The following is a 282,132-nucleotide window of genomic DNA, read 5'->3' as shown; positions in this document are numbered from 1 at the left end:
TCTGTCAGTCAAGACTGTGGCTGAGCAAGGGCCAGAGCTGGTGGGAGAGGATTTGAAAATGACAGAAGCCAAATCTTCGGGCACTATAATTTACCGCAGTGGGATTCTGATTCCCCACAGAAATGGAGACAAGTAGAGAAATCCAAACACCCAACCCCATCCAACGCACACAGCATCCCAAGTGAGAAAGTTCACGGCTGGGGCAGGATGCAATACTTGTGACAAGTCCCTTCAAATTCAGGATTTCTTGTACATTCAACAAATATTTTTAGAGCACCAGTGTTGTGCCAGACACTCTGCTGGGCGCTGCACACATGGGCGGTGGGCAAGAGTGGCCCCTGCCCTCATGGAGCCTACATTTAAGTAAAAGGAAACAGGCAGTTCAGAGAATCAGATGGTTTAATTGTGCTGTGGTTACATAAGTGAATGATTTTGTACTTAGGAAATAATGCTTAAGTATATAAGGGTAAAGGGGCAAGATGTCTGCAACTTATTCTCAAGAAGCTCAGAAAAAAATAATCAATATATTATCTATACATGTATGATTATATTTAACACACACACACACACACACACACACACAGAAAATGATATGGCAAATGTGACAAAATGTTAATTGTTGAATCTGGGCCAAAAAGTATATGGGAGGGAGTTCTTTGTATCATTCTTATTTTTCTGAAAGCTTGAAATTATTTCAAAATTAGAAATTTAAAAAAGGATCACATTCTGAAATTGCAACTTGTCCTTTCTCTTAGCATTACAGATTTTTCCAAAAGAACTTTTTTGTGTGGAATATTGATGTGTGGAAGTGAAGGAGCTGGTCTGCTGAACCAGGAGTAGTTTGAGTTACTGAACTGTCATTTTTGCACCTTTGAATACTTTGCAGGCTGGCTTTGTATAAACGTATCCTCTGTTTTCCTATATGTTGTAAATATTTAGACCATAATTTCATTATAAATAAGTGAATAAACAAAAAAATTTTTAAAGGCTCACATAAATACATGACAAATTATAAACAGTGAAGAGTGCTTTTTTTTTTTAAGTATGTAGTAGTGTAAGGACCTAAAGACAGAGTGGTTTGTCTTAGATAGGGAGGTCAAGGAGGGCTTCCTGGAGGCGGCAGGTTTGAACTGAGGTCTAAGTGAAAGTTGACCAGAGGAGGAGAGTTGCCTTCCAGGCAGAGGACACAGCTCCGGCAGAAGGTCTTCGTGGGAAAGAGCAGAGCACACTGGAGGAACCAAAGGAAAGAAATCAAGGCAGCTGGAGCTGAGCGCTACACATCCTCTCCTTCCCAGCAGAATGGCAAGGAGCTGGGTCGGGGGCAGGGTTTCTGGAAAGGGCTGCTATTCGGGCCCAGGATGAGGTCTGTTTTGTTTCTCCCCTACCCTTTCCGGCTCACGTTCTCATGTATCTTCCTTTGGCTCCCCTCTGACCCCAGGTCTTAAGATTCTGCTTGAATGCAGCTCCCCAGGCCAAGGTCCAGAATCCCAGCAACATATGGCAATGTGAGCTGACAGCTTCTCACTGGCCCCTTCCCTTTAGCTCCATCTCAGCCCCAAATCCCTGGTTGCCATCCATCAACCCCTTTACCTGCCATAAAAAAACCCACTGGGCTGTCATTTAAACTTATTTCTACAATTTGCTTCCTGGGTCTCAGGCAACCAGCTCCATCTGTGGATGGCTCTGTGCAGTTTCTGTCTGGTCTCCATCCACCGCTGGTTTCCTGAGAGCTCATATGGAGCTGCCTTTTGGATTTCCTCCTTGCAGCCAAGTGCAGCCCCAGGTGATTCTGGAGCACGAACCTGTATGATAAAAGCGTGGTGTCTCCATGGCATCCTTCATCTAGGTTAGCCAAGCATTTTGCAGACGTGAGGTAACATGGAACCAAACCCTGGTAACACTTTCTAAACTCCAGGGGATGAGCGCCATTTATTAGTTGTTCATTGAATCACAGAATTAAGAACTTAAAAGGCAATTTTGAGATCCTGGGGTCTAACGCTCTCATGATGCACATCAGCTCAGAGAGGTGAAGTAACTTGGCCAAGGTTACAGAGCAAGTTTGTAGAGGAGCTGGGCCTATAAACCAGGTTTCCTGAAGCTCAGTGGAAAGGCAGAGTCCAGTTAATGCACCAGGTAATAAACAATATACATGACCTCCCAGGAAGCTAACGTTCTTACAGCAGCAGCAAGACAGTCCTTATCTAAGAAGTGAGCGGTCTGGAGAGGCTAGGTGGGAAACCGGCCCAATGAATCTGTCTTCTTACGTTTAACAGCTACTTGTTGTGTTATTTTTATCCATTTGGTTTAACTTTAGACCCGGTTCCTATTTCACATTTAAGACTACAGGCCCTTGGGTGAGGAAAAGGAAGTCAGGAAGAAGATTCTTTTCGTTTGTATTCTGCAAACCTTTCCAGACTTTTTTTTTTTTTTTCCTTTATAACATTTCCTTTCCAGGGCCCCCAAAGCTTCTCAGATCTCCTGCATATCCAATCCCCTGTTCAGCCCTCACTGTAATTATCTTGGGAAAATTTAAATTCCTTATCGTGGCTTTGTGACAATACTGGCTCAGGATAAGCACATTCTGAGGTCTTGTCAAATTGCCCTCAGTAGGTTCACTTAATAGGAATTACCGTTAGATTTTTCTTTAAGTGTGATAATGATATTGTGACGCTGTTAAAGAAAGAGCCCTTATCTTGTTGAGATACAGACTGAAATATTTATGGATTACGTGATATGAAGTCTGGGATTTGCTTCAAAATACTCTTGTGGGGAGAGGTCAAGAAAAACACGCTCCCTTAATACACTGTTCTCCACTGCCTTTCTCTCGCAAGTTGGTTTTTTGCTGCATCTGCCCCTCCCCCAATCTATGAATCTGTTTATCTCATATCTGGGGATGGGATTTGCCTCCTGGGGTCGCAGCAGAGAAGAGAATATATAGGTGCTGGAGCCAAAGAGGCTTAGATTCAAATCCCAGCCCCACCCTGATGAGCACAGGGACCAAGGACAAGGCATTTAAGTGTCTGTCTTAGTTCTAGTTTTTCCATCTGCAAAGTGGAGATAATACATTGACAACAAAGAGCCTACTTTTCTAATTTGTTCTTTTCCTCCACTTTTTCCAATTCTGCCTCCACCTGCCCTGAAAATGTGTCTTCTCTCCAGGAACCCCCCTTGGTGCTTAGCAGTTCCTCCCACCACCCCCACTGCCTCCTCTGTGCTGGCTCCCCGCACCCCCAGCCCAGATGGAGCTCCAGACTGGATCCAAGAGCCTGTTACCCACTTCCTCCTGGAGGCGCCTTGCGTCCGGAAAAACTCAACATTTGTAAATTGGAACTCATTGCTCTTCCTCCCAATCTGCCCCCCAAAGCATCCGATCAGCCCTCAAGGCCCCCAGCCCCTGCCCCTCCTCCCCCTCCCTCATCCCGTCTACCTCAGGCCCGTGGTCCCATCTTCCAGAGAGCCCTCTCAAATCTACCTCAGGTGCCCCACCCACCTCCTCGGTGGGCCTTGGCTCAGGCCCTCAGGCCCGCAGACCTGGCCAGCTCTAAAAGCTTCCTACCCGGGCTCCTTCCCCGGGGCCTCTCTGCTTTCAGTCCCCCATCCAGGCTGCTGGCAAGATGCTCCTTCCAAAACCACCACTCTTGGGCTCGAAGGCCTCCCATGGGCTCTCTCCGCTGAGAAGAGAAAAGGCCCAAATTCCTTAGCAAGGTATTTGACACCCTGCACAGCTTGGCCTCCACTTATGGTTCCAGAATCGTCCTCTGCATTCCCTGCAGAGGAAGCACTAGGCCTGGGTTTCTCAGACTGCCATCTCTCACCTCTGCACCATAATCATCTGGGGCCTTGGTGGAAAATGCAGAACCCTGGGCCCTACCCCAGACGACTGCATCGGGGGGTCTAGGCCCAAAGCACACAAAAGCTGAGCATCCCCACTCTAGCCACAGCAAGCTGCTTGCCTGGATCGTGCCTCCAGGCCTCTGTTCATGCTGTATCGATGCTTCCCGTCTCTCCAAGGCCTAGCCTAAATGTCATCTCTGCAAAGCCTCTCCTCCTCCCCAGCAGAGTGAATTCCCCACCCACTCTGCTCCTATAGCACCAGGCACACACCTCTGTTGTAGACCGTGTGTATCACACTGTATGTAATTATGTGTTTGCTGCCTGCCTGCCTTCCCAGCTAGAATGAAATCTCCACCAAAGCAAGTCCCCAGAATGCCTGGAGCCCCCGACACAGTGAATGGCACCCAGCAGGCACTTGATAAATATTAATTAATTTAAATTGTATCTTACTATTTCTTGGCTCCTGGATCTCAAACATAATGCTTAGCTCCCGGCGAGGTTTTACTACAATGATGTCTGATGGATGAATTATCAAAGGCAAGAATGAGAGCCTGAAATGAATGATGAAATATGTAAATAAACTAATGATGAATTTTCATCATTGATTAGTATTCTGGAAAGCCTGTGTGTGCCTGAGACCATCTCTAACCTAAAGGACGTGTGAATCGGGTCCGATGTGAGCCCAGGACTTTTGGTTCCAGGTTCACTGCTGAAATCACCAAAGTTCTGATATTAATCAGAAATGTCACTGTCACCATGATGAGTGCCATGTGAAAAGTACAGGGCCATCTCCCGTCACAACTTCCCTGGCATCAGCCATAGGAAATCCTCACTTATCACACTTATCATTCCACCTCACAGGGTCCACAGAGAGCCTACTGATACTGCTCAAAGGAAATCTGATATCTGTCACGAGGAGCTGGCAGAAATCAGCCTTCAGATGCTGAGTCTGGAAAATTCCCTGGAGGTCCAGTGGTTAGGACTCTGCACTTTCACTGCCGAGGACCCGGGTTCGATCCCTGGTCGGGGAACTAAGATTCCCACAAGCCACACAGCATGGTCCCAAAAAAATGCTGAGGCTGGGGTAGCCGGTAGCACTGCTGGAGCGAGGGCGGTAAGGCTTGTCTGGAGGGAGACGGGTGCCGCTTCTAGCCCTGGCTTCCCCATTTACTGTCTGTGTGAGGTTGGACAATTTACCCAATGGCTCCAAGCCCAATGGCTTCTTCCACCATAAAATGAGATCACTTTATGCTCCTAACCCTTAAGGTTATTGAAGATCATGTATGTTACATGACTAGCACATGGTAAGCATCAAGAGATGATACTCCTATGCTGCTGTGACCCAGGACAACTAGATTCCTGTAAACGATTGGGTGGCGCTGAGTGGGGCTGACCCAGAGGCTGGAATGACAGGACTTAGGAAGCCAAGTCTCCGCCATCCGTTAGGGATGGATTCCCAGGTTAGAGGAGAATTCCAGCTCCAAGGGTGATGCTGAGTGTGGATACAGATCTTCCTTCTGCTCTGTAGCCTGGATGTTCAGAGAAAAAATGATGCAGGATGAGGGAAGGCCAGGAGGATATGGCCAGATGGGGAGCTTTGGCCCCAGAGGGAAACCCCAGCAATTCTGCTTCCAGTCTGGAGTAAGGGCTCTTTGGCCAGGTTTGCTGCATCCACGGCTAATGGAGCTCCCTTAACTGCACTGTAACCACAGACGGGAAGTGAAGCCATAACCCCGCCCCTGGCACTGGGCACCGATTTCAGATGGGAAACTGGAAACTAGAGTGCCAGGCGGGCCTTGGGTTTTTCCTATAGACACTCGACTTTCTCTCTCTGTGTCTGCAAGTCCTGTTGTCACTGAGATGCAACAACTCAGACTCCAAGTGAGAAGGGGCCTCCCAAAAGATGTCTTCGTCCTCACCCGGCCACGTTCTTGCCTGATGAGCCAGGCCCTAGGGAGGCTCCAAGGGCTGCGTTTTCTCCTTTGGGCTTCCTCCTGGGGATCCTGGGGCAGGGTCTGGGCTTGGGGATCACACAGCCTCTCCTAACTGGAAACACAGGTGAGAACCCAGGGCAGGAACTGGGCAGAGAAAGATGGGGAGCCTGGGTGGCTGAGGAGAGGATGGCCTGGTGGATGTAATTGACCTGGACCCCTCGGTGCTCCTAGGCTTTCAAAACGGACAAAGCCCTGGCTTTGGGGCCTCTGGCTTTCTTCGCAAAGCCCGACACGGCCAATGACTAGGGAAGAGCGACATCTCCTGGTTGCCTGCGGCCATGGCCCTCCTCCCTGGTTGGAGAACCCCAGGGCGTTCCGAGACCATCTTAGGTGCCCGATGCCTTTAGAATCCTGGAACAAAAGGGAATTTGGCCTCTGATTCAGTCGTCTAGGGTGGAGCCTAAGATTCTGCATTTCTAACAAGCTGCTGATACCCCTGGTCTAGGGACGGCATTTTGATTAGAAAGTTTTATATATGTCAACTATATCTCAATAAAGCTGGAAGAAATTAAAAGCTTTGGGGGGTTCAGATACGAATCAGATCTGGTCCCAGACATCCCAAGGGTCTCAGAGAAGGAGTTGCTTTACCACATAAAAAATCTATGAATCACAAGGCAAGACCAGTAGGGAATGTTTCTTGCAGAGGCGGGATCCAAAGGGTGCTTTGAAGGGTGGTCACATAGATCTTCACCAAGGAGAGTTTGCCTGAAGGATCAGCTGGGAACAGCCTTCCTGTGCCTCATGCCTGGCACCTGCACTGTGTCTACCAACCCAGAAAACCAACCTGACTAACAGTCATAATAACTGACTTGGGGCAGGCCCCAAGATTCCAAGCAAGGTGACTGTTTAAAATACTCATGCGAGTAACATTTCTGAGCAACCCAGAGTCACTTAACTGATTTGCTAAGTATAATCGACTTTACCTCTTAAAAAGAACTCTTCTAATGACCTTCCCAAATGCAGACTTTTCCAGAAAGAGATGACCTTCTAACGGTGATTGGATCACCCTCCAATCACAGGCCCTTCTGCTTGGGTAGGACGTGAAGTAGGAGAAAGGACCCCACTGGCCCTCTTTCACAGAAGGGGAAACTGAGGCTCAGGGAAGTTGCGTCACGTTGCCTGAGGCCACCCAGCAAGGCCAACCACTAGCCCCTCACTCTGACACAGCATTCATGAGCACTCCTGTGCCATCTGCTGCCGCTGACTCCATAAAAACAGTCCCAGAAGGCGCGGAGTGGGGGGCAGGGGGCGTCAAGGAAATCTGGGAGTCTGGGGTCCAGGCCTTCCGTCCCTGCACGGTGGCCTCGGGCTGGGAACGCTGCCATCATCCAGGGAGGGCAATGAAAGCAGCTTTTACAAAGCAGGGTCTGAGGCCCTCGGACAGGCCCCCTTTGTCGACTTCCTCTGTCCTCCCCACCCCCAAGCCCCTCGCCTTCAGCATCACCCTCTTTGAATGGCTGGCTCCAGCACACTGCAAATTTGCAACACAAATGCACGGCTTGTCTCTCAGTGGAGCCTCACTGCCCCAGCCCTTTGGAGCCTTTTAAAGCCAGCCTTTCTCTGGGGCGCTTTCTTTCCACAGCTCAAGCCCCCAACCCTTACACACAGGCCCGATCTCGCTAATTAACGCTGGATGAAAACCCGTCCTGGGAAGAGAGCCGGGTGGTGAGCGAGCTGTTCCCACCCCTCTCGGAGGATGAGGACGGAACTGGTGGAGGGAGCTGGGCTCTCAGTCTCAAGGCTCGTCCTGGATTCCTCCCTTCAGCCTCTTCCTTGATGGGTTTAAGAATTTACAGCAAGTTAAGCTCATCACCCAGGATGGCTCCCAGCTCTCCCTGCCCGGCTTTCAGAGCTCAGCTCTGATCATAAGAACTACAGTAACAGCTGACACTGGCCAAGTGTACCAGACACTTTACAAGCATATTTCCGATCCTCACAACAACCTGGGGAGGCAGGTATTATGGTGCCCATTGTACAGATGTGGTAACTGAGGCTCAGAGCAATTAAACACTTAGTGTGTCCCTCTCTAGGTCTACCTGCCTGAGGAGATGGTGGCACAACTGGATAAACTTATGAAAACTCATTGAACCGTAGACTTCAAACAGATGACTTTTATGATGTGTGAATTGTACTTCAATAAAACCATTAAAGTTCTTTAAAAAAACAAAAAAGTAGGAAAATAAGAATTGGTGGACCATGAAACATTAGCTTGTTGTAGAGCACTGAATTTGCAAGTCAGAAATCTTTGAGTCCTGGCTCTACCACTGCCCAGCTGTGTGACTGTGGGAAAGTGGGCAGCTTCTTTGTGCCTGTTTCCTCATTTATAACAACAACAACGACAGCAGTGGTAAGAGCTAATTTATGAGACTTACTCTATTCCAGGCCTGTGCCTTATCCACTGTCACATTTAATCCTCACCCAACAGCCTCATGAGCTTCACTCCCACTTTACAGATTAGGAAACTGAGATCAAGCATGAAGTCTTTAGCTCAATCTCTGGCGCAGAGCTTCAGCTGGGGTTGAATTCTGAGTCCCATGGTTTCTTCAGCCAATTCTGTGTGTCCTATATCTGTCCCCTGGCCTTGTGTCCATTCTGGGCACCCAGCTCTCTGTGGTCCCCACTTTGTGCTGGCTGAGATCACCCCACACCTTCTGACTGTATGAGAGCCCATTGCCCTGGGGGCTCCCAACTCCTCCATCTACCACCTGCTGCTGTGACCTGTCAGCCTATTCTTAGTCCCTGGGGATCTGGTCTGACCTGACCACTTTGTGTCCAGGCCTTCAGGGCGACATGACACTCAGTCCCTGCTTCTCTGGGGAACAACCCATGTTTGTCAAGAACATGGCTCAGTGCAAGCTAAGAAACTGGATCACAAATGTCACTGCTAGGAGGTTCCTTCAGACATTACTGGATCTAAATGTGAACCGTAGAGTTGTCCAGGGGCAGGCAAAGACAGTCTCCAGTCTCCATTCTTCGACCAGAGCAGCCCCGTTTAAAAAAAATCTGTTTTATATACTGCACTTTCATAGAAGATTTCCGAAGAAAATCCATGTTTCAAACTCTTTTAAAAGTTTGAAAGCTACTGCCCTCTGCTGTTTTGCTGGGGGTGCAAGTGGGATTTGACGGTATAGAAGCTGAGGCTAGAAGGGTAGAAGGAGGGTAGAAGGAGGGTAGAAGTAGCTGGCTGAGGGTCACCGAGGTCGTGATGGACAGGCATAGGAGGGACAGCAGGTGTCTGGACTCTTACCTTAGGGCTATTTCCACTCCTCGACAACAGCCGTATGGGAAACCAGAGCTTCTGCCTCGCGCACTTTCATGCCGTTCTTGAAGAGTCTTTAGCTATAGGCTAGAGAAATCTGGAAACACCGCTGTCCCAAGATTTCCATCTCTTCCCTCTCACTTCACACACCTCTGAGGCAACTATCTACGTCTGGCTGCTCCGACACGCGACTATGCATGCCCCCCGGGCTAGCTGTCTACACCAGTCTGTGACCACAGTGGGTTAAGTCAAATAGAGGAAAATCCTGATAATTGGATAAGGGAAATCGCAAACAACTCTCCTCACTAAGGGGAGAAAAACACAAAACACTTAGTCTGTAAAGTTGACTGCCCTGAAGTGAAATAAAGTTGCACACGGACAAAACAAGGTTATATGAACTTTTAAAAAGGCTCATTTATCTCAGAGAGTAAATGAACCCTTGGTGTTTCACTGTGAGGAGTACTCCAATTATTAGAGGAGCAGTATTAGACTCTCTGTTCCTCTTGGAATAATATAACTTTCCGCTCTGTCTGTTCTATCAAAGATAAAGGGAAAGTTCATTACAAGCCTTAATTTGCAAGGGGCAAAACCTCTTTCCCCTATTAGGGTTCGTCAGTGTGATGCTAAAAATGATCCTTTGGTGGACTTGTGAGTAATTGATTCTCTGACGCTGACAACGCTGGGGAAAATGAAGGTATAAATGATGGGAGCGCCACGCAGCCGCTGGAGCAAACGCCGAGCGCGGGGGCCCGTGGAGCTGGAGCAACGTCTCAGAGCAGAGGGAGACCCACCACCTCGGAGGTGAGAGGGGGGCGGCCCCGGGGGCTGGGCTGGATGGGGGTGCGAAAGTTGAGAGCAACTCAGAGACACCACATCCAAGAGGCCACTGCCATCCTCTTTGCCCGTGGACTGGTGAGTACATTTTAGGCCCCTCGCTAGGGGCTCTGGAATATGCTTTTGACGGTGGGTGTCATTTTGAGGTTATCTCGAATGCGTGGACCTCAGTCCCTGGAGAGGTGGCAGCAGACACGTGCCAGGTGTCTGTCTGGGGCAGATGAGGTCTCAGTGCAGTGCTCCTTCGAGGGTGTGCAGGTGGGCTACTGGGGCAAGACATCACCTGGCTAGATTCTCCTGTCAAGCACGGGATTCTGCCATGGACCAGAAAGGAACCAAGTGGCTGTGCAAATCAATACCGCGCACCGATCGCTCAGAACCGATTCAGCATAATTGCCTGGAAATTGATAACGTTTTGCTTTCTTGCTCAATTGCAGCCGCGCTCCTTACTCTAGGTTTTAGACACAATTATCTACCCTTGGAGCACTCCATTACCCCCACGCTCGTCTCTCGACCCGGGCTTTAATTGTCCTGAAGTATTTGTATCTTTTACCATAAACCATCTCAAACCCTTTCTGGAAGGAGATGGGGTGTCACTCTTTTGAATGACCGTTCAAGATGCTTCCTCATGAAAAACTTAGATCTCCTTCGACTCGGAACCCTATCGGTGCAACAGTTTATAAACTGAATCAGGATGCCAATGCTTTGGGGTTCTTAAATTACACAGCAGAATATTTAAGAAAGGTAAAAGATTTTTTTCCAGGAGCTCAAACATGGCCTTGCTAGTTTGGCACTTGAGACCTGACCTCTGCTGTTAGCTGAAGGTTCATCTGCAGAGTTCCTTTAGCAATCCTGGCATGAAGTCTGGCAAGAAGTGTCAACTGATGTAAATCAAATGCCCATTTATCCTGAGTCCAGACGACCTCAAATATATCTCATCACAGAATTAGTTTGTAAGCACTGCGCAGAGCTAACTGATACTCATCATGATAGATGATAAACCCTAAAATGCCTTCGGAGCCATCAAGGGGGTGTCAGTGGTGCTCTCGGACTCATGCTCGATTTAATTCAGTGAATTCTAGCTCCTTAGGCTGGCCAGGTGGAAGATGCCTGCCAACAGCTATTTCGGTCCTAGTGACACAACCTCTATTCTCATCATACCAGAAACTGGATAATTCTTGTTGCTTTCCCTCTTTGTCTAATGGGATTTTGCCACTCCATGGATTAGGTTCTCATACCCCAGAGTTTACAGTGGTGGCTTGACCCATCCCTGGGGCAAGCGGTTTATGGCAAATCTTATGCCTCTTGGTTGACCAGATTATGCGGTTGCCCAGTCTCCTTCTGCATGACCACGGGTTACTGGATTACTATGACTTGCCCCCCAAAGTCTGCCACTATCGGGTTATTTTCAACTCCCTAAAACCATCGGATGTGCACAGGGACACGCCAACCAAGCAGGTGTTCCTGTTTGTCCCCCTTGTTTCTTCCCCAGAGACCCAGTAACAAAGAGCAAAAGCTTTCAGTCTTCTCAGAACCGTTTCCCATGTGCAGGTGATGAATTCTGAAGCACCCCATGAATAGGGAGTCTTGTGAATAAGGGCTTGTTTCTGAGAGGCCACCGTGCGGATCAGGAGGCCCGTTCTGAAGTGCCCAGTCCGAAACTAATTTGATGGAGGACCATGGAGAAAGGCCCTTCTCCTCTCTGGGCTCATTTCCTTGGCTGTAAAATTGGAGGTCGTGATACCTGCTCCCGAGGGCGAGTGTGAGGGTGGGCTGTGCGGGCCGGCTGGGCACAGGGGCTGGGAATCACTTGTGCCAGCCCCGGGAGAAGGGGCAGCGGGTGGGGAGGCTGACGTGGAGCTTAGGCCAAAAACAGGGGTTAGGGCTTCGCTCTGGAGGGGGTGAGGTGTCACGGGCTTCGGAGGGGTGAGTGAGGTGACTGGGGGCCTGGATGTGCTCAGGTCATTACAAGATCAGCAGGAAAGAACGTGAGAAATCCCAGGATGCAGCTGGGAGACAGAAGAACAGTGGTCATGTCAAGGAGACCCCTTTGCCTCCAAAGATCTCCTTACTTAGGAAACTCCAGCAGTGGACCAGGTCGGGAAAGGGGGGCCAGGTGTGATAGTGTGTGATGAGGACAGAAGACTGAAGATCCTTGGTCTGGGGGGTCAAGTTCTAAGTCAGATGCAAAACGCACCTAAAGGGCTTGTCGTGTTGATGAAGGCGCAGAAGGCCTGGGAGGCACGGCAGGTGGATGTCAAAGGGGCAGCCCGTGGGGCCGACACCGCGGTCTCATCTTTTCTCTAGCCCCAATCCTTAGCAGAATAGTAAACGCTTAACAAGTATTTGCAGGATAAGGGGACTTGGACTTGGTGCAACGAGAAAAACTTCCTAAAAGGAAGAGCTGCCTGGAAATAAGACAGACTGGCTTAGAGCTAGTGAGCTCCCTGTCACTCACCAGCAGCAAGTGTTTGCGCTGAAACTGGAGCATTGTCTTTGGACGGGGAGGATGAAGGGGTGCACGTCAAAGAGGGGCTGATGATTGAGGCCTGGCTGGCTGCTCCCTCCAGCTCTGGAGGTGCAGGGGTCTCGGGCAGCATTGAGCAGTCCCCAGGGTGCTTCCTGGAGTCTCAGGGCATCCCTGGGTTAGTCGAGACCCCAGTGTCTGGGAGAAGAGGGGTGATGCCCTGAGAGGGCAAGTGAGCCCGGGAAAGGAAGTGGATTCCCTCAGGGCTGGCCCTGCCTGCCGGAAACCCCTCCTCAGCAGGACCAGCTGGACATGGAGTGATGCGGGGAGATGGTGGAACATGAGGGGTCCTGCCCTCCCAGGGGCTGGCTGAGCCTCCGGAGGGGTCTGTATCCCCATGGAGTGCACATCCTGCTGAGAGGGGGTGCCCCTGGAAGATGAGAAGACCCAAATCTGAGATGGCTGAGTCACTCCGAGGCCAGCCATTTCCACACCGTGGTCTGACAGTAGGGGCACCGCCCCAGCCGAGGCAGCTCTCTCCCTGTAGACTGTTCTTCCCCTAATTGCTGAGCACGGTGTCAGCAGGCCCCAATGAAGAACAATTACGTGATCTATGAGATGATTCTGCCTCACGGGCTCCCCAAGCTCCCTGGCCTCTTCCAGGGCAAAATCTAAGCATCTGGAGCAAGATGTATAGCCTTCCTCCCTTTCCTCCGACTCCTCACAAAATCAGGACAGCCTGCTCCCTGAGCATTAGGTCGTCGGAGCAGAGGTGTGTGGAGAATTGCCCACGTGCCAAGCGCTCACTTCAGGTGCCTCATCTCACCTCATACTCACAAGGACCCTATGCAGTAGGTGTAGTTATTGACTCCATTTTATGGATAGAGAAACTGAGGTCCAGAAAGGAGAAGCCACTAGTCCTGGATGCACAGCTACTGATGGCAGAGCCCAGATGTGAACTCAGATTTGTCTGACTCAGAGCCTGAGCTGTTAGCCCTGTTCAATACCATCAGTGCCACACTGGGCTGGTGGGTGACTTAGGTGACTAGGGGAAGGTGCTTGCTCCTCCCCTGTTCCTTGCTGAGGCCTGAATCCCATGTATAAGGCCTTACAAGGAGGGGCAGTTTCACCATTATCATTCATTTTATGTTCAACCCTGTGAGGTCAGCAGAGTAGCCTTATCATGCCCATTTTACAGATGGAAAAAATGAGGTCAGAGCTTGTGACTATCAGAGGCAGAACTTGAACCCGGGTGTGTCTGGGTTCCTTTTCCTACCCAACAGCTTCCAAAAGACAAGGGCCAAACTTGCATGGAGCCAAGCCCAGGGCTGGGCCCACCCAGCAAAAGACATCCCAATGGCTATGGCTTCACCTGACCTTTTCTTCCTGTCACTCCCCAGGTGCCAGCACAGGGGTGAAGGATGCTGCTCTGGGTGTTCTTCCTCGTGACCCTCACCCTCAGCAGCGGCTCCCACGTCTCCCCACCCTCCCAGCCCCTCAGGTAAGCAGTCCTGACAACAGGGCCTGCTGTATTCCTGCCACCCCAAAGCCAGCCCTGCCAGGGTTGCTACTTAGGGGGTACAGAATCAAGCCACCAGCTGGTCCCCAGCTATCTCCTCGGGCAGCCTCCACTACTCATCTCTGGGAGGGAGGCAGACTCTGAGCCCCAGAGAGGTCACTCAGCCCAGGTTCCAGCTCTCTCTGGGGACAGGCCACAGAAGGACCTTATAGAGACCCCGTGAGCACAGCCCTCCTGGGCCTCCCACCCTGCCTTTTGACCTCTGACTCCTTCCACTAGGATGCCGAGGTACGCAGACGCCATCTTCACCAACAGCTACCGGAAGGTGCTGGCCCAGCTGTCTGCCCGCAAGCTTCTCCAGGACATCATGAGCAGGCAGCAGGGGTGAGCTGACGTTCTCGTGACTTCTTCCCATACCCCAAGTGCATCGCGGTTTGGAGGGACCAAGTTTGGTCTCTCCCCTTGCACAGCATCTGTCATTTCTGGACTCGCCATAGCAGAAGGGCTCCAATGTCAAACCTCAGCTTACGCTTAACTAATAAATGATCACTGAGCACCCACTATGTGCTTGTCCCTGTGATGGGCTCCAACAGTGACAACACCAGTGGTAGTCACCACTTGACTGTGGCTCTGCCAGAAACAAAGACTATACCCTGGGACATTTGCACACACCCAGCACAGTGCTGGGCAAAGAGTAAGCCCTTGGTAGTGTTAGCCATTATTCTTAGTTTCTTTTGATTTTTCTTTTAGTATTTATTTATTTATTTGGCTGTGCCGGGTCTCAGTTGCAGCACACGAGATCTTTAGCTGTGGCAAGAAAACCCTTAGTTGCGGTATGTGGGAATCTTTTAGTTGCAGCATGTGGGATCTTATAGTTGCAGCATGCGGGATCTAGTTCCCTGACCAGGGATCGAACTCAGGGCCCCCTGCATTAGGAGCGTGAAGTCTTAACCACTGGACCACCAGGGAAGTCCCTATTCTTAGCTTCTTATGTGCTCTTTCCAACAACTCTACAAAGCAGGTTCTCTTACCCCCATCGTACAGAAGCTACATTAATAGCTTCTAAAGGACACACACCAAAGAGTGGCAGAGTTAGCATTCAAACAGCCTGACTCTACAGCCTGAACACTTTTTAGTTTTTTGTTTGTTTTTTAAAATTTTATTAATTTATTTATTTTTGGCTGTGTTGGGTCTTCATTGCTGCGCATGGGCTTCCTCTAGTTGTGACGAGTGGGGGCTACTCTTCGTTGCGGTGCATGGGCTTCTCATTGCGGTGGCTTCTCTTGTTGCAGAGCATGGGCTCTAGGTGCGCGGGCTTCAGTAGTTGTGGCTCGCGGGCTCTGTAGCGCAGGCTCAGTAGCTGTGGCGCATGAGCTTAGTTGCTCCGCGGCATGTGGGATCTTCTCGGACCAGGACTCAAACCCATGTTCCCTGCATTGGCAGGTGGATTCTTAACCACTGTGCCACCAGGGAAGCCCCACTTTTTAGTTTTTATTTTGAAAAAATTCCAAACTTACAGAGAAGTTGCAGCAATAGTACAAAGGGCTTTCACATTCCCTTCCCTGTAGTTAACAGTTCCTAATATTTTTATTATATTTGCTTACTTTGTATCTAGACATACACATACAAACCCAAATAATAATACATATTATTATTATTTTGCTGAGCCATTTGAGAGTGGATTGCAGTCATCATGACCCTTTATCCTTAACTACTTCTGTGTGTCTCCTAGTATCTAATTAAAGGACACTCTCTTACATAATCACAGTATAATTATCACTTAGAGTCCATATTCAAATTTCACCAGTTGTCCCCAACTAGATGTTCCTCATCCAGGACCCAATCCAGCATCACAGGTGGCATCATAGTTGTCATGTCTCTTTAGTTTCTTTCAATCTGGACCAGTTCTTCAGTCTTTTGTGACATTGCCATTTTTGATTAGTAAAGGCCAGTTCTTTATAGAATGTCCCTCATATTGGACTTGCCTGGTGCTTTCTCATGATTACATTCATGTTATGCAAAAGAAGTGATGTTACGTCCTTCTCAGTGCATCCTATCAGGAGGCACGTGATGTCAATTTGTCCCATTGGTGATGGTAACTTTGATCACTTGGTTAGCATGATGTTTGCCAGGTTTCTCCTCTGTAAAGTTAACATTTTCTCCTTTGTAATTAATAAGTCGTCTGTAGGAAGATATGTGTTTCATAGTCTATTGTCTTCACTCCTATAGATACTGTCTTCTTAAATGTCACTGAGTCTAATTCAGTTGGGTGCAAGAGTCTATGCCAGATATTGGAATAGGCAGAGGGACGCACCCTGCTCTGTTAACTTTGCCCTGGCCTTTCGCAGGCCTCTCTGCGTCCTATTCAAGTAGCAACCTCAGTTTTTTCTCTTTTTCTAATCGAATAGAGAGAGAAACCAGGAGCAAGGAGCAAAGGTACGGCTTGGCCGTCAGGTGGACAGCATGTGGGCAGACCAAAAGCAGATGGCATTGGAGAACATCCTGGTGACCCTGCTGCAGGAGCACAGGTGGGAATACGTGTGTATGTGTGTGTGTGTGCGTGCATGTGCATGTGTGCATGTGTGTGTGTGTGTGTGTTTAGGGACCTCAGAGGTTTCTTTCCCAGAGCGTGGGCTGGAAAAGGAAAGAAACTCCTCATCTCCAAAGGTGTGGGGCTCTACCAAGCAAACTGGGAATGGGGTCCCTCCTTCCACACATCAAGAACCGGAAGAAGGGGAGAAAATGTGCGACAGAGACTGGTCTTGTCCATTGCTGCATCTCCAGTGTGTAGTCAGAGGCCAGGCTCGGTGTCTGTGTCCAGAAACGTTACTCAACAGTTCTGGGATAGGATCCAGGAATCTAAATCATCTTAACAAGGGTCCCAGGGGACTCTGATGCTGATGTAGTAGGAGGCGTGCCCTGGATCCCTTACCAAGTTCATAAAACTGTAAAGCCAAAGGAAGACCAGCCCCTCCCAACACCCTCGGGTGGACAAGTGTGAGCAGCGCTCGTGAGAGGGAGAGACGGGAGTGACAGTCAGTTCCCCTCTCCCTGACCCCCACAATCCCAGTAGGAGTCAGGGGAGATCAGGAATGAGTTTTCCCATTTTACAGAGGAGGAAAACTGAGGCAAAGAAGGGGCAGCATCTGGCCCCAAGTCAGGGACCAGGCAGGCCCAAGACCTGCCTTTCTTCCCTGGAGCGCTTCACATGAACTCCACTTCGCAGACAGTTTCCCCAAATGACACTACTGTTTGGGGAAACTGCTATATTTTAGAGCCTGACTTTGAACTGTGAGCACAAACGTGTCCCAGCACGACTCTGCCAGGCACTTCTGGACCAAACTATTAAGCAAATTCAGTTCCCAGCAGAGCTCTCCGTGTGCCCCCTCACCTTCTTCCCAGCCTAATTAAACACCAAAAGCTCAGAGATCTCACCAAGTACAGTCCTGGGGAGATGCAAGCAGCAGCAGGGTGACAGGAAGAGTGCAGGAGGGGCAGGAACCAGCCTGGGAGGCAGGATGGACACCTGAGGCCCAGGTCTGGTTCTGCTGCCAACTCTCCGCACAGAGCAAGTCAGCTTCCCAGTTCCCTCCTCTGTGAAGGGAGTGGGTTCGCTCCAATCACCGCCAAGGTCCCGAAGGCTAGAATTCTTTTAAAAAATGCCCCTAAGAATAATGCCTCCCCTGTGCCTCTCACGCTGGGATTAGGTCATCATTCACCTGCTTTATGACTCCCACCAGGCCCCAGTGGGGCAGAATGGCCCTAAGGAGGGCCGAGTCCTAAGAATGCAGGCTTTGTTCCTGCAGGTTAAAAGCCAGAGGCTTCACAGAGCTCGAAGTCATAGAGCAGCAGGAAGGGGCCTGGGGGCTGCTCCAGCCATTGTTCCCCCTCCAGCTCAGCTGCTGCAAATACCAGGACATCACAGTGGGCCTGAGAAAACATAACAGCAGAATGAGTTCTTACACCCTAAGAGTGCAGAGTAGAATGATTTGGCAGATGGCATCCTTTTGCACTAACCACACTTTGTGTCCACGTAACAGTCCTATAAGGAAACAAGTTCAGATTTATCCACCTTCCCATCCCTTAAAAATCATCCAAAGATGGCCAGCCTCTGGGCTGGGGGGACAGCAGTGGATGAGACAGCCATGGTCTCTGCTCACATGGAATTTATAACACACTGAGGCAGACAGAAATTAATTACTTGTACGGTGGATTATTTAATGTGTGATAAATGGTAAGAGATGTAAAGGGTGTGGTGAATGTGTATGCTGGAAAGAATAACCTAATCTAACCCTGTCTGGGGATTAGAAGCAGCTTCTACACAGGCAAGTGACTGCCCAGGATCTCACTGGGAGTAGGTTGGGAGAACTGGGGCTAAGACTGAGGTCCTTTTGGGACCCAGATAGTCAGTCTTAACACCGGAGTCTCCATCACCCTTATTCCGGCTGTCCTGTCCCGTCTTGCCTTTACTCCAGTGCCCCCAGACTGAGATTTATCTTCCTTTCTGCGACAGGAATTCCCAAGGATGAAGGTTCTGCATATGTTTCCTGCTCCCTGCAGCTGAGACACAACAGCATCCGATTAATCCTATTTCATTTCTGACCTACCTTTTCCTTTATAAATACAATAAAATTCCCCCATACTGGTCTGCATTTCCATTTTTCTTTTATCTTCAACCTAATTTTTCATGTTTTACATAGTTACATTTCCCAAAGTGGTATTACAAGATATTAAAAAAAAAAAAGCTAACACTTACCAAACACTCAGTGTCAGCCGGGCAGCTTCACGTGTAGAATCCCATGCGCTCCTCACACAGCCTAATGGGAGGTATTGGCATCCTTTGCATCTCACAGACGAGGAACTGAGGCACAGAAGGGTGAACTGAATTGCCATGGTCACTGCTGGCAAGGAGAGAGCTGGGATTCAAACCCAGGGGGTCCAGCCCAGAACCGGGCTCTTAGCCATATTTGTCTACTCTGGGCGAAAGTCATCCTTCATCCACTGGTGACTTTGTTCACCTATGAGCAATACCATTGATTCATTCAACAAATATTTCTAGAGCTCCCACTATGTGCCAAGTGCTGTTCTAGGCACTGGGAATACAGTTGTGAGCAAACAAAGTCCCTGACCTCATAGAGCTTATATTGTAGAACACAGGGAGGGGGAAGGGTAAGCTGGGACGAAGTGAGAGAGTAGCACTGACATATATACACTACCAAACGTAAAATAGACAGCTAGTGGGAAGCAGCCGCATAGCACAGGGAGATCAGCTTGGTGTTTTGTGACCACCCAGAGCGTTGGGATAGGGAGGGTGGGAAAGAGATGCAAGAGGGAGGGGATAGGGGGAATATATGTATATGTATAGCTGATTCACTCTGTTATAAAGCAGAAACTAACACAATATTGTAAAGCAATTATACTCCAATAAAGATGTTAAAAAAAAAAAGGGAAAGTATAATAAAAACAAGTAAATACAGTAAGTTCCCTGCATACGAAAGAATTCCGTTCTGAGAGCGCATTCGTAAGCCCAATTTGTTCGTTTATGTCCAACAAAGTTAGCCTATAGAGCTATAGAGTACTGTACTGTAATAGGTTTATAATACTTTTCACACAAATAATACGTAAAGAACAAACAAACACAAAAAAATAAAGAAAACATTTAAAATTTTACACTACAATACCTTGAAACGTACAGTAGTACAGTACCACAGCTGGTGCTTCTTAGCCGTACCCGCTACATCACCGCTGCTTTTATGATTGCTTCCGGACATCTTGCATTTGAAATAAAGATACTGAACTACTGTACGCTATACAGTACTGCACAGCAAAGTACACAAAAGCACAACCGGACTTCCCTGGTGGCGCAGTGGTTGAGAGTCCGCCTGCCGATGCAGGGGACATGGGTTCGTGCCCCGGTCCGGGAAGATCCCACATGCCGCGGAGCGGTTGGGCCCGTGAGCCATGGCCGCTGAGCCTGCGCGTCCGGAGCCTGTGCTCCGCAACAGGAGAGGCCACAACAATGAGAGGCCCGTGTACCGCAAAAGAAAAGAAAAAAAAAAAAAAAAGCAACCACTTATAGAGGATGCACACACGTGACAATGTACGCCAGACACTTGAACTAGCTTACGTGATTGGACATACAAACGCATGTTCACATATTTGAAAGCTCACGACTTGAAGGTTCGTATGTATAGAATATGTAAGATGGTGGCGATTGCAAAGGGAAAAAATTAATGGGATGGGAGTGTGGGAGGGGATTATTTTATCTCTAGTGAATATGCGGTGTGGTGGTTAGGGAAGGCCTCTCTGATGAGGGACATTTGAGTAAAGTCCCTCAAGAGTTGGCCTTGACAATATGTGGGTGAAGAACATTCCAAGCAGAGCGAAAACCCAACACAAAGGCCCTGAGGCAAGAGTGTGAAGGGAGGAGGAGCAGAAGGTCAGTGCGGCTAGAGCACAGCGAGGCTGTGGGTGAAGGAAAGGAGGCCAAGAGGGAGCGGGAAGCCAGCTCATCTGACCCTTGGAGGCCATGGTAAGGACTTAAAAATCTCACCCTTGGTGAGATGGGAGCCATCGCAGAGTTTAAGCAGAACGACGTGATCTGACTTGTATTTAATGGTAACTCTTTTTTTTTTTTTTTTTTTTTTTTTTTGCGGTACACTGGCCCCTCACTGTTGTGGCCTCTCCCGTTGCGGAGCACAGGCTCCGGACGCACAGGCTCAGCGGCCATGGCTCACGGGCCCAGCCGTTCCGCGGCATGTGGGATCTTCCCGGACCGGGGCACGAACCCGCGTCCCCTGCATCGGCAGGCGGACTCTCAACCACTGCGCCACCAGGGAAGCCCCTGACTTGTATTTAATGTCACTCTGAGAAAGGGTCAGATTCTGGATACATTCTTAGGGTAGAACTCATTTGCTGATGGATACGGTGTGGGAATTGGAGAGGAGTCAAGAATGACTCCAAAGTTTTTGGCCTGAGCAACTGGAAGGATGGAGTTGCCATTTACGAGCTTTGGCGGTGGGGGGCGCGGGTATTAGGAGTTTGGGTTTAGACATACTGAGTCTGAGACGCCCCTTAAAGGCTCCAGTGAGGATGTTGAGTAGGCACGTGGGTGTACAAGTCTGGAGCCAGGAGAGAGGTCTGGTCAGCCGGTTTGGTTTGGTAGCTGTCACCCTTTAGATGGTCATTAAAGTGAGGAGAGTGGGTTAGATCACTAAGGAAGAGGAACAGAAAGAGCAGATGTCCAAGGACTACCCAGGGGCACCCCACATTGAAAGCTTGGAGGAAAGATGAGGAACCAGCAAAGGAGACTGAGAAGGAACAGGCAGTGAGATGACAGGAAAACTACAAGAGAGAAATTCCGGAAGCCAACCGGAGAAAGCGTTTTGAGAAGGGAATGATCTACGGTACCAAATGCCGCTGATGGGTCAAGTCAGTTGAGAACTGAACATGAAAGTGACCATGGAAACCACTGATGACCTTGGCAAGAACAAATTGGGTCGATGGTGGAGGCAAAAGTCTGACTCGAGTGGGTTCAAGAGCAAATGGTAGGGGAATTCCCTGGCAGTCCAGTGGTTAAGACTTCGCCTTCCAATGCAGGGGGTGCAGGTTTGATCCCTGGTCGGAGAGCTAAGATCCCACATGTGCCTCATGGCCAAAAAGCCAAAACATAAAACAGAAGCAATATTGTAACAAATTCAATAAAGACTTTGAAAAAATGGTTCACATCCAAAAAATCTTAAAAAAAAAAAAGAGAGAGAAAATGGCGGGAGAGGAGTCAGAGCTGGTGAGTATAGACCTGGCTGCCCAATATGGTGGCCACTGAACACATATGGCTGCTGAACACTTGAAAGGTGGCTAATATCAACTGAGATGTGCTTTAAGTGGATTTCAAAGACAGTATGAAAAAAGAATACAAAATATCTCAGCAATGTTTTTTGTATTGATTACATGTTAAAATAATATTTTGAATAGATTGGGTTAAATAAAATATATTAAAATTGAATTTCACCTGTTTCTTACTTATTTGTTATGGTTACTAGAAAATTCTAAATCACCTATGGGGCTTGCATTACATTTCTATTGGACAGCACTGGTAGAGACAATTCTTCGAAGAAGTTTTGCTATAAAGGGAAGCAGAGAGCTGAAGCCACTGACCAGATGTACCTATGTCAGTGATTACCCAACTTTTTCTATTCATGAACAGTTTTACCTGGGCCAGATACCCACACACATCACCTACACCACCACACAGCACCCCACACATAGCCTCTTCTTAGACTCTGAACTTTCCGAGAGGGGATCAAAACATTCCATATTTTGACTTGGGTAATGGTTACACTAGCGCAGTTAGATGTAAAATTTCATTGAGCTATACACTTAAGATTTGGGCATCTTACTATAAGTAGATTAAATCTAAAAAAAGAAAAAAAGTGAAACGTCTGGATGATGGGATGTGTGTTTGGATTAAAAGTACGAGAAGATCTGTAGCATCTCAGAGTTGATGGGGACTCAGAGGTGAGCAGTCCCATCTCCGGCCTTTTCCGACCTGGCACACACAGTGCTGGACCCGCATCCCGTGGGCCCGTCTCCCACACCAGGGCTGTAAAGCCAGCTCGGGGCTTCACCCGGTTCAGACCACCTGCTCTCTCTGGGAGCCCCCAGTTTGCCCTCCAAGAAAGAATGTGAAGCGTGGGAAACGCTCTGCGGGGGGCCACCATGGCTCCGTGGAGGAGACAATACCAACAATGGGCAACAAAAGCCCCCTTCAGAAGAGAAGGCTGGCCTTTGAGGGCCGCGGTCCACTTCAACCAAGCTGAGCGGGCTGGCCGAGAACCTGCCAAGGAAGGAGAACAAAGGAGGAGGCTGCTGAATGGTGGTTTCGCCAGGCCAGCCCGAGCCCCCCCTTCCTTCCCCCAGACCCACCTGCTCATCTCTTTCCTCCGCCTGTCCCAACAAAAGCAAAGACTGAGGGCTCTCTCAACTTCCAATGAGTTTTTCAAATGAAATAACGAGCACTGGGCCCCGCTGCTACTTGTGGTTTTCGAGGTGAATGCCGTTATAAAGGAAAAGACCGTGATGGCAACAATTCCGATGCTTTATCTCCATTAAGTATGACACTAATGGCAGCTTACAGGACTTAAACCCTCCCCACAGAGGGACTGGGAGCTTCCCATTCCTTTGGGGGGTCCCACTTAAGATGGAGTGCTATTATTTTTTTTCCCCTAAAGAAATGCTCTAATCAATGGGGAACTTGTTGCTTATGATAATCCCTTATGTTTATATTAAAATTCACAAAGGGGTTTCCCATCCATTGCTTCATGTGCTCCCTACCACAGCCCTTGGGGGAGGGCAGAGCAGAGGTAAGAGGTCCTACAGCCCGGAGGGGGCAAAGCTCCTAACAGACTCCTGATTCCAGGACAGTGCTCCTGTATTGTTTCAAGCCTCCAGGCCCTCCAGGAAATGACAGCTGGGGAAGCAAGTGAATTCGACCAACAAAGAAATGTGAACCTGGTACAAACTGCTTACTGGGCTCCTGCCAACGACACACAGGAAATAACAATGGTAATATCTATACTAATCCAAGAAAACTCTGAGTCAATGTCAGTGCCAGGCACTGTAGTCTGTGTTTTGGATGTGACCTCATTTAATCCTTATAAAGCCCTCAGAGGTATTATCCCATTTTTACCGATAAGAAACTAAGGCTCAGGGGGTTGAAGAAAGGTCAGTTGGACTCTGACCTGCTGTGCTAAGTACTCTTTATAGAGAAAGCAAGGCCCAGGCACTACTGTGGTGTCAAATGAAAACCAGAGCTGCACAGCAGTTAAAGAGGTAAAAACAGATTTTATTCAGGACTTCTGCAACAGGGGGAAAGAGACCTCATATAGAAGTGGGCTCAATTCTGAATACAGCATGGTCTAGTGGGAACTGACAGCCAAGGAGCAGGGTGGGGAACAGTGGATGGAAACTTACCAAGAAGATACATCAGGGGTAAGGGGATTCTAGTTAAGCTGACCTAACAGGATTCTGGCTGAAGACAGGCCAGGAAGATCAGACATCACCTGGGAGATGGTGGAGGGTGAGGAATCTGACCACATATCAGGGTGATCAGACATGGAGGTGGGAGGGTCTGGTTAAACTGCTTAGCAGGGTTCTTGCTAAAACTAGATTTTAAAAGAAAGAGTACAGATGGGCGTAGGAGAAATTTCAGGATCCTGACTAAAGTTTGGTCAAGCAAAGCATCTTTGCTAGTAGCAAATAATTTGAGCAACAAATCCAGTAGATTTCATTAGGCCTGTTCTCAACTGCAGCCTCCCCAGACCTACCACGAGGCTACAAGCAGGCGGATTCTCTCCTGCAGCCTTCAAGAGGCTTCTCCCAGTGGGAAGGGCCAGAAAGACAGCATACGAGCTGTTTCTGCCTCTGCTGTATCTCAGCATAAAATTCAAGTTCCCTTAATTTGCTGTCAGTCTGAAAATAAAATCTATCCCCTTTACCATGGCCCTTAAAATCCATATTTGTTATGGCTTCCAAGGATACTCTCTTCCTTGCTAGCTCCGCCCTAGTTACTCTGGCCTGCTTTCAGTTCAGATACGCCAAGCACTTGCCTCAAGAACCTTTGCGTATGTTGCTGCTCTGCCTAGAATGTTCTTCCCCAGCTCTGCAAAGACTGCCTCTTTCCTTTCGATTGTCAACTTAGCCTTCCCAACCCCTCTGGATAAATATTCCTTTTCAGATTTGTGATTACTCTGCTCCCTTTCCCTTGTCCCCTCTGGGATATAAGTGAACCAAGGGCAGGGAACAATCTGTCTTGCTCACTGCCACAGCTGGACCAAGGACAGAGCCTGGCATGTAGCAAATGTCTGCTGTGCTTTATTCTCCAGCTCCTCTACGTCTGCAGGCCAGCCCTGAACCGGCCATGGCGCCCCGAGCCCTGCCAGCCCCTTCTCTAGGAAGCTGTTTCCTGATCTCCTGCCCTCCAGCCACTGCACTTCTATGCTCAGGCCCTACTGTCCCTTCTCTACACCTCTGTCCAGCAGGCCTCAACCAGTCTGTTTTCCAGAACTATACAGGTCTGGTTACAGGTGCGACAGTACCAGGTGGGTGGGTCTCCTGTTCTCCTCCGTTCCCCACTACTCTGAGCTGCTGAGGTCCCAGCACCCATAAGCAGGGACACTAGGAGCCACCCAACAGCAGTTGGAGACCAACATCACCTTTTCCCATCAGGGCGGGATAAGAAGCTAAAATTTAAAAGCAAGGCTTTCAGTCATACGTCTACAGGAGCCAGGCAGGTACCAATCGCGAGAAGTTGGTGGGAGGACCGATGCCAGAGTAGGCAGAACCCGTGGGGGCAGGACTGTGGCAGACTGGAGAGTGCAGGCCCAAACCAAAGGCAGCAGATGCTATTCAGCTTCAGCTGATTGTTGTCATACAGGAATCAGGCCCAATGTTGCCGGCTCTGATTTTCTTTTTCCAGAGAATCCCAAACCCCCAATTGGATTTTTTTTAAATAAATTTATTTATTTTACTTATTTTTATAAATTTATTTATCTTTGGCTGCACTGGGTCTTCGTGGCTGCACACAGGCTTTCTCTAGTTGCGACGAGCGGGGGCTAATCTTTGCTGCAGTGCGTGGGCTACTCATTGCGGTGGCTTCTCTTGTTGAGGAGCATGGGCTCTAGGTGTGCGGGCTTCAGTGGTTGTGGCCTGCGGGCTCAGTAGTTGTGGCTCGCGGGCTTAGCTGCTCCGTGGCATGTGGGATCCTCCCGGACCAGGGCTCAAACCCGTGTCCCCTGCACTGGCAGGCGGATTCTTAACCACTGTGCCACCAGGGAAGTCCCCAAATTGGATTTTTATATGAATTTTCTCAATTTGTAAATGTTAGCAACTAACTCAATTAAAAAAAACCAAAGAACACTATGGATCAAATAAAACATGGGCCACCGGTTTGCAACCTCTGGGAAAGGTGAGGTCTCCTTCCTATCTTAGAGGCACCCCTGTTATTGCCCGTATCAACCGCTCCCCTGCGGAGTCCCATTCAGAACCAGCCAAAGTTCCAGAATCTCCTTTCCTCTTTCCCCAGTTAAAATCCCCATTTTGAAGGGGCAAGTCCAGCTACGCTGGAAAGCAATCTGATTAAAATAATTTCTACCCCCCAAACTCAATAAATACTCCTAGGATGACCTGCATTTCAAAAGTTATCTACTATTATGTTTCAATTAATAGAAGTAGAGGCAATGAGCCAAAGTACATAACTATGGGCCAATTAGGACAGATGCCAAGCACTGAGCCAAGCACTTCAGATTCATGAAACTCTTTCAGCCATATGAGGAGGCACAGTATTATCTTCTACGGAAGAAAAAAAAGGAGGCTTAGAGACATTAAGCCACTTGCCCAAAGTCCTTCAGCGTGTAAGTGGTAACAGTAGGCTTGCCCAACACTGAAGTCTGCACACATAAACACACTGCTCAATATTACTTCTCTAAGTGATATCGTATAACCTCCACGTAATGGTCATCCCGGGCACAACTTCCAAAGGGGCATTCTTGAGATGCATGTGTCCCTCTAAGAACCTAAGATAGCTCATGGGCTCAGCCTTCTTTTAAGATAATCCCTTCCCTTCCCCACTGCACACCAAGACCAAACTTTCAAGGCAAAAGCAGGGGGGTCTTCAGATATCGACAGGACATAGTTGGTACCCAGTGCTGGAGAGGAAGAAAGGATGCTGGCTTTTCCAGGTAATCCTCAGCTCTGCTAAGAAAGAGGTGACAGGGGGCATGAGTCCGATCCCTGGTCGGGGAACTAAGCTCCCACATGCTATGCTATGCGGCAAAAAAAAAAAAAAAAAAGAAAGAAAGAAAGAGGTGAGAAGGACCAACGTAAAACGTCCTGGAGAAACACCCCGGCCACTGTGTCAAGCATACTTCCCAACGAAGGCCTCATGTTATGTGCCCTGGGAATCCAATCAGCCCCAAAGTACCGGAAGAAACTCTCAGGTCTTCATTCCTATTATTCTCTTTATTCCGTAACAGATTAATTACAGATTTCAACTTTTCAATGCAACATGTGGGTAAGTTAGAATATTCACAGCATCTTGCTAGGGCACCATGCCACAGAAACAGAGTATCTGGGCTCACAGGTACCTGCTCTGTGTTGGGGAAATAGAAAAACAAGCAAAACGATTTTGACTTTTTTCTTTTTAAATAAAGGGTTTTTTTCATTCCTCTTCTCAAACTATGAATTATTCTTGACTCCTTCTCTTGATATTCACTTAAGCTTTCAGAATCTCCTTCTTTTTCCTGGAACTAATGTGCTGTTCTGAAAGAAAATGGAGACAAACACAAAATTATTGAATATTTCAATTCAGGGTTGCAGCTCCTAACTGGTGACAACAGAGAGACCAAGGTACTAGGAGATCCCATTTATAAGGGAACAATCATTCATCTATTTTTTTCATTCATCTATTAATTCTATTTATTTATGCCCCATCTCATTTCACAAAAGAATATAAGACAGATAGCTCGAACTGAAGCTGACAACATCTTAAATAAACAATGAAACACACCTGATGATACCTAAGTAAGTGTGGTATGTGAAAACACAAGATGAGGTAATTCCAGGCACACCTCTCACAGTACAAGGCCAAAAAGACACTGTACATTTCAACTAGATGAATAGAAGAACGCTCGTCTTCAATTTCCCGGACTCCAGGTCTGCCAAACAACACATGCCCTCACGTAGCTTGGAAGATGACATTCTGACCTTTCGGTACAGAAATCTGCACCATATTCCTATCGTGTGGTCATGTTCTTGTCAGTGATCAGACTCGATGTCTAAACTTAAGAAAGAATGATTCTCAGAAACTGGACTCGGCTCACAGAAAAAGTTTGAGGGGATAAACACTAACTCTCTTTATTCCTTCTTTCTCCACAGCTGCCCCCCCTAGACTCCAGGAAGTGACGGGGAAACACAAGAAGGGAAGTGACTGTCTGGACAGACACTGTGCAGCCAGAGGATGACAGCACCAAGTAAGTGATTCAGATGGTTCTGGTGAGCAGAAGCAAGGTGCTCACACACAGGCCGTCCTCAGCAGGCAGCTGTCCCCAGTGGTGAGGGCTGATGTGATGACAAGGCGGTCTTGCAGAATGGCAGGCTCCAAACCAATTAATCAACAGTTCCAAGGGGCACGCATGCACAGGCATGGAACTCATCCTGAGGGCCAAAGTGAGTGCCCCTAATTCTCTGCCAGCGTTCAGAGGTTCCCAGGTGTGTGTTCCAGGAATTCCCTGGCGGTCCAGTAGTTAGGACTCCGAGCTTCCACTGCAGGGGGCACAGGTTCGATCCCTGGTCAGGGAACTAAGATCCCACAAGCCACGTGGGGCGGCCAAAAAAGAAAAAAAAAGTATGTGTGTTTCGAAACGTTCATGCAGAGAGGACAGCGTTAATTATGAAATAAGAACAGCAGAAAGGGTGGTGACCCACAAGCCTCCATCTTAGCTAAGAAATTAGCCCTCTGTTACGCCTGATCAAATCAATACCTGTTCTCAGATCAAAAACACTTGGCTACTAGGGACTTTCCTCTAAAAGACAAGGTCCCAACCTCAGGAAGTCCCAAATGTCCAAATGATCAAGTGACTTTCCTCTTTCTCAAGCAGTATGGTTTGGGGGTAGCGGGGGGGCAGACTATCTAAAAATCAAGAAAAACAAAACGAATCCAGTTAGTTTTAAAGAATTAAAGAGCTCAATACTTAGCAGAAAGGACTAGTTCTGAAAACAAATCTCAGCGAGAGCAACTGTAATTCAGGACAAAACCAAATGGATAAAGGCTAAGGAATGGCGGGTGGGGAGAAGGGACAGACCACAAAGAGACATAGGAGCTCACTGGAGTGTGGAAATAAGTTTGTACCTTGGCTGAGGTAGTGTCTACTACATCTTTCAAGATTCACAGAATTGTACACTAACAAGGGTGAATTTTACTGTATATGAATTAATCCTGAAAAAACAAAACCAAAACAAATGTAGTCGCTTTCTGAGCAAGTCGTCTCTGAGCAAGCCTGTGTTGAGAACTAGATGTTCCAGCTTATGTTCACACATCAGTGAAAAAGGCTCTACATTCTATGCTTTTGTTGATTTCTCCTATTTTCAGAGGAGTGAAAATTAGACGGCTTTGTTGCTTTGGCAGGGAAAGCCATTTCCATGGCAAAGGACGAGCGGGAACATGACTTGAAAACTCAAATACCTCCCTCCTCTTTGTTGGTCTAGTACAGGGGTCAACAAACTGTGCCCCACGGGCCAGATGCAGCCCACCACCTGCTTCTGTAAACAAAGTTTCATTGGAACATGGCCATGCGGGTTTGTTTACGTGGTCTATGGCTGCTCTCACATTATAGTGGCAGAGTTGAGTAGTTGTAACAGAGACCGTATGGCCTGCAAAGCCTAAGTACTATCTGGCTCTTTCTAGAAAACTTCTGCCAATCCTTGGTCTAAAGGAGCTGATCAGTGAAGCATCAGACACTCTCTTCTCCTTCCCTCCCTTCACCTTCCTCCACTCCCATCCTCATCCTAGGACTGACACAATGGAGAACGGGTGATATTTCACTTGACATTTTAGTCACACAGGGAGCTGCCCTGAACCATATATCCTGAGCTCTAGGAACCTGGGTTTTGATGATGCTGGCTTTGATATGTGGCCATCAGTCTTCAAAATTTAGCGTCTCACCAAACCACACTGTTTGGCCCAATCAGAGGTTAATATTACAAAAAGGCCTAGAACAGTGACAAGGTGTGCCAGGATTTGCCATGGGACCATCATTTAATGAATTTAGATGTCCTGAATGGGGGAGGGGTGTCCCCTTTCAAGAAGTCCAAGGTTGAATCTGTCTATCCTCAACTCTGTTCTCCTCTGAACACAGAGAGGGGCTGTGTCTATAAAGTACCCCGTGGGACACACGGGAGGATGGAGCCTTACAGTCGAAGCCAGGTCAGAGCTGCTCTGCTGCAGTTACCATCAGCTGGGCTAACTCAGGGGGCTTTGGCTTTTGCCCTGGTCCAGTTACAGCTTGGTCCAGGAAGTGGGGAAATGGCCTCAGAATTCAGCTTCGGCTTAGGGAGGGATGGGGAGGAACAAGTGTGCTGAAAATCAGATAAATAACTGACATGCATGAGGTGGGCAAGATGGAAAGGGGCCCTGCTCCTGGGATGAGTCGCCCTTCATCTTTACCGTAGTGTCCTATATTTTGCCAATCTACTGCTCTGCTCTGCAGCGATCCTGCCAAAGGAAAGAGGGTTTGAGAGTCAAGAAAGGACAGTAAGAAGAGAAATAAGCTGAGGAAAGAAATGGCAAACACCCGACCAGAGCTTCTGTTAGAGTCATCGTTTTCCCCAGGGGCAGAGCTTGCTCTAGGACTCAGGAAGACAGCAACAGAGTGGGCTGTGACTTTCTATATAGAATGGAGGGTGGGATGAGAACCATGGTCTTCCTCCCCAGAAAGTGTACACAATGTTAGCCTTCCAGACTAGGAACTCCCGCTGAGCAGGACCTATATCAAACGGTTTCCACTCCCGTCTCTCCTTAATCTTGTTCATCTTGTGTGGGCAACTTCCAGAAAAGAGTGAACTCAGCAGAGGACAGCCTTTTGGCTCCCTGGGGCCTGGACGGGCTGCTCTGAGGGAACAGGGCTCTGCTCAGAGAAAACAGCTGAGTCCTGGCTCTTTCTCAGATGCAGTGCAGAGCCACCAAGTTCAGGCTGCTGGAGGGGCAGAGAAGTGAGCCAGTGGCCACTGCTGGTGCTAAGGGAAGCTCTAGCGGAATCTGGACGGCCACAGGCGGGGCAGGGAGCATGCTGGGGCCGGTATCCACGGTGAGGCACTCAGAGAGCTCTATGGAGTCTCAGGCAGGGAGGAGACGTGGGACTCTCCCGCCCATAACAGTCTCTGAGCAAGTCTCTCTCTGATCTGACCAACTTAACTGGCAGCCGCACGGGGGGGGCTAACACTATTGTGTTACATTCTTCCACCAAAAGTCCTGGAGAGGAGAAAGTAGGGCACGTCTGAAATTGTGAACTTCCAAAGGTGAAAGCAATTCTGACCTTTTCTTATTGACCTTTATGTGGCTGAAATCACCCAAGTTCTAATAAAGTTAAATCAATGAGAAATACCTACGTGACATTTAAATTTGCTTCTAAGCCAGGTTCTAAAGTCAAGCTGCCAGCAAGCTGCCATTGCGGGGGGACCTGACCATTTGTGTGAACCTAAGTTTGTCTGGTTCTTGGGGACGTGATGCGGGCCACTGAGCAGTGCTCCCTGCTGGGGGCCTCTGTAAAGCCCGACGTGGTTTCTGGGGGGAAGATCATGGACCTCATACTTAGGAGGAAGAGCTCCGGGAGGCTGTGGTGGTTACAGAAGAGTCCTCCTTGGGGGTGCGGGAGGAGGGCAGAAAAGGGTTTTCTGCGGCAGCAGAGGAGAAAACTGTTATACAGCCAGCACACTAACAACAACCTTCTGCCACCTGTCCTAACCCATTTTAATCTTCATAAAGCAATTATTTTCTTCTCTTGTGTCAATGTGCCGGGGCATAAACTGTTGTGGTTTTAACGTATTTAAAACTTATCACCAAGGCTCTTTTCTGATTTGAAAGGCTTCTGTATCAGGCTGGATTAAGGTGTCACACTGGCCCCTAAGGACATGAATCATTTTGCCACATACCGCTGTTCAAAGAGCTGGGTGGACAGAGCTGACAACAGTATTTCTAATCCCACTCTGGGTCCCTGGCCCGCCCCCAACCTTACCTCTTGATTGCCTGCTGGGCCAGCATGCGATTGCCAGCCAGAAACGTCACACTGCCCAAGATGGCCAGGTACTTCAGGGTCTGGAACATGTTGAGTTGCGTCCAGTAGACATACATGAGCCCCAGCATAGCTACGAGAACAGGCGTCATGATAGCCAATTAAGTCAAACAGTGACATTGCCCTGGGCAGAGGACAGTCAGAAGCCAGTAACTGCAGATCCTAAGAGGTCTGTATTTATAGACAGCATGTTTTATTCCCTTTATCTGATGCCAGAAAATAAACAGCTCAATATACTTGCTTCTCAGCCCTGGTTACCAAGAAATCCACAGGTAAAAACCAGATCTCAGCAACTTGGTTCCATATTCCAGCTTGCATCTTTGTTCTTTAACGCAGGTTTTGTTGTTGTTTGTTTTTTAAGTTATGTCATGTTATATTTGGGATTCAGTTGATTTTTTAAATTCTGGATGAAAGCCCATAGGATTAAAGAAATGAATCATTTTTCTTTTCATTAAAAAAATTTTTAGGGCTAATTTGCCACTGTGACTAGGAAGGAAGCAAGGAGGACAGAGGAGGAAGGTTTAGTCAATAGGGCTCAGGTCTGGGCACTGAGGACCCTGGGTTCTGGCTCAGGCTCTGCCCTTCACAGCCACTTAATTTCTCTGAGTCTAAATTCTCTCACCCATCAAACAAGGAGCATAATTCCTACCCTGGTCACCCCCATCAGGGTTGTGATGAGAATCAAATGAGGGAATGTACACAAAAAGCACTCTGGCAAAAAAAGTCATGGCTCTAAACAAATTTATATTCAGGTTTTGTTCTCAGCCTGACCTGGGAGGGCCATCACTCAAATTCAGTTAACTGGGCTGGAGAGAAAGGTCTTCCTGTCAATTCTGCCCAAAAGGATGACAGATGAACTACAGCAGGGGTTCTTAGCCCTTTCTGAGGTCATGGACCACTGTCAGACTTTTGATCAAAGTTACAGGCTCTCTCTTTCCCCAGGAAAACAGAGATACAAATTTGCCTAGAGTTTCAAGGGATTCGTCTGTGGACCCCTACAGAATCAGCACACTATGGACACAAAGAGGGTGACTCCTGAAAGAGTCAAAGAAATCAGAAAACAATATTAATGTCTCAGTGAAATGCAAGGGTCACCAATTCAATAGTATCGAAAGTTTCTGAAACGCCTAACTGATTTGTGAATTTACTGTCTTGTAACAGTTAGGTCTTAAGTTTTCAAGAGAACAATGCAGGACAGCATGTCTGACTGTGGAAGGGACTGTTTTCTACTACAGTCCAGACACAGCCGCTAGCAAATGTGAAGATCAATACGTTGGGGGAAGATAACCGTTGGAAACTGCATTAATGCTGTTCACTCAGGAAGATGGCTCAATGTAAAGATACAATAAGTGAGTAATCTCTGGAAATGAACAGAGCTATTAAATGAAGGTAAAACGGCCTGCCAACGGCAGCCTAGTACAATGAAACCCAATATAATGACAGCTGTTCTAAGTTGATGGGCCAAACAGGTTTATCATCATATTAACTGTCGTAAAAGGCCACGAGGAAGAGGGAAATGTTATGCTATTAAGTCATTATAGTTAATAGGCTGTGGGTCTACTTAACAGGGCTTTTGCGTGGGCAGGCAAAATGTCAAAGGAGGTTAAATGGAATTAGCAGCCTGGGGCGCTTACCAGCATGTCCCAGGTGAAAGATAATCGTGCTAGGAGCAAAAGTGAAGTTGGAGACATTGGCACCAATCCGGATCCACTGAACGATGGGGAGAAATAAATTAAAAAGACATTAGAACTTGAAAGGGAGGCAACACATGCCATGCCAATGCTAATCCAATAAACAGCCCTAAGGGCTTAAAAGTTCATGCGTACCTGAAGAACAGGGAATTTTTCCAAGTGACGACCACCCTATTATAAGTCCTCAGAAAAAACTGTTCTCTTTTTTCTTTAGAAAGGCATTCCAACACCTGCTCTCAAATGCGCTTGGGTAACTCAAACCTGAACATCATTTTTAATGACAGCAAACTTTTCTATTTTAAAACAGGTGAAACCATGAGGCGGAAAGGTCAGAACCTGTATTTGTGATGAAGTAACTGGCACCCCTGCTAATTTCTCTAAGTATTGGTGAGATAAACCCACCAGCAGTTGGGAGGATGCACACGCTCTTGCTGTGGGTTCCATGCTTTTTGAAATTCTGATCACTCAAAAGAACAGGTGCCCATATCCTAGGTCTGGTTTCTGAAAGCTTGTGGCATGCCTTCCAGATTTAGATTGACCAATAATTCTTTTATTAAAATCAATGAATGAATTATGAACACAAGCAACTTTCCAAAAATAAGATCCAATGAGTTTTCCATACAGTTCTCAAAATTCTCTGAACTTTGAGGATTTACATCTATGTTTATAATTTTTTAAAAAGAGACAAGGGAGGGCTTCCCTGGTGGCGCAGTGGTTGAGAGTTCGCCTGCCGATGCAGGGGACGCGGGTTCGTGCCCCGGTCCGGGAGGATCCCACGTGCCGCGGAGCGGCTGGGCCCGTGAGCCATGGCCACTGAGCCTGTGCGTCCGGAGCCTGTGCTCCGCAATGGGAGAGGCCACAACAGTGAGAGGCCCACGTACCGCAAAAAAAAAAAAAAAAAAAAAAATTCAAACTGTACATTAAAGTATAAGAGGTAAAAATGTCCTTCTTCTATACTCCCTAAAAGGCCCCCTCCTTAGAGGCGACCAACACTAATAGATGATGCCTTTTTAAGGTTTTTAAACAAAGAGCACTGTACTAAACATACTATCCTACCCCTTGCCTTCTTCACTCAATAGAACATTTGGCAACCTCGTCATATCAGTTGACAAGTACATAAATCTATCCATTCTTTTTTTTTTTTTTTGCGGTACGCGGGCCTCTCACTGTCGTGGCCTCTCCCGTTGTGGAGCACAGGCTCCGGATGCGCAGGCCCAGTGGCCATGGCTCACGGGCCCAGCTGCTCCGCGGCATGTGGGATCTTCCCGGACCGGGGCACAAACCCGTGTCCCCTGCATCGGCAGGCGGACTCTCAACCACTGCGCCACCAGGGAAGCCCTATCCATTCTTTTAATGAGCTGCATATTATTCCATTGTATGGATGTACATAATTTATTTAACACTTGCTTTTATGAGGACTTTAGGTTGTTTATGGTTTTATGCTCCAAACAGTGCTGAAATGCACAGCCTCTGTACTCACTTTCTCTATAGCTATTAGCATCCGGTCTTGCTTTTTTCACACTTGACCTCATCTGAACGTTCCTACAGAGCATCCCCGTCTATACACTTTTACCATTTTTAACGGCTACTGGGTACTTTCTCACGCCCCTTGATAATGGATCAGTTTTTCTGGCTGCTCCCCCATAATGGGGAATTTTAGTTATTCTAAAATTTTTTGACCATCGGTTTGGGTCACAGCTGCTGGACCCCTCTGGAGCTGTGCTGAGGCCAGAGCACAAAGCCTCCTTTGGAACAGCTACATCTGCTGAGTCTGGCGCCAGACACACGCTGCCCATGCTAATTACAGCTACTCACCAGAGCAAAGAGCAGGAGCAAGGGCGAGAGGATCAGGGCGGTGAATGTATTGGACACCACCGTGGGGGGCCTCTTCTCCGGCTCGCGGAACAGGTGCTGCCAAAAGAAGACAGGCCAGGAATATTTTAAAACGTGCTCTTCCCAGCGGGGGCTGCCATGTATATGTACTAGGAACCAAACGCCAATGACAGTCAAGAAGAGGAAATGCCTCCCAGAGGGTGAAACTTCCTGGCCGTGAGTGGCCACTTAGCCTTTCGCCTCTTCTCAACAGGGGCTTCTGCTTCCAGAGGCCTGCTTCCAAAGACACTACACCAGTTCACTACTCCTGACCAACCCTCTTTTTCCCTCCAAGACATATTGCCATTTAGAGGTTGGAGAATGCAACCTATCAAGCAGCATTTGCCTAGTATCGAAGATGGTGCCCGGGTATCTGGATGGCTGGGGTGACACACCCAAGGCAGGACTCTGGATTTCATAATGCTTCTGGGTTCCTAGGATAGCACTATCATATTTTGCTAACCAACTTAAATTAGCTAACTGGCGTATAATAATTTAAAATTTTCTTGCTTGCCAGTGTCCAGCCAACCCAGCTCCATAACAAGGCAGCTCCTCCACCTGAGACTCCTGTTCCCAACTTTTTAACCTCAGCTCCTCTTTGCTGCCACTGTCACGAAGGGACTTCTAACATTGCCTGTGGCAGTCACTGCTGCCTACTCCAACCCTATAAATCAGTCAGCACCCTCTGTCATCATGCTTGTACCTTCCACTATTTAACTGCATTTGACATTCTTAAACGATGCTATAGCAACATCAGGAGGATTTTAAAAAAGAAATCCTACTACTCTAGCTTTTGGGCCCTTGTCCTTTTTCTAACAGTGAAATAAGAGTAAGTGGTCTGCTTGGAACACTTCAACATTAATTCAAATGGGGATTTCCCTGTTACTGCAGTATGATCATTTCTCACAATTGCAAACAGTCCACCAAGTGGCTCTACCTCAGTTTCTTTAACCAGTGCTCAAACTGTTTAATAATTATTGTTTATTTTGTGAACTGCTTCAGAAACTTTTCAAAGCTTTTCTTTTCTTATCTGTGAACTATTTTGATCCTCACAACAGTCCTATGGGCTGGGCTGGGCAGGGACTGCTAATATTTGTATGCAAAGAAAGTGAGTTCCAGGAGAGAGGAAGGGCTAGCCTAGGGGAGAAAAGCCCTGTTCTCCAGTTGAGTTGTCCACCTGTGGGCCCCTGGTCTATGCAGGAGCAGAGAGGAACAAAGCCAAATCCATGTGTGCTGTAGTATCAAGCAGTGATCTGAGGGCTAAACCTCCTGCATGTTTAGGAAAAACAGATTCAGGTTCTGATTTTGTCTCCAACTATCTGTTTTCTGGGAGCTGGTCAGTGGGCAGCTTGAGCCTGTTTTTTAAGCACTAGGATGGGGCTGATATTTGCCCTGACTGATCCACAAGATGGCAAAGACCAAACTATAAAACATCATATAAACAGGTTAAAGGAGGGGCCAGAGCCAGTGCCCAGGGTCTGCTGCCCTCTCTCACTGTGTCCACTTCACATTTCTCGTCAATGTTTAGTGAAGAACTCTTTTGGGATCTACCTGAATTTCCTGTTTGGGGGTGAAAAGGTTCTTGGACAGGACAGTCGACGGAGCATCTTCTTCAGGGAACCTGATGACCACATCAGCCTAAAAAAATAAATGCAGCCATTAAAGGCACAGGGGCAGAGAAGGAGGCGAAACTCATCAGCAGGACAGTATCTCCTAACTCACATCCAGGACCATAACTGAAAAAAGCTCCAAGCAGTCCAATCACTTCTGATCCATTAGCCGACAAACTGAGGCAGTAAAAATTTCAAGAACAAAATAAGTATTTGTTGAAAATCCTTTTTAGACCAAGAGTTCCAATTTTCTACTGGTCTGGTGAGCCCCACAGAGCTGCCTAATACAAAAATCCCAGCTGGTACTCAGGCTGTTACAGTTGCAATCAGAAACTGCTCCATGTCCCTAGGAAGTGTAATTTAGTCTCAGACGCCCCCCCCCCCCAAAAAAAAGAAATGAAAATGTGCTCTCATACAAAAAGCAGCCCAAAGTCCAAGAGAAGAAAAGGAGCTTTGAATACAACATAAGAAAATGCAGCTGCCCCTTTGTCTTGCAAAGGGAGCCAACCACTCAAGGCCTGCAGTTTGGCCTCTGCTACCTTTCCAACCTCACCGCCTACTGCTCTGGACCAGATTCAGGTGCTCCAGCAAAATGGACCCAACTCATATCTCACTGAAAGCACCTCAAGCTTTTCTGGAGGCTGTTCCCCCAGCAATCAATCTATAGTCCCCCAGATACTATTCTGATAAACCCCTGCAATTCTTCCCTAGTTCAAATGCCATGTCTTTCAAGCTTTCTCTTAACACACCAGTCAAAAGTGAGTTATGTAAGTGAAACACACTATGTAAACTATTAATACACCTTGTAGTTGTTGGTTATTAGTTAATTAGCATTTTGCATATCCCACAATTCACTGTCCCACACCATCCTGAATTGGAATTGGATTTCAAATCTTAGGCCCCTCCCTGGCCCACACTGTGAGGCCAAGCCATATCTCAAAGCCTTTACCTCATATCTATGTACCCCCCCCATAGTGCTTTGCTGTATTATGAAAACCTTCTTCTACTACAACTTTTATAGAAATTTGCTAGAACCCATGAGGGCAAATCTATGCATCAATCATTCCCTCAATCACTATTTATTAAACCCCTGAGACGTGCCAGGCCATGTGCATGCCCCTAAGACTACTAATGGGGACAGCACACAGCCCCTCACCTCACAATGCGTGCGCCCTGGGTGGCAGGGCGAGGCCAGGGTAGGGAGCCCATGCCCTGGAGAGGAGCTGTCTGTGTCTGACTGCAGCACAGCCACTCTTGCCTGGGTCAAGATACATGGAGGCACATACCACATTCCACAGGATTGGGTTCTTCAAAGTAGCATCTCCAATGATCAAGTAGAGAGTGTAGGTGCCGGACGCAGAGTCAAATTCGAGCTTTCTCTCAGAGGTATCCAGTTCAAACTTGTACACGTTCTTACTGTCCGGCTCCGCAACAAATACCACCTCCTGGCCAGTCTTCTGGTTATGGAGTCGGACAAATGTCTGGATAGAACAATAACGCAACCCTTCATCTGATAATTTCAAAACTCCCTCCGGGCCCAACATCAAATCAACAAGGCAGCAGGCTGTCAGTTCTTTCATCACAGTGGGAGCTCTGGGATCTGCCAGGCCTGCCCGAGAAAGCAGGAGGAGTGGCCGTCCCACCCTGCTTACTAGCTCAGAGATCAGAGATCACTTTTTGCTAGTATAAGAAATTTAACTTAGGGGTCCAGCCAATTCTCAACGACTTGTAGGCCGAATGCCCAGTTTGTGGATGATTTAAGCCCTTTGCTGTTGCTGTAATTTCTTCTTTCTGCCAGCCTTTTGGCCACTTTGCTGCCCAATTAACTTCTTCACCAGAGGGTGAAAAGAAGGGAAATGAGGTGGAACTTTAAGAAGCTCATTTTCAATTTCCTAGTGCCTCCAGCTAAAGATTTAGGAGAGAAGGCTTGGGGATTGATAGCAAGGCAGAGTTCTAATCGAGCAAAGCAGCCCAGTGTCAGAGAGAGCCTAGCTTGAAGACAAACAGATTTGGTTACACTACTAATTGGCTGAGCAGGTTACTTAACCTCCTTGAGCCTTGATTTCTGCATCTTTAAGATAGAAAGATTAACTTCTACATGTGGTATATCTATGTCAAGAGTCACAATAATGTAGGCAAAGCATTTAGCGTAGGACCCACTATATACTAGCTAGTCAACAAACATTTATCAATGATGGTATGAGTCTAATCACCTTATCCCCCCAATGGCCTAAGAAACTAAGGTTTCTGCAAATTAGAACTGCAGCAAAACTTAATATCCACTCAGCTTTTCTTTCAAGTGTTTCAAAATAAAGAATTCAACAAAGCAGGTAGATCGGTTCCATTTCACAGATCATGAGGCACGGAGTTTAAATGAGTTGCCATGGTCACAGAGCTAGTGCTGGATCCACAGAAAAAACACAAATCTCATTTGTTACTTTACACCTGGGCAACGAAGAACCACCATCAAAGTATTTAGGGAAAGAGGCCCAGAGCTGTGAAGCCTCCTGACTCCAGCAGTCTTGGCCAAGAATGGGATTTAGAAGCCTGGATGCCTGATATTCCTCCTGTCACAGCCAAGCACAGGCAGCAGCCAGGCTCATCTACAAAATGTCATCTCTACCTAGGAGGTCTGTAAGCCAGGGTTTCCAAAACAGAATCTTGGATGAGATGAGGAGTATTCAGTTAAAGTTATACTTCCTCACTAACTCTTCCTGCCCTAACCCTAATCCCACCAATTTTGTCTTGTAATTACTTCTCTTCATATTCTGTCTTCCCTTGTGCTGTTTCACTGGCAGATGTCATTCTGAGAAGGAGGTGGGAAGTGCTAAGGGGCTGAAAAGTTAGTCGTGGCTAAGTGGCCTGACCGAGCTCTCTGGAGCTTGGGTGTAGAGGGAGGAGAAGCAGAGAAGGGCCGGGACGGCGGTGCTGGCGGCAGCCACTCTGGGCCTGGGCACAAGCACAGTAGCTGCAGCTACAAGAAACAGAAAGCAAAAAGGTTTCCAAGTTGAGTCCACTCCCCTCCATGGTCTGTTTTGAAGCTGCCCCTCAGCATGGACACAAGTCCGCTAGCTCTTGCTGAAGTACTGCTACAAAGCACCTAAACCAAGGCCACTAGGTCCCACGTTCTTTCCTATCTTTCCACATTCAAAGTACTTCTCTGAACTTCCCTTTACAATACAACCGTGGATGGGGCAGGGCTCAGAGCAGTTATTCTCAATCAAGTGGGATGACAGAGGCAGGAAAGGAGGTGTCTGAGAGGACAAGGGCCATATCAGACTCTCTGGGGAAAAGATACAGTTTGAAAATCTTTTAAATAATAATTATCATTATGTTATATATGGAAAACAGAAATGAAGCCTATTGGTTTCATAACACGAGGGAGGCACGAGTTAAAAAGTGCTAGTTTTCAGATTCCTACAAAATCTGCTTTGGCCAGAACAAAAGCATACTTTGGGCTCACTTCCTAGGTTTTCCTTTTTTCAAAATTATTTTAATATATGTTTTTTAGTCAGAAAGAAAAAAGCCTCAATTAAGTGCTAATCTTCCTTAAATATATCTTTTCTATGCCAGCTAATCTCTTTAAAAGAAGAGTGCATTCCAGGTTCAGGGTTACAACCAGTATAAGAGGGGCAGAGTGTCATGTGGGAGAACCCGATGGATTGTCAGGGTTCAGAGTGAAGATCTGAAAGCAGGAATTCGGAATTTTCTCGACTCAGTGTTATATACCACGGCAACAACTATCGTGTACATCAATGTTTCAGGCCAAGAGAACCGTCTGCGCTCTTTCCTGACCTGGTGAGGGGTGAGTTCAGCACCAGTGTTCACATCTACCAGCTGGAAGAATAAAGCAAAGTTCTGGTGGCTGTCTGCGATGAATGTGCCCTTGGCTTTGGCTGGGTAGGTCACCCTGAAAGAGACATTTATAAGGTAAGTTTTCAGAGAGGAGGATCTGCAGATCTCTGAGACAAGAGAGAAGAATACAAACTTCACTTCACTGCCTAATCCTCCCTCTCCCACTTGTAACACTTTTCTGTTGTGGACAGAGTGGAGAATTGTCTGTGGCCTAAGGGCAAATTGGATTGATAAAGCCAGAACTGAGAAAAGCACAGAATAAACTTTCATCAGGGTCTGGGGAAAATGCTATGCGCAGATGCTCCAGGCTTTCACTTCAAGGACCTAAGGATATCAACTCAACCAAGTCAGGCACCAATGGGGCTCACATGTCCCCATGCAAGCTCACAGGCGGACTGGAGGGCTCTGGCAAAACCACAAGGAGAAAAAAAAAATCACAGGATCGACGTTAGCAGCATATGTGAGCAGGGTCGGGAGACTAGGAGGTAGGAGACGCAAAGGACAGAAGGGTATGTACAGTTTTTTCTTTTTTTTAATGCTGCATTTTTTTTCCTGGACGCCGTTTCAATTTATTTTTCTGCCTGAAATTGAGCTTTAAAAAGTCATTCTCTCAAAAGGCAGGCTTGATGAGAAAACTCTTCTTCTATCAGCTATCTCCTGGGACTTTAGATTAAAATGGCCAGGGGATACAAAACAAGCCAAGTGATTACAGAGCTCACAAGGGCCACATTTCATGTTTAGGCTTTATATTTACTTATGAGTAATGCCAACTCTTTATCTATGTAGAGTATTAAACTTTGCAAAGCACTCTTACAGACATTATTTCAGTGGATTCTCAACAGTGCTCTCATTTCCAATGTCACTATAAAAATATCCAAGCCAGAGGCAGAAAGCCTAGCCCTTCCACGTGACTTAAAAGGAATGAATGAATGCTTAGCTTCTAGTCTCTGGCTAATATCCCATCTTCAAAACAGCCTCGAAGGTTCCCCTACTTTCTTTGGCATCTATAGCCACCCCAGTTGAGTAAATTTGGGGTCTGAACTACACCCAGATGTCTAGATGCCCCCTCCCCCCCGCACCCAATGAGGATCTGGGAGAGAGCTGAGAAATGGCTTCATACAATGTTCTGGCCCAACTCTGATCAATTACTAATGGTTACCTAGAAGTCTGTGTTAAAAAACATTCTGAAATACTTCCCTGGAAGTCCAGGGGTTAAGACTCTGTGCTCCCAATGCAAGGGGCACGGGTTCGATCCCTGGTCGGGGAACTAAGATCCCACATGCCACATGGCGCGGCCAAAAAAAAAAAAAAAAAAGATTCTGAGTTCAGCAGGAACAAATGCTGTGACTGATCAGTGATGCCCTCCATGGACTTGAGAAAGGGACTCACAGCCCTAGCGCTGGGTATCTGCCATCTCACTTCTAAGGACCTGTGAGACGTACAACTGATTTCAGGCTCACTGTGGGCCAAAGAGAGTTGACATGAGGCCCCTAAAAGCAAGTTCAAGACTGTGAAGATAAAGAGATGACATCAGAAAATAAGTTAATACACTGCTTCCTCCATTAAGAAAGTCTTGTTTTAGGGAATTCCCCGGTGATCCAGTGGTTAAGACTCTGCACTTTCATTATCAAAGGTAAGGGTTAGATCCCTGGTTGGGGACCTAAGATCCCACAAGCCATGCAATGCGGCCAAAAAAAAAAAAAAAAAAACCCCAAAGAAAGTCTTGTTTTAAAAAGAATCGACATCTGAACTAAATAATGTGCTTGGTAACACAGCTGACTGACGCAGACTTACATTCTGAGGTAAGCTCCTTACCTCGCTGTGGACTGTTAATAAACAGTTGCTCAGGGACTGATCACTGATATAGACAATCCCCAAATTTGTCTGGATGCCAAGCAGCACCCTGATGCAGTGCCAGAGGAATGACAGCCTCTTTCATCTGGAGTACAAGCTGGGTCACTGCTGACACAGAAATGACATCTGAAGGGGCTCAGTGCCTAGGCATGCTCCTCCCAGCTCAAGCCTGGAATCTCCCTGTACCCAGGAGGCATCCCACCTACCGCGTGGTTTTGGGTGCAATGCTCTGATCCTTATCCACAGTGGAGAGATCAACATTTGTGATGCCAACTTCAGTGGAAATCTTGACTCTGAGCTAGGGTGAAACACAGAAGAAAATCGCCAAGTCAGCTGGTGAGTATACCAGGAATTAATATACATATCCAAATTTTTCTCTTACTTGTGAGTAAAGGCATGAAAATAATCCTAGGACAGGACTCTTCAATGATTTTAATAAAACTGACCCATCCCAGTAGTATTTCTACCTCTTCCATCTTGAGGCCTAAAAGTAACTCCTTGATTCTTATCCCTTCTTCCTTTCTTTGGCATTGAATGAATGGTATATATTAAAAAAGAAACAAAAAGAAAAAAAGTAGGTATCTTCATGTGTACTTTAAAATAAATAAGGGAGAAACTCCTTAAGTAGTAACCTTCAAATAATTTAAATCAACAAGTACTCAATTCTAATGACAGCTAATGTTTATTGAGTGTTTACTATGTGAAAGACACTGGCCTTCTAAACATTATCTCATTTAATCCTCACCACAACTCTAAGGTAGTGCTATTTCAGATGAGGAAATTAAAGATTAGAGCAATGAAGCCATTCACTCAAGTTCAGATAGCTAGTAAGGCAGAGCCAGGGTTCAGGCTCAGGCATCCTGACTTAGAGTCCACGTTCTTAGGCACCTTCCTGTCCAACTTCCCAGCCAACACTTAAGTTTGTGCCAAGCAGACTACAGGTCTGCCCAGGAAGATTTAAGAAGCTATGGCAGTCATCTCTGCCATCCACCAAGTACTTCTGCTTCTCCTTCTGAGCATGTGGCAGAAATGTACTTCCCTGCCCTCCTGGAGTCGGGTATGGCCATGTGACTGGCTCTGCCCAGAAGCGTGTCACTTCCAAGTGGAAGCTTAAGAGTCGGTTTGTGATTCTCTTCTCCTCTGACATGGACATAGACGACCTACAAAGGAGCTTGCTACTTCAGCCTGGGTCCTGGAGTAAGGGCAACGTGAAGCAGAGTCTCCAGCTGACACATTAAAGATACCTTGCATGGGCAAAAAAGAAACTTGTTTTAAGCCCCTGAGATTTGGAGTTTGTTACAAGCACAAACCAGTCCATCTTAACTCTTAGGTTGCTTTAATTCTATACGTTCCCTATAAACATTTTCACAAAGAGGGGCCAGCCAATGCTAGTAAACAAGAAAATTTTAAAAATTAGATTAAAATAAACATAAAATTCCAAAAGAGACAGAAAACATGCTAAAAGTCTACCTCAAGGGAAATTTTTTATTTAAATTTTTTATTTAAAATCTAAGTTTGAATGTGCAAATTATGCAATCCCAAGGCACTTTTAATGTGTAAACATATCTGTGAGACTTCCAAATATTTGATAAGCTTGAATGTAATGCTTAAAGAGATCCTTGCCACATACACTGGTTTACAGTCTAAGGATCGAGGCATAGAGAGAGAAGGCTGAGCAAATAATTGAAGGAGGGCTTCAGCATTTTTCTGAAGTGCACTATCAAGGTGTGAGAACCTCAAACCAAGGGCAAAGAAGAAAAATTTAAAAGAGATAAAGATAGCGATCAAGTAATTCCTTTTAACAGCCTCCATAATAACTATTTTGTGACAACAACCTCAATTATCAGGTTGAATAGGGGTGTTCTGTTTTGCTTAAAAAAAAAAAACAAAAACCCTAAATGTAAAAGACTACCAAAGGCTATAAGCATATTATTACCTCCTACTTTTGAATACACAGCTGCCTATTGGCAGAATTATGTTTAACATCGCCTGTCACTGAGTCCAGGCAACTGGGTGAATTATGGCAGGGGAGTGGGGGGGTGAGGGGTGGGGGGAGGCCATCAAGTTGAATAGACCCCAAGGGGAAAGCTGGAAACCTCTACTTTGTAACAAAAGCAAAGAACACAACTCTTCATAGAAGGATTACTTTTGTGTAAATAAGAAAGGATATGCATACATTCAATGATATGGGCATCCTTCTTTTTCAAAGTATATACAGTTAACTGTTACTAATGGATTCCTCTAAGGCAGCGGGTCCCCAACCATTTGGCACCAGGGACCAGTTTCATGGAAGACAATTTTTCCACGGATGGGGGTGGGGGTGGGGGTGGGGGAGTGGGCGGGTGGATGGCGTGGCTCAGGCAGTAATGCGAACTATGGGGAGCGGCAGATGAAGCCTGGTTTGCTTGCTGGTCAGCCGCTCACCTCCTGCTGTGCGGCCTGGCTCCTAACAGGCCGCGGAGTGGTACTGGCGGCTGGGGACCCCTGCTCAAAGGAGAGGGACTGGACTGAAGGGATGAGAGAAGGCTCTAATGTTTCATTATATACCTTTTTGCAGTTTGAATTTTTTTAACTACATGCATATTTTACTCCTATTTTTTTTTAAATAGGGATTGGGACTTCCCAGGTGGCACAGTGGTTAAGAATCTGCCTGCCAGTGCAGGGGACACAGGTTCAAGCCCTGGTCCGGGAAGATCCCACATGCCACGGAGCAACTAAGCCAGTGTGCCACAACTACTGAGCCTGTACTCTAGAGCCCGTGAGTCAAAACTACTGAAGCCTGAGCGCCTAGAGCCCATGCTCCACAAGAGAAGCCACTGCAATGAGAAGCCCACACACTGCAACAAAGAGTAGCCCCTGCTTGCCGCAACTAGAGAAAGCCCGCGCACAGCAGTGAAGACCCAACACAGCCAAAAAATAATAATAAATAAATAAATAAAAATAAAATAGGGATTATCTGAGCATTGGCATTGTGTGACAAATACTTTCTTCTTTATAAATGATTCTGTATTAAAAAGTACCACTCAGGGACTTCCCTTGTGGTCCAGCGGTTGAGACTCTAGGCTTCCAATGCTGGGGACACAGGTTCGATCCCCGGTGAGGGAACTAAGATCCCACATGCCATGCAGTACGGCCAAAAAAAAAAGTACCACCCAATAAATATGATTTAAAAGACAATCACTCTCCCTTTCAACAGATGAATAAACACAAACATGTTTAAAGACTTGTGTAAGGCTCCTCAGTGTATCCTAATTATAGTGATAAGGAAGCCATCAACTTGTGGGTTTTTACTTAGAATCCTGACTATAAACTTACAATAATAACACGGTCACTAAAGGCTGCTAATCAAGATTCAACTGTGTTTGTTCTGAAGACATTGTAAGCATTCACAGTACAGACACATGGAATAATGAAAGGGCAAACTGCAGTGAACTCAAGTCATTTTGGGTTTGCTCTCAGCCCTAATTTTAAAAGGCCTCCTAAGTTACAGCTTTCTGTGTTGCACAGAAACACCGTAGGGCTGTTCTTAAATAAGGAACCATTTAAAACAAGTCCTTCCACTCCTAAAATCTTATTACAAATGGGTCTCTGGAAACACTGAAAAGAAAAGCATTTTTATGCTACTCTCTTAAAGCAAATTGAGGTTTTTTCAAAACCCTGTTGTAAAGAGTTCAGAGTAGGATCCCTGTTGGTTAGCTGCTTCTTCCTTCAAACTAACACTGCAGGATTAGTTTTTATAATAAGAAAGGGACTTGTTTAGCCACTTTAAATGCAGCTAAACCTGCTTTACAGTGCATCAACTAGTCCTTCTTTTGCCTGTACTGCACACCACATACACCCCAAAAAATGTTTTAACGCCAGGAAATGCAGTCTTTCTGCTGAGAGTAATAACCTCCCTGTTTAGCTCATTACTGTCAAAAATGATGGTGCATTAGGGGCAATTAATGCTAACGACAGCTTCTAAAACCCATGCTTCCCCTGACAGCAAGTCCAATGTCAATGAGTGCTATTACAGGCCCTCCACACCAAACCACCATTAATGCACTCTGACCAATGTCAAGCATCTCCCAGGAGAGTAAACAGGACCTGCTGACCCGCTCTGAGGCTCTAAGCTTGACTATTACTGAAATTACAAAGTAAAGTTGCATATGTGACAGAGGTCAGAGCATGCACGTGCACACAGGCAGGCACACACACACAAACACATGCGCACACACACATAAAGCTTAACATAATGAAGAGAGATCTTTAACGCTTACTCCATCACTGGGAAGGAAAAGGACAGCAATGGCCTCTATGGGAGCTTACTATCATTGCATGAGTAACAGCTATTAGCCATTTCTGTTACTTTGTACTTATTTAATTTTTCCAACGACCATAGAAACGCTTGTGCAAACACCAGATTTGATGTAACAAAAAGCCAAGCTGTAACAATAATCAAGACAACATAGTACTGGTATAAGGATAAAAATATAGATTAATGGAATATAACTGCAACCATTTATGGTCACACTGATTTTTTTTTGTAGCACGAAAATAGTTTATTGGGGGAGCCCCGGAAAGGGAAAGGGATCGGGGGGGAAAGGGCTGGAATGTGGGGACTCTGCCCTATTCTCTTCAGGAAATAGAGCAAATGGGGAGCTGTCAGACAGTACCTGGGGTGCCAAAACAAGTCAACAGGGAAAGAACAGTCTTTTTGACAAATGGTGCTGGGATAACTGCACATCCACATGTAAAAGGAGGAAGATGAACCCCTACCTCACACCACATACAAAAATTAACTTAAAATTGATCAGAAACCTAAATGTAAGAGCTAAAATTACAAAATTCTTATAAGAAAACTTAAGAGTAAATCTTCATGCTCTCAGATTAGGCAACGGTTTATTAGATACGGCACTTAAATCACAATTAATGAAAGAAAAATAAAGATATTGGACTTCATCAAAATTAAAACCTTTTGTGCTTCAGAAGACAACATCAAGAAAGGGAAAAGACAAGCTACAGACTGTCAGAAAATATCTGTGAATCATATATCTGATAAAGAACTTGTATTAAGAATATATACAAAAAAAAAGAATATATACAGAACTCTTATAACTCAAGAACATAAAAAGACAAACAATGTAATAAGAAAAGGAAAGAAGAAGTATATAGATTAGGAAGGAAGAAATAAAGAGACAAAATAAAATATTTTTAATGGGGAAAAGACCTAAATAGATATTTCTCCAAAAAAGACATATAAATGACCAAATAGCACATAAAAAGATGCTCAATATCATTAGCCATCAGAGAAATGCAAATCAAATCACAATGAGATTCCATTTCACACCCATCTAGGATGGCCAAAATGAAACAGACAGATAATAAATAACAAGAGTTGGTAAGGATATAGAGAAATTGGAACCCTCACACATTGCTGGTGGGGATGTAAAATGGTGCAGCTTCTTTGAGAAAGAGTTTGCCAGTTCCTCAAAAAGTTAAACATAGAGTTATCATATGACTCAGCAATTCCACTCCTAGGCATAAACCTGAAAGAACTGAAAACAGGTGTTCAAACAAAAACCTGTACATGAATGTAAATAGCAGCATTATTTATAATACCCAAAACATGGAAATATCCCAAATGTCCATCAAGTGATGAATGAATAAACAAAATGAGGTATATCCACACAATGGAATACTAAATTATTTAGCCATAAAAAGGAATAAAGTACTGATACATGCTACAGCATGAATGAACCTTAAAAATATTATGCTAAGTTAAAAACACAAAAGGCTACATATTTTATTATTCCAGTTACATGAAATGTCCCAAATAGGCAAACCATAGAGACAAAAAGTAGGTTAGTAGTTGCCAGGACTGGGAGGAGGATATATTCCTATAGCATAAGGAGTGCCTACAAATAGACACAGGGTTGCTTTTTGGCGGTGGTAAAAATGCTCTGGAATTAGATGGTGGTAGTGGTTGCACAACTCTCATCTAAATATACTAAATATGTTGAATTATATACTTTTACTGGGTAATTTTATGGTATGTGAATTACATATATCCTCAGTAAAGCTGTTATTTGAAAGAAAAAAGGAAGCTACTTTGTGTAGGGTAAAAGGCTCACCCCTAGAAGATGAATTACCATAGTTCTAAGGGCCTTGGAATGTGGGGAAACATCTTTAATGTTTAGACCACTCCATCCTTTTCTTCTTTTAAGTGGTCTGAGATGGAAGCTAAGCACTGAAAAAATAAGATTTGGTCTCTGCCCATAGGGAGCACCCAGCCCAGTGAAAGAGCAACACTTATAAGCAAACAATAGTAATACAATGCAGCAAGAACAATTATGGACAGGGTGTAAAATACTACAGCAACAAAAATAAACCAAGTAGACAAGCCCTAAATATACGGGGAAAAAAACTTTAAAACTGTTAGAAGACAATATTAGAGACTATCTTTTTTATCTTGGAGCAGCGTAGAATTTTTTAAAGACACAAAAAGTAAAATCTAGGGAAAAAAAGACTTTTAAATTAGGCTTCATTGAAATGAACTTCAGTGCATCGAAAGATGCCATAAAGCAACACTGAGGGACAATGTCTGATGCTTATAACTAGGGATTTACTAATATATATAGCTCCAGAATATATGTAGCTCCTAAAAATCAATAATTAAAAGACTAACAAACCAAAAGAAAAAGACAACAGATACACGACAATTCACAGAAGAAGAAACCTAAATGGTCCATAGACACAAGAAAAGATGCTCTATCTCACTAGAAACCAAAGAAAAACATTGAAACAACAAGATAACCATTTCCTATCCATCAGATTATCCAAACTCATAATAGCAAATACTGGTACAAATATGAAGAAAAGAGCAATTTGGCAAAACCTAATAAAGCTGGAAGATGAACATACCCTACGATCCCACAACTTCATTCTAGATAAACAAAATGTGCATAAGCAAACGTACTAGGATATTCACAGCAGCATTGTCTGTAACAGTGAAAGTCTAAATGTCCAACAGAAAATGAATTAATAAATCTGATGCATTCATAAAAGGAAGACAATTTTATGAAAATTTTTCATATTTATCCATACAGCTCTAGTTCTACGTGCGTAAATATGGCTAGTTGTCTTTAATATTGAGTGAAAACAAGCAAATTGCGAGAGGATACATATAGTATAATGAAGCATATAAATTTTGGTAAGATGGAAATCAATGCAATAAATTGCTTAAAAATACATATGTAGCAGAAATATAAAAACTGGCATTGGAACATACACCTCAAATCTGGGGAAAGAGGAAGAAAAAGTGAGGAATACACAGAGAGCTTAAATTCAATCTACAGGGCTTTATTTCTTACCAAAATAAAACAAAGGAGAAAAACATAGCAAAATGTTAGGGCTTGAGGGAGATGAGTGGCCAGTAGGTATATGACAATCATTATATTATTCTTTGTTCTTTTCTGTATCTTTTAAATAGTCCAAAATAAAAAATAAAATAAATAAAATCCTATGGGAGCACAGATGAAGGAGCAATATTTGAACTAGACCTTACAGAATGAGTAGTTCAGCAAGGGAGGGGAAGAACATTCTCCATGGAAGAAACAAGAGAAGTCCAAAGGCTTTACGTGTACTGGGCACATAAAATGTGTATGAGGATGAGTATGTGGTCAAGAGCAGCTAGAGCTGAGGGGATGGGGATGCAGCCACAATGAAGGATGCGCATGTGCTCTGTGGAGGACCTTCTAAAGCCACAATGAGGAGTCTAGACCTTATTCACAGGCAATAGAGAACCAAAGAAATGTTTAACTAGGGGAACACTGTGATTTTATAATTCTAGTGGTGTTTACGGTGCTTATTAAATGGAAGGGGCAGAGACTGAAGACAGTGAAACTGGCTGGAAACTACATATCTACCTACTTGGGATCTACCCAAGTAGGAAAACTGGGGCTGAAGAACAAAGGAATCATGCAACTTAAAGGAATCATTCCACTTAAAGGTGGAATCGACATGGCGACTGACCAGAAGTGGAAAGAAAGGAAGGGTTAAGAATGGCTGTGATGTATGGGTATGGCACTTATATTGGATATGTTGTTATCAAGATTGTATAGGTAGAAGGAAGGAGGTTTCAGGCCAAAAAAAAAAAAAAAAAAGTTTGCCTTTCAATGTGCTCAGTTGCAAATAAGGCCCCTTAATGCAGGAAACTAAAATTGAAAGAATCTGGATTTTCAAGGTTCAAGGTACACACTACAATCATTTCTATCCAAATCTTGTGTTAGTGAATGGAGTAGGATCAGATGTCTCCTGCCCAAAAAGGTCAGACATGAGGTAGAGAAAAGGCAGAGAGACTAGAGTTCCAGAAAATATCCTTTCTGCCAAACTTTTAATATAAATGTTTAATCTAACTATGTTAAGTAATGCCCCACTTTTGAAAAGGTCAAATTTTCTAGCTGCCTTGTCCTTTCAGTAAAAGAAAGTGACATAGGGGCCAACCTGAGGAGCTCTCCAAAGGCCAAATTTGGGATAATATGAGCAAAAAAAATAAAAGATGACAGTAATGGATTATAACCTACAGAGTAAAATAAGTATCCATGAATCCAAAGTATTATACGTAACTGAATAACTAAATGCAGGGGAAGGGGGACAGCTTTTTCTTACAGTAGAATTCCAATTAATAATGTAGAAAGAATGAAAGAGAAAATCACCTCTTGGCAAACACCACATTAATAACTCTTACAGGCAAGATCATCAGGATATTTGCAGAGTCTCAAAATATCACTCCACCGGACACTTAATTATAAAGCAGAAAAACAGCAACTTTACAATGGAGAAACCTAGCAGACACCACCTTAACCAAGTGATCAAGGTTACCATCACCAGCAATGAGACATATCAACAGCATATACTGCCTCATAGGATACACTGAGAAGGAGCATCACTTTTGGTGTATTCTCGCCAAAAATGCATGACCTGAATTTAATTATGAGGAAACATCAGACAAACCCAAAGTGAGGGACATTCTACAAAGTAACTGGCCAGTACTCTTCAAAAGTGTCAAGGTCACAAAAGACAAACTATCCTAAATTGGAGGAGAGTAAAAGGGCATGACAACTAAAGGAATATGTGATCCCAGGTTGAATCTGGGACCAGAAAAGGGACATCAGTAAGATACCTAGTGGAATTTGAATGAAGACTATATAGATTAATAGTATTGTATCATTATTAATTTCCTTGTATTGACAATAATATTACAGTTACATAAGATGTTAACATTTGGGGAAGCTGGGTAAAGGGTATACAGGAATTCTTCATATTATTTTTACAACTTAAGATTGAAATTGTTTCAAAATGAAAACGTTTCATTAAAAAAGAAAAGTGAGTGGAAAATGACATTTGAATAGTGAAGAAAATAGCTGTCACAAACAGCATATATTTAACTATTCGGGAAAGGCACTGTACTACTTCAAGTTCCCCTGACCCAACAGAATGCATGACAATGTGGTCAAGCAGGTGCAACAAAGACACAGTGGCAGAAACATTAAGAAATGACAGCAGTAAGGACAAAGTAATATTATAAATAGGCCAGGAGCTGGAGCTGCACACAGCTCTGCAGCCTCTAAGCTAGCTCAATATTCACTAGGGCACAGTGACTAAACCAGTATTGTGCAGGGGATCCACCCAAGCACAGACAAGCTGGAGGTTTTGGACAAGTTACTCTACCCCTCTGGGTCTCGTCTGTGAAATGAAGAGGACTCCACGCATCTGCTAGGATTGTTGTAAGAATAAAATAAGCAAAAGCACATAGAACTGTACTGTTCATGTCACAGGCTTTCAATGAAGGGTTCATACTTATGATCCTAAGCCAGAATAAGAAGAGGTTAAACCATATCCCACAGTTTAAAAAGTAGGAAAATACGTAATTCATCTTAAATAAACTTCTACCCAAAAAGGTTAAAATGAAAGCTACAGTGCCTGAAGGGGCAAACTTCAATTAGCTAGGAAAACCACTAATGTGAAATACCACATTCCCACAAAGCATCAGGTAAGTGAGGCATAGCTTTCCATCCTTAAAGCCACGTGGATTGGGGCTTCCCTGGTGGCGCAGTGGTTGAGAATCTGCCTGCCAATGCAGGGGACACGGGTTCGAGCCCTGGTCCGGGAAGATCCCACATGCCGTGGAGCAACTAAGCCCATGCGCCACAACTACTGAGCCTGTGCTCTAGATCCCGTGAGTCAAAACTACTGAGCCCACGTGCTGCAACTACTGAAGGCCACGCGCCTAGAGCCCGTGCTCTGCAACGAGAGAAGCCACTGCAATGAGAAGCCCGCACACTGCAACGAAGAGTAGCCCTCGCTCACCGCAACTAGAAAAAGCCCACGCGCAGCAGCGAAGACCCAACACAGCCAAAAATAAATAAATAAATTTTAAAAAACCACGTGGATCTTCAACAAAACTAGAGTCAGCTAAACATCTGAAACATAGTTCATTATGAAGGATTACCAATTTTCTTTTGTACTTTACCCAGACAGGCTCACTATGGTGCTACAGGTCACTTGATGCTTTTGATCCCCTAATTAGCATCAAGCACTTTTCTAAATCTATCATGGGGAATAAAACAAAAAAAAAATTTTTAATTAAAAATAAATAAATAAATCTATCAAGGCCAACCACAGAAAACATCTCAAGAATATTTATACCTCAGTGGAATTATGGGTGATTTTAATTTTTTCTACTTCCTAAATTTTATGTAAGATAGTAATGCTAAATTATAATGGAAAATGAACAATTTACAAATAAAAGAAAACTTGCTATGATCAAGTTCTTGGCTAAGTCTGTCAAACAGCACAGTTCAAACCTATCCCTCTCAACATATTCACGTTAACTTGGTCATAAGTGAAGTCAATATACCAGATGGTTAATGCTATGTGCCTGTTTGGTCATTTCCTTGTGTATATTAACATGGAGATGGGGACAACAAGAAAAGCACTTACCTCTACAGTATTTGCAATATAACGGTTGTCACCTTCAACTTTGACAGAGAAGTCATAATAGCCACTGGAAAATTTGACATTCACAAAGTTTAGCTCAAAAACATCCCTGTTAAGAATGACAGTGGGGTTAGCAAGAACTCACATAGGAAAGTCACAAATATAACAAACGGCCTACAAAGTGAGGCATTCCTTGAGATGGTCCAGGGCTGCACCACTTCTTCACTTTTCAACTTCCCACCCGCCTGGGCCACCTCCTGCTCAGTTACAGATTATAATGAGGGGCAAACTTCAAAACGATCTAAAATGACCTCCTTTTTCAAGTCTCGAAAGTCTTCTTTTCATTTTCCCCCCTCTCAGCTCCTAAAAATCCCACCTCCTTCGGGTAAGTCTTCCACAACTAAATGCAAAACAGCTAAGTCTACAGTAGGATACCAATTACGTTAAAAAAAAACAAAAAAAGGTAGAAATGTTCAAAGAGGTTGGTGTAGGGTAGTATAATTGTAGGTAACTTTCTGCATTATTTCTACTTTCCTGTGCTTTGTGAATTTCCTAAAAAGGATACATCTTATTTTTAATTTAATTTTAAAATATTAATTTTTATTTTAAAGGGGAAAAAAAGGTAGAGAATTCTTAACTCTAACTACATGGCAAAACCCTCAATGTCATTTACCATTCTACTGATCATTCGTAAAAATGATTTTGCTTTTCAGCCGCATAGCACAGGGATATCAGCTCAGTGCTTTGTGACTGCCTGGAGGGGTGGGATAGGGAGGGTGGGAGGGAGGGAGACGCAAGAGGGAAGAGATATGGGAACAAATGTATATGTATAACTGATTCACTTTGTTATAAAGCAGAAACTAACACACCATTGTAAACCAATTATACCCCAATAAAGGTGTTAAAAAAAATGATTTTGCTTTTTAATTTCACATATTGCCTATGTATCTTTACAACTGTGTAAGAAATGCATTTTCTCTCTAAAACTCAGTTCCCAATCTCATTAACTTACTAATTTAATACTTAACGAAGTTTCATATAAAAACTGACCCTGGGCTTCCCTGGTGGCGCAGTGGTTGGGGGTCCGCCTGCCGATGCAGGGGACGCAGGTTTGTGCCCCGGTCTGGGAGGATCCCACGTGCCGCGGAGCGGCTGGGCCCGTGGGCCATGGCTCCTAAGCCTGCGCGTCCGGAGACTGTGCTCCGCAACGGGAGAGGCCGCAGCAGTGACAGGCCCACGTATCGCAAAAAAAAAAAAAAATTGACCCTTAATTTTTTAAAAAATTTACATAACAATAACACAGCCACTGAAGATAAGACTATAGAAGAATAGTAATCCTATGGGGGAAATGTTCATGACATATTATTATAAATAAAGCATAATCCTAAATTTAGGTAAATTTGGTTTTATGATCTTGGTAATAACCACATAAATCTGGGTTATACTGGCTGCAGGCTAACTTTCCAAAACAAGTATATTGGCACCCTACAGAGATGTGCTCAGTTCTTACCCCACAGGGGTGAACGATGTCTTCTGGAGGACTGTGGCTCTGGAGGCAACGGATTTAGCGTGTTCTAGTTTAACAGTGGCCTGAGTCAGAGGCTGGGACAGAACATTGGTGACCTGCAACTGGAAATAAATTTTAAAATTGTCTGTAGCAACAAAAGCTGAGGGAGTACAGATTTTGCTTCTAGGGTGGGTGCTTCATCCACAGGGAGCAAGCTCTGCCAGGAAAGAACCATCTTGTTTTAGAAAACCATCACTGGCCTTTGGTCTACTATCTATGGGAAATCAAATACAGGAAAACACAATTAGTTTGGGAATGGGACAGATTACAGAATGTTAGAGGTGGGGAAGATCTTAAAGATGATCTTACCCAATGATCTCATTTTTCAGATGAGGAAACCAGAGCCCAGGGAAACGTAAGGACTGGCTCCAGATCACACAGTTAATGATCCCCTGATCTACCCACTCTACTTCACTACTACAGTATCTTTAAAAAACAAAATTATTAGCAAGAAAAATAGGAAGGTATGGGCAATGGGAAAACTGAAGTAATACGGATAACACAGTAATAACACTCATTTGTTTAAAGTCGACTATTTGCCAGATACCAGGCTAGGCTCTTATATATATCCTCCCACCGATCGTCTGAGACATAGCAGAATCTATCTTTATTTTACAGATGAAGAAACTGAGGCCACAAAGAGGTTACAAGACTGCCAAAGGCCACATGGCTAAGGACTCAAACCCCAGCCTACCTAGCTTCAAAAGCCAGTATTTTTTTCTACTTTGCTCTCTTAGCTCCCCCTAACTCATGGTGAACTATGCTAATCAGGTTAGTTCTCACCCCAGTCTTTGCTGAGGGGATGTGACTTGTAGGTAGGGAGAGAAGAGGCAACTTTGGAATACGGGGCACTTCTTCAGGAGAGTATCTGTAGGGTCCTCTGAAGCAGAAGAACTTACGGAACTGTCCCATGTGGAACCCGTGTGTTTAGACATAAATAAAATGCTAACTTTTTATAAAGATTTTAGCTTATTCCTGGTTTCCAAACAATAGCAACAAATGCCTCATTATGACGAATGGAAAACTCTAAACATTTTGTGTGCATTTTGCTCTATTCAGAGAGTTAACACACCAAAACAGTCCGTGCTTATTGCTGAGTGAGAGGGATGGCTATGTTCTGAAGAGGCAGAAAGATACACTGTCGGCTCCAAGGAAGAAGAGACCTGATATTGATTTTAACAACTATAAGTACCAGAATTACCTGGGAATTTAAAACGCTGTCTTAAAATAATATATTTACAAAGTCTGGGTACTGGAAAATACATTTTAGAAGTAAGACTTCTCTATACATCTGTACTTACAAATCCAGAAATGCAATTTTCTAGCACTTAGTTTAGTTTAGTGAAAGCTATACTATTTAAAATACTCTGACGGTAATTCCCTGGCCGTCCAGAGGTAAGGACTCCACACTTTTGCTTGAAGGATTCTGTGACTAGTTCACCCAGTGGCCATCCCCATTTGCTCTTCATTTAAGGGGTCTGTCCTCACGGGGGTTACAATCAGCTGTGTACCAGTCTTTGGATTTCTGGAAGGCTTACACTGGAAACAGCAATCAGAGCAGCGCATGTGGGGCATGGAAGTCATACCCGTAGGACAGCCTGTTCCTGAGTGTAGGAAGGAGAGCCCTCAGGCACAACCACAACAGGTACATGGAAGCGATTCTGGGAGAGTGCAGCGGCAGCAGAGGCCACACTGAAGGCTTCTGAGAGTGACTCAAAGTTCTTCTTGCTGAAGATGGCATTCATTAGCTGGATGACCTGATCCTGAAAGAAAAGGGAAATGCAGCAGTCAGACAGGTGGCCAGCCACCCCTCCCTCCCCCCCGGCTCAAGTCATTCCTTATCTTTTTCTAGGCGTTCACTTGGAAGGTCTTTTAGCCAGTAACCCAAATTGGTAGGGGTGGGGGAAGCACATATTCTGCATTTAAGCGTAAAACTTGAATTTGGTTGTTTTTTTCCATCTTCTAGTACAAACTGAAATTAATGCATTTATCTGTCAACCATTTATGGATGCTTACTATACAAATGCAAGGTACTTCTAGATAACTACTGAGATATGAAACTATATTATAAAACACCTATAGCAGTACCCATTTGTTCCATACCTATATGTGCCAGGCACTGTGACAGGTGCTTTACAAGCATTAACTCAAATCTTGACAAAAATCCTGAAAAGACTGATGTCAATCCTTTCCAAATAAGGAAACTGAGGCTAAAGGAAGTTAAGTTACTCCTACAAGTTACGATGGAAAGAAAAAAAGCAGGACCCAAATTCACATGTAGGTCTGTTTGTCTCCAAAGTCCTTCCACAATAAAATATGTCCTTTCTTGATTTCCCTCACCCTCCCACCCAAGCTCCCTTCCTTGCCAACCCACCTCTAAGCAGTATGCTGGGGCTAAGTTGGTGTTTACAAGACCAAACTTCACAGCCAAAGTGTACATTAGAAAGAAACTAAAATAACTCTCCATTAAGAACTAATGGGCTGCTTAGAGGGGAAAACGGAAAGCAATTTTTTAAAAAAGTAGAACCTAAAAGGCATTATTAAAATTCTAGAGGTTGTTTGCTTAAGAGGAAACATTTTCCACTTCAATCAGTTTCGTTTTTTAAAATCTACCGTCTAACAAAAGAGTTCCCTGTTCCCGAAAGTGTTATTCACAGTCGACATGAAATAATTTTCTTTAATTGTACCAATTACATTTTCCATCAGTAAGCTGTTGACATGTTAAAATGGGGGAGTGTTCACCAGAATCGTTATGTCAAAAGCAGTGACAGCAAAATTATCCCAGCCAAATACCTGGTTAGTAGCAGCTTGGGAATAAAGCAAGAAAAAGTTTAAGTTGTTTTATGTAGAATATCGCCAATTCATGTACTGTACTGTGTATAGGAGAATCCCGAAATGATTTGTACTATAAGACCCACATTCTTGCACTTTCACCCGTAACAGAAATTTAAATAGAGTGTGGTATCTCTAGGTCTCCTAAACTTAGGATGAAGGAAAAGACAACATAAAAAGGCCAATACATGAATAAATTATTAGATCATATCCTCCAGAGAAAATACAAAATTAATTCAAATTACTCAAGACAGGTAATTATTTACTGTTTACTTGAAACTCAGCACAGAACTCACAATGCATTCATAATTCACAAAAGAAGTGCAAGTTCTGACTTGGAACCCAAATCTTTCCTCCTAAAATTAAAACAGCAGCAGCTTGTATTTTAAGTCCTTTAGATCAAGGGTTGGTAACCTTACAAACAAGTGGTACAAAGAGGGTCCTACTCACAAGACTTCCCACACACATTCCAACTAAAGGTTCTTTCAGGTTAACAAGCTCCTCTTGAAAGAAAGAAAAGAATTAACTCTTGGTGGATGTCTGGTAGACACACATGCCTCTCAGTGAACTATGTCAATCAGCACAGATTAGCTCAGACTTAGGCACTGCTGAGGGTCAGTGGGGAGAGAGCAGAACAGGCAATTCTGAAGTACAGGGCACTTCTCAAGAGAAAGAGGATTTGCACAGGCCACCAGCATGGAAAGCATTCATGAGACAAGCAGTAAGGAGCATCAGGAAGGAATGGGAGGTGGATCGAGAGTAATACACTTGGCCTTCTTGCCTCTACCTCATGATGTGTCCGTACGCCATTTAAAGCAAGTATAACAATTTCTTTACACGTCTATCCCACTGACAACCAGTTTCTCAGGAACAGGCTTTACATTTTTCTGTTTCTCATTCTCAATGCCTAACCCAAGACACCCCAAAGCTAACTGAATTGTCCTCTCTGAAAAAAGCTTCCCTTAGCAGATAAAGCCAACAACGCCTTTGGTTTTCACGCCCAAGAACTGTTATATAGACAGGCACCTCCTTAATGGATGGCTCGGTGCCCACGTGGTCCATGAGCTTGTAGGTGGCAGCCAAAAACAATGCCGTTGTTTCCAGTCCCTCTTCAAACTGAAGATACACACCTCCCAGTTCATCCAGGCGAGCAACAAGGTCCTGGCACAACAAAACAGAGGCAGAATGGAAGTCAAGTGATAACAGAGATGAGACGTACAAACCACTGTTACCCCAGTGCAGACGGTTTTGAGAAATCTCACTCTAAGTCTGCAGACCACTTCAGTCACTTAGTGCTTTCTCAAAACAGGTGCTTAGGCAGAGAGTAACGTATATCATATAGGCATCTGAAGAGAACAGTATCTTCTGCAGCTCTCGGAGTGCTCCTTCCCTGACCCCTTCAACTCAAGCCCAAGCCCAGGAGTCATGGCACTGAAGGCACCAACTGCTCTGGGCAGAAGGCCAGTGGGCCCAGCCACAGTTCACCCTGGAAGCATCATGACACAGATGGATTCGATGGCCATCCATTTGGAAACAACCTCCAGAGCAGAGCATTTCTCTTTCTTATTCAATGCTCTAAAGGATGAAGAGAGACATACTGCTCTCCTGGGCAACGTGACGAGGCAGCTAATGTGCCTGTGGGGCATCCAGCGATGACACTGTCAGAGTGCCCGTCATCCCCGGCTCTGCGGTCCATGGAAGCAGTCTCTGAGCAGCAGGAGGTCGTGGGCAGTGGAAAGGGTAGTGGAATAACAAAAACCACAGTGACCACTTGCTGAGCACCAATTCTGTACTAGGCACTTTAGAACTTCGCTTGTTCCTAACCACCACCACGTAAGGAAAGTGAGGCTCAGACATTAATAATTTGCCTGAGATTACAAAGTAATAAGAAGTAAAAAAAAATTTGAAGTTCAGGTTTGTTAGGCTCTAAAATCTGTAGACTATGAGACTGTACCTACAAAACACTGAAGTAGTTTGTTGCCTAACTGATGGTGTAACTATACGAGCCTAACAAATATTCCCTAGGAAATATTGCTCTGATACAAAGAACAAAAGTGTGCCACGGATATGAAAAGAAAGGTAACTGGCCGCAACAAATCATTCATGTCTATCTGCAAGACTCTTCTAAAGGGTTTCAAAGACAGAAGCTGGGAAATTCACTTGCCAAAATAAATTTGTACCTCAATCTCCTCCACGATGCTTCTCAGGTCAGCCTGCTGGGACAGGTAGGATGCCGTCTGTAGAGCCTGGACTGTTCTGAAAGGTAGAGAATAGAACCCCAATGAATGGCAAGTCTCCATTTCCCCTTCCTGTATTGGTATACCTACACATATATCCCGCTCTTGTTCTTTAGAACTATAAGACAGCCTCGGTCCCAAAGGAGCTTGTTTACAGTCTAGGGAAAGATGTAACAAAGATCATTACATTACAGGGAATTCCCGGTGGTCCAGTGGTTAGGACTCTGCACTCTCATTGCCAGGGCCCCAGGTTCGATCCCTGGTCGGGCAGCTAACATTTTATAAGCCACGTGATGCAGCGTCCACCCCACTCCCCACCAAAAAAAAGACCATTACATTACAAAGTTCACTACAGCTAGAGAGAAGGCAATCTGGGCAGCAGGATCCACATAAGTACTGAGGGCAGAGAGAAGAGAGGGTGCACCAGGTCACCCCCCTCTGAAAATCTGTTTGGTTCCTAATGGCATCACATATAGAACACCAGACTAAGACTTAATCAGATTTAGAAGAGATATACTTAGAGGGAGAAGAGGAGCCAATTCATCGAATGAAGGTATATTTGGCATCCCCATGTTGTAAGAGGAACTGTGCTGGGCAGAGGTTGGCTGCCTCTTTTCTACTTTTCCTACTCCAAAACCAAAGAAGTACTGTGGAATCTACATACGTAGGTTGTTGGGTAGAATTTGGAGCAACTTTTCTGAAACCAGATTAATGCAATATAAACAGGAAGCATTCGGTAAACACTCAGCTAACGCTTGTGCTGTCACCATCCTGCTCGGAGACCTGGAAGCCACCCGTCCTTTAGGCATTAAATAAGATGAAAGAAATAGAAGATCTGGTTCTCAAACCAGCGTCTATTCTTTTTTTCTTTTCCTACTATTTACTCCTGATTATAAAAGTACCTATTTGTCAAAACTTCAAATACATTACTAAAGGAGAAAGTTAAAATTCCTGTAATGCCTACCCCTAAAAGATAACTGTCCTGCAATTTATTCAGATTGTATAGATCTTTCCGTGAGGACATATAAATATATTTCATCCTTATTAACAACGACATAGCATTGCATTGCTTAGATGAACTGTAACTGTTCAATGCTGTAACTGTGAACCCTTATTCATGGCTGTATGTGTATATACACCTTTTAATTTATTGAAGTGAATTCACACAAAGTTAGCCATTTGAAAGTGAACAATTCAGTGGCGTTTAGTATATTTCACAACGCTGTGCCATCACCACCTCTATCTAGTCCTAAAGCATTTCCATCAGTCCAAAACAAAACCCCATACCCATTAAACAGCTTCATTCCATTTCCCATCCCCTGCCCTGTCCCCTCCCCGCCAGCCCCTGGCAACCTGTGTTCTCTCTATGGATTTACCTATTCTGGATATTTCATATCAATGGAATCATACAAATGTGACCCTTTGTGTCTAGCTTCTTTCACTTAGCGTAACATTTTCAAGGCTCGCCATTCTGTAACATGTATCAGTACCTCATTCTTTTTTATGGTTTATTCATATATTTTTATCCACTTATGAGTGTATTTCTGTAAGATAAACTTTTTAAGGCGGAATGTAGTAAGTATGTCCACATAAGATTTTTTATTACGTTCTATTCTCTTAATGTGGATAACTTGAAAAATACAAATGGTGCTTCTCGGGGTGGAAAAGAGAAAGCTGAGGACCCCTGGTGGTTAAGCCAACTGCTGGTCCACCCCAGAAAGGTTCCCAAATTCCCAAGGGATGACCGGGCCTTTGTGTAAAACCACCATTTATCAAGTCGGTGTGTTGGGGAATGTAGAGCGAGAATCTGTCCGCTTTCATCCCAATCGTAACAATTTAGATTCCCTCCATGGAAAACGAATTCCATTAAGATGGTAAGCTGGAAAACAGAGGAGTCACAATTCACAGAGAGGGAAGCCCCAGAGTGTTCAATGACCCCTCTGGGATGCTTGTTGTTAGAACAGACTTGAGAAAATGAAACCTGAATTTCCAAACAAGATAAAAATCCCACATCTGCCCGTGATAAATGCTGAGCCCAGAAAAGGCTGCTAGGAGAGCCTAGAAAGAACTTTTCAATTAAGATATCATTTTTCTCTTCTTTGGAACGAATAAGCGTCATTCTGGTAACAACCTCAGAAGTTTTTAGAATGAAATTAATCCACTTAGCTTTTGAAAAGTTTTGTCATTGGCTTTAATTACTTATACTCCAGCAGTTTCTCTCCCTCTGGAGCACTATATTCAAACGCTAAGAAAGCAGATCCTGTCTTGCTAATAAACAGCAGATGATTCAAAGAAATTGGGTTATGAGAGACCACAATAGCATCTTTTCAAATTGTTCATTCAAAGCTACTAATGTTTTTTACCATTCTAGACAAGTTTATGAACATTCGTTTCCTAGAATAAGTCCAGTTAAATGTAGAAGGCCCATTTAGAAGAGTCCTAATCTATATCAGATTTGCTAAAATAGGGTAAATTAGTAGTAATATTATATAAGGCATGCTGCCAGTTTGATCTTCACAATAACCCTATGAGACAGATATCATTCTCCCTGTTTTACATATGGAAACACTGAGGTTTAGGGAGGTTAAACACCCTGCTCATGGCCACAGAGGTATTAAGTAGAAGAGTCTGGACACAGTTCTCTCTCACCCCAAGCGTGTGGTCTTTCTACCTGAAGCTTTTTGCAAGAGGATAGAATAGAAACACAAAAGTATAGTTTCAGCCTTCATTAACTCTTTCTTGGGCATCTGCCATGTGCCAGGCTCTCTGAGCACTATAAGTAAAGAAGCTTAAAATCTAATACAGAAAAAACAATACAACCAAGGAAGTAACCAGCTCCCTAAGAAAGGGACCTAAGAAGGAAATGCTCTAGAGGGCACAAACTCCATCTGTCCCATGCCCATTAAGACCAGGCACTGCACTAGGCTCATCACATGTATTATCTTACTTAATCTTGACATTTGTTCTATGATGTAAGGATTGTTGGTAATATTTTACAGATGAGGCTCAGAGAGGTTACTAACTTGCCCAAAGTCACACAGCAAGGAAGAAACAAAGCTGGTGTTCAAACCCAAGTCTAACTCACTCCAAAATGGATGTACTTTCTTTGTACTTCTTTCTGTTCTGGGGTTTAGAGGAGGGAGATTTTCCTTTTTGCTCAGAGGGAAAGGGAAAGATTTTTCTGTAGAAGGTGGCATCAGAGTAAGGCACTGACCGTTATCTCATGACAGGAGATATGGTGGTGATTGCAGAGGCATTCCACAAGGGATTATGGGACGAGATCAAAGTAATGTAATCTGAAACAGGAGGACCACAGGGCCAAGCATTGGGCAATGGGTGCGGAAAATGTCATTCCTGAGAAACGTACCAGCCCCAAAGTCACTGATTACTGACCATGTGAATATGAATAGGGCGTGAGAGTGACAGGGAGAACGTCAACTGACTGTGAGCCCTGCCCTTAACAAAGCTTCAAGTTTAGAAACATTTTGGTTCTCAGCAAAAAAAAAAAAAAAAAAAAAAAAAACCCTGGGAAACAACTGGACTATTCTGCAGTAGGGAACTGGTGTCACTAACATCTTGTTGAACAATGAATAGGAGTCCAGGTGCTCCAATCTGTCTCAGGGTTGCAATTAAATGGGGGACACACAGAAAACGAAAAATACATATACTGTGTTAAATGAGGAGTTTCAGTGTCAAAGGGGAAAAAAAAAAAACTACGTATACTATTACTTTTAACTTTAGTAAACATCCTTGAGTCAGCTGCAACATTTAAACGTATAGTTCCTTTCTCTAAGGTGCTTCTCCTTCGCCTGAGCCTTTTGCAGAGGAGCAGGGTCTGATCCCTAGAATACTCCCCCCTCTGAGGCCCTACTTCCCCCACCTCTCCAAGGGAACCCGTGAGCCCTCCTCCAGGGTGGAGCCTCCAATGCCAATATCTCACCATGGCCTGGCCAAGCTGCAGTAAGAGATGCACATGGCTCTCTGGCCCCACTCTCCCTCGGTCACCCCTACCCTTGCTTCAGCCCCTAACCTCAAAGGCAGTCGTGTCTCTGTGGCAGTGTGTTTATGCTCGGACTCAGTATCTGCTTCTGCTGGAGCAGCTTGAGGGAGACCGTGTCTTGGCGAGCTGCACAAGGACACGGACCTTACCTGCCTTAGCACAATATGACATCTGCAGTGCCAGCAGAGCACCTGGCACATAGCAGGTGCCCAGACAATAATTGTGGAACCAGTGGATGAAGCCTCTCAGGATAGTAGCCTGAGAAGCGCTCAAGATGGTGACTTACGCGAGCACGGTCTCCTCCTTGCTGAGGCGAGAGGTAAGGGCACCGAGCACTTCTTGGGAAGCCAGAGGAAGGCCAAAGCCACTTAGGGCTGCAACTGCGTGGTAGATCTGGGCCACAGAGGAGTCTTCACTGACAGCTGCCAGAAGCAGATCTTTGGTCTCATTTGAAATAGAGATCTAAGAAAGGATGGGTAGACACAGAGTTTAGAACAGATGCTGCCAGCCTGTGGAAGGCACGCCAAAGATGGCAGGCAGAGCAACTGCCGAGGTCACACCACCCGCCTGGGCTGTGATCACCCCTCTTCGACATCTCAGATGCGAGAATTAAATATCTGTAAAACCTCAGCATAACACTTTTAAAAAGATTCTGGCAAGTCACTTGTCTACTGATATGGCTCTTCTCCTGTGTTCAAAAAAATGGATTTCTAGAAATCTGGCGTGGGGGCATTCTTCTTTTGCTTTAAACATTTTTAAATGTTAAAGGGAGACTGAAAGAAAAAAAATCAGACTTCCCAGAAGAGAGGCAACTATAGGAAAAAGTTATTTAAAATTCACGAAAAGTGAAAACTTGGGAAAAATAAAAAGTCTATTTCTTTAAGAAAAAAAAAATCACAAGAATGGAATTCCCACCCACACTTAATGGGGTCTCACTGCTAAAAAAAAAATATTCTGACATGACTTTCCCTTTTTAAAAATACACTTTACAGTTTAAAGTAAATGTAAATGTAAGAAGCTGGACTCACCTCACACCCTGAGAGGGCCTGGCTGGACTGGGCAGCATAGAAAAGGGAATCCACGTTGCTTGGATCAAGGTTTGATTTAATGAAGGTGCATGCTTGCTAAACGGGGGGAAAGTCAATGGTAAGTGGTGAAATACACAGTGATTAGGAAAACTATGTGTTTTTATAATTCTCAGCAATCCATGATGGCTTAAAGTATGAGAGCTACACAAGATTTCATTTTTCAAGCAGATATTTTCCACAGAGCACTGTATTATCCCAAAATGCTAACTTCATAGAAAGAGCACACCTGAAGGCACGCTCGTCCTTCTGAACCTAGAAAGGAACCACTTCCACTGATCACCTGCTCTGGCCATAACCTGTGTGGGGTGTTTATGATGCTCTTCCTTTTAATGAACATAAGGACCCTGTGGCAGATACTATCATCCCCATTTAACAGAATAAGAAACTGATGCTTGGAGTTGGTAAGTAATGTAATGAAGGTGACAAAGATAATAAATGGCAGTGTCTCCACTTCGATGTCTCCAAAGCTAAGTCAGGTTCAACACATCTAACATAAGCTAGAAACCTTCTATTTCTTCATCTGGACGTTCTGGCTCATGTACGGGCATCACCATGCACCTACTACCTAAATCAGAAACCTAGGACTCATTCTCGACTTTTCCCTCACCCGCCAAGCCTATCGAGTCTCTCAAACCCGATCTCCACTCTCTGGCTTCCCTTCTTGCCTTATGTCACGCCCCTGCCATTTCTCATGGAGACTGTTACACTCATCTCCTAACTGGTCTCAAGTCATGCAATCCATTCTGCATACTGCTTCAAGAGTGATCTTTACGAGGTGCAAAAGTGTAATAGGGAAGAACCTTTTGTATCCTATTACAAGTTAATCACTAAAGGGATGCTGACTATAAGCTTAAATTATACATGATGACGCAACTCTGGGAATGACCTCCCAGGTTATGAGCATTAAGCTAAAATATCTTTGTTTAGCTCACAGGAAACATCCCGACCAGGCCCACCTGTGAATGACTGCAGGGAGGAAGAAATTAACACAACCCCTCTGGAGGCTGATGGGAACCGGGAAGTATTTGACTTTATTCCCACCCCTTTTACTATAAAAGGAGCCTGAATTCTAACTCAGGCAAGATGGATCTTTGGGGCATGAGCCCATCTTCTCGGTCTGCTGGCTTTCTGAACAAAGTCTTTATTCCTTGCCCCAATACCTCATCTCTCGATTATTGGCCTGTCATGCGGCCAGCAGCACAAGCTTTGTCTTGGTGACAAGTGTATCCACCTTACTCTGCTATTAAAACCCTTGGGTGGTTCCTTATCCTTCTCAGAACAAGACTCAAAGTTTCTGATCTGGCATAAAATGCCCTCATGACTGGGACTTTCCTGGTGGCACAGTGGTTGAGAATCCGCTGGCCAATGCAGGGGACACAGGTTCGAGCCCTGGTTCAGGAAGATCCCACGTGACACAGAGCAACTAAGCCCAGGCACCACAACTACTGAGCCTGCACACCACAACTGCTGAAGTCCGCGTGCCTAGAGCCCATGCTCTGCAACAAGAGAAGCCACTGCAATGAGAAGCCCGTGCACCACAATGAAGAGCAGCCCCTGCTCGCCGCAACTAGAGAAAAGCCCGCATGCAGCAGCGAAGACCCAACACAGCCAAAAATAAATAAATAAATAAATAAATATATTTTTTAAAATGCCCTCATGACTGACCCTCACTCTCTGTGCCAGCTTCCTCACCACAGCCCCACCTCCAACTCCAAAATCTTACCCTCCACCCCACTGCAGCTTCCCAGACATAACATGCTCTCACCATTTATGTTCCTGACCCTGCTACCCCCCACCCCGTGCCAGGAGCACCTTTCCCTTGTCCTTCTTGCCTGCCAAACCAGGTCCCATCTTCACCTCTGCTCAGATGTCACCTTTTCCAGAGAACCTTCCCTGACATTCATCCAGGACAGGCCAGGTGCCTTCCCTCCCGAGCACTCCCCCAAAGCACTTACCACACTGTACTAACTACCTCCCCCCCCAGGGACTAATTACTTGAGAGCAGAGACTTTGAAAAATTCCCACCACAGTGCCTGGCACAGAGTAGGCACATAAGAAAACCCATGCTATTCCTACTATATTAAGAAATAACATTTAATAGCTAGTTATAGCACTAAATATTTTGGTTGAGGTAATATAAAATTCAGCTATTCAAAATTAAATGGTAATAAAAACAGTTAAAAGTGGATGCTTCCCAGGAGTAGGACAAGGTGGGCCACAGGATGGATGGTTGCTTTTCACTAATAGCTGTTCTGTATTATCTGGTATTTTACTGTATGCATGCGCTACTTCAACCAAAAAACTTTTGTTTTAAATTTTATGAATAATACTTAAATAAGAGTCTCAAACAAATGAGTTTCAACCAGAAGTCTGAAAGAATCCAAAAAGAAAAAGAAAAGAAACAAAATACTTCATACTGCACAAATTAGGGATCTGAAGAAAACAACCTACTCCAGGAATCCTTTCAGCAGAATGTGGGCAAGCTTAAGATGTGTGCTTTGTCGCCATCTGGTGCTTTAGCAATGGAACAACACCCAAGGCCCCAAACAATGATTATGGTCATTGTTACCAATTTTTGAGCACTTAAAATGTGTCAAGCACTGTTGACAAGTGCTGTATATGCATTTCTCATTTAATAGGGGGATCTATGCATTACGTCCTCCTATTACCTTAAGTTTACAGACAAGAAAACTGGGCCATTAGAGAGGAAACTGACTTGCCCAAGGTCACTCAGCTCTTAATGGAGGAGCTGGAATTCAGACCCAGGCAGCCTGGCTCCAGAGTCTGAGCTATACAACCTGTCTCTCTCTCTCAAGGGACTATTAAAAACGACCTGTTCCTGAATAAAACCAGCATCATGCCTACTCGTTTGCACAGACAGATCTAGGTAAACAGTACCAAGGGTCTGTGGCTTCAAAGCTCAAAATGTTGACAGCTTAGTTTTAATAGTGGCAAAAATGAGGGACCTCACAAAACATACTCTGGACCCTCAGGAAGCCCACCCAGATCTGAGGCTTCAGCTGGTCGCTTGCAGGGATCTGTAACTCCCACTCCTGCTGCCCTAGTTCCACACTCACCCTCACAAGTGAAGGCTGAAAATGGCCTCCTAAATGTCCATCCCCTATCTGTTCCCCTCCAACTTTCTGTGCCCAGCTACCTAAATATCCTCCTGAGTGAAGGACATGAGTGCTTTTCTCAGTCCATTCTTCCCTACAACTCCCCAGCCTGAATCAGCAACCAAGAAGACAGTAAATCTCTCTCTCTCATCTGCCCTTTCCTCTCCAGCAGCAGCCCCCAACTCCCGTCTCCTCTCAGTCTAGGCTTTGTAATCTTGCCAGGCTCTGTGCAGGCTACTGCGGCACACGCTGGCGACAGCCTCCATCCACACCAGGTCTTGGTAGCTGGGCCGGCTTTTTCCACATGCTCTCTGACCACCCCTCTGCTCCAGCCAACTCACGGCCCCCACAACACAACAAGCACTTCTAAGCCTCTAGGCTTAGTACGGGCTGTTCTCTCCATCAGGAAGCCCATCCATCTCGTCAGTTCAGCTTCTCCCTCTCCACTGGTAACTCCTAATGTATCAACAAAACTTAAGACTGATTTGAAAGTAAAACTTACCTTGATCCTTCTCTCCCCTCCAGCTGCTACCTTCTCTCTCTTCCCACCAATGACCTCCAAATTATGGAAGCCAAAGGACATTTTCCAATGCTCATGCCCTTAACCCTATATAGAACCTTCCTTGTTCTAAAACATTCCCTTCCCTTCGCTTCCGGGATTCCCTGCCCTCCCCTGGCTCTCTTCCTCCTTCTCAGCTGCTCCTCAAGTTTCATCCTCTTCTGCCTGACCATTTAACACTGGAGTTTTTCAACTCCTAGGCCCACTTCTCATCCATCCCCTCTCTTCCTAGGCGATCTCAATCATGCCCACGGCTTCATCCAGAACCGCTATGCAGATATTTCTCAGATTTGTACCCCCAGCCCAGACTTCTCTCAAAGGCCACTTACATGATTCAAAGGCATTTTAAGCTCAACATCTTTAAGACCGAATTTATGATCTTTCCTGCACAAACCTAATTCTCTTCCTGTATTCCTATCCTAAGGAATCCCAACCATCCATTCATGTGGCAAAAGTCAGAAGTCCAGGTGTTATCTTTTGTACCCCACCAGCATTCAATCTTGTGCCATATTCCCCTGCGAAAGTCTGTCCTCCACAAGGCAGGACAGAAACCTTTCCAAAATGAAAACTAGATCCTGATACTTGCTGCTTAAAATCAACTTCTCTTTAGAGAAAAAGCAAAATCTTCCCTCTGACTACCAAGGCACGGAGGCTTAGCCCCGGCCTTCCTCTCTAGCTCTCTCGCATTCTCTGTTCTTACACAGCCTCCTTGCAGTCTCTCAAATGTAATCTGCTCCCTAACTGCACAGGTCCTTTGCACGTGCTACTTCCTCTGGCTAAAGTCTCTTCCCTCCCCATCTCCTGGTTAAATCCTACTTTCCTTTTAGAATTCAGACCCATCATACCTTCCTTCATTTAATAAACAGCTATTGAGTACTACCACCTGCCAGGTGCTCTCTAGATACTGGAAATACACAACAAATAAAATCAACAAAGTTCCTGCCCTCAAGGAGTTGTAATTTAGGGGTATACAGAGTGAGATTTAAGTTCAGAGATTTCTTTAGAAGTGCCTTCCCTGACCAGGTCAAAGTCCCCTATTTCACACCTATAACACCATACATCTCACCTTCATAAAACTTACCATTGTTATAAATATTCATGTATATATTTATTACACGACTAATGCTTGTCTCCACTATTAGAGTATACATTCCAAAAGGCAGACGTTCTCTTTGTTGTTCAATACTGAATCCCCGGTGCCCAGCATCATGCTCAGCACACAGCAGAAACTCACTAGACATCTGATGAATGACTAAAGGGATCGTGTAGCAGCCAGCGCAGATGGTAACTCCCCCTGTACAAGGTTGGAACTAAGAGTAAGTGTTCTCAGAAGACCGGGTGAGTGAGCAGCTCCCTCTTCTGGACTCCCCTGGCACTTTCCACGCACTACATGTTACATGTGTCTCTGTACTCACACTTGCTCTCTCTCTTATGGTTCCTGTCTCTCACTAGTTAATGAGCTCCTCTGCACTTAGCATAATACCTTGCACATAGCAGATGCTCCATAAAATGATTACTGCCTGAAGGAGTGCCTGCTTCTCTGCTATTCCCAGTAACTGGCTGAGTGCCTGGCCCTCAAAAAGCACTCAGCACTTGTTGAATGGATACAGATATACTTACCTTACACTCACCATGTGCCAGATACTGAGCTAAGCACTTTACACTTATTATCACATTTAATTCTCACAACAACTCTATAAGGTAGATATTCTTATCCCCTTTCACAGATCAGGAAAGTGCCTGATTGACTGACAACCTGTGAACACTGTCTAATGTGTCCTGATTTCAGTCATTAGAATCTAATCTACCATCACAATTTTTGCATAGTATGTCTCCCATTTACTTAATATTTTCATTAAAACGAATACAAAATAACCCTCAATGTTCCTAAGTCTTATAAAAAGCTAAGCAATAATATCTATAGGGACTTCCCTGGTGGCACAGTGGTTAAGGATCCACCTGTGGGGATTCTTTTTTGTTTGTTTGTTTGTTCTTTTTTGCAGTACGCTGTGGCCTCTCCCGGCCTCAGGCTCCGGACGCGTAGGCTCAGTGGCCATGGCCCACAGGCACAGCCGCTTCGCGGCATGTGGGATCCTCCCAGACCGGGGCACGAACCCGCGTCCCCTGCATCGGCAGGAGGACTCTCAACCACTGCGCCACCAGGGAAGCCCAGCGTGTGGGGATTCTTAACCCCACAAGGTAACATAGGTTTGATCCCTGGTCTGGGAAGATCCCACATGCCACGGAGCAACTAAGCCCGTGCACCACACCTACTGAGCCTGCACTCTAGAGCCCGAGAGCCACAACTGCTGGGCCTATGTGCCACAGCTGCTGAAGCCGTGTGCCTGGAGCCCATGCTCCACAACAGCGGAGGTCACCGCAATGAGAGGCCAGCACACCGCAACGAAGAGTGGCCCCCACTCACAGCAGCTAGAGAGGGCCCGCATGCAGCAGCAAAGACCCAACATAGCCAAATAATAAATAAATAAAATAAATTTATTTTTTTAAAAAAATCTATAAAATCGCCGTTCTCATGTTGCTTATATTTTTAAAATATACATACACAGTACTTGATACCAAAATGAAAGATGTTCAGTCTTCATAACACCTAAAATCAACTCTCATTCCACACTCCACTGTTCCCAGAGCTGCGCTCTACTCTCATATTCTTATTAAACCCCATTCCTCTCAGTTCTGCTGCTGAATCTCTTTCGACAAAATAACCAAAATCTCCCCTAATGATCTATCTGTGAGAACAACCAACTCAGTGCATCTAGCAGAACTGAGGGAGTTCTCTCTACTCAGCTGAAAGCAACAACAGCTGAGCAGGACACATCCCACTACATGGAAGTGACAGTAACAGAGACTCTCTCTCAATGGATTTCTTTAGTGTACACCTCTAATAAGGAAATTCACCAACTCCAAAATATCCATACAACTCCCTTCCTTCCACTGCTTACAATGTACACATCACACCATCACCACAGCACATTTCATAAGTGATTAAAATGAAGTACGTGATTAACCCATTTATTTTCCAATTAAGAGGCACATTCAGAGAACTTTCATTTCTATTAAGCTAAAGTTTACAATTCAACAAATATTTGTGGAACACCCTCTTCATTAGGCATTAAGCAATGGGGATGACAGTAGGAGAAAAAATAAAATGTCAATCAACATACATTTACTGCTACTACCATGTAATAGTACTACTAAGAGCTAATACTGATTACACCCATTACTACATGCCATCACCATGCCAACCAACCTACATCCATCACTTGTGAGCTGAGTACTATAACTATCTCCATCTTGCAGATGAGAAAATAAAGATTCTGAAAGGTTCGGTAAGCTGTTACTCAGTGGTGTAGTTGTGAAGTCAAGATCTTGAAGCCAACCAATGTGACTTTAGAGTCTGTATTATGAATAAAAAGCCCACAGCTAATCACGCAATTACCCCCAAATCACACTGCACTGCAGCTGTCTGGATGGCTTCAGCCTATGTCTTCAGCCCTGACCAACGTGCCCTCAAACCCATTACATCAGCAGAGAAAATCTATAGGGGCATGAGTTCAACCTAAATCCACGTGCAGCTCTAAATCATGAGACAGATAAAAATGCATCATTTGAGGCTTCCCTGGTGGCACAGTGATTAAGAATCAGCCTGCCAATGCAGGGGACACGGGTTTAAGCCCTGGTCCGGGAAGATCCCACACACTGCGAAGCAACTAAGCCCGTGCGCCACAACTACTGAGCCTGTGCTCTAGAGCCAGCGAGCCACAACTACTGAGCCCGAGTACCACAACTACTGAAGCCCATGCGCCTAGAGCCCATGCTCTGCAACAAAAGAAGCCACTGCAATGAGAAGCCCATGCACCGCAACAGAGAGTAGCCCCCGCTCGCCGCAACTAGAGAAAGCCCGTATGCAGCAACGAAGACCCAGCGCAGCCAAAAATTAATTAATTAATTGATTGATAAATTAATTTTAAAAAGTATCATTTCAGTTAGAGTGAGAGTGCCTCACTCCTCACTCCTCCAGGAGGCCCCTAGACGGAATCCTATGGTCCCACAGAATTTTCAAACAGACCAGCAGAAAACTCTCATCCTGCATTCAGATCCGCCAAAATTTAACATTAGCCTAATATTCCAATTTTCTCTCCTACACCTTATGATACAAAACCTCTACTGGTCAAGACTGCTCCACCCTATGTCTCCCAATTGTCTGTTCTCTCTCTTTCCCAAGCCCTTTACAGACACTGTGGGCCTTCCATACAGTATCTGCGCCAGCATTGTCTGAACTCACCTGAATAAATTATAAATAGAAGCAAAACTTTTAAAATTATAATATAACAATTATTAAATAATTATAATATAATATTATATAATTATAATAATAGCTACCATTCAAAGGGCCTTTCGTGGGCCAGTCACTTACTAGGCATAATATGATTTCACTTTATCTTTACAATGATCCCATGAGGAAGGCATCTCAACTCCCATTTTACAGAGAGATGGAGCCAGAATTAAAAACTTGGGCTAGCGACTCTGCTGCCTGTACTCTTTTCTCTTGAACAAAACTAATTTTATTAGGAGGTATATTGACCTGGAGGGTTTAAAACAACATGACGGAAGTCTGTTTCATTAACAGTCACACACAGGAAGGAAATATTGGGCAGCAACAAGAGATAGCTGTCAGGAAGAAATCTGAATAAGCACAGCTCTCACATAGCAGGGATTAGCAAACTTTCTGTAAAGGGCCAGAGAGTAAATATTAGGCTTTGGGGGCCAGATAAGTCTCTTCCGTAATTACTGAACTCTACTGTTAAAGTGCAAAAGCAGCCATAGCAATATGTGAGTGAGGGGCGTGGCTGTGTTCCAGTAAACTTTTATTTACAAAAACAGGCTTCAAGCTGGATTTGAACCTGGGGGCCATTATGCAGATGATGGTTGGCAGACACCGGACAATTTTCTTAACCTTTCTGAGCTTGCGTTTCCTCCTCTATTACAGGATAATATTTCTGACCATATAGAATGAAGACAACTCAAGATAACATATCCAGGGTACCTGGCACATGAGACATTCAATAAATAATAACAGGGGCTTCCCTGGTGGCACAGTGGTTGAGAGTCCACCTGCCGATGCAGGGGACACGGGTTCGTGCCCCGGTCCGGGAGGATCCTACATGCCGCGGAGCGGCTAGGCCTGTGGGCCATGATTGCTGGGCCTGCGCGTCTGGAGCCTGTGCTCCGCAACGGGAGGGGCTGTGGCAGTGAAAGGCCCACATACCGCAATAAAATAAAATAAATAAATAAATAAATAATAACAATTACTGATTCTAGTCTCGGCCAGAAAATATTTAAGCCAAGGACATCAGAAACTCTCAAAGACTACTGGATTACATAGAAACAAACAAAACACACACAGAGAGACATTCTGGCCCACTGGCAAAAACGGGACATTTTGAGCATCAAAAACAACAACAATTGCAAGGGATTGCAAGACATCAACAGAGACTACCAGTTCTGACCAGGACAGAAATAAACGTACTGAATTTACCAGCCTGTCATAAATAACTGTAAAACTGAACAAAATAGATGAAGCTGAGATGCTGGACAACAGACAGGACAAGGCCATGACCCTTGAAAGAATGTAAGCAGTATGACAATAGTACAAATGATGGGAGTTTAAAGAGAAATATATTGTTATAAGGTTCCTTCCTTATTCGTGATGTGGCAAAATAATAATTCAAAGTATACTGTGATAAGTTAAGATGCATATTACAATCTCTAGAGCAACCTCTAAAAAAATAAGTAAGCTAAAAAGCCAATATAAGAGATAAACTGGAATATTAAAAAAAAAAGATTCAATCTAAGACAGGAAAGGACGAGGAAAAAAATGGATAAATAGAAAACAAGATGGTAAACTTAAACCCAACAGTATAGTTACAAAAAAATATAAATGAACTAAATCTCCAATTAAAAGACAGAGATTGCCAGGATGGATAAAAAACAAGTCCCTACTATACACTGTGTACAGGAGATAGATTAGTATGACAACACCTGAATCCACTGATTCAACTTTATCATAACTAAAAATGAAACAATCAGATATTATGCATCCACTGATAGGAAGCACACAGCACTGCCTATGAACTATTTCTGCCAAGAAAACTGACCCTGATTATAATTAAGCCTCAAGAGCTAACTATCAGTTTATAGGAATTAAAGAGATAAGGAAATATGTTCAAAAACAGCATGAGGGGCTTGCCTGGTGGCGCAGTGGTTGAGAGTCCGCCTGCCAATGCAGGGGACGCAGGTTCGAGCCCTGGTCTGGGAGGATCCCACATGCTGCGGAGCGACTGGGCCCGTGAGCCACAATTACTGAGCCTGCGCGCCTGGAGGCTGTGTTCCGCAGCGAGAGAGGCCACAACAGTGAGAGGCCCGCGTACCGCAAAAAAAAAAAAAAAAAAAAAGTTTCTAAAGAATCTATGACTTGTTCTCCTTTATATTCTACTAAAACACCTGGCATGGTCCTAACATATATTGGGCATTCAAAAAACAAAAAAAAAAAAGGATCTGTCAGACTGATATAAATATTTATTATATTGGGTCTGCCTTGGTTATCCTCAAATGAGCAAGGGTTAGTTTTGAAGTACACAAAAGGAACCCAGTGAAGGCATGAGGCCACCAAGACAAAAGTGGTCTTTACCTTTACATCTGGCACCTGGGCACCAAGGCTGCTGAGTCCCACGATGGAGTAGAAAGCAGATTCCAAACTTGTGAAAGGGCGATCCAGCGAGGCTTTCAGTCTCTCCACATCATGCCTAGTGAGGTAGTGAGTGGGCGTCAGAGCATGGGCGCTGGCTATGATTGTCAGGGCCAACAGGAAGACAGTGCTTGAACCTTGGGGGGAAACGACTATTAAATAAATACACTCCACACTATTCCAAAGTTCTACACAAAGTTCCAATGATGAGGCACACCAAGGTCTGGGAACCAAATTATGTGAGGAAGGGTGAGGGAACTGGGAGGTTCAACCTGGAGACACGCCTTGGGGAAGTGGTGGGCATGGTCTTCAACTCTCTGAACGACAGTCCTCCCAGCAGCTTCTGTGCCTCTAAAGCAAGGGACTCATCATGCCATTCCCATCTCAAGTACATTTGTAACTCGTATGCCTCGTAGGACAAACCCGATCCTGAATCCTTCCCTGTGGCCTTGCCCGTCCCAACCAGATCTCCTCCCCCACTCTTTCATCTGTTGCTCTCTGCCCTCCTCTCTGCTCCTCTAAGTAGTCGTGTTCTTTCCCACACAGCTCTTTTGCATGCCTTCTCCTGCTTAATTTCGACTTTCAGATTTCGAGTATCTCTTCCTTAAGAAGCCTCCCAACAGCCCTCCTTTGGATGAGGTCCCAGTACTATAAAGTAGCAAACAACGAGGTTTCTGGGGCCAGGTTTAAATCCTAGCTCTGTCACTTCTTAGCAAGGTGGCCATGGCAGTTACAATGTGACCAGCTGTGTCTCAGTTTTCTCAAGTGTAAAGTGGGATAATAACAGTATCTACCTCAGGGTTGTTAGGATTACATGCGTTAATACAGAAAATGTTAGTGACTGGCACATATATAGGTAAGTGCTATATAAATGTTAGCTACTCCTTCTATTACATTATTGTTGTTGTTGTTCCTATATCTGCTCACAGCAACCTGCACTTCTATGCAGAATTTTTCACAACTAAAATTAGTAGTGTAATGTCTTATTCCTCTGCTAGACTGTAAGCTTCATGAGGACAGAGACCGTTGCTTTTATTCATCCCAGTAATTCCAGATCTTGCACAATGCTTGGCACATAGCAGTACTGAATTAATATTTGCTGAATAAATGGAAAGAAAAATCAATCCTCATCCATTATGCCCCAGGGGACAGAGAGAAATCACAGAAGTGGAACATTTCTACTTTTCATTTGGAAAAAAACACATTCAGATGGGCAACTTCATGAACAGTCTACCTTCCAAGTAACAGTAATCACAAGGTTAACATTAATGATTACTGCTCCTTTGCCTATAGCGTCAAATTTAGTTTGAACTAGAAATACCTTAAATACCTTAAAAAAGGTATTTTACAAATAAGAAAACCAAGGACCAGAACAGCTTGGAGACAGCCAATCTTGGACTCAAACCCAGGTCTATCTATGGAGTTCGCACTCCACTATTTTTTAGAGAATGTTGTAGAAGGGATGCCTACACTAGGGGCATGAGTGTTAGTGTTATTTAAGTCCTCGTGTGTGTTAAATAACCTAAAGAATGCAAAAGCTCTTGAAAAAAACTAGAAAGAGATCTATAATGTGGATCATCATTCATCAAATATTTATTAAGTACCTACTACGTACCAAGCACTATTTTTGGTATTAAAAATACAACAGGAAACAGAACAAAAACCCCTAACCTCATGGAGCTTACATTCTAGTTGGAAAAGAAAGACATTACACAAAATAATTATGAAACATTATTTATCATCTTAGAAGGTGAAAAGTGCTATGGAGAAAAATAAAGCACAGAAGGAATATCAGGAAGAGCTGTAATTTTAAATATGGTAGCCTGTGAAGCCCTAAGAAATAAAGATATTGTGTGTAAACCTGAAGGAAAAGGAGCAAGTCATAAAGAAATTTGGAGGGAAACTATCCCAAGAAAAGCAAGGGCAAATACCCTGAATCAGGAGTGCAGATGGTGTTTTTCACATTAGCAAAGAGAACAATATGGCTGGAGAGGATTAAGCGAGGGTTTAGAAGTAGGGACAAGGTAACAGACATAGCAGAGGTCAAATCCAGAGGGCATTATAGGGACTTTGGCTTTTATAAAGTGAGATGGGAGCCACGGGAAAATCTTGAGCAGAGGAGTGACTCGACATACATTTTAACAGGAACTTTGTGTTGAGAATAAACAATACTGTGTTGAGATTATAGAGAAGTAAGGATAGAAGACGACTGCCATAACCCAGGAAAAAAGATGCTGGTGGTCTAACCCAGGGTGACAGCAATGGAGGTACTGAGAGGTGGTTGAAGTCTGGCTAGAATTCAAAGTTAAAGCCAGAATTGATAATGGATTGAAAGATGTAAAAGAGGAATCAAGATACTATGCTGGGCTTCCCTGGTGGCGCAGTGGTTGAGAGTCTGCCTGCCGACGCAAGGCACGTGGTTCGTGCCCCGGTCCGGGAAGATCCCACATGCCGCAGAGCGGCTAGGCCCGTGAGCCATGGCTGCTGGGCCTGCACGTCCAGAGCCTGTGCTCCACAACGGGAGAAGCCACAACAGTGAGAGGCCCGTATGCACGCACTCAATACCTTAAGATCTAGTGAGTAACTATGACTAGCTTTTGCCAGGTCGACTGTAAGTTCCCCTAACACAGCATCTGTGCCAGAATCCTGATATTCCCACCTCATATTAATCATAACAACTGCGGGGTCTAAAATTTGAGCACTTAACATGTGTACGGTATGCCCACACTATGCTAAGTAGTTTGCATCCATTTAGTCATTAAATCCTCTCAACATCCAAGTGAGTGCGGTTTACAGACCATGAAATTGAGTCTCAGAAATAGTTACCTGCCCTAAGACACGTAACTAGGTGAGAACCAAACTGCAGGAGCTCTATTATCCTCAACCTCTCAAATAATGGAGCAGTGAGCTCACTGACTTATTCACTTTTACCTGGGGCAAGTTACTTCCCTTCTCTGATATTCCGTCTGTCAAATGGAAATAATAACAGCACACATTTCCCAAGTTGTTGTGAGACTACATGAGGTTCCATCCTGCACAGTGCCCACTCAATACCTAGCAATATAGTTAAGCTTACTGAGCGCTTACTTAGTGGCGCACTGTTCCACGCTACGCAAGGAGATTATCTGATTTAACACTCACTGTAATTCATGAGGTAGATAACTTTACTAACCTATTTTACAGATGAGAAACTGAGGGGCAGAGAAATTAAGTAACTTGCACAGGGTCACATTAACGAATACGTGGCAGACTCCAGGTCTGTACCGGAGACTCTAACTTCAGGACTCATGCTCTAAGCTCCCAAAGAGAGATGACTGACTGTCTTGCCCCTTTCATTAAAAAGGAAACCATGGTCCAAAAACAGGACGAGGGACTTCCCTGGTGGCGCAGTGGTTAAGACTCTGTGCTCCCAAAGCAGGGGGCCCGGGTTCGCTCCCTGGTCAGAGAACTAGATCCCACATGCATGCCGCAACTAAGAGTTCGCATGCCATAACTCAGGACCCTACCTAACGCAACCAAGACCTTGTGCAACCAAATAAATAAGTAAATAAATATTTTTTAAAAAACAGGACGATTTGGCCAAAAGCTCACTCTTACGCCTCCTGGCCCGGAAGCCCGCGCAAGTCAAATGAATGAGTTAAGTCAGCCCGAGCGTTATCCGCGGCCGCGGTCCCTGGCTGGGCCTCGGGGGGACCCGCAGCTCCGCGCCGCACCCGTACCCAACCCCTCCTCCGCGGCAATCCCACCCGCTGGCCAGCCCTTCGTCAGACCCTCGACCCCAAAAGCCCGAGCCCGAGCCCATGCCCAGGCCCATGCCCCTGCCCCGCAGGGTAAGGGGATCCCGCCTAGCCAGCTCCTGCGTGGCGAGCACTAGTATCCTGCGGGCGAGGGCCCACTCGCCAAGGCCTGCGGGCCGCGGGACCCCGTTGTCGAGCCATGCGCAACGCCTCACCCGGCGGAGCCATTCCTCCTAGCAGGTCCCACCAGGGCCCGAGACACAGGCGGACTTCCGCTCGGGTAAGTGGCTCCAAGACTGCGCCGGAGGGGACGCCAGGGATTCGCGGCAGACCCCGCGTGCTAGGATGGGCTCTAGGCACAGGTCAGTCCCCCGCCGTCCCGCTGGGCCGGGTCACTCCCAGCAGCTGCGGCCGGAATTCCAGTCCTCGCGCGCAGAGTGCGCTGCAGTCCTCGAGTACAGGCTCGCTTCCCCCCCGCACCCTGGCCCACTTGGAACCGACCGCCTCGCAACCATCCCATTCCGGGCGCTGCCGGCACGCGGTTGGACGAGGCCTTGGGGGCGGGCCTTATACGCGTCCTCCTGTGATTGGCCTATTGCGCTGTCACTCAGTCGTCTCTCTGCAGCCCGGCCGATTTTAAAAGAATAGGAAGGGTCCGGTGGCGAAGGGCCAGCAGTGTTCGAGGGGTTTCGGGTTTTGTTAGAAAATTAAAAATTATGGCAACTTTCTCCAAAGATTGTTTCGGTTCTTAATAACTGACCTACGAGTGATTTTTTAACTGATTTGCACAGCATTTGTATCAGGAGAATATTAGCCCAATTTTACAGACGAAGTAACAGGCTCAAAAAAGGAAGTGACTTATCTAAGAACTCAGTAATAGCTAACTCCGATTATTGGGAGTTTACGGGATAGCCCGACAGTGTACTGAGCACTCCATGTACACTATTTCATTTACTCCTCATTACCATTCTGTGAAATATGCACTATTTGTATTCCCATTTTATAGAGAAGGAAACTGAAATATTTGAACCCGGACAGTCTGACTCCATAATCTGTGCTTTTAACTATTATGAACATATAAAGTATTCACTATGCGATAACTCTTACTATAATTAGTGTCCCGGAAATTATTATCCTAAATAAGGGAGAGTCAGTTCTTTCTATGTCTGGTACTGTGCTGTCGGGTATGGTATACTAGCCATTAAATATGTGGATATTTTAATTTGAATTTAAATTAATTAAAATTAAAAATTCAGTTTGTCAGTTGTACTTACCACATCTCAAGCATTCAGTAGCCACATGTGGCTGGTGGAGATCATGTTGGACCGTGAAGAACTATAGAACATTTCCATTACCACGGAAAATTCTATTGGACAGCACTGATCTAGAATATATAAAGAACTCTTCCAACTCAGTAATAAGACAACCAATGGTGTGCTGAAGCCTCATACTGGCTTGGAGAGTCTACTGTTAAATTTATCAGGAATTTTGATAAACAACAAGGTCCTATTGTATAGCACAAGGAACAGTATTCAATATCCTGTAATTAAACAAAATGGAAAGGAATATGAAAAAGAGTATATATGTATAACTGAATCAGTTCGCTGTACACCAGAAACAAACACAACATTGTAAATTAACTATACTTCAATAAACATATATATAAATAAAAGGAATTTTGCAAATTGGTTGTTAAATACAGCTATTTAGAAAAATTAAACTATACGCACTTACAATGAAATAAAGTATATTGAAAACCAAAGTCATCATTTCCTAATTATTTTGCTGTATTTTACCATCATCTGTGTTTTTGTGGTAGCTTATATCTATAATATCTGAATAGTAAAAATCTTATATCATGGTGTGCTACTACAAATCTCTTCCCAGTAACATTAATAGCTGAATTTTGGCTACAATAAGAATATTTACCCCATACAGTCAGCACATGCTACAGACCAGAGCTTGACTTATTGCTTTTTTACTGTGTAAACTTAATGTTGGAGAAAATGTTAATAGAGATTAAACTTAAAAGTATATTGCATCAATCAATTTCACATTGTCAATAGCACAAAAACTTGAGGAAATATTCTTCTCCTGTTTGAAAACTATTATCCCATTCAGAAAAGAAGTCACTTCTGAAGTTTCAGTTACATCTTACTTGTTAATATAAATGAAAATATCAAACTTCAGAACTACACTGCGAGAGTCTTTTTTAAACATTTACCAACATACTTTTGCAAGCAATCCAATAAAAAACATGGGGGCTTCCCTGGTGGCGCAGTGGTTGAGAGTCCGCCTGCCGATGCAGGGAACACAGGTTCGTGCCCCGGTCCGGGAAGATCCCACATGCCGTGGAGTGGCTAGGCCCATGAGCCATGGCCAATGAGCCTGCGCGTCCGGAGCCTGTGCTCCGCAACGGGAGAGGCCACAACAGTGAGAGGACCGTGTACCGCAAAAAAAAAAAAAAAAAAAAACATGAGCAAAAGATTTGAGTAGACACTTCATCAAAGATATACAAATAGCAAATAAGCACGTGAAAAGATGACCAACAGCACTGCATATTAAACCACAGTGAAATATTGCTACACATCCACTGGAACGGTTGATAATAAAACGACCAACAATACCAAATATTGGCAATTATGTGGAGCAACTGAAACTCTCATATACTGCTGATAGAAATGTAAAGCATGGGCTTCCCTGGTGGCGCAGTGGTTAAGAATCTGCCTGCCAATATAGGGGACACGGGTTTGAGGCCTGGTCCGGGAAGATCCCACATGCTATGGAGCAACGAAGCCCGTGCGCCACAACTACTGAGTCTGTGCTCTAGAGCCCGAGAGCCATAACTACTGAAGCCCACACGCCTAGAGCCCGTGCTCTGCAACAAGAGAAGCCACCGCAGTGAGAAGCCCGTGCACCGCCATGAAGAGTAGCCCCCACTCGCGGCAACTAGAGAAAGCCCACATGCAGCAATGAAGACCCAACGCAGCCAAAAATAAACAAATGAAATAAATAAATTTTTAAAAAATGAAATGTAAAATGCAACAGGCATTTTGGAAAACAGATTGGCAACTTGCTTTTCATTCACTAATATAGGCTAGACATTCAGCAAATATAGATCTATCCAGTCATTCACTGAATCAATATTTATTGAGCATTGCCATGTGCCAGGCACTATTCTAGTCTCTTAGAATACATTCATGAACAAAACAGCCAAACATACAAACAAGAAAATGAAATAAATTTTTACAGTAAACAAACACAAATGAACTTGGTGATTGTTGGTAATGGTTAAATACTATGAAAAAAATAAATGTGGGGCTGGGGTGGGAAGAAGCTTACTTAATCTAAGTTGGTCATCAATAAATGCCTCTCTGAGAAGGAGACATTTAAGCTTGCACTTGAGTGATGAGACAGAAGCAGTCCTGAAAAACTAATTTTTCTAATCCCCTCTTCATCCGTAGGACCTGTAGTCGGGAAGAAGTAGTGGTCCCTTGTGCTTCTGACAACAATTCAGGAAGTGTGGATTTGCAGCTGAGCAACTTAGAGGATATTAAAAAAGGCCCAAGTAGCCTTGAACTTACAGGTGAAAAGGGGAAATATTAGAAAGAGGGAGGGGGCAGGGCAAAGGGAATCTTTTCAAGTCCAGCTCTTGACTATACTTTTTTTTTTTTTTGATTTTTTTTTTGACTATACTTTGACAATGAATTTGGTCCCTGACTTTAAGACCTTGGAATATGATTGGCAAAATGAGATAAGATGCATTATTCTAGACATATAGTAATCTAAACTTGGTCCTAAGACAGGTGATACTGAAGACTTGGACAGAGTCTAAGTGCTAGGAGGATTCTGAAAAGGGAAGGGTAGGTGTGGATGCAAGCTGGATGAGACTACAGAATAACTTTCATTTTTTCTACAAACATTTACTGAGAACCAGTTGCTGGGCATACGACAGTGAACAAGACCGACATGGTCTCCGCCCTCATAGAATTTACATTATAGTGCTGCAAAGGACCAAAAAAAGTAAACAGACAATAAATAAAGTAATTACAAGTTTACAGTAAATACTATGAAAAAATTGAACAAGGGGTGAGACAAAAAATAAGGGCAATGGGAACCTACTTTAAACCATGGTTGTCAGAGAACACCTGTCTGAGATGGTGCCGTTTAAAGCTAAAGGAAGCCTCCAGGCCATGAAAGACCAACCCAGGTGAGAAGTAGAGGGAAGAGCATTTCACGTGGGTAGAACAGCATGTGCATGAGACAGCAAAGACTACATTGTGTCTAAGGAACTACATTCATTCACGTGTACATTCATTCAACAAATATTTATTGAAGCCCTACTGTGATCTTAACACTGATCTAGCTGCAGAATAGACACAGTGTACTTACAAACAAATGATTGGAACTCAATATAATGTGCATGATTAAGGGTTGGGGAGGGAGTAGGGAGCAGACAGAGAAAGGTTTATTAGCAGCTAGAAGGATACTTAGCTAATATGGGCAAAGAGGGGATTCAGGAAAGGCATCCTGGAGCTGAGCTCTGATGGATAAGTAGGGGTTAGCTAGGCAAAGAGAGGTAAGGGAAGGTGGGGGACAGGAAGAAGAAACATGCAGGCAGAAGGAATTCCTGTGCAAAGATCAGAGGTGAACGAGAACATGGCTTCTAGTGGACGAGAGGCATGTGGCCGAGAGTAGGAGGAATTTGCAGAAGAGGCTATTCAGGAAACCAAGAAGAGTACAAAAGTAGAGTGGTAGAAACCCTCAGATGATAGGTGTGTTAGGGAGAAACTAGGAAGACTGTTGGCACAATAGGAATAAGGAATTTGGTATTAGAAAATGGAGGAGGCAAGGATGTAAAGCTACATGAAGAGCCACCATAATCACTGTCACTCAGTGAGCAAAAGAATAATATCTGCCAACACTTCGCTGGAGCCGGCTCTGTATCAGCCAAATGAAGAAAGTTTTGTCATCATCCCCATTTTGGAAATGTAGAAATAGGCCCAGAGAAAGTAAGGTCGCACAAGGTCAGAATGCTAGAAAGAGGCAGAACACGGATCCGAGCCAAGGCAGACTCTGGAGCCTGTGCCCAAAGTATATTCCAGGTTGGGAAGGAGGTACCTCAAACACTTACTCTGCAGCCTGCTCCGGTGGGAAGAGATCAGCACCAAGGGCAGCTATAGTTTAAGCTCTAGTCACCACAGGGTCAAAGACTTGAATTTGAATAATAATATCTACAATTTAAGTGCTTACTATGGACCACAGATTGGGATAAGTCTTTTCCCACTTATCTCACTTAATCCTTCCAATAACCCTGTTTTATTGGTATGTATTATCTCACTTAATTATCTCACTTAATCCTTCCAATAACCCTGTTTTATTGGTGAGGAATCTAAGGTTTCAAGAGGCAAACTAATTTAATAAATGTCACATAACTAGTAAGTGGTAGAGCCAGGATTCAAATTAGTCTCAAACTGAGAGAAGTCCATGCTCTTAACCAGCCTGCTACTGCTCAGTCTTTTTTTTTTTTTTTTTTTTTGTGGTATGCAGGCCTCTCACTGTTGTGGCCTCTCCCGTTGCGGAGCACAGGCTCCAGACGCGCAGGCTCAGCAGCCATGGCTCACGGGCCCAGCCGCTCCGCGACATGTGGGATCTTCCCAGACCGGGGCACGAACCCGTGTCCCCTGCATCGGCAGGCAGACTCTCAACCACTGCGCCACCAGGGAAGCCCTACTGCTCAGTCTTAAAGGTTTTTGTAGCTTAGGAGGCCCTCAGAGTACATTGAATTTGTAATTGAGAAAACTGAGACTCAAGAGGGGAAGGGACTTGTCCAAGGTTGCAGAGGAAATAGTAAAGGTGAGAACAGGACCTGTCTATCCTGATGTACAGTGGTTCTCCCCACTAAACCATACGACTTCACACAGTACAGAGGCGTCATCCAATGTCTTTCTTCCGGTGTTACAGACTCAGACATCTCGGATATCCCTGGACTCCCTTGGGAATCCCTCACAGACACCTTCAGACACCTGACCCACCAGGGCCCCCTCGATGAGGTAATTGTTGAGAGGCTGATTCAATCCATCCTGGAGTTTTTTAATGGTGAACTAAATGTATGCACAGCAATTCTCTGAGTCATCCAAATTATTCTTCTGTTCCAACACATATTTTAAACATTTATTATATAAATAATTTATAGTGTAGAAGTTATTTATAAAAAAATTTGTAAAATTTATTTATATTTATACTGTCAACTGAAAAAGAAATGCACAGCCTACAAGTTAAGAGTTACGTTTTTTCGGAGGCCTTACTGAGGACTAGAGCCTGGGATGACAGTGTCTCTGACAGCTCTGAGGGACTCTTCCAAAGAAGTAAGGGAGGAGCCAGGATAAGAAGGAGTTTTTGCTGGAAAAAACAAACAAACATGTAGTGAAACATCAAAAGATGACTGCTAATCTCAAAAACAGACATCTCAAGTTTATGATTTTAGTGCTTTTCTACATAGGGGAAGATGTGGGACAGCTGATGGCTTCAGCATCCTTTGTTTACTGAAATGGCAGGTGACATTCTTTGTCCACAGTACTTTTATATTTATTTTTATATTTATAATAAATATATTTACATATTCTTATAAATTATGTTTATACTTATGTTTATAAAAATTATAAATTTCCTATAAAAACAAAGAAAACTGTAATAAAAGTTACAGGTTAATCTTCCCTAATACCCCTCTCCTACGATAACTCCTGTTAACATTTTGGTATATATATTTTCAGACTTTCTTCTGTGCATACAAATGCATGTAATTATAGAAAAACACATGTCAGAGATGGTGGGAGGAAAAAACTTTTCTAGGTCAGTAACTATAGATCTGTATTATCCTACTTAATACAGCATTCCTTGTTTAAGTAAAACACTCGTTCATTCTATGGGAGCACATAACAGAAGAATTTATCTTGACCTAGGGATAAGGGAATGCATTTGTGAGGAAGTAACCCTTGAGGAGCTCAAATCTAAGGAATGAATAGGAGAAACTAGGGGAAGTTAGAATTGGAGGGAGTGTTCCAGAAATAGGAAATGAAATGTTTAACAACCTTGTGGCAGAAAGGAGCAGAGCATGTCTGATGAGCTCAGAGAAGCCTGGTACATCTTAATCACAGTGTCAACGGTGTCTGTCATTTGTCAACAGATACTTAGGTTGTTTCCATATTTACTGTGAATAATGCTGCAGTGAACATGGGAGTGCAGATACCTCTTTATCCAGATTTCATTTCCCTTGAGTGTATATACACAGATGTTTTTGGTTTGTGACAATTCAACAAGCTTTACATTTTCTCTATTTGTAATGCCAATAAAATTTTTTTAAAAAGACTTAAAGCCAGAATGTTGGTCTTCATTTTTGACTTGGATTATTCTTTATACTTCATGTCAGCAGGGCTTTATAAAGGATTTCTTTGTAATTAATAAAGGGGATGGATTGCTGCAGTGAATTAAAAAAAAAAGTCCATTCTGTGCCTTGACCTAAATCCACAGCCAGTCAGGGAAATAGATGAGTAAGAAGGTAATTTTATCAGAGTATCACAAATACCATGTTAGCAATATGCACATGTGGTTTATGGATACACTTAGAAGGATACCTGACCCAGCTTCAGGAGAAAATGCATGATCCAAGTTTTGAAGCATATATAGATTTCAGTCAGTAAACAAAAAGTGTAGAGAATTCAGAAGGTGAAAAGGCCCAGAAGCAAGAAAGGGAAGCATGAAACTTAACTGGGCTAAAGCTCAGAATGCTACCAGGCAAGGCAAAAGATGAATTTGAAGAGGTTGGCTGCCGTCACATTGAGAAGGGCCTTGACCTCCATGAGTGCTGTTGAAAAGAGTTTCAGTAGGGAGTTACCTGATCAAATTTGCATTTTATAAATATGAAACTGGTGATAGCTGGACAAATAGATTGGAAGGGGGCAGAACTGGAGCAGTGTAACCCAATGTTGGCTTGCTATACTAATCCAGGTGAGAGTCAGGCCATTAAAGTCAGCTTCTTGCTATATTTGCTGCTTACTGTCCAGAGAGCTTATCAGTTTATACCACCTACATGCAGGGGAGAAAAGACTGGAAGAAATTTTCTCAAGATATGTAGAATTATTGGTGTCTTTTATTTTCTTCTTTATACTTTATTTTTTCAAAGTTTCTACGACAGATACTGTGTTTATAATCAGAAAAAGAGAATAATACAAAAGATTTTGTTGTTCAAATCAGGACTTGCATTTTAATAGGAAACAAAGACTCAAAATAATGACTTTAATGACATCAGGAGAGCTGGAAGTAATAGCATCAGAGCTCACCTTTAGGACCTTAATCAGACAGCAGTACACAGGGTGGGTAGGTGGGGAAGCAAAGACTAAAGATGGGGAGAGCCATCATGGAGTGCTTGGTAAAAGCTAGCTGAGAGGGAAAATGAGGTCCCAAACCCAGGCACGACCAGTGGACAAGGAATTTTATCCTCTGTAACTTATTCGTTCCTTATGATAAAAAACTAATCTTGGATTGAATGAGATGTCAGTTGTTTAAAACATTCCAAGAAACTTTTCAAAAGCCTTTACAACTATAAAATGAGATTATAATGCATAATTGTGTTTTTATCATTTTTCTACAAACTCAGAGTGAACCTGAGAAGCTGACATTCCTAAGATCTTTGTCTTCTCTCAGCCGAACTTTACCTTATGATGAAACCAGAGTCATTCATTCTCAGCCACATAGTAGACATTGTGCATATGCCAAATGTAAGTATTGTGACCTTATCACAAATTATCGGGACCATGCAAATTCAGTGACTTGGCTAACAAATTTTAGTGGCTTTACCTATATTATCAATTCCCTCAACCTCTTCTCATATCAGTATCTCTGCATAGAGGAGAAATACTCAGGGTACTCCACAAATATAGTCACCCTTGAAAACCAATTGAAAGAGGAGCAGAAAGGCGAGCAACAGCATTTAAATTTCTCAGTAAGGGGCTTCCCTGGTGGCGCAGTCGTTGAGAGTCCGCCTGCCGATGCAGGGGACGCGGGTTCGTGCCCCAGTCCGGGAAGATCCCACATGCCGCGGAGCGGCTAGGCCCGTGAGCCATGGCTGCTGAACCTGCACGTCCAGAGCCTGTGCTCCGCAACGGGAGAGGCCACAACAGTGAGAGGCCCGCGTACCGCAAAAAAAAAAAAAAAAAAAAAAAATTTCTCAGTAAGAACAATGCTGCATAATCAAGCAGTACTTTTGAGGCAGACTCTAATCAAATGCCTAGGTTCAAGTGCGGTTCTGCCTCTTTCTAGCTGTGTGAATTTGGGAAATTACTTAACTCCTCAGTGCCTCAGTTTCCTCAACTATAAAATGAGAATAGCTGTATCTACTTCACAGAGCTGTTGAGAGCATTATATAAATAAATGTAAGCCACATAACACGGTACCTAACACATATTTTGCATTTGAGTAACATGATTGTATCTTTTTTATTATTGTATTTTGTCCTATTTGCACTTAACTCCAGCCACACTCTGCCACTAACTCATTCATTCATTGCCTTATTAAGCACTTGACAGTTCCAGGCAGTGTCCTGGGAATTGGGGCGACAAAGACATAATCCCTGTTCCTGCAGCCAATCAATTGTCACAGGGACTGTAACAAAAGTTTAAATAGGTATAGTAAGGGCACAGAGGAATAGGTATGTGAGTGGTCACTTCCATGTCAAAGGATCCAGAAGGCCTTTAGAAACGAGGTGATGCACTTCGGCAAGCACTTAACTTTTTTTTTAATCGTTTTTTAAAATTATTTATTTGTTTGTTTATTTATTAGCTGCGTCAGGTCTTAGTTGCAGCACGCGGGATCTTCATTGAGGCATGTGGGATCTTTCACTGAGGCACACGGGCTTCTCTAATTGTGGCGTGTGAGTTTTCTCTCTCTAGTTGTGGCGCACGGGCTCCAGAGTGCGTGGGCTCTGTAGTTAAGGCACACAGGCTCAGTAGTTGTGGCGCACTGGCTTAGTTGCCCCGCAGCATGTGGGATCTTAGTTCCCCGAACAGGGATTGGACCTGCGTCCCCTGCATTGGAAGGCAGATTCTTTACCACTGGACCACCGGGGAAGTCCTGAACTTAGCTTTTTGATGCTTTGGTTTTCTTTTCTGTGTAATGTTCCCTTCAGTTTCTCTAGAGCTGTAAAATTCTGAATCTGAGATTTCTTATACACTTCAGAAAAATGAGCAGCTCACTTTCAACCCACAGATCTGTAAGGCTGATTACACTGATGATTAGTTTTCAGAATTGAAGGTTAACCAGCTAACAGGTTTGTTAAGCAATAGACTGTATCAAAGATCTTCTGTACACAGAACACTGTGGTGCTTTGAAAAGGATACAAATTTCCTGGAAGTGTAATTCCTTGCCCTCCAAGAGTTTACAATTAGTTTGGAAGTGACTACACCCAATAAATAGGTTGAGAATGATTCCAAGAATACATCAAGGAGAACAGAACGATATAATGCAGATTAGAGAATGAGTGCAGATTTCTGCTTGGCTCTACTCCATGGAAAGAGGATTCTACAAAGCCATACAACTCAGCCAAAATGGCATGATTCCAAAGTCCCACTTCCACAAGAATTGGCAGCAGTGGGTTGCCACATGGTTCAACCAACCAGCTCAGAAGAACCACAAGGAAGTCTCAGACAACGAAAGCACACTGAATTTCCCCATGCTCTGCACCTGGACCTCTCCAGCGGGTAAAATACCCACTGTCAGGTATCAACCAAAGTTTGGTCGGGCAAGGGGTTCAGCCTAGAAGAATTAAAGATAGTTGGTGTCCATGAGAAAATTGCATGGATCATTGCATGATCGTTCAAGTCTGTAGCGTCCCTGCAAGACCGTGTGCAGGGGCTAAATGAGTGCTGCTCCCAAGAACCAAGAGGAGAGGCAGTTCTGCTGAGGAGACAGCCAGGGCCATCATAAAGAGAGAAGAATTTTAAGGCATTTGCCAGTCTTCTCATGACCCATCCCAGTGCATGGCTCTTCAATATCCACATTAAAAGAGCTGAGAACAGAATGTGGAAAGGAAGGGGGAAAAATGTTACAGCACTTCACCAAAGGAGATTTATAAATACGCGCATGAAGGAACTTCCCTGGCGGTCCAGTGAGAAACACTCCACGCTCCCAACGCATGGGGCCCAGGTTCAATCCCTGGTCGGGGAACTAGATCCCGCATGCATGCCGCAACTAAGAGTCCGCATGCCGCAACTAAGAGTTCGCATGCCACAACTAAAGATCCCTCATGCCTCAACAAAGATCCCACGTGCCTCAACTAAGACCTGCAGCAGCCTAAATAAATATATAAATAAGCACATGAAAACATGCTCCATCATCATGATTAGGGAAAAGCAAATTAAAACCACAATGAGATTCAACTATACACCCACCAGAATGGCTAAAATAAAAAGAAAGGTAAATGTTGGTGAGGAGGATATGGCACAACTAAAACTCCCATACACTGCTGATAGGAATTTAAATGGCACAACCATTTTGGAAAATAGTTTGGCAGTTTCTTACAAAGTCAAATATATACTTACCATATGACCCAGCAATTCCATTCCTAGGTAAAATGAAGCATATGTCCATGCAAAGACCTGTACACCAGTGTTTCATAGCCATTCTATTTGGAATAACTAAACACTGGAAACAGCCCAAAGGTCCATGAACAGATGAGAGGATAAACAAATTTTGGTATATCCATATAATGGAATACTACTCAGCAATGAAAGGGAATGAACTATTAATACATTGTACAACTTGGATGAATCTCAAAATAATTATACTGAGTGAAAGAAGCCAGATAGAAGAGGATATACTTTGTGATTCCATTTATATAAAAGTCTAGAAAATTTAGGCTTATAGTGACATTATATCAGTGGTTTCCTGAAGGTAGGAGTAGAGTGGTTCAGGCAGGAGGGAGAATTTACAAGGTAACACAAGAGAACTTTGGGGAGTGATCCATATCTTGATTGTGGTGATGATTTCATGCGTGCATACTTATGTCCAAAATCATCAAAGTATACACTTTAAATATGTACAGTTTATTGTATGTCTGTTACCTCAAAATCAGAAAAGATGCAAACAGTATTTTGAGAACTTTAACAGAAAAGAGAAGAACTACAATGACAACTGGGATATAAAGTAATGACAAGATTTGAGTAAATTAATCCAGATAGATCTTCTGATCTAAGGCTCAAAGGATGTGATGAATAGGGTTGAGAGAAGGAATCAGTGAGTAGGGGCTTTGATTGGTAAATTAATACCTGGTTATGCAAGGCCAGGGTTGTACATCCTGAAATATGGCAGAATGGCCAGGGGTGTGGTTTTTAGGTGCTGTTGTTAGCTAACAGTAGACACAGGCACCGGTACTACTGTTACAGAATTTTAATGTAGCCAGACTTGTCCTTAGTGCCTCTTAATTCTCCTCTGCCAGCTTGGGGCTCTACCCTAATTCTGCATTGAGGTCCTCCACCAAACCCTACCACCATGTTGTTGTTTGGTAAATAGTTAAATGGTGCACTCAGCATTGAAGAGTCACTGTGTTACTCGGACACTGAGGCAGGAAATGGATGAGAATGATGTTTCAGGAAGACTCTTCAGTGATACGAATAATAAATGCTGAAGGAGTTCAGAGGACAGACAGTTTACAGTGGACTGAACTGATATGAAAATAATCTGTCCAGTTGGCCTAAAGCAGAAGGTGTTTGAGCTCCCTGAAGCAGAAGGATGGAGAAGAAAGGGAGCTATAGGAATCAAAAGACACAACTTCTAGTTCTAGTTCTGTCAAGCACAACCTGTGTGATCTTAGACAAATCACTTTGCTTCTCTGAACCTCTAGCTCCACCCGGAAAATGGAGATAGTAATATCTGTATGGCTTTCATTAAGAAATTTGAGACAAATGTCTCATTTTGTTGATTGGTAAAGATTCTTCTTGAGGCAAGCAACAAAAATCAACTCTGGCTCACTTGAGTTAGAAACAAAAGGATGCTGGGATATCTCCCTTAGAGTCTAAGGAAGATGTTTAACAATCAAGCCTCTAAAGGAGTCTGTTCCAGGACACCTCCAGGAATTTCAAAGGCAGGGGCTGATCTGCCATCACTATGACCCTAACCTCTGGCAGTTCCCAGTCTGTGTCTGTCACTCTGTAATTCCAAATTCTGGGAGAGAGTGTCTGATTGGCCCAGACTGGGTCACTTCTCCACTCCTGCATCAATCAAGTGCGTCTGAGGGCAGCACTGTATAGTGATGACATGACTTCTGGGCATCCCTCCCTGTGTATTAGAGGCAGTTCCCAGAGAAGGGGTGATTGATTGCTATGACCTGGAGAGTCACCTCCCAGGAGGTCCCTGCCACACAAATACTTTACAATCAAAAAATAGCCTCTCAACTTCTGATTCCCCACAGTAGTTAGCATAATTGTGAATATCTAATAAGCCATTCATACCTAACTGATTAAAAAAAGAAAACAAAAGGCATACTGAGTGAAGTAAGTCAGAGAAAGACAAATATCATATGATATCGCTTATATATGGAATCTAAAAAAAGGGTACAAATGAACTTATTTACAAAACAGAAGTAGAATCACAGATATAAAAAACAAACTTATGGTTACCAGGGGGTGGGGGGCAGGGATAAACTGGGAGATTGGGATTGACATATACACACTACTATATATAAAATAGGTAACTAATAAGGACCTACTGTATAGCACAGGGAACTCTACTCAATACTCTGTAATGACCTATATGGGAAAAGAATCTAAAAAAGAGGAGATATATGTACATGTATAACTGATTCATTTTGCTGTATACCTGAAACTAACACAACATTGTAAATCAACTACACTCCAATAAAAATTAAAAAGAAAACGAAAGATTATTCTGACAGAAGTGGTCAAGTAGATTGAAGTCAGAAAGAATTGCAGGCCTGGTGGTTTAGCTAAGATGTACTGCCTTCATCCACATGTGAGGAGTATGGCTACAGGAATGGAGAATCAGAATCTGTGCAGAGCAGGGAGGAACTATCACTGTGATTGATTGGATGTGGGCAATAAATAAAGGAGTCATAAATCATCTATCTTATGAGCCCTGGGAAAGGGCACCATCAACAGCAATTGAAGGCAGAGAATGTATGTCCTTTGGACTGGGACAATAATGAGCTCACCTTTTAACAGCAAAATGCCAGGTTGTAGCTGTGATCTTAGTGGCGATGCCCTTGAGATGACTAAATTTGGGTGACTAGAGGCCTGTCAGGCTGAAGGCAGAGTCTTATGCTTTATCCCTTCCAGACTATAAAACCATAAAAATAAGTAAGCTCCGTGAGGAAATAAGGAAGAAAAGCAAGCAGGCCACCTGCAAGGTCTGACCAGAGTTGGGAAGTGAGGAGAGAAAGAGAAAACTCAGAAAGGGGCTCAAAAGAAAACCCGGTAATGTTTGCTGAGCACTGCCTCCTGGGCACCCTCCTAAGTTCCAAATGAGGTCTTTTTGGTGGCAGGTAAGAGAAATCTACTAGAGGCAGCTGAAACACAAAAGGGGAGATTTGTTCTTAGGTTAACTGAGTATTCCCTAGAATCCTGTGATAGGAAGAGCAGCCTGCTCCAGGAAGGGAATGAAACCAGAAAAAAAAATTTCTGCTCATTGAGAACTTTCCATCTCTTATCTTTGCTCCTTTGCATGCATTTCCAACTCCCTCCCTCTCCCTCCCTCCCTTCCCCTCCTTCTCCCCTTTCCTCTCTTTCTCCCCTTTCCCTCTCTCCTTTCCTCTCTCTCTCTCTCTCTCTCTCTCTCTGTTGCCAAAATTTGTTCTCTCAGTTCCCCTGTCCGTAGGGCAGTGTTCCCAAATTTTAAGTTGTCTCCTTTTAATAGACCAGCCAAACTGAGATTGAGGCTCCTTGTCTCAGTTCCAGATTCCTGAGAGACAGAATCTAGTGGACCTTGGTGTGTACTCCTAGACAGATGAGTTGTGGTTAGTGGGACACAATGACTTAGCAGAAATGTGGCTGTGAGATGCCCATTCCTGATGGCCAAGGGCAGTTTCCAGAGAGGCTGGGTAGACAATCCAGTAAGGCGGCCACTACAACCATTTACATTTGCTCTTCACATCAACTCCTGAGCTGTAGCTCATCTCCTCCATACAGATAAGGAAACTCAGGCACAGAGAAGTTAAATACTACACACAGGGTCACACAGAGTGAGAGGCAGAGCCAGTGCTCAAACCCAAGTGTGTCCAGCTCCAAAACCTCTGTTTTTCCTATCACTCTGCAGGTTTATTCAGCCGTGCAAAGCTACTTTTTCTCTGCCAGTTTGGAATTTGGAATGTTGTTCCTTTTCTGGGACAACTAACTTAGAATAATATTAGGCACTAAAGGAGAAATGGCTGGTGTAGTAGAAAGAGGAGTTAGGATTCCTAAACTGGAAATAATCACTAGTAATGAAAATAATGACTAACAGACACTATCACAGTTACTGTGGGCCACTGGGTATTATGAATTAGCTCATTTAATTCTCACAACCAACCCATGAAGGTAAGTAGTACTGTTATCTCGTTTTACAGGTAAGGAAACTGAGGTACAAGGAGGTTACATAAATTGTATCAGCTCAAACAGCTAGTAAGAGGCAGAGCCAGGCCCCAGGAACTAAACTAGCCTGGCCACGGTCCTGCTGCCAGTCCTGTGAAGCCCAGGAGCAGGGCCTGCCGAAGGACCTGCCATTGTTCTTGCAGGCCATCCATGTCTCCTGTCATCTGGCCTAATGGCTTGGCCCATTTCCGACTCTCTAAAGTTCTTTCCCTCTCATTGCAGACGCTGGTGGAGAAGGAGCCCCTGCATTCTCTCTTCAGCCCTGTGCGCTAGGAGATCTTTGTCACTATCACTAACTTCAGGTGATGCCCATATGCCCCCTACACGTGCATCCTGGTTCCTCGTTCAGGGTCAATACCAGAGCCAACAGATGTGTTTCATATTTTTAACTTCTGAAAACTATTTAGATAAGGAAGGGGAAGCCAAATCCAAGTTTTTACGTAAGAACTTGGATTTCATTTGTTCTACCATCTATATCTCAAAGACCCACTGGAACCTCTGTGGAGTTCAGTTTTGTCCAGAGTATATTCAGTGGAAAGTTATTCGCATATATGCATCCTAACAGTAGAGGCCCATGGCCTGAGAAATTTGGAAGGGCTGCCTGCCGTTTACCTCTCTTAGAGATTAGTACTGCACATTAACTGACTAAAGGTCCCAAGAAGTCCTCTAGTTAAAAGGTTTTGAGACTTGGGTCAGCCCACCCAAACTAACAAGCATTCAGCAGAACACACTTTGGAAGATCATGGTTGACTATACCAGACTGTAGCAGCTTCCCTCTGTGCTTGAATTGGAGGAAAGCCTGAAAGATGTCACTCTGGTGACGTCTTGTGGATGGAGGGGGAAAGGGGACAAGGGTGGAGGCTCTGAGCCTGAAACTCTTCCTCTAACCTTTTGCAAGATTGGTTTAGACAGAATGACAAACATGCCGTTTATCTGCTCCATCAGGATGACACACCATTCAGTCTCTCCTTCCCTTTTGGGTTACTTGGATTCCTGCTTATCAACTTCAAACCAAACTCCTCCAGTTTGCTATTCCCAATCTGTCTTTTCTTAGTTACCAAGATGTCTATTTGCTGTTTGGCTCTGAAGAGCGAGCTGACCTGTTCAGTCTTGTCATCAAAAGTGTAATTGCCCTCTGTAACGACTCTTACCCAGCTGCAGGAAATCATGCCAGGTGGATCCTACAACTCTGAGGTAGCTCACACCTTGCTTTAGTAACTTGCCATCCACAAGGTCAGCTGATGCTGACCTTTTGAAAGTGCATTTGATTTTTTGGAACTAGCCAAAAAACCATTTAAGCCAAGTCTGGTGAATAAAATAAGTGGTTAAATTAAATAGCTTTTTTATTCCACTTTATTTTATTCTTATTTCTTCTTCCCTTCATTCCTTCTTTCCCTACTTTTGGCTTTAAAATAAGGTAGGAAGGACTTATAATAAGGTGGTTCAGTGGCTAACACTCCGCGCTCCCAACGCAGGGGGCCCAGGTTCGATCCATGGTCAGGGAACTAGATCCCACATGCCACAACTAAGAGTTCGCATGCCGCAACTAAAGATCCTGCATGCCGCAACTAAAAGATCCCACATGCCGCAACTAAGACCCGGAGCAGCCAAAAAAATAAATATTTAAAATAAGGTGGGAGTGTTCATATGCTTAGCAGATATATAGGGTTATCATGTACTGATACCAAGCATCATGACAGGCAGCAGAAATACAGCAATACGCTGTCTCATCAGGGAGCTTACCTCCTAGTGCAGAGATACAAACTACTAATAAATAAATATAATATTAGGTGGTAAGAAATACTATGAAAAAATAAAACAGGGAAAGAGGAGGATACATAGTACTGTGTTTGGGAGGCACAGGGGCTTTTTTTTTTTTTTTTTCTCGGTACTCAGGCCTCTCAGTGTTGTGGCCTCTCCCGTTGCGGAGCACAGGCTCCAGACGCGCAGGCTCAGCAGCCATGGCTCACGGGCCCAGCCGCTCCGCGGCATGTGGGATCCTCCCGGACCGGGGCACGAACCCACGTCCCCTGCATCGGCAGGCGGACTCTCAACCACTGCGCTACCAGGGAAGCCCAGGGGCTTTTTTTTTTTTACATAAGGTGGCCAGAGAAAGCCTTCCTGATGAGATGACAGCTGCAGAGAGAGGGCGTGAATATCTCTGGAAGAGAAGATTTTAGGCAGAGAGAAGAGGAAAGAAGTGCAAAGGCCTGGATTTCCTTCTGCAGCTGGTAAACTGGAAGGTGAAGCAACTGCCCAAGGAGACTTTGTTCCCCTAGGTTTCAAAGTGTCAGAAAGACTCACAAGTCAAACTTTGAAAGTATTTTGATGACCCATAAGTAATTTCTCAAATGTAGTTAGAGTCAGTTAACTGTGTTCCCAGTAAGGCTGAGGTATCCATTTGAAATGAAGATTTATTGTTTCATCTCAGGTCACACACTGCCTGCTAGTACTGTACTCAAAAGTCCTTCACCTCTGAGTAAAGTCGAAGATAACAAGGAGAGCCTTACAAGTGTACAGTGTTGGGGAACTTCACAGGGTGGGGGGCGGTCCTCACTAACCCTGTGCCTTTGCACTGTCTCTACAGGCAGACGTTTCAGGCGTTCTCTGAGATAGCTCCAGAGTTTGGTGATAAAAGACCCACATTTGAAAAATCTTGACATCATTTTTAAGGTAAACAGGATATCAGGAGAGAACAGGAAACTATTGCTACTAACTGGTGAAAGTGGAAGAAGAAAATATGGAAGGATGAAGTTTCAGGAGACAGCATAATAGTTGAGTATCAGCTGTCCATTTTGAGTCAGACTTGGGCTCAAATTCTGACTCCCTGCCATTCATCGGCTATACATTCACAAGGAATTTAATCTCTCAGTCTTTTCACCTTTAAATGGAGATAACAGTTACTATGAGTGTTGAATAAATGGCCTTCAATAAATGATTTAAGTGGTTGCTATAATTATTCCTTAAATTATTATTGCTTATTATTATAGAAGGGTTTCAATCAGTGACCAGGAGAACAGTCAGCCTCGTGAGTGAGTAAATAGGCAGCTGGCTACCATGCGAGATTCAAAGGTTGTTAATAACCACCTGCCCTCACCTGTACCCGTTCCAGTAGCTGCCATTCCACCAATAGGGATTTATTCATTGGAGTGCATTCACTGCAGTTCAAGCATCTTGCTCACTTTGCCCTTTTTAAGATGCAAATATTCCAGAAAGGGATAACCCTTTAAACTATTATTAATAATTTGTGCCTTTACACAGGTGGACATTTGTCTTTGCCACACCAACCTTAACGTTATTTCTCATTCCTCTTCTATTTATATATCAACACTCCAGCCAGATTGGGTTTCTCTCCTTTATCTGGTTGTGTCTTGTACTTTCCTGTCCTGGCAGCTTAATACAAGCCGTTTCTTCTACCTGAAATGCCACCCTCTTTATGAAGCTCCCGCTCATGAATATTATTTCCTCCATGAATCCTTCCCTGTTTCAGGCAGATGCAATTTCCCATCCTCAGAGTTCCTTTATAGCACATCATTAATTTTATTTCTCTCCAAAGTAGATTTCAGAAGGCTAAAAACATACAGAAGAATAGAATAAATAATTGAAGAAAGGTGGATGAAGGGAAAATAAGTCTAGACAATAAGCCCCTGTAGAAGCCTGACCACCTGATGGCCTAGATCTTTGTGCCTTGTTTGTCATCCCACTACTTTCATTTGCAACCAAAACTGGTTTATCATTTAGGAAGATATTTTCAGACATAGTAGTGACATGTGGGACTTCTCCCTCCACACTTTCTTCCAAAAGAATATAGGTGTTATCCCAGATCATCCTGATAAACCATTCAGGCTCCCTTTATTTTTCGCAGCACATGGACCCCTGGTTACAGTCAGTCAAAGACCATGAGCGGGAACAGGCCACAGCCAGCATGGCTCAAGTTCTGAAGTGTTTATCCAGAAATCTCAGCCTGAAGGTAAGCAGCCCTTTAGTTGAGGATGAAGGATCCAGAGCCATCCTTTTATTGCCTATTTCCCCTCCTGTTTATGACTCCCCAAACTGGTGACTTCTTGGTGCTTACATAATAGCCCTTAGCATTATTCACATATCTGCTCCTCTCCCATAACTGAACAGCTTGAGGCCAGCTACTGTGTTTATTAATCTTGCATCCTCATGGGGATGCACAAGAGCTGGTACATAACAACAGAGTATACGTTTTCATATGAATGCGTAAATAAATGTAACCTGAAAATATCTGAGCGCCTTCAGTGGCCTAGTCTCTGTGCATTGCTTTTTTTTTTTTATGTATCTATTTTATTTATTTATTTTTGGCTGTGTGGGGTCCTCGTTGCTGTACACGGGCTTTCTCTAGTTGCGGCGAGCAGGGGCTACTCTTCGTTCAGGTGTACAGGCTTCTCACTGCGGTGGCTTCTCTTGTTGCAGAGCATGGGCTCTAGGCGCGTGGGCTTCAGTAGTTGTGGCACATGGGCTCAGTAGTTGCAGCTCGCGGGCTTAGTTGCTCCCCGGCACGTGGGATCTTCCCGGACCAGGGCTTGAACCCGTGCCCCCTGCATTGGCAGGTGGATTCTTAACCACTGTGCCACCAGGGAAGCCCTCTGTGCACTGTTATATTTGAAGTAGTAAAGTCCAGCAGGCAAATATAAGTGTGTGAATCAATTTAAATATCTCCCAGCATCAGATCAGCTCAGTGCTTTGTGACCACCTGGAGGGGTGGGATAGGGAGGGTGGGAGGGAGACGCAACAGGGAGGAGATATGCAGATATATGTATACATATAGCTGATTCACTTTGTTATAAAGCAGAAACTAACACACCATTGTAAAGCAATTATACTCCAATAAAGATGTTAAAATAAATAAATAAATATCTCCCAGCACCTCAAAGAAAATGGTTCTATTGTACCTCTCTTTAAATCCCCTCATTTCCCTCTTTCACTCTCTCACTTCTCACTTGTTCTGAATCTTCTCCCATAACTCCCAAAAAGAATTCCCCAAAACTAGGATCCTCCCTCCTAATCTGTTCCTTTTTTCATCTGCAAATCTCTTTCTTCTTTCTCCAGTAGATCTTCTAGGCACTGGAGCCTCTTCTGTTCTCTATCCATCATTTCTCCAATCTGCATAATAAGGCCCAGGAACTGGAAGAGAAGTTGGGGGGTAGGAATACCAGGTCTTTATGCCAGAATTCCTTAGAGAATTTGCCCTTGATATAAATATTCTAACAGTCATGTTTAAAAGGACAGCATTCCACTAACTTTCTTATTTCTCCCATTGAAAGCATATCCAAACTTTCCACCTCCTATTGAAGCTCAGTCCCTCAAACTATGCTACTTCCCTTTTTCTCTGTTTAGTCAGTGATAGCAAGTGACTTGTGGCTATCACTGACTACCTTATTCTGTCCTCACTGACTATTCTATTGTTAACAACAATGCCTCCTTCTTCCTCAACCTCTAATTTTGGCTGCAGATTAAAGACAAGAGGAGTTTCAAAAGACTCCTTCCTATACATAATCTCTCTCTAGGCCCTGCAGATCTTCCTTAACATTTTCTTCCCGGGGAGAATTGCTAATATAAGGGTGCTTAACTTAGGTGCCATTGGGGTCTGTGAACATCTAGAAAGTTGTATGCAGAATTTTGTGTGGTGCAGTCCGAGGAAGGTCCATAGTTTTTCTTAAATCGACTTTATTGAGTTATAATTTATATATTAAAATTTATATACAATGAAATCCACCTAATGTAAGTGTATAGTTTTTTGCGGAGCACAGGCTCCGGACGCGCAGGCTCAGCGGCCATGGCTCACGGGCCCAGCCGCTCTGCGACATGTGGGATCTTCCCGGACCGGGGCACAAACCCGTGTCCCCTGCATCGGCAGGCGGACTCTCAACCACTGCGCCACCAGGGAAGCCCCAAGTGTATAGTTTTGACAAATGTATATTCTCTGGGTCACCTACTCTTTTTATATTCTCAAATAAACCTAAAACGATAAAGAATTGAAAAAGAGAACACTAAAGAGCTACTTAGTGGTCAGACTAAAAACATAATTCTCCAATAACCTTTTCTGTCTTAATAAGGTTTGAGATTTTTTAATATTATGAATATACGCTCAGTATAGAAAGTTAAAAATTTTAAAACTAGAAGGAAGAGAAACTATCTTGTCATCTGGAGATAGCCCCTGTTAACATTTTTATTTATTCCTTCTGAGTACTTTTTTCTGCATGAGTATGTTGGGATGGGGTCTTCCACTCAGTTCCTTCCAATTTTTTCTCTACATGTAGCCATAAGAGTTACCTTCTTAAAACCCATGTCACTCTTTTGATCCAATGATTTCCATCTGTTCTTAGAATACAAGGTCTTGTGTGATCTAGCTCTTCCTGCCTCTCTACACCCCTGACTTATTCCAGCACAGAATCTGCCACTCAGTAGATGTTCAATTTAATATTTATTGAATAAATGTAGGTCACTTGTGCCCTTTGTCTGCTCAAAACCCTCCAATGGCTTCCCATCTCACACACAATAAAATCCAAAATCCTCACAACGTTTTGTAAGTTGCTAAGCCATCTGGCCTCATCCTCATCTGCCTCCTATTTCTTTCTTTTTTTTTTTTTTTTTGCGGTACGTGGGCCTCTCACTGTTGTGGCCTCTCCCATTGCGGAGCACAGGCTTGGGACGTGCAGGCTCAGCGGCCATGGCTCACGGGCCCAGCCACTCCACGGCGTGTGGGATCTTCCCGGACCAGGGCACGAACCCGCGTCCCCTGCATCGGCAGGCGGACTCTCAACCACTGCGCCACCAGGGAAGCCCGACTCAAATTTCTTGATTCCAATTGTCTGTACCTTCTTCAGTAGCTCCCTAGGTAATAGCTTTAGCTGTTTCAAAGAAGAAAAGGAAAATACCAATTTCTCTAAACTGAATGAGGAAATCGAAATGAGGAAAAAAGCAACAGGGATAATCTCGCCAAGACTGTTCCTGCTGTTGCTATCTTTGGGTGTTACATATATCCCTCTCATATGAATGACTTTTCCACCAAGACCTTCTGATTAAAAGGCTATTCTCTGGGGGGCGGTAGGGGGTAGGTTAAACCAGTGTTCATTTTTCCAACTTCTCTGGGAATACAGCAGAGCAGGATTAACATTATACATTCAGGAAACAAAAGTGATCCTAAGTTTTGGTTCTAGGTAGAATGAAGTATCAGGACAGTCTCTTAGAGGAAAACTTCAAAGAAAACGCTATTCTGAAATATCTTCTTGTGACTAAATTGAGTGCCCTGGACATAGATTTTGATGGATAAATGCCTTAGAATTAACATTAGGTTAAATTGGGCTTTTTGGTTTTTAATTTCTTTATCTAAAGTCTAAGCGAGGTAGAAAAATCGTTAACTATCCTTTCGAGTAGAAAAATCGAGTAACTATCCTTTCGAGTATCCTATCCCTGGCACTACTTTCTCTGTAGGGACTCAGCTTAAGGACCACCACGTTAGTTTTTCCTTTGAGGAACAAGAACCAGAAGAATGATGAGGGCTGGTCTTGCCCCTCCCCGACAACTATTAACTGCTTTTTTTTGACCGTTAGAAGGTTAGCTGGTGAGTAGTTTTTCCTAAGAGGGGCATGTGCAGACTAAGTAGTTGCTTAGGGCAGAACAAAGATGGGGAAAAAAAAAATTTTTTTTTTTTGTAAAGAATTTCAAAATGAAATATTCATGCTGGGAAAAATAATCAGAACTTTGTTGTACTTTCTTACCCTTATTTTGGGGTTTGGAATTGTTTATATTTTGAATTACATTTGGAAGGCTGTATACTATCATCTTTTTAGTCTTGGAGCCTCTAAAGGTCTTCATCAGGCTCTCGACACATGCTCTGGGGAACTATGAAATACTAAACCACAACTGGGAGGCTAATCATAGAGGCACAGTGGGATCAAAACAGAAACAACCTTCATGATGTATCTGGATCAGAAATGAAGGGCAGAGTAAATCTATCTAACCACCCATACTTCATTTTCTATTCAAAAAAGCTCAGTTGAGTGTTAACACGGCAGGCCATTGGATAATAATGAAAAATAAAACCCAACACGTACCCTGAGAAAAAGTAGGGAGAGCATATCGACAAAAGAAAAAAAAAAAAAGCATGCAGGTGAGGCTGGACCTGACAGATGTGCTTCAATGCTTAGCTGCCTAAATTGATTCAACTGGTAATAGGGGAGCCCTGAAGAGTCCTGAGAAAGAGACATGTTACAAATGCTGCTTGAGAAAGACTAGACTAGTAAGTAAACATAAGATGGATTGTAAGAGAAAATATAACATGTTGAAAGACAGCTAGAAATCTGGTGGAGGAGGAATCCACAAGACTTAGTAATTAGGTATAGAGGATGAAGGAGCAGGGGAGTCAGTGATAACAAAGAGGACAGCATGGGGTGGGTTTTCTTTTTGGTGATTTTGGCAGTACTGTTTACTAAAAACCAATGATACAATAGCGGAGGGAGGAACACTCCCAAACTCACTCTACAAGGCCACCATCACCCTGATACCAAAACCAAAGATGGCACAAAAAAAGAAAACTATAGGCCAATATCACTGATGAACATAGATGCAAAAATCCTCAACAAAATACTAGCAAACAGAATCCAACAGCACATTAAAAGGATCATACACCATGATCAAGTGGGGTTTACCCCAGGAATGCAAGTATTCTTCAATATATGCAAATCAATCAATGTGATACAACACATTAACAAATTGAAGGATAAAAACCATATGATCATCTCAATAAATGCAGAAAAAGCTTTTGACAAAATTCAACACCGATTTATGATAAAAACTCTCCAGAAAGTGGGCACAGAGGGAAGCTACCTCAACATAATAAAGGCCATATGTGACGAACCCACAACCAACATCATTCTCAATGGTGAAAAACTGAAACCGTTTCCCCTAAGATCAGGAACAGGACAAAGGTGCCCACTCTCACCACTATTATTCAACATAGTTTTGGAAGTTTTAGTCATGGCAGAGAAGAAAAAGAAATAAAAGGAATACAAATCGGAAAAGGAGTAAAACTGTCACTGCAGATGACATGATACTATACATAGAGAATCCTAAAGATGCTACCAGAAAACTACTAGACCCAATCAATGAATTTGGTAAAGTAGCAGGATACAAAATTAATGCACAGAAATCTCTTGCATTCCTATACACTAACAACGAAAAATCTGAAAGAGAAATTAGGGAAACACTCCCATTTACCAATGCAACAAAAAGAATAAAATACCTAGGAATAAACCTACCTAAGGAGAAAAAAGACCTGTATGCAGAAAACTATAAGACACTGATGAAAGAAATCAAAGACGATAGAAACAGATGGAGAGATACACCATGTTCTTGGATTGGAAGAATCAATATTGTGAAAATGACTCTACTACCCAAAGCAATCTACAGATTCAGTGCAATCCCTATCAAACTACCAATGGCATTCTTCACAGAACTAGAACAAAAAGTTTTACAATTCATATGGAAACACAAAAGACCCCGAATAGCCAAAGCAATCTGGAGAAAGATAAATGGAGCTGGAGGAATCAGGCTCCCTGACTTCAGACTATGCTACAAAGCCATAGTAATCAAGCCCAGGGTATTGGGCTTCCCTGGTGGAGCAGTGGTTGAGAGTCCGCCTGCCGATGCAGGGGACACGGGTTTGTGCCCTGGTCCGGGAAGATCCCACATGCCGCGGAGCGGCTGGGCCTGTGAGCCATGGCCGCTGAGCCTGCGCGTCCGGAGCCTGTGCTCCGCAACAGGAGACGCCACAACAGTGAGAGGCCCGCGTACCGCAAAAAAAAAAGAAAAAAAGATGGTATGGTACTGGCACAAAAAGAGACATACAGATGAATGGAACAGGGTAGAAAGTCCAGAGATAAACCCATGCACATATGGTCACCTTACCTTTGACAAAGGAGGCAAGAATATACAATGGAGAAAAGACAGCCTCTTCAATAAGTGGTGCTGAGAAAACTGGACAGCTACATGTAAACGAATGGTATTAGAACACTTCCTAACACCATACACAAAAATAAGCTCAAAATGTATTAAAGACCTAAATGTAAGGCCAGGCACTATAAAACTCTTAGAGGGAAACATAGGCAGAACACTCTATGACATACATCACAGCAAGATCCTTTTTGACCCACCTCCTAGAGAAATAGAAATAAAAACAAAAATAAACAAATGGGACCTAATGAAACTTAAAAGCTCTTGCAAAGGAAAGCAAAGGAAAAGGAAAAGCAAAGGAAACCATAAACAAGACAAAAAGACAACCCTCAGAATGGGAAAAAATATTTGCAAACGAAGCAACTGACAAAGGATTAATCTCCAAAATATACAAGCAGCTCATGCAGCTCAATATCAAAAAAACAAACAACCGAATCCAAAAATGGGCAGAAGACCTAAACAGACGTTTCTCCAAAGAAGATATACAGATTGCCAACAAACACGTGAAAGGATGCTCAACATCACTAATCATTAGAGAAATGCAAATCAAAACTACAGTGAGGTATCATCTCACACCAGTCAGAATGGCCATCATCAAAAAATCTACAAACAACAAATGCTGGAGAGGGTGTGGAGAAAAGGGAACCCTCTTGCACTGTTGGTGGGAATGTAAATTGATACAGCCACTATGGAGAACAGTATGGAGGCTTCTTAAAAAACTAACAATAGAACTACCGTATGACCCAGCAATCCCACTACTGGGCATATACCCTGAGAAAACCATAATTCAAAAAGAGACATGTATCACAATGTTCACTGCAGCACTATTTACAGTAGCCAGGACTTGGAAGCAACCTAAGTGTCCATCGACAGATGAATGCATAAAGAAGATGTGGCACATATATACAATGGAATATTACTCAGCCATAAAAAGAAACGAAATTGCTTTATTTGTAGTGAGGTGGATGGACCTAGAGTCTGTCATACAGAGTGAAGTAAGTCAGAAAGAGAAAAACAAATACACACACACACACAAACACACACATATATGGAATCTAAAAAAAAAAAATGGCTCTGATGAACCTAGGGGCAGCACAGGGATAAAGACGCAGACATAGAGAATGGACTTGAGGACATGGGGAGGTGGAAGGGTAAGCTGGGACGAAGTGAGGGAGTGGCAATGACTTATATACACTACCAAATGTAAAATAGATAGCTAGTGAGAAGAGGCTGCATAGCACAGGGAGATCAGCTCAGTGCTTTGTGTCCACCTAGAGGGGTGGGATAGGGAGGTGGGAGGGAGGTCCCAGAGGGAGGGGATTTGCAGATATATGTATACATATAGCTGATTTATTTTGTTACACAGCAGAAGCTAACAAAACATTGTAAAGCAATTATGCTACAATGAAGATGTAAAAAAACAAAACGAAACAATGATATAGTTTAGTTACAATCCAAAAGAGGAAAAAAAAAAAGAGTACTGCTTAAATTTGCTTTATTTCATAAGGGAAATAAGGGAACTCAAGAGTATTTTCCTTTTATCGTGGCCTCATTTCCAAGGCCTGCACTTCCTAATAATTCAATTCAGGACAGTCTGAGAATTACAACATGGCAAACGGAAAAGTCATAGACATGGGTGGTTAATTGGATGTAAAGGGTTACGGATCAGATGAATCAAAACATAGGAGGGGAAAATGGAAGGCTTTACATAGATAAGATATGACTTACTGAAAATCCGAAGTTAGAGCCCAGATTCACTCCTGAGGAGAAAACAACAGAGAGTGTTTCTCAGTTTTTGTTTGTTTGGTGGATGACCTTTGAGAGGTGTTTCTTTTGTTCTTGGATCATTTTCAAGCCAGCAATGCCCCTCAGTTCAAGTCTGGATGACCTGAAAGTCACAACAAAGGAAGAATCAGTATCTTGCACATGGCAGGCATTCAGTAAACATTTTTGGAATGAAGAAATGAAGGGCTTTCAGGACTTAGTATGCATGAAGTGGGACAAGAATCAGGAGAATCAAATCCAGCTGCAAAGAAGAAATGGGCTATAGTACGTATACTGCAACTCACTGAAAGCCCAACTACTTACTAAAGGGATGAAAAACGGGGCAATGAGTCTCAGGTTCTATTTGATTTATAATTCCTGAGAGCTGTTTCCTTTTATCTTGGTTTCTTTTCAAGGCCAGAATGACCCTCTGAAGTTCAATCTGGATAAAAAAGATTGATTAGTTATGGCAAAGGCAAAAAACTTGAGGCTTCTCAGCTCTTGTGATCTTGTCCAGGACTAGCTACGAAACCCAGGATCTCATGGGGTAGACTTACTTTTACTGCATTTTTCCTCAAAAAATTCCAACCATGGTGTCTGCATTTGACAGAGCCAGTGATATTTCTCAAGTTGTTCCAAACCTTTCCCACTCTCAACACCCGACTGTATGTTGCTATTTTGCTCTCACCAGAGCACCTAGCCGTTGTGCTTAATCTAGATGTGAGGTGACCCCCTTCCAGACAAGAGCTGTGAAGAGGAAGGGCAGGCTCTGGATCCCCGGCTTGGCCACTTTCTCTGGAGCCTGACTATATTGATGATCTTTTTTTATTTTCAATCTCTGCCTGCTGCCTGTCTCTGATTACTCGCATGCTTGCGTTTCCCAGTCCTAGAAAATACCCTTCCATTTGGCTCTCCTCCACCGGACTACTTAAAGAGAAGTTTTTACTTCCTACTTCAACTTTCTGACCTTCCTCCCATTAGCCCCTCAATCACAGTAATCTGGCTTCCACTCCCACTGTGCTAAAGGCAGCTGTCTCTGGCAAAGATCACTGAAAACATATGAAAGATAATACATGAGGTATCTTCTTTGAATTCCTCATCCTATCTGAGTTCTCTGTCGTGTTGGTAGTACTCTATGGAGTAATTCTTTCCTGGCCTCTGAATTACTTCTCCTTGTTTTTATACCTCTCTGGACAGTTTTTTTTTTTTTTTTCATTCACTCCTAAAGTTTTGCCCATCCCTGAAATGTTGGTGTTCCTAGAGGTTCTACCCCTGAGTCTCTTCTCATGCCAACACATTCCCTGAGTGATATGAACCTGCTCCCTTAGCTTCAGGTACTGCCTGAGAATTCCCAAATCTTCATGTCTAGGCTGTCTCCACTCCTGGAGCTCTCTCTTAAAGAAGCACAGTAGGTTAATTAGAAAACAAATGAGCCAGTACAGGAAGACCTTCATCCATTTCACCTCCACTAATCCTGACATTTCTTTGCTGACAGGAAAGGAAGTTAGGAGGAGGGATGATAAGCCCTGTTACAGAACCCTTGGCACTGGAGATAGACCTCCCCTTAACGGCCCATAACCTCTAAGTAAAATCTCATGGGAGGTAAGTCTCTGTACGGACACTATGTGCCAACATCCCTTTCAGAAAATAATAATGAGATGGCCCTGAAGTCAGCTAGAAGAAAGCAGAGTTGGAAGTTCCACGTGGGCGGTTCAGTTTGCGTCTGAATTTTTAGGGGGAGTTTGAGTTTTTACTCATTTGAGACCCGGCTTGCCGCTGGTTCCCAAGTCCCACCCCTCCCCACGTGTGGAGAATGTAGAAGACTGGGAAATTGCCCAGGAGAGAGGGGCTACATTCCAGGATCCAACAGCCTCCTTTTAAACTGCCTGCAAGCATCCCATACACAACAGTTCCAGAACTGATCTTATCCCTCTGGTTGTACTCCCATTCTAGTTGACAGTATCACCTTTCACCCTCTTGGCCCAGATGGAAACCTGGTATTGGAGATGGCTCCCCTTCAGTAGTGCCCCCTTCAGTTCTAGGACAAAGTTGTCTCTCCAGACTGGCTCCTTTCTACGCTGGACCAACCTCCCACCATCTTCATACCTCTACTCTCTACCCCATGCACTCCACGTGTGACACTGCAGCCAGAGGAACCTGTCCAAAACACATACTGATCATTCACCTCCTTTCATTAAAATCCCTGATAATGTGCACGTTTTTACCTTTATAAGATCCTTTGCAACCTAACTTGACCTGTCTTCCATTTTCATCTCTGGTGACTCCTTCCCTCATCCAAGCAACAAAGGTTTTCTTTGTAATTTTTCAAACACACCATGCTAAGTACTGAGTGCCAACTACGAGTTGGTCACTCATCTATATACTTTGGACTACAGTGAACATGAAAGGAAGGCCCCTGCTCTCATGCAACTCACATTTTAGTAGGAAGAGCCAGCGAATAAACAAATAGGATAATTTCAGATAGTGATAAGATGCTATGAAGACAATGAAATGGGGTGGATGGGGGGAGATGCGGGTCAGCTATTTTATTTTATTCATTATTATTATTTTTTTGCGGTACACGGGCCTCTCACTGCCGCGGCCTCTCCCATTGCGGAGCACAGGCTCCGGATGCGCAGGCTCAGCGGCCACGGCTCACAGGCCCAGCAGTTCCGCGGCATGTGGGATCTTCCCGGACCGGGGCACGAACCCACGTCCCCTGCATTGGCAGGCGGGCTCTCAACCACTGCGCCACCAGGGTCAGCTATTTTAAATACAGTGCTCAGGGGTGGCCTGACAAGATGACTTTTAGCTGAACTTGAAGGATGAGGAGGAGCCAGACAAGCAAAGGTCTGCCATAGAGTATGTGGGGCCGTTTGAGCAGCACGGGAAAAAGGCTCTGAGGCAAGAACTAGTTTGGCAGCTTGGCATTTCCAAGGTTCCAAAACAAAGCAGTGAGGTTGGATCTTATTATATACCTGAGGAGGGGGACAATGCCCTGGTGAGGCCAGATCACATGGGGCCTTATAGGCCAGGTCAAGAAGTCTGGATATTATTTTAAGGGCAAAAGGAATCTACTGAAGGGTCTTGTGTGAAGTACTGACGTGCTCTGATTTACCTTTTCAAATGATCACTCTGGCTCTTGGAGAAGGTGTTTTTGGTGAAGCGGAAGGGTAAGCCTCGAGACCAGCTCCACGCCTTCAGGCTTATGCTCAGGCCATTCCTAAGTCTGGAATAACAGTCTTTACTGGGTTCCAGGGTCCCAGTTCCCAGGAAGCTGAGAAAGTGGCTCCTTACTGCATTTCTTTCAGCCCAGGTCAAGCCTCGTCTAGCGATCAAGAAGAGATGGACAAGTGTCCCCCAATAAACCTTGCCTCACCAACCCTTCAGTCATTCAAAAGACCACTCACTAGGCGCTGGAGACACTGAGGAGAGGGCGACGAGGCCCTCCCCCGCCCTCGCTGTCGAGAGACCACTTTTTTCAGGTCCCTCCTCCATCTTCTAACTCAAGGGGCAATTCTCGATCAGACTATGGCGTGCCGGGGCAGTGACAAACCCAGGCCCGTGGGTTGGCCGGGCAGAAGAGAAGAGGTTTCCCCCTAAGATGAACGGGGCCGCCTCGCAACTGGCAGCCCAGCGGGGCCCAAACCAAAGAGCCACCAAGAAAGGGAGGCGCAGCCGGCTCCAAGGCAGGATGTGGACTACAACTCCCAGCAGATCCTGCGCGCGGACCGCCGATCCCTCCGCTACAAATTTGCCCTGCCGGCTGTGTGCACCGCTGTCCGCCAAGGGCCAAGTCCGGGTTTTCTAGGCCCCGGAGTCCGTCTTCTTATCACATTTCCGGAGAGGGAGGCTAGGAGCCCTGGAGGAGAAACGGACCTTTTTGAGGAGAAACGCGGATGCAGACCATCGAAGAGACGTCGTTCTGCGGCTACCGATTTTCGCGCGCTTTTGGCGCGGGTGGTTGTGGGTAGCGCGCCCAGGAGGGAGAAAGGAGCTGGGGGGTCTGTGACCGCGCCGCCCGCCGGGCCTGAGGGTATGGACGAGGACGATCCCCACTCTGAGGGGGCGGCGGTGGTCGCCGCGGCCGGGGAGGCGCTGCAGGCCCTGTGCCAGGAGCTGAACCTGGATGAGGGGAGCGCGGCCGAAGCCCTGGACGACTTCACCGCCATCCGGGGCAACTACAGCCTAGAGGTGAGCGGCGGCAGGTGGGGCGGCGAGACCGAGCTCGCCAGGCCCCACCCCCGCCCCGCCCCTACCCCACCCTATGGGGCGGTGGGAGTTTCCCCACCGGGAAGGGTCTCTGCCCAGCCCCGCGCCGAGGAGTGCGAAGCTGGAAGGGCGAGTGTAGATCAATCGCTCCATTTATTTTGAGGCGGGAAACCGAAGTCCGGAAAAGGAGTGGCTTGTCCAAGGTCACATGCCACTCAGGGTCCCCTAGTCTTCAGACCAGTGCCACAAACGTCATGGGACTGCCCTTAAATCTGCTTAAACAGTTACTCTAATGGCAGAAGCTTACGTGAATTGTGTGCCCAGACGACACTGCCCAGCGCTTTAAATATGTCATCTTACTTGGTTCTCGCCGCCACACCTCTTCGAACATGTTGTGATCCCCGTTACACAGATGGGAAAGCTGAGCCCCGAAGAGGTTAAGCGTAAGGTCGCACCGTTAGAGGTGGAGCCGGAGTTAGGAGTCTGAGCCATAATCTCTTCACCCTTCCGCCTCGAGGTGTGGGTTGCTCTTTCGGCAGTATTGCCACTGTACAGCAGTTTGATCAGAGCCAGTGTGCACACAATGCTTATCTCTCGGCCACAGTTTCCTCCTCTCTCAGATGGGGATAATTAGATTATCCAGATGCTAATCACAGTGTCTGTCTCTAACCAAAATAAATGTAGGCTATCATTAGATTTTCCCCAACCGTTCTTGCATTAAGTCCTCACAACAGCCCTGTGAACGTGGCAGGGCAGCGAGTATTAAACCTGCTTTCCAGGCAATATTATCAAGGCCCAGAGGATTGTCTTGCCCAGGATCGTTCTGCTAATTGTCATAGGAACCCAGACAAGCATAAGCCCAGTATAGAGGTAGAATTGTGATGGAATGTATTTGCAATTACTCCAGTAGCCTTATGGTCAAAGGTTTTCGTGATCCAAGAGAGCTGGTCTCACCCAGAGTGCTCTGCTGACTCATCACCTGGTGAAATAATCGGTGGGCTCTAAGGCATAGAGTTGGAAATTTGGAGTTGAATGTGTGTGTGTGTGTGTGTGTGTGTGAGTGAGTGTGAGAGAGAGAGAGAGAGAGAGGAGAAGAGAGACTCTTGTATGTCTCCAGGGTAGGACTGGATAGACTGGATGAAGGACAGTGATGTGCATCTCTGGGTGACACGACTGGAAAGCTGAGGAAAGAATAAGAAGCTAAGGGAGATTATAAATTATGGTCTCTAGATTGGAAACAAACTTTTAAAGTCTGAGAAAGCATTTCTGACATCGAGTCCTCATTTGGTCTGTCACTGAAAAAGCACTGCTGAGTGCAGATGGAGGTCAAGGTATTAACCTGGGCACATCTTTCAGATTCTTGAATATGCCAAGCTTGTTCCTACTTGTGTGCTTTCTCCATGCCGATCCCTCTGCCTGGAAACTTTTCCCTCACTCCCAACTGCAGAGAAAGTTGAAGAGCTGAATCTCCAGTTAGGCCGAGTTCATCAGGATATCTTAAATGTTTGACCAAAATCACAGCTGTGTGAATTGAGATTTTGTGAGTGTTTATTCTATCTAGAGTGTTTTATTTTCCTTTTCTTTTATGCTTTGTTTTTGGTGGAGGGCATTTTCATATATCTGCTGCTTCCTAAGAACCCCTCTGCCCAGCCCCTATCCCCTCTAGTCTACCTGACTAGCTCCTGCTTACCCACCCCACCTCCCCCCCCCGTACATTCTGGTGATTTTTCACCACTTAGCACTTTTGTCTCCCTCTGTGAACCCTTCCCAGACCCCCAGTCAAAATCAGTAACTACACTATATTCTCCCAAAACACTTTCTCTTAAATTCTTTTTAAAACATATATCTCACCAATTATAGATAATAGTATAATATCTGTTCCTCTTAGCTCTACACTTGGAGTACCCTGATGTTAGAAACTGTTTTTGTATTTCTAAGGCCTAGCGTAAAGGAACTAAATTAAATACTATAGGTGCTTTTTTTTTAAGGAAAAAAATCAAAGCAGTAATTTTGGTTCTTAAATTTTCTCTGTCTTAATAGTGTTTTCATCTAGTAGCCTGTATCCAAAAGCTATAGAGTACTTGGATGCTATACCCAAACAATTCGTTAATCAAGGCTTCTAAAAGTATTCAACCTTAAGCTTACCTGCCTCCTTTAATGCCTTGAGCAAATGAGACTTTTCACTATAGTACTTTAGGGTAGGAACACTAGGTCTTAGCTTTATTGGTGGCTACCCATCTCTACCCACCCCTTTTGGATTATTACAAGAAATCTTTATCAATCATTTTATTCTTTTAGAGTCTGATCTTAAAGAGGATCTGCACAACAGTATTGTGTTGTGCTATGAGATTTGAGTCTAGTTCTTAATTTTATGTAAAACTCATCAGTGAAGTCATAAAGTGAATCTAGCTTGGATATCTCAAGCCTAAAGCAGAGAATTAAGTGTTGAATTCCCAAATGACACCTTTTTTGTAGCATTGCAAATTGAAGTGTCTGCTAAGATAGAGAGCCATACTTACTATTTTAAAGATTAGGGTAAATAATTCCCCAAATTTTTACCTCACAAAACTGACAGTCTCCTTTGTGTTGTGATGGGTGTTAATTTTTATATGTGTAATTCTCTTGCCATCTTCTACTCTGTTCTTTCCTTTCTCTGCCAAACTGGTTAAAAAAGAAACCTAAAACTAAAATGGTAGGAACTTCAGCATCATCAAGGCCATGACTGGTGTTATAATATTGAGAAAGCTAATGCTGAGAAATTGAAAACTCTTCAATAATATTAGATTTGGGGTATAGGTGAGAGATCTATCTTTAGATTAATACGGATTTAGCATGTTACACAGGACTAAGAGTAAGGAGTTTTATACCCATTACTGCAACCAACTAAGTTTTGTGACCTTGGGCAAATATCTTCATTTCTCTGGCCTGTTAATACAGGATGAATATTAGATCAGGTAATTCTAAGATCTCTTTTGATTCTAGAATTCAAGCGTTTTAACATAGTGTATCCATTTTGCTGTTTTATCTTTTGCCTGCCAGGGAGAAGTTATCCACTGGTTGGCATGTTCATTATATGTCGCTTGCCGCAAAAGCATTATTCCCACAGTTGGAAAGGGTATCATGGAAGGAAATTGTGTTTCACTTACCAGAATACTACGTTCAGCTAAATTAAGGTAAAGCACTTTGATTTTTCAAACATTATTTTATAAGTCCTAAATTTAATTTTAGGATTTAATTTCTCTTTATTTTAAATCATTTAGCTTCATCCCATTCGAAGTTTGTTATCCATATAGGTATCTTTTCCCAATTCTCACATTCTTTCTCTGCCTTTCTTCCTTAAATTCTAACTTACTTAAACCAGAGGCCTCTAAATCTTTTTAGATTTAGAGGTTCTAAATCTTTTTTCTCTGTAACTTTTTCATTAATGTTTTAAATTTGAGAATAATTTCAAGCTTTCAGAAAAGTTGCAGAAATAAGAAAACGACAAAGAACATCCATGTACCCTTGACCTAGACTCACCTTTTATTGATATTTTACTCCATTTGCTTTATCATTTGATCTTTTTCTGTTAAATAGTATTTTTTTCTCAGCTATTTCAATTTAAGTGGTGTCCATTGTAGCCCTTTACCCCTAAATACTTCAGTGTGTATTTCCTTAAACAACTACAGTACAGTTATCAACGTCAACAAAGTTAACATTGATACAGTAATTTTGTATAATCTAGCATCTCTATTGTAGTTTTATTGGTTGATCCAGTAACATTCTTGAGAGCATTTTCTTCCTTCAAGATCCAATCTTAAAAAAAAATAATCCAATCTAGGATCAGGTATTGCATTCACTTGCCATGTCTTTTTAGTCTCCTTTAAACAAGAACATTTCCACAGCCTTTGTCTTTTATGACATTGACTTTTTTTTTTTTTTTTTTGCTGTACGCGGGCCTCTCCCTGCTGTGGCCTCTCCCGTTGCGGAGCACAGGCTCCGGACGCGGACGCGCAGGCTCAGCCGCTCCGCGTCATGTGGGATCCTCCCGGACCAGGGCACGAACCCCGTGTCCCCTGCATCAGCAGGCAGACTCCCAACCACTGCGCCACCAGGGAAGCCCCGACATTGACATTTTTGAAGAGTATAGTTCACAATCACCCTGCCCCCCTTTTTAATAGATTGTTCCTCGTTTTGTTTCATGTTTCCTTATGATTAGGTGCAGGTTTTACATTCCTAGGTGGAAAACTACATAAGTGATTTTGTGTCCTCAGTATATCACATCTAGAGGCACATGATATCCTTCTGCCTCTCATTGGTGATGTTAATTTTGATCATCTGCTAACGATGTTCTCTTGTTGCTCTACTGTATGGTTGATATTTTTTCCCTTGCAAATACTAAGCAATTGGTGGGTCTTAGCTATAGCTTTTACTTGCTCTGGTATCAACTGTATGGAACTATTTGCCTGAATACCAAACAACAGAAATGGAGTGATTCAGATTTGGATAGTTGCTAATGTTCATAATGACTATTTGAGGTCATTGTCTATTTGCTATCCTGGGTTTCCAGGACAGAGGAGAAAGTGTAAAGCCCTATCCAGCAAGGGTTAAGTTTCAGTTCATGCTAAATTAAAAAAAAAAAAATCTTCAGAACAATTTTGGTTTCTATAAATGGAAAAAGAATTAAGTCAAGACAATTTTTAAAACTTTAGTAAATATAATTTTTGTCATTCATGATAAAAACAAAATGAAAATATAACTAAGATAAAAGGAGTTAAGGTAATTTTTTTTAATTGAGCAAAACCTTGTCCATTGTCATATGATCTTTTTCTATTGATGGTTCTCATCACTGACCATACTAAATTTTTAAATCTTTGTAATAATAAGTTGTTGCGGAAACTGAACAGTACAAGCTCATGATAAAAATTTCAAATAATGAAAACAGTTCTGGAGGTATATAGTGGTAATGGTTAATGCCACTGACCTGTACACTTAAAAATGGTTAAAATGGTAAATTTTACATTGTATATACTTTTACCACAATAAAAGAAAAAAGGTTTAAAATTTTTCAAATAATACAGAAGAAGAATAGAAGATGTCTATAGAAGAATAGAAGAATAGAAAGATGTCTCTTTTTCCATCCCCCAGAATTTACCACTATTAGCAATTTACTGTTATTAAATTTTTAAGCAGGAAAAAATCTGTTTTTTAGTTTTTTGCATTTTATTTTTAAGCATAAATGAGATCATTGCTAAATGTATTTTTCTGTTGCTTTTCTTACTTTATATTCTGGAAATCCTTCTATATCACTATGTATAGCTCTACCTCATTAATTTTTTTTTTAGTGACTGTGGGATATTTTAAGTTATAAGGATGTTTTATATACTTAGCCAGCCCCCTTATTGATGAGCATTTAGATTATATCCAGTCCCTTGTGATTACAGACAAGTGAACATTATTGTAAGTGTGTATTTCAGATAAATTCCTAAAAGTGTAGTGATGAGTCAAAAGATACTTTTTTTTTTTTTTTTTTGCGGTACATGGGCCTCTCACTGCTATGGTCTCTCCCGTTGTGGAGCACAGACTCCGGACGCGCAGGCCCAGCGGCCATGGCTCACGGGCGCCAGCTGCTCCGCGGCATGTGGGATCTTCCCGGACCGGGGCACGAACCCGTGTCCCCTGCATTGGCAGGCGGACTCTCAACCACTGCACCACCAGGGAAGCCCAAAAGATACTTTTTAAAATGTGGATTGGTTTTAAAAAATTTTTTTAAGTGTCACATTCCTAATTGCTAAAAGAGCTGTTGACCAACATCAGTATGTTCATTCAGGCAAATAAAAAAGAATTTCAAGTGATGATTATTATTTACATTGATTTATAATAATTTGGGCTATTTTCAAAATTTCAACTTTAAATGTAATTTTAAATGACTATGTAGATCTTTATAGATATGGGAAAATATCCATCAAATATTGTTAATAAATTATACTGCAAAATACTGATTAAGTATAGATTTATACATAAACATGTAAAACTAGCAAATTTTTATTGAATATTTACCTGTGTGACAGACAATATGTGCTAATAGTTTGCATATCTTTATTAATTTAATCCTCACAGTAATTATATTAAATAAATCTCATTTTAAAGATGAGGAAACCAAGTCACCAAGAGATTAAATTACTTCCCAGAGGTTATATACCTAAGAAAGTGGCGAGCCTCCCAAGTCATGCTGTATTACATATGTATCTATATACAAATATACATTAGTATGTCTCCTTTTGAACTGTATCTATATTCAGCTTCAGTCTACAAAACAAAAAAAATTTAACCAAAGCAACTTCCAACTTAAAAAGAAAGTTTCATGTAAAAATTTATTCTGCTATTAAGGGTATTAAAAAATTGTATCTATTTTATAATTTGAATTTTCAATTCATTTTAATAAAACAGTTGTCTATATCTTATTGTTTTAAGTATTGAGAACTAATTTTTTACAAGTTTTTCAGTAACTTAAATCAAGACAACTTTCATTCATTCATTATTTTCATAGTATAATAGAACCTGAATGAAAAATGATTTTTCATAATTTTAATTGGAACATTGATGATACTAATTTTTACAGAGTAATTTTCTTTTTTATCTTTTGAGTGCCATTAAAATTAGGTAGTGTGCCACTATTGGAATGTATGTTCCATATTACCATCCCTACTCTATACTTTGCTTTTGGCAGCAGGGTTGGGGGGAATTGTATGTGTATGTGATAAGATATGCATTACATAAAATTTACCATTTTAACCAATTTTAATTGTACAGTTCATTGTCATTAAATACATTAACATTGTTGTTAAACCCTCACCACCATCCATCTCCAGAGCTTTTTCATCTTCCCAAACTTAAACTCCATACCACTTAAACAATAACTTCCCTCTTCCTCCTCCTAGCACTCAACAACCACCATTCTACTTTCTGTCTCTCCGAATTTGACTGTTCTAGGTACCTCACATAAGTGGAATCGTACAGTATTTGTCTTTTTGTAACTGGCTTATTTCACTTAGCCTAATGTCTTCAAATAACAGCATAATATCTCCAAGGAAGGACACAACAATTGAATACTTAGCATAATGTCTTCAAAGAAATGGCTGATTCAGAAGCTGGGGCAGACCTATTTTTCTAACAAACCTGGAACAACTTATGCCAGAAAGTAAGGAAGTGCTCAAAAAATGTTGGGGACATGTCCAGGGGGCATAGGAGCTAGTTTGAAAAGGCTCCCATTTGTAATCATACCTGGGATAACTTGAGCATCAGAATGAATAGGGACAGTAATGGATTATAGCTCACTGAATAAAATCTATACTGATGATAAATAGGGGAGAAGGGAAATATCTTCCTTATATTAGAATGCCAACTAAATATTTGCATAATTGTAGAGTATCTCCCTATAAGTCACTTATCAATTACAAAGGGAAAAATAGTAACTTTGAAGTGGAAAACCTGGCAGATACCACCTAAATCAAGTGCAGAGTTATTATCAATGATGGGACAAATGGTTATGACCCACTGAGAAGGATATAACATCACTTATGTAGTACTCTGTCAAAAATACATAGCCTAAATCTAATAATGAGGGAAGCATGTAGGGACATACTACAAAATAACTGACCTGTCCTCTTCCAAAATGTTGGTGTCACAAGAGACAGTCTAAAGAACTGATGTAGACCGAAGGAAACTAAAAGGAAATAACACATAAATGCAGTTCATGCTACTAGATTACAACCTAGACTGGGAAGTTTAAGATTGCTATCAAGAACATTCTTGAGACAATTGGTGAATTATAAATTTAAATATGAACTAATAGTATTTTATCAATATAAAATTTTCTGATTTTGATAATTGCACTTAATCATGTAAGACCTCTTTCTCAGGAAATAGAAACTATATTTTTGAGTAAATACATTTTCTCTTTATGAAAATAGAAGAGTATTTATGAGTAAAGGGGCATGATATCTACACCTTACTCTCAAATGCTTCAGAAAAAAATTATATGTATGTTATATTGGGGTTCACCAGAGGAACAAAACCAATAGAATGTGTTAATGTGTGTGTGTGTGTGTGTGTGTGTGTGTGTGTATACACACACACACATATATATGGAGAGAGAGCGAGCGAGCGCACATGCAAAATAGCATGTACACACACATGCACAGGTTGGGAAGAGGAGAGGGAGAGGGATTTTAAGGAATTGGCTCACATGGTTGTGGAGACTTGGAGAGTCTAAAATATGGGGTAGCCCAGCAGGCTGGCAACCCAGGAAAGAGTTGCAGTTTGAATCCAAAGGCAGTCTGCTGGCAGAATTCCTTCTTACTTGGGAGGAGGTCAGTCTTTTTCTGTTAAGACCTCCAGACTGATTAGATGAGGCCCCCCTACATTATGGAGAGTAATCTGCTTTACTCAGAATCCACCAATCCAAATGTTTATTTCATTCCAAAAAATACCTTAATGGAAACATTGGCATAATGTTTGACTGAATATCTGGGCGCCCATACACATCTCCTTATGCCATACTTAATCTGCAAATAAAAGCCATAACAAGATCATACATTAGCCTAACATGAGATAAGTATACTTTGTACAACCCAAAATGCCCTAACCCTTTCCCCAAAAGAGGATGCAAAATCCTTGGGTGATGTTTACTCTTCTTGATATCCTATAACTTAAATGCTCGGAAGTAAAGTTAACAATACTGTGGTATAAAGTCAGTACGTGCTATGTTACGTAACAAGTGGGTAAGAGAGGAAGGAATACAAAGATTTAATACACGCACACAAACATATTTGTAGCAAAATAAGAAATACTCGTTACAATTAGAGTCCTCGTTTCACTGGTCATGTGGTTGTAGTTGGTATTAATAACCTTCTTCCACTGCCCAGTCCATATTTCCTTTGCCTTCAGCAAGCACCTCAGCTGGTTGTGGTTTTTTTTACCTGGTGAGGTGACCCAAAACCTTCGTTCCTGAAGAGTCTGGGCCATTAGTAGTCCTGCCTGTTGGGTTGTTGTAGTTTTCCATTGACTTTAATCACAGGGGATGGTAATAGTAAGAGCTACCCTAAGGGATTCCTGTATTCTATTCTTCTTTACCTCCATTCTGGAGTAGCAATCCAATTTCTCCTTGGTCATCAGGATCAGTGACTCCAGCCAGCATAGTAACTCCCTTCTTTGCCTGTTGCTTTAGAGGCATGAGGAGCCCAAAGTGGTTGGATGCAGTCTTAACTTCTAGTTCAATGGATATTGTTGTATCTCTTGGTGGAAGCATTACTCTCTTTGGAACTAAGACCTCTAGGCCAACAGAGTATAATGTGACAGAGACAGGAAGCAAAAATTTTGCTGGTGGGTCAGTAGGGGTAATAGTGAGTGGTGCCACTCTCCCCCCACCTCTTGATTCCTGGACCTGTGAATCCTGGCTATGGAAGAAACAGCACTATACTGTTTGCTGATTCAGAGCATATACAGCCTCCTAAAGAACCTTGTTCTGCTGCTGGCTGATTGGGCACTCAGCAGTGACTGTAGGCAGGTTGGCTTTGGTCCAGATAGGCAGTGGAAATCCATGAGCCCGTATATAACTTTTCTAAAAAATTTTAATCTCATCCAAAAAACATCTTCACAGAAACATCCAGAATAATGTTTGACCAACTATCTAGGCACCGTGGCTCAGTCCAATTGACACCTAAAATTAACCATCACATGTGGATACATATACAGATGATGATTCGACTTAAGATTTGTGACTTGATGGTGTGATACTGTCTCATGATGCTGGGCAGCAGCAGTGAGCCATAGCTCCCTGTCAGCCATGCAGTCAGGATGGTAAACAACCAATACACTTACAACCATTCTGTACCCACACAACCATTCTGTTTTTTACTTTTAATAGAGTATTCATTAAACTACATGAGATAGTCAACACTTTTTTTTATCAAATAGGCTTTGTGTTAGATGATTTTACCCAACTGTAGGCTAATGGAAGTGTTCTGAGCATGTTTAAGGTGGACTAGGCTAAGCTATGATGTTCGGTAGGTTAGGTATATGAAATGCATTTTCAGCTTATAATATTTTCAGCTTACAGTGGGTTTATCGGGATGTAACCCCATGATAAATCAAGGAACACTTGTATACACATATATACACAGAGAGAGAGAGAGATGGATGACAAAGCAAATACACAAAATGTTAATTATCGGTGAATAAAGGAGTTCTTGTATACTATTCTTGCAACTTTTTTGTAAGTTTGATGCTATTTCAAAATAAAAAGATTAAGGGATAAAAGGGAATGTTTAAATACATTTATGGTACATTCATATAGTGGAATAAAACGCAGCTCTTAAAATTATGGAAGGAGTATTACATGAACTGATATAAAAAGATCTCCAGGGCTTCTCTGGCACAGTGGTTGAGAGTCCGCCTGCCGATGCAGGGGACATGGGTTCGTGCCCCGGTCCAGGAAGATCCCACATGCCGCGGAGCGGCTGGGCCCGTGAGCCATGGCCGCTGAGCCTGTGCATCCAGAGCCTGTGCTCCGCAATGGGGGAGGCCACAACAGTGAGAGGCCCATGTACCGCAAAAAAAAAAAAAAAAAAAAAAAAGATCTCCAAAATAAATTACAGGGAAAAAATGAAGTGCAGAATATTGTAGATAGTATGGTATCGTATGAGTGGGAAAAACGTTTAAGTAGGTATATGTTTATAAATGCCTTAAAAAGCTCTGCAAGGACAAATAACTAGTAACAATGTAATTAGTCACTAAGGCAAAGTTGATTGCTTTAGTGGAAAAAAACTGGGAGGGCGGTGGTAGCAGACATCATATATCCTTTAGTACCTTTTAAATTTTGTAATTATGCATATTACCCGTTCAAAAAAGAAAACCAAAAAGGAGAATTCTCACACACAGGGTATCATGATATACATTTTTTTTTTTTTTTTTTTGGCTGTGTTGGGTCTTCATTGCTGTGCGCAGGCTTTCTCTAGTTGCAGCGAGCGTGAGCTACTCTTCGTTGTGGTGCGCGGGCTTCTCATTGTGGTGGCTTCTCTTGATGCTGTGCACGGGCTCTAGGCATGCGGGCTTCAGTAGTTGTGGCTCACAGGCTCCACAGCGCAGGCTCCGTAGTTGTGGTGCACGGGCTTAGTTGCTCTGCGGCATGTGGGATCTTCCCGGACCAGGGATCGAACCCGTGTCCCCTGAATTGGCAGGCAGATTCTTATCCACTGTGCCACCAGGGAAGCCCTGATAAAGATCTTTTAAAAAAAACTCAGATTTTTAGATTTCAATCAGCATGTCTGGAGTTTGAACACCTATGGACAACTAGCTAATGATTTCTTCCACCACCTTTTTTAAGAAAAAAATTACAAGTATCATTCTGTATATAGCCCTAGACACTTAAATGAGCTTTAACACTACAAAATTTCAGTCTAAGGCCATACTAACATGAGGACATAAAAAAAATGCACTCATAATTAAATAAGCCAGAAAGGTAAAGCCATTATCCATTAAGTGATTTTCTGGTTATGTACTACCTTCTTAGTTTATATTTGGAGGTAGAACCACACGTTGGAACACAAACATTTGAATTTTATTCCTGCCCTGTAACAGTCTGGTGCTTTGTGATCAAATTCCAGAATCCAGTATTGGGAGATTCTGTCTTTCCTCAAACTAGTTTTGTGAACTCATCAGTCTGTTGCCTAACATTTACTTTGTAATTTATATGCAGAGTATTGTCTAGGTGCTGCAGGGAATAAAAGAAGTAGATAGGTACTCCCTGCATAGTAGAAGGTATTTTATGTATTGACTACTAATTCAAAATCTACATTCCCACAGTGATTCTGGGAACCAAAGTAATTTCATAGCACTTGGAGTGAGGTTTTTGTTTTCTCTCTCTCTCTTTTTTTTTTTAAAATAAAATCAGGCATTTTATAAAGATTTTTAGGCATAAGTAGAGTGTCTTCTTTTCCTTCCATTATATGGACTCATTTTAAATTTGCTTTTTTTCTGTTTTTTTAGTTTAATACAGTTTTTTAGTAAAATGAAGAAGTGGATGGACATGTCAAACTTGCCACAAGAATTTCGTGAACGTATAGAAAGGCTAGAAAGAAATTTTGAGGTGTCTACTGTAATTTTCAAAAAATTTGAGCCAATTTTTTTAGATATATTTCAAAATCCATATGAAGAGCCACCAAAGTTACCACGAAGCAGGAAGCAGAGGTGAGACACTTAATCCTCATATAATTGACATAAAAATTATGATACAAACTTATTAAGGGAATTTGCATTTTTAAAAGTCTACTTTTTAATTCCATTTAATAAAACATAGTTGTCTGTCCTTTGTGAATGAGATTTTATATGGAATTTGACTTTACTATTTGTTATATTTGCTGTTTCAATTTAAGTGACAAATGTGGAATGATATTTAGTAAGTCAGATAAAAAGTACATTTTTTCCCCCTTTTTAGGAGGATTCCTTGCAGTGTTAAGGAGCTCTTTAATTTCTGTTGGACACTCTTTGTTTATACTAAGGGTAAGGTGACACTTTCAGGTGTTTTACATTTCTACTGTGGGAACTTGGTGCTATTTGACCTGAAAGGTTTCTGGGTTTTATGTCTCTTTTCTTCTAAAGGTAATTTTCGTATGATTGGAGATGATTTAGTAAACTCTTATCATTTACTTCTGTGCTGCTTGGATCTGATTTTTGCCAATGCCATTATGTGCCCAAATAGACGAGACTTGCTAAATCCGTCATTTAAAGGTAAGACCTTATGTATTTTTGAAAACTGATTATCAATTTTTAGAAAAAGAGTTTCAAAAATTGACCATATTCTCTTTTCCCTCCATTGCTCTTTATACCCTGTCAAACTAGGGTTACCATCTGATTTCCATACTGCTGACTTTCGGGCTTCTGAAGAACCTCCCTGCATCATTCCTGTACTGTGTGAACTACATGACGGACTTCTGGTAGAAGCCAAAGGAATAAAGGAGCACTACTTTAAGCCATATATTTCAAAGCTCTTTGACAGGAAGGTACTATACTTACAATTAAATGACTCAGATTTTGGGGGGTCAGCAGCAGCAGCCTCAAGGGGAAAAGCAATATTTTAAGCAAGTTCTTAACATTATAGGACTCAGGGTCAAGATTCCCAGGTTTCAGTCTCTGATGTGATGTGGAGTTGTCCTGTGATTTTCTGTGATGTGCAAAACTGAGCTGTTGAAGAATGTGACCATCTGTATGTACTGTCAAGTAAATGCACTGTCAGAGGCAACTATAGGGGTTCTGATAGAGAATTATAAAGAACAGAACATCAGAGTAAGCCTGGTAAAGAATTATGAAAAGCAGGAGGTCAGAGTAAGCTAGTTTATTGCCACAATTTGAATAACTCGCTGACTGTTTATTAAAAGTAGGATGATGTATCAATATAACAACTGTAACTTTAATTCAATATGAGTAGAACAGAAAATCCCTTACAGTTGTGGGCTACCTACATGCATTCTGGATTTTTTTCTCAATAATTTACCTCGCTCTTTCTATATGTTTGAGTTGGCTTTTTCCTTTTTTTTTTTTTTTTTTGCGGTACGCGGGTCTCTCACTGCTGTGGCCTCTCCCGCTGCAGAGCACAGGCTCCAGACGCACAGGCTCAGCGGCCATGGCTCACAGGCCCAGCCGCTCCGCGGCACGAGGGATCCTCCCGGACCGGGGCACGAACCCGCGTCCCCTGCATCGGCAGGCAGACTCTCAACCACTGCGCCACCAGGGAAGCCCTGGCTTTTTCCTTTGGGTCTCAATTTATTTCCCCAACGCTGAGCCATTTAATCCAGCTACGACTTGAGTTTTCTCTTTGGTTGGAAAAAAAAAATAGGAATATGGATTAGGTCATTATTATAGTTCCCCTCTTTGCAAATACTATTATGAGATTTTCCTCTGAGCATAAAGTCTTCCCTAACTGGTTTCTTCTCTTACACATACTTTTTAAAAAATATTTATTTAAAATATATTTTTTAAGAATTTATTTATTTAATTTTATTTTTTGGTAGATTTGGGTCTTTTTTTTTAATTTTATTTTTTATGCAGCAGGTTCTTATTATCCATTTTACACATATTAGTGTATATATGTCAATCCCAATCTCCCAATTCATCACACCACCACACCCCCCGCCCCCCACCGCTTTTCCCCCTTGGTGTCCATACGTTTGTTCTCTACAACTGTGTCTCAATTTCTGCCCTGCAAACCTGTTCATCTGTACCATTTTTCTAGGTTCCACATGTATGTGTTAATATACAGTATTTGTTTTTTCTCTTTCTGACTTACTTCACTTTGTATGACACTCTCTAGATTGATCCACGTCTCTACAAATAACCCAATTTCGTTCCTTTTTTATGGCTGAGTAATATTCCATTGTGTATATATGTACCACATCTTCTTTATCCATTCGTCTGTCGAGGGGCATTTAGGTTGCTTCCATGACCTGGCTATTGTAAACAGTGCTGCAATGAACATCGGGGTGCATGTGTCTTTTTGAATTATGTTTTTCTCTGGGTATATGCCCAATAGTGGGATTGCTGGGTCATATGGTAATTCTATTTTCAGTTTTTTAAGGAACCGCCATACTGTTCTCCATAGTGGCTGTATCAATTTACATTCTCACCAAGAGTGCAAGAGGGTTCCCTTTTCTCCACACCCTCTCCAGCATTTGTTGTTTGTAGATTTTTTTTTTTTTTTTTTTTTTTTTGCTGTACGCGGGCCTCTCACTATTATGGCCTCTCCCATTGCGGAGCACAGGCTCTGGACGTGCAGGCTCAGCGGCCATGGCTCACTGGCCCAGCTGCTCCGCAGCATGTGGGATCTTCCCAGACCGGGGTACGAACCTGTGTCCCCTGCATCGGCAGGCGGACTCTCAACGACTGCACCACCAGGGAAGCCCCTCCTCTGCAATTTTTTAGAAGAGTTTGAGAAGGATGGGTGCTAGCTCTTCTCTAAATGTTTGATAGAATTATGATTTTCTTAATTGTTTTGGGTTTGTTTTTGTAGGTCCTTTTCTTCTCTTGTGTTTCCCACTTAGGGAAGTTCCTTTAGCATTTGTTGTAGAGCTGGTTTGGTGGTGCTGAATTCTCTTAGCTTTTGCTTGTCTGTAAAGCTTTTGATTTCTCCATCAAATCTGAATGAGATCCTTGCCGGGTAGAGTAATCTTGGTTGTAGGTCCTTCCCTTTCATCACTTTAAGTATGTCATGCCACTCACTTCTGGCTTGTAGAGTTTCTGGTGAGAAATCAGCCGTTAAACTTGTGGGAGTTCCCTTGTATGTTATTTGTTGTTTTTCCCTTGCTGCTTTCAATAATTTTTCTTTGTTTCTAATTTTTGCCAATTTGATTCCTATGTGTCTCGGCATGTTTCTCCTTGGGTTTGTCCTGTAAGGGACTCTGCGCTTCCTGGACTTGGGTGGCTATTTCCTTTCCCATGTTAGGGAAGTTTTCGACTATAATCTCTTCAAATATTTTCTCGGGTCCTTTCTCTCTCTCTCCTCCTTCTAGGACCCCTATAATGCAAATGTTGTTGCATTTAATGTTGTCCCAGAGGTCTCTAAGGCTGTCTTCATTTCTTTTCATTCTTTTTTCTTTATTCTGTTCCGCAGCAGTGAATTCCACCATTCTGTCTTCCAGCTCACTTATCCGTTCTTCTGCCTCAGTTATGCTGCTATTGATTCCTTCTAGTGTATTTTTCATTTCAGTTATTGTATTGTTCATCTCTGTTTGTTTGTTCTTTAATTCTTCTAGATCTTTGTTAAACATTTCTTGCATCTTCTCGATCTTTACCTCCATTCTTTTTCCGAGGTCCTGGATCATCTTCACTATTATTATTCTGAATTCTTTTTCTGGAAGGTTGCCTATCTCCACTTCATTTAGTTGTTTTTCTGGGGTTTTATCTTGTTCCTTCATCTGGTACATAGCCCTCTGCCTTTTCATCTTGTCTATCCTTCTGTGAATGTGGTTTTTGTTCCACAGGCTGCAGGATGGTAGTTCTTCTTGCTTCTGCTGTCTGCCCTCTGGTGGATGAGGCTATCTACAAGGCTTGTGCAAGTTTCCTGATGGGAGGGACTGGTGGTGGGCAGAGCTCAGTAAAACTTTAATCCGCTTGTCTGCTGATGGGTGGGGCTGGGTTCCCTCCCTGTTGGTTGTTTGGCCTGAGGTGACCCAACACTGGAGACTTCCTGGCCTCTTTGGTGTGGCTAATGGCAGACTCTGGGAGGGCTCATGCCAAGGAGTACTTCCCAGAACTTCTGCCAGTGTCCTTGTCCTCATAGTGAGACACAGCCACCCCCCACCTCTCCAGGAGACCCTCTAACACTAGCAGGTAGGTCTGGTTCAGTCTCCTGTGGGGTCACTGCTCCTTCCCCTGGGTCCCGATGTGCACACTACTTTGTGTGTGCCCTCCAAGAGTGGAGTCTCTGTTTCCCCCAGTCCTATCAAAGTCCTGCAGTCAAATCCCGCTAGCCTTCAAAGTCTGATTCTCTAGGAATTCCTCCTCCTATTGCCGGACCCCTAGGTTGGGAAGCCTGACGTGGGGCTCTGAACCTTCACTCCAGTGGGTGGACTTCTGTGGTATAAGTGTTCTCCAGTTTGTGAGTCACCCACCCAACAGTTATGGGATTTGATTTTATTGTGATTGTGCCCCTCCTACCATCTCACTGTGGCTTCTCCTTTGTCTTTGGATGTGGGGTATCTTTTTTGGTGAGTTCCAGTGTCTTCCTGTTGATGATTGTTCAACAGTTAGTTGTGATTCCGCTGCTCTCACAGGAGGGAGTAGGAGCACGTCCTTCTACTCTGCCATCTTGAACCAATCTCCAGCATTGGGTTTCAGTTGCGGCATGAGGGATCCTCCACTGCGGCACGCGGGCTTCTCTCCAGTTGTGGTGCACGGGCTCCAGAGTGCATGGGCTCTGTAGTTGTGGCCTGTGTGCTCAGTAGTTGTGGCGCACAGGCTTAGTTGCTCCACGGCATGTGGGATCTTAGTTCTCCGACTAGGGATTGAATCCCCTGCATTGGAAGGGGGATTCTTAACCACTGGACTGCCAGGGAAGTCCCTCTTGGACATCATTTTGTATTTAGTCTTATCTTTCAGCAAAAAAACAAGTATTTATTTATGTGTATATATAAACAGTATATATTTTTGTGTGTATATCTATGTAAAATATCTTTTTGTAAAACTTTAATCTCCAGCAAAATAAACTTTTAAAGGAACTCAAGGATTATGTCTATTGTGCAAGGCACTAGTGGCCCCTGGCTATGATGACCATTCATCTTGGTTTGCCTGAATTATCTGGGTTTTGGCTGTTGTCTTGGCATAATTATTATAGTGTCTTCTTTCACTCCAAAAGTATCCTGGTTTGGACAGTGGTTCTCCTGACCATGGGCCAGACGCTTTATTTGGCCTGTTTAGGGTGTTTTAATTTTTTATTTCATTTTTCTTTTGTTCAATTTTTAACTTACATATAAAGATCTTTTATATGAAAATTTTTTAAAAATCAGAAGCTATGGCAATACCAGTTTGCAATTTCTACATGGTAACTGTTGTCAAGCTAAATGATGGCCACGTCTTTTGGCCACCTCTTTTAGGATGGGAAGCATGCTTTCTGCCATCTTCATTTATGTACGTTGATCCCTGACCCCTGAAATCATTTGAGTTTGCAACCCTTGTTATGTAGTAATCTAAGTATAGTGTGGATACACAGAAAATATTGATAACAGTGTAGTTTTCCTCTGTCACCAGTAACAGTACCTATATTCCTTTCAAATCTTTTGCTTGCCTGACATATATTATCATTCAGTAACTGTTAGTTTCCATTTTCCATAGACCAATGTTTAAAATTGGACAGCTTTCATGAGAATTACTTGAGGAATTTGTTAAAACTTCTGCCTTGGGCTTCCCTGGTGGCGCAGTGGTTGAGAGTCCGCCTGCCGATGCAGGGGACACGGGTTCGCGCCCCGGTCCGGGAGGATCCCACATGCCGCAGAGCAGCTGGGCCCGTGAGCCATGGCCGCTGAGCCTGTGCATCCGGAGCCTGTGCTCCACAACGGGAGAGGCCCTCTACCGCAAAAACAAAAAACAAACAAACTGCTGCCTTAGTTCAGACCTTGAGGTCTGTCAGTCTGCATTTTTAACAAGTTCCCCTACATGATTGTTACGTCACTAAAATTTGGAAACCACTGCTATAGACTACAAAGTATTTTCAAAACTTGACTTTAAATGTTTTTTAATATTTTATTTGCATACTAAATAGGATTTACAGGTCTGAAAGAAATATTTAGTAATTCTATTTTGTGTGTGTGTGTGTTATTTATAACTACCAATGTGAAAATTTAGATAAATGTAGTATTTTTGTGTGTATGTTAATATGCTTACTTACGTGAAGTCACAAAGTGGGTTTTTTTCCCCAGATTTTAAAGGGAGAATGCCTTCTGGACCTTTCTAGTTTTACTGATAATAGGTAAGTGTCTAGCACTGATGGTATCTGGCATATCATAAGTTATCAATATGATTTGTTGCAGTTTGTTAAGTGAAATGTTGTGTGAAGGTAACTGCTCCAAATTCAAGTTCCTTCTGCTTCCGTGGCTGAGTGGGTGTTATCACTAAGCCTTGCTGTCTTTAAGTACATTTATTTTAAGATCCCATTTGCTCTTAAAACAGCTGCTCTCCTAAGAAACTCATAAACAGACCCAATGACTTCTGTATTTGAGTTTACATTCTTTGTAAACTAATATTGGCAAATTAATCAAATATTGGCAAGTTCAGAATGTGCTTATATTTCAAGGCCACACACAATTGTTTCCTCAATGATCAGGTCTTAATTAGGTTCAACCAGTTTCCAGATTAAGTGTATATTCTTTTCACTCACCTTTCGAAGTAATTTATTGCCATGTATGTGAATGTGAAGAATGTCTGTGATCGGATAGAAACCTCTGATATTGTTAGATGGGCAAAGTTCATAAAACCTAGAAAGTCATGAGCTTTTCTAGTCTGTGGAGTCAAAATCTATCTTCAAGTCAAGATAAATCCATTGTGTAACTTAGTTTTGTTCTAGCAGCTTAAAATAATTCTCTTTTCAGCAAAGCAGTGAACAAGGAGTATGAAGAATATGTTTTAACTGTTGGTGACTTTGATGAGAGGATCTTTTTGGGAGCAGATGCAGAAGAGGAAATTGGAACTCCTCGAAAGTTCACTGGTGATGCCCCATTAGGGAAACTGACAGCACAGGCTAATGTGGAGTGTAACCTTCAACAACACTTTGAAAAAGTAATTAACCTAGCCTGGCCTCAGTCTTGAATGATCTTTTTCTCTGTGTGTGTGATTCTACTAACAGCAGCAGCATCTTTCAAGTTAAATCTTGAGTTTCTTCTATTAACTCATATTTCCCATGAAAGCCTTAAAGGTAGCTTTCAAAACTGTGGCATTTAGTATTTTTACCTCATTTCTTGCAATTTTTCATATTTGGATATTTTCCCAGAATGCCTGGCTTTTCAGTAGAGTATGTGTCTTTGGATATGAAGAAGGATTTATGCTTTCCTCCTATTTTTTCTTTGCATCACTTTAGCCACTCTTCTCTTGATTTAAAATTTAGTTTGCTTTCCTACCCATGACGAACTATGTGCTCTTACCAAACTTCAGCCACATAATTCTGATTTGATTGTTAATAGCCAAGGCTTAATTCTGTATTTATGTCTTAGGTAGGTTGGAGGATGAGGTCTAATGGAAAATTCACTGGTCCAGAAGATGGAAACCTAAGTTTTAGTCCCAGCTCTGCCATTACCTTTGTCAGCTTAAACAAGTTTTATAACTTCTCTGTGCCTATTGCCTCATATGTAAAATGAAAATGTGCCTGTTATATTTCAAATGAATGTTATGAAGATAAAATGAGATTATAGATAGAAAGCACTTTGGGAAAGTGTTATTCAAAGGTAGGATGTTATTAGCATAATATTGCTAAAATTTTGGTGGGTAACCAGAAGAGGGGGAGAAAGTAACCTATTAAACGTGAATAGAGAAGATGGCATATGTACTGAATTAAACACATAATGAGGAAGAAGGTAGCTTTTTAATCTCACATAATTTTCTTTTCTGACAGAAAACATCATTTGCACCTTCTACACCACTGACAGGACGACGATATTTAAGAGAAAAAGAAGCAGTCATTACTCCTGTTGCTTCAGCCACCCAAAGTGTGAGCCGGTTACAGAGTATTGTGGCCGGACTGAAAAATGCACCAAGTGAACAACTTATAAACATTTTTGAGTGAGTACAATACTAGTATTTTTCCAAATGTCTCTTTTAAATTAGATTCTGTATTCCATTCTGTTTTCAGTATTTCCGAATTCTGGAGATACTGGATATACATCTGGCAAGTTTTACTGTACCATTTCAATCACAAAGTATGTTGACCTAAAATCAGATAGAAGTACCTATTAAAAATTATATATAAATTTTATTTCGTATTATTATAGACTTTCAAGGTTAAATGTATCTTAAAGGTTATTTAGCTCCAACATTCCATTCTGGTAACACCCCTAATTTATGCATTACTGTTTTTCTTTTTACATTGTTTTTAAATGGGTTCAATATAAATGTCCATCAAATGGGAGACTGGTTACATATTGATGGTACAGCTGTAAAATGGAATTTTATGCAATTGTCTAAGAAAAAGAAGCATATTTCATAGTAAAGATGATAAAGTGAGGCCAGATTAGAGAACCTTATTTCCTAATACCTAATAACAGAATAGTAAAAATCAGCAGACTATCTATCAGCAGAAACCAAATGAGGAGAGGGATATGATTTCATGCTATAATTTTCCAAAGTGGTGGTCAGGAAAGGAAATGGTTGCTTCTGGTATGCCTATCCCCAAGAAGCGTTACTGGGGGGAAAGGGTGTGTTGATGGGATCTTTTTATTTATTTATTTATTTATTTTACTTATTTATTATTTTTGCCTGCGTTGGGTCTTTGTTGCTGCGCGTGGGCTTTCTCTAATTGTGGCAAGCGGGAGCTACTCTTCATTGCGGTGCACGGACTTCTCATTGCGGTGGCTTCTTTTGTTGCAGAGTGTGGCTCTAGGTGCGCGGGCTTCAGTAGTTGTGGCACGCGGGCTCAGTAGTTGTGATGCACGGGCTTAGTTGCTCCGCGGCATGTGGGATCTTCCCGGACCAGGCCTCGAACCCACATCCCCTGCATTGGCAGGCAGATTCTTAACCACTGTGCCACCAGGGAAGTCCTATTGATAGGATCTTGAAAATACTCATTAATAACCCAGATGTGGAGAGAAACAAATGGCATGAGTAGGCATATGAGTAAAAAGTCATAGAAACCTCCCCAAGTGAAAGTCCCTGTATACCACCAAGATAGCAGAAATATTAAAAATTCTCAGGACCTACCATTTTCCAAGATTCCTAGCTTATTTGGGGAGAGATCTTCATAGAACTAGAAGATATCTCTGACCAAGGTATAGTGAACCCTGGAATGGGGACATTTAACTAAATCTCAGAAGAGAAAGCAAAGCCCTGATCCTCTAACAAAAGCTGAACATAGCACATCTGTGCCCTCCCACTAGTCCCCAAACCTCAGTCTATAGAAAAGTGGACAGAAGAAGCCCCAGCCTCAACCATAGCTCAGAAGGTAAGCAGATTGCATGTAAAGTAGGAAGATTCATAAAGATCTACCCTCATAGCATTTGAATAAATAGATCTGAACTGAACTATCCATTTAGCATGAACAAGTTAAAAAGAAATGGCAAAGCATCTTGCAGACATTTTAAAGCACAAGAGAAGGAAGGAAGGAAGAAAACATAGAATGCAAAAGACAAAGAACCTAGAAACAAATAAATGGAAAGACATTCCATGTTTATGAATTGGAAGATTTAATATTGTTAAAATGTCCATATTACCCAAAGCAATCTACAGATTCAGTACAGTCCCTATCAAAATCCCAATGGCATTTTTACAGAAATAGAAAAAAAATCTAAAATTCATAAGGAATTTTGAAGGACTTTTTTTTTTTTTTTGCGGTACACGGGCCTCTCACTGTTGTGGCCTCTCCTGTTGCGGAGCACAGGCTCCGGACACACAGGCTTATCGGCCATGGCTCACAGGCCCAGCCACTCCGCGACATGTGGGATTTCCCAGACTGGGGCACGAACCCGTGTCCCCTGCATCGGCAAGTGGCCTATCTACCACTGCGCCACCAGGGAAGCCCTTGAAGGACTTTTATTAGCCAAAATAATCTTGAGAAAGAAGTAAAAAGCTGGAGGCCTCACATTTCTGATTTCAAAACACATTCCAAAGCTACAGTAAGCAAAACAGTATGGTATTGGCATAAAGACAGACATGTAGACTAGACATGGAATAGACTAGAGTCCCAAAATAAACCTTCACATATATCATTAAATGATCTTTGACAAGGGTGCCAAGACTACACTATGGGGAAAGTCAGATTCACTTAGTATCATATCTTCAAGGTTCATCCATGCTGTAGCATATGGCAGGATTTCCTTCTTTTTAAGCCTGAATAATATTCCACTGTATATATATACATACCACACTTCCTTTATCCATTCATTCGTCAGTGGACATATAGGTTGCTTCCACATCTTGGCTGCTGTGAGTAATGCTGCAGTGAACTTGAGTATGCAAATATCTCTTTGAGATATCCACATGCAAAAGAATGAAGATGGACTTTTATCTTACACCATGTACAAAAGTTAACTCAAAATTTGTTAGAAACCTAAACATGAGACCTGAAACTGTACAACTAGAAGAAAACATAGGTGAAAAGCTTTATGACACTGAAATGGGCAGTGATTTCTTGGATGTGACATCAAAAGTATAGGTAACAAAAGCAAAAATAGAAAAATGGGACTATATCCCACTTAAATACTTCTGTACAGCATTGAAAATAATCAGTAGGATGAAAAAGCAACCTAGTAGAATAGAAGAATGCAATTGCAAACCATATATCAGATAAGGGGTTAATAGCCAGAGTATATAAAGAACTCCTACAACTCAAACAACAAAAAACAAAACAAAAAAACAACAAACACCTGATTTGAAAAAGGGGCAAAAGACTTAAATAGACATTTCTCCAAAGAAGACATAAAAATAACCAACAAGCATGTGAAAAAATTCTCAACATTACTAATCATCAGGTAAATGCAAATTAAAACCACAATGAGATATCACCCGTTAGAATGGCCACTATCAAAAAAACAGAAAATAATAAATGTGTTGGTGAGTATCAGAATTGTCACTCCATTGGTGGGATTATAAATGGTGTGGCTGATATGGGAAACAGTATGGAGATTTCTCAAAAATAGAATTTTTATGACCTAGCAATCCCACTTCTGGGTATATATCCCAAAGAGTTGAAAACAGGATCTCAAAGAGATAGCTGCACACCCAAGTTTATTGCAGCATTACCCATAAGAGCCAAGATATAGAACCAACCTAAATGTCCACTGTTGAATGAATGAATAAAGAAAATGTGGTATGTACAACAGAATATTACTCAGCCTTAAAAAGAAAGAAATCTTGTCATATGCTACAATATGGATGAATCTTGAAGACATTATACAGAGTGAAATAAGCCAATCACAAAAAGACAAATACTGCATGATTCCACTTATATGAGGTATCTAAAGTAATAAGACTGATAGAAACAGAAAGTAGCATGGTGGTTGCCAGGGGCTGGGGGAGGGGGGAAACAGGGAGTTGTTGTTCGATGGGTATAGAGTTTCATTTATGCAAGATGAGGAAGTTCTAGAGATCACTATACAATAACATGCACATAGTTGACAGTAATGTACACTTAAAAATTAACAGGGTAAATTTGTTATGTGTTTTTACCACATAATAAAATTTTAAAAAGACAACCTATTTGGAAGAAAATATAACTCAAGAGGCACAGCTTTGCATTAGAAGAACTTGATAAGAATATAAAATGTTTTTGCCATATATGCTACATGGCACATGATGCTGCACATGATGCTGGTGTTTTTGAACATGGCACCGGGAATTCTGAACCCTGCACTAGTTATTTGGCTTTGGGCAAATCACATTGTTTCTCACAGTCTTGGATTTGTTTGTCATTTCTGAATTAAGACCTGTATTCTGTGTTTTATTGATAGAAAGGTAACAGAGTTAATAATATAAAAGTAACAGGATTAATTGCTTCTTGCCAAATGTCTTTTTTTTTTTTTTTAATTTAATTTTTGGCTGCGTTCGGTCTTCATTGCTGCAAGCAGGGGCTACTCTTCGTCATGGTATGCTGGCTTCTCATTGCGGTGGCTTCTCTTGTTGCAGAGTATGGGCTCTAGGCGCGCAGTCTTCAGTAGTTGCAGCACTTGGGCTCAGTAGTTGCGGCACGTGCACCCTAGAGCGCTAGTGCTTCAGTAGTTGCGGTGCGTGGGCTCAGTAGTTGCAGTGCACAGTCTCTCGGGCGCTCGGGCTTCAGTACTTGTGGCTTGCGGGCTCTAGAGCACAGGCTCAGTAGTTGTGGTACACAGGCTTAGTTGCTCTGCAGCATGTGGGATCTTCCCAGACCAGGGATCGAACCCGTGTCCCTTGCATTGGCAGGCAGATTCTTAAACACTGTGCCACCAGGGAAGTCCATCTTCCTTTTTAATGCTACATTTTTTTTATTTGTTATTCTTTTGGCTTTGATAAGAACTAAATGCAGTTTATTGTTCCAGCACAATATATACATAAATGCTGCCTATCATTTTCTTAAATCAGATGAAGAAATCTTTCTTAAATCAGGTTTATTGAAGTATAATTTATATACAAGAGTCATCCTTTTTACTGTACAATTGTATGAGATTTGACAAATGTATACAGTTGTATAACCATCACCACCATGATCAAGACATAGAACAGTCCCCCCAAATTTATGCCCCTTTGTAGTCAATCCCTATGCCAGCCCCAGCCTCTGGAAACCACTGATATGTTTTCTGTCCTTAGAATTTTGCCTTTTTAGAATTTCATATAAATAGAAGCATAATAGAGAGAACATTGACTCCCGTAATGTTGAAATTCCAAAACAATATGCCAAATGATTATATTTAAAGGCTGTAGACTGGTTTGAAATATGCTGTGTTTACATATCTAGGTTTACACCTGAGAATAGGACTTTGGTCACTAAAAACTAGACTAATTCTTGAATGAAGAAATGTTGGTACTCTGGAATTTTTTTTCTGTTAATTAGGTTCCTTTTGTATTTTTTAGGTCTTGTATGCGTAATCCTATGGAAAACATTATGAAAACAGTGAAACTAATAGGAGAGACTTTCTGCCAACACTATACCCAATCAACAGATGAACAGCCAGGATCTCACATAGGTAAGAAGACAAAACTGAAATTGATAAAGCATTGAAAGTAGATAGATTGTTCCAAGAAAAATAGAAACTCAAGTTTTTTCTTTCCCTGCAATTTTTAATATATCTGATTGAAGCTTATATAAGTTTTGTTCTTCAGTTCTTAACAGCTACATTTATTTAGCACGTGTTTTCCCTTTGTTTCCCCCCGTAGATTTTGCTGTAAACAGACTAAAGCTTGCAGAAATTTTGTATTATAAAATATTAGAGACTGTAATGGTTCAGGAGACACGAAGACTTCATGGAATGGACATGTCAGTAAGTAAATTCACTCTCCCAGCGACTGGCGAGGTCTACAGAACGTAAGCTTGGAAGCAATGTGTTGAGAGCCTCTGTAGTTCATTGTGGGGCTCAGCAGTTAATGGCAAACTTACCCATGATGACATCTTAATTGGCCTTAGTTGTCTTTGGCACACCCAGTGCTAGCCACCTCTAGGCAGAAATGTGAAATATGTAAAATTTTTCTTTGATGCACCATCATTATCCTTTCCCTTTGGTCAGTTTTTTTGTCCTTCGTTCCTAGCTAGCTAATAATGAAATCCCCCGACTATTAAACCAACTGATAATTAAAATATCTAGCCATACCGCTCAGGGAGTTTTGAGGAATAAAATGTTGATGGCTTTTTTTTTTTTTTTTTGCTTCATTTTCTTTGGACATTTGATCAAGTCTGATCACTCTCTCCAATAGCTATGTAAAGGAATTTTTCTAAGAAGTCAAACTTATCATATGATCTTTGTTTCCTCCTCCTCTCTCTTGTCACTCTTGAAGCCTTCTGACCTTCAATTCCAGTAAGAACAAGTTGATGTTTGGAGGTGCTGCTTAACTAGTGTAATAAAATTTCTCTGTGTTTGCACCCTGGAAGTTTTCCTCTATGTTGGTTCCCCATTTTTCCTGGATTCCACGTCTTTCTTTTTCATGATTTACTAATACTTGATAGAGCATATGCTCCCATAGCTTCTGGAGAAAGAAGTAAATTTTCAACTTTTTATTTTGAAATAATTATAGATTCACAGAAAGTTGCAAAAGTAGTACAGAGGGATCCCATGTATCCATTTGCCCCCAGTGGTTACATTTTACATAGTATATCAAAACCAGGAAATTGACATTAGAACAATGTATGTGTCTTGCTCTTTACCCTTATATCACATGTGTAGATTAGGTAACCACCACCAAAATCAAGATACAGAACTGTTCTTTCGCCACAAAGATCTCCCTCATACTACCCCTTTTTAAGTGACACTCAGTCTCTTTAGCCACTAATTTATTTTCCATATCTAAACTTTTATAATACACTCTTATGAGTTCTTTTTGTTTATATTTTTTGAGGTTTATTTTATGACCCAGGATGTGGTTTTTCTTGGTAAATGTTTTGTGCACTTGAAAAGATTGTGTGCTGTTGTTTGGGTGGAGTGTTCTGTAAATGTCAGTTCTATCTTGTTGGTTAATGGTGTTGAATTCTTCTGTATCCTTGCTAATTTTTGGTTTAGTTCTATCAGTTATTGAGAGGAGAGAAAGGTATTGATGTCTCCAAATAAAATTTTGGATTTGTCTCTTTCTCCTTTCAGTTCTATCAGATTTTTTTTTAATTCATATAGTTTGAAGCTCTGCTGTTTGATGCATAGACATTGAGGATTACTATGTCTTCTTGGTGAATTAATCATTTTATCATGACAGAACATCCCTCTCTGAGTCTGGTAATTGTCTTTGTTCTGAAGTCATCTGGCTGATGTTTATACAGGCATACCTAGTTTTATTGTGCTTCACTTTTTTGTGCTTCACAAATAGTGACTTTTTAATAAATTAAAGGTTTGCAGCAACCCTGCATCAAGTCTATTGGTGCCATATTTCTAACAGCATTTTCTCACTTCATTTCTCTGTGTCACATTTTGCTAATTGTAGCAATATTGCAAACTTTTTCACTACTATTGTATTTGTTATAGTGATCTGTGATTAGTGATCTTTACTATTGCAAAAAGATTACGACCCACTGAAGCCTCAGGTGATGGTCAACATTTTTTAGTAATAAAGTAATTTTTAATTAAGTTATTTTTTTAGACATAATGCTATTGCACACTTCATAGATTATAATATAGTGTAAGCATAACTTTTACGTGCACTGGGAAACCAAAAACATTTGTGTGACTTACTTTATTGCGATATTTGCTTTATTGCATATTCACTTTATTGCAGTGGTCTGGAACCTGGTATGCCTGTATATCTTTTTCCATTCTTTTTTTCTAAAACTAATTAATTTATTTATTTTTGGCTGTGTTGGGTCTTCATTTCTGTGCAAGGGCTTTCTCTAGTTGTGGCAAGCGGGGGCCACTCTTCATCGTGGTGCGCGGGCCTCTCACTATCGCGGCCTCTCTTGTTGCGGAGCACAGGCTCCAGACGTGCAGGCTCAGTAGTTGTGGCGCACGGGCCTAGTTGCTCCGCGGCATGTGGGATCTTCCCAGACCAGGGCTTGAACCCGTGTCCCCCGCATTAGCAGGCAGATTCTCAACCACCGCACCACCAGGGAAGCCCTCTTTTTCCATTCTTTTACTTTCAATCTACCTGTAACATCCTTTGAAATTAGTTTCTTGTAGGCAGCATATAGTTGTCATGTTTTTTGTAATCTACTGTGTCAGGCTTTTTGTTTTAATAGGTAAATTTAATTTACCTATTAAATTTAATTATTAATTTGTTAGGGCATAAGTCTGCCATTTTATATTTTGTTTTCTGTTTTCTTTTTCCTACCTTCCTGTGGGTCAATTTGAACATTTTTAGACTGTGTATCTTTGTATAGATTGTTTCTTTACTGGTTGCTGTAGGTATTACATTATACATACATAATTTCACAATCCAGTGGTATAGACATTTTATCAGCTCAAGTAAAGCATGGAAACCTTACCTTGCCTTAAGTGTCTTTTTTAAAACTGCATGAATGTCTTTATTTTATTGTATTTTTTTATTTTTTGGCCACACCACGCGACATGTGGGATCTTAGTTCCCTGACCAGGGATCAAACCCACACCTCCTGCATTGGAAGCGTGGAGTCTTAACCACTGGACCGCCAGGGAAGTCCAGAATGTCTTTATTTTAGATTCACACTTGATTAATAGTTGTCTTTGTATAATTTTATGATTTTAAAGGCATTGCTCCATTATCTTCTAGATTCCAGTATTGCTAGTTAGAAATCCAGTGGCATTCTAATTCTTTGTATTGGTATGTGACCTGTTTTTACTTTCTGGAATCTTAGTTATCATTCTTTTATCACTAATGTTCTGAAATTTATAATAGAGTGCCTTAATCGTGGGTCTTTTCATTCATGTGTTGGGCATTCCTACAGAGTTCCTCTTTTAGTCCAGAAATTTACGTCCTGCAGTTCTAGGTCATTTTATTGCATTATTTCTTAGATAATGTATTGCCCACAATTTTATCTTTCTGGAGCTTTTATGATTCAGATAAAGGACCTTCTGGATTAATCCTCTTATTTTCGATTTCTTTGTCTTTTTGTTCTACTTCTAAGGATATTTACTCAATTTTTCACCATCCAATTCTGAAGAATTTTTTATTTTAGCTGTATTTTCATTTCTAAGACTTATTCTTTGAGGTTAATTTAGATTTCTTTGAGGTTTTCTTCTGATGCCTGCATTGTCTCTGTTTCCTCTGAGTTTCTTTTCCATTTGTTTTGATCTTTGTTTTTCAGTTGGAGGCTTTCCTCAAATGTTGGATTATTCCTCAAATGTTGGATTACACCTTTGTCTTTCAGTTGGAGGCTTTCCTCAAATGTCTACTTTCTGAATGAGTCACTAAAAATGAGACATTAATAAACCCTGATGTTGACAAAACAGTTTGGCTCAAAGCTCTGTGTGCAAGAGTGAGAATAAAAGTCCAGTAGCCTCAAGTGATCGTGTAGTATAGGGACCCTCAACTGTTGGTGTCTTTAAGACTTCTCTGGAATATTTCAGTTTCTTTAGAAAAGTATCTGCCTGGCTGTTCATGTTATAGAGCAGAGCGAGGAAGGGAAACTTGGTCTCACAATTCAGTCTGCAGACTTTCACCTAAAACCACGGTCTCTTCTATACCTGGTGTTCTCAAGCTCTGATTCTCTCTAGTTCAGTTTCTGTAGAGAATAATTCTCTAGATCCTTGTTGGGATAGACTAGAGACCTATCATCTGACTCCTTAGAGTGGATGTTGGGTGGGGACCTGAGGACTTCTGACTACCATAAACTTAAAAATCACCCATCCATGTCAGCCCCTGCCTAACCTGTACTTTTCATTCTGCCTGTGCCTTCAGTTGCTGTGTTTTTCCCGAGTAGAGTGCAGCAGATTCATTTGTTTTAAGTGTCTCTCTTCAGGCCCTTATGTTTGACCATCCTACTTTCTGCTGAGTAATTTGTCATCCTTTCATCCAGTTTCAGTTTTCATATATGGTTTGCGGTTACAATTAACTCCTTGTTCTATCCAAGATATTTTCTATTGCTTATTCTCTTTGTTGATTTGGAATGGTATTTGAAAGAAGGATGGCAACAAACACCATTTATAGAACTGAAAACTTATGTTAAATTTTAAACTCAGTGGTGAAATAGGACTTTATCTTTTGTTTGTTTGTTTGTTTTTTTTGGCCACGCCACGTGGCATCGGGAGCTTAGTTCCCTGACCAGGGATCGAATCCATGCCCCCTGCAGTGGAAGCATGGAGTCTTAACCACTGGACTGCCAGGGAAGTCCCAAGACTTTATCTTAGTAAAATATTTCTTTCTCTGAACTTTTAAAAATCTTAGCTGTGATATACTACACCTTTGATTTTAGTGTTTTGATTAATAAACACTGCCCTCATGTTGACAAAACAGTTGACATAAAACTGTCATTTAAATAAAGGAGCCCAATTCTTATGCTTTTCTCTTGGCAGGAATATTAATTATTTTATTATTTACTCCAGTTTCAAAGTAGATTGTTGTTTATGCCTCATTTGAATTTAACATCTGTCACTGAGCAAGACTGTATCTCATAAGAAACCTATCAGTTTAAGAACTCAGATTTTTATCTCTGGTAATCTAGTATAATATAATGTACACTTATATAAGTTATGGTTTATAACTTACATAAGATATAAGTTATTTTTTCTTGTTTCTATAGTCTTCTTTACATAATGGCAGAGGCTAAAATTGAGAAATTTATTAAACTGTGGTCTTTCTCTTCCCCAAGGTTCTTTTAGAGCAGGATATATTTCATCATTCCTTGATGGCCTGTTGTTTGGAAATTGTGCTCTTTGCCTATAGCTCACCTCGTACTTTTCCCTGGATTATTCAAGTTCTTAATCTGCGACCATTTTATTTTTATAAGGTGAGATGAGAGCAAAGTTCTGTTATGGTGTGCCTCAGGTAAACATTCTGTTTGTCTTAATGCTGAAGAAGTGAGCTGTAGTGATGTCTGGAAAATATTTCCAGAGGTATTGTGAAAGCATTCCTTTTAGGGTGGAATCAAGGACAAAAGGGAGAGGAAGAGAGGGGATCAGTAAATTAAGCCAATCTCATAGCTTCAGTTTTTCCATCACTGACTTGCAAATGTGGCCAGGAACTAGGTCGTTAAGTTTGAATTTCCATATTATGAATGAAAATCATAATCCTGTTAAATAGATGTGTGATGAAGAACAAAAACTCTTTCTCTCAGGAGAAAGAAAAGGTCTAAAATTAATTGTGGTCATGGTCTAGCTACTGAGGCTGTAATAACAGATGGTGCTCCTTCCCCAAATTTGAGCTAATTCACTGTGGATGAATCTTAACTTACTTACCCTTTTTTACCTGCTAGAACCTTTTTCTTACAGAACACAGAGGTCACAGCTGCAGTAACTAATGTTACCTGATGTCTGAATTTAAGACTGATGCTATTATTATACTGGTTGGCATAATTTAGTTAATATTTTGTCATCTGTGTTACTTGAAAATTATTGATTATAGAAAAGTTAGTTTGATGAGTTAAATTTTTATACCTAAAGTTACAGAAATGCAGATCACTGAAAACCCTATCCATTTTAATTGTTGATTGAGTGGAATTTAAATTCTTTTTAGTTTTGTAAGGAAAATTGCTTCTCTATATTTACTTTAATGTTTATGTATGTGTTTCAGATTTTCCATTAGGAAATACATGTAATTTTATCTGAGGAAAAAGTTTAGTTTTTGCCCTCACCTAATAACAATTCATTGTTTTTTGTAACATCCTTTTTTCATTCAAGAAGTTAAATGCTGTTGTTGTTGTTGTTGTTGTTGTTTAATAAATTTATTTATTTATTTGTTTTTGCCTGCGTTGGGTCACGGGCTTTCTCTAGTTGCTGCCAGCAGGGGCTACTCTTTGTTGTGGTGCGCGGGCTTCTCATTGTGGTGGCTTTTCTTGTTGCTGTGCATGGGCTCTAGGCACGCAGGCTTAAGTACTTGTGGCTGGCGGGCTCTAGAGCGCAGGCTCAGTAGTTGTGGCGCACGGGCTTAGTTGCTCCACAGCATGTGGGATCTTCCCGGACCAGGGCTCGAACCTGTGTCCTCTGCATTGGCAGGCGGATTCTCAGCCACTGCGCCACCAGGGAAACCCAATGCCGTTGTTTTTTAACCACATAAATAATATATACTCCTTGAAGAAAAACAGAAAATACACACAAATGTAGATATTAAAGTCATATATTATAATCCTAATTACAAATAATAATCACTAATAATATTTTTATATATATGCTTACAGACTTTGCTCTAGATATTTACTCTTATTAAAATGGAACTATAGTGTATGTAAGCAAAGTTCCTTTTAAATATGTTATTCATTCTTTCTTTTGAGCTGTTGGGAGGAATAGTCTGAGAAGGGGCAGTGAATTCAAAATAGCATTGGACTGGGAACCCAAGACCTGACTTCTACCACTGTTGGGCTGTTGACCACTTTCACCTATCATTGCCTCTGTTTTCCATGTGTAAAATAAAACATGAAAACCAGAAATGTACGTGCAAGTATTTTGAAAATCTTAAAAACTTCTTTATAAATTAAAAATATATTAATAAGCCATAGAATTATGGTTCAAAGATATTCTTGGTTCTGTGTCATTAATAACAGCAGAGCTAGCCATACATGTCAGCCTAGTCTAGAACTGACTACTTGAGACCACATTACTTTCTCAGTTTTCTCTTCTCCAGGTTATTGAGGTGGTGATCCGCTCAGAGGAAGGACTCTCCAGGGACATGGTGAAACACCTGAACAGCATTGAAGAACAGATTTTGGAGAGTTTAGCATGGAGTCATGACTCTGCTCTGTGGGAGGCTCTCCAGGCTTCTGCAAACAGAGTTCCTACCTGTGAAGAAGTGAGTTAGGGCAAGGCTAGTAATCCCATCATTTTATGAAAGCAGCTTTATTGAGACGTGATTCCCATACCATACAATTCACCCATAAGTATACAATTCAGTGGTTTTTAGTATATTCATAGGTATGTGCAGTCATCACCACAGTCACTTTTGGAACACACCACCTCAACAAGAAACTTTACGTATCACTTCCCTAACCTCTGTCTTCTTGACCTAGCCCCTAAGCAACCAAGTAATCTACTTTCCATCTCTATTGATTTCCCTGTTCTGGACATTTCATGTAAATGGAATCATACAATATGTGGTCCTTTTAAACTGACTTCTTTTTTTTTTTTAAAAACATCTTTATTGGAGTATAATTGCGTTACAATGGTGTGTTAGTTTCTGCTTTAAAACAAAGTGAATCAGCTATACATATATCCCCATATCTCCTCTCTCTTGCATCTTCCTCCCACCCTCCTTATCCCACCCCTCTAGGTGGTCACAAAGCACTGAGCTGATCTCCGTGTGCTATGCGGCTGCTTCCCACTAGCTATCTAGTTTACATTTGGTAGTGTATATATGTCCATGCCACTCTCTCACTTTGTCCCAGCTTACCCTTCCCCCTCCCCATGTCCTCAAGTCCATTCTCTACATCTGTGTCTTTATTCCTGTCCTGCCCCAAGGTTCTTCAGAACCTTTTTTTTTTTTTTTTTAGATTCCATATATATGTGTTAGCATATTGTATTTTGTTTTTCTCTTTCTGACTTAGTTCACTCTGTATGACAGACTCTAGGTCCATCCACCTCACTACAAATAACTCAATTTCGTTTCTTTTTATGGCTGAGTATAACTGACTTCTTTTATTAGCATAATGATTTTAGGTTCATCCATGTTGTTGTATGTATCAGCACTTTGTTCCTTTTTACAGCTTACTAATATCCCATTGTATGGATATAGCAGTTTGTTTATTTATAAACTTGTGTTGTTTCCACCCTTTGACTATTATGAATAATGCTGCTATGAACATTCATGAACAAGTTTTTGTGTGGACATACGTTTTCATTTTTCTTTTTCTTTCTTTTTTTTTTTGTGGTACGCAGCCTCTCACTGTTGTGGCCTCTCCTGTTGCGGAGCACAGGCTCCGGACGCCCAGGCTCGGTGGCCATGGCTCACGGGCCTAGCCGCTCCGCGGCATGTGGGATCTTCCCGGACCGGGGCACGAACCCGTGTCCCCTGCATCGGCAGGCGGACTCTCAACCACTGTGCCACCAGGGAAGCCCTTCATTTTTCTTGAGTATATGGCTAGCAGTGGAATTGCTGGGCCATATAGTAACTCTTTTTAAGCTTTTGAGGAACCGTCAGACTGTTTTCCAAAGTGGCTGCACCATTTAACGTTCCCACCATCAGTGTATAAAGTTTCTAATATCTCCACATACTCTCCAGTGCCTATTATCTGTCTTCTTGATTCTAGCCATCCTAGTAGGCATGAAGTATTATCTCACTGTGGTTTTTTTTTTTTGCATTTCCCTGATGGCTAATGATGTTCAACATCATTTCATGTGCTTATTGGCCATTTCTTTATCATCTTTGGAGAAATATCTATTCAGATCCTTTGCCCATTTTTTATTTGGGTTGTCTTTTTATTATTGAGTTATAGGTTCTTTATATATTTTAGATACACTCCTTTATCCGATATATGATCGGTAAAACTTTTCTCCCATTCTGTGGGTTGTCTTTTTACTTTCCTGATGATGACCTTTGAAACACAAAAGTTTTAAATTTTGATGAATCCAGTTTATTCTTCTGTTGCTTGTGCTTTCAGTATCAGATCTAAGAAACCATTAATCCCATCATTTTTAATTTTTTAAATATCCATATAAAGAATTAAACACTTTTAATTAGTAGTATTTACAATAAAAAGATTAAAAGCTTCTACCTAATGCACACAAATTGCACATTTAACAGTTTAGTATCATGAGAAATTGAGTTTTTTCCCTTCACCTCTGTGTTATTCTTTTTTAACTCCTGTCTATACATCCTACTTTGCTTTTCTGTGTCTCCTTATACTTCATTAATCTTCTTGAGTTTTTCTCTAATCTCAAACAACTGAAAGAACTATTTAGGAAGAACTGAAAAGATGATTTCTTAAAGCCTCTCTTCCATGCTTCTTTGGTCTTTTGCAGCAGACTATGATTAATTGGGCAATCTTCAGTATTCATCAATATTTCCATTATGGAATCCATTGGGAAGTGGAAAAAAAAGCTATGAACTTAAAAGAGAAGGATTTGGGTTGAAGCCCTTGCTGTAATATTTAGTAGTACTGTGTCCTTGGGCAGATTTCACATTTTTGAGCCTCAATTTTCTCATCCATAAGTGAAGAATAGCAGTGCCTACCTCATAGGTTTACTTCTAGTGGTCAGTAAACTTTACTAGATATATTATAAGATTAAGTGAGTTGAACTCTTTACATATCTTTAACAATGTTAACTATTGAGCACTTTATGCAAGCTGGTATATTTTGTGAAGGACAGGGAAATAAAACAGTAAAAAGTTAAGAAGACTTTCTTTCTCATTTTTTCTGTTATGTTTTGATCAGTGGGTTTATCTGTGTGTAAAGCAGAGGGTTTTTGTTTTCTACAGGTTATATTCCCAAATAATTTTGAAACAGGAAACGGGGGAAATGTACAGGGACATCTTCCCATGATGCCAATGTCTCCTCTAATGCATCCAAGGGTCAAAGAAGTTCGGACTGACAGTGGGAGTCTTCGAAAGGGTAGGTTCAACATTGGTAAAACAATGAAAAAATAACAAACATCTTTTTTTAGAGAAAATTTCAGGTCTTGCCTAACGTATTATTAAGAAATACAATTTTTTTATCAAGATTTGAAAGGGGATTAATGTTTATGCCAATACCCCGTGTGGCTCATTGTATACTTTTTTATATTAAAGTAATAAGATTTCCACTCTGATTTTGAATCTAATCTATTTTTTAAATTGCAGTGTCTATTATTGTGGAAATAGTATTTTGGCTTTTTCATAAATATACACAACTTTTCCTCAATGCTAATGGAAAACTATTTAAGCTAAATACCTACTTTTCCAAATGTGATAAAAGTTATATTCTTTATCTCTAAGTCTTTATAGAAAAATAAATGTTTAAAGCAGAACAAAGAACTCTTTGGGATATTAAATTCATCTAATAAATTACTTATCTATGCTCTCTCAAAATAGTTCATTTGAGCCTTACTAATAGGAAGATTTTAGTGCATTATTCTTTATTTTCTCTTGTGGTGTAGCAAACTGATGTGTGCATCTTCTGGATTATTTAACTCTTGGATTTTTAAAAATCACTTAAAATCTTCTGATGACAATATCCCTGAATAAACCTCAGATGTACAAGTATTCAGGTTATATAGTAAGGTAGCTCAAGACCCACTTTTGGACTATAATTGTGTGTGTCTTGCTTTACACGTAGTATAAGGTCATGAAAATGTGCACACTGTGCATGCAAAACAGTCTTCATTAAGCAAGGGGAATAATTAGGATTGTTTTATGACCTTTAAAAATCTTGTCAAAGCTAAAAACTCTCTTACTGTCAATTATTAATATTTAAACAAATTTAAAAATAGTAAAAATATTTACTTAGTACACTACAATTGGAAACATTGAGAATGAAAGTGTTTTGTTTTTTAAAGTCATAAAGAATAGTTTAAATGGTGCTTGCCACTTTCTTCTCATATAACTTACAATACTGAGTGAGCTTCTTTCCTGTGCCTTGGTGAACTGTCGTGTTCCTTTCTAAGTTTGGACCAGCTCTTAACATTTTATCCTTTGTGCTTTCAGTGTTGTGAAATATTTCTGAAAGTTCCTTTAAAGTGAAGTTTTTTGCCATCATAACTTCCTGTTGGATGTCTTCATCCTATTTATCTTAACAACTTTTCGCATTTATATCAATAAGTCTCATCTTCACACAGTTCTTCTGGCTGTATATCTAATCTCTTGAATAGCAGCAGTGTCAACATTCCTAGGGTCAGCTATTTCTTCTATAACTTCATTAACAATTTTAATTTCACTTTCAGCATTATCACTTTTCAATTCTTTGTTGAACTTTCACTTTTTTGGGGGGGCCATTCCTTCTTTCATTTGTCTATTTTCATTCGTCTATTTTGTAAAATGCGGGTTTATCACTGGGAAATAAGGAGACAACATAACCATATGCTTTGCTGCCTGCATGAATTGAACCAGCAGATTTGCCCTGAACAATCACCAACAGACTTTGAAAGAAGTAACAGGATTGGTCACTGATCATGATGCACATCTATTTTTCACACAGTGATTTATGTAAATCCTCATGGGAAAAGTTTGTAGTTTATGCAGTTACTCACAGTTAATATACCATGGCAACTGAAATCTGAACCTTTTTGTTAAGGCTGTCGTTAATTTATGCTATGATAACTGAAACTCATGCATACTTTAACTGTACAAAGCATGAACTCTGTGCGTATGCATGTGTGTGTATCTGACTATAATGTGTATGTATGTATAATATATATTATATATATAATATATGTTATATATATGTGTGTGTGTGTGTGCTTGCAGCCTAGCTAGAGATATCAGAACTAAGATCATGAAGAAATGGTCACTAAAATGTAATTCTGTCCTGGTGGTGGAATTTTGAGTGTTACCTTTTTCATTACAGTTTTTTGGTATCGTTTGAGTTTTTTCAGTGAGCTTTTAAAAATTGAGATATAATTCACATCGCATAAAATTCACCCTTTTAAAATATACAATTCAGTATATTTACAAGACTATACAACTATCACCATTATCTAATTCCAGAACATTTTTATCACCCCACCCCCCCCCAAAAAAAAACCTGTATCCAACAGTAATCACTCTCTATTTCCTCCTCTACCAAGACCCTGGAACTACTAATCTATTCTTTGTCTCTATGGATCTTCCTGTACTGGACATTTCATATAAATGGAATTATATAATATGTGACCTTTGTGATTGGCTTCTTTTACTTATCATGTTTTCAAGATATATATGTTGTCGCATGTGTCAACACTTCATTACGCTGAATAATTCTTCATTGTATGGATATACTGTATATTGTTCGTTCATTCGTTTGTTAATGGACATTTGGATTATTTCCACTTGTTGGCTTTTATGAATAACGCTGCTGTGAACATTCAGGTGATATATTATTTTTATAATTAGAAGAAAACGGTATTTTCTTATAGGGGTTCAGGCAAGAGAATCAAATAATGGAAAATCCTTAGAAAACAATAATATTGAGCCTTGACTCTGGGAGAAAAAAGACAATTTATTAACTTATATATTTGTTAAATTTTTATTGTCTACTGCAGCTTTTCCAGTACTGTGCTAGGCAGAGCATCATTTCAAGGGGCTTGCAGCTAACTTCATGGCTATAACATGAGTTTTCCCTTGAAATGTCAGCTCTGAACATTCCAAGTCAGATTCAAGGGCTGCATTGATTTTCTTAGATATAAGGTATCCAGGTAGACTTCTGTTAAGGGGTAATGGGAGCTACAATAGAACTTTCCACTTTTTTACTAAGACTGGGAGTCAGAGTTGCTTTTATAACCTCCAGAATTATGGAGAGATTTTTATTAAACCATGACTATTCCTCACTTACCTCAGTAATACAGAGAGCTGTCAAATTATTGCCAGAGGTAATTTTTATACCTTTTAAACATGTTTTGAAAATAGATGACATGGCTGTCTAATTATCTAGTAATTGTAAAAATAATTAGTGAAATGTTTTTACTTTAAAAACATGTTATATACCTGTAAAGAAACAGTGGGTTGAGGGAAGTAGGGGGGAAATGGTGGGAAAAGATGTAGGATTGGCTAGGAGAGGCTTTGCACCTAGTAGAGATGGAAAGGAGAGCAGTTTCTGCAGAAGGATAGCACTGGAAAAGAGGTTTAATCCATACTTTACTTTCTTTTTGATCAACACACTAATGCCTCAGATTAAGGCAAGTTAAGCAGAGTCATAACACTTCTACTCATCTTTATCTTCTAGTGGACTTATAAAAGATGATTCTGCCTCTACTAAATCAGAAAGCCACAGCTACTGCCTTAAACTATTTGAAGTGTGGGCATGTGGTGAAGGCAAAATTGTGAACCAAATCACTGATTTTTCCTTCTAATCAGGAGTTATTTACTAGATAAGATTGGGAGACAGAAGCTAGTTGGACTACTTTTGAAATTTAGCAGTCACCACATTCTACTTCTCACCTTCTACTTTACCCTTAATATTTTGCTTCTTTAATATAGGCAGAGGTTCAAGAAACCAGGAAGGTGAGCTCTCATTATTTTATTTTATTTTATTTTCCTTTTTTTTTTTTTTTTTGCGTTACGCGGGCCTCTCACTGCTGCGGCCTCTCCCGCTGCAGAGCGCAGGCTCCGGACGCACAGGCTCAGCGGCCATGGCTCACGGGCACAGCCGCTCTGCGGCATGTGGGATCCTCCCGGACTGGGGCATGAACCCACGTCCCCTGCATCGGCAGGCGGACTCCCAACCACTGCGCCACCAGGGAAGCCCCATAATTTTATTTTAATATTTACTTCATTCTTCTCTCTCCCACTAGACTCGATTATTCCATGAGGACAGAGGCCATGTTATTAGCATAGTAACTCAATCTCTGTTTGTTGAATGAGTGAGTAAACCTGACTTATTATTTTGGAATACATGTCAAACTGTTATAAATTTTTCTCTTTATTAGATACGCAACCATTGTCTCCAATTTCTGTCCATGAACGCTACAGTTCTCCTACCGCTGGGAGTGCTAAGAGAAGACTTTTTGGGGAAGACCCCCCAAAGGAAATGCTTATGGACAGGATCATAACAGAAGGAACAAAATTGAAAATTGCTCCTTCTTCAAGCATTACTGCTGAAAATATATCAATTTCACCTGGGCAAAGTCTTCTAACAATGGCCACAGCCATAGTAACAGGGACAACAGGACATAAAGTTACAATCCCATTGCATGGTAACATTTTGATGCATTTATTTTATATTTTTTCTGAGTTGGGTGAAAATTTAAGAAATGTCTTATTGGACTGATCACATGGTCTTATTATTCCAGTATTTTTTCTTGAACCTATATACTTTTTTTTCTCTTTGGCTGCGTTTGGTCTTCGTTGCTGTGCATGGGCTTTCTCCAGTTATGGGGAGCAGGGGATACTCTTCATTGCAGTGCGCGGGCTTCTCATTGCGGTGGCTTCTCCTGTTGCGGAACACGGGCTCTAGGCGTGCGGGCTTCAGTAGTTGCAGCACACGGGCTTCAGTAGTTGCAGCACACGGGCTTCAGTAGTTGCGGCGCGAGGGCTCAGTAGTTGCGGCTCGAGCGCACGTGGGCTTCAGTAGTTGTGGCACATGGGCTTAGTATTTGTGGCTTGTGGGCTCTAGAGTGCAGGCTCAGTAGTTGTGGCGCACGGGCTTAGTTGCTCCATGGCATGTGGGATCTTCCCAGACCAGGGATCGAACCTGTGTCTCCTGCATTGGCAGGCAGATTCTTAACCACTTCGCCACCAGGGAAGTCCCTGAACCCATACTTTTTTTTCTCTAAGAGCAGTTTTAGGTTCATGGCAAAATTGAGCCTTCCTTGTCATCAACATCCTGCACCAGAGAGACACATGTGTTACAACTGATGAACTTTCATGGACACATCATTATCACCCCAAGTCCGTAGTTTGCATTGGGGTTCACTCTTTGGTGTTGTACATTCTATGAATTTTGACAAATGTCTAATGACACATATCTACCATTATACTGTTATACAGAATAGTTTCACTGCCCTAAAGATCCTCTGTGCTCCACCCTTTTGTTTTGTTTTGAACCTATAGAGGCATTCCTAGTATTATTGCACTTTGCTTTGTTGCACTTTACAGATACTATTTTTTTTTTTTTTTACAAATTGAAGGTTTCTGGCAACCCTCTGTTGTCATATGATGATTAGCATTTTTTAGCAACAAAGTATTTTTTAATTGAGTTATGTACATTGTTTTTTAGTCATAATGCTATTGCACACTTAATAAACTGCAATATAGCATAAACATAATTTTTATGTGCACTAGGAATCCAAAAAATTCATGTGACTCACTTTATTATGATACTCAATTTATTGTAGTGGTCTGGAACCAAACTCGCAATATCTCTGAGGTATGCCTGCACTGGTTTTTGAATTTTCACATTTTATAAATTTACAACTCTCTTTGTTAGGACTTATTTTATTTTCTTATCTGAGTTTTACAAATAAGTGCATTGAGGAAGAATTTTGTTTATTGATTAAAAACATCTCCTTTAGAGCTCAAAAGAACAATTTTATTGTTTCAGAGCAGAAATAGAAAATAAGAGTATCATAACCTAGAATTACTATTTTTGTGGCTTTCTTCTAACATATTCCTATGCATAAATAGATAGATAGGTAGGTAGATAGATAGATAGTAAAGGAAGGAAGGGAGGGAGAGAGGGAGGAAGGAAGCAAGGAAGGAAGAATTGACAACTTTTCTGGGACACACTTCTAAAACTAAGAACTCTTGCTTGTACATTCAGGTATTGCAAATGATGCTGGAGAGATCACACTGATACCAATTTCCATGAATACAACTCAGGAGTCCAAAGTCGAGAGTCCTGTATCACTTACGGCTCAGTCATTAATTGGTGCTTCTCCAAAACAGACCCATTTGACTAAAGCACAAGAGGTACATTCAGTTGGAATAAGCAAACCAAAGAGAACTGGGTCCTTAGCACTGTTTTATAGAAAGGTACGTGTTTTTATAGCATCTAAAAAGGTCTCCTTTAATCAATGCAAGAAAGATTGAGTAACAGAGGGCAGCTTTAGCCTTCTTTTTTTGTGTGTGGTAAAATATACATGAAATTTACTATTTTAACCATTTTTAAGTGTACAGCTAAATGTCATTAGTACATTCGCATTGTTGTGCAGCTTCCACCATCATCCACCTCCAGACTTTTTCATCTTCCTAAACTGAAACTCTGTACCCATTAAATAGTAACTCCTCATTTCTTCCTCCCACCCCCAGCCCCTGGTAGCCATTATTCTACTTTCTGTCTCTATGAATTTGACTACTCTAGGTACCTCATATAAGTGGAATTATATAACGTTTGTCCTTTTTTGACAGGCTTATTTCACTTAGCATAATGTTTTCAAGGCTCTTCCATATTGTAGCATGGTCAGAATTTCCTTCCTTTTTAAAACTAATATTTCATGGTATGTATATACCATATTTTGTTTATCCATTCATCTATAGATGGACATTTGCGTTGTTTCTACCTTTTGGTTATTGTGAGTGAATAGTGTTGCTATGAACATTGGTGTACAGGTATCCAAGTCTGTTTTCAATTCTTTTGGGTACATACAGAAGTGGAATAGTAATTCTAAATTTAATTTTTGAGAAAATGCTATGCAGTTTCCCACAGTGGCTGCACCATTTATATTCCTGCTAGCAACATACAAGGTTTTCCACAATATTGTGAAATACAAGTGTTTTTCTCTTTCTGACTTACTTCACTCTTTATGACAGTCTCTAGATCCATCCACCTCACTACAAATAACTCAATTTTGTTTCTTTTTATGGCTACGTAACATTCCATTGTGTATATGTGCCACATCTTCTTTATCCGTTCATCTGTCGATGGACACTTAGGTTGCTTCCATGCCCTGGCTGTTGTTAGTAGAACTGCAATGAACATTGTGGTACATGACTCTTTGAATTATGGTTTTCTCAGGGTATGCCCAATAGTGGGATCGCAGGGTCATATGGTAGTTCTATTTTTACTTTTTTAAGGAACCTCCATACTGTTCTTCATAGTGGTTGTATCAATTTACATTTCCACCAGCAGTGCAAGAGGGTTCCCTTTTCTCCACACCCTCTCCAGCATTTATCATGTGTAGATTTTTTGATGATGGCCGTTCTGACCGGTGTGAGATGATAACCTCATTGTAGTTTTGATTTGCATGTCTCTAATGATTAGTGATTTTGAGCATGCTTTCATGTGTTTGTTGACAATCTGTATATCTTCTTTGGAGAAATGTCTGTTTAGATCTTCTGCCCATTTTTGGATTGTGTTGTTTGGTTTTTTAATATCGAGCTGAATGAGCTGCTTGTATATTTTGGAGATTAATCCTTTGTCATTTGCTTCATTTGCAAATATTTTCTCCCATTCTGAGGGTTGTCTTTTCATCTTGTTTATGGTTTCCTTTGCTGTGCAAAAGCATTTAAGTTTCATTAGGTCCCATTTGTTTATTTTTGTTTTTATTTCTATTACTCTATGAGGTGGGTGAAACAGAATCTTGCTGTGTTGTATGTCATGGAGTGTTCTGCCTATGTTTTCCTCTAAGAATTTTATTGTGTCTGGCCTTACATTTAGGTCTTTAATCCATTTTGAGTTTAGTTTTGTGTGTGGTGTTAAGGACTGTTCTAATTTCATTCTTTTACATGTAGCTGTCCAGTTTTCCCAGCACCACTTATTGAAGAGGCTGTCTTTTCTCCATTGTATATTCGTGCCTCCTTTTTTAAAGATAAGGTGACCATAGGTGCGTGGGTTTATCTCTGGGCTTTCTATCCTGTTCCATTGATCTATACTTCTGTTTTTGTGCCAGTACCATATTGTCTTGATTACTGTAGCTTCGTAGTATAGTCCAAAGTCAAGGAGCCTGATTCCTCCAGCTCTGTTTTTCTTTCTCAAGATTGCTTTGGCTATTCGGGGTCTTTTGTGTTTCCATGCAAATTGTGAAATATTTGTTCTAGTTCTGTGAAAAATGCCATTGGTAGCTTGATAGGGATTGCATTGAATCTGTAGACTGCTTTGGGTAGTATAGTCATTTTCACAATGTTGATTCTTCCAGTCCAAGAACATGGTATGTCTCTCCATCTGTTTGTATCCTCTTTGATTTCTTCCATCAGTGTCTTATAGTTTTCTGCATACAGGTCTTTTGTCATCCTTAGGTAGGTTTATTCCTAGGTATTTTATTCTTTTGTTGAAGTGGTAAATGGGAGTGTTTCCTTAATTTCTCTTTCAGATTTTTCATCATTAGTTTATAGGAATGCAAGAGATTTCTGTGCATTAATTTTATATCCTGCTACTTTACCAAATGCATTGATTAGCTCTAGTAGTTTTTTGGTAGCATCTTTAGGATTCACTATGTATAGTATCATGTCATCTGCGAACAGTGACAGTTTTACTTCTTTTTTCACAAGTTGGATTCCTTTTATTTCTTTTTCTTCTCTGATTGCTGTGGCTAAAACTTCCAAAACTATGTTGAATAATAGTGGTGAGAGTGGGCAACCTTGTCTTGTTCCTGATCTTAGTGGAAGTGGTTTCAGTTTTTCACCATTGAGAACAATGTTGGCTGTGGGTTTGTCATATATGGCTTTATTATGTTGAGTTAAGTTCCCTCTATGCCTACTTTCTGGAGAGTTTTTATCATAAATAGCTGTTGAATTTTGTCAAAAGCTTTTTCTGCATCTATTGAGATGATCATATGGTTTTTATTCTTCAATTTGTTAATATGGTTTATCACGTTGATTGATTCTGTATGTTGAAGAATCCTTGCATTCCTGGGATAAACCCCACTTGATCATGGTGTATGTTCCTTTTAATGTGCTGTTGGATTCTGTTTGCTAGTATTTTGTTGAGGATTTTTGCATCTTGTTCATCAGTGATATTGGCCTATAGTTTTCTTTTTTTGTGACATCTTTGTCTGGTTTTGGTATCAGGGTGATGGTGGCCTCGTAGAATGAGTCTGGGAGTGTTCCTCCCTCTGCTATATTTTGGAAGAGTTTGAGAAGGATATGTGTTAGCTCTTCTCTAAATGTTTGCTAGAATTCTCCTGTGAGTCCATTTGGTCCTTGGCTTTTGTTTGTTGGAAGATTTTTAATCACAGTTTCAATTTCAGTGCTTGTGATTGGTCTATTCATGTTTTCTATTTCTTCCTGGTTCAGTCTTGGAAGGTTATACCTTTCTAAGAATTTGTCCATTTCTTCCAGGTTGTCCATTTTTTTGACATATAGTTGCTTTTAGTAATCTCTCATGATCCTTTGTATTTCTGCAGTGTCAGTTATTATTTCTCCTTTTTCATTTCTAATTCTATTGATGTGAGTCTTCTCCCTTTTTTTCCTGATGAGTCTGGCTAGTGATTTATCATTTTTGTTTTTCTTCTCAAAGAACCATCTTTTAGTTTTATTGATCTTAGCTATTTTTTCCTTCATTTCTTTTTCATTATTTCTGATCTCATCTTTATTATTTCTTTCCTTCTGCTAACTTTGAGGTTTTTTTGTTCTTCTGTCTCTAATTGCTTTAGGTGTAAGGTTAGGTTGTTTATTTGAGATGTTTCTTGTTTCTTGAGGTAGGATTGTATTGCTATAAATGTCCCTCTTAAGAACTGTTTTTGCTGCATCCCATAGGTTTTGGGTTGTCGTGTTTTCATTGTCATTTGTTTCTAGGTATTTTTTGATTACCTCTTTGATTTCTTCAGTGATCTCTTGGTTATTTAGTAGTGTGTTGTTTAGCCTTCATGTGTGTGTATTTTTCACACCTTTTTTCCTGTTATTGGTATCTAGTCTCATAGCATTGTGGTCGGAAAACATACTTGATATGATTTCAATTTTCTTAAATTTAGCAGGGCTTGAGTTGTGACCCAAGATATGATCTGTCCTGGAAAATGTTCTATGAGCACTTGAGAAGAAAGTGTATTCTGTTGTTTTGGGATGGGATGTCCTATAAATATCAATTAAGTCCATCTTGTTTAATGTATCATTTAAAGCTTGTGTTTCCTTATTTATTTTCATTTTGGGTGATCTCTCCATTGGCGAAAGTGGGGTGTTAAAGTCTCCTACTATTACTGTGTTGCTGTCGATTTCCCCTTTTATGGCTGTTAGCATTTGCCTTATGTACTGAGGTGCTCCTGTGTTGAGTGCATAAATATTTACAAATGTTATATCTTCTTGGATTGATCCCTTGATCATTATTTAGTGTCCTTCCTTGTCTCTTGTAACATTCTTTATTTTAAAGTCTACTTTATCTGAAATGATAATTGCTCCTCCAGCTTTCTTTTGATTTCCATTTGCATGGAATATCTTTTTCCATCCCCTCACTTTCAGTCTGTATGTGTCCCTAGGTCTGAAGTGGGTCTCTTGTAGACAGCATATATATGGGTTATGTTTTTGTATCCATTCAGCCAGTCTATGTCTTTTGGTTGGAGCATTTAATCCATTTACATTTAAGGTATATATCAATATATGTGTTCCGGTTACCATTTTCTTCATTGTTTTGCATTTGTTATTGTAGGTGTTTTCCTCTCTTGTGTTTCCTGCTTAGGGAAGTTCCTTTAGCATTTGTTGTAAAGCTGGTGTGGTGGTGCTGAATTCTCTTAGCTTTTGCTTGTCTGTAAAGGTTTCAGTTGCTCCATTAAATCTGAATGAGATCCTCGATGGGTAGAGTAATCTTGGTTGTAGGTTTTTCTCTTTCATCACTTTAAATATGTCCTACCACTCCCTTCTGGCTTGCAGAGTTTCTGCTGAGAAATCAGCTGTTAACATTACAGGGATTCCCTTGTATGTTATTTGTTGCTTTTCCCTTGCTGCTTTTAATATTTTTTCTTTGTATTTAATTTTTGATCATTTGATTAATATGTGTCTTGGCATGCTTCTCCTTGGATTTATCCTGAATGGGACTCTCTGTGCTTCCTGGACTTGACTATTTGCTTACCCATATTAGGGAAGTTTTCAACTATAATCTCTTCAAGTATTTTCTCAGTCCCTTTTTTTTCTCTTCTTCTTCTGGGACCCCTATAATTTGAATGTTGGTGCGTTTAGTGTTGTCCCAGAGGTTTCTGAGATTCTCCTTGATTTTTTTCATTCTTTTTTCTTTATTCTGCTCTGTGGTAGTTATTTCCACTGTTTTATCTTCCAGGTCACTTATCTGTTCTTTTGCCTCAGTTATTCTGCTATTGATTCCTTCTAGAGAATTTTTTATTTCATTTATTGTGTTGTTCATCATTGTTTGTTTGCTCTTTAGTTCTTTTAGGTCCTTGTTAAACGTTTCTTGTATTTTCTCCATTGTATTTCCAAGATTTGGGATCATCTGTACTATCATTACTCAGAATTCTTTTTGAGGTAGACTGCCTGTTTCCTCTTCATTTGTTTGGTCTGGTGGGTTTTTACCTTGCTCCTTCATCTGCTGTGTATTTCTCTGTCTTCTCATTTTGCTTAACTTACTGTGTTTGGGGTCTCCTTTTCGCAGGCTGCAGGTTCATAGTTCTCGTTTTTGGTGTCTGCCCCCAGTGCGTAAAGTTGGTTCAGTGGGTTGTGTAGGCTTTCTAGTGGAGGGGACTGGTGCCTGTGTTGTGGTGGATGAGGCTGGATCTTGTCTTTCTGGTGAGCTGGACTGCATGCAGTGGTGTGTTTTGGGGTGTCTGTGACCTTATTTTGATTTTAGGCAGCCTCTCTGCTAATGGGTGGGGTTGTGTTCCTGTCTTGCTAGTTGTTTGGCATAGGGTGTCCATCACTGTAGCTTGCTGGTCATTGAGTGGAGCTGGGTCTTCACGTTGAGATGGAGATCTCTAAGACAGCTTTCGCCATTTGATATTATGTGGGGCTGGGAGGTCTCTGGTGGACCACTGTCCTGAACTCAGCTCTCCCACCTCAGAGGCTCAGACCGGACACCCGGCCGGAGCACCAAGGCCCTGTCAGCCACATGGCTCAGAAGAAAAGGGAGAAAAAAAGAAAGAAAGAGAAATAAAATGAAGTTATAAAAATTAAAAATTAAAAATATATTATTAAAAATAAAAAATGAGAAAGTAAAAAAAAAAAGAAGTGAGAAACCAAACCAAAAAACAAATCCACCAATGGTAATAAGTGCTAAAAATTATACTAAAAAAAAAAAAAAAAAAAGACAGAACCCTAGGACAAATGGCAAAAGCAAAGCTATACAGACAAAATCACACAAAGAAGCATACACATACACACTGGCAAAAGGAGAAAAAGGAAAAATGTATGTATATTAAAAAAAGGAAGAGAGCAACAACCAAATCAATAAACCTATCTACCAGTGATAATAAGCTCTAAATTCTAAACTAAGATAAACATAAAGCCAGAAACAAATTTGATGCTGAAAGCAAACCCCAACTCTATAGTTGCTCCCAAAGTCCACTGCCTCAATTTTGGGATGATTCGTTGTCTATTCAGGTATTCCACAGATGCAGGGTACATCAGTTTGATTGTGGAGATTTAATCCGCTGCTCCTGAGGCTGCTGGGAGAGATTTCCCTTTCTCTTCCTTGTTCGCACAGCTCCTGAAGGTCAGCTTTGGATTTGGCCCCACTTCTGCGTTTAGGTCGCCTGAGGGCGTCTGTTTCCCTCCCAGACAGGACGGGGTTAAAAAGTAGCAGCTGATTAGGGGACTCTGGCTCCCTCAGGCCAGGGGAAGGGAGGAGTACAGAATGCGGGGCAAGCCTGCGGCCGCAGAGGCCAACATAATGTTGCAACAGCCTGGGCATGACATGTGTTCTCCCGGGGAAGTTGTCCCTGGATCTCGGGACCCTGGTAGTGGCGGGCTGCACAGGCTCCCGGGAGGCGAGGTGTGAGTAGTGACCTGTGCTTGCACACAGGCTTCTTGGTGGCTGCAGCAGCAGCCTTAGCATTTCATGCCCGTCTCTGGGGTCCACGCTGATAGCCACGGCTCGCACTCGTCTCTGGAGCTCGTTTAGGTGGTGCTCTGAATCCCCTCTCCTCGCGCACCCTGAAACAATGGTCTGTTGCCTCTTAGGCAGTTCCAGACTTTTTCCCGGACTCCCTCCCAGGTAGCTGTGGCTGACTAGCTGCCTTCAGTCTGTGTTCACGCAGCTAGCTCCAGTCCTCTCCCTGGGATCTGACCTCCGAAGCCCGAGCCTCAGCTCCCAGCCCCCACCCGCCCCGGCGGGTGAGCAGACAAGCCTCTCAGGCTGGTGAGTGCTGATCGGCACCGATCCTCTATGTGGGAATCTCTCCGCTTTGCTCTCTGCACCCCTGTTGTTGCGCTGTCCTCTGTGGCTCCAAAGCTTCCCACCCGCCATCTCCACCAGTGAAGGGGCTTCCTAGTGTGTGGAAACTTTTCCTCCTTCACAGCTCCCTCCCGGAGGTGCAGGTCCCATCCCTATTCTTTTGTCTCTGTTTTTTCTTTTTTATTTTGCCCTACCCAGGTACGTGGGGAGTTTCTTGCCTTTTGGGAAGTCTGAAGTCTTCTGCCAGTGTTCAGTAGGTGTTCCATAGGAGCTGTTCCTCATGTAGATGTATTTTTGATGTATTTGTGGGGAGGAAGGTGATCTCCACGTCTTACTCCTCCACCATTTTGAAGCTATCTCCTTACTGCAGTTTTGATTTGCGTTTCCCTGATGATTAGTGATATTGAGCATCTTTTCATGGGCTTATTGGCAATCCTTTTACCTTCCTCAGCGAAATGTCTATTCAAGTCCTTTGCCCATTTTTTGAGTTTTTTATTGGTGAGTTGTAAAAGTCCTTTATATTGTCGGGATGTTAATTCCTTATCAGATACATGATTTGCAAATATCTTCTCCCATTCCATGGGTTGCCTTTTCACTATGTTATATATTAGTGTCTTTTGACGCACAGAAGTTTTTAATTTGATGAAGTCTAATTTATCTATGTTTTGTTTTGTTGTCTTGTTCTTTTTGGTGTCATATCCGAGAAATCATTGCACATGCCAGTGTCATGAAGCTTTTCCCCTATGTTTTCTTGTAGGATTTTTATAGTTTTAGAAATTACATTTAGGTCTTTGATCCATTTTGAGTTAATTTTTATATATGGTATAAGGTAAGGACCCAGTTTCATTCTTTTGCATGTGGATATCCAGTTTTCTCAGTAAGTCTTGTTGACAAGACTGCCTTTCTCCATTGAATGGTCTTGACACCCTTGTCAAGTTACTCATCACTGTATATGTGAGGGTTTATTTCTGGGCTCTGTATTCTATTCATTGGTCTCTTCTTGCCAGTACCACAGTTTTAATTAGTGTAACTTTGTAGTAAGGTTTGAAGTCAGAAAATGTGAGACCTCCAACTTTGTTCTTCTTTTTCAAGATTATTTTGACTATTCAGAGTCCCTTGACATTCCATATGAGTTTTAGGATGGATTTTTTTCTATTTCTGCAAAAAAAAAAAAATCTTTAGGGTTTTAATATGGATTATACTGAATCTGTAGATTGCTTTCAGTAGTGTTGACATCTTAACAATATTAAGTCTTCCAGTCCATGAACATAGTATGTCTTTCCATTTATTCATGTTTTCTTTAATTTCTTTGAGCAATGCTTTGCAGTTTTCAGTATACAAATTTTTGCCTCCTTGGTTAAGTTTATTCCCAAGTATTTTATTCTTTTTCATGCTATTGTAAATGGAATCATTTTCTTAATTTCATTTTTGGATTGTGCATTGTTTATGGTTTAGGAATAAAAGTGATTTTTGTGTGTTGATTTTGTATCCTGCAACTTTGCTGTATTCATTTATTAGTTCTAACATTTTTTATGGACTCCAGGGTGCTTGGGTTTCCTACACATAAAGTCATGTCATCTGCAAACAGAGATGGTTTTACTTCTTTTCTAATTTGGATGCCTTTTATTTCTTTTTCTTGCCTAATTGCTCTGGCTAGAACTTCTAGTATGGTGTTGAATAGAAGTACTGAAATTGGGCATCTTTGTCTTGTTCCTGATCTTAGAGGAAAAGCTTTCATTGTTTTACTTTGAGTATGATCTTAGCTATGGATTTTTCATATATGGTATTTATTATGTTGAAGTAGTTTCCGTCTATTCCTAGTTTGTAACAAAAGGGTATTGAATTTTGTCAATTGCTTTTTTTCTGCATCAAATTTTGAGATGATTATATCATTTTTCTCTTCATTCTGCTAATGTAGTGTATTACACTGATAGATTTTCATATGTTAAACTATCCTTTCATTCCATGAATAACTCCTACTTGGTCATGGTGTATAACCCTTTTAGTGTATGATGTTCCATTCAGTTGCTAGGGTTTTGTGGAGGATTTTCACATCAATATCATAGATATTGGTCTGTAGTTTTCTTAGAGTGTCTTTGTTTAGCTTTAGTATCAGGTGATGTACCTTTAGCCTTTTTTAAAAACATATTTGACATTCTAAAAGAACATTATGATCTTGATGAGCTAATGTTTGGACTCAGACTCATAGAGTTTTAATTCCATTTCCTGCCGGCTTGTTTTACATAACTTTGATTAAGCAATTGGCCATCCTGTGGAATTTACAGGAACTCCATTGTGTTATATTGCTTTAGATTGGAGTTTATTGTGGGACAGGTACATTGGATCTTATGGATAAGTTTACATTACTGAGGATTCATTATTAAGATTGGTGAGATACTGCTGGGAGTCTACATAATTTTTATCATAAATCTAGTTTTTTACCTTTTACGAATTGACCAGTTCTCATTATAATGCCTAGATTATTTTAGTATTAATGCAAAGATTTAACATAGAAATAATTTCAGCTTATCCTGCCTAGCTTTTATAAGCACCATAAAGCTTCTGATAACATAGACATGTTAGTCAGATATTTGTGACCAAACATGCCGCTTCTCTAAAATAAATTCCAGAATTGGAAGATACCTCTCCAGTCTACCCTGTAACTAGTGGCTATTTAGCCCATTCTGAAAAATTGTAAATGAAAAAAAAGGCACTGTTTTTTGTTTCTTTTTAGCATTATGATTAGGGTTTAAGGCTTAAAATTTTTAAGAAATTCATGTTTGTTTTTTCAAATTATCTCTTCATTCAAATTTAAGTTTATTTCCTCTATCTAGTCTTTCTTAGAATAATTCTTGAGACACTTGCCCTTTTTTCCACCTCCCACTGCTTTCTCTACTCTGTCCCACCGTCTCCACTCCTGCCTACATCTTGTGCCTAAGGCCTGTTTTAAAAACAGAGCTCCAACTGTAGTATTTTCCCCATTCATTCCCTATTTTTAATTTTCAAAATGACAAATTGCTGCCTTTGATAATGAATCTAAGATTGACAAAAATAAGGCTTTATTTATGAATTTTTAGTTCTGAATTTATTTCAGAATCTAGCTTGTCCTTTTCCTTTTAATTATAGCCTACTTAGAAGCTAGAAAAATTTTACCCTAAAAGGAAATTGAAACGTCCATATCTATAATGAGTTCAAAATAACCATTTCTTGAGTAAATTGCAGATGTTATCCATGCTGAACTCAGTGTGATGCTGATATCCTATGCCTGAGTAGAATTTACTGTGAATTTTTTGTTAGAAGCCTTCCAGAGTATGTGTACCTTTAAGGCATTGGATTAGCTTTGTAAAAGATACTTAACAAGTATTACTTTTAAAAAAAATTTATTTATTTTATTTATTTATTTTTGGCTGCATTGGGCCCTCATTGTTGCACACGGGCTTTTCTCCAGTTGCAGCGAGTGGGGGCCACTCCTCGCCACAATGCGTGGGCCTCTCATTGCAGTGGCCTGTCCTGCTGTAGAACATGAGCTCAACAGTTGTGGCTCGTGGGCTTCAGAGTGCAGGCTCAGCAGTTGGGCACATAGGCTTTGCTGCTCCGCAGCACGCGGGATCCTACCGGACCAGGGCCCAAACCCGTGTCCCCTGCATTGGCAGGCAGACTCCCAACCACTGCGCCACCAGGGAAGCCCCACAAATATTACTTAATGACATTCTTAATCCTTCTACCTAGGACTGTATCTGTTATCTTCTATCACAAATGTAAAGTTCCAGCATCTTTCCCACTGCTCTGACCCCAGTGGTTCCCGTTTATCTCTTAGCCAGCAAGACCAGAAACAAAGGGTTGGATGCAGAAAATGAGTTTGTTATAAAATGAATCACTGGTGGCTTTGGAGTCAACCCTTATCTCTCTTTCTATCAGATTAGTGTATTGGATGGCTAAAGTTCATTTTTCAGCTTTAATTTGTGGATTTTTTTTCCCTCTCAAAAGATACTTTGCTATAAAGAATGCCTTACTCTTTTTCATTTTTTTTACCCTGAACATTTAGATTTAAAGACTTAGTTCAAACAGAATAGTCTAGTTTAGGAATATCACAGTAGGATTACCAGTTCTTAAGATAATAAAACATAATGCTTTTTGGATGATCAGAAATCATTTTATAATCTTTTAGGACCTTTGGGGCATTTGCATTAGTATCAGTTCATATAAAGACTCTATATATGAAAGGTTGAAGGTATTGAACTGAATTTACTCTGACATACTTAAAAACAACAACTTGACTGAGAAGGACAATACTATATGATATTTATTTGTGGAATCTAAAAATCAAAAACAAGCTCATAAATACAGAGAACAGGTTAGTGGTTGCCGGGGGCGAGGGGGTGGGTGAAATGGATGAAGGGAGTCAAAAGGTACAGACTTCAAGTTATAAAATAAATAAATCATGGGGATATAATGTATAGCGTGGTGACTATAGTTAGTAATGCTTATTCCATATTACAGTTGCTAAGAGACTAGATCTTAAAAGTTCTCATCACAAGAAAAAAAAATTGTGTTAACTGTGTGGATATTAACTAGACGTATTGTGGTGATCTTTTCACAACATATACAAATGTTGAATCATGTTGTACACCTGAAACTAATGTTGTATGTCAGTTATACCTCAATAAACAACAACAAAATCTGGTATCTCGTTTGCTTAACATTCCTTTCATGTGCTCATAAAAACAATGTAGACTATTGGGGAAATTTTTAAATGATTTTGCTTTCTGACTTATTTTGGAGTCAAACATTTGAGTGTATTATGTGACATTTTAGGCTTTCTAGTCATTTTACCTGAACCAAAAAAAGAGAGAGACTTCTGAATACTTGAAAAATTATGTATTCATAATGATCATGATGCTGGTAAATCAAACCATTTAATTTTAGTATTTCTCACTTTACATAGTTGACAGCATAGAATAATAGCATATAACATCTTTACCAAAAAAATGTTTAAGGTAGTTTTCCAAAGAAAATTTTGTTTTAATATATTTTCTTTTGCCATAGCAGTGAACTAGTACTATAAAATAAAAATTTTATGTAATTTAATGCATCAGCAGCCTTAGGTGTTTATTAATGTTGGCCTAAAAGCCCATGTTCATGGTAAGACATAAATTTGAGAAATTATTTACTTGATTTTTTGCATCAATGTGCTATCTTTCATCTTAGGTCTATCATTTGGCAAGTGTACGCTTACGTGATTTATGTTTAAAACTGGATGTTTCAAATGAGTTAAGAAGGAAGATATGGACATGTTTTGAATTCACTTTAGTTCACTGCCCTGATCTGATGAAAGACAGACATTTGGATCAGCTCCTCCTTTGTGCCTTCTACATCATGGCAAAGGTAACGTATAAGTTGGGGGAAGCTCTTTGCCGTAGTTACCTGTATTTGAGGCCTGAGGTGAAAAACTGTTGCACTTGATTGTTAGTTTGCCTTAAGTGCTACAAGCCAACAGTGGTAAATTCCAGCTACTGTATCTATTTCTATGGACTCTTCATTACTTTCTTTTTTTTATTTTATAAATTTATTTATTTTATTTATTTCTTATTTTTGGCTGTGTTGGGTCTTCATTGCTGTGTGCGGGCTTTCTCTAGTTGCAGAGAGCAGGGGCTACTCTTCCTTGTGGTGCGTGGGCTTCTCATTGCAGTGGCTTCTCTTGTTGCAGAGCACAGGCTCTAGGCCTGCAGGCTTCAGTAGTTGCAGCACGTGGGCTCAGTAGTTGTGGCTCACGGGCTTAATTGCTCCATGGTATGTGGGATCTTCCCGGACCAGGGATCAAACCCGTGTTCCCTGCACTGGGAGAGGCAGATTCTTAACCACTGTGCCACCAGGGAAGTCTTTCATTTACTTTCATAGTAATCAGCCTTCTTGCTTCATAGGAATACACTGGTTGTAAAAAAAAATTGGAAAAGATCTTAGAGACCATTTTTGGTAAAATGGTTCTCCACACTATTAATGGAGAACCATTTCCACCATCACCCCGTGACACCTCTAATCTTGTACTTTAAAGTAAAATGATCGTTACATTTTAGGCGAGTAACTGAGGCCCAGAGGTGAAAGTAACTTGGCCAAAGTTACACAATAAGTGACAACCTATGTTCTCCTGATTCAGAATCTGGTATAAAATAGCTTCTATACTTTATTGCTTTCCAGTGATTTATTCTGTTGCCTCAGAAGAGCATTTTACTTTCTAGTTGCTACAATATGTTTTAAGTCATAAAATGGCATATCTTACTTGTCTTTAAAAATTCTAATAGGTCTGAAACAATCATCTGTACCTTTGGTCTTGATCATATTGGCCACACTACCAGTCCTAGCAGATGTAGATGTTACAACCTAATTTTTCAGCTTTTTGAGGCAGAGGACATGTTCTCAAACTCCTTTGTGACTTCCTTCTCACATTACATCTTTAAAATCTCTATACAAAATAGGTATTAATAAATGTTATTAACTAATCTTTTTTTAAGCTGTTACTATTTTTATTATTTCTCTTAAGGATACCAGAACCCTAAAAAGCAGCATTGGGTTTATAACTTACAGAGAGTTACAAATATTTCCTTCTGTGGTTACAGTTTTTATACATTTATTCCACAACAACTAGATAACATACAGCACGAAAAAGACCACATAGTTACTCCCCTTTTATAGTCACATTCTACATTGGCATCCATACTAATAATCCTTTATATTGGTATCACTCTTTCCTCTTTTAAAACCACACCAATTTGCATACCTCATTTATTTTACCATTCCAAGAATCTCTAGGGTTATTAGGACTCTGTGCTTTCACTGCCGAGGGCGCAGGTTCAATCCCTGGTCAGGGAACCAAGATCCCACAAGACACATGGCATGGCCAAAGAAAAAGAATCTGCAAAGTCAAAACAGTAACAATAACAGCAACAACAAAACCAAAAGTTGTCCCAGAGCTAATAATATCACTGGGGTTCCCAGCAGAAGCAAACTACTTTGAGGTATGAAACACTCAACCCTGAAGCCATTCAGTATTCACACAAATTAAATCCTTATTAAAACAGAACTAAAAAATCCAAAATTATAAAACAATCAAGGAAATAAGCCAATGTGAGTATGTCAACAGATAAAATTTAGAGCAGGTTAGATATTCAAAAATTTCAGGTAATGGAATTATTGATCTCAAATTATGCAATTATATGTTTTAAATGATTCAATGTATAAAGGAAAATTCTTTTTATGAACAAAGGCCAAGTCATTTTAAAAAGGACCTGTAAGATGTCAAAAAGAACCGAATGAAGCTTGTAATGGAAACAAATTCCAAGCCAAAAGACTCAATGGATTAGAATGTAGAGCTGAGGAAACGAAAAAACAGCATATCACATAGAGATGGAAAATACAAAAAATCAAGAGACATAGAGTTACGAAACATTTTTTCTTGTTCCCTTCCTCTTTTGTTCTCTTCTCTTGTGATTTGATGACTAACTTTAGTGTTGTGTTTCAATTCCTTTTTCTTTTTTGTATGTGTATCGTAGATTTTCAATTTGCGGTTACCATGAGGATTTGATATAGCAATCTATATATAAACAAGATTGTTTTAAATTGCTGGCCTCTTAATTTCAAATGCATTTCCAATATCCTGCATTTGTGTTCTCCCCTTCTTGTAATTGCTGGTTTTGATATCATATTAGCATGTGGATGATTTCCTACCTTTACTGTATGTTTGCCTTTACTGGTGAGCTTTTCCATTCGTAAGTTTCTTGTTTCTAGTTGTAGCCTTTTCTTTTCTGCTTAGAGAAGTTCCTTCAGCATTTGTTGCAAAGCTGGTCTGGTGGTGCTGAATTCTCTTAGCTTTTGCTTATCTGTAAACCTTTTGATTTCTCCATCAAATCTGAATAAGAGCCTTGCTGGTTAGAGTATTCTTGGTTGTAGTTTCTTCCATTTCATCACTTTAAATACATCATGCCACTCCCTTCTGGCCTGCAGAGTTTCTGCTGAGAAGTCAGCTGATAACCTTTTGCAAGTTCCCTTGTATCGTTTTTCTCTTGTTGCTTTTAGTATTTTTTCTTTAATTTTTGTCAGTTTGATTACTCTGTGTCTCGGTGTGTTCTTCCTTGTGTTTATCCTGCCTAGGACTCTCTGCCCTTCCTGGACTTGGGTGACTGTTTCCTTTCCCATGTTAGGGAGGTTTTCAGCTGTTATCTCTTCAAAGATTTTCTCAGGTCCTTTCTGTCTCTCTCTTCTCCTTCTGGGACCCCTATAATGTGAATGTTGATGCATTTAATGTTTTCCCAGAGGTCTCTTTGACTGTCTTCATTTCTTTTCATTCTTTTTTCTTTATTCTGTTCCACGGCAGTGATTTATACCATTCTGTCTTCCAGGTCACTTATCCAATCTTCCACCTCAGTTATTCTGCTATTGATTCCTTCTAGTGTATTTTTCATTTCAGATATTGTATTGTTCATCTCTGTTTCTTTGTTCTTTAATTCTTCTAGGTCTTTGTTAAACATTTCTTGCATCTTCTCTATCCTTGCCTCTGTTCTTTTTCTGAGATCGTGGATCATCTTCACTATCATTTTTCTGAGTTCTTTTTCCAGAAGGTTGCCTATCTCCACTTCACTTATAGCTGTTCTTCTGGGGTTTTATCTTGTTCCTTTATCTGGGACATATTCCTCTGCCATTTCACTTTGTCTGACTTCTTGTGATTGCGGTTTCCATTCTGCAGGCTGCAGGATTGTAGTTCTTCTCGCTTCTGCTGTCTACCGTCTTAAATAATCATTTGTGTTTTTTTGAAAACTACCATAGCTCAGGCTTTGCCATTTCTGTGGAGAACATCATTATGGAGAACAGGTTTAGTGCTAATGGACAGTGAAGGAGAAGAAAAGAGTAATTTAAGTGAACTCTGTGATAATAAATAGACTAGAAGGGATTCCTTTATGGATCACTAATTTATTTTCTTTCTTTTGGCCACCACTGTGACTTTTCTAAGTGTTAAAACCCTATAGTCTGTTCTGAACTATTAAAAGCCTAATCCTGTAATACCCTCTGTCTTATTGTGAATCACAAGACATTTTCTATCCTTTAGTATGTGGTTAATTTTAAATAAGTACTTAAAAACTAATACAACTGGAGACTGCAAGGGATTCAGCAGATCTGAGTTTTCTTATATCATTCTTTTTTATAAAGAAATGCATTTTTGGTAGTTATATCATAGCAATCTTAGTGCTTTTGATTAATGAAACTATTAGCTGAGTCTCCACAGGCCACAAAGCCTGAACTTTTTTTTTTTTTTTTTTTTTTTTTTTTACTTTTCATTTATTTGTGCTGCAGTGGGTCTTCGTTGCTGCATGTGGGCTTTCTGTAGTTGCGGTGAGCGGGGGCTACTATTCGTTGCGGTGCTCGGGCTTCTCACTGCAGTGGCTTCTCTTGTTGCGGAGCATGGGCTCTAGGCACATGGGCTTCAGTAGTTGTGGCACATGGGCTCAGTAGTTGTGGCTCACGGGCTTTAGAGTGCAGGCTCAGTAGTTGTGGTGCATGGGCTTAGTTGCTCCGCGGCATGTGGGATCTTCCCAGACCAGGGCTCGAACCCGTGTCCCCTGCATTGGCGGGTGGATTCTTAACCACTGCGCCACCAGGGATGTCCCCAAACCTGAACTTTTAAGGTAGTAAAAGTCATAAATGGTAGTGGATTTTAGTTATTGAGTGGCCTGGGGTTAATGGCTTTCTGCAAGACTCCTCTCAATGCTAACCTGTAATTGAAGTTTTTGTTCAGAGCCATTTTTCTTTTAAAAGCAGTTGATAAATGCAGTTCTTATTTTCCTTAGGTAACAAAAGAAGAAAGAACTTTTCAAGAAATAATGAAAAGTTATAGGAATCAGCCTCAAGCTAATAGTCATGTGAGTTACATTATTTTTCCTCCTGTCCCAAAATAGATTTGTACTATTTCTCTGCTGACAAGTCATGTAAAAGGTAAACTTCTTTTCTAGTTTTACTATAGATTTTTTGGTTTAATGGACACCATTAAACTCGAGACAGTTTTAATTAAAAAACAGTTTCAGTGGAAGCCAAAAATCTTGCTGTTTCTGACTAATCTATATTATTTATTTATTTATTTATTTATTATTTATTTATGGCTGCATTAGGTCATCATTGCTACACATGGGCTTTGTCTAGTTGCGGCAAGTGGCGGCTACTCTTCGTTGCGGTGTGCAGGCTTCTCGTTGCAGTGGCGTCTCTTGTTGCGGAGCACAGGCTCTAGGCACACGGGCTTCAGTAGTTGTGGCACACAGGCTCAATAGTTGGCTCACAGGCTCTAGCGCGCAGGCTTAGTAGTTGTGGCGCACGGGCTTAGGTGCTCCACCGCATGTGGGATCTTCCCGGACCAAGGATCGAACCCGTTTCCCCTGCATTGGCAGGCGGATTCTTAACCACTGCACCGCCAAGGAAGTCCCTATATATTATATATGCATATACTTCTCACACGTTCTCTTATTCCATTTGTTCATTTATTTGAGTAGGGACATTTTTCACTAATGAAAAATATTTATAATAATAATATTCTTTAATCATATAAGACTTGATTCTCTGATGATGTTTAAATCCAGTGAAATTTGAGGATATATTAAATTAAGTCTAGCTTCTTTTTCCATCTGATAAGAATCTTAATGTTTGCATCTTTGAATAGATATCAGGCATTTCTGATATAATAGCCCTGGTGAGAATTCTGTACAGTCTTTCAGTCATGGAAATATAAAATGTTAGCGTGACCTGGCACATAGTAAGCATTTAATAACTGTTAGCTCTATATTATTGTTATTATTGTAGCTGAAGAACACAGGATTAGGTTACCTTAAGGCCTTGGTCATTCAAGAACCTGATTGCTCTGCTCTAAAGGAGCATAATGGCCTCTTCTCTGGCCCAGTGATCTGCCACCTTAGACAAAAAGAGAGATGTGGTAGCTCAGATATCCCTGGCCCCAGTACCAGTAGCCATACCCCCTTCTATCAGAGCCCCACAGATAGTTTCACTTCTTTACTTAAGCCCCAGATACAGTGCTAGCAATATAGAGATATTAGAAGAGCCAAGTATAGGCATTTCTTACACCCTGTGACAGGGTGGAAGAGGCCTGGTTTCCAGGCCTCTTCAGAAAAATCCCTTAGGAACAGAACTTAGAGAGGTTCAGAGTATCCCTTAAGATCATTAAGTTAATGTGGGTCAAAAATGGTTTAAGCCACAGCTTCCTAAATATTCTCTCAATACCGATATCCATAGGATGAGGGGGAATGGATCATTCCTTTCAGCTACCTTGGAGGTTAAAAACAGTTTAGGGGCAGAGAGGGGAACAGATTTTCATGTGGCCATGTGAAAGGAGATGGGTGTGGGATGGGAGCAGGAAAACAAGCCCCAGTGAGATCAAATGAGTCTCATGTAAGAAATTAAAAAGAAGAAGGAATAGGTTCATATCTTTTAAGTTGCTTTTATTTGGCAAAATCTTCTCATCAGTGTTTAGTTGCTCCTTACTTAATTCTTCTATTTTGTAACCTTCTGCAGTGGTTATATTTCAGGTGGTAAGCTCTGCTTCAGTATCCCCTCTTCTAAGATGTTTGCCGTAATCTGCATTTACCAAGGGCTACTAACATCTTGCCCTTGATTATCACCCGTACAGACAAATACTTTTTAATTGGCTTGATATCTTGTTCTTATTTTGGTTTTGCTTAACCTGTGCCTCTTTGTGACTCAGCAGTCCTTTTTGTCCCCTCTGATCTATATAGGTTTACAGAAGTGTACTGTTGAAAAGTATTCCAAGAGAAGTTGTGACATACAATAAAAACCTAAATGGTGATTTTGAAATGACAGATTGTGGTAAGTTGCCCAATTTAAGATTCTATATGTAGTACACTGTTGGTTACATTGTATATAATACAGTGGATGTCCTGGAGTTAATTGTGTAGGTGGGGTGGATAATGCATATGTGTTGGAAAGAAGCAAATGACTTTGAGATAAATATGGGTCAGGTACCTCCCTCCACAGAAGTTGTGTATTGAAACCATTAATTTATCGCATGTTAACTGTGTTTTAGAAGTTTTCTAGTATACTTATACACATTAATAAAAACTCATAAAAGACAATAAAATTCAAAACTAAATCTGAATGACAGGGAAAGTAAGATAGCTGTCAGTGATTTGCCTGTGGAGAACATTAAGGAAATGTCCTGTTCATTAATAAGTGTATAGGTATTCTGCCACCATCAGCAAAAGCAAGGTCGCCACCTTGTTACTACCATCATGCTAAGACTTCAGGCACTAGTAATTTTTTTGAAAGAAAGAAGAATCAAATATTCAGTATTCATATGTTGATAAGTTGTAAAAATGCCTTTTCAGCCCATCTCTTTTCCTTGTCTCATCTGTCTCCTTTTCCTTGTCTCACTTTCTATCACTTAATGTATATATATGTGTACATGTGTATATAAGTACTGTAATTTATTTAATTTCACAGTGTGGGACTTTTAGGTTGTTTCCAATTATACACAGTTTTGCAAGGAACATCATTGTAGGTTGATCTTTGGTCCACATCCTTAGGGTAAATTCTTAGAGAAAATTGACTGGGTCAAAAAAAAAAAAAAAAAAAAAAAAAAATTGACTGGGTCAAAGACATTTTTTTTTAATTACCCAAATATCCATGATAATTATGGTGTCTACTGGGATCTGAACTTTTAAGATCTTAACAAAAAATTCTTGAATAATAATGTCCTAGGATCTGATCCCATCTAAGGTTACACAGGCCAAACTCAGTTCTTTTTACATAGATAAATTATCCCTGAGCCTTTTCAAGGCAATGAGAAGAAGTACATTAGGAAGTAAACCTGACAAAATACAAAAAAATAACCTACCTATTTTTGTTATACATGTTGCTCACCTGTCCTGGGTGGTTTTTCTGTCCTTGCAAAACCAGGCATCAGGTTAGCTGGGAAACTGTGTGTTCTATGAGAAACAAAGTAACTGCTAGCGAGTGTTTGGGATACAAGGAGCAGTGAAGTTCAAGACAGAATTTGTTAAGTTTGATGATAAAGCTTGAGGTAACTGAAGGTTAGCTACCCTCTCTACAACATAAAGGTTTCAGGTCCAGTTCTGTTTTATATACATTTATTAACTAGATATTTATTAGCAGGCAAACAAAAAACCATTCTTAAGATCCTGTCCAGTGGTGATGGCACAGAGCAGGGAGAGTATCCAGTGATAATAGACTGAGGAATTCCGGCACCAAAAAAGGGACAAAGTTATTTGAGGAGGATACAGTCTCGCAAGTCTGTGTTCAGATAAGACAAGTTCCAGTGCCTGGAGCTGTGGCTAGATGCTATGACCTAGACTTGGACACACCAAAGAACACCACCTTGGGAAGAAGAGTTCTGGTTCTATAAACAAATTCATAATTAGGAATAAAATAATTACTATTTAAAAAAACACACAGTTTATGCATCCTATGCCACCTGACCAACCACCTCCTCACATAAAAGGTTCACTCAAAGTAGATGCCAAGATTCCAGAGCAGGATTCTGTTAAACTTAAAGCCAAGATCAAGCAAACAACATGCGTCAGAGTTCAGGCCTGGGCATCATTCATAATAGTAAAGCCCCACAAACCTCACTGGATCTCTCATGACTATCATGCTGTTGCGGGTAGTGTCTCAAATATGTTAATCAATCTTTTTTATTTTTAATACATATGTATATTCTTTTTCATATTTTTTTCCATTATGGTTTATCATAGGATATTGAATATATTTCCCTGTGCTACACAGTAGGACTTTGTTATTTATCCATCCTACATACAGTAGTTTGCATCTGACTTTGTTATTTATCCATCCTACATATAATAGTTTGGCATCTGCTAATTCTACTCCCGATCCTTCCCTCCCCCACCCCCACTTGGCAACCACAAATCTGTTCTATACATCTGTGAGTCTGTTTCTGTTTTGTAGATATGTTCATTTCTGTCATATTTTAGATTCCACATGTAAGTGATATCATATGGTATTTGTCTTTCTCTTTCTGACTTACTTTGCTAGTATGATAATCTGTAGGTCCATCCATGTTGCTGCAAATGGCATTATTTCATTCTTTTTTGTGGCTGAGTAATAATCCATTGTGTCTGTATACCACATCTTCTTTATCCATTCATCTGTCGATGGATATTTAGGTTGTTTCCATGTCTTGGCTATTGTAAATGAACATATGAGTGCATGTATCTTTTCAAATTATAGTTTTGTCTGGATATGTGCCCAGGGGTGGGATTGCTGGATCATATGGCAACTCTATTTTTAGTTTTTTGTGGAACTGCCATACTGTTTTCCATAGTGGCTGCAGCAGTTTACAGTCCCACAAGCAGTGTAGGAGGGTTCCCTTTTCTTCATACCCCCTCCAGCATTTTTATTTGTAGACTTTTTTTTTTTTTTTTGGCTGCGCTGCGTGGCTTGCAGGGTCTTAGTTCCCCAACCAGGGATCGAACCCGTGCCCCCTGCAGTGGAAGCGCAGAGTCCTAACCACTGGACTGCCAGGGAATTCCCCATACATTGTCTTTTTGTTTATGTTTCCCTTGCTGTGCAAAAGCTTATAAGTTTAATTAAGTCCCCTTTGTTTATTTTTGCTTTTATTTCTGTTGCCTTGGGAGACTGACCTTAAAAAACATTGGTATGATTTATGTCAGAGAATGTTTTGCTTATGTTCTCCTCTAGGAGCTTTATGGTGTCATGTCCTAAATTTAAGTGTTTAAGCCATTTTGAGGGGTTTTTCTGTGTATGCTGTGAGGGTGTGTTCTAACTTCATTGGTTTGCATGCGGCTGTCCAGCTTTCCCAATACCACTGGCTGAAGAGACTGTCTTTTCCCCATTGTATATTCTTACCTCCTTTGTTGAAGATTAATTGATCATAGGTGTGTGGGTTTACTTCTGGGCTCTCTGTTCTGTTCCATTGATCCATATGTCTGTTTTTGTGCCAGTACCATGCTGTTTTGATTACTGTAGCTTTGTAGTATTGTCTGAAGTCTGGGAGGGTTATGCCTCCTGCTTTGTTCTTTTTCCTCAGGATTGCTGTGACAATTCTGGGTCTTTTATGGTTCCATATAAATTTTAGGATTATTTGTTCTAGTTCTGTGGAAAATTCATGGGTTATTTGATAGGGATCATATTACATCTATAGATGTAATATTTGCTTTGGGTACCATGTCATTTTAACCATATTAAATCTTCCAATCCAAGAGCATGAAAAAAAAAAAAAAAAACAAGAGCATGGGATATCTTTTCATTTCTTTGAATCATCTTCAGTTTCCTTTATGAATGTTTTGTAGTTCTCAGCATGTAAGTCTTTCACCTCCTTGGTGAGGTTTATTCCTAAGTTTTTTTTTAATGCAATTTTATTTTTTTTAATTAATTTTTATTGGAGTATAGTTGCTTTACAGTGTTTTGTTAGTTTCTACTGTACAGCAAAGTGAATCAGCTATGTGTATACATATATCTCCTCTTTTTTGGATTTCCTTCCCATTTAGGTCACAGTAGAGCATTGAGTAGAGTTCCCTGAGCTATACAGTAGATTCTCATTAGTTATCTATTTTATACATAGTATCAGTAGTTTATATATGTCAATCCCAATCTCCCAATTCATCCTACCCACCCCCCTTTCCCCTTTGGTATCCATACACTTGTTATGTACATCTGTGTCTCTTGCTGCTTTGCAAATAAGATTATCTATACCATTTTTCTAGATCCCACATACATACATTAATATACGATATTTGTTTTTCTCTTTCTGACTTACTTCACTCTGTATGACAGTCTCTAGGTCCATCCACGTCTCTACATAAGACCCACTTTCATTCCTTTTTATGGCTGAGTAATATACTATTGGATATATGTACCACATCTTCTTTATCCATTCCTCTGTTGATGGACATTTAGGTTACTTCCATGTCCTGGCTATTGTAAATAGTGCTGCAGTGAACATTGGGGTGCCTGTGTCTTTTTGAATTATGGTTTTCTCTGGGTATATGCCCAGTAGTGGGGTTGTTGGGTCATATGGTAGTTCTATTTTTAGTTTTTTAAGGAACCTCCATACTGTTCTCCATAGTGGCTGTACCAATTTACATTCCCACCAACAGTGCAAGAGAGTTCCCTTTTCTCCACACCCTCTCCAGCATTTATTGTTTGTAGATTTTTTTAAGTGAATTGTGGGGGTTTTTTTGTTTTTTGTTTATTTTATTTTATTTTTGGCTGCATTGGGTCTTTGTTGCTGTGCATGGGCTTTCCCTAGTTGAGGTGAGCGGAGGCTACTCTTCGTTGCGGTGCGTGGGCTTCTCATTGCGGTGGCTTCTGTTGTTGCATAGCATGGCCTCTAGGTGCATGGACTCAGTAGTTGTGGCTCACAGGCTCCAGAGCGCAGGCTCAGTAGGTGTGGCACACGGGCTTAGTTGCTCCGCGGCATGTGGGATCTTCCTGGACTAGGGCTCGAACCCTTGTTCCCTGCATTGGCAGGCAGATTCTTAACCACTGTGCCACCAGGGAAACCCTGTTTGTAGATATTTTGATGATGGCCATTCTGACCCATGTAAGGTGATACCTCATTGTAGTTTTGATTTGCATTTCTCTAATAATTAGTGATGTTGAGCATTGGTCATTGATGGAGATATGCCTAACAGAAGCCCTATAGTAGCCACCTGTGGAGAATGAGCTACCTGATTAAAACACTAGCTGGATACTCATGGACTGTGCATTCATTATCATATTAGCAGAGCACCCCAGACTGGCATTCTTTTTTTTTTTTTAATATTTATTTATTTACTTGGCCACGCTGGGTCTTAGTTTCGGCACGCAGGATCTTCATTGCAGCATGTGGAATCTTTTTTAGTTGTGGCATGGGGCATCTAGTTCCCTGACCAGGGATCAAACCCAGGCCCCCTGCATCAGGAGCACGGAGTCTTAACCCCTGGACCACCAGGGAAGTCCCCAGACTGGCATTCTTGATTAGAACATTTGAGAGACCCAGATTATAGCTTAATTAAGTAACACAAACATAATGCCCAAGTGTATGATAGTAAATTGAAAACTTTACAGTACTTCCTCAGAGGCTTGTTTTCAGAATTAAAAAAAAAATGATGCATGTGTGTGGTGTTTAATACAAGGCCTGCTCATAGTAAGGCCTCAGTAAGTAGTAGTTATTATTTATTATTTTGTTTATAAGCAATATAAAATTTATTGTATTTTATTCATGAGTATATGGCTCTTTAAATGTCTTTTTTTTTAAGCTAATTTTTCTAAGGCTATATTCCTTACATAAAATCCTTTAAATGTTGAAAACTAGGTCACACACACAAAAACAGTTAAAGCAAATCCTCTCAAGGGACAAAAATTCTGTTTCCATGTGAAATGTATAACATTGATACCTGCAAATTGATAATTAAGTGACTTTATTCACATTAAAACTATTTTATAGTCACCAGATAGACAACCAAGATACGGATGGAGCACATTTTCTTTCTAGACTGTTTAATCTAAACAAGATTTACTTGGTTTTAGATTATAATGATGCCCTTTAGAGCTCATGAGAAACTGCCAAAATGGTCTAAAACCACTGTAGTAGTTTTGAATTGGTGTGTGGTCAGTGGCTCTTGCATAACTGGAGCTAAATGGCACTGCCCTCTCAATCCGAAAGCCAGTCTGAAATATTTACTGCACACTGTTAACGGTGAGGAGCAAAAACGGTAAGGAAGGACGTGGTAGGAGAAATATAAAATAAATACTAAATGCTTACTCCAGGGGAGTGCTGCTGTGCTGATCAAGCCCATCATATCTCAACCTGACCCTTGAATTTATAAATAAATTGTGATCTTCTTTCTTACTTTCATCTTAAAATAATTTTTCTTCTTTACTTTCTCCATTTTTAAGTGGTAAGAATCACTATTTATGCCTCTTCTCAGACTGAAGCCTAATGACAGTATACAAAGAAACCAGCATCAGTCACTTGAGCAGCTCCTCTGGGGGTGATGGATAGGGGTTTCATTAATTTGTGCATCCCAAACAATTTGGGCGTGCCCATCCTCTAAAACCAGTTCCCCTGAGAAATGGGTATCTACGGTGCCCTCAATGTCTTTTCCCCTGAATGCATTTATATTGTCCTGGGATATAAAATTAAGCATGTATTATGGTTGCAGTTGTTGGCCACCTGCAGCCCTGGGGTAATTTGCCTTCTCCCTTCCCACTTTCACTTCAGATCCTTGGAAAATTCTGAAGCCAGAGATCCAGGCTAAAAATTTCAGCATGTCTCTCTGGAGCTCTGCAGATAATATCTCCTTTTTTCTAAGGGCTAGTCTCATTCACTGGTAGTTTATATAAAACCACATTTTAATTGCTTGACAGTGTTGTATGATAATCCAAAAAAGACATTCCTCTTATTCATGGGAACAGTAGGGAAAATTATGAAACCATAATAGTTCATTGGTTCGTTTCATGAAGTATATCAAATGTATACCATGTGCCTCAAATTATGTTAGGCAGAGGTCCCTCCTGCCCTCTGAGGGGAAACAGATTTGAAACAATTATAGCACCAGGCAGGGAGATCTCATTCTCTTTCCCAGTCTTTCATAAGTTCCATCTCCTAATGTATATGTGATAAGATGGTCACCGGCCTACTGAGGCTTTGATTTCTGAGTGCTAAAGTCCTTAAAGAGGTGGGAAGGTAGAGATCTTTTTCCTGCTTAAAGGACAACTGACATCTTGTTTTCTGTTTTGAAATGAAAAAATACTAAACAGCTAAATGAAAAATAGCTAAATAAAATCATGTTTAGTTAGAATCCAAGGTCCCAGAGAGTTTTAAATGTTTGGTTCCTTCAAATTAAGTATAGCTCCTTACCTTATGTAACTATTAACAACTGGAAATGGAATAACACAGAAACATGAAGAAGTAACTGCCTCCAGAAATTTCTAATCCAAGGAGGACATATAATAATTTTAATTCATCTGTATAACAAGAATAACCTACAACAGCTGTTATTAAGCCATTGTTTACTGCCTTGGGACAGTGTCCCCCAGGATGGTAGTAACTGTTATGGGGAAGAGCGACTGTACGTAGAAAATTTGAGAAGTATGGAATTAAAGTGAACATGTGTTTTTTTCTAATTGCAAAAGTTCTCAGAACCTTTAATATACTAACATGTATTCTGAATTCCTAAGAGGAGGATATACTACTATGCAACATTTTTTCAACTTATTTGATCACATAGCTTTTTTCTGCCCTATTAAGATGCTGCAAAAATAGCAAGAGTAAAAAAGACATCCAAATGGAGATCCCTATGGAGGTTCCCTGTGGCTGCCTGGCCCTTGGACCATGTTTGAGTTTTTCTGGTTTTCCAAAGGTGGAAGCATGTTTCTACCCATGTTTTCAGAATTGAAAATGAGAAAGTTTTTTCACATGTTGAATTCTTTTTAATTGCTGGTAGTTTTCTTAGCTCCTGTGCATAGATGATTCTTGTAGGTACAAGGAGAAGATGGTTTGTAATACTCTTTCCCAAAAAAGAAGAGGATAAAGTTCTGCCTGGTGTCACAAGCTACTCCAGAATTACAGTAATAAACAGGAAAGCACCTTGGGGCAAGCTATCATTTTACAACTGAGGACGCCAGTTATAGACAGCACTAAGGTTCCTGTTATGCGTGGGAAAATAAGACTTTTTGAACACCTGTCACCTGCCATGTATTTGCAGAAAAATAAACATAAGCAGTTCACCTTGCTTCTTCCTTAAACTATGAGGATACACTTTACCTTTTAGAGTCTTTCCACCTTTTTCAAAGAGTCAGTATGAATATCTGCAGGCTTTTGTTATCTGAAACTCAGGGTTTGCCACTGCTACCCATACTCTGAAGCTCAGTTTAGGTAAACTTCAACCCAGGGCTGGTGCCCCTCTAAGAGCCACCGGTGACAGTGAGCTCAAAAGGTAGGGTTGTGAAAACATTCTTGCTGAAGTGATATCTAGAGAATAGAGTACCAGCTTAAGTTTACGTGTTTGCATTTCTATGATTCCAATCTAATTTATCCATAATATAGATGGATTTCTGAACCTTTTCTAAAAATATTAATTGTCTTACATAAAGATGTGGGTTTATTTGGTTTTTTTTCCTTTTATATTGTAGAGAGAGTTGTGATTCAAATCGCCAACTTATAGATTAAGGTACACCTATCACAACACTGAATTCTTTTTTTTTTTTTTTTTTTACATCTTTGTTGGACTATAATTGCTTTACAATGTTGTGTTAGTTTCTACTGTACAACAAAGTGAATCAGCTGTATGTATACACATATCCCCTCCCTCATGAGCCTCCCTCCACCCTCCCCACCCCACCCTTCTAGGTCATCACAAAGCACCGAGCTGATCTCCCTGTGCTATATGCAGCTATCTAATTTACACTTAGTAGTGTATATATGTCAATGCTACCCTCACTTCGTCCCAGCCTCCCCTTCCCCCACTGTGTCCTCAAGTCTGTTCTCTACATCTGCATCTTTATTCCTGCCCTGCCACGAGGTTCATCAGTACCATTTTTCTAGATTCCATATATATACGTTAATATACAGTATTTGTTTTTCTCTTTCTGACTTACTTCATTCTGTATGACAGACTCTAGGTCCATCCACTTCACTACAAATGACTTGGTTTCATTCCTTTTTATGGCTGAGTAATATTACATTGTACAACACTGAATTCTTTTAACAGATTTGGAAGATGCTACAAAAACACCTGACTGTTCCAGTGGACCAGTGAAAGAGGAAAGAGGTGATCTTATCAAATTTTACAATACAATATATGTAGGAAGAGTGAAGTCATTTGCATTGAAATACGACTTGTCAAATCAGGACCATGTGGTATGTTTTATATTTTACTACTTTATTAACATCTGTACTCATAATTGGATTACTATGAGTTTATTTTGCTAGTAAGTGTTTCAAAGCTAAAACCTTACTGATACATTTTATAGGAGAAAACATAGTAGTAATTAGAGTGATTAAGGCTGTGATACAACAGAGACCAGAGGAAATCATGGAAATTTTATCCACACTGTGATTATGTTGTTAGAAATTATGAATGCATATGGGCAAGGACTAGATGGGAACATGGAAAAATGAAAACAGTTCTGGTGGTTTTTTCCTTTGTTTTTGATTCCTATTGTTATATCTCTGAGATAAGTGTTTTTCTCAAGATAAAAAGAAAAGGAAATAAATAGGCTTGAATCAATAATAGAAGCAACACTAAGAAATTTTTATTCAGACTCTAGATTTGACAGTACCAGCAGGCCTTTCAAAGTATTATCAGTGTATAAGCTGAAGTTGGTTCACAGGAGACCAGACTTCAGTTATAAGAAAGAGGAATCTAGTAGAAGCTGCATCCAGGCAGTAGCCATATATGTGTCTATGTATCTCTCTATATTTCTGTCTTTGTCCCTTTCAAGGAATATGGTCTATGATTATCCTCAGAAGCCATGACTACTCAATCTGTTCCCTCAGTTCCACCACCCGCACCATGTGCTATACTGTGAATATATCTATTATCAGCCAATTAAAAAACAAAACTAGGGCTTCCCTGGTGGCGCAGTGGTTGAGAGTCCGCCTGCCAATGCAGGGGACACGGGTTCGTGCCCTGGTCCGGGAAGATCCCACGTGCCACGGAGCGGCTGGGCCCGTGAGCCATGGCCGCTGAGCCTGCGCGTCCGGAGGCTGTGCTCCGCAACGAGAGAGGCCACAGCAGTGAGAGGCCCGCGTACTGCAAAAAAAAAACAAAAACAAAACTAGTTTTCCTAGCTTCAAGTGAAGATGCTGAATGAAATATTAATTAAGGAGTCATCTCCATTCTTGGAATAGAAACATTGTATAGATTATTAAAAGTGAGTCCCTTCTCACTTTAAATCTTTTGCATTTCAGTATAAAGTCTTAACCATTTCATTAAGAGATTTGTTCCATATTGGGCTCATCCTGCTGGCCCACAGAATGCTCTGCCTCTCTTTTATTTTCTGTGCTACTAATTTGGTTGTGGGTATGTGCGTGTGGAGAGAGATTCTTATTGCAAGTGTTAGGACATAGATTACTCTTTGCTCCACTTTCTGAGCATTGACATAAGGTTCCTATGCTCCTGGCTTACTGCTTCTGGTGTCTTGCTCAGAATTCTTCAGAATTTCCTGAAAGATCCAGGAAAATAAATTTTAGTTTATCTATTAGTAATTGTTGAAAAACAAGGGTTAATGAACCATTTTTTGATTTTCTTCAGCCATAAATAACCTCTTACAGTATAACTGACTCCTAACTAGGAGATAGCAATAAGAATAAAAACATGGGCTTCCCTGGTGGCACAGTGGTTGAGAGTCCGCCTGCCAATGCAGGGGACACGGGTTCGTGCCCCGGTTCGGGAAGATCCCACATGCCGCGGAGCGGCTGGGCCTGTGAGCCATGGCCGCTGAGCCTGCGCATCCGGAGCCTGTGCTCCGCAATGGGAGAGACCACAACAGTGAGAGGCCCGCGTACTGCAAAAAAAAATAAAAAATAAAAAAAGAATAAAACCAGGGCTTCCACCAAATGAACTTTCACTTCAGTGCAGTGGTTAAGAATCCGCCTGCCAATGTAGGAAACACAAGTTCGAGCCCTGGTCCAGGAAGATCCCACATGCCGCGGAGCAACTAAGCCCGCGTGCCACAACTACTGAGCCTGCGCTCTAGAGCCCACAAGCCACAACTACTGAAGCCCATGTGCCTAGAGCCCATGCTCCGCAACAAGAGAAGCCACCGCAGTGAGAAGTCCATGCACCACAATGAAGAGTAGCCCCCTCTCACCACAGCTAGAGAAAAGCCCACATGCAGCAACGAAGACCCAATGCAGCCAAAAATAAATAAATATATATATATTTTTTAAAAATAAAAACATGGCAAAGAAAAAAAAGTTCCATGTTGACCCTTCACCTGGCTTGGGGCTGGGGTGGGACAGGGTGGATAGTGCAGAATAAAAATGGTGGGATTCAAAAAAAGAAAGAAAACCTTTTATCTTATAAAAACTTTACTTTTGTATTATTTCAGATGGAAGCTCCACCACTCTCTCCTTTTCCACATATTAAGCAACAGCCAGGCTCTCCGCGCCGCATTTCCCAGCAGCACTCCATTTATGTGTCCCCACACAAAAATGGGTCAGGCCTTACAACAAGGAGTGCTCTGCTCTATAAGTTCAATGGCAGCCCTTCTAAGGTAAGTTGCACACAAACTTTACTCCAAAACAATGGTGTACATGTGTTAAATACTGGATTTCAGATTTCCAATTAGTAATCTTTAATCTTACCCCTTTTTTTGCAAAGTTACTGCTAATAAATATGAACCATTACTATGGCAAGTTTCCTGTGATCAAGAGCAGTGTATTCAGTTGAGGTAGTTTAATCCTTTACGATTGATGTGGTATCGGGGGAGTTCAGTCCAAGAGCCCAGTGTGTCCCTGCTCAAGCACGATCTTGAGAAGGACCAGTAAGGCAACACCTGCAAGTGGTCAGACATGGGGAACACTATGTGTAAAGGAAGGCCTTAGAAGTGAAAGTTCATTTGGTGGATGGCAACCAGGATAGTGAAAGGTCTGAAAACAGAGGCCTCTTCTTACTTACACAGACAGCTCTATGGTTATCTCCATCTTTATTCCCATACAATGATGAAGATGTGATAGGGACATGATTGCTGTTTTCAGATAATTCAAGGGCTATCAAGTAGATACACTCAGTATGTCTCCAGAAGCCAGAATCACTACTAACTGGAAGAAACTGTAGTGGGACAGATTGTAACTCAGTCCAAATACATGGCAGCTCCTTAACTCATTAGTTTCTCATTTAGTTCCACAGACATCTATTAAGTTCCTGCTATGCTTAGCAAACAAAGTTGACTGAGATATACTGCACAGGCTTGCATTTCTTCTTTATAGAAGTTGATTTTATATGAGGACTTTTAGAAGAAATTCTTGCATAAAATCAGAAATGGGACCAATTGAATTGTAAGGCAGTGATTTCACAGTCATAGGTCAGAATCTGGGGAGCTTGTTGAACACAGATACCTGTCCCATAGACTTCCTGTATCACAGAGCTCTGGCAGGCAGGTCTCCTAGACTGTTGTGATGCACAGCTTTCAGGAGCAACTTCTCTAAGGCTGCCTTACAGACCAGCAACATCAGCATCACCTGGGAGCCTGTTAGAAACGCAGACTCTCAGGCTTACACCAGCCCAACTGAATTTGAATCTGCATAGTAACAAGATTCCCCAGACGATTAGTAAGCACATTAAAGTTTGAAAAGCACTGCTTCAGGAGGAGGATCTCAAACTTTAGGGAGTATCAGAATCACCTGGAAGGCTTGATAAACTATAGATTGCTGGGCCCAACCCCCAGAATGTCTGATTCAGTAGGGGTAGGGCGAGGCTTGAGAAATTGCATTCCTGATAAGTTTCCAAATGCTTCTGCTGCTTCTGGTCTCATGTCCACATTTTGAAAACTACTGCTATAAGGTAAATCCAATTTTTAAAATCACCTGAAAAGATTAGTTCTAATCACCCTTATTAGGTTGGCCTAGATTCAAAAAATAATCTCTACCCCAGTGTTCAGCTTTGGATAGAGGATAAAGGGCAGGAAAAAGCAGTTAGCTTAGTTCTTGGCTGCTGTTTCTCCCTTTTCCCCTTTTACTCACACATGTCCTCTATTTTTGCACAGAGTTTGAAAGATATCAACAACATGATAAGGCAAGGTGAGCAGAGAACCAAGAAGCGAGCAATAGCCATCGATGGTGATGCAGAATCACCTGCCAAACGCCTCTGTCAAGAAAATGATGACGTTTTACTTAAACGACTACAGGATGTTGTCAGTGAAAGAGCAAATCATTAGTGCCCTTCCCATTTCTATGATAAAAGCACTTTCAAGTTGTTTTGCAGAAAGTTGGGGCTCTATCTTTCAAAACATTCAGCCCTGTAGGTAGTAAATATCACTGAGTTACAAAAAAAAGTTACACCAAAGTTGGGTTTTTTTTACATTTATCCAAAATGTAGTTGACAGATGTATTTTGAGTTGGATTGTAAAGGAATGTTTTAAGTGCCTTTTAAACATATTAATAGTCATAGAATTGTTAAAATATTTGTTCCCTGGGTTTTTCAGGTGAAGTAAGGAGAAACCTCATAATTTTTTGGCTCACTTTTTAAAATAATTAAATGTCTTATTCTTCTGGGCTTTGTAATATGAGGGTGAATAATCTGTTTTTGGTAAGTGTCGTTTGAGGGGTTTGTGTTCCTAATTTAGTATTAAGTAGGGGTTGGGTTCCATGGCATCTGGGCCAGAGGATGATGCCCAGCCTGTCTCTGACCCAGTGTGGTAGCTCCACATCCAGGTGCCAAGACCATTGTGGGTTGTCCAGACACTTCTCGTGCCCTTCCTCTCCTTGAGCAGAAGCAGATTTGTACCTGAACCCCTGCACTACCCCCACTCCTTGCTTTCCAGCCCTAAGCCCTCTTAGCCTGGTGTCACAACCTGATAAAAGAGATACTTGCTCCTTTTTAAAACTACTATCATTTTGTTTTCCAAACCATTAACTTAGTTATGTATGATTATATTATGTCATATAATTCTCAAAATAGGAAGCTGCTTCTCAAGCCAGTAGAGTAAAATACAGAAAAGAGTTGTTAGAAACCATATTCCTACTAGTGAGGTAGCACCATGATAATATGTGAGATACTGTTTTTGAGGTTATCATGAGATTGGTCATTCTCAATGTATAATTGATTCCCTAAGAATAGTTGAAACCTTTTTCAAAACCACATTAATGTCACCTCATGCCATATTACTTCCCCCTCTTTGTTCTCAGTATCATCGGTGCATTATGAGTTTCCCATTAGGATTTGATCACTGGGCCCCTTAAGGGTGTTTTCCGGGGCTTGGGGTGCAACTTTCCAAAGAGTCAGCTGTTCGGTATTCACTTTTTCTAGTGAGTTTCCAGAATCTGGAAGGACATGGATAAGCCATTCTTAATTAATTTTGAGAAAATCTTATCAAATGTATGTTTTTTAAACCACAGACCTTATTTTTTTAAATGCAAAATATTTAACAAGTATTTAACTTAACCGGGGCTTCCCTGGTGGCGCAGTGGTTGAGAGTCCGCCTGCCGATGCAGGGGACACGGGTTCATGCCCCGGTCCAGGAAGATCCCACATGCTGCGGAGCGGCTGGACCCATGAGCCATGGCCGCTGAGGCTGCGTGTCTGGAGCCTGTGCTCCGCAACGGCAGAGGCCGCAACAGTGAGAGGCCCGCGTACCGCAAAAAAATATATATATATATATTTAACTTAACCTATGTCTAACCGTGGCTAATTTGAATTAGTCTGAGATTTGAGTATGAACTAGTAATTACGATTGTTAGGAATTTTATTTTTAAATTTTAAGACGAAAAGTAATTTTGGTCACATTTTACTTTTCTGAAAATTACATCCTCATTTTTTTGTGTAGTATCTACACATGTTATAAGCCAAATAACATCGTCTGTTTGAATCCTTGTATATATTTTTATGTAGCTATGAATACTGTGTCATTTTCATCATCGTTATTAATGTGCAGAATGTAAATGAGCATTTGTACGTTGTCTTTATAAGAAACTCTGGACATGTTTTTATCAGTTTTCAAGACTGAATATCAATGTACATAAAATGGTTAATAAAATACTGGAGTTTTTTGAGATTATTGAAAAAACTACACTTGAGCTCTTCTGTGTGATGAGATGCAATTGTGCAACCATCTAGAATCTGTATCTCTTTAACTATCTGCTTTATATCTTTTAAATATCTTAGTGTAACTTAAAAGTTAATGTTCCTGGTGCTTTCTAGGAGCTAGGAAGAGAATGGGGAGTGAATGACTGCTTGATGAGTATAGGGTTTTCTTTTGAGGTGATGAAAATAATTTTGGAACTTGATATAGGTGGTGATTGTATAACATTGTAAATTTATTAAATGACACTAAATTTTACACTTTAAAATAGTTAATTTTATGTTAGGTAAATTTCACCTAAATTGAAAAAGTGCCATAGACACATATAAAAAAACAGAATTAGGGCTTCCCTGGTGGCTCAGTGGTTGAGAGTCCACCTGCTGATGCAGGGGACACGGGTTCGTGCCCCGGTCCAGGAAGATCCCACATGCCGCGGAGCGGCTGGGCCTGTGAGCCATGGCCGCTGAGCCTGCGCATCCGGAGCCTGTGCTCTGCAACGGGAGAGGCCACAACAGTGAGAGGCCTGCATATCAAAAAAAAAAAAAAAAAAACAATTATTTCAAAGCCTTGGAATGGACCAAATTATGATTCTGAATCAAGGAAAAGGCTTCTCTCTTAGGAGTGCTTTCAGGTGTATTTCTTCGTTTGAGGATCACAGCTTAAAAGTTTTTTGGTTTTTTTTAACATCTTTATTGGAGTATAATTGCTTTACAATGGTGTGTTAGTTTCTGCTGTATAACAAAGTGAATCAGCTATACGTATACATATATCCCCATATCTCCTCCCTCTTGCGTCTCCCTCCCAACAAAAGTTCTTTTCTAATTAAGATTTTTATGTAGTTAGATTATGTTAAATCAAAAAAAAATTTTTTTAAAGAAGGTAATATCCTGCTTGTTTTTATTTTGTTGCTTACAGTACTTTCACTAAGTCAACAGATATTATTGGCTGTTTACTGTATGCCTGGCCCTTTGCTAGGGGATATAAAGGTGAACCAGGCATAGTTCCTGTCCTCAAGATATAATATTTGTAGCCTATTAATATACTGGGGTAAATATAGTAATACAAGTCTACACAAAGACGGATGGTGTTAGCACAGAGAAGGGAATGATTCACTCTGCCTGAATGAGTTTGTCAGGGAAATCTAAAATCACTCTAGGGAATTCCCTGGTGGTCCAGTGGTTCCGACTCCACACTTCCACCGCAGGGGGCACAGGTTCGATCCCTGGTCGGGGAACTAAGATCCCGTGTGCTGTGCGGCACAGCCTTAATTAATTAATTAACTAATTGATTAACTCTAAAGTGGGGGCTAAGTGGTAATTTAGTCGTTAGGGATGAATAACTCTTTGCCAGGGCAGTAGAAGACAGCATAACCAGTAGAAAGTCCCAGAGACTTGAAAGTACTATAGGTGTAGGAATTTCAGATAGTTTAGTGAGGCGGGAGTAAAGTGTACATATATAAAAGTGCAGTGCAAAGCAGAGCTAGAAAGGGACCTTTCTAGTTGGGCTTTAAGCCAGGCTAAGGAGCTCAGGCTTGGTCATTTCCAGTGGTTCTCAACATTGGCTGCAACTGGGGAGTTTTAAAACACACATCAGTGAATGGGTTTCTACCCCAGAGATTTCTGATTTAATTGGTTTGAGGAACAACCTAGTATTAGGATTTTTAAGTACTCCCTAGGTGAGTACCTAAGGTTGAGAACCACTGCTCCAGGTCATGGGGAGCCACAGAGGAGGTTTTGTTTTCTGTTTGTTTGTTTTTTGCGGTACGCGGGCCTCTCACCACCGTGGCCTCTCACGCTGTGGAGCACAGGCTCCGGACGCACAGGCCCAGCGGCCATGGCTCACGGGCCCAGCCGCTCCGCGGCATGTGGGATCTTCCCGGACTGGGGCACGAACCCGCGTCCCCTGCATCGGCAGGCAGACTCTCAACCACTGCACCACCAGGGAAGCCCAGAGGTTTTAATTTTATGTGGATAATGACAAAATCTGAATTTATTTATTTATTTATTTTTGTGGCCAAGCTGCACGGCGTGCCGAATCTTAGTTCCCCAACCAGGGACTGAACCCAGGCCCAGCAGAGAAAGCACCGAGTCCTAACCACTGGACCACCGGGGAATTCCCTAATGTTTATTTTGGCAGTTCCTTAACTTGCCCAAAGATAAGGATACCTGAGACACATTTTAACAATGCAGGCTCCTAGGCCCCACCCTTGACCAATGGAATGAAATCTCCAGGAGAAGGACTTACTTAGGAATTTTGTTAACCTCTGTTCCAAGTGATATTAACCCTCAGGCAAGTTAGAGACTTTCTGGCAGTTCTTCTCAAACTTTAAGAGCATAGGAATCACCAGGGATTGTTAATCTTGTTAAAAATGCAGAGCCTGGGGTTGGGCCTGAGATATTGCTTTTCTAACAAGCTCTTATACCTAACACCAGTGCTGCTGGGCTAAGGACTATGCTTTGAACTGCAAGTTTTAGAAATCTGGAATCTGCAGAGGATTGATTAGAAGATGTTTATTTAGACTGACACGGGAGACAAGTTAATGGTTCTTAACTTGGTTAATTTTGCCACCTTCAGGGACATGTGTCAATGACTGGAGACATTTTTGCATTTTTGGTTGTCACAACTGGGCATGGGAGGTTGGTGCTACTGGTGTGTAAGGGTAGAAGCCAGAGATGCTGCTAAACATCCTACAGTGCACTGGACAGCCCCCACAGCAAAGAATTTATCCAGCCCCAGTGTCAGTTGTGCCAATTAAGTAAAGACCTGGGCAAGAAGAGCTATATGCTTTACTGTACGGGTAACGGGGATAGAAAAGGAACCACCAAGGGTCACCCAACTCTGGGCAGGTATGGGGTCCCAGTTAGGGATAGCTTCATAAGGAAGATGACTTTCCAGGAAAGATTAATGCTAATAGATTCCAGGTGGGGTAACTAATACACATGTGGGATTATTTGGCATCAATGACAGACCCTTAATATAAAAGAAAATGTTCCTGAGGTTTCAGATTCTGCATGTAGGCAATGGTTCCATCAAATTTCCCCGTGGTAAGAATCACCTTTGAGGATTTATTAACTATGCAGATTTAAAAGTGTAGTATACAAACAGTTTTGTTAAGCATCCCAGGCTATTATTCTTATCTGGGAAGCTTGGAATGTACCTGTATAATGGCCAAGAGTATAGAGATCCAGGTTCAAACATCCACCCTGACGCTGTCTCACCAAACCAAGTTGGGCTTATTTACTTACTTCAGTTAGGTCATCATCACTTCAAGAAATAATTGATTAATTATGGAAAATAGCATTCATTGTATAACATTCAATATATGTAAGCAAAAAATAAAAACTATATTCCCACCAACCAGAGGTCACCTGTTCAAATTTTTTTTAATTTTTATTATTTTTTCACATGAAGAAAATTGTGTAAATCTTAGGTTTTATATTATGATGAATTTTTTCCAGCTTCACTGAGGTATAATTTACATAGAATAAAATGTACCCAGTCTAAGTGTATAGTTTGTATAATCATAATTATATATGATTGTATAACTACCACTACAATCCTCGTTTTATTGTGCTTTGCCTTATTGTGATTCACAGATACTGCGTTTTTTTTACCAAATTGAAGGTTTGTGGCAACTCTGCATCAAGCAAGTCTATTGGCGCCATTTTTCCAACAGTATTTGCTCACTTCATGTCTCTGTCACATTTTGGTAATTCTCACAATATTGCAAATTTTTCATTATTATATTTATGGTAATCTGTGATCAGTGATTTTGACGTATGATATTATCATTGTTTTGGGGTGCCATGAGCCACACCCATATAAGATGGCAATGTTGTGTGTGTTCTCACTGCTCCACTGACCTGCCATTCCCCAGTCTCTCTCCCTCTCGTTAGTCCTCCCTATTCCCTGAGACACAACAATATTGAAATAGGCCAAGTAATAAGTCTAAATGGCCTCTAAGTGTTCAAGTGAAAGGAGGAGTCAATCGATGTGGGAAACTTTACTGTTGTCTTAAAGACCTCGCCACAGCCACCCCAACCTTCAGCAACCACCACCCTGCTCAGTCCACAGCCATGAACATCAAGGTAGGACCCTCCACCAGCAAAAGATTACAGCTCACTGAAGGCTTAGATGATGGCTAGCATTTTTTGGCAAGAAAGTATTTTTTAATTAAAGTATGTACACTGTTGTTTTAGACAATGCTATTGCACACTTAATAGACTACTGCATAGTGTAAAAACAACTGACTTTTGTATGTACTGGGAAGCCAAAAAAATTTGTGTGGCTCACTTCATTACAGTGGTCTACAACTGAACCTGCAATATCTCTGAGGTATGCGTATATAGAACATTTCTATCACTTTAAAAAGTTTTCTTTTTCCCTCTAATATTCCCCACCCTCTGCATATCCTCCCTACCACTTACCCAGGCAATTGTTGGTCTGCTTTTTGTCACCATAGGTTTGCCTTTTCTAGAATTTCATGTAAATATATGCATGCACAGCATGTAATCTTTTGTATTTGAGTTCTGTCACTTAGTATAATGTTTCCGAAATTCATTCATGTGGTATGTATAAATATTTCTTTTTATTGCTGAGCAATTTTCCATACCTTGGTTATACTCAATTTGTTTTATCTCATTACCAGTTGATGGACATTTGGGTTGTTTCCAGTTTGAGGCTATTAATAGTTATGAACATATGTATGCAAGTCTTTGAACATATAATTTTATTTCTCTTTTATTCCTTTATGAGTTGCACTGCTGGGCCAAATGGTAAGTACGTGTTTAACTTCGTAAGATATACACGTCTTTTTTCAAAGTGGATCATTTTGCATTCCCACCAGCAGTGTGTAAGAGGTCCATTTGCTCCACATTACAGCCCCCCCTTTTTTTTAATTAAAGTATAGTTAACTTAGAATACTGTGTTAGTTCCAGGTGTACAGTAAAGTGATTCAGTCATATATTTTTTTCAGATTCTTATCAATTATAGTTTATTACAAGATACTGAATATAGTTCCCTGTGCTGTACAGTAAATCCTTGTTGTTTATTTTATATATAGTAGTGTGTATATGTCAATCCCAATCTCCCAATTTATCCCTCTGCCCCACCCTTTTCCCCTTTGGTAACAATAAGTTTGTTTTCTACATCTGTGACTCTGTTCCTGTTTTGTAAATATGTTCATTTGTACCATTATTTTAGATTCCACATATCAATGATATGACATTTGTCTTTCTCTGTCTGACTTACTTCATTTAGTATGGTAATCTCTAGGTCCATCCATGTTGCTGCAAAAGGCAATATTTCATTCTTTTTTGTGGCTGAGGAATATTTCATTGTATATATATACCACATCTTCTTTATCCATTCATCTGTTGATGGACACTTAGGTTGCTTCCATGTCTTGGCTATTGTAAATAGTGCTGCTATGAACATTGGGGTGCATGTATCTTTTCGAATTAGAGTTTTCATCTTTTCTGGATATATGCCCAGGAGTGGGATTGCTGGATCATATGGTAACTCTATTTTTAGTTTTTTAAGGAACTTCCATACTGGTTTCCATAATGGCTGCACTGTAGCCACCTCTTGATGTGAATCTTCCTAGACTTTTTCAATGCATATTGAAAAAATCGTTGTATTTTTAAGGTAAAAATGGATCATATATGTCACTTAATATATCATCTTTGCAATGTCTAAATGTTACCTTTCTGACAATTTTAATGCTTGTGTTCCAATAAATTATTTATGTTATCATTAAACAAGGAAAGATTAGCACAGTCTCTACAGCCACCACAGGAGGTGTCCTCAACAAGATGAAGCTCACCATCCTGGACCCCTCTTCTCAGGCCAGTGAGTGGGTGGCCAAATACATCAGGAACTGCATCATCCAGTTTAGCCAAGGGCCAGACAAGTACTTCACCCTGGGGCTCCCCACTAGGAGCACCCCACTTGTCTGCTACAAGAAGCTGATTGAGTACTATAAGAATGGAGACCTGTCCTTCAGATGTGTGAAGACTTTCAACATGGATGAGTATGTGGGCCTTCTTTGAGACCACCCAGAGAGCTACCACGCCTTCATGTGGAACAACTCTTCAAACACATTGATATCCACCCAGAAAACACCCACATTCTGGATGGGAATGCACCTGGCCTACAGGCTGAGTGTGATGCCTTTGAAGAGAAGATCAAGGCTGCGGGAGGGATTGAGCTGTTTGTTGGGAGGCATCGGCCTTGGTGGACACATTGCCTTTTACGAGTTGGGCTCCAGTCTATTGTCTAGGACCATGTGAAGACACTGGCCATGGACACCATCCTGGCCAATGCTAGGTTCTTTTTATATATATATATTTTTAATAAATTTATGTGTTTATTTTTGGCTGCGTTGGGTCTTTGTTGCTGTGCATGGGCTTTCTCCAGTTGCAGCGAGCAGGGGCTACTCTTCATGGCGGTGCACGGGCTTCTCATTGCAGTGGCTTCTTTTGTTGCAGAGCACAGGCTCTAGGCACACGGGCTTCAGTAGTTGTGGCACGTGGGCTCAGTAGCTGTGGCTTGTGGGCTGTACAGCACAGGGTCAGTAGTTGTGGCGCACGGGCTTAGTTGCTCTGCAGCATGTGGGATCTTCCCGGACCAGGGCTCAAACCCCTGTCCCCTGCATTGGCAGGCGGACTCTTAACCACTGAGACACCAAGGAAGCCCTTGCTAGGTTCTTTGATGGAAATCTCACCAAGGTGCCCACCATGGCCCTGATGGTGGGCATGGGCACTGTGATGGATGCTAGAGAGATGATAATCTTCATCTCAGGTGCTCACAAGGCGTTTGCTCTGTATAAGGCCACGGAGGAGGGAGTGAACCATATGTCTGCCTTCCAGTAGCATCCCCACACGGTGTTTATGTGCGACGAGGATGCCACCCTAGAGTTGAAAGTGAAGACTGTCAAGTATTTCAGAGGTTTAATGCTTGTTCATAACAAGTTGGTGGACCCCTTGTGCACTATGAAAGAGAAAGAAACAGAGAAAAGCCAGTCTTCTAAGAAACCATACAGTGATTAGCCTGTGCTAATCCTAGTGTCAACTACCTCACTGGGACAGGCGGGTCTTTCTGGAAATTGTCTTTAGGAGGACAGAATTGTATTGCTTTAATCTAGTGTGGTTACTAGTTGAATGGGTGAACTTGTCGTTCTTGGCTGTTCAGCGTGGAGTCTAGTCACGGAATTTAGCTACTTATTTGTAACTTAATGAGAAAAAAAATCACTATATAATTTTGACGTCTGTCCCACAGATTAGGGGTTTTTAGCTTTTTGTTGTGCCTCTAACACTGTTCAGATGTACAATATACTCCCATCAGGAATTTCTGTCATTACATATACTGATCTCAGTTGAGAGAGAGTTTGGGGCTTATGTTGGACAAAACCGCCTCGGAGAGTCTTAAGAGCCCCTTTTGGGAAGGCCTGCCCCTTATTTGAGAATCAGTGTTCCAGATTAAGGAACAAACTCTCTCAATGTCTAAAGTCACTATAAGGAAGTAGTCACTCTGGTCAGTAACAAGTGCCACAGGAAGAAAACTATCCCTTACGTTCTTTCCCCAGCTGTTTTTTTCTGCTCTCTCAGTTGGCCTTTCCATGAACTCAGAGGCCTCCTTGGGGAAGGATTTGGGTGGGTGGGGCTAAAGAGAAAGTTTTGCTGATGAACTCGGAGCCTCAAGGGGCCCAGCCACATCAAACTCCTATCCCTCAGGGACCCTCCAGCACCAGGAGGAAGGCAGAAACCCTTTTCCCAAGAGAGCCCTGTGTTTTGTTCCAAGGTCTCACCGTGGCACCTCTCTTATACATATTCATTCATAAGTAGGACATCCATGGGAGCAACAGACACAGCCAAGATTCGATGTTATGTTCAGCCAAGGTGATGGGGTCAGGGCAAGCAGCTCAATTATGAGTTTAGAAACAACACTAGAGTGACGTGTTTCCTGTGTCCCTGAGAGTTGAGTGCCAAGAAGCAGACCCAAGTGCTTCTAAAGTTGACTAATATCCTTTCCCCACTTAAAAAACTGCCCTTCTGGGGCTTCCCTGGTGGCGCAGTGGTTGAGAGTCCACCTGCTGATGCAGGGGACGCGGGTTCGTGCCCCGGTCTAGGAGGATCCCACATGCCGCGGAGCGGCTGGGCCCATGAGCCATGGCCGCTGAGCCTGCGCGTCCGGAGCCTGTGCTCTGCAATGGGAGAGGCCACAACAGTGAGAGGCCCGCATATCGTAAAAAAAAAAAAAAAACTGCCCTTCTAACACTCCTGGGTTCATGTGGCGTGGTCTGATGTTCCCAGAACATCAGGAAGTATGCTTTTGCCCTTTTATCCTTCACCTCTTGTTCACAAGATGAGTCTATTGCTCTGGTTTTTTTTTTTTTTTGTACTCTTATGCCTTGATGGTTTGAATGCTGCCTCCTCCTTCTACCAATTTTTGTGCCTCTTTGAAGCTGCTGCTGCCTCTATTTCTGGGAAAGATCTTTCAGAGCCTGGCTCAGGCCTCTCTTTAACTGCTGTGTTTGGTACCAGTGTTTCATTTTTAGGTTTTATAATGTGATTGTGCTGTCATTCTGTTTTAAGCTAATGGATCACTGGACTTGTTTACAATGTGACATTTTCTTTTAAATCTAGTCTTTTCAAGAAAAAAAATACAGGAAAGATTAAAAGGTTTTGGAATTTTGTTATTTCTTTGCTGAATTTGTTTCAGATACTGGCATTTGGAATTAATTTTGTTTAGTGAGTCTAATGTTCGCAAAGTTAAGAATTAGGCATTATTTAATCTATAACATTATGATGCAAGGTTGTTAAAATACTAGATATTCATTACACAGTGGAGTACCCCACAGGCTCCTTACTTCATTTGCGTTCTGCTCAAGTGTCAGGTCACAGCACTTCCCAGCCTTTCCTATACTCTTAACATGTTTTATTTTTCTTCCCAGAATTTATAATCTACTCATGTATTATCTGAATCCACCACTAGTAATTAAGCTCCATGTAGGTGGAACATTTTTTCTGTAGTTTTCCCAAAGTGCAGAATGATGCATTGAAGGAAGTATGGGCTTGACATTTGTCAAATTCGTGAATTGAAGAAAGAGGCTTAGGGACACTTTTTGTTTTTATTTTGGGGGGTGGTTTGTCTTGGTTTTGGAGGGGTTTTTTTTGCCGCACTGCGCGGCATGCGGGATCTTAATTCCACCACCAAGGGTCAAACCCGTGCCCCCTGCAGTGGAAGCGCAGAGTCCTAACCACTGGACCACCAGGGAAGTCCCAGGGTTGCTTTTTTTTTTTTTTTTTTTTTTGCGGTACGCAGGCCTCTCACTGCTGTGGCCTCTCCCGTTGCGGAGCACAGGCTCCGGACGCGCAGGCTCAGTGGCCATGGCTCATGGGCCTAGCCGCTCCGCGGCATGTAGGATCTTCCCGGACCGGGGCACGAACCCGTGTCCACTGCATCGGCAGGCGGACTCTCAACCACTGCGCCACCAGGGAAGCCCCCAGGGTTGCTTTTTATAATAATTATATCTCACATGTATTAAGCATTTTCTATGTGCCAGACTCAATTCTCATAAAGCCCTGTAACAAAACTTTACAGAGGAGGAAATTAGAGCTCATAGATTTTAAGTAACTTGCCCAAGGTCTCAAGAGTCAAACCCAAGCACTCTGGCTCCCCAATTTTTTTTTTAATTCAATGAAATTAGGGGGGTTTTGTGTGGCAAAATATGTATAACATAAAACTTACCATTTAATCATTTTAAGTATATAGTTTAGTGGCATTAACATTCACATTGTTGTGCAACCAATCTCCAGAACTTTTTCAAAAATCTTGCAAAACTGAAACTCTATACCCAGTAAACAACAACTTCCTTTTTCCCCTCCCTTCCTGCCCCTGGCAACCACCATTCTACGTTCTGTTTCTATTATTTTGACTACTTTAGATACTTCATCTAAGTGAAATCATACAGTATTTTTGCTTTTGTGCCTGGCTTATTTCACTTAGCATAATATCCTCAAGGTTCATGCATGTTGTAGCATGTGTCAGAATTTCCTTCTTTTTAAGGGTAATATTCTATTGTGTGTATAGGACCACATTTTGTTTATCCATTCACCCTTAGATGGACTACAGCTCAATTTTAATCTGTAAGCTATACTGTGTCTTTTGATATTAATCTTGAGTTGACAGATTTATATCCTCCGTATTCTTGGAAGTCCTGGGCTGTCTTCCTTAAGCTTCTCTCTTCCTTTGCCATGTGAAACATTCTCATTTCTTGTTTCTGTTTTGGAGCAGATCTTCTCACATGCATCACACACAGAGGAAACTCAGCTTGTTGAAAGATTTCCTTTCAAAAAGTTGCTTACAACAAATATTTTGGGGGGGGGCGGAGGGGTTATTAATGTGGTCCAATAACAATCTTCTCCCTTCACTCAATCCTTCTCTTCCAAGCCCTCTCTCCCAGTTGCCTCCTGGGAGCCCTAGATTACTTGCCTTTAATACATCTTCCCTAAACTTTCCACCTTAGAAGCCTTAGCACCAGCTTTCACCAATGTCCTGAAGATTGAGTCAAGGTGGCACTGAAAAGGGTCTTTTTCTCCAAGGAACACTGCTCTCCTTCTCAGAACCTACTGCCAGCTTATTCCCAGATACTCAGAGCACAGTAGATAGGGGAAAGTTCAATTCCCTTGAAGCCACCTTGAAGCCATGTAAATTATACTTCTCACTAGTAGGAATAATTGAGGTTTTCTCAGTCTTATAAACAATGTAAATAAGAGCACATTAAATACTACTATGTGTATTGGTGTACTCTAACTCACAATATAGGGAAATACAATATACTTGTTATGCAAATGCAACTCCAAAGACAACCCTCCAGTCCCACCCAGGTTACTGGCTTTAAACCCCACCTTTATAAAAATTCTGAAACTATTTTCCTTGTTAATCACAGTGATTAACAAGTCCCAAACACTAGAATGCCTTCAGACCTTCTCCTTGAGATAAGGGTCACGTTTTTAGATGAGAAGGATTACTATGTAAAAAGAATATTTTTTAAAAGATCAAGGGACTTACCTGGCAGTCCAGTGGTTAAGACTCCACACTTCCACTGCAGGGGGCGCAGGTTAGATCCCTGGTCAGGAAAATAAGATCGCACATGCTGTGTGGTACGGCCAAAATATTAAAAAAAAAAAAAAAAAAAAAAAAAGATCAAAGCCTTCCTTAACATTTGAACTAATATCTACTTTGTTAATGACAGCACACTTAGAGTGAAAGCATAGACAAGTATATATGAGACTTTATTTTGCATGATATCCAATAGCACAGGGGTTCCTGGTTGTAACCAGCTCCATAGTCATCAGAAGCAGAAACCTGGGGCCCAAAGACTGGGAACAATTAAGTCAAAATGCCCAACCTTAGGCCATCAACTCAGGAGTAGTTGTCACATAGTACAAACATGTTGGCTGTGTGTATCAGTCTGCTAGGGCTTCCATGACAATACACCACGGGCTGGGTGGCTTAAACAACAGAAATTTATTTTCTCATAGTTCTGGAGCCTAGGAGCCCAAGATCAAGGTGCTAGCACAGTTAGCATTACTGAACCAGGTCCATTTGCCCAATGTGCAGCAAGCCAAACACTGAGATGCCAAGGTTTACAGCCAAGAAGGAGTTTATTCACAAGTCAGCCAAGCAAGGAGATGGGAGAACAAGTCTCAGATCCACCTCCCTGAAGGCAAGAGGATTGAAGTATTTATTGGATAAGCAAGGTGGTCTTGAAACCACCTTGAGCAGGACACTGCAGTGCCCTCCTGGGTACAAAAGCCCTTCCATGTCCCCCACTTTTCATATGTAGGAAAAAGGCTTCAGCCTCCTAGACCTTCTCTGAGTTCCAAAGGGCAGATTCAAGCAGATACTAATTAGAGAAATGAGGGAATGCAAAAACAAAGGAAAAGCAGTTAAGTAAGAAAAGTAATGACAACAGGCAGCAATAAAACAGAGTCCTAGCTCCTCCTCAAGAGATATTCATAACAATCTGATACATATCTTGAATTGTTTTATAGGAACTAAGGCCCTCACCCAAGTGGAGGATGGTGACTTCATGCAGAGCACAAGATTCCTGGAACGCCACCCATTACCTCACCATCCACCCATCAGAAGAAAGCTATGCATCCTGCAGCCCTCGGCCCAAAAGTTGCCTTTAAAAACTCTTCTCTGAAACCCGTCAGTGGAGAGTTTGGGCCTTTTGAGCATGAGCCTCCCATGCTCCTTGTTTGGCACCTGCAATAAAAGCTGTACTTTCCTTCATGACAACCGGGTGTCAGTAAATTGGTTTTGCTGTGCGGCAAGTGAGTGGACCGAAATGCATTTTGGTAACAGTCTTAGGTATGGGGAAAGGTGACTTGAGGTAGGGAAAAAGGTGAGGTAATCAGTGTTCTGCGCAGGTGCTTCTGGGTTACATGCTTCTGCATATTCAAAATGGAGGTGCTTAGCATGATCTGAGGGTGGAGGTTTCCAGCCCTCTAACATCAAAAGGCCCTTCACTGGACAGCTGTGCAGGCCCAGTTTTAGGGCTGGTGGTCCCAACCAATGCCCAGCTGGCTCATACTGGGCAGGAGCTGACTCCAACTTCCTGTAAAACAACTGGGCTTTGTGAAGCTTGGAAGGTGTGCAATTAAAGAGAGGAAAAAAGAAAGAAAGAAAATGAAAGTGAAATTCATCAATGAAGGCAGTTTTAACAAGCTGTTCCCTTATGTGTTGTTCTGTAAAAAGTTCAACAATTTCTATTAGTTATCAGCTTCTGTTAACTCCACGGGGCATGGTTTTATTAGTTTCTGATAAGATCTCTCTTCCTTGCTTCCAGACAGCTGTCTTTTTGCTGTGTCCTCACATGGCCTTTCCTCTGTGTGCACAAAGGGAAAGAGATCTCTGCTATCTCATCCTTTCTTATAAGGACACCGGTCCTGGGGCTTCCCTGGTGGCGCAGTGGTTGAGGGTCCGTCTGCTGATGCAGGGGACACAGGTTCATGCCCCGGTCCGGGAAGATCCCACATGCCGCGGAGCGGCTGGGCCCATGAGCCATGGCCGCTGAGCCTGTGCGTCCGGAGCCTGTGCTCCGCAACGGGAGAGGCCACAACAGTGAGAGGCCTGTGTACCGCAAAGAAAAAAAAAAAAAAAGGACACCAGTCCTATCTATTGGATTAGGGCCCCACTTGTATGACCTTATTTAATCTTAATTACCTCCTTAAAGGCCCTGTCTCCAAATACAGTCACATTGGGGGCTAGGACTTCAACATGTGATTTGGGGGGGACACAATTCAGTCCGTAATACCATGGATCCACTCACTGTGTGGCCCAGTGACGTTCTCAGAGAAAATGATCTTTGTGAACTTGGCTGACAGGCAGTGGTATTCACTAGGGACTGTAGGGGATGAGTGTTGAGGACTTGACTAGACTGGACTGGATACAAGTGTCACTACAAGCTAAAAATCAGCCAGATAACACTGAATATCTGAAACAGAGTCCTGTTGGATGCTGAAGTTGTGTATCAGGGATGCTTTTGGCTATAAATGAGAGAAAAATCCAAAAATTCAAAACACACACACATGGTACTTCCCTGGTGGTGTAGTGGTTAAGAATCTGCCTGTCGATGCAGGGGACACAGGTTCGAACCCTGGTCTGGGAAGATCCCACATGCCGCAGAGCGACTAAGCCCGTGTGCCACAACTACTGAGCCTTCACTCTAGAGCCCATGAGCCACAACTATTGAGCTCGCGTGCTGCATCTACTGAAGCCCATGCTCCACAATAAGAGAAGCCACTGCGATGAGAAGCTGGCACACCGCAATGAAGAGTAGCCCCCACTCGCCACAACTAGAGAAAGCTCACGCGCAGCAACGAAGACCCAACACAGCCAAAGATAAATAAATAAATAAATTTATGAAAAAAATAAATAGAAAAGAAACAAAACACACACACAAAAGAGAAAATCCAACTCAACCTGGCTTAGGAGCTAAGAAAGTTTCTTGGCTCACGTAGTTGGAAGTTGTCAAACCACAATCAGTATCATGGCTGCAAAGAATAAAGATCTTTATTTGGGGTGTTAAGAACTGCAATTCAGGGATTTCTCTGGTGCCACAGTGGTTAAGAATCCGCCTCCCGATGCAGGAGACATGGGTTCGAGTCCCGGTCTGGGAAGATCCCATGTGCCATGGAGCAACTAAGCCCATGCGCCAAAACTGAGCCTGCACTCTAGAGCACATGAGCCACAACTACTGAACCCTGGGCGCCTAGAGCCTGTGCTCCGCAACAAGAGAAGCCACTGCAGTGAGAAACCCGCGCACCACAACAAAGAGTAGCCCCCGCTCACTGCAACTAGAAAAAGCCCACGCGCAGCAACGAAGACCCAACGCAGCAAAAAATAAATAAATAAAAATTTTAAAAAAATAATTGCAATTCAGGAGACACAGATTTGGGTGAAGACCAAAAGAGTGCTCAGAAGAAGGAATTATCAGGGCTTATAAAGACAAAAGCCACAAGGTTGTTAGAGTTGTCTGGTGAGAATTGTGATTGACTCTGACACAAATAAGGAAACATTTGTTCTTAAGGAATAGACTGTCACTAGTTTGTTTAGGGTGAGGTCAATAAGTATCTTGAGTTTCTGACAAATGTTCTGGATGCCTGTGTTAAGACAATAAGTGGTCAAAAGTTCAGATTCCATCCAGGCTGAGACATGCATAAGTCCTATTTCCTCAGTGGCTTCCCAGGTCCATTTTAGAGACCTCTCTTAGCAATACCTACTCCATATTTATTTTTCTTTCATGTTCCCCCTTTTGATCAAGATCTTTCTTTGGGAGGCATCAATGATCAACCATTTGGTTATATGTCATTGGCTTCGACTTCCTCTGTGCTGGGGAGGCTCATTCCCAGAGAGTCATGTCCCACAGAGGAGGGAAAGAGGTGGCTGTGTGAAAGGTATGCTTTTAGAAAGTTTATGGCCATATTTGAGCAACAATAAGTCATCTAGGAAGCAAGTCCTCAGTGGCATTCAAAATAAGAGAAGTTCATAAATCTTCATTAGTTAGAATCTTACAGGAGTGGTCAATCATCTCCAGATGTCTATCATTTTTCCTTTTAGTATTTCTCCAAGACTTGGTATTAGGTCATTCATAGCAGTTATTTGCTTTTTCATATGGCTCATTAAGTGGATGACATTAGATGATTCATCTGGTCCTGAATCTTGGGAAAGCTGTCTACAACGGATGTCATCTGCTTCATTATCCTGGCCTTTGTCTAGTTAATTTCAGTTTCAGGTCTCTAGACTGTTGTGAAGTCCAAGCAGGACATGGTGCCTCCTTTAAATGAGAAACATGAATCCATGAGTCAATGCCCTTAAGTTTAGCAGCACAAGTTTAGTTAACAATACCTGGAAAGGTCCCCTCCAACAAGATTGGAGGACATCTTTGTGAAGGTGTAGTTTCCAATAGACATAGTCACCAGTCTATTTTTTCCTGAGGGACTGGACCTGAGATTAAGCAAAACCAAAGGCAGTACTTTGGGCCACAGCAGCTTAAATGATTAGTCATCGTAAATGCGCTATGGTAGGTGAAGGAGTGCAAAGACTAAAAAAATGAGTTTGCCAGGGAGCCGCAGTTGTCTTGGGTTTCCCATAGCCCCCACTGTCAATTTAATTTACAGCCATTGTTTACCCATCTTAATTTATCTGATTCAGAAGCAGGCTGTTGCCATGTTACAAGTAATCAGGATGGCGAAAGTCTGGCAATAAGGGGTCAATTCTTCTGTAGAAGCAGAATGGACCTCATCTACATGTGTCACAATATTTACAGATTCTGTTGCTGCTGACTTTGCATGAAAGTCAGCTAGGGCATTTCCCTTGTACTCTATCCTTTTAGTGTTAGCCTCAGTTTGATGACAGACAACATTTTACATCAGGACATATCAGACTTACAGGAATTTCACACAATTTCTGGAACACTTATAACAAATACCTATACAGACACAACACAAAGAAGTCTTAACATTACTTCTTATTTGACAATGCTTCCCCTATAATTTAAAAATATCAAATATACCTAATTAGTTTAATATCTCTTTCTTTACAAGGAGAAAGAACAAACCTTTGAGATATTTCAGAGACCCTGCGAAATATATCTCTAAGTTAGTTCTAAGTCAAAAAGAATTCATTTAGGGCTTCCCTGGTGGCGCAGTGGTTGAGAGTCCGCCTGCTGATGCAGGGGACGCGGGTTCGTGCCCCGGTCCGGGAGGATCCCACATGCCGCGGAGCGGCTGGGCCCGTGAGCTATGGCCGCTGAGCCTGTGCTCTGCAACGGGAGAGGCCACAACAGTGAGAGGCCCGCGTACCGCAAATAAATAAATAAATAAATAACGTTAAAAAAAAAGTGTTATACTTAATGTTGCTAATGCTAAAGATATGTCTGTATTAATTTAACCAACAAACTTAAACTAGCTTTTATTTACTAAAGATTCATCCCAGATCATGTGAACTTGAGAAACATTTCAGTTAGTTTCTATTATATTTTTGCAAGTATACTTAATTTATATACTGCTTGTTTGTTTTAAGCCAATTACATATAACTCTTTTACAAATTAATTTTAGCAATACCATCCAAAGAAAACATACCACATAGCCACAACATATTTATATATAGACACACATGAACATACAGACAGATGCAAACAGAGGCCTTACAGTTTTTGTTTCAAAATTTTCCTTGAACTAGATTTCTGGGCAAAGGTGCTTCTATAGCACCTTGTGTTTTTAAAAGTCCTTTTCACGCTCTCTCTCTCTCTCTCTCTTTTTTTTTTTCCTTCCGATTTTAGGAATTGGAGATGGTCTAGATAAGAGTTCCCAGAGAGGTTACAAGCCTTTTGAGATAAATAAGGGAGGTATGGGGAATGATGAAAAGAAATGGGTGAACTGTGAACTGTCTCTAGAACTGCATTTCCAGTTTCACAAAGATTCATAAGGTATAATTCAAATGACATCACAGGCTGATCCACCCATCCAACTACTTTATCCTCAATTTGCTTCTTTATATTAGGGAGATTTCTAACTGAGATGTAAGTCAAAAAATGTTTATGTTTTGCCCAGGCAATGTTGTTGGTTCCCTTTAGCACGTCCAATCAATAGTGCTTGAAGGGCGGATTTACATGCCTTAGTCCAGGGGGTATATGTGATGGTGTTGGTGGCGTCCTCATTGGACCTGGCTTTAAAAGGGGCTGCCATTACAGGATGGGCAGTATGGATGGTCTTCTGCAGGGGATCAACCTCAGTGCTATAAAAAAGGAAGTTCAGAGAGAGATGGATAGAAAGCAGAGCCTTATGGCGGACATTCAGAGGGACAGAAAAAAGCAGATTTGGAGAGAGAGAGTTCTCAGAAGCCTCAGAGGATTTTTCTAGTTTGGAAATTTTTTGAGAGTTCGTTTCTCTGGGGGAAGCAATAGTAGTGGATTCATTATTACAATTGGAGGCCTCAAAACACCGATTGAAATATGCTTCCCGTTCTCTTTGTCTTGTTCTATAGCTTTTCTCCAATTGAGCACACAAACTAATTTAGAAATTTTGAATGAGCCACAAGTGGACCAACAGAGTTTCAAGTTGTTGTGGGTGATTTTAGTCTGATGCGAAAGAAATTTAGAAGAGGAAGGCCCATAAGTTTTAAACATAAATTGATCTGGAGTTCTGGATGGTGGCAGTGCCTGTAGAAACCCAACTCCCCATAACTGAGTACTCACCAAGATGAACAATTCCCTTCCCAGATAAAGCCAGCAACAGAGGACACCCAAATAAAGGCTCAGAACCTCAACCATATTGGGAGGTTCAGAACCAAGAAGACTTACCCCTAAGACCCAAGACCACTGAGAGATGACTGAGTACAAAGGACTCCTGTAGGTGCCTTACTTGTGCCTGCAGCAGCTCCATGGGTAGAAGTGAGTCACTTTGGCTCCCACTTCTGACACCATGTAATGTCCAACAATAATCAGTTTCAAGGCTGTACAGCACAAAGAGTGTTACTTGGGGTCTTAGGCATCGCAATTTGGTAAAAATTGCGATGCCTAAGATTCAGGTAAAACCAAAAGAGTGTTCCAGGGAACAGACAGAATCAGGGCAAAAGCTACAAGGTTTTTAAAGTTGTAAGAATTATGTTTGGCTCTCAAGCAAAAAGGAAATATTCATCCTTAAGGGACAGCTTTCATGAATTACTTAGGGTAATGGTCTGGTAAGTGTATCATAGACTGTGACAGGTTATTTAGGGTAAGGGTCTCCTAAGTATCTTGAGTTTCTAGAACATTGTGCAGATGTTCTGGATCACTGTTTTAAGACAATAAGTGGCCAAAGTTCAGATTTCATCCAGGCTGAGACATGCAAAAATCCCACTTCCTCAGTGGCCTCTCAGCTCCATTTTAGAGAGCTCTCCTAGTGATACTGACTGCATTTTGATTTTCCTTTCACAAAGTGCAGAGATAGGGTACACTTTTGGGTTGGTTGATCAAATGGCTGAATAGTCTCATCAAAACCCAAAGTCTGTTCCACAGTTTTGGCTTCTATCAGAAGCTTTCCTCCTAATGATTTCAGGAGAGCTAACCATAGCAATGGCAAATTCACCTTTTGTCATATCTTAGGGGCTCCCAAGCAAATCTATGTTGGAATCAGCCTGGCTGATGCAACTACCATTTGAATTTAGGAGCCAATGCTCCTAAAATATGAGTTGAAATATGTGTTGAGATTGGCTCTTAGCAATGAGTTTAAAAGGATTCATCAACTATGTTTACTCAGAAGTACCCCACTGAAGTCTGGCCACTCCCTCATGTGTTTGAGCATCCCAACCCCCAAATACATGGTCACCCCACCCCAAACATTGAGGCACACCTAGGAAGTCACCACAAGCAAAACTCTATAGGATGGCATGGCCTCTCTCTGTGACTGCCTAAAAGCAATAGAACTTGTACCCAGCTCTAGTTACAGAAAAGAACAATGGTTTTCAAGGCTGACCTAGGTTAAAATCCCAAAGCACTTAACACATGTGTGTGACCTTTGGCAAATCATTTCACCTCCCTGGGCTTCATTTCCAAATCTTTTAAATAACACCTGGGGTGTTTATCCAAAACCAATTCTCTTCTTCCTGATACTAGACCTTACCCTCTAACCCAATGGGTAACATGTGACCTGTTTGGGTCAATCATTTTATAACACAGCAATTGGTCCAGGAATTAATGCAATCAGACTTGTTGAAGTCATTCACTTATGTTGGAACTGGAGGAGCAGAGGCTTTCTTTCATCTCTAGATGTGAAGCTGTAAAGATGGGACCTCAAAGCTGCTTGCAGCGGTAGCCCTCATGTTCCCACATGGTTTGCACCCTCCTTGACTTTATCGCTTAACTCTTCCCCTTTACTCATTTTGCCCATCCAAACGGGCCTCTCTGCTATTTCTCAACACCAGGCATGCTCCTGCATGCTCCTGCTCCATCTTGGCTAAGAGATGCGTGTGCACACATGGGAAAACCCTGAGATATACCAAATACAGGCACAGAACCAGGAAAGGCAAGATGATTGGCCAAAGGAAACCCGGAAGAAATGCCCCATAAGAGTGATTCAAACTACCACGGGGGTGCGACTCTCTCTCTGAGTCTGCCCATGTGTCCATCCACACGTACTCTTTTTCCTCCTACTAAACACTTTGTTTCACTACTTTCCATGTATGGTGGAAATTTATTTCTGCAAAGCCGAAGGGCCAGGTCCTTGTCCCTGGCCACTGGTCTAGTGGCTAGGATTCAGCATTCTCACTGCCGCTGCCCAACCTCAATCTCTGACCAGGAATCGAAACCCTGCTTCAAGCCGCTGCAGGCTGTGGCCATCCAAGATCAATAGTAGGTACTCAAATATGGTAGCTATTATCATTTTGCCAGGTGTCTTTTTTTTTTGTTTTCAAAGAATTCCTTGACAGATCTGGAGACAAGTTTCTACATCTACGAACAGAAAAAGACTTATGAAGGGAAAAAAAAAGAAAAAGACTTATGGGGCACACAGCAGGAGGTGATCTTTGGATCTGTATGTGTGTGTATACACATTTTGTTTTACAAGTTTTCTTTCTTGAGCATTATTTTTATCAGACAAGAAAACCAACACTTTTTTAAAAAAGAATTTTGGCTTGCTTTGGGATTTTGACAGATGGAAAAAAGAATGTCTTGAGGAGGTCAGATTCAAAGAAAGAACCAGGGATTGGTGGTAGGTGGCACTGAGAACTAGTGGCACTTGTTTAAGAGGAAGTTGTGCAGAGATGTAAAACCACAAGGTTAACACTGCCAGACGTAAAATTGCCCAACTCAGCTGGGTGGGTGGAAGCAAGGAAGGGCAAGGAAGAACTGCTGGGGGTAGTCAAGGTCATTAAGCAATGGGCCTTAAATTAATTGAACTTAGAGTTTTTTCTAGTCCTAACTATGGTGAGACTGACATCAGAGGAGAGCTTGAATAGTCACTTCTCTCAGTACAACCAGAGCAGAGGGCCTGTGTCTAGTAGGCATTTGTTTCCACGTTGTGGAATGACTGGATGGAATAGGATCACCAGGACCAAGTGGAAGTGAAGTGGCAAACTAGGAACCACCCAAGTTTTGGAGTCAGCTTTGAATGTTGATCTGTCACTTAGCCATGTGACCTTGCTCAAGAAACCACCTTGTGCAAGATCTAGGGCCCCTACAAAGTAGGAGATTAGGGGAAACATAGTAAATATGGCATTAAATTATACTCTTTAACAAGCAAAAACAAAAAAAATCAAATTCTCAAAAGCAATTGCTTTGAACAAACCCAACTGATTAAACTTAAAACCCTGCTTATATCACCTTCTACTGCCCAAGAAACCTTGCTGTCAGGGCAGACTTTCCCACAAGTCTTATAAACACAAATTTTCAAATAGCCATTTCCAAGTTTAAATACGTCTTTCACATTTAAATGCTCTTTGTTGTCTCTTTGACCCCTCTCCCCTTGTTTTGGTTTCACAAGTCTTGAAAACTGTCTGTTTTTTCTCAAAATATTCTGTGGTTTAAAGGTTTGTTTTTCTGGGCCTGGCCCTTCTGTGCAGAGGAGGGCAAGGTCACCTCTCCATACTTTCCCCCACGGGTCTATGGGGTAAGGGAGCAATTGGAAAATTTGGATTAACTAATATAAAATAATTTTATATCAAAACTCCCGTTAGTGAGCAATTGTTGGCAAGTGAGTAGGAGCATGGGCTTTAGAGCCAGGCTGGATTGCTTGGGTTTGAATTCAGGCTTCATCACTCCCTAGCTGGGTGACCCTGGGCAAAACACTCAGTTCTCTGTACCTCAGTTCCTTACATCTTAAGGTTATTGGGATACTTAAATTAATTAATATTTGTAAGTCCTTAGAAGAGCGCCTGGCACACAGTAAAGCGCTAAGTGTTTGCTGAAAATATTTTGCTCAACCCTAGACCACAAACTAGTTCACGCTGCTTGATGATAATCTGCCTCACTCACCCCGTATCTCCTGGATGGGTCTACGGCTGTGTTGATGGGAAGGTGTACTGGCTTTAGTAGTGGTAGTAGTAGTAGTCCTTTTACCAACACGGCCAAGGGTAAGCCTGGGGTACTCATGTGAAGTTCAGTTCACCAGAAGAGCCCCTGCTCCAGACTGTAGTGGGATGTCCTGGGCACACTCTTCCCCGACCCCCGCGCTTATCAGCACCACTCTTAGCTCTGCTTCTACTCACTCGCTTTAGCGTAAACGCCGGGGTGGGGTTAAGGGTCATTGGGCGGTCACTGCGCCTGCGCCGGGACTGGGGGTTGGGGGCCTGAAGCGGGTGGCCTGCCTGGCCCCAAGGTCTGAGCTGTCAGTGCGCCTGCGCGGCCGGCCAGTAGGCTGGCAGTACTAAGCTGCCTCGCCGCCGCCGCCGCCACTGAGCTGCGAGTGCGCCTGCGCGCGGGTCGGGCGCCGGGGTTCTTGACTGTGCCGCGCGGGGCGCTGGGTGTAGCCATGCAGAGTGCCGACTCGCAGAAGCCCCCCAAGCGGCCCCGGCGCGATGGCAGCCCGAGAACCCCGCCAAACACCCCTCCCGCAGACACAGAGAGGTCCCCGAGCCCCGACCTTCACCCCGACCACCGGACCTGGGGCCCGGAGCAGGTGTGCTCCTTCCTAAGGGACTGTGGCTTCAGCGATTCTGGACTGCTGGAACGCTGCCGAGGTAGCAGGGCTGTAGGGGTGAGGGGCCGGGGGCCGGCGACCCGAGGTCACGACAGCCGGGCCTGAGAGAGGGCTCCCTGAGGCCGTGAGCGTGGGGGCCTCAGAGAGGAGCCAGAGCGGCCGAGGGAGACCGGACGCGGGAGGCACCCGAAGGGGTGGACCTGAGGCGGGGGCGCCCAGGAGGGATGACCTGAGGCGGAGAACGGAAACCTGAGGCTGCGAGCCCTCGGAGAAGGTTGCCTGAGGCGGGGGAGAGAAACTTGACGCGGGAGGCACCCGCAGGGTTGGACCTGAGGGGCGGCGCCCAGGAGGGATACCCTGAGATGGAGGGAGGAGAAATGGGGCGTCTGGCGTTGCGGACCCGTAGGAAGGGAGCGGACTTAGGGGGTTGTGAACCTGGGGCGGGGAGGGGGCAGCTGGTCTAACTCTGGTGGGCTTCTTCAGGAACTTGGCACCCCAGCGCCGGACAGGCGGGACTCAGGTTCCTTTTTTAGTTAGAAGACCCTTGGTGGGAGGGTTGCTGTCATTCAAGCTCACCAGGCTCGGGAAACCCCCCTCTGCTGATGCAGCTCCCTGAACACTTGCCACGTGAGAGTATATTTGGGTGCTTTAAAGTTTGTTTCCTCCACTCCCCTCCCAACTCGGGGTTTGTCTAACCGGGAAAGAACTTTTCTGTTAATCTCTGAATCCGCATCGCCTTACCGTAGCGTCCGGGTAGGACTCAATACATGCGTGATGACTGTACTTGCAGAGCTTAGTAAAGATCATGTTTTGTTCTCCAAAAGTTTCTCTCGCTAAATCTGAACCCTGGGGTGGTTCGGTTGACCACTGAACTCCCAGGTGCCCACAACTTGGCCTGTAGGTTGTGAGTTTTAAGCGACTTTACTGGCTTAAGTTCAAGCACCCATCCACTTGAAATCTACTCAACTTCCCGTAAGGGGGATGAAGTTTGACCTCTGCTTTACCCTCTGAAGTGTTCAATAGAAAAGTGGTGTGATTTGCAAATGCAGTAAACTTTTGCAGTTGGGGGGGGTAGAACCCTGTTTGCTTAGGCTGGGTGGGAGGAACTAAAGAAGTGTTCAAGATGTAAAGATAGCTTGATGGGTGAAGGAAATTGCACTTCTCTTTTTCCCTAGCACCACCGCCCCGCCTCACACCCCACACACCCCCACACACACACCCCGCCTTGGTTTTCCTCCCCTTCTGGGGTGGAATTTTTCTTTTGAGTAGCAGTAGGTGGGGATGAAGTAGTTTTATGTCTTCAAAATGTGATTGGCTATATTGTTGGCTGCCTATTTCAGTGGTGTCCTGTAGATTAATTCATCAGTCTTCAGAATGATCTGTTCTCTTGAACCACAGTCTAATACTAGAAGACATTACATGCTTTAAATTGGTAAAAACTGACCAAGTGTTCACAGTTGCTAATTTCTTACTGCTCCCTGATCAACTTCTCCTAAGAACTGGCTGACCACAGCCAATGTCCTGTCAGACTGGGGTCACTTCCACTCCAAAGATTCTGCTTATCTCTGCTTGCTCCTACTTTATCCTATTAAAAAACAAACAAACCAACCAAAAAAAACCTTTTGATTTTGAGCCACTTGCAGATTTCTGAGGTCAGAACGTTCTCCCTATTGCAATAATTTTCTCCCTAATTAGAGTCTGTCCCTATCTAAGTCCAGATTTTTTTAATTGAAGTATAGTTAATTTACAATGTTGTATTAGTTTCTGGTATACAGAAAAGTGATGTGTGTGTGTGTGTGTGTGTGTGTGTGTGTGTGTGTATGTAGTCTTTTTCAGATTCTTTTCTGTTATAGATTATTACAAGGTGTTGAATGTAGTTCCCTGTGCTATACAGTACGACCTTGTTTTTTATCTGTTTTATACACAGCAGCTTGCAAGTCCAAATTTGTTTTTATTTGACAAAACTAAGCACAGGTGCTGGGTCCCTTTCCTCATTTTGGAATACAATTTCACAGGAATTTAGAGACTGTAATGTGTATTTTTTAGTAGATGATGTGTTTGAGATTCAAAGGCCACACAACTAGAAAAAAGCAGAGCTGGATTTTTTTTTTTTTTTCAGAGCTGGATTTTAAAGTTAGGTCTTTGGACTCCAGAATTCATGCCACTTATACCTTAACAAGTGTTCTCATCAAAATACATTGGATTTCCCTCAACAATAAGGGAATAAACAAACCAGTGAGAAAAGAAAAAAAATGGAGAACATAACCAAAGTTATAAAGTCAACTAAGAACAAGGAAAAAAACACCCCAGTAGGAAAATGAGCAAAACACAAGAACAATTGACAAGCAGCCAATAAAAACAGAAAAAAAACATTCAGTCTTAACAGTAATTTTAAAAACACTGATTTTAAAATTTAAATGGAAAAATATTTAAAGATTGGTAATCCAATAAAGTTGATGGAAGTATCAATTTGCTTAACCCTGGACAGTTTGGGAATACCTTTTTACTTATAGAAAATTTTACTTGTAGGAGTTTACAGAAACATTTGTACACTGTCCAAAGAAATATATTCAAGATTATTCTTCTAACCACTAGTTATAAATAGCAAAAAAGTAGAAATGGTCTAAATATCCATTGATAATAATAGTAAGTAATATTGATGATTAACAATTTATGGAGCATTTACTTTGCGTGAAGTACTATTCTCTGCACTTCATGTTTCATCTTATAAAATCTTTACAATAACTGTGACATAGGTTCAGTTATACTCATTTTAGTGGTGAGGAGCATAAGGTTCAGAAGAAATTGGTTAAATGTGTTATGGTACATCTGTATTGTGGAATAAAAGACAACCATTAAAAATGATGAAACTACCTCATTAATAATTGTTAATAATTGACAAGCAAGATCTTTATGACCTATTAGTTGGGAAAAATAGATTATAAACAACATAATTTCATTTGTGTAAAATTACATAATTGCATAAGTAAATGTCTTGAATTTTGTTATCTAAAATATTAATGATGATTAGGAGAATATGAGTAAGTTGATATTTTATACTTTATATTGTTTGGATTTTTTATATTGAATATTTTTTATGCTTGAAAAACACCCCCCAAAATGCCATTTTCATTTAAATGTTTTTTTCTTTCTGGAAAATTACATCCTCATTTTCTCTTGTTACCTTTAGAAAGACTTTTGTTTGTTTGAAAATAGTCCAGTGTTCTGGAATCTGAGGTCAGGAAGATCTGGAATTAACTATATAGAAAGATAAAGAAAAATAAACCATGTGAGACTTCCCTGGTGGCACAGTGGTTAAGAATCCGCCTGCCAATGCAGGGGATGCGGATTTGAGCCCTGGTCTGGGAGGACCCCACATCCCTGGAGCAACTAAGCCTGTGAACCACAGCTACTGAGCCTGCGCTCTAGAGCCTGTGAGCCACAACTACTGAGCCCATGTGCCTACAGCCCGTGCCCTGCAACAAGGGAAGACACTGCAATGAGAAGCCCGCACACCACTACGAAGAGTAGCCCCCGCTCGACACAACTAGAGAAAGCCCATGTGCAGCAAAGAAGACCCAATGCAGCCAAAATAAATAAATAAATAAATAAATATTTTTAATGTATATAAGCCTTACTAAACAGATTGTGTGCTTTCTTTGGAGGTTTTAGAACTAAGTCAACTTGTGGAGCATCCCTCAGGCTATGGTTTTGACCTGACTATTCTAACAATAAACTGACATTTCTTTCCCCGCCCCACCCCAAACCTCACCTGTTTCAGGAAGAAGCTGCCAGTTTTGCAGCTGGACTTCCCTACAAATAATTTACTCAAATAATTTAAAAAATTTTACCTGGTTTATCAAAAAAATCCTCTTGGTATAGTTATCAAATTAAAATTAAGACTTTCCGGGCTTCCCTGGGGCGCAGTAGTTAAGAATCCTCCTGCCAATGCAGGGGACACAGCTTTGAGCCCTGGTCCGGGAAGATACCACATGCCGCGGAGCAACTAAGTCCATATGCCACAACCACTGAGCCTGTGCTCTAGAGCCTGCAAGCCACAACTACTGAGCCCGCGTGCCACAACTACTGAAGCCCACGCGCCACAACTACTGAAGCCCACGCACCTAGAGCCCGTGCTCTGCAACAAGAGAAGCCACCCCAGTGAGAAGCCCTTGCACCACAACGAAGAGTAGCCAGCACTCACTGCAACTAGAGGAAGCCCTTGCGCAGCAACGAAGACCCAATGCAGCCAAAAATAAATAAATTTATTTAAAAAAAGAAATTAAAAATAAATAAAATTAAGACTTTCCAAGTAGCAATCAAAAATGTGGTACTTGGCACAGTTTGTTGCCAGTACTGGGTGCTCAAAAAAATGTTGATCTGAGTAAATTCTGGTGGATCCAAATTGAAAGAAATCAAAAGCATGTGCTGTGAATATTGAAATCATTCATTTTTTTCCCTCCCTTTTCTTCCATAGAGAAGAAAATCACAGGTTCAATACTGCCCTTTCTTGATGAGTCTCTTCTTGAAGACCTTGGAATAAGGTAAGAATGATAAAATTCACATTGTAGCCAAGCATACTTAAGACCTTTTTATTCACACTGAAGAGACAAAGCCCAAGATTGCTGATATTAAGTGTCCTCATTTTAAATCTGCACAGGTTTTAAAACAGAATACCACACCTGCTGTCTAAGAGTTGTTTTTATTTGTTTTTCCTGTGCAAATCCTATGTTAAATATTACTAATGATTCCTGTTTTTAAAAATTTTGCTAATAAGCCTTCATGAAGTTTGTAGTGACCAACTTTTTACTCTCAAGTTCAGAATAATTGAATTATACACTCCAGAAAATGTAGAAGAATTGATAGGAAAAAAATGTTGGCAAGAAAAATCAAGGCTACAACCCTATCTTGAGTATATTTCTAGGTCTTTCTAGAGCTACTTAAGGCTGGAATGCTTCCCTGGTATTAGATTTAAAGACACTATCCAAAGTAGTTTGGCACTTTTCAGATGTATGATTTGGGACAATTTATTTAACCCTTCAGTTTCTGCACCTGTGAAATGGATAATAATAATGAGACATTGTATGTAGAGTGATTAGCACATGTTAAGCCCTTCATAAATTATATATGTAGGTTGAGATCCCTATATGTGACTGGAGATTCTAGGGTCTAGATTTGTGTAAGTCCACTTTAAATATCTCAGTTGAAGATCCAATCAATATTTAAACCTTCCTTAAAGTAGAGACTTTGTTTCTATTAGGGAATTGGCAACAGTGGTAAAATGTGGTCTTTTCTTCTGGAATTCCACTTAGCTAAGTGTTGTTTGTGGAAACAGTAACCAAAGAATCAGAACAAAAGATCATACTGAATTACTTCATGCACTGTTGTTTAGTAATTGATAATGCAAGTAGATTGAGGGAAAGATTACTTTAGAACATTTTACTAACTTTTAATAAGCCTCCTTTGGGTCAGAATCCTTGGGAACCTAATCTTGCCTCTTTCATAATTATGTATCAGCCCCTTCTGTCCCCCCAAAGTCCCGCTTACTACCTATTTCTTATGTATAATAGTAGCTTATTGTTTGAACTGAATGGAATTTTTTCTAATAGAGTTTTGCTTTTAAAGGGAACCATATACTTTGTGGACCCAAATGCTGTTGATTTATTCAACAAATATTTATGGAGGGCTCATTATGCGTTAGGCATTCTTCCAGGAACTTGGGACACATGAGTTAACAAAATAGTAAAAATTCCAAAAGGAACACTATATGTCATGTCTTTTTGTGCCCACCTCTTAACTCTGAGGTGGATTCTGCAGTATCCCTTAGAGCTGTGTTTTCCTATGCAGCAGCCACTACCTATGTGTTAAAGTTAATTAAAATTAAATGAAGTGAAAATTTTAATTTCTCAGTTATACTATCCATAATTCAGGTGCTCAGTAGCCACTTATGGCTGGTGGCTACCATGCTGAACAGGGCAGATATAGAATATTTCCATCATGACAAAGTTCTCCTGGACAGAGCTGCCTTTGAGGATTTCAGTGGGATCCGTTGAAGTTGTTCACAGTCGTCCAGTGCAACCAACTTATTAATGTACCCTTGCATTATTTTCCCCTCGTTTCCTGTTTCACCTTTTCTAGCCCTCTGCTCCATATCCCAGGATTCACATCCAAAATAAATTAACTGTATGCATGCTCTTGTCCTACACTCTGCTTTCTAGGGGGAATCCAGTTTAGACAAGTACTCCTGTATTTCCTCAGTTTTATGATTAACTGATGACGGTAAAAGATTTTTCTAAAAAAATAAGAAATATTGTCACATTAAATGTACACATCAGTTGTAAGAAACAGTAGATTTCAGAAATGATGAAATATGGAAATAAAATCTTACTGTAGTCCAACTATTCTGGCCCAAATCTTTGTTTAAAGTATTTATTTTGCCATAGCCTTTGCCAAAACAAAAACACCTCCAGGTTTTGGGTGGCTTTTTAAATATACTTTAATCAGTGATTTTTTTAAAAAAATTAAATATTTTTATTGCGGTATAATTGACATATTAGTTTCAGGTGTAAAATGTAATGATTCAATGTTCGTATATATTGCGAAGTGATTACCACAATAAGTCTAGTACCCTCTGTCACCATACAAAATTACAAAGACATTTTTTTTCTTGTGATGAGGACTTTTAAGATTTACTCTCTTCGGAATTCCCTGGCAGTCCAGTGGTTAGGAGTCTGTGCTTTCACTGCCAAGGGTGAGGGTTCGATCCCTGATCAGGAAACTAAGATCCTGCAAGCTGTGCAAAAAAACAAAACAAAACAAAAGACAACAAAAAACAGATTTACTCTCTTGGGTCAACAAAAAATTAATCAATATTCAATCTAAATGAGAAATAGAGAGTTTTATTCAAGCCAACCTGAGGATTATAACCCAAGAGACAGTCTTTTAGAAAACTCTGAGGACTCTTCTGCCTGTTAGAAGTCAAAGGAACAGTCATATACATTTTCGAGAAAACAGATTGTACATCAAAGTGACACACTGACATTTTATGTAAAGTTCACCAAAGATACATAGTCCAGATCTGCACATAGGCACAGTATGTCACCAAGATCCCTTACAGGATTAGGAAAGGAAAAATTAATCTTCTAAGGAGTTACATTGTTGGCATCAGAAGAAGGAAAAAAGCATTGTTTTTTACAGTTGAGCAGGCATTCCCAACTTTGAGGAGGTCTGGTTAATGTATAATGCACATTGCACATTAGGGAGGGCCCAGTACAAGCAGGGAACATGTTATGCTTAAATTTTCTTGCCCTGCTTAAAACATAAATTGTATACCATCACTTGGCAACTTTAAACATGCACTACAACATTATTGACTATAGTCATCATGGAGTACATTACATTCCCATGACTTATTTATTTTATAACTGGAAGTTTGTACCTCTTGAAGCCCCTTCACCCATTTTGCCCACCCCCCCATGTGATTTCTTTATGAATACAGTAGTTTCTTTTTGAGTTCTAATTAAGTGATGAATACTGAGTATCAGTTGAGGAAAAGACTGGGCTGTGAGGTTGGTTTAGGTTTGGTATTATTTTATGCTGTGATTCTTGGTTATGCTCCACTGTGCAACTATACTTAACCTGTGTCAGTTACAGCTCTGCCTTAAAGTACTTCTTGGAGCCTGGCCTTTCCCTATGCTTGTTATTTCAAACTGATGAGGGTAGGGGAATAGTAAAACACAAGCTATGCTGCTTTAATGGTTTATCAGCTGTAATGATGCTTCTGTACATTCCAAAAAAATCATTCTTAGATTCTGTAGTTACTGTGGGTCTTGGGGGACAACATAGAGGTCAATTGTAGTACTTCTGGCTCCAAGTCTATCTAGGACTTTTAGCAAAAGATTTACATTTCAGTCTAATTAGCTAAAGGATTGATAAAGGCTAACCCCTTGCCTCCTGCTTCAGCCAGGTACCAGGCTAACATGCCTAGACCAATTAGTAAGTGTAAATGGAGCAAGAAAGTGAATTATAGGATTTTGAGTTGTTTAATTCCTATTAAATTCTTTCTCAAGACTGGAGCATTATGAGTAATTACTAATAGAGGACAATAGGTATAAATGAAGCTAAAACCATATATACTTGATTCATGCATAATTCATACCTGATGCTCATAAGTCAAACTTGGAACTTTGCAACTCATCACTATAAAGAGTTTTAAAAATCTATTCATGGACTGATCACGTGACTGACAGCCACCCCTGCCAAGAAGTCTTACATTGTCCTGCGTTTCCTTTCATTGTATTCTAGACATTTGCATTTGATGTGACTGTTTCTTAGTTGATGTAAGCAATGATTATTTCACTTTGAAAGTTATTTTGATATGACAAAGGCTCAGTTTGTCAAACAAATGTAGTCTTCCTATATGTAACATCTTTGCCCAGTTTAGTTAGATAACTTTGTTCACATACTTACCGCTTGGTTATACTAATAAACTCCTAGATTCTTGTCCTTAAAACACTGCTGATGGGATAAATATTGAATTTAACATCAATAATAATTTCTATAACATCTGTAATCATAGTTAAAATTCTCCTATAGCTCTTGAGGGCAGGAACTGAGTCTTTTGTATCCTCAGTGCCCGACACACTGTTTAATCCCTCTCCAGCCCTGTGAGGGAGATAGTATTATCTCTGTGCTATAGATGAGAACGTCAGTGTACCAAAAAAGGTTAAGTAACTTTTCCAAGATCATATAGATTCCACGTGCAGATATGAGTCAGTTCTGCCTGATTCCAAAAACCTTTTTCATTATCACTGTGCTCTACTTCAAAGGGACTTACCTATCTTGAGATTTCGCTTACGTGAGCCATGCAAATTTAGGATCATGAGGGTAGATGTTGGCCTCAATTAGGTTAAAATAAGTTTGAAGTGTAAATTGAGCATTCAGTGATATAGGTATGAGAGGTGTTGAAGTCTGAATTTACCAAGAGAGAAGAGGATTGAGGGCAGAAGAGTTTCATGTCTTAGAAGCAAAGGAAGGGAGAGGGTTTCTAATAGGAGTATGTTTGAATTATTAACTGTTCCTTTTAATCTGACTTCTATTCTAACAACCTACAGTTGATTATATACTATTATATACTCCAGGGATTATTATTTAGCAAATAATGATAGATTTGCTTATCCTGTTATAATTTTAGTTCCTATGGGAAGAGAATAAAGCTGCTTAATAATATCCAACAACTGGATCAAACTCATGTTTATACAATGAAGGTAAGAGGAATCTGAGTTTATTATTTTTTTAATATAAAGTGATATAACTCAATTATGTAGAATTCATTTTGAAAAGAATGGAAAGAAGTCTCTTTTCAGTAACGGGATTGTGAGTAATGGGTTTTTACTTTCCTAAACTTTCTGCATTTTCTAAAATAACCACGAGAAAAACTAAAATATTTTAAGCACACAGAAAAGCATAGATAGACTACTGCCCAGCTTGTCAAATCTTAACATTTTGCCTAATTTGCTTCAGATCTATTATTTTTAGAACAAAATATTAGAAACAGTAGAAGGCCTCGTTTGTACCCCTCTTGAATTCTGTTTCCATCCTTTTTTCCCCAAGTGTTTAATCATTTTCTTGAATGTTTTTTTAGATTTTTACTACATGTGTATGTATAGCCATAAACAGTGTATAGTATTGTTTTACATATTTTTTAAACATTTATAAATGGAATTTCATTTTATTAGAAGTAACCTTCTAAGCTTTCATATAATGTTATATTTTTGAGAACTATCCATATCGACACATATAGCCCTAGTTACCCCTTAGTCATAGAATAACTTTTAAATTAAAATTACTTATCAGTTTTGGTGAACTTTTTTGTCAAACAGTAGACCAAAGAACAGATATATGCCTAAAATTTGATCTATCAATAACTGTTTATTTCTTATCCCCCATCCCCTTCCAGACATTTCAAAAGCCCTGTTTTTCACACTCAGTGTCCCAAGAATCATTTTAACAAGCGGTCAACTGCCTAGCTCCCATCTCAGAAATTCTGATTCTGGGAACTTACAGTAGAGACCCAGGAATGTGCATTTTTCACAAGCTCTTCAGGATGGTTCTAATACCGTAATTAAAGAAATGTTTCTTGATTGGTTGGTGACAGGAAATGTACCACACTGTTTATGCTTTTGACATCTATAGGGTAAGAAAACTTAGTTTCAGACCTGGAAGAGGGGATGGGGTCTCATTCTCCTTTTACACAGTCATCTTTTGCACTTTTCATCAGAGGTGTTTTATGTATTGAGTTATCTCAGATCCTATGAGCACATGAATTTCAATTTTACTGTTACAAGTTAGTCTGCTTATTTTTCATTGAAAATCGTGTTTGAAGATATTTAATAAGTGTGTTTGGTTCAATTCTACAAGAATCTTCTTTTACAGACAAAGTAGTTGTTCTTAGAGCAAATCTGTTATTTGAGGAATGATCAAATCGTAGCCCTTTTTGAAAATGTTGCCTAATATTAAAATACTTCATTTTTATGAAGAAGTAAATAGAAGAATCACTTACCAAAGATGATATCTAAATATTTTGTCCTGCAATTGGGCGACAGTTGCTGTCCTGCATTCTTTTTTGTCCTTTCTCAATAGCAGCAGCATGGGTGTTCTCATCAGGCAGGGCAGAGATAAGATGAGTTTTCTTCATTAGTTGAGATCATCTCAGATAATCTCTGAGGTCACATTTTCACAGTTTGCAACAAAAAATCTTTTTGAAGTAATTTTCAAGGCAGTCAGTAGTTTCATTTGCCCGCTTTTATTTATTTTTTCTATTTTTCATTAAAAACAAAATTGTTTAACCTCATATGTAAACTATAGTCATTGAAAATAGATCTTAAAGCTACTAAGTACTTGAGTCGGTGAGTCACTGTCTAGTAATGAAATTGATACCTTTTTTGACCTTAGCTTCATCAGCAGTACAGTTGAACAAAGAATTAATTCCTACCCTAATTTGGCATCTACCTTTTTTTTTTTAACATCTTTATTGGAGTATAATTGCTTTACAATGGGGTGTTAGTTACCTTTTTTAACCCTTTTTTTTTTTAAATAAAAACAGCTTTAGTGAGATATAATTCACATACCTTGCAATTCATTCATTTTATTTTATTTTATTTTATTTTTTATTGAAGTGTACTTGATTTACAATGTCGTGCCAATCTCTGCTGTACAGCAAAGTGACTCAGTTACACACAGATATTTTCTTTTATTCACTCATTTTAAATATACAAGTCAGTGTTTTTTAGAAAGTTCACAAGGTTGTTCAGTCATCACCACAATCTAATTTAAATTGTAACAGTTCTTTATATATTCAAGATACAATTCTCTTATTAAATATATAATATGCAAATATTTTCTCCCATCCTCTGGATTATCTTTTTACTGTCTTTTTATTTATTTATTTAGACCACATCATGAGGCTTGCGGGCTCTTAGTTCCCTGACCAGGGATTGAACCTGGGCTCCCAACAGTGGAAGCGTAGAGTCCTAACCCCTGGACCACCAGGGAATTCCCTATATTTTTAGTTTAGTTTAGTTTTGTTTTTTTAATCAGTATTGCTTCTTTGTAAATGTGTTTATTTATTTATTTTTGGCTGCATTGGGTCTTCGTTGCTGTGCGCAGGCTTTCTCTAGTTTCGGTGAGCAGGGGCCTCTCCTCATTGTAGTGCATGGGCTTTTCATTGCAGAGCACAGGCTTTAGAGCACAGGCTCAGTAGTTGTGGCGCACGAGCTTAGTTGCTCCACAGAATGTGGGATCCTCCCAGACCAGGGATCAAACCCGTGTCCCCTGCATTGGCAGGCGGATTCTCAACCACCATCCCACCAGGGAAGTCCCCTCTTTTTAGTTTCTTGATGGTGTTCTTTGGAGCACAAAAGTTTTAAATTTTGATATAGTCCAGTGTATCTATTTTTGCTTTTGTCTCTTATGCATTTGGTGTCATATCTAAGAAACCATTGCCTAACCGAAGACTATAACCTCTTATTCTTGGCTTAGTTTTCTTCATGCTAAATTTAGTTCAATTGGCCTCTGAAACCAGGAATTGCATAATAGTGAGGATGAAGTGCAGTGTTTGACATAGTAGGCACTAATTTGTCAAATGTATTGGTGATTTTTTTTTTTTTTTTTTGGCCATGCTGTGTGGCTTTGGGGATCCTAGTTCCCTGATCAGGGATCTAACCTGTGCCCTCCCCACAGTGGAAGCGCAGCGTCCTAACCACTGGACGACCAGGAAAGTCCCTGGTCTTTTTAAAACAGAATTTTAAAACAGTGAAATGTCTACCTAATATGTGTGAAATTATAGAATCACCACCTCTGAATCTTTTTCTGAGGGTTCCTGTTCCCCTTTCTTCAGGGTAGAACTGACCACTCCTTCTTTTGTTTCTTTTTCCCCATTCTCTTTCCCCACTACTCTACAAATAGATTCTATTATTTTTCCTGGGGGCAGGAATGGTAATTATTCATCCCTCATCCTCTGTGCTTGGCATATACAGAAGGCAATAGAATTGTTTCATCCTGCTTGGCTAGTAACACAACAGAATATCATATACCTTTAAAAGTGATAAGTAAGTGGACCATGTGACTATAGAAGGAGTAGATTATATTAAATAACACTGGGAGACACCAGCTCTGAGACACCCTGGGCACCTTAGCCAGGCACCCAAGGATCTGGCCCCGCTCACCAGTGGGCTGACACAAGCTTCAGGACAACCCTGACCCTACAGCCAGCTGTGTCAGGAACCAGCCCCACACCCCCAGCTCTGGGACCCCTGGGTCCTGCAGCCAGGGACCCCAGAATCCAGCTGTGCCCCCGCCATTGGGCCAGCACTAGCCCCAGGACCCAGTTTTACCCACCAGTAGGTGGGCACCAGTCCCAGGAGCTCCTAGACCCTGATCCTGCCCACCAGAGGGCAGACACGGGCCCCAGGACCACTGCAGCCCCACAGCCTGCCCTGTCAGGACCCAGCCAACACATCAGCAGTCCAGGGGCCCTACCTCTGAACCCTGCCCACCAGTAGGCCAGCTCCAGCTCTGGGTCACCTTGGGTGCCTCCGTCAGCAGCCCTGGGATCCAGGCCCACCCATCAGCAGACTGTCAGCTTCGGGACCCCCAGGGCCCTGCATCCAGAGACCTCAGGACCAGCTCCACCCACCAGTGAGCTGGCAGTAGCCTAGGACCCACCCTGGGCCCTGCGCCTGCCCACCAGCAGGCTGACAACAGCCCTGTGACGCCCCAGCCCCTGGACCCACCCATCAGCAAGCCAACACCAGCTCTGAGGTACTTTGGACTCCTCAGCCAGCCACCCTGGAATTCATCCCCACTCACCAGCAGGCTAGCACCAGCTTCGGGACACCCTGGAACTCACAACCAGCAGTGTTAAGAACTGGCCCCACCCACCAGCAGGCCAACACCAGATTCAGGAACCTCAGCCTCACAACCACTCATCTCAGAACCTGGCTCTGCCCACCAGTGAGCCAGCAGTAGCCCCAGGATCCCCTGGGGTTCTGCAGCCAGCCACCTTGTGACCCAGCCCTGCCAACCAGTGGCTAGCAGCCTCCACACAAGGTAGGGCCTGGCAACCAAGCAAATTGGGGTGCCAGCCATGCCTATCAGACCACCCACAGTAGTCAGCCCACCACAACAGAAGGACCCATGCAGCTCACACTGGGGGCATCCCTAGAACATATAACCCTAGTGACCAGAGGGGAGTGCGCTGCTGGGACACATAGGACGTCTCCCACAAAAGGCCACTTCTCCAAGGTCAGGAAACATAACCAACATATCAGATACGTAGAAATAAAAACAGCAATTTAGGCAAAATGAGACAGTAGAGGAATATGTTCCAAACTAAACAAGACAATAGAGGAATATGTTCCAAACTAAATAAAATATGTTTATTTTATTTGAACAAAATAAAACCTCAAAAGAACTAAGTGAAGTGGAGATAGACAATCTAGCTGATAAAGAGTTGAAGGTAATGATAGTAAATAAGATCAAAGAACTCAGGAGAAGAATGGATTCACAGAGTGAGATGTTAGAAATTTTTAACAAAGAGTTAGAAAATATGGAGAAGAACCAAGCAGGGATGAGGAATACCATAACTGAAATGAAAAATACACTAGAAGGAATCAGCAGTAGACTAAGAGAGAATATTAAAAGCAGCAAGGCACGAGCAACAAGTTATGTATGCAGGAACTCCCGTCGACTATTAGCTGACTTATTAGCAGAAACTCTGCAGGCCAGAAGAGAGTGGTAGAATATCAAGAACCAAGAACCTACCTGGCAAGGTTCTCAGTAAGATTTGATAGAGAAATCAAGTTTTATAGATAAGCAAAACCTAAATAAGTTCATCACCACAGCCAGCTTTACAAGAAATGCTAAAGGCACTTCTCTAAGCAAAAAAGAAAAGGCCACAACTAGCAACATGAAAATTATGAAAGTAAAAAGCTCATTAGTAAAGGCAAATATACAGTGAAGGTATTCAATCAACCACGTACAAAACTAGGAGGAAGGTTAAAAGGCAAAAGTAAAATCATCTATATCTGCAGTAAGTAGTTAAGGGATACACAAAACAAAAAGATGTAAAATATGACACTAAAAACAGTACTCACGGCAGGAGGGGAGTAAAAATGTAAGGTTGTTAAAAGGCATTTGAAATTAAGAGATCAGCAACTTAAAATAATCATTTATATATATAGATTGCTATATATAAACCTGGTAAGCACAAACTAAAAACCTATAACAGATACATACACAAAAAAGAGAAAGGAATGCAAACATAACGCTAAAGACAGTTATCAAATCACAAGGGAGGAGAACAAAGGAAGAAGAAAGGAACAAAAAAGAATACAAAAACAAGCCCCGAACAGTTAACAAAATGGCAATAAGTACATACCTATCAAAAATTACTTTAAATGTAAATGGGCCAAATGCTCCAATCAAAAGACATGGAGTGGATGAATGGGTACAAAAACAAGACCCTTATATAGACTGCCTACAAGAGACTCACTTCAGACCTAAAGAAACAGACAAAGTGAGAGAATGGAAAAAGATATTCCATGCAAATAGAAATCGAAAGAAAGCCGGGGTACGCATGTAACAACTAAAAGATCCTGCATGCCGCAACTAAAGATCCTGCGTGCCATGACGAAGATCCCGTGTGCCGCAACTAAGACCCAGTGCAGCCAAATAAATATTAAAAAAGCAAAAGCAAAAGCAAAAGAAAGCCGGGGTAACAAAAACTTAGACAAAATAAACTTTAAAACAAAGACTGTTACAAGAGACAAAGAAGGACACTACATAATGACCAAGGGATCACTCCAAAAAGAAGTTATATAACAACTGTAAATATATATGTACCCAACATAGGAGCACCTAAATACATAAAGGAAATATTGACAGACATAAAGGGAGAAATTGACAGTAACACAATAATAGTAAGGAACTTTAACACCCCACTTACACCAATGGACAGATCATCCAGACAGAAAATCAATTAGGAAACACAGGCGTTAAATGACATATTATTCCAAATGAATGTAACAGATATATAGAGAATATTCCATCTAAAAGCAGCAGAATACACATTTTTTTTTTTTTGGCCATGCCGTGTGGCATGTGGGATCTTATTTCCCTGGCCAGGGATTGAACCCGCACCCCCTGCAGTAGAAGCTCAGAGTCTTAACCACTGGGCCTCCAGGGAGGTCCCAGAATACACATTCTTTTCAAGTGCACATGAAACACTCTCCAGGATAGATCACGTTCTAGGCCACAAAACAAGTCTCAGTAAACTTAAGAAAATTGAAATCATGTCAAGCGTCTTTTCCGACCACAATGCTATGAGACTAGAAATCAACTTACAAGAAAAAAACTGCAAAAAACACAAACCTGTGGAGGCTAGACATGCTACTAAATAACGAATGGATCACTGAAAAAAATCAAGGAAAATATCAAAAAAACTTGGAGACAAGTGAAAATGAAAACACAGCAATTCAAAATCTAAGGGATGCAGCAAAAGCAGTTCTAAGAGGGACCTTTATAGCAATAAAAACCTACCTCAGGAAAAAGAAAAATCTCAAATAAGCTAACCTTACATCTAAAGGAACTAGATAAAGAAGAACAAACAGAACCCAAAATTAGTAGAAGGAAAATGGACAGAAGACCTGAATAGACGTTTTTCCAAAGAAGACATACATAATGGCCAACAGGCAGATGAAAAGATGCTAAACGTCACTAATTATCAGAAAAATGCAAATCAAAACCACAGTGAGATATCATCTCACACCTGTCATAATGGCTATCATCAAAAAGCCCACAAATAACAAATGTTGGCAAGGGTGTGGAGAAAAGGGAACCCTTGTACACCCTTGCTAGGAATGGAAATTGGTACACCCACTGTGTAAAACAGTATGGAGATTCCTCAAAAAACTGGAAATAGAACTACCATATGATCTAGCAGTTCCACTCCTAGGCATATATCTGAAGAAAACACAAATGCTAATTTGAAAAGATACATGTATCGCAATATTCATAGCAGCATTATTTACAATTGCCAAGATATGGAAGCAATCTAAGTGTCCATCAACAGATGAATGGATAAAGAAGATATATATACACAATGGAATAGTACTCAGCCATAAAGAGTGAAATTTTGCTATTTGCAACAACATGGATGGACTTGGAGGGTATTACTCCTAGTGAAATAAGTCAGAGAAAGACAAATACTGTATGTTATCACTTACGTGTGGAATCTAAAAAATGAAACAAATGAATATAGCACAACAGAAAAAAACTCAAGAATAATAGAGAACAAATGAGGGGTTAGCAATTAGGAGAGGGAAGAGGGAGGGGCAAAATAGAAGTAGGGGATTGAGAGGTACAAACTGCTATGTATAAAATAAGCTCCAAGGATATACTGTATGGCACAGGGAATATAGCCAGTATATTATAAAACTGTAAGTGGAGTATATTCTATAAAAATTTTGAATCACTATGTTGTAACCTGAAACTAATATAATATTTAAGTCAACTATACCTCAAAAAAATACTGCAGGAACAAAAATAACAGATTATATACAATGATCAGAGCTCTACTCAGTACTGTGTAATGACCTATGTGGGAATAGAATCTAAAAAAGTGGATATATGTATATGTATAACTGATTCACTTTGCTTTACAGCAGAAACGAACACAACGTTGTAAATCAACTATACCCCAATAAAAATTAATTTAAAAAAGTGATCAAAACACTTTAATATCACATATACACACTAAGGGTTGCAAAGGGAATATGAAATTGACTAAATAGAATTTCTAGTTTTGCAAAGCCCAGTGTTAGGGGAGTGGTTTAAAAATGTTGGTTCATCAATGAAATAGAGCCATTACAGTGATAATTATTAAGATTTGTAAAAACATGAGAAACTGTTCATGATGCATTTTGACCTGAAAGGAGAGTGTGTGTTATGATACTAAGTTAAAAATAATTTTCATTGAGTTCTTTTAAAAACAGTTATTAACCATTGAAAAATTGACGGTGAAGTCTTTTAGATCTTTAAATGGATTAAAAGTAGATTATGGGACTTTTCTTTCATAATTTTTCAAAATAAAATAGATTCTTGGGACTTTCCTGGTGGCGCAGTGGTTAAGAATCTGCCTGCCAATACAGGGAACACGGGTTCAAACCCTGGTCTGGGAAGATCCCACATGCTGCGGAGCAACTAAGCCTGTGCGCCACAACTACTGAGACTGCGCTCCAGAGCCCACGAGCCACAACTACTGAGCCTGCGTGCCACAACTACTGAAGCCCATGTGCCTAGAGCCCATGCTTCACAGCAAGAGAAGCCACCGCAATGAGAAGCCCGTGTACTGCAACGAAGAGTAGCCCACACTTGGCACAACTAGAGAAAGCCCACGTGTAGCAACTAAAACCCAACACAGCCAAAAATAAATAAATTAATTTATTAATTTAAAAGATAGATTCTCATTTGTTTCGTGGTTACATTGATCTTGTATAAGGGAGAAATAATAGACCAGTATATGATTTTCATATATTTAAAAATTGTGCAACTTTTTCTTCTCTGATAAGGACATTCACAGGGTTGAATTACAACATCCTTCTATTGCTGAGATACTTTGACATCATTCTTGGTGTATTATTAAAGATATACTTGGTACACTGTAACTATAATAATATACTTGGTACACTGTATTACTTTGCAATAATGTTTCAACAGTAGTCATTTAAAATGTGTCTGAGTTCCTACTCTGTGCCAGGAACTGTGCTGTTTGATGGGTTCTGAGAATATGGCAGTAAATGAGGCAGACAAGGCCCTTCACCTCCCAGAATTCCATACATTTTTTAGGAACTTCATGGAACCATTTGAAGCAGTTTGAAAATCATGGATTAGATCATTTATCATGTTTCTTTTTTTATTCTGAAACATTCTTTTTAAAAGACAGTTATGGACAATTAAGAAAGATGTTATCTTTATTTAAAGAAACATAGAGGAGCATTAAATCTTCACCCATAGGGCTTCCCTGGTGACGCAGTGGTTGAGAGTCCGCCTGCCGATGCAGGGGACACGGGTTCGTGCCCCGGTCCAGGAAGATCCCACATGTCGCAGAGCGGCTGGGCCCGTGAGCCATGGCTGCTGAGCCTGCGCGTCTGGAGCCTGTGCTCCGCAACGGGAGAGGCCACAACAGTGAGAGGCCCGCGTACTGCAAAAAAAAAAAAAAAAAGATCTTCACCCATATTTAAAGCCCCTGCTTAAGCTTAGAGTAATGAATAATTATGAAATGTATGTTTACTAAGTATAAGTAAGTACTTCTTAGAGACATTAAGTGCTGTAGAATTTTATAGTACTTCCTGCCTATGATTGTTTACTACATGGTAGGAGGTTTGTTTTTTTTTTTATGAAGGATTATAGTGATGGGTAGATACATTTACAAAAAATTAGACACAGTGCCTGTGGTAAAATAGTGTATGTGATCTGAATGAGTGTGTTGAATGAGTATGTTTAACTTGAATACCAGACTAACTTCCTAAAGGCTAATGAAATCATATACATAAAAGAAAGATTGAAATCTTTACCCTTCTGTTATTAGAATCCATTAATCCATTATTAGAATCCATCAGGTCCAATATACTTGCTTTGTCTGGTAGTGATACCTAAATAAGGTAAAGATATTCATAACTTGTCATTTCCCTTAGTATTATTCTTACTTAAAAATGAATAGCTTTGACTTTGCACTGTAGATAGGAATGACTGGACAAAAATTTTAGATGGTGTTATGTATTGTTATTCACATTAATTTATAATTTTCTAGGTGATTAATGATCCTATCCATGGTCACATTGAATTTCACCCTCTTCTCATCCGAATCATCGACACACCTCAATTTCAGCGCCTGCGATATATTAAGCAGTTGGGAGGCGGTTACTATGTTTTTCCAGGAGCTTCACACAATCGATTTGAGCATAGTCTAGGGTAAGAAGGGTATTGGGGTGGGGAACTTATAGTTATTAAGTCCCTTCTCGGTCACATCGTATCTTTTAGAAAACAAATAGTTTTATAAAATGGTAATAATAGCCTTATTTTTTTTAAGAGCCTTGTTTGACTGAGACAATCAATATTTGATTTTTTTTTCCTTTGGTCGAGCCATGTGGCATGCAGGATCTTAGTTCCCCAGCCAGGGATCGAACCCGTGCCCCGTGCAGTGGAAGCGTGGAGTCCTAACCATTGGACTGCCAGGGAATTCCCAATAATATCCTTATTTTATTGATGAGAAAGTTGAAGGTTTGATTTACTTTGCTCTACTTTACTTATTTTATGTATTCTTAGAAGCCACCTCAAATCCTTCCTGGAAAGAAAATGAAAGTGCCTGGCAGGACTTTTAGATGAAACATTTGTGTTTAAATATTGTTTAAAAGTTAATAGGGTTGGTTACTGATATAATTAACTTTGTAAGTTTGATTATTTAATTTTCCTACATTTCCTATTTAGTTTTATACATAATTGCCCTTTAAAACCACATCATTGGGCTTCCCTGGTGGCTCAGTGGTTAAGAATCCGCCTGCCAATGCAGGGGACACGGGTTCGAGCCCTGGCCTGGGAAAATCCCACATGCCGCAGAGCAACTAAGCCTGTGTGCCACAACTACTGAAGCCTGTGCACCTAGAGCCTGTGCTCCTCGACAAGAGAAGCCACCGCAATGAGAAGCCTGTGCACCACAACGAAGATTAGCCCCTACTCTCTGCAACTAGAGGAAGCCCACATGCAGCATCAAAGACCTGATGCAGCCAAAAATAAATTTAAAAAAACAAAAAACAAAAAAACCCATTGTTTTCTTACCTATCAGGAAACGTGTAAATCAGAAAAGCATTCACAAGCTTAGAGAAGGTGGCACCTCTGTTACATACAACATAGTTGAGACTTTGCTCTGCTTGTTTTTTTTTTTGCCTGCGTTTGGACTTCTTTGATGCGCACAGGCTTTCTCTAGTTGCCGCGAGTGGGGGCTACTCTTCATTGCAGTGCACGGGCTTCTCATTGCGGTGCCTTCTCTTGTTGCGGAACATGGGCTCTAGGCGTGCGGGCTTCGGCAGTTGTGACAAATGGGCTCAGTAGTTGTGGCTCGCGGGCTCTAGAGCGCAGGCTCAGTAGTTGTGGCGCACTGCCTTAGTTGCTCCGTGCATGTGGGATCTTCCCGGACCAGGGCTCGAACCCATGTCCCTTGCATTGGCAGGCGGTAACCACTGCACCACCAAGGAAGTCCCTGGTCTGCTTTTTCATTATAAAAATGTAGAGCCAGGTGGACATAGGCCCAGAAGAATCAGACAGTTATCTAGATTTTCATGAAGTACTCACAGTGTAAGTGGTCCACCCCTTATCCACGGGGTATATGCTCCTAGACTCCCAGTGGATACCTGAAACCACAGATACTACCAAACCTTATTTATACTATGTTTTTTCCTTAAAAATACATACCTATGATAAAGTTTAATTTATAAATTAAGCACAGTAAGAGATTAACAACAACTAATAATAAAATGGAACAATTATAACAATACAGTGCAATAAAAGTTATGTGCATGTGGTTTCTCTCTTTCAGAATATCTTATTGTACAAATTTAATGCCTTTGCCATCTTAATTAAGCACTTATCACACACCGTGGCTGTAACTTTGACAGTTTGAGATGCAACAGCAAAACTAGCACAAATTTCTTTTTCCTTCTTCACTATTTCACAGGTAGAAGATTTGTTCTTATGATAGATCTTAGCAACCTCAGCGTACAATTTTGTTCTATCTTTATTGAGTTGAGAATTTTGACCGTTTCACTCACTTACCGGAAGCACTTCTCGACGTGTCTTTGGCACATCTGAATTGCCAGCTTTACTACTCTTGCACTTCAGTGCCATTATGAAGTAAAATAAGGGTCACTTGAACACAAGCACTGTGGAAACCTTGGCCGTCAATCTGATGATTGTGTTGGCTACTAAGTGATTTAATGTGTGGGACACGCTGGACAAAAGAATGATTCACGACCCAGTCGTGATGGAGCAGAACAGTGTGATATTTCATCATGCTACTCAGAATGAAGTATAATTTAAAACTTATGAATTGTGTATTTCTGGAAGTTTCCATTTAATATTTTCAGACCATGATTAACTGCTGGTAACTGAAATGAGGAAAGTGAAACCAATAATAAGGGGAAACTGCTGCGTTACTTTGGTTTTGTTTGTTTGTTTAGAAGCATGTTTAATTAGCCAGAACACATGCATCTACTCAAATGTATATTCATCAACAAATATTTATTGAAAACTTACTGGTGCCTACCAAACCAACAAGATATCAACTGTTTCTATCCTTGTGAAGCTCAGAGTTTAGGGGGCAAGAAAGATATTGTATTCATTCAGGAAGTACTTTCAGGTAGAAATGCTAAAAGTGTATTTAACATTTGTTGAGCACCTTATCTACAATCTATGTTGTAAACATTACAATACCAGAAGCTCTGCTTTTAAAAAAAATTGTGGTAAAATACACAGAATATAAAATTTACCATCCTAACCATTTTTAAGTTTATAGTTCAATAGTGTTAAATATATCCACATTATTGTGCAACCAAGCTCCGGAACTTTTTCATCTCGCAAAACTGAAACTCTGTACCCATTGAATTCCCCATTCCTCTTCTCCCCAGTCCCTGGTAACCACCATTCTACTTTCTGTTCTAATGAATTTGACTGTTCTAGGTATCTCATATAAGTGATTTCATAGAGTATTTGTCTTTTTGTGATTGGCTTATTTCATTTAGCATAATTTCCCCAAGAGTTACTCATATTGGAGCATGTGTCAGAATATCCTTACTTTTTAAGGCTGAATAATATTCCATTGTATGTATATGTTACATTTCATTTATCCCTTCATTCATCTGTGGACTCTTGGGTTGCTTCCACCTCTTTGGCAATTGTGACCGCTATGAACGTGGATGTGCAAATATCTCTTCAAGACCCTGCTTTCACTTCTTTTGGGTATATACCCAGAAGTGGAATTACTGGATCATATGGTAATTCTATTTTTAATATTTTGAGAAACTGCTCTACTGTTTTCTATAGTGGCTGCACCATTTTACATTCCCACCAACAGTGTACAAGGGTTCCAATTTCTCCACATCCTGGCCAAAATTTGTTAGTTTTTGTTTTGTTTTATAATAGACATCCTAGGGACTTCCCTGGTGGTCCAGTGGTTAAGACTCTGTGCTTCCAGTGCAGCGGGGACGGGTTCAATCCCTGTTTGGGGAACTAAGATCTGCATGCTACGTGGAACAGCCAAAATAAACCCCAAAAAACCCTTCCTAATGGGTATGAGGTGGTGTCTCACTGTGATTTGATTTTGCATTTCCCTAATGATAAGTGATTCTGAGTCAAGAGGTCCTGCTTTTGGGAATCTGTGTGTTTCTGCCTAGTTCTGAAACAGACTATTCTGTTAAGTTGCCCTCGAGGTATATTAGAACATTTGAAAAACATTGAAATTCTTGAGTGTTAACTGAAAGAAAAATGCACGATGTGAAAGTTATGAGTTAAGTTTTATTTGGGGACCTTACTGAGTACTATAGCCCAGGAGTTCTCAGATAGCTCTGAGGAACTGCTCCAGAGAGGTAAGGGAGGAGCCAGTATATATGTGAACTTTTTTGCTGGGGAAAACATGTGGTCAAGTGTAAAAAGATGACTGCTAATCACAAATGTAGACCAAAAAAATGTTACCTGTCATTCTAGTAAACAACAAATATTGCCCGCCGTCAAGCCATCAAGCCACTGCAGCTGCCCCCAGTGCTGCACCCAGAGGGGAATTCAGGGTGGAGAAAAACAGCATGCTGGCCCTAGATAGATCAGATGAATATCTAAGGAATAATTTCAATGACCCCAGACTCTTACATCTTCCCATACATAGGAAAATGCTAAAAATTATTAACTTGAGGTGACTGGTTTTTGTCATTAGCAGTAGTCTTTTGATGTTGGACGAAATGTTTTTTTTTTTCACCAGAAACTCCTATATACCCTGGTTCCTCCCTTACCTCTTTGGAACAATGCCTCAGTGCTGTCTGAGACTGTTTCCCGGGCTAGAGTCCTCAGTAAGATCTCTGAATAAAACATAACTTGGAACTTTTAGGTAGTGTTTTTCTTCAGTTGACAGTTCAGTGACCACGAAGGGATCCAGAGCCAACTTTTCTCCTTTGCCTGAACTTTACGAGGATCTGGAGCCTTGGTACTAGCAGAGGCCTCTTGTGCCCGTCTGTCTCCTCAGTGAGTCCAGATGAATTTGGATGAGTGTCTCCTGGATCTTGGATCTCCTGTTATTCGCTTATGGTCCTAAGTTTTATTTGGTGGTATTTAACTTCTCACTGGAGGAGTAGGTTTTCCTTGAACTTAGTTTCAAAAAGAGGTAACAGGGTTATCTTCAGTTGAAAGACATTAGGAAGATTGTGGTCAGTTGAATGACAGAGTGGGTTATCCTCACTTGAAAGACACTGGGAAGATTTTGCTCAGTTAAAAAACGCTGATGGGTTACCCCAATTGACAGACACTGGGAAATTTTTATTATGTACGTACAGAATTTGTACTTGCAAGTACTTGCTTAATTGGGAATTAAAGCTCATCCTAAAAATGGCCAAACTGGGGTTCTTTTGACATTCCAAAATTAATTTTTTTTTCATATGCAGCTAGAAAAACCCAACTTGATAAAACATCTTTTCAAAATTCTGAACTTAAAGAAACAAAAACCCTTCTGGGAGAACTTGCATTTCTCTACCTGTGTCTTAGAGATGTAAATGTTCTACCTGATCTTCTTAGACTTTTTTTTTTTTTCTCCTGTGTTCTGAGAGCTTGGTCTCTGCTACCCAGGAGGTACACATATGGTGTACATTTGGCAACCAGTCAAATAGACTGGAATTCTGAGCAATCTTTTTGCCTGGCTGTATCAACTCTCAGGAAAATTTGTCATAAGGGGTCCCAGCCCATAAGGGGCCTTTGTCATCTCAACCTTCATTGCAACCACCTGTACAACGAAGGACTTTACTCTCTTAGGCTGTTTGGGGGAGGAAATTTCTAAATCTTATGAAGGCTGCATCCTTTGCACTCTCTTGTGGGGATGCCTCTTGCATTTTATTGGTTTGAGTCACTATTAAGATACTATTCATCGGACTTCCCTGGTGGCGCAGTGGTTGAGAGTCCGCCTGCCTATGCAGGGGACACAGGTTCGTGCCCCGGTCCGGGAAGATCCCACATGCCGCGGAGCGGCTAGGCCCGTGAGCCATGGCCACTGAGCCTGCGTGTCCAGAGCCTGCGCTCCGCAACGGGAGAGGCCACAACAGTGAGAGGCCCGCATACCGCAAAAAAAAAAAAAAGATACTATTCATCAATGACCAGACAGTGAATCCTTAAAATTGGAGAAACTTGGTAAATTAGTAAATTTTTTAGAGAGCTCTCATAACAAACAGCTGTTTTATTTTTACCTATAAAAAAACAAATTAGAAGATGGTAGTATATATAAAACAGCTAACCTAAGAACTCCCTTAGTTTATTTATTTATCTTTTTTTAGCATTTTTAGTTTTTTTCTTAACTTTAAAAAAATTTGAATATCTTATTTTCCCCCAGCTTTATCATGATATAATTGACATATAACTTTGTGTATGTTTAAGGTGTACAACATGATTTGATACAGTTTTCTTTGTCATAAGTTGTGGATTTAATTCCATTGATTTAAATGTTACCTTTTGTTGTAAATTCACCACATATTCCATTAAGAATAGAGACCATATTATCTAGTTCAACAATGCTATATATAAAATAGATACCCAACAAGGACCTACTGTATAGCACAGGGAACTATACTCAGTATTTTGTTTTTTGTTTCTTGTTTTTTTATCTCTTCTTGATTTTGTGGACTTAACATAGGTGTTGAATTTATCTTGTCACTGACTTTATCCAATTATTTTTTTTTACTTTTATTTATTTTTTTATGCAGCAGGTCCTTATTAGTCATCAATTTTATACACATCAGTGTATACATGTCAACCCCAATCGCCCAATTCATCACACACACACACCCCCGCCGCTTTCCCCCCTTGGTGACCATAAGTTTGTTCTCTACATCTGTGTCTCAATTTCTGCCCTGCAAACCGGTTCATCTGTACCATTTTTCTAGGTTCCACATATATGTGTTAGCATACGGTATTTGTTTTTCTCTTTCTGACTTACTTCAGTCTGTATAACAGTCTCTAGATCCATCCACATCCCTACAAATGACCCAATTTCAGAACTCCCTTAGTTTAAAAGAGACAAAAATAAACCAGTTTGGGAAGCCTTATTTGTAGTCTCTAGGGTTACCCTCAATGGGCCTTACAGATGCTAATGAAAACATTAGGTTAAGTAATGTTAATTGGGTTGGTTAATAGGGAAAAAAAGCTGAGGGGAAAGTTAAGAGACTTCTTCCCAAGAAGGTGGAAATTTTAACGGGACTTGTCTCAACAGGATAAAAATCTTTAGATGGTTATTAAGAAATTGGATAAATAAAATGGATGGTAATGAGATTAAAACAAACGTTTTTATACAACACTGTGTAAGGTTGGATGGGCCAAGGGGACATCTTATTGGTCCCCAACATTAAGGGCCCCGAAGAAGTCCATTCTATCATTCTATTTACCCCAGTTTAATACACACACACACACACACACACACACACACATATATTTAAAAGGTTGGAAGAAAATTACACTGAGATACCTGATCAACAGTTGAACAATTGTTTGGGGCAACAATTAGACCAATTAATCAAGTTAAAGGTTTTTTAAAAAGGCCTGTGTCCCTGGGCTCAACCCCTCCCTGGAGACCCCAGAGCCTTTATACAAAAATAGATAAAATAGCCAGAGAATAAAAGGGAAAGTTTCTAGGACTCCTTGTAAGACCACAGCTTGTTGATGGGGTCCTAATGGAGGCTAAAGTTAAAGGTGTAAGAGTTGATTGAATCGAGATGACAGTTTATAAAAGTAGGTATATTTAAGTGGGCTTAATATAAGATGTTTATATCTCTTTTGCCTCACTATATTGTGTGTAGACGTTATGTCTCACTGGGGAATGCTTCCGCTGCCTGGTATTAATGAGACTGGGTATGTAAATCTGCCCCTCAGAAAATATTAATTTAAATATACAAAAAAAAAAACCCAGTAAGGTTACATGAACCCACACAATATAATGTAAAACTAGGGGCTAATATTCAGAAGCTAATAATAATCAAATTAAAGAAAATGTAGTTGGGCAAATCAATCTTTTAAAATCATTTAGGCAGCAGAGCAGTTCTTTGGGGAATTAAAAACAACTGTCTTTGTCTTGCAAATCCCTACAAATCAGAAATGTAATACAGCCCAAAATGACCTGAGACTGAGCCTATAGCTAGTTCAATCAGGTAGACTCTGAAACAAAAAAGGGGAAAAGAGGGCTTTTTATACTCAAACTGCTGGGAAGGCTCCTTCACCCAAAGTCTAATTCACAGCCTCCTTAAGGATTTATCAAGGACAAATACAAATCTTAACAGTCGCTCATCTTTCAAACAGAAGAGTAATTTTTTCATTTTTGTTTTGTTTTTTCCGCTCTGCAGCGTAGGGTATCTAGCAGGACGTCTAGTTCGTGAACTGAGTGAAAAACAACCAGAGCTGCAGATAAGTGAACGAGATATGCTCTGTGTTCAGATCGCTGGTCTTTGTCATGATCTCGGTAAGCAGTTCAAAGAGCCAGAGTTCTAATGTAAAAACCACATGGTACCTCTCTTTGAAATTAAAAAATCCAACTAACTAGGAGAATATGAAAGTTGTGTTTTAATTCTTCAGTTAACATTAATGTAAATGTGCCATTGCTTCTTCCTAGAATGATTCATAAGCCCAAAGCATTGCTATTTTTTTTTGTAGGCTTTCAGTGAATTTCCCATGTTAAACATCTTTGTTGCAGGTTATATGAAGGGACTTTCTGATAGTGATTTTTTTCTGACTACTGTGTGTTGGATGATGTGAATTTGATTTTTCCTTTATCTTGGTTGAAATAAAATTGCCATTTTCCTTTAGATAATTTGTCAAATCTATTCTTCTCACACCTAGAATACATAATCTGCTCTAACAGATTAACAACGGATTTAGAGAACTTCTTTTCTTCCCTGACCCATGTGAGGTCTTGGGCCACTTAAATCCAAGCAGAAGAATATCATCCTTTTCCATGGTCAGAGAAAGAGAAAAAGGACTGTTCTCTTTTATCACAGGAGATTTTTCCCCTATCCTTGTAATTTTTTTTTTTTTTTTTTTTTTTTCGCTGTACGCGGGCCTCTCACTGTTGTGGCCTCTCCCATTGTGGAGCACAGGCTCCTGACGCGCAGACTCAGCAGCCATAGCTCACAGGCCCAGCCGCTCCGTGGCATGTGGGATCCTCCCGGACCGGGGCACGAACCCGTGTCCCCTGCATCAGCAGGCGGACTCTCAACCACTGTGCCACCAGGGAAGCCCTAGCCTTGTAATTTATTCCTACCTGTTGGAGGATCCTAAGAGTTTGCATGTGCCCTCAGTGCAGGGAAAGGGAGGTTTCAGTAGCCAGATACTTAAAGGCATAGGGCACGCTCTTCAGCATGTCCCCTTGGAGATTTCAGTAGGACCAGTATCAGCCCTAGATCATAAATTTAACAGATTTTTGGTATTTTGAGAGGGAATCATTGGAAACTTTTGCCAATTTCTAGGAGTCTGAGCTCTATAGTAACAAGCCTTTGTGTACAGACTGCAACATGCAAAAAGGCCCAGGGCTGGTCCAGGTAGGCTCCCTTTCCCATCTATCAGGACCCCCTGCGGATACAAAAAAAACCCCCCAAAACCCCAAAATCCGGGATGCTCAAGCCCCTTATATAAAATTTGCATATAACCCACACACATCCTCCCATGTACTTTAAATCAATTCTAAATTACTTATAATACCAGCACAATGTAAGCTATATGTAAATAGTTGCCAGCAAGCCTGGCAAATTCAAGTTTTGCTTTTTGGAACTTTCTGGAATTTTTTTTTCTGAATATTTTTTTGTCCGAGGTTGATTGAATCTGCGGATGCAGAGGGCCAACTGTAACTCCTTCAGAAATTCTGATAATCCAGAGTTGTGCCTCAGCAAAGTTTCATATTACTAGATGTTGTGGAATGTTAAGATCACTTATGAATAAGATAAAGTAGTGATCTCCACTTTTGATTGCCCATATCATCAGTAAAAACCCAAGATAAACCCTGATATGTGTATATTTATTATAAAATAAATTACATACATTATAAAATTTACATAAAAATAGATGTTTTTAAAGGTTGAGAGTAATAAAGTTCTAATATTTTCTTCCTAACCCTAGTGGATTGTGTTAAAACTGCTGTTCTAACACTACCAATATATAATCTGAAGAAGCCAAAAGTTTTTGTCATTAACATTCCTTTGGTTACACAAAACTGTCCTTTTATCAGATTTATGTAAACTATGGTGACTCAGAGACCCCTCAGTGGAGAGCTTACTTTCCTGTATTTGTTCTGCCTCCTGTTCTCTTGTTTTAGAAAATAGGAAGGAAGGGTTTGTTCCTTTTTGTGATGTATTTATAGATTATTAATTTCTATTGATATTCAAGTTTAACTAAAAAGATTTACATTTTACCAATTTACAAACATTTTTCTTGTTCTAAGGCTGCTTTTGTTTTTAAGGTCATGGGCCATTTTCTCATATGTTCGATGGAAGATTTATTCCACTTGCTCGCCCAGATGTGAAATGGACGGTATGTATTCATATATTTAATAGTCAATAAAATAAAGACTAAGCAATGACTTCTGTGTTAAAGTATTCTTCCTTTTACAGTTTTTCAGAGTGTTTATATATAATGCTTTCATTTGATCCTCACAGTAATCTCTAAGGAGGAAATCATTATCTCCAGTTTCATAAGTATAAAGGAACTTGAAATTCATAGAGGTGTATTGATGCAACAAAAATCACAAAGTTGTTAAATGATAAAGCCAGCACTAGAAAACCAGGTTTCCTAGCTGCTAATTTAATGCTCTTTCTACTCTATCACACTAGTATAAAATAAAAAATAAAAGGCTGACTCTGGCTTTGACTCATTTTGTATGACCATGAAGTAACTAATACCAGCTAAGTTCATTTTATACTTACAGATTTGCAGGTGACTGACCTGTATTTTTGGAATCAATTTTTGAGAAGTAAAGTTAGGTCAACTCCTATTTTGGGCCAAACTATTATTTGGAGTAGAAAAAGGTATTAATACATAATGAACACTTCTTACATGTCAACCACTATTTTTTCTCTCTCTCTTTAAAGGTAATTCGTATACAATATGTTGTACAGATCTTCAGTGTACAGATCAGTGAGTTTTGACAAATGTATACATCCATGTAGCCACTACCCAAGTTGAGATATAGAATATTTTCATCTTCCTGGAAAATTCCTTTGTGACCCTTTTCAGTCAGTTCCTACATCTCCCTCCCACTATTACCTTCTGATTTTTATAAACAGACTAGTTTTGCCTGTCTTAGAATTGATAAGAGTAGAATCCTATAATAGGTACTCTTTTGTGTCTTGCTCTTATTCACTCAACACAATGATTTTGAGATTCGTTGGTGTGTCATGCATCAGTTGTCGGTCCCTGCTCATTGCTGAGGTAGTATTCCATTGTATGAATAAGTTATGATTTTTTATTTTTTCTCCTTTTGTAGAATTTGGGTTGTTTTCAGTTTTTTGGCTGTTATGAATAAAGATGCTATGCATGTTACTGTACACGATTTTTATGGAAAACGTTTTCATTTGTCTTAGGTTCATCTAGGAGTAGAATTGCTGGGTCATCAAGTAGATGGATACTTAACTTTATAAGCAACTACCGGACGTTTCCCATTTTACACTCTGCCAGCAATATTAGAGTGCCTGTTGTTCCATAGCCTCCCCAACATTTAGTTTTTTAAGTTATTCTTTCTAATGAGTGTGAAATGGTCTCTTATAGGATTTTTTTTTTTTTTTTTGGCATCCTCTGTGGTATGTTGAGTACCATTTCCTGTACTTTGTCATTGATAAATCATCTTTTGTGAAGAGTTTTTCCATTTACTCATTTAAAAAATTTGAATGTTTGCCTTTTAGTTATCAATTTGAGTAATTATATATATAGTCAGATACATGTATTGTGAATATAGTCCCTGTCCCCACCCCAGTCTCTGACTTACCAATTCATTTCTTTAATGAAGGTGGCTTTTGAGAAACAAAAATTTTAAATTTTGATGAAGTATTTCTGGTTCTTCAACCTAGTAAGATGGATAGTTTCTCTCCAGTTCTGCAGCCTTAGGGCCTCCCTCAGGCTAAAAGCCATAAAAGAACTGGAATATTGCCCACTGCCTTTCTCTTCCAAGTGTTTATTTCCCTCTAACATCTGCCTGCTTTTGGTCATAATCCAATACCTTCAGGAAGTTGTCCAGAGTTAGTTTTTTTCTCCAACAGGGTCGATTGAAATAGGATCTACTCAGCCATTCCCAAGTCTTTTTCTTTAAATATTTTGCCTTTAACATGTAAGTCCTTACCTCATGGGAATTTATTTCTCTGCATATGTGTGGTAGAAATCTGATTTCTTTTTTAATATGGATAATTGTTTATTGAATTTCCCCAGTGATCTGCAGTCAAACGCTCTACCACTGTCCCCACTGATTCTGTGATACCAACCCCAACATTTTTTTAACATTCTGTAATGATGAATCTTTCTGGATTCTGTTGCATTCCACACTTTTCATAATTGTTACTTCTTTATAATAAGTCTTGATAGCTGGTAGGACAGCTGTTTCTTTTATTAGGTATCTTTGGCCTTTTGCTCGTCTATTATAAATGTTGTAATTTTCTCCATAAAGGTTTTATACATCTTTTATTATATTTACTTCTAAGTTGCTTATAATTTTAGTTATTATTGTCTGTGCTATCTTTGTGGAACTTGAATTTTTCTGTATGTATAAGTTTTTTTCTGAACCATTTGAAAGTATGTTGTAGGCATGCCCGTTTATTCCTACAGCTTCAGTAGGTATTTCCTAAAAATAAGAACATTCTCTTACATAACCTCAGTACATTTATTAAAATCAGGAAATTATTATTGATACAGTACTATTATCTAATTTACAGACTTTCTATCAAATTTCAACAACTGTCCATATAGAAAAGGGGAAAGAAAACCATTTTTGGTCCTGATCCATCATACATTACCCTTAGTTGCCATTTCTCTTTAGTTTCTTTTGATCTGCAACAATTCTTCCGTCTTTATCTCTCATGACCTTGTCATTTTTTGAAGTATACAGGTAGATTATTTTGTGGATTGCCCCTTACTTTGAGTTTCAGTTTTCGGTTTCCTCATACTGTCAGACTATCTGTTTTTGGCAGAATGCCACGTGTGACCTTCTTAGTGTATCCCATTAGAGGCACATAAGGTCTTTTTAAGCCATTACTGGTAATATTAACTTCAATCACCTGATAAAGGCCATGGCTGCCAAATTTCATAAACTTACTGTTTTTCCTCTATGTAATTGATATATATCTTGATTCAGTTAAAAAATAGATACAGGACTATTCAGGGTTTTGTCTTCATGTTTCTTGAGTTTGTTTTTGCTAAGACCTGTGATGTCTCCCTCCAGTGGGCCATTTGATCTTTATAACGATTATAAATGAGCAAGCAGAGACAGATGAGTAAAATGAGTCTAATTTGAGATTCCAGTCCAGATCTTGACTTCAGGGCTCTGAGACATTTTTGTTTTTACTGGCAAGTTTGGAATTACCCCCCCCCTTTTTTTAAAATTAAATTTATATTTTATTTATTTTGGGGTGTGTTGGGTCTTTGTTTCTGTGCGAGGGCTTTCTGTAGTTGCAGCGAGCGGGGGCTACTCTTCATCGCGGTGCGCGGGCCTCTCACTGTCGTGGCCTCTCTTGTTGCGGAGCACAGGCTCCAGACGCGCAGGCTCAGTAGTTGTGGCTCACGGGCCTAGTTGCTCCACGGCATGTGGGATCTCCCCAGACCAGGGCTCGAACCTGTGTCCCCTGTATTGGCAGGCAGATTCTCAACCACTGCACCACCAGGGAAGCCCTGGAATTACCCCTTTTTATCAGTAGATGGAAATGCTAATAGAACTTGCATCTTCACAAATTCCAAAGCTGATGAAACAATACAACTAAATTTTATAGTGGTATTCATTAAAATGGTATTCTATTGGGAATTCCCTGGCGGTCCAGTGGTTAGGACTCAGCTCTTTCACTGCTGGGGCCTGGGTTCGATCCCTGGTCCGGGAACTAAGATTCTGCAAGTGGTACATCTCAGAAAAAAAAAAAAACCTATTCTATCTTTATGATCTGGTAATATTCAGTTGTAGTGTACAATACTTATGTATTATAAATGATTATATCTCATTAAACATTTATGTAATAATGATGAACCTAGTTTGTAAAGGTTTATAGACTGGTAAAATATAGAGGTTTTTTTTTTCCAGTCCCATCTGATATTTATTTATTTATTTGGCTGCATTGGGTCTTCGTTGCAGCATGTGGGATCTTTCCTTGCAGCACATGGGCTCTTCATTGCAGCTCGCGGGCTCTCCAGTTGTGGCACACAGGCTCTAGAGCTCGCGGGCTTAGTTGCCCCACAGCATGTGGGATCTTAGATCCCTGACCATGGATAGAACCTGCATCCCCTGCATTGGAAGGAGGATTCTTAACCACTGGACTACCAGGGGAGTCCCAATATAGACAAATTTGACAGATTTTTAAAAATATCTGTAAGATTATAGTTGAAAACTTGATAATTAACATGCATTAGAGCCTTACCTCTGAATTACCTGGAGCCAAGAGTAATTTAAATAATGAGGGGTCTCTGATGGACTAGAGTCTACAACAGACCATACTGTGCTGACTTTTCCCAGCATGAACAGGGCTCGGTTATGATGTTTGAGCACCTAGTTAATTCTAACGGACTCAGAGATGTCATGGAACAGTATGGTCTCATCCCTGAAGAAGATATTTGGTTTATCAAGGAACAAATTACAGGACCACCTGAGTCACCCATCAAAGATTCTTCAAAGGTAAGTTTGTGTACAACTTAATTTGAACTGACTTGTTCCTTTCATCTAGTCTCTCTGCTTGATTCCTTCAGATCTATTTGAAGAGGTGACATTTGGCTATTTTAGAGAGACTAAATGATAAAATATGTGATACATTTCTACTGTTTAATGCAAAAAATAAAAGACTTATATAGTTCTTCCAGCTCTTAACTGAGTTCTTCAGAAGTTATCCCCCAAACTAAAATACATATATAAATATTTTTAATGAATATGTATGCAGTATTTTATATAGAAGCCTAAAGTAACTTAGTTTGGAAAATGTAGAAGTATGTCTTGTTTATTCATTAAAATTAACATATTTGAAATATTTAGATATGTGAAGACCTAGAAAAAAGTTGAATTAGTTTAGAGGGAAATATGTTTTGTTTCCTTTTTGATCTTTTTTATTTTACTTAGAAAAAAGAATTTCCCTTTGTGGTTTTTAAAGTTTTTTTCCTTAAAATATACAAAGCTACTTGTAAGGCATAAGATAAAGAGGTGGATTTTATAGCAAATATCCTGTTTCCAAAAAACAGAGCTCCTGGGAATTCCCTGGCAGTCCACTGGTTAGGACTGTGATGCTTTCACTGCTGAGGGCCCGGGTTCTGTCCCTAGTTGGGGAACTAGGATCCCACGGGCCAAACTGCGCCGCCAAAAAAACCCAAACAAACAAAATACAGAGTTCCAAAAATTCTTTGAATGGTGCATATCATTTAGACTAGATGTGTGGCTACTTTGAAAGACAGTACAATTTTCATGCCTGAATTTAAGCATTAGAATATAAGGAACATTCTTACTACTTCATAATTAGATCTTATATTTTTTTTTAAATTTTTAAACAAGAAAGCTTGTTGGGGCTTCCCTGGTGGCGCAGTGGTTGAGAGTCCGCCTGCCGATGCAGGAGACACGGGTTCGTGCCCCGGTCCGGGAAGATTCGTGAGCCATGGCCGCTGAGCCTGCGCGTCCGGAGCCTGTGCTCCGCAACGGGAGAGGCCACAGCAGTGAGAGGCCCGCGTAAAAAAAAAAAAAAAAAAGAAAGAAAGCTTGTTGGTTATGGGAAGTGTAATAGAGTTAGGATCCTTCCGAAGGCACAAGGTTTAGTATTAACAGGGTATCACACTTTAGCATTTCTTTTCCCTTTTCTACTAATTTAGGAATTAAATGGAAGAAGGAATGAGTAGAACCTTCTCACTTACCTAACCTTCCCGTTCAAATATCTGTTTATAATTTTCAGATTAATACAGTTGCTTTGCTTTGCTTACAAATAGATTTGGCTCCTATCCTAAAACTTTCAGTGGGTTTTCTTGTCTTCCAGTGGCTATATAAAGGGCGTCCTAAAGAAAAAAGCTTCCTTTATGAGATAGTGGCCAATAAAAGAAATGGCATTGATGTGGACAAATGGGATTATTTTGCCAGGTATGCACTGAACACTTCAGAAAAGTTGTTTAAAATCCTTATATACTTTAAATATATACAATTTTTATTTAAATAAACAAACAAAATAAAATTCTTGTATAAATTTAGTGTTGATATTTAAGGTACCGTTTCCTTTGTTGAAATATTTAATTTCTCTGCTTTGGAATCTTTCTAGGGACTGCCATCATCTTGGAATCCAAAATAATTTTGATTACAAGCGCTTTATTAAGTTTGCCCGTGTCTGTGAGGTAGATGATAGGAAGCACATTTGTACTAGAGAAAAGGTAAGCTATGTCAGAGAACAACGAGGAAGGTATAGTTCCTAGTGTGAAATCTAGAAATAACCTTTAACTAATTTGGAAAAATCACTACCTGGTAAATTGTCAATCTCTTTACTTCATGCTTAGCATTTGAAAGTATCTTAAGGCTCTTTTCACTTTTACTGCATTGTTAAATAATAATAAAATTATGATAGACATTTATTGAATGTTGTGCTTTAGAGGGATTAACTCAATCCTCCTCCACCCTATGGAATAGATACTGTTATTATCCCATTTAACAGATGAGCAGATTGAAGCACAGAGAAGACATACAATTAATGGCAGAATTGGAATTTCAATCCAGGAAGTTTGGCTTGAGTATTATCCTTAATCACTATATTACGTGTTTCATGGTAGTTAAAATCCTAAAATCATTAGGTCCCATGCTAGGTTAGAATCATGTAACTAAAGAACATTACAGTATTATACTATAGAAGGTCTTTCTCTTGAGAATGAAGACTATAAGAATAATAATACCTAATTTCTAGAGGTATTGGGAAATTTAAAGACTATATTTAAGATGCCTAAAACAGAATGTGTCACTGAGTTAAAACACTCAGTAGGGCTTCCTTGGTGGCGCAGTGGTTGAGAGTCCGCCTGCCGATGCAGGGGACACGGGTTCGTGCCCCGGTCCAGGAAGATCCCTAATCTGATCCTACATTGTTCCACATTCTTCTGCAGGAGGTTGGAAACCTGTATGACATGTTCCACACACGCAACTCTTTGCATCGCAGAGCTTATCAACACAAAGTTGGCAACATCATTGATACAATGTAAGAAATTCGATTGTTATTTCCCTATAAAATTTTCCATGATGCTTTGCTAGAGTATCATACTTGGGTCAAGTTGAGATTTCTAGGTAAATTCAAGTGAATTTTAAGTGAACAAACCTAAAATGGTTCGCTTAAACAAATAAAAACTAGCAGAAAGTGAACTTCATTAGAGGTGAGGAGGAAAGTGGGTAAAGAGGATAGATTCAAGCAGAAGATGGGGTTTAGGCTAGGCAGGAAGGAGGCCACGCTGGGATGGCTTAGACCTCCGCACAGGTAGTCGCTTAGGTACCAGATATTAGTCATGGAGGTGAGAGGTGGGACGTGGATAATTGATATTCTGAAATTAATGACAAAAATGAATTTTAAAGATTAAGATTAATGTCGCTCCTTACCCTGTCAATTATCAAAATTAGTAGCAAATAGTAAAACCTACAGGAATTTCACCTCTTCTCCCTGATCCAGTCAGAACCAAAGCAGAAAAGTACAGCCAGGTCTCTGTGTGACTCAAAGACCCCATGAGGAATTACCAAAAGTTGGGTGTGAGTCAAGTTAATTCCATGTCTCTAAAATAGTTTTAAATTGATTTATTTTAAGCCTTTCATGTTCATATTTAACATTTGTGTTGAGAAAATTTACCTTCTTTTCTACTCTTTTCCTCATCTCTTCTCATGAGCACACTGGTTAGAATTCTTTCTCCTATTTGTATGGTTGTCACTTTGGTAAGAGATTTTGTTGTTTTGTTTGTTTTTAATGTGGAGAATCAGAGAGATGTAGGTACAAAGCCTGGTACCACTTCTTCCTAACTTGATTAAATGAAAATTCCTTAATTTCTACATCTGTAAAATTGAGGCTGATTACATCTATCTTATAGTTGGAAAGATTAAATAAGATGATGTATTTAAAGCTCTGTCATAATGCCTGGAACACAGTAAATGTAGTAGTTCACAAATCACCATGGATTTATTTAGCATGATTGAGAAGCAGTTGTCTTTTTTTTTTTTGCTTTTTTAAAAATTATAAGTTGCAGGTGTACAATATAGTGATTCACAACTTTTAAAGGTTGTATTCCATTTATAGCTATTATAAAATATTAGCTGTATTCCTCATTGTACAATATATCCTTGTAGCTTATTTTATACCTAATAGTTTATACCTCTTAATCCACTACCCCTATATTACCCCTCCCCACTTCCCTCTCCCCACTGGTAACCACTAGTTTGTTCTCTATATCTGTAAGTCTGAGAAGCAGTTGTCTTTAGAACATTGTGTCTCAAGATTTTATTTCCCTAAAGTAGAAAGATTTCCTTAACTTTAAGCAAGGCATAAAACAAATATTCAAAATTTCTCATAAGCATAAATGTTTATAAAATGATCTTTAGGATTACAGATGCCTTCCTCGAAGCAGACCCTTACATAGAGATAACAGGTTCTGAAGGAAAAAAGTATCACATTTCTACAGCAATTGATGACATGGAAGCCTTCACTAAGCTGACAGGTAAGAACTAGAAGGTAACATAGGTGGTCCATCTCAGATAAAGTATAAACTTACCCTGGATTGCAGACGAGTTATTTTCCAAACATTCCAATGTATTTAGCTTCTAAAGTGATTGTATACTATTGGATTTGAGTTTTATCTCTGCTTTGTACTAACAAGGTAACCTTAATAAAGTTATTTAACCTCTCTGAACCTTAGTTTCCTCATCTAAGATGGGAGTAATGACACCTAGCATATAGTTCTGTTGTGATGCTTCAATGAGGCATGTAGCACCAGGAATAGTACTTGGCACATAAGTACTCAAATTATTATTTAACTTATAATACAGCTGGACTAATACCATACTAGTATCAAAAAGCTGACTTGCCCTTTTAACATGATTTTTGTTGCAAAACACAGGATGTGAGAAACATTTCAGCAGAAACAAACTCTGCGGCTTAGGGTGTGAAGGAAGAGAGGTGAGGGGTTGCAGCTGATTCTTTAATGTGGGAAAGTGTAGACTGAGAAATAAAGATCAGTAAAGCAAAAGAGGTAAACCAAAAAGCGTGTACCAGTCAGAGTTCTTAGTTGCAAATCCTAAAACTGTCTCTGCTTAACTAAAAACAACATGACAGAATCAGTGGAAAGGCTGGAGGCTCTGAACCAAGCAAGAACAACAGAAACTGAGTGGCCTCAGACACAACCAAGATCAACTTCCTGCTCCATCTCTGCTAGATTTTATTTTATACACATATAATATAGAGAGTCCCCATTACACTTGTAAATTTTTAGTCATTTTCCAATCATAACTAAATCAAAGATTAGAAGTGAAATGGTGATTCCCTGTATCAAATGTCTGTGTACACTGACAACACTGTACATAAGTACTTACAGTTTATAATGTGACAAGTGAGTTTGCTTTTTGCTTGTTAATTAATCTGGGTTGGACTGATGACAAAGTTACTTATAGGGGATAATGTATCTAAATTGTTTCTGTGTTTTGTTTTAATAACAGCATAGCAGGTATACTAGTCTCCCATTGTTGTGTGGATAGGAATGGAAGAAGAGATTATAAGACAATGTGAGCAAGCTGTGGATATTTATTTATTTATTTATTTAAACATCTTTATTGGAGTATAATTGCTTTACAATGGTGTGTTAGTTTCTGCTGTATAACAAAGTGAATCAGTTATACATATACATATGTCCCCATATCTCTTCCCTCTTGCAACTCCCTCCCTCCCACCCTCCCTATCCCACCCCTCTAGGTGGTCACAAAGCACCGAGCTGATCTCCCTGTGCTATGCGGCTGCTTCCCACTAGCTAGCTATTTTACATGTGGTAGTGTATATATGTCCATGCCACTCTCTCACTTTGTCCCAGCTTACCCTTCCCCCTCCCTGTGTCCTCAAGTCCATTCTCTATGTCTGCGTCTTTATTCCTGTCCTGCCCCTAGGTTCTTCAGAACCTTTTTTTTTTTTAAGATTCCATATATATGTGTTAGCATATGGTATTTGTTTTTCTCTTTCTGACTTACTTCACTCTGTATGACAGATTCTAGGTCCATCCACCTCATTACAAATAACTCAATTTCGTTTCTTTTATGGCTGAGTAATATTCCATTGTATATATGAGCCATATCTTCTTTATCCATTCATCTGTCAATGGACACTTAGTTTGCTTCCATGTCCTGGCTATTGTAAATAGAACTGCAGTGAACATTGTGGTACATGACTTTTTTTTTTTTTTTTTTTTTTTTTTGCGGTACGCGGGCCTCTCACTGTTGTGGCCTCTCCCGTTGTGGAGCACAGGCTCCAGACGCGCAGGCTCAGTGGCCATGGCGCACAGGCCCAGCCGCTCCGCGGCATGTGGGATCTTCCCGGACCAGGGCACGAACCCATGTCCCTTGCATCGGCAGGCGGACTCCCAACCACTGCGCCACCAGGGAAGCCAACATGACTCTTTTTGAATTATGGTTTTCTCAAGGTATATGCCCAGTAGTGGGATTGCTAGGTCATATGGTAGTTCTATTTTTAGTTTTTTATGAACCTGCATGCTGTTCTCCATAGTGGCTGTATCAATTTACGTTCCCACCAACAGTGCAAGAGGGTTCCCTTTTCTCCACACCCTCTCCAGCATTTATTGTTCGTAGATTTTTTGATGATGACCATTCTGACTGGTGTGAGGTGATACCTCATTGTAGTTTTGATTTACATGTCTCTAATGATTAGTGATGTTGAGCATCCTTTCATGTGTTTGTTGACAATCTGTATATCTTCTTTGGAGAAATGTCTATTTAGGTCTTCTGCCCAGTTTTGGATTGGGTTGTTTGTTTTTTTAACATTGAGCTGCATGAGCTGTTTATATATTTTGGAGATTAATCCTTTGTCCATTGATTTGTTTGCAAATATCTTCTCCCATTCTGAGGGTTGCCTTTTCGTCTTGTTTATAGTTTCCTTTGCTATGCAAAAGCTTTTAAGCTTCATTAGGTCCTGTTTGTTTATTTTTGTTTTTATTACCATTACTCTGGGAGGTGGGTCAGAAAGGATCTTGCTGTGATTTATATCATGGAGTGTTCTGCCTATGTTTTCCTCTAAGAGTTTTATAGTGTCTGGCCTTACATTTAGGTCTTTAATCCATTTTGAGTTTAGTTTTGTGTGTGGTGTCAGGGAGTGTTCTAATTTCATTCTTTTACATGTAGCTGTCCAGTTTTCTCAGCACCACTTATTGAAGAGGCTGTCTTTTCTCCATTATATGTTCTTGCCTCCTTTATCAAAGATAAGGTGACCATATGTGTGTGGGTTTATCTCTGGGCTTTCTATCCTGTTCCATTGATCTATATTTCTGATTTTGTGCCAGTACCATACTGTCTTGATTACTGTAGCTTTGTAGTATAGTCTGAAGTCAGGGAGCCTGATTCCTCCAGCTCCGTTTTTCTTTCTCAAGATTGCTCTGGCTATTCATGGTCTTTTGTGTTTCCATATGAATTGTGAAATTTTTTGTTCTAGTTCTGTGAAAAATGCCATTGGTAGCTTGATAGGGATTGCATTGAATCTGTAGACTGCTTTGGGTAGTATAGTCATTTTCACAATATTGATTCTTCCAATCCAAGAACATGATATATCTCTCCATCAGTTGGTATCATCTTTAATTTCTTTCCTCAGTGTCTTATAGTTTGCTGCATACAGGTCTTTTGTCTCCTTAGGTAGGTTTATTCCTAGGTATTTTATTCTTTTTGTTGCAGTGGTAAATGGGAGTGTTTCCTTAATTTCTCTTTCAGATTTTTCATCATTAGTGTATAGGGATGCAAGAGAATTCTGTGCATTAATTTTGTATCCTGCTGCTTTACCAAATTCATTGATTAGCTCTAGTAGTTTTCTAGTAGCATCTTTAGGATTCTCTATGTATAGTATCATGTCATCTGCAAACAGTGACACTTTTAGTTCTTCTTTTCCAATTTGGATTCCTTTTATTTCTTTTTCTTCTCTGATTGCTGTGGCTAAAACTTCCAATACTATGTTGAATAATAGTGGTAAGAGTGGGCAACCTTGTCTTGCTCCTGGTCTTAGTGGAAATGGTTTCAGGTTTTCAGCATTGAGAACAATGTTGGCTGTGGGTTTGTCATACATGACCTTTATTATGTTGAGGTAAGTTCGCTTTATGGCTACTTTCTGGAGGGTTTTTATCATAAGTGTTGAATTTTGTCAAAAGCTTTTTCTGCATCTATTGAGATGATCATATGGTTTTTCTCCTTCAATTTGTTAATATGGTTTATCACATTGATTGATTTGCATATATTGAAGAATCGTTGCATTCCTGGGATAAACCCCACTTGATCATGGTGTATGATCCTTTTAATGTGCTGTTGGATTCTGTTTGCTAGTATTTTGTGGAGGATTTTTGCATCTATGTTCATCAGTGATATTGGCCTATAGTTTTCTTTTTTTGTGACATCTTTGTCTGGTTTTGGTATCAGGGTGACAGTGGACTTGTAGAATGAGTTTGGGAGTGTTCCTCCCTCTGCTATATTTTGGAAGAGTTTGAGAAGGATATGTGTTAGCTCTTCTCTAAATGTTTGATAGAATTTGCCTGTGAAGCCATCTGGTCCTGGGCTTTTGTTTGTTGGGAGATTTTTAATCACAGTTTCAATTTCAGTGTTTGTGATTGGTGTGCTTATATTTTCTGTTTCTTCCTGGTTCAGTCTCAGAAGGTTGTGCTTTTCTAAGAGTTTGTCCATTTCTTCCGGGTTGTCCGTTTTATTGGCATATAGTTGCTTGTAATAATCTCTCATGATCCTTTTTGTTTCTGCAGTGTCAGTTGTTATTTCTCCTTTTTCATTTCTAATTCTCTTGATTTGAGTCTTCTTCCTTTTTTTCTTGATAAGTCTGGCTAATGGCTATCAATTTTGTTTATCCTCTCAAAGAACCAGCTTTCACTTTTATTGATCTTTGCTATCATTTCCTTCATTTCTTTTTCATTTATTTCTGATCTGATCTTTATGATTTCTTTCCTTCTGCTAACTTTGGGGTTTTTTGTTCTTCTTTCTATATTTGCTTTAGGTATAAAATTAGGTTGTTTATTTGAGATGTTTCTTGTTTCTTGAGGTAGGATTGTATTGCTATAAACTTTCCTCTTAGAACTGCTTTTGCTGCATCTCATAGGTTTTGGGTCATCATGTTTTCATTGACATTTGTTTCTAGGTATTTTTTGATTACCTCTTTGATTTCTTCAGTGATCTCTTGGTTATTTAGCAGTATATTGTTTAGCCTCCATATGTTTGTATTTTTTACAGATTTTTTCCTGTAAGTGATATCTAGTCTCATGGCATTGTAGTCAGAAAAGATACTTGATACGATTTCAATTTTCTTAAATTTAGCAAGGCTTGATTTGTGACCCAAGATTTGATCTATCCTGGAGAATGTTCCATGAGCACTTGAGAGGAAAGTGTATTCTGTTGTTTTGGAATGGGATGTCCTATAAATATCAATTAAGTCCATCTTTTTTAATGTATCATTTAAATCTTGTGTTTCCTTATTTATTTTCATTTTGGATGATCTGTCCATTGGTTAAAGTGGGGTGTTAAAGTCCCCTACTATTATTGTGTTGCTGTCGATTTCCCCTTTTATGGCTGTTAGCAGTTGCCTTATGTATAGAGGTGCTCCTGTGTTGGGTGCATAAATATTTACAATTGTTATATCTTCTTCTTGGATTGATCCCTTGATCATTATGTAGTGTCCTTCCTTGTCTCTTGTAACATTCTTTATTTTATCTGATATGAGAATTGCTACTCCAGCTTTCTTTAGATTTCCATTTGCATGGAATATCTTTTGCCATCCCCTCACTTTCAGTCTGTATGTGTCCCTAGGTCTGAAGTGGGTCTCTTGTAGACAACATATATACGGGTCATGTTTTTGTATCCATTCAGCCAGTCTATGTCTTTTGGTTGGAGCATTTAATGCATTTACATTTAAGGTAGCTATTGATATGTATGTTCCTATGACCATTTTCTTAATTGTCTTGTGTTTGTTATTGTAGGTGTTTTCCTTCTCTTGTGTTTCCTGCCTAGGGAAGTTCCTTTAGCATTTGTTGTAAAGCTGGTTTGGTGGTGCTGAATTCTCTTAGCTCTTGCTTGTCTGTAAAGGTTTTAATTTCTCTGTCGAATCTGAATGAGAACCTTGCTGGGTACAGTAATCTTGGTTGTAGGTTTTTGCCTTTCATCACTTTAAATATGTCCTGCCTCCCTTCTGGCTTGCGGAGTTTCTGCTGAAAGATCAGCTGTTAACCTTATGGGGATTCCCTTGTATGTTATTTGTTGCTTTTCCCTTGCTGCTTTTAATATTTTTTCTTTGTATTTAATTTTTGATCATTTGATTAATATGTGTTTTGGCATGTTTCTCCTTGGATTTATCCTATATGGGACTCTCTGCACTTCCTGGACTTGATTGACTATTTGCTTACCCATATTAGGGAAGTTTTCAACTATAATCTCTTCAAATATTTTCTCAGTCCCTTTCTGTTTCTCTTCTTCTTCTGGGACCCCCTATAATTTGAACGTTGGTGCATTTAATGTTGTCCCAGAGGTCTCTGAGACTGTCCTTAATTCTTTTCATTCTTTTTTATTTATTGTGCTCTGTTGTAGTTATTTCCATTATTTTATCTTCCAGGTCACTTTTCCGTTCTTCTGCCTCAGTTATTCTGGTATTGATTCCTTCTAGAGAATTTTTAATTTCATTTATTGTGTTGTTCATCATTGTTTGTTTGCTCTTTAGTTCTTTTAGGTCCTTGTTAAACGTTTCTTGTATTTTCTCCATTCTATTTCCAAGATTTTAGATCACCTGTACTATCATTACTCTGAATTCTTTTTCAGGTAGACTGCCTATTTCCTCTTCATTTATTTGGTCTGGTGGGTTTTTACCTTGCTCCTTCATCTGCTGTGTGTTTCTCTGTCTTCTCATTTTGCTTAACTTACTGTGTTTGGGGTCTCCTTTTCACAGGCTGCAGGTTCGTAGTTTCTCTTGTTTTTGGTGTCTGCTCCCAGTGGGTAAGGTCGGTTCAGTGGGTTGTGTAGGCTTCGTGGTGGAGTGGACTGGTGCCGGTGTTCTGGTGGATGAGGCTGGATCTTGTCTTTCTGGTGGGCAGGACTGCATTTGATGGTGTGTTTTAGGGTGTCTGTGATCTTATTATGATTTTAGGCAGCCTCTCTGCTAATGGGTGGGATTGTGTTCCTGTCTTGCAGTTGTTTAGCATAGGGTGTCCATCGCTGTAGCTTGCTGGTCATTGGGTGGAGCTGGGTCTTAGCATTGAGATGGAGATCTCTGGGAGACATTTCGCCGTTTGATATTATGTGGGGCTGGGAGGTCTCTGCTGGACCAATGTCCTGAACTTGGCTCTCCCACCTCAGAGGCTCAGGCCTGACACCCAGCCAGAGCACCAGAGCATGTCAGCCAAACAGCCAGGTATGTGGGGAGTTTCTTGCCTTTGGGGAAATCTGAGGTCTTCTGCCAGTGTTCAGTAGGTGTTCTGTAGGAGTTGTTCCACATGTAGATGTAGTTTTGATGTATAAGTGGGGAGGAAGGTGATCTCCACATCTTATTCCTCTGCCATCTTGAAGGCGCCTCCCTGGATATTTATTTTTAACTTTTGCTCATAATGAAGCAAGTGATGCTGTGTTTTAAAAAATCATCTTCAGTTTTCCTCAGAGACCAGTCCCAGCCATTCATCCTGTAACATTATATTACATTTAAATTATCTTTTGGTGAAAAGAAATGAATTCTGCATTTTATACACTTTGGGGTTAACTGACAAACCATTAAAATATCATACATTTTAATGAGGTCTTAAGTGCTCATGACAATACATAGCTCTTGCTCACCATGAAAGTTCTAGAACACCCAAACTGGTTTTTACCCCATTCGGTAAGATGAGTTCACTGATCACATACTTGGATGTTGTAACAATGTCAAAAATCCCAGACAAGAAATTAGGTTACATTTTTGTGCTTTATCTGCCAGAGTATGGGAGAACAAGCATATAGCCTTTCCAGCTTTCATCATTTCAGACAGGGATCATTGTAGTTTTCTTGCGTATTATTCTGAGCAGTCATATAATCCTTATTGTCCTTAACTACATGACCTTGAAGGAATAGGACCATGTGAGAGCCTTCCTTACTTTTGCTGCATTTCCAAAAGCAACTCACCTTATCTTTACTTTAAAAATCTCCACTTCTTTTTTTAAATCAATTTGCTTTTATTTATCTATTTGATTGCACCAGCTCCTTAGTTGTGACAGGCAGCCTTCTTATTTGCGGCCTGCATGTGGGATCTTGTTCCCTGACGAGGGATCGAACCCGGGACCCCTCCACTGGGAGCTCAGAGTCTTATCCACTGTGCCACCAGGGCAGTCCCAAATCTTCACTTCTTATTTTTAAATTTTTTAGAATGTTTTTTCACATTTTGGGGGTAAGTGTTGAAAATATATAGCAATGTTGAAAGAATTTTACAGTTAAAACCTGTATACTCACCACCTAAATTCTAGCATTTACTGGACTTGCTTTATCACATATTTATTACCTACCATCCCTCTACCCATTTATTAATCTATCTAAGGTTTGATGCCTTTTAAAGTAAATTTCAGACGTCAGTATACTTTACCCTAACTCCTTCAGCATGCAGATTAACTAAAGTTCACTAATTGTTTATAGATTTTTTTCTTTTGATGTAAAAGTTACATGCAATTTGTATAAATGTAAAAATGGTAAGTGTAACATTTGCTAAACAAATGCAGGACACAGAACCTTATCTTCTCCTTAGAAAATTCCCTCATGCCCTGTCCCAGTCAATTCCTGTCCCTACCTCACCCCGAGAAGCAACCTATTTGCCTGTGCTAGACTTTTATATCAATGGAATCATACCATATGTATTCTTCTGTGTAAGGCTTCTTTCACTCAGCATTATGTATTTCAGATTTATCCAGATTGCATGTACCAGTAGTTCATTCCTTTTCATTGCTGAGTAGTAGTCTATCATATGAATATGCTGTTTCTTTATCTGTTCTCACTGCTTCCTAAATTCCTATTTCTAATGGATGTTTCAGCTTATCTGGATGTAGCTATGTTAAGCATTGCAAATGTTATGACCACTGTCTTAAGTAACCATTTTCTAAATGCTAATACATTTAGCAAATACCAATGCTAAACCTTGGTCTTTATCCCTCAATATTCCTAAGCAATAGGTGGACCGTACCCCTTCCCTCCCTTTCCCTGCAAGACCCTACCCCCAAATCCCTTAATTAAATTGAGGTCTTAGAATGTTAAATTCAAAAGAACCTTAGAGATCATCTGCTTAAAACCCCTCAAATGAGGAAACAGGCCAAATGAGGGAAAGCAACTTATCCTAAAAAATGGCAAAGCTGAACTCAAACCAAGTCTTCTGATCCCAAGTTGAATGTTGTTTACACTATTTTAGTGATATTTTAGTCATTAAATTTAATAGACAAGCAGTTCACTTTTGTACATGACTCTTCTGAAAACATGTACGTAGAACAAATAGAACTCTCGTACATGGCTGGTGGGAATGCAGGTGGTACAGCCACTTGGGAAAAGTTGAGCATTTTCTTTTAAACATATATGTATCCTGTGATCCAGTAATCCTTCTTTTACCCATTTAGCCAACAGAAATGAAAATATAAGTCCACCCCAAAACCTGTACCTGGTAGAATAAGATGAAAGGCATAAGAAGAGTATCAGTTGAGTTCCATGGGGTTCAAAGAGGAATTACATCTCTGGTTTGGAAGAATTAGGGAAGGTTTCACAATCAGGTGCCTTTTGAGATGAACCTCAGGGATTAGACAGGCCTTCAGGAAGTGAGATTCTGTCATGGGGAAAAGCATTTCTTTAATTCACCTGGGAATAGGGTAGATAAAAGCATGGATAAGAAAAGCGTGGTCTTGTTTTTTGTTGTTGTTGCTGTTGTTTTTTATTGGGGTAGAGTTGTTTTACAATGTTGTTAGTTTCTACTGTACAACTAAGTGGAATTCCCTGTGCTGTACTGCAGGTTCTCATTAGTTATATATTTTATACGTATTAGTGTATATATGTCAATCCCAATCTCCCAGTTCATCCCACCCCTGGTCTTGTTTATGTTAAAATAAAATTGTTCTGTTTTTCATACTGTGCGTATAATGTGTAAAGGAATAATGAAAACTAAAGATGGAGAGAGGGGTTTGTAGACAGCATCACTGAGAGGGTGAGGAATGTGTTAACCGTGGATTGGTACTTATATTTGTGGGTGACGTGAATGACATAGACTACTAATATTTTATTTTGCCAAGAAAAGGCATTTTAATAAAACTCACTTTGCAAAATGCGGTGATTGATTCAATGAACGATTATCGATGAATGCTAAACCATTGGTTGACAACTTATTGGGATAGTCAGACTCTCTCAAAATATTACCCTGCAGATTGTTAATTACAAAGGGAAAGATACATTTATAACAGAGAAATTCGGGGCGGGGTGGTGGTTATTGCTTTAACCAACTGTTGGAACTTAACATAACCCATAAATATAACAAAGCTCATTATGTGACTTGTGATGTGATGCACTGAGCCAAGCTCTTACATAGTGTTCTTAGATGTTGTAACACTTATACAGTGTTCTCGACAACAGTGTTCTCCTTGAATCTAATGGTGAAGAAGCAGTTGAACAAGTTCAAAGTCCGGGACATTTTACATAATGACTGCCTGAACTTTTCTAGAATGTCAACATCGTGAAAGAAGTCAGGGAAATTATCCTAGTTCTAGATGGGAGGAGACTATAAAACACGATAACTAATGTCATCCATAATACTTGATTGGTTTCTCTAAACAGCAACAAAAATTCATAAATTGCATTATTGGAACAATTAAGCAAATTCAGATATAGATTGTATGTCAGATATTTTTATATCAGTATTAAATTTCTTGGCATGATTGTGGTTATGTTGGGGGACGTTCTTGTTCTTGGAAGGTACATGCTGAAGTATTTAGGAGTGAAAGGTATTGATGTCTGTAATTTTCAAATGTTTCCTCAAAAATTTATGTGCATACACACAGAGAGAGTGTTTGCATATGTGGGAAAATGTTAACAGTGGATAAATTTCAGTGAAAGGTATTTTATTTTGAAATTTCCAAAATAAAAAGTTGGAAGAAAAAGAAAGAAGGAAAATAAACTACCTTCTATCATCATGGAATGAAACTTTTAAAAACTTTTTTTATTTCTTTTTTGTGGCCATACTGCGAGGCTTGAGGGATCTTAGTTCCCCGACCAGGGGTCAAACCTAGGCCCTGGCTGTGAAAGCACAGAGTCCTAACCACAGGACTGCCAGGGAATTCCCTTAAAAACTTATTATTAAGGAAATTTACATCACTTAGCCTCATCACTTAGCTGCAGCAATTATCAACGCATGACAATTTTGCTTCATCCCTTCACCCCATCAGACCCTGGGCCATTTTGAAGCAGATCTCAGACATAATTTTGTAATCCTTAAGTATCATTCTCTTTAAAAAAACATAATATAGGGACTTCCCTGGTGGTTCAGTGGTTAAGACTCTGAGCTCCCAGTGCCGGGGGCCTGGGTTCCATCCCTGGTCAGGGAACTAGATCCCGCATGCTGCAACTAAGACCTGACGCAGCCAAATAAATAAAAATAAATAAATAAATAATTTTTAAAAACCAACATAACAATAAATTAATACACCCCTTTGTACCTAAAACCCAGTCTCAAGTCATCAACTCCAGTGCAGTCTTGTCTCATCTCTCCCCTTTCCCGCTATTAGATTACCTTGAAGCAAATATGAGACATTGACTGCAACACTTTTACAAAGATTTTTTCACTCCAGGCTTTAAAATTTTTTTTCACATTGTTATAATCATAGTGTACCTACGTTTGTAAACTGAAATCATTTCAGACGATGTATGAGTCATACAGCAATGTATGAGTCTTTTAAAATTTTGTTTTTTCATTTTAATGTAACTGAAATTTCATCAAATTGGCAGATAACATTTTTCTGGAGATTTTATACTCTGCTGATCCCAAATTGGATGCTGCACGAGCGATTTTAAAGAAAATTGAATGCCGTAATCTATACAAGTTTGTGGGTGAGACTCAGCCTATAGGACAAATAAAGATTAAAAGGGTAAGTTGAAAGGTCCTCTGACCCCCAGGAGGAAACCATTAGCCCATCACAATACCACGACTGTATTCTAAGCCCTTTACACGTTCTCACTTAATCTTCACATCAGTCTTCTGAGCCCTGCCCTGCAGATGAAGAAACCGAGGCTTGGGAGAGATTAAATAATTTGCCTTTGGAAGCACAGTTAGTGAGCCAGGATTCAAGCCAGGTCTCATTTACTCCAAAACCTTTACTCTCTCATGTCAGAAGTGAGAGGGGAGCCTCAAATTTTGTCTAGACCCAAAGGCAAGAAAATGAATGTGAGTAAAAGGGGCCTCAAAATGAGGTATCTGCATGAGCTTCTTTGACACTCTAAGGACCTGCTTTAACTACTTCCTTCTTTGGCAGACTATCAGGTTCTCGCAGATGGTGCTTGCTTGCCTTCTTTAGTTCAGTTATCAGTTATCTCTCCTGCTTGTTGAAGGGTTTTCTCTTTGCCAGAAAGCGCATAACAAAAGCCACACTGATAACCACACCCCGCCTCATGATACTTCCTTGGGTCACACTTTACTTCTTGTTTTACTAACACGTTAATGCCACATTTTTTTCAATGTGAAATGCTGTTATGAAAATCGCACTATTGTGATTTGATTAAAAGATGGCATAGGCAGAAACCATATATTTGTTAGGGAAATCTCTACCCACTTTTTTTGGTAAAGTGCTGTTTTTAGAGAAGGAACCTCTTTGTGACACAAACACTGTAGAATGAAGAACTGGAGTTCTAACATGAGGAGCCTCGTCTTTTCTAGGAAAACTACGAAAGCCTTCCGAAAGGGGTCGCCAGTGCTAAACCCAGTGACATGGTGCTAGAACCTGAACTGAAGGCTGAAGATTTCATAGTGGATGTAAGTAGTTAGTCCAATAACATACTAAGCAAAGAATTTATTTAAAATAAAGCACCGCTACCCCCCCTCATTATAACAGTAGTACATGTTCATTATAGAAAATTTGGAAAATACAGAAAGATGGAAGAAAGAGAATCACCTGTGATATCACAGAAAAAAACTAACATTAAGCAGTTTTAAAACCTTCTTTGACATTTTTATGTCAATATTGTAAATATTTTTATGTAATTGTGGTCATGTCATTAATAGAATGTTGTATATAGTGATTTTTGAATGTTTTCTTGATCAAAAAAATAATACATACCAATAATATTTTAATTGCACACACACACAAAAGAAAAAGTTAAGACTTTTTGACTCCTATTTTCATAGAGGATGTAGTGTCTTCTTGTATCCTAATGAGGATGCCAAACGGCTTTCTCACATTTTCTTGTTTCCTCTAAGAAATTCTTTTCAGGGTTCTACTCCTCTGAAATCTCAGGACAGTGTTCTCTGTGTATTTTTTCCATAAGCCTCTCATTTGTTATTCTCTTGCTGATGCATCTTTGAGCAAAAGGCAATCTCTCCATAACCATTCTTTGCCGAGGGACACAGTGAGTGAACTGCCCTTGGACCCTCTCTCTATTCACTTGACTGCGTGATGAAGTGCCTCAGATCTGCAGATCAGGCTGCAGTTTCCTGTTTCATTAGATGAGGTTCCACCAGAATAAAGGGATCTCACATCCTGACTTCCTGAGGCTCTGAAAGGCTTCACTCTCCAGAATGTTATCCCTGGGCTCCCACGTGTCTGCCCTTTGCCCTCAGTGCAGGCATTACTCCTAGTCGGTCCCCCACCTCCCCATCTCCCAATGGATAGAGGATCAGAGGTACTTCAGGTGGCTGCCATGCATAGGAGAAGATGACATACACATGGCCAATAGACATGAAAGAAGTTTTAACTTTCTTGTTAACCTATAGGCAAATTGATGCAACGAGTTTTTTGATTATCAGACGTATAAGATAAAAAAAATTTTATAAGATTTTGTGATAATAAAGGTATGTGAAAATGGGAGTGTAAATTGATACAAGAGACCAAACTAGGGTCAATTTTAACTGACCCAGCAGTTTCATTCTGGGGATTTGTCCAAAGGAGGTGATCAGTTTTTCAAAAAAAAGCACAAATATATTTATTGTGGCTTTATTATAGTGTGAAATTAGGGGAAAAATGTGTATGTCTTTTTTTTTTTTTTGGCCATGCCACATGGCATGTGGGATCTTAGTTCCCCAACCAGGGATCGAACTCGTGCCCCTTGCATTGAGAGCGTGGAGTCTTAAGCACTGGACCACCAGGGAAGTCCCTATATATGTCTCTCAATAGGAAATTCAGTGGAATAATGCAAACATTAAAAGTTGTTTTTAACATCAAAAGATGTTTATAATAAGTGAAAAAAAGTACGTACAGAATGATTTTGTTTCTTTAAATGTATATACATTACATTTAAATATGTGTGTGCAGTGAACATATTGAAAAAATTTTGGATATATTAATAGTAAAATGTTAACACTGTTTCTACCCGAGTGGTGGAATTGCAGGTGATTTTTTTTTTTTTACAGTGAGTATGGTACAAGAGTTTCATAATCTGAAACTCTTTCCATTTTAAGATGGGTAAAGCCTATCTGTATTCTGAGAAAGCAATAAAATTGCTAATTAAATGTCTTATCATGAATTAGCATCTAGTTATAGCTTGACAGTGTAATATATTTACGTGGTGCATCTTACCATACATGGCCCCTTTGGGGACTGTATGTAGTAACTTTTATGATTATGTAATGGGCTATAAAACATAATGTACTATTTAGAATTAAAGATTCATTGTTGTTGGTCTGTAGCTACTTTTTTACTCTTGAGTCCTTGGTTAAGCACGGGATCTCTGTATAACATTGCCCTTCTGGAAAATAATGGTTTTATCAAATCTGCTTTAAGGAGGAATTTACAGTTATGCATTATGAAGAAAATAGGGCTTGCCTTTTATTACTATTCTAAAGCCAAGGAAGTAAATACCGAAGAGGTAGTGGCACTTAGATTGTTGAAAATTTGACTAGTGTTCATGCCTTAGCACGATGGGTAAAATGTCAGTGCTGCAGCAGGTCCCGCCCTTATGAAACAACACCCAGGAGAGAGACCTGTGACAGCACCAGCCCTGGGACCGTGGGGAGGACTGAGCAATTTTCCCTCACAGATAAAGGAATGCAGCTATCAAAGCCAGTAGACCATGCAGAGTGGGAGGGCTGGCCGTGTACTGCAGACCCCTGGTCTCACTTCTGGACCATGGCTGAATCTCAGATGTCCACCCTTGTCTCACAGGCCACTGGCAGCATAGCCAGCAAAGCACATATACCGGTTTTCTTCAGTCACCACTCACAGGATAAGCCCCTCTTATCATCTGTTCTTTTCTGTACCGTCATCACCACATTACTCTATTTCTTCCCCTTACTTCACTTCCAATCTCTTCCCTGTCCCAAACCTGTCCCTGGAGCCCTTTGGAATTTCCACTCCGTAATTAACTAACTCCCCTCTATCTTTAGCCTCTTCTCTGACTATCTTTTTGCCTTTGTTGCAGCCTGGCTGTCCCCTGAGAGCCTGATTCCCCTGCAGCTCTTTCAGGAAAAGCACATTCCTCAGGGTCAGGAGACCTTCCTGTTCATCAGTCCTCTTGTTCCCTAGTACCACTTCAAGACCCCATGCAAGATCCCTGTTCCTCTGAGACTGACATCCTTAAACCATCTCCTGTCCTCTTGGTTGCAGGTTTTGGCATGGTGCAGAGCCTTCCACTCTACTCCGGTTCCTGCCATCATCCTTAGTGGCTTCATAGTCCACATGGCGCCAACTCTGATCTCCTTATCCTCATCTTCAGTGACCTTATCCCCTCCACCTCTGAACCTTATCAACATTTGAAAATGCCCTCCCTCTAAAAATCACTAACTGAAGCATCCCATCTCTGTCCATAAACCCCTTTCTTCCTTACTTACTTGTTCCTAGCTCATCAGGACCTCCAGTTTACTGTCTCCTGACTTTCTTCCAGCTGGTTAGTGATCTTCTATCTTTATTTCTCTCCCAATCTAACTTAGATCGTGTTTCCATTAATTCAGTCATTTTCTGCAATTACCCTCAACTCCCTCGCAAAACGCTGAATGACAGTTCATGGTCACCAACCCTAGGTGGGCCCTCTGGACTTTCTGGCAAGCTTAGTGCAATTCTCCTAGTCTCCATAGTGACTATTTCAAACCATCTTCACTCCTCCCAAATCTCCAGCCCTGCTTCCCAACCCCAACTGTATTCACTCTCAGTGACTAACTCCACTTTAGCTCTTATTTCAGAGATAAAATATAGGTTATTAGATAGGAACTCTCTCCACCTACACCGTCTGCCTCCACGTGCAGCTGTGTTCAGACTTCGCTCTGGTACAGTGGGGAAGTGTCTCTCTTCCTATCAAAAGGCTAAGGGTAACCCTTCTAATTGTGTTCCAGGCCAGGGCTGTCCAATAGAACTTCCTGTGGTGATGGAAATGGTCTGTATCTGTGCTGTCCATTTCAGTAGTGACTAGCCACACATGTCTATTGAGCACTGAAATGTGGCTGCTGCAGCTGAAGAACTAATTTTAATCTTATATTTAATGTTAATGACTTGACATTGTAAAAATCCACACATGGACAGTGGTTACCCCATTGGGCAGTGCAGCCAGAGAGCAATTTGTCTCAGAACGTCTGCAGAACCACACAGTATGCGTTCTCTCCTCTCTCTCTTTGACTTTCCCATCAGCAGTTAAACAGACTTTCATCTTAAGAAAATAACAAACCCTGCACTCCTCTTTACCCATCTTCTCTTCTTCAGGGTTAAACTCATTGAAAAGTTGTGTCCCCTTACCTTTCCTGGGTACCACAGTCCGCTTCATATTCTCCCCTCTTGCCTCTCGTAACAGCCAAACTTCCAAAAGTTGTCTTCTCTCTCATTTCTCATCTACTTCTTTTTTGTTTTGCCTTGTTTTTTGTTTGTTTGTTTTGGCCACGCCACATGGCTTTCGGGATCTTCGTTCCTGGAACAGGGGTCGAACCCGTGCCCCCTGCACAGAGTCTTAACCACCGGCCCGCCAGCGAAGTCCCTTCTCATCTACTTCTGAACCTTTTCTCTGTCACCATCACTATACAGCTATATTTCATTTTATTGCAAGTCATTTTATTGCACTTTGCATGTATTGGAATATCTCTGACGTCTGCCTGTATTAAAACTACTGTCACTAAGATCAGCAATGACTTCAGTGCTACTAAAACCAGCAGACAAGTTTCAGTCCTCTCTGCTTCAGAGCTGTTTCTTCTGCCTGGAATTCTTTTCTTCCCTACCTAGGCCTTGTTAATTCCTGCTCACTTATTAGTAATGTCACTTTCCCAGGAAAACATTTCCAGTCATTGCCTAGGAGCCCCAGACTACTAGGTTCCCAGGTTACAAAGTTTCACAGTACCGTTTGCTTTTCCTTGGTAGCTCTTATAACAAATGGTGCTAGATAATTACTTTTTTTTGGCCAGGCTGTACAGCTTGCAGGATCTTAGTTCCCTGACCAGGGATAGAATTCGGGCCCGGCAGTGAGAGCACCAAGTCCTAACCACTGGACCACCAGGGAATTCCCGATAGTTACTTTTTAAATTATTTGTTCTACCTCAGTCTAGGCCATGTGGTCTACGGGGGCTGGGATTTTATCAAGGGTCCTTGTATCTCTACACAACAGTGCCTGCCCCGTGTCTATCACATAGTAGGTATTGACGTTATACCCTACTTATGTTGAAAGCACAAATACCCCTCCCACCCCACCCAGATTTCAAAGACCAATTCCCTATGGGTCATGCACCAGAGCTACCTTTATTCCGCTATGAGCCACCCTACCAGGGCTCCTACTTCTCAACCTCCAGAGAGCTCTGCTTCGTTTCCTGTGATGCCCCACAACCCTGAATTGAACTCTCATTGCTATTATGTACACGATCACTTACTTATTGCTTGTATTAAGGTTATCAACATGGATTATGGCATGGAAGACAAGAATCCTATTGATCATGTTCGCTTCTATTGTAAGAGTGAGCCCAGCCAGGCAATCATGATTACTAAAAATCAGGTAACTACTTAGGTAAAACAAATATACGACAGTGGCATTTGGAACTTTACAGTAAATTGCATTTTACTTTCAGGTTGAGTCCTAAAGTCAATGTGTACTGTTTAAAAAAAAAGAAGCAGAAGCATATCTTTAAAATTAAAGTATACCTGATTTTGTGTAGCCTAGACCATCTTAAGAGCCAGTTTATCCTGTTTGCTAAACACAGAAGAAAGCTCTGTTTTTTGGTTTAGAGGCTAGCTTATAAGTCTGGTGGGAAGGGAGTGTCATATGGTTGAAGTCATCTAAGTGAAATGTGCGTATTTGCAGATCTTCTGTGTGAGAGTCAGTCGTCTTCATGTAATTATATCATACAAACCTTTCATCTTCTATTAATGGACATAAAATTGCGGGACATTTTGCAATATGACAGCTGCCTTGAATTCTTTTCTCTGGATTATCACTGGGATAAAATAGCAAAACAACATGGTGCTTTTAATGTAACGTCAAGCATGGAGCTTAGGAACAGCTGATCTCTCTTCAGTGTGTGAATTCAAGGTGACAGTGAAATTTTTCCTTCTTTAAAAAGGTTTCACAGTTTTTGCCAGAGGTATTTGCTGAGCAGCTGATTCGAGTTTATTGTAAGAAGACGGATAAAAGGAGTCTCTACGCTGCACAACAGCATTTCGTTCAGTGGTGTTTAATCAATGACTTCACCAAGCCACAGGTGGGTGACATTATTCACATATGTTGCACAAATTTTTAAGTAAAAAACGCAAGCAATCCTTACATCCCTCTGAAAAGTTCTCATTTAAATATAGTCATTTGATGAACTTATTTACAAAACAGAAACAGACTCACAGACTTAGAGAACGAACTTACGGTTACTGGGGGGAACAGTAGTGGGGAGGAATAGTTGGGGAGTTTGGGATTGACGTGTACACACTGCTGTATTTAAAATGGATAACCAACAAGGACCTTGTATGGCACAGGGAGCTCTGCTCAATATTAGGTAATACCTTAAATGGGAAAAGAATTTGAAAAAGAATAGATACATGTGTATATATAACTGAATCACTTTGCTGTACACCTGAAACTAACACAACATTGTTAATCAATTATACTCCAATATGAAATTAAAAGTTTAAAGTAAATAAATAAAAAAATGTCATTTGGTTTTGGTTTGGGAGAAAAAGGTTTTTCCACATTAAGCTTTCCTTTTAAAATGCCTGAACCTGTGTCCACCAGCAGTTTCTTGCTACAGCAATTGTGAGTGGGTGCTCTGTTTATCACTATTGTCCTAATAATAAAAGTTTAAGATGGTGAACATGTGAATAGTACTTGACAGTGTTCTCACCAGTTGTCTCACCCAGTCCTCCCAGTGACCCTGGGGGGGTGAGATATTGTGTCCTCATCTTGAAGAGAAGGTTACCAAAGCTGAGCTTTAACTTATTTAAGGCCACATATAACTGATAATAAGTTTTCTAACTTATTTCAAACTCAGCATTCCCAAACCTATAACCTATTTAAATTCTCTAGTTGCCAATCCCATAGAGAATGTTGTTGAAATTGTCCCTTCTTGACCTGCACATGGTGGGTGCCTGGCACAGAGAATGTGACCAGTTGATATTTGTTGACTGAATGAATATGATTGGCAGGCAGGTGGGAAACAGAGTTCTACTTCCTGGCCTAGTGCTGTCTCTCACAACACCTTAGCTGCTTCCCACCCCCGCCCCCCTGTGTTGGGTGCTGAAGGAAACAAAAACCAAAGGTGAGACGTGAAAGAGTAGCCCAGTACATCGGCTCTTTGTCAGATGCCAGAGGGAGGGACACAGGTGAGTCTGTTAGGACTCAGAGCTTTGGGAGAGCTGTCAGAAAAGCCTTAGAGAAGTTCCTTTAGCATTTGTTGTATAGCTGGTTTGGTGGTGCTGAATTCCAAAATATGGAAGCAGCTCATGCAGCTCAATATCAAAAGAAAACAAAACAACCCAATCCAAAAATGGGCAGAAGACCTAAACAGACATTTCTCCAAAGATATACAGATTGCCAACAAACACATGAAAGGATGCTCAACGTCGCTAATCATTAGAGGAATGCAAATCAAAACTGCAATGAGGTATCACCTCACACCAGTCAGAATGGCCATCATCAAAAAAGCTACAAACAATAAATGCTGGAGAGGGTGTGGAGAAACGGGAACCCTCCTGCACTGTTGGTGGGAATGTGAATTGATACAGCCACTATGGAGAACAGTATGGAGGTTCCTAAAAAACTAAAAATAGAACTACCATACGACCCAGCAATCCCACTACTCGGCATATACCCTGAGAAAACCATAATTCAAAAAGAGTCATGTACCACAATGTTCACTGCAGCACTATTTACAATAGCCAGGACATGGAAGCAACCTAAGTGTCCACTGACAGATGAATGGATGAAGAAGATGTGGCACATATATACAATGCAATATTACTCAGCCATAAAAAGAAACGAAATTGAGTTATTTGTAGTGAGGTGGATGGACCTAGAGTCTTTCATACAGAGTGAAGTAAGTCAGAAAGAGAAAAACAAATACCGTATGCTAACATATATATATGGAATCTTAAAAAAAAAAATGGTTCTGAAGAACCTAGGGGCAGGACAGGAATGAAGACACAGATGTAGAGAATGGACTTGAGGACACGGGGAGGGGGAAGGGTAAGCTGGGATGAAGTGAGAGAGTGGCATGGACATATATACACTACCAAATGTAAAATCGATGGCTAGTGGGAAGCAGCCGCATAGCACAGGGAGATCAGCTCGGTGCTTTGTGACCGCCTAGAGGGATGGGATAGGGGTGGGAGGGAGACGCAAGAGTGAGGAGATATGGGGATATATGTATATGTATAGCTGATTCACTTTGTTATAAAGCAGAAACTAACGCCACTGTAAAGCAATTATACTCCAATAAAGATGTTAAAAAAAAAAAAAAAGGAAGAAAGAAAAGTCTTAGGCAGGAGGGAGGATTCTCCTACATCCAGAAGGCTGGATTGTGTTTGGATGAGTAGCAGAGAGAAATGGGAGCTACACAAAAATGCAACTGGAACAAGTTGGGTGTGTTTGGGGGCCTCAAAGTCTTATTGTTGAGGTGATGGAAACGGAAGAGTCGGCTGGATTGTGGAGAAGCGTGGGTAATCAGCTAAGAAAGATTTACTGTTATGTACGGTGGGCAGAGTATTCAAGACTTACCATGCTGCTGTAATATTTACTTCTGGGTTTTGTCTCCAGCTAGAGTGAGACCAGTGGAAATAAGGAAGTATGTCTGTCTTATGTACTGTAGCTTCTAAGGAGACTAAACCCCTGATGAAGAAGGAAAACTCTAGCAGCAGATGGATTGGAACGTGGAGAGACGAAGCAGAGAGACAAGAGGCTATTCAAGTTCAGCCATGTGGTGATAGTGACTTAAATCCAGATACATTCAGTCAGGGAATGAGTGTTTTCACCAGGCCCTATGTTAGGGGCCAGGGATGGAACAGTACCTGAGACAGTTCCCACAGGTTTCGCTCTATTTGGGGATAACAGACACATGAGTAAATAACAGTCTCAATGGTGTGGTAAGTGCTTTGGGGTTAGGGGCAGTGTGGACAGTCTTAGAGGAGCAAAAAGGAGCCGGGTTTAAGTCTGGTTGGTTGGGGAAGGCTTATTTAAAGAGGGACTTGGAAGCTGAGACCTGAAGAATGGGTGAGGAGTCAGCTGGGTAAAGGCGGGTGGGGGGGGAGGCCGGAAGGTGAGAGAGAACAGGGTGCATTTAGGGATGGGGCGGGGCACTGTGCACAGTGCTGTAAGCCAAGAGCACCAGAGCAGTGGGAGCCCCTGGGGTGTGTAAGCAGGAAAGGGACATAGTCAGGTCGGCGTTCATAAAGTTCACTAGAGTTGAAATTAGAACGGGTAGAGATAAGGATGTTTGGTAGAAATAGAGACGAGTTTGAAAACAAATCATGTTGACTTGAGGTACGGGTCTTCCGAATATGAGTGTCATGGCAATAGTGTGGCTGCTTTTAATAATAGCTCTATCAAGTCGGATCCAGCGTAGGTCAGCAGAAGAAATGTGATACGGGGCAGGAGATCCGAAAGCTTTAGAAGAGCTAAATGGGCCAACAGGACAGTGAGACAACAGGAGGGAGCTGCTGCCACCTCTAGGGTAGGAGGTGGGAGTCCAGGTGCTGGGCCACCTGCAGAAGCTAGAACCACAGCAGAATCACAGCCACTGTACCCAGCCAGAGGGGTTAGGGGAGAGACACCCTGGCTTCTCTGCCCCCCTCTCTTCCAGCCTCCCACCAGTGCCTCCCATCGGCCAAACCTGACTGGAGGCCAGTAGACACGGGAGCTGGGAAACGTAGTTCACAAGAGCAGCTCCTGTTACACAGCACAGCAGAGGGAGGCGAAGTGTGGATCTGAGAGCAAGTAGGCAAATGAAGGCCACGATATTCTATCACAAGCGTTCTCTTGCTAGCGCAATAAAGGCTCTCACAGATCTGTACCCTCACATAACCTCGAGAATCCATCCACAATTTCAAGAACGATTCAGGATAGAGTCAGGTGTTAGAGGGCCTAGCTTCTCACACTCTTTGTTTTCAAGTCACTTCACTTTGACACCATCCCTTGTTTTGGGTGGAGTCAGTGCTGATGGGGCCAAAGTTATAGCCTTGATTGTGGAGCAAAGCTCAAGTTCTGCAGGCGCATGCTGTCCTTACCCCCTTTGCCGTCTTACAGGCCTGGGACGTTTATTACAGGGGAGACTAGGAAAGAGAGGAGCAGGGGTCCAGTGCAGACCCTCTTTCTCCTGGAAAACCAGGACAGAGTGTGTTCCGTGGAAGTGTGTGAAGGGAGAGGGCCGTAAAACCTAGCCATGTGAAAAGATTAGGTCTGGTGGCTTTTGCTCTGAGGGCTCTTCCCTTGCTAGGACCGTGGCGTTTCTAATTCAGCCCACACACTGAGCATATATACAGTCTGGGGTTTCCCAAGAGTAAGTCTGTCCAGAAGCAATCTGTCTGCAGGACAAAGATACGTGTACCTGAGGCCTTCGCAAAAACCATGAAAACTGGCTTTTCTCTATTTCTAGTTTCTCTCTCTTTGACAGGATGGTGATATTGTAGCTCCACTTATAACACCTCGAAAATCGGAGTGGAATTACACAGATTCAGCCCAGAGTCCAGCTCACACCCGAGAAGCATCCAAATGCAGAGCCCAGCTTTTTCGAGATGGTTCAGTGTGAATGTCTGCAATCAGTTGTTTACAAAAAGCCTCTCCGTCCTCCCCCCAACAGAATTAACTTAGGGAATTTGATTACAGAGTTCTACAAATGTATTGACAACTAGTGCTTTTTATTTTATATTTTGAATGTACGCACATGCTAAGTCATTTCTATTTAGAGGAACAGGTATTAGGCAAACTTTATTACATGAGTTATGGAAAGCACTGCCTTGCCTATTTTTAATATTAATCAAAGCCTTTCTTCTTTAGCAGCCAGTTTTCTTAGAATAACCGCTGTTTTATGTACTTTGAACTCTTAGGACATATGATTATTTTTTAAAAAATTTGGAAATTAGACAAAGGTGCACACTGGAATTTGCATTTGGGATTGTCACGAACAGCCACAGTTAAAAGCAAAACGTAAAATCCTGCGCCCCTGAGGAGGCGCCCATCACCCCAGATTTGAAGAGAGCTCTCCTTGAGTGACTGTAATATTAGTGAAAGGCACCTACCCTCACCCTTTTAGCCCCCTGTCAGCTGCCCTGTGGGATCAACAGTAGATGAGGGCCAGGAGGGGCTCCAGCGTTTTGATGACAGGCCTGACTGATTTGCTGAACAGATCTGAGGGCTCTGGCCTCCTCTGAAGTGGGGCATAAAACTACCTTACAGGAAACCCCTAGCCCCAGTGGCAGAGGGATCCCCCAAACCAAGCTGTTCTCTGGGTCAGCTGTGGCTCTAGCCCGTGTTGGTTTCTTTCCTGGGTGCTCACTGCCCGAGCCCTGAGGGTTCTGCCATTGCCCAGCCTGGAGAAGGCAGCTTCCCTCCCACCTGCTCTCTGCATCTTGCTTGGGTGCTGATCAGAGGTCATGACAGGAACCGTCCATCCTCAGGGCTCCTCAGAGCTGGGACTTCATTTTTGCTGGTAGCTGCCCGTGCAGAGATGAAGTGATTGCCCAGTGAGCTCCAGGTTCCACTCTGTGTCTCTACACAGTGGTTGAGCAGCGCTCCTGAACTGAGGGCTCTCCTCCCATACGCACATCCCCAGTGCTACAGAAATTCACCAAGAGCAAAGTCTGGAGTTAGAGCCAAAGCTGGTGGCTGCCAGAGGCAGGGCAGTGGGGAGTGTAGTCATGAGCCCCTAACATCTTGTGCTTTGACGCTCCCTTACAAAAGCCTGACACTCCCTGGCAGCCTGGGCCTGGGGAGCCAGCCCTGGCCCTGGGCAAGAGCAAGAGGGAGTGGGGAGGAACTCAGACCACAGGCCAGCGGATTATCCCCAGGGCCTTAGGAGTGCTGCACCTTCCACTGTGTAACCAGGCTCTCTGCTGTAGACACTAGGGTGACAGGTATTTGGAATGTCTGCCGTTGTGCACTATCACCCCTCCCCCATCCCTCAGTAGATAAAGAGTTGACCCTAATTCATAGAGTAGTTAGAACCCTTCTCCTCTCCCACCACGGTGCTGTGTGGTGGGGATGTGGTCACACATGGGCTTATAGAAGCACAAGGAAAGTGGTCCGTGGTACTGGGTCATGTCCGTTTTAACCAAGGTGCCTCTGAAATGTTCAGCAGGGAGAAGCATCCGTCCCAGACTCCATGTGCCCGGACCCAAGGTCAAGAATGTAATGTTTCTCTGCCAAGATTGTTTTATTTTTGCACCTCCTCCCTTTAAATCATTGTTTTACTCTGCAATTTTGTGGTCTCAGTGTTGTATCGTTGTGCTCTCTGAGAAACAACTTGAATCTGTTTTGTTTGCATCTTTTGTTACATACCAGGCAGCTGCACTTTATGCTCTTTGCAACTGTTTTAATTATGGGAACCATGTGCCACTGACAAGGTTAAATTTTTCTTAAGAAACATCTTCACTATTCGTATAAAAACGGAGACTTTAACAGCTTGGCCTCTAGAGTTACTGCGCATTGTCACATTGAGAATGTAAATAGAACTGCAAGTTCAAGTGACTGGTTATTTCATCTGGGTGAGGGAAACAGCTGCAATAAAACGTCATGAATGTATCTCTATCTTGAAACCAACCGTGTCTTCCTTGACGACTTTCTCTCACACTTGTGTGCCCAGTTTTGACCCTTTTGTGCAAAAGAACTGTGTTTGGTCTAGGAATGCGCCCAGATGTTTCTTTATACCTCAGCACTGTGTTGGGTCTTCGAGAGGGGATAATATTAACAGGGCCTATGTTACTTGGTTTTCCTCATTCAGTAATGGCAAGTAATGGCCTGGTAAAGAATCTTCTGGAAGGAGACAGGCACTAGCATGGGGAGGGATATGGCTTTCTTTTTTTTTAGTTTTTCTGAGCTCCTGTTTTGCCAGAAAACATATCCTTCCTCCTTTTTAACCTCCCTGAGGTTCCCATCTACAGAATTTCAAATTCTTTACCCAAATATGCATATTGTTCATTTGCTGCTTTCATATTTTCCTCGTGGAATTAAATAAGAGATTTGCAAGCACCCGGTGGCACACTGGTGGCAGACAGAAAGCCCTCAATGTTCTGGGAAAAGAAGGATGCTACTGGAGTCTTTATTAATTTCACTGGTTGAGTCCTGGTGTCTGTGGCTTGACAATATTCTTTAAGTTAGAATAATGTCCAACACATATAGAGTAGAATCCCATTTTGTAAGAGATATATATATATATATATATATCTCCTTGGAAAATTGTCTGGAAGGATATACATGAAATGTTAGTGTTTTGGGGGGTGGTTGAATTTTAGGCAACTTTAATTCTTTTATATCTTCTGGTTTTTCTACAATAAACATGTATTAACTGTATACTCTCTAAAAAGATCATTTTCCTGAGGGACTTTGTGCTGCTCGGGTGAGGTATAAGTGCTTTCACTCCTTCAAAGTCCCCTCTCCAGGAGAACATGGGCTGTGCTCATGCCTGTCTTGGTCCTCTGGCGATGGGAGGCTGGCTCAGAGCCACAGTCCACACTGGGAGACTTCGCCATCTGTGTTTCGGACAGAATGGACTGCCCAGGGTGACGGAGGCCTCGTCAGCATCCGGGGGCAGATCCAAGCCCCTGTTGCCCCAAGAAGCTGCCCACCGGGGCATCAGCTCAGGACCCAGGCCTCTAGCTCCTTGATGCAGAACTGCTCCTGCCGGGCCAGCACCTCGTTGTTGAAGGTTGCACAGGGGTGGCTCCCCCCGTGATACAAGTCTCCATCCAACCACAGCCCAAAGTGTCCACTAAAGAGAGAGGAGAGTCTTGGCATCGCTCCCTGCTGGGTGCTGACACCTTTCGGACCTGCACCAGCGGTGCTTGGCTACACCGCGACCGCAGCCTCACTTCACCTTTGTCTCAGCTCCCCTTAAACCAATTTATCCTGATTGTTAGGGGCTCGCATGTTGTTCCCCACAGGGTTTGGAGCGTTTTTTGTTTTTTTTTACAGTTCAGTGATTTTGATAAATATATGCAGTGGTGCAACCATCACCACAATCCAGTTTTAGAACATTCAGAACGTTAAAGATGGCAATGCTTAACCAAAGGAGGGACTCGCGCAAGCGCGGAGTCTGAGCCCAAAACACGTCAGAGGGCATCCATTCTAATCCCCTCGTTTGACAGCAAACCTAGGCTGGAGCTGGGAAGTGGCTTACTGCAAATCAGCCATGGCTGGTGCATTCTGTGTCAATCTGCGTCTCAGTGGAGGCTTTTCAGGCAGTTGGGAGAGCAAAGAACTTGCCTGGTACTAAGCAAGCAATGCTTTCTTCTGTACCCTCAGGATAAGAGTTATTCTGCCTGAACTTGCAGGTCATACCAGAGGCGAGACTAACCTTGTCTTCCTAACGCACTCCATCTCCCACCCCTAAGAGGCGCGCGCGCGCGTACACACACACGCACGCACGCACGCACGCATGCACGCATGCCGGGTTCCAGACAGATGCCTGCCTTCCTCCAGTGAGTTATGTTCCTACAGTCATGGAGGTGACAGGTAAATCTGAGGCTTGCCCATCCCTTGAATCTAACCTCATCCAACCATAGGGAATGCTGTTTCCAAAGTGACAGCCTAAGCTGTCACCAACGTAACACTTCGGGGGAGAGTTCACGCCACCCTCTCCTCTCAATATTGACTTAGAGCAGGGTTTAGGGGGTTGGCTAGTGGACTGAGCAGGAGCTGCTGAAGGGAGAGGCTTGAAGGTTAACCAGCAGCCTCCCCATCTTGTCTGGGGCAGCCTAGCTCAGCATTTCCGGACGGGAGAAGGGATCCGAGCACAGACCACCCCGACACTCGAGACTCGGGGAGGACTGAGACACGCACCTGCCACAGCCCATCATCAGTGAATCCAAGTCTCCTTTCACGAAGAAAGAGTTGTTTCCTGTCCACTTGAAGACCTGTGATGATAGGAGAAACCTGCGGTTACTGGGTGAGTCCTGCCCTTGCACTTTGACTCTACACCACTGGGCGGCAGTGTTGTGGAGGAAACAGAACCTCCAGGCCCCAACGAAGGCGCAGGAACTACTCTGGTCTCCAGTCTCCCTGGAGTTCATCTCCTCTTGCCCTCCAGTCTGAATTCCCACAGCCCCAAAGCCCTTCTGTTCTAGGAATAGACCCGAACCCTCTGAGGCTTCCTGCGTCCAAAGCTGGAGAGAGGAGGCAGAAAGTCCAGGTCAGGAGCGGGGCCCTGATTCTACCCTTACTAACTGTTTCCTCCCCTCGCTGGAGGCAACACCAAGCCTGCACACTCCCCAGTGCTGCCTCACACCCAGTTCCTCAGCAAGTGTTGTGGGCCCCACCCCAAAGAGACACCCTGACTACCACCATTTCTGTCCCATCCGTCCCCGCCAGTCACTCCTCCCTGGATCACAGCCTCCTAATGGGTCTCAGCTTCCACTGTCTCCTGCCCAGAGCCCATGTCCGCACTGCGGTCAGTGACCTATTCAAAATCCAATCGGATATTAGCCCTCCTCTGCTAAAGCCCTCCAATGGCCCTGGAAATAAAATCCAACCGCTGACAACAGCCGAAAGCCCAGCCTGCTGTGCCCCGATTCTCTCCGACCCCTTTTCCCCTTAACAACTGCACTTCATCTACCCTGGCCCTTCTGTCCCTGGGACACTTGAGGCTATTGCTGCTCTAGGATCTTCATGCTTGCTGACCCCTCTGCCCAGGATGCTCTTCCCCCAGATCCTCAATGGCCCACTTCTCATCTTTCAGCCCAAGTGTCATCCCAGAGGAACTGAAAGTAGCCCTTCCTCCCAGGCCCTGTTCATGTGGCAATATTGCCACTGCCTGCCCAGCTAACAGGTAAGCTCTGTGACGGCTGCCTTGATTCCGGCAGTATTCCTGAGACATGGTATAGATGTTTGTTGAATAAACAAATTATTCAAGGGTCAATTTAGCTAATAAAAAGATTTTTAAAAGGCTGCAAAAGTATAGCATATTATTGCCTGTAATTAGTTGCCAAAAATGCTCTGAGCAACCAAAGGGTGTTAAGCAAGAAAATGGACTAATAAAAGATAAGCCCTGGGCTCAGAACAGGTGAGATAATATTAACAAGTGGCCACGAGAAGACAGAACCATTCAGCTCCTCCTCCACTTTCCTCAAGGAACATGACCTTCAGACTTGAAGGAGGAAGATAAACATTGCTACAGAAAAAGTTAAGGCCACGTTCATGGTGCTTCTTGGAAGAGCAGTAAAGGAACGGCTGGGAATTCATGCAGAACACAAGAAGTGCCAGAAGACCAAAGACGGGCAAAAATTAACCAATTTTTGAAAGGATGAGATTCCATAACAGTATCCTGGGAAGACTATAGTGATCCCCTGAAAACAATCATAAGCTCCTTTGAAGAACTTTTTTGGCACTTAGCACCAGGCACTGTTTAGTCACTGGAGAGAACAGCAAACATAACAGACAAAAACTCCTGCCTCCTGGAATTCCCACTCTAGCGGCAGGAGGCGGGTAAATCAGTAAAATAAATGGTATATTAGGTGGCGACAAAAACTAAGGGGAAAGAAGTAGAGAAGGGCAATAAGAATTTCTAGGGGCTGGAGTGTTACAAATTTAAAGCAGGCGGCCAGGGAGGGCCTTGCCGAGAGGGTGACATCTGAGCAGCATCCTGAAGGAAGTGAGAACCGACCCACATGGAGATCCTGTGGAGGGCACACTAGGTAGAGCAGTGTGTGCAAAGGCCCTGAGGTAGGAACAGGCCTGCCTGCTTAAGAACAAACCGACAGGGCTTCCCTGGTGGCGCAGTGGTTGAGAGTCCGCCTGCCCATGCAGGGGAGGCGGGTTCGTGCCCCGGTCCAGGAGGATCCCACATGCCACGCAGCGGCTGGGCCCGTGAGCCATGGCCGCTGAGCCTGCGCGTCCGGAGCCTGTGCTCCGCAACGGGAGAGGCCACAACAGTGAGAGGCCCGCGTACCGCAAAAAAAAAAAAAAAAAAAAAGAACAAACCGATAGGTTTGTGTGGCTACAGCGGAGTGCAGGAGAGGGAAAGTAGCAAGAAATGACATCAGAGAGAGGCCAAGAGACGTAGGGACTTGTAGGTTATTGTGAAGACTTTGACTTTTCTCTGAGGGAGAAAGGAAGCCATCGGCAGCTTGGAGCCCAGGAGTGATGTGCCCTGACTTACCTTTTAAAAGGCTCACTCCAGGTACTGTGATGACTGAAGATGGAAGCATTAGGAGGCTATAGCAGGAACACAGGCAAGTAATGATGGTGGCTTGAACCAGGGTGACAGCAAAGGACATGGTGAGAAGTGGTGGATTCTGGATAGCGATAGAAAGAGAAGGAAGAGCCATCAGGATTCGTTGACAGCTCAGATGTAGGGTGTGAAAGAGGCATTAAGAAGGGCTCCAAAATTTTTGGTCTCGACGGCAGAAAAGATAGAGGTGCCGTTAACTTTGTCAGGGAAGATGGCCGGGGGAACTGATTTTCTGGGAGAAAGTCAGGAGCTCAGCTTTGAACATGTGAGGCTTGAAATGCCATTTAGATCCAACTGGAGACACTGGGTAATGGTTGGATGTATGTGAGTGTGGAGTCCGGGGGAGAGGCCATCAGCACCTGGATGACATGGAAAGCTGTGAGAATGGACGAGACCTCGAAGGAAAGAGGATAGTCAGAGAAGAGATGACAACCAAAACCTGAGCTTGAGGACCCCATGATGTTAAAAGGTTGGGGAGATGAGGAGGAACCAGCAAAGGATTCTGCCACGGAACTGTCGGAGCAGTAGGAGGAACCTTGTACAACTTGAGGATTCTAGTAGGTGAACCCTGGAAGGCCAGCGGTGGGGACTAATACCCAGCATGGGTTTATTGTAAACAACTGTCCCCTCTCCTCTTCTCTGATAAGATTTCCAGGCTGGCGATGGAGGCAACACAGCAGATATGGTGTGTTTTGCCTTCGGCAAGGCAGTCAGTCCAAGCTTGTGACCTCCTTGTCATGCAACCAGATGCCTATGTTGTTGCATGTATCTGTAGGTGTCTTGCTCTGTGCATGGGACAGGGGTTTCTAATGGCAAACCAATGCACCTGCAACTAGTGCTTCATCTATTTTGTGTTTCCACTCCATTCAACTCCCTTTTCCCTGTCTACCTCTAGTAAAGCAGCTTGGCAAAACCCCAGTCGTGGTTGAACCCTCCCATCGCGCTCTCCATGCTTGAACCTGAGGAGCTGAATTTTGCTAGAGAAGAGCACACACCGAAGTAAGTGGCCTTTGCATTCGCAGTCTCGGACCTCCAGTCAGCCCTGCCTAGCTGCCCTTCTGTTTCTCCAGTTTTCTCTAGCAGCTTCCCTTTCTACTCCTGCCATACCTCCTCTCCCCTCAACCTTCACACCCTCCTCTCCATCTTCACCCTTAGCTGATGCCCTTACCCGACACTGCCTAAGAAAATATAAGCCACTGGGCATGTCTGTCTTCATCTTCCTACCCCCACACCCACAGGGCGACCTGCACTTGGACCAGTTTTGTCTTTCCAGCCCGTATCTGCTGAGCGACACACCTCCTCTCAAGCCAGTCAGTGGTTGCCAGGAACTGAGCACTTTTTAAATGAAGGGGGATGCTCTGCCTGCCACTGCCCTGCTGTACTCCCTCTGTGGAAAGATGGAAGGACACCAGGCACCCAGCACGGGGGATGGAGCTGGGGGCCACTGGGACCCCGGGTTCTTTGTCCTGCCATAGATCCCACTCCCCGCCTGGAAGGTTAAGAACATCACCTTCAGCTGTGGAGAGAAGGAGAAGAGGAACGTCTCGCCAGTACCGTAGAAGCCTTTGCTGAGTCGAATAGCCGAGGAGGAGAAGGCCCCAAACATCTGGAAAGAAGAATTTGCAGTTTGCCGCTGGAAGGGAGCTGGAGGTCCACTGGCAGCACCACCCTTCAGGCTTGGTAACATAGGCCCATCCTAGAGAGGCTCCTGGGGAGCCTGGGGCAGAGCTGGGGGATGGAGAGGCCCTCGGGGGCCCATCGACATGCATCCGTTCCACTAACACTCCCCGCACGGCTCACCTGGCCATCCTGGTCCCTCAGCACCAGCAGCACCGGCCCGCTGTGGCCCTCCATCTGCCTGTACAGGCTCCGCAGACTGAAGCCGTCCCTCGACGTGCGAAAGGCCAGACTCCAGGAGTGTCCAGCGACTCTCGGGGGGAGGTGGAGGCTGATCTAAGGGACAGGACTGGAGGTGAGTGAGGGTTCCCGGTCCTCCCACCCTCCTCGCCCCATATCCTTCGGGTCCCAGGAGGACTGAGGTTGAACAGCCACCGCTCACCCAAGCACGGTGCTTTGCAGGTTACAGGGTACTTTACTGTTTCCAGGGGACTTTCACGCCAATTAGCAGGAACCCTCAGAGAGAGGGATTAGTGTTCCCATTATATAGGTGAGGAAGCTGAGGCTCAGGGAGGTGAAGCAACCTGCCTGAAGCCCACATGGGGAGTAAGTGGCAGAGCCAGGATTTGAACCCAGGTCAGAGGGGTCACCTTGGCCCCCAGCAGCCAGAGAATAGATGAGACGCTGAACCCTTCCTCCTAATCCCCGCATCTCATCCTCCCACCCCCACCCCAGCTTTGGCGTCAGTTCCCAAGGACTAGATTAGTTCACTATATCCTTAACCTCCTGGCCCAGGGAAGAAGGCGGTGCTAGGATTACTGGATCATTTTACAAGAAAGGAAGAAAAGCCCAGAGAGGAGAAGTGATTTGCCCAAGGTGACACAGTGAGCAGAGGACAGAGCAGGAGTGACCCTGGGTGTCCTTGGGCCTAGCTTGGGTGGGGCAGGAGGGTGGGACCCTCAGCCTCAGGGCTGAAATCTTTGTACCACGGACTGTGCCCGAACCTGCCTCATCTCCGAGGCTCCCAGAACCTGGCTGGCTTCTGCCAGCTGGGGCTCCACTGGATCTTCCGGAGCACGAGCTGGGGCTGGGGCTGTCTCCTCCTCCTTTTCCTCACCCTCCTCCCCAGACAGAGCGTCCTCCACCTGGCTGGGCTGTGAAGACACAAAGAGGCCTGGTGAGTGGAGGGACAAGGAGACACCAGCCTCCACATGTCCTCGGCCACCTCATCACCCCGGCCCAGGCCCCTGCAGCCACGAGCGCAGCCAGAGGAAGCAAGTGTCAGCGACAGACCAGGCCCTGCCCCCGCCTCCAGCCAGCTCCCTCCCTGGCCCCTGCCAGCCATGCCCATCCGATGTGGCCGTAGGCCCTGCAGCTTGTCTGCCTGGTTTCTCTGGATCCGGAGTGGATGCCAGGCATTGCGTTCTAAGCCTGTGGGCAGGAGAGAAGGGCAGATGACAGCCCAGTTCTGGGGGCCGCAGCTGTGCCTTTGTACGTGAAATAACGGTAATAATAATAACAACAACAGTAGTGGCTGACGTATACAGCACACACTTGACTAGGCCTGTGTGAAATGCTTGCTGTGCGTGATCTCTCTGAATTTTCCCAAGAATTCTAAGAAGAATGTGCTGCTTTTTTTTTCCTTTTGGCCACGTACTCTGTGGCTTGTGGGATCTCAGTTCCCTGACCAGGGATTGAACCCGGGCCGCAGCAGTGACAGCGCCGAGTCCCAGCCACTGGAGTGCCAGGGAACTCCCGAGAATGTGCTTCTTACTACGCCCATTTTACAAAGGAAGAAAGAAGGCCCTTTCAGCCAGTGAAACAACGCATGTAGTCATAGGTGAGACAGTGTGCAGGTTAGCAGATTCATATAAAATGCACATTTGTCTGTGTGTGATGTGTTGGCTTAAAATAGAGTTGTGTAGGCAAATCAGTGTGAGAAGGTATTGAGTGCAACTTTGTGTGTTACCTATCAATGTGTTTGTGAGTGTGAGTTGGGATTGTGTAAATATATGTGTGTGTCAGTGGGCATGTATGGTGGTGTCTTCATTCATTCATTCACTCCATTGAGTACCAGAGTGTGTGTGTGTGTGTGTGTGTGTGTGTGTATGCACGCCTGCACACAATGACTTCGGGGCTTTTCATCAGGAGAGACTTCCTCAAGGACTTCCCTGCTGGCGCAGTGGTTAAGAATCCACCTGCCAATGCAGGGGACATGGGTTCAAGCCCTGGTCCAGGAAGATCCCACATGCCGCGGAGCAACTAAGCCCGTGTGCCGCAACTACTGAGCCTGTGATCTAGAGCCCACGAGCCACAACTACTGAAGCCCACGCACCACAACTACTGAGCCCGCGTGCCTAGAGCCCGCGCTCCGCAACAGAAGCCACCGCAGTGAGAAGCCCGCGAAGCCACCGCAGTGAGAAGCCTGCGCACCGCAATGAAGAGTAGCCCCTGCTCACCGCAACTAGAGAAAGCCCACACATAGCAACAAAAACCCAACGTAGCCAAAAATTAATTAATTAATGAATTAATTTTAAAAAACAGCAGCGGGTACTCCATTAAAGGAAAAAAAAGAAAAAGACAGACTTCCTCGAGAAGGAGAGAAGGACAGGAAACTGCTTTCCTATTCCCCAGGTTCAGGCCTAGGGAGGGCGTCCTAGCTGTGCGGGCTTCTGGATAGAGCTCCATCTGGCACCCACTCCGGGGAGGAAGGGATGAAGACAGTGGTCTGTGCTTCCTGAGGGTCTTGGGACCATGGGGCTGGGCACTAATGCCCCAGGTTCCTGAGCCCTTGCTCTGAACCCTGGGCCAGCTGAGGAGGGGCTTGGAAGGGGGACACCAGCCTGTATCCAATCCTGGCCCAGACCCCCTCTTCCCCGCCTTTCCTGACCAACCCCCAGCCCAAGCTGGCCCCTTACCAGCCGAGTGTAACGCCAGCGGAGACCTTTCATGCTTCTGTCCGAGCCCAGCTGAGGGCAGTAAGCAAGCCCTCAGCCTTCCTGAGGGAGGCAGCACCGCTTGGTGAGGCCTAAAGATGAGAGGGAGAAACCTGGGGCACACCCGGCTGGCTCCACGCCCACCCGCCTACCCTTTGCTCCCTCTCACCTGTCATTCACCTGTCATTCCCGGGCCAGTATGTCACTGGGTGGGTCTGTGAGGTCAGCTACGCTGGGCATTCAAGGCCACACTTGTAGTTAGCAATTAACACGTTAGCCGTAGATACTAGCTGTGATTCCCTTCTACCTCCTTGTCCTTCTGGCAGCCTGACCCATGGACTGTAGCCTTTGGGCAGATGCCTGAGCCCCCAGACTGGGGGTCTGGGGCCTCTGGTTCCCTGTATGACCTTGCATAAGTCCCTTGCACCCCTGGGTTTCCCCACATGTAACTGGGTTTCCCCACATGTAACATGTAGCACTGTTACATGTTTCCCCACGTGTAACATATTACACTGTTTCCCCTCTGGTTTCTCTGAGACCAGATTATTTCAGAGGCCCTCACAAGACTGACAGCCTGCAATTCAGTTTCCTCTCAAAGCTTGAAAGGGGCCAAGCTAGACCAAAAGAACAGATTTTGAAAACAAAAAAAGTCATTTTTCTAGTTAAAAAAGCAATACATGTTTAATGTAGAAAATTTGAGGAATTTAGAAAAGAATAAAGAAAAATACAAAAATATTCATAATTCCACCTCTCAGAGAGAAACTCTCAGCCCCGAGGGTATTTTTTCCCATCTTTTATATTTATTTCATAGACAAGTATATACACACATTTATAGATACATCATGCTGTGTATCGTTTTATAAAGTGCTTTTTCAAACTTCACAAATGAAAAATTTCCAGTTACATGCAGCACCCTTTGAACACATGATTTTTAATGGCTGCTTATTATTTCGTCACAGGATGTACATCATTTCTCAAACGTCTGACATTTTGTTTGCTTCTAATTTTCTGTGATTATAAGCAAAACTGTAATGAACCTCCTTATTCATAAATCTGATGATATCCTTTAGGATAAATTTCAAAAGTTGAATAATGGATCAAAGGGCATCCCCATATTCTTTTTTTTTTTTTTCCCCACACACCACGCAGCATGTGGGATCTTAGTTCCCCGACCAGGGATCGAAACTGCGCCCTCTGTACTGGAAGCACGGAGTCCCAACCACTGGACCACCAGGGCAGTCCCCATTCACACATTATTGATAAATGTTCCTACAGGGCTTCCCAGTGCTTAAGGCTGACCCATGTCCAGATATCTTTCCGGAATCTCAGGACAATATCGTTCTGATCATCATGTTTTACACCCTTAAACTGCAGATAAGGAAACTGCCACTCAGAAAGTAGAAGGGACTAACCACAGCCACATGATAGAATAGCACAGTCATTAGGAGCACAGACTTTGGAGTCAGGGAGTTTAAA

The 282,132-nt window shown here is 41.7% G+C and overlaps 5 protein-coding genes and 1 pseudogene across 11 annotated transcripts; 4 read left to right on the top strand and 2 right to left on the bottom strand.

Moving 5' to 3' along the window:
* Window positions 1–13,809: 13,809 nt before the first annotated feature.
* On the top strand, window positions 13,810–17,382 carry GHRH (growth hormone releasing hormone; the record flags this gene model as incomplete). Its single annotated transcript, XM_082670736.1, has 4 exons — window positions 13,810–13,889; window positions 14,187–14,291; window positions 16,316–16,435; window positions 17,310–17,382. 4 exons carry the CDS (start codon window positions 13,810–13,812, stop codon window positions 17,380–17,382), a joined length of 378 nt encoding a protein of 125 aa, XP_082526862.1.
* Window positions 17,383–26,911: 9,529 nt separating this feature from the next.
* Window positions 26,912–79,840, bottom strand: RPN2 (ribophorin II). 2 transcript variants are annotated; one of them, XM_082669492.1, is made up of 18 exons: window positions 79,730–79,840; window positions 75,721–75,914; window positions 65,277–65,372; window positions 64,535–64,710; window positions 60,192–60,267; window positions 59,038–59,172; window positions 56,766–56,942; window positions 55,123–55,241; window positions 53,616–53,721; window positions 42,839–42,930; window positions 40,719–40,833; window positions 38,210–38,404; window positions 36,865–36,951; window positions 35,257–35,352; window positions 33,385–33,460; window positions 31,694–31,823; window positions 30,127–30,174; window positions 26,912–27,224 (listed from the first exon to the last, which is right to left on the bottom strand). In XM_082669492.1, the coding sequence occupies exons 1-18, from the start codon at window positions 79,740–79,742 to the stop codon at window positions 27,212–27,214; spliced, it is 1,944 nt and encodes a 647-aa protein (XP_082525618.1). In that variant the 5' UTR covers window positions 79,743–79,840; the 3' UTR covers window positions 26,912–27,211. The 2 variants fall into 2 exon arrangements, with proteins under 2 accessions (XP_082525618.1, XP_082525619.1); XM_082669493.1 differs by lacking the exon at window positions 30,127–30,174.
* Window positions 79,841–110,914: 31,074 nt separating this feature from the next.
* On the top strand, window positions 110,915–185,071 carry RBL1 (RB transcriptional corepressor like 1; the record flags this gene model as incomplete). 2 transcript variants are annotated; one of them, XM_082669490.1, is made up of 22 exons in its annotated part: window positions 110,915–111,085; window positions 114,143–114,276; window positions 123,131–123,331; window positions 123,579–123,643; window positions 123,743–123,871; window positions 123,983–124,143; window positions 129,550–129,599; window positions 130,219–130,405; window positions 131,235–131,401; window positions 136,376–136,488; window positions 136,679–136,782; window positions 141,720–141,857; window positions 143,687–143,851; window positions 146,474–146,606; window positions 150,592–150,858; window positions 152,424–152,635; window positions 165,078–165,254; window positions 169,706–169,777; window positions 171,653–171,743; window positions 180,629–180,777; window positions 182,973–183,137; window positions 184,629–185,071. In XM_082669490.1, the coding sequence occupies 22 exons, from the start codon at window positions 110,930–110,932 to the stop codon at window positions 184,797–184,799; spliced, it is 3,207 nt and encodes a 1,068-aa protein (XP_082525616.1). The 2 variants fall into 2 exon arrangements, with proteins under 2 accessions (XP_082525616.1, XP_082525617.1); XM_082669491.1 differs by lacking the exons at window positions 146,474–146,606; window positions 150,592–150,858; window positions 152,424–152,635; ... (4 more) ...; window positions 182,973–183,137; window positions 184,629–185,071 and having other exon boundaries at window positions 110,930–111,085; window positions 143,687–143,860.
* A 7,404-nt stretch (window positions 185,072–192,475) lies between these two features.
* On the top strand, window positions 192,476–193,711 carry LOC309832010 (glucosamine-6-phosphate deaminase 1-like; annotated as a pseudogene). The gene is made up of 2 exons: window positions 192,476–192,989; window positions 193,366–193,711. The product of its transcript is annotated as a glucosamine-6-phosphate deaminase 1-like (transcript).
* A 14,915-nt stretch (window positions 193,712–208,626) lies between these two features.
* On the top strand, window positions 208,627–271,461 carry SAMHD1 (SAM and HD domain containing deoxynucleoside triphosphate triphosphohydrolase 1). Of its 3 annotated transcripts, none has more exons than XM_082669494.1 (16): window positions 208,627–208,890; window positions 213,328–213,394; window positions 218,044–218,116; window positions 228,220–228,380; window positions 236,042–236,157; window positions 238,147–238,217; window positions 242,386–242,544; window positions 243,878–243,978; window positions 244,154–244,262; window positions 244,980–245,071; window positions 246,451–246,566; window positions 258,079–258,218; window positions 259,004–259,099; window positions 264,136–264,240; window positions 264,806–264,943; window positions 269,336–271,461. In XM_082669494.1, exons 1-16 carry the CDS (start codon window positions 208,683–208,685, stop codon window positions 269,468–269,470), a joined length of 1,887 nt encoding a protein of 628 aa, XP_082525620.1. In that variant the 5' UTR covers window positions 208,627–208,682; the 3' UTR covers window positions 269,471–271,461. The 3 variants fall into 3 exon arrangements, with proteins under 3 accessions (XP_082525620.1, XP_082525621.1, XP_082525622.1); XM_082669495.1 differs by having other exon boundaries at window positions 269,318–269,439; XM_082669496.1 differs by lacking the exon at window positions 242,386–242,544.
* A 1,050-nt stretch (window positions 271,462–272,511) lies between these two features.
* TLDC2 (TBC/LysM-associated domain containing 2) lies at window positions 272,512–280,671 on the bottom strand (the record flags this gene model as incomplete). Of its 2 annotated transcripts, XM_082669499.1 has the most annotated exons (6): window positions 272,512–272,647; window positions 273,718–273,791; window positions 277,614–277,709; window positions 277,904–278,056; window positions 278,725–278,874; window positions 280,639–280,671. In XM_082669499.1, 6 exons carry the CDS (start codon window positions 280,669–280,671, stop codon window positions 272,512–272,514), a joined length of 642 nt encoding a protein of 213 aa, XP_082525625.1. The 2 variants fall into 2 exon arrangements, with proteins under 2 accessions (XP_082525625.1, XP_082525626.1); XM_082669500.1 differs by lacking the exon at window positions 277,614–277,709.
* Between the last annotated feature and the right edge of the window lie 1,461 nt (window positions 280,672–282,132).

Source organism: Grampus griseus (genome assembly GCF_964374135.1).
Source record: "Grampus griseus genome assembly, chromosome: 14".
Taxonomy (NCBI): Eukaryota; Metazoa; Chordata; class Mammalia; order Artiodactyla; family Delphinidae; genus Grampus; species Grampus griseus.
The sequence above is the reverse complement of the archived record's forward strand: the minus strand, read 5'-3'. Positions and strand labels throughout refer to the sequence as shown.

Coding starts and splice junctions, on each gene's coding strand:
- SAMHD1 (XM_082669494.1), top strand. CDS start 208,683: ATGCAGAGTGCCGACTCGCAGAAGCCCCCCAAGCGGCCCCGGCGCGAT. Junction 238,218..242,385: donor GCCCAGATGTGAAATGGACG/GTATGTATTCAT, acceptor GACTTTTCCCAG/CATGAACAGGGCTCGGTTAT. Junction 243,979..244,153: donor AAATGGGATTATTTTGCCAG/GTATGCACTGAA, acceptor GAATCTTTCTAG/GGACTGCCATCATCTTGGAA.
- RPN2 (XM_082669492.1), bottom strand. Junction 55,242..56,765: donor AGGAACAGGCTGTCCTACGG/GTATGACTTCCA, acceptor ATTTATTTCCAG/TTGCAGGTCACCAATGTTCT. Junction 33,461..35,256: donor TGCTCCTGCTCTTTGCTCTG/GTGAGTAGCTGT, acceptor CCCATCGTTCAG/TGGATCCGGATTGGTGCCAA.